The sequence below is a fragment of the Dicentrarchus labrax genome, unplaced genomic scaffold (assembly GCF_905237075.1).
Source record: "Dicentrarchus labrax unplaced genomic scaffold, dlabrax2021, whole genome shotgun sequence".
NCBI lineage: Eukaryota > Metazoa > Chordata > Actinopteri > Moronidae > Dicentrarchus > Dicentrarchus labrax.
Genome location: NW_026136718.1, coordinates 19,076,835 through 19,281,131, shown reverse-complemented (window position 1 = coordinate 19,281,131; position 204,297 = coordinate 19,076,835). Strand labels below are relative to the sequence as shown.

Below are 204,297 nucleotides of genomic sequence, written 5' to 3'. Positions count from 1 at the left end.
AGGAAGGAGGGGCCACGAGACGTTTAATGGCGTAAGAAAGATGAAAAAACAAGTTCTGCTACACAAATCTGTATTACATTTTTTTTAATCTTATCTTTAATGTTGAAATATTGTATTTAATCTATTTAGGCCTGAAAGTGTTATTTAAATAAAACCATCCGAGAAGCAGTAGTAGTGTTGTATTTTATTAGCTTTTTGTGTAAAATCCTAATAATAAAAATATCCAGTGACTATTACATATTTTCTTTGAAATTTAGTGGAGTAGAAGTATAAAGTAGTATAGAATGGAAATACTCAATAAAGTACATTGCATTACTTGCCATGCGTGACCGTGAGTGGGTGAGAGTGTGTGTGTTGATCCACGTCCCTCTGTTATGGAGCAACTTCACCGGATGCTCCTCTGACATTGTTGTTTTTCTAATGGTTGTTTATTTACCTGAGAAAACAGGATGACAAGTCTGACTCCACACTGCAGCTTCTAACTGTAGGAAGCAACTTTATTCACACTTTGTTCAACATTAACTGTTGAATCTACATCAACGTGTGTGTGTGTGTGTGTGTGTGTGTGTGTGTGTGTGTGTGTGTGTGTTGTGTGTTTGTGTGTCACAGCACTGCCTGGTTCCAGATAATCCTCTTCTCAGCAACGGCAGTGTTTTACACATGACTGGTTCTTATTCCCACCCTGAACTTGATCACACGCACACGCACACACGCTCTCCATAACTGTTACACATTTATTATAGGTTGACCTTTGCCCTGCTGTCACAAATGTCACCAAGCTGTTCTCCTTAACGGAGAGCTGAATCAATAACTTGATAACGGCATGTACATGTCTAAACACCTGAAGTAGTTAAGTTTAATGTTTAAAATTGTTTGAATGTTTAATTAAAAAAACGTGAGTCACATTTTACAGGACTAGCTAAATCACTTCTAGTAGTACTTCAAGAAGAAAAGGATCTCAAATGGCTTTAGGGACAAATTATATACAAATCCAGCAACGATGATGACTCAAAACAATGAGAATAAGATTTTAAATGTGTTTGAAGATTTAATCAAAGTGAGTCTTTGGGATTCAACAGGACATAAATGAGTCCCTCCATCATGGAAAACATCTGCTATTGTTAGTAATTCTTAGAACCTCTTCCATAACATCCTCCTTTCTCTCTCAGCTTTCCTGTCTGTCTTTCCTTTTCTTCACATTCTTTCACAGTCAAACTCTCTTCAGTCAGTGGGGGCTGGGCCACCGAGTGTTAGCTCCTCCCCCCTCTGGCTGGGATGAATGCAGGGGGCGAGAGAGCGAGAGAGAGAATGAGGGAGAATGAGAGAGAGAGACAATAGACTTTAATCACTCATGTGGTTCAGAGCTGTTGGCAAGCCAAGTTCCACACGCGCTGAGAGAGGGGAAAAAAAACAGAAGAGGGGAAGATAGAACCAGGAAGGGAGAAGACTGAGGTGGACAACTTAAGAGGAGAGTTATCATTAGTTATACTTCTGAACTGAATACAAGTCTACAGCCAGACTGAGGAGGAGGTGACCAAAAACATCTGGCAATTAAGACCTAAAGGAGCAACCGTCTGCCCTGAATCCTCCTCAGCTTGATCATTGGAGACCAACTTTCTACTGCCTCTACTGAAGAAGTCTCCATCCACTCTGCCGTCCAGACTGGAGTATGCCCTGCCATCCCTGTCATCCCTGCCGCTGATCCAGGCGGTCAGCATGATCTCCCACTACCCTCTGGCCACCCTGCTGCCCTGGCCTGCGGGTCCCCACCACCACTGTCCAGACCTGGACTGCACCTTACTGCTGGAGGGGGAAGGAGGTGTCGCCCTGCAGAGGTACCAGCCTCGCTCCCCAGAGAGCAGCCCCCGCCACTGGGTCAGTACATTGCAGAATAATTGTGTCTGTCTACCTCCTGCTGCTTGTTGTTTTTATTTCTGAGAAGCACAGGTACTTCCAGTCTTGTTAAACAATCTGGCAGATGTTGGCCTCAGCGTCAGTGACCTTCCTGTGCCTTCTGTTGTTTGGAGTGTGTGTGAAGTGTTGCAGTGTTGTTTGGTGTCAAAGGTTTGGGCAGTTTTGATAGATTCAAGGAAGGGAAGAGAAGTGGAAAGTGTTTGTAGCAGTAAAAGGAATCCGATTAAGACTGAGAAAAGAAGTGTGGAATTATAAACGCCTAAAGATGTGTAGTGAGGGTCGCATCAGCAGTGTTTGTGACTTCTCCAAGGTCTGTTTGTCAGATGTCTGTGATGATCGTGAGAAACAAGGTAGAGTGATAGGAAAGGAAAACAGTGTGTGCATAAACACATTTTTCCTTTCCTATCACTCTCATCATCAAATGTGTGTGTGAGCATGAGAAACAGAAAGGTATTTGACTACAGCTGAAGAGTAAATCACAGCAAATCTGTGACCGTCCTGGACCCAGCAGTTCTGGCCCAGGTTGCTGGTCACATGAACAGATAACTGGTAGTGACACATCCTGCACTCAGCAGTCTACACTTCCTACATGAACTGCTAATGTAAGTGATAGTCACTTTGACACGTAATAAAAAAAATCAGACTTTTTTATGCAATAAGTTGACAACTCATAGTGCAATAATGCAAACTAGACAGTAACCTTTGGTGGCACTGACGGGAGGACAGCTGACCTCTTGTGAAAAGCAGTAATTCACATTCACTGTAACTACCGCTTATTGGTCACTGTGTGTGTGTGTGTGTGTGTGTGTGTGTGTGTGTGTGTGTGTGCGTGTGTGTGCGTGTGTGTGCGTGTGTGTGCGTGTGTGTGTGTGTGTGTGTAAGGACAGCTTTTGACTGGTCAGAGTTCACAGAAGAGGCATTAGTCATTTTACTTCAGAAAACCAAACGCCATAATTAAGGAAAAAAAAGTCTGATTTTAATACGTGCCAGACAAAAGCAGAGCATGTCGTTGAGCAAAAATGTTTCTTACATTGCACTTCATGCCTTTTTGTTTATTTACCTCTATTTGATTTGTCTGTGACGTAGCAGATTCCTCAAAACAGTGTGATTACCAGAAAACAAACCTGCAGTGACAGCTTATTCCAGCTTAGCTGTGGCTAATTGTTTGCACGTGTACACTGGTGGGATTTAGGCTAAAGCGAAAATATTTTGGGTTTTTTACACGTGGTACATTCAGATTTAGAGAGTAGAGAGAGACGGAGGTCAGAAAACCAGCCTGCCGTGAGCAAAACATTTCTTCCAACAGGGATCAATTTAGTGGTGGATGAAGTATCCTTTACTTAGGTAAAAGTACTAATACCACACTGTAAAAATACTCTATTACAAGTAAAAGTCCTGCACTGTAATTGTTTCTTAAAGGTCCACTGTGTAACATTTAGGAGGATCTATTCCCAGAAATGGAATATAATATTCATAGGTATGTTTTTATTCATGTATAATCACCTGCCATTAATTGATCAATTGTTTGGTTTGTAAAAATTCAGTGAGAAATGCCCAATTACCCAAAGCCCAGAGTAACACCTGCACCATGCTCACCTCAAAATTATAAAAAAATAAATTAAAATAATTTAACAGAAAAGCAGCAAATCTGTACACTTGTGAATCTGGAACCATGAAATGCTTTAACAGGAAAAATAACTTAAACAGTTATCAAAATAGTCAATAGCCAGTTAATTTTCAGTCAGTCAACAAATCGTTTCAGCCATACTTGTAGGGTAGTTAGTTTAATTTATAACAAAACATCATATTTTAGAAGATCTAGAAATGAAAGAAGAAAACTCAATTAAGTAGTAAGAGTACCTGAAATTTGTACTTTGTACCACTACAATTCAACACCCACTATAATTACTATGAAAATAACCTCATTTATTGGAATAGTGCATACATATGTTTCTGTCAGACAACTCTCTCACTGTGGTGCTTGTATGTATGTTTTAAGTTTTGAGTGTTGGGAGATCCTCATCCTCCTCGCTGCCTATCTGACATCCTGACTGACGTGTCCTCCTGTCTCACAGCTCTGTTTCCGCCAATTGTTTTAAGTGGGAATGAAGATGGAGGTTAGCTTGCACATGCTGACACTCTCTCAGACCTGTAGCCAAAGTGACGCTTGGCTCACATGCATCACTCTGTGTGTCAGAAAGTCAGCCCTTGTGACTGTTTTTACAGTACAGAGTTGAGATTGCCCTCATGGAATGGTTGGGGGGCAATAAGGGTGATTATATAGATGGGTTAATGCATTCAATAAAGTTATGTAAGAGTTAACAAAACCATCAGTGGGGTAATCGTTGAACTTCAAGTGCAATGTGTTTGTTTGGTCATGTCTTTTTCCTAAACAAAGACAAAAAAAAAGCAGAAAAGACCTGAAACAAGTTTAGATAAAAAGCAATAACTGCACAATCTCTCCTTGAAAAAACTGCTCTCGGGTGTTCCTCACTCTCCTCTCCTGTAAGATAACTTTTTCCCGAGCTGATTGAGGTTATGAAACCTGATGTGGTTATGAAACCATGCCAGTCATAAAAGAAGTGATTGGACCTATTACCTCTTTGTAATCATGCGGTTATAGATGGTTGTCAGGTCCACAGTTCAGGTCAGAGACAAAGGTGTCAGTCATTATCAGTAGTCCACTGAGGACAATGAGACTCCTGCCTGAACACATATGAGTTCACACAAGCGGAGATTGGCAGCAACTGAAATTGATTATAATAAATCACAAAGAATTAACTTAAGTAATGAAAATTCTATTTTAAATTGAATTATCTGGATGTTGCACAATGTGTCACAAGGAGGAAAAAACAAAGCACTTGACCGGGTTTGAACCCAGTTGCACAGAAGTGAGAGTGTTGACAAACATGTTCATCTCAGTGGGTTATCACAGTGCATTTTACCGCTCTTCTCTCTCTCTCAGTGATAGGACAATGCAATTAAGCCGCAGGCTGAATAAAAAACTCCATTAGAGGGAATATGAGTTGCTACAACGCACCCGTTGGCGTATAATAACCAGCAGGGTAGTTCAATAACCTAAGCGGGTCATTCGTTGGAAATGCAGAAGTGATTTTCTACAGGGAAAACAGGGACAAAGGAAGAGGGGGGCAATTTCGATGATGCCGTGTTTTCCATTGAAGAAAATAAGAAAGCTGATTTAGCACTCCTCCTTCCTCTTTCTGGCCTTTTTGAACAGAGAAGTGCACGTTTTAGGCTGATGCTCAGTGACGTGTCAGTGTTTCCGTTTCTAAAGTTTTGATTCTTGCTTGTCGTGTGTTTTGATGACTGTTGTGTTTCAATCATCCGGCTAAGACTAGTTATTACTAGTTATCTGGCCTTTGCCTGTAAATGAATATAAAACTGTATGGGTTTCAGTCGTACAATACTGTAACATTTATGAAATAACCATACTTCTCACAAGTTAGATTATATATGGCACAGCTCAGGGAGCACCATTCAGGGGATATGGAAAGAAATGGGTTAATTTATTAACCCAGTAAGCACTGACAATACAAGACGCAAGTGGTGAGACAGTAATGTACTTCAGTCCCATAATTTATGTCCTTTCTTTTGTCTGAAATTGCACAATTCACAAACAACCAGACTTCTCTTTTCTCCAAAATCCAGGTCTCTCTGTCATTCAGTCCACCACTTAAGATGGTGTTTACACACTTGGGTGATCCCCAGTGTGTCAAGTTGTCTATTTGCCTGCAGCTCTGCAGAGGTTCAGATTGTGATCTTGGGCCTAATTAGGTCACATAATAGGACTGGTGTGAAAAGTCAATACTGCGGGTATTGTCCCTGTCACCCGAGTGTCCATCCCAGTGCAACAACACCACAGGAGCAGCTCGCTCAACTGGGGCAGAAACTCATCACACCATATGGAGATGGGTGTGTGTTTTGGAGCAGTGTGTGTGTGTGTGTGTGTGTGTGTGTGTGTGTGTGTGTGTGTGTTTAGGGGTGGGCTAACAGGAGGTAGAAGGCAATATGTGCAGCACCGTCACTGATTTAGTTTGTTTTTTATGGTGTGGCAGCTCTGTGACTGTGTGTGTCTGGAAAGGTGCCCTATCCAAACAAACACACACACACACACACACACACACACACACACACACACACACACACTAAATTCTCTACTACTTTTCCCGCTCAGGCAGGGCTTGCAGTATTAGCCAGGACGCATGACTAGGATCAAGCTGACATTGTGATGTGTGTATTAGTGTGTGTGTATGTGTGATAGAGAGAGAGAGGGAAAGAGTGTGTGTGTGTGTGTGTGTGTGTGTGTGTGTGTGTGTGTGTGTGTGTGTGTGTGTGTGTGTGTGTGTGTGTGTGTGTGAAGCTGGAGGCTGCTGGTGTCCGGACAACAGTTATTAATATGAGTGGTCAGCACTCACACATTCTGTATGTCAGCAGATTACTATAACTATAATAACTGAGGTCAAATACAAAGAAGAACATTAACTTAAGTGCAGGAAATACATCCTGTATTTGTTCAAGTTATATATACATATAAGATATATTTTTATATACATCTCAGCTTTACATCATATTGTTTTGACAAAGCAAATATCTTTATATTTTGGTCGGTGTTATGGCAACAGCTGTGCTTGTTTTTGTGCTAAAATACAGCTACTGCTTCTTTTTAGCAGCAGCTCCGATGTGTGTTGTTGTGTTGTGCATCACTTGCACAGTTTCATTTCCTACAAAACTTCACACTTTAACACTAACAGCACTGCAGACGACAGCATAATATCCCTTTAGAATTAAAATAAGCTCCAGAGTACATATATAAAGCAAAAACTGAAACAGTGTGCTGGTTCATTGTTGAGTGTTTTGCACGTTCTGATGTGATACATTTGTAGTATAGTTTTCTGGTGTGATTTGGAGTTCTGGCACAGCAGCAGCTGTTAACAGGGTGCTACCGGCTTCATTGATGCTGTGTGTTGTTTTTGTTGCATATGTGGCAACTTTAGGGTGGCGTGTATCTGTTGGGCAACAGATGGTCCATCTCTCATTAGCAGGGGGTCAGACAGACAACCCGAGCCAGTCCAGACCGATTCATTCAAGGCTTAGCAGGGCTTAGATCTAGGGGGGGTCAGGGTTGGGGCCGCATGAAGGGGGGTTGTATGTGTGTGTGTGTGATTCTAGTTTATCCTAACTGTTCTAAATGCAGAGACACCTGAAAGTAACTTAACTACCGGGGTTACCATCTGAGTCATCATTGCTCCAGAGAGGATTATCCTTGCTTTAGTGCAACGGTCCAACTGACCTTATACAGAGGCTGTTATAAGAAAAGTCTATTTCACAATTTCTTATAAACATCCCTGTTCAACATCTGATTTTTGTGGATTTTGTAAATGGAACTTTGAGCACCTTGTCCTTTAAGTATGTGAGTGTGGAGGAGGAGGGGTCTCGGTCTGCAGCTCTGGACTTTACTGGAAACTAATGATGTCACCCATCCAGAGAGTGAAAGAGGGAGAGCTCAACAACAGCCAGGACAATAGATCTGAGGGGAGCAGAGACATGACATAAGAGAAGAGGGGGAGAGAGAGAGAAAGAGAAGAGAGGCAGACAGAGCTTTAATGTGGCTGTTTGAACAAAGGGTTCGGTTGACCGAAGAAGAAACAGAAACAGAGAGAAAGAAGAAAAGAAAATGCAGCTGTGTGTTATGAGAGAAGACCTGGCATGTCCTTATCTATCTGTGTTGCTACTACTGGATCCACAGACACTCATCTGCTGATCTTTTACCTCATTAAATGACTATCAGATAAACTTTTGCACTTACTGAGTGCTTAGACCACTGCTTCACTGCTCTTAAACAACCAATTTAAGCTGCTTTGATTGTCTCATTCTCAGGTTTTATTGAGGTATAGCAGAACACATGACCCTGCACCATAAATCCAACCTTCCTGGGTTTTGTTGCTCTGGCCTGGTCTGGCTAAAACCTCTGCTGACTCTGGATAAACACAGCGGTTTATGAACTCTGCCCTCTACTGGGCAGTATGCTTTGGAAACACAAACCCACCAACCACACACAAACATAGAGGGAAACGCACTGTGTGCAAACCCATGCATAATACAGGAAGAATGTACAAAGAAATAACAGAGTATCAGTGTACTGACACATTTAGTCCAGATACACTAGCTCTCCATTTTTAATTTTGACGCAATGATTTTCCACTGGAGAGTTTGGCTCCAGTCGCAGCTGAAACTCCTCTCACTGGATGTCCACTTGTCTCCAGTAGAAAATAAAACAGTGCACATCTTTCCGGTCTGAAATATGTAATCACTCTTTCTCTGGGATCCATTGCAAGATGGTCATGTTGCATCACACTTGTCTTTCAGCCAGTATGGATCGTCTCAGTTTCTGGCTGTACTGTGAACTCTTCACCCTCTGTCTCTGTCTCTCCTCCTCACACTCACAGTACAGATAATGTCCTTTCAAGTTAATCTCAACCGTGCCCTACACTTTCTCTGATACATGACCTTCTTATCTTGGATGGAAACACTGAGACCCCCACTCCCATCACTGTCCTCTTTGTCTGTGGTTCTCTTCTGTTTTTTCAGTATTGTGATGCCCAGTGTTTGTCAGCCTCTTCGCTCCAATCCTCTCCTCTCCTCTCCTCTCCTCTCCTCTCCTCTCCTCTCCTCTCCTCTCCTCTCCTCTCCTCCTTCTACTTATTGGTCTGATTTTATGACCATGCTTCAGGCCAGAGAGGCTTCCCAGCCACTCAGGTATGAGGACAGCAGGCTTGCTGGAGTCAGGAGGCTGGAGGCAGGAAGTGGGAGATTTCCTGGAATGTGCGTTTTTCCCCACAGTGGTGCAATAACAGTGCGAGCAGCGCTCCTCCTGTTTTTGTCCCCTTTCTGTCTGTACTGTGGCTCCCTGTTCTGACTTGATGGAACAGGGAGAAGACGAGTGTACTTGGGAAGTTCAATAATGGCAGGAACCCATTATAAAAAAACTGCGCTGCCCTCGTAAAGGGCTTTCCTAAGTGTAATTACATCATTAGTCTTCCAAGAGAATGGAAAGGTTGGTATGAGGATTGGCCTGTATTACATTGAAGGAATTCCATGTGCAATAATTGATAAAGGAAATTTGATTCGTAGAGAGAGATGTAGGGTTGAGTTACATTTACCAGAGCTGTCGACTCTGTGTGAAGCCCTTGTACTTTACTTGAGTGTTTCCATTTTATACTAATTTATACTTCTACTTCACTACATTTTAGAGGAAAATATTGTACTACTGTACTACAGCTTCTGTACTATAGTTACTAGTTCCATTACAGATTATACACATACAGGAATTTTGTCTAATTTATGTAAGAAACACTATTTACATCCCATGTCGTTATTTATTGTTCAGCATTCATAGACTTGATGAGACTAGCGGCTTGACTTGCAATCAGCAACCTCGCAGCTTTGTTAAGGCTCCAGGAAGTCACTGATTCCGGTCAGTCCTGGACATGACCCCGTAAAAGCACAACATGTCACTTTTACACTTGTTTTGTACAGATTAAAATCAGACATAAAGTGTTAATTAATCAGCTTTTGAAGCGCTGAATCTGGATTTAGTTAGTTTTGGACAGAGCTGGGCTGGCTGTTTCCTGTATTTATGGTAAGCTAAGCTAACTGCCTGCTAGCTCTGGCTTCATATTTAGAGTGCAGACATGAGGGTTGAATCCATCTTCTAATCTAACTCATGGCAAGAAAGCAAAGTGTACTGAGAACCTAAAGGACTTGGGTTTAGACCAAAATACCTAAAAACAGCTCAGACATTTACTGAAATTTTGCCTCCTTTTCCTTAAACTATAAAACAGGCCTAAAACGTTTCTGATGTCCCATTAGGACAGTTAGTACACTTTAATGGTCCTGGACCTCAGAGAAAGACTGTTTGGAAGATGTGCGTACTCATCTGTTCATCCATCAGACGGAGCAGCAGCTGTCAAATTTGTCAAACGTCTTGTTTGCACTGAGATATGACATCACTCCCACTGTGAGACCAACACGCCAATCCCCCCAGGGCTGAGCTGGAGGTCATTTGGGGTCACAACCTTCCCACTGCCCCTCTGGGCTTCCCAGAGCTCCAGAGACCCAAGTGGACAGCGGGGCAGTTTGGCCTGGGAACTGGAGCCCGGCCAGATATGCAGCCTGATGAACAGTCAGCAAGAAGAAACACTGTTAAAACATATGGCTACCACGCACCGAGAAAAGCTGATGGAGACGTACATTGGGCTTTCCTGGCCTTCCGTTGCCCTCCAAGCAAAGATGGGAGGGAGCAAATATGCCAAAAGTGTGGACCATATGTGTGTGGGTGCATCTGTGTGTGTGTGTGTGTGCACCTTGCTTGACAGCGTGGTGTGTGACAGCCAGTGACGCTGAGTGTGACGTTGGGGTTACGTGTTGGTGTTATGGGAGCCAGATGAGTGGGTGGGTATATCACATACACACATACAAACACCATGTTGAAAAGGGCAGATCACGACAGGTCGAGACAGCTCTCCCACTGAGCAATATGACAATAAGGATCATAACGTTTTCCACTGTCTCCTGACCCTGAATCAGTGGTTTAATTATTTCATCAGCCGACTAAATGGATTAGCAAAATGTATGAACCATCGCTTGGTCACACTTGATATATGTTTAAGATACAGTTTTGTACAAAAAGACCCCACTTAGTCGAGGCTTGATTCATATCTTCCCGTTTATTCACACAAGTGGGCTGTTTGAGTACGTGTGCAGGAACATTCACAGTGGAACAGTGTTGCCCATTCTCACACTCAGCCTATTCTACTCTCCTGTCACTGACAATGCACAGTACTGGTGACGGCATCTCCAGCCTTCCTTGTATTGTCCCACGCAGGGGCCGTGAGGCTGCAGCTGCTTCACACACAAGACAGTTAGGGCCTACAGTGCATCACTTCATACACTCATATTAAAATCTGTATGTTAATGTTGATTCTGACAGTCAGAGCGTTTCAGTCCACCACGTATTTTTCATTTGTGCATGAAAAGATCTGAGTGGAATCGCTGAAAGTTCCTAGAAATCTGTGAATATTTTGCTTCAACCAAAAGTTGGTTTATCCATAAAAGCAATGCAACAAGGTGCAATGGAAACAGACTTAATGAATAAATCATAACATGCATGGTAGCTCACCTGGTAGAGTGTATGCCCCATTTACTACAGCGGCCCGGGCTTGATCCCAACCTGTGGTCCTTTGCTGCATGTCGTCCTCCCCCCTCTCTCCTGTCAGTCTCCAGCTGTTGCTATCAAATTAAGGTAAATAAGCCCCCCCAAGAAAACGCAATATGGCGTACATGAAGAATTTGATGCAATATGTGGAGCAATAAGGAGACGTGACATTCCTCAAATAACTAACAAAAACAGAAATAACACATTTCCATGATGTTTTCTCCATTGGTAGAGGATGGAAATGCTTTCTTTTGACGTTTTTTTCTAGAAATTTGACTAACATTTGTGCTACATTTATATGGAAACCTAACTAATGACAAATAAGCAGGAGAATTGTACAAAGGGACCTGCCATTTTAAGCTAGCACAGCTTAACTGTTAAAACCAACTTTCTGAGTACCAGGTGACGGGTAAAGATGGACAAAACATTGTTGGAACCAAAATATACACAATTAAATAATGACACTCGACTATGATATTAATTAGGCATAAAATGACTCCTATCTGTCCCTCAGGGGAACTGTGTGGGCAGGTGAATGGAATTTATAGTGAAACCATAGAAGAAGAAATTAAGGCGAAGGGCCTTTGAACTTGAACCTTACAGATGCACAGTGTACATATAGTAGTCTGGAGGCCTTTCTCCTCCTCCACCTAACAAGGTATTAACACAGTTTGATTTTGTGTTGTTATATAAACAAAGGGTTTCTGTACATATGACAAGTTACGCTTACCAGACCTCTGTAGCCTGCTCATCTCTTCTAGAGGGTATATTAGCCCCCCCCCCACACACAGTCCAAAACACATTTTGTTCTCTACAATACACCTTTTTTTGTGTTTCCCCTTATTGTAAGAAGTTAAACAAACGTTATTTAAAACACATATGCAAAAATAAAGAATACAAATACTGTATATTACTGTATATGGTGCAGATCATAAGGATTCATTTCCATTTGATTTTCAGAAACACTTTTGTTCTAAAGATAAATAGCAGCAACAACATGGAAATAAAGGGATTTTAAAGTTTTTGTTTTTTTTAACAATACTTAAAAGAAAAACACAAATAAACCCCTATAAACAAAACTAGAAAAAACAGTCACGAGTCTTATGAATTTAATCGGAAGGAGATTTATGACTCTTGCGTATTGGTGTATTGCGCAAACAGAAAGCCTGCGTCCGTGCGCGCACATTGTTGTCAGTCTGATGAAAGTCAGACAAAAAGAGAGGAGGAGGAGTTTAAACGGGACTGTTGTGAGTGCAAGTAGGAGGGGTTTGGTCATTCAGTAGAAGAAGGGAGAGCCTACTGACAGACAGAGGAGGAGGATTTGGAGTTTGGAGCGGACGAAAGTGTGTGTGGTGAAGTAGAAGAAAATTTTCAGCGAGGATCTGGGATTTCTTAAAAAAAAAAAGGAACACATCTTCTTCTCTCCGTGGCGGATTATTCCCAAGCTCTGATGCTGTCCCCGGATCATGAAAGAAACGCTCACCATGAAATTCGCCTGGAAAACTAAAATGGTAAAAAGAAACTAAACAAAAAAAACTCATGGTTTTCCATCCTGTGCCCTGTTGTTGGGTTTGTGGTTTTGAACTGAGGGAGAGAAGGAGGGAGGCTGAAGAGGGAAAGGGGGGAGAAAAAGGAGGGGTGTGTTTGTAGGCTTGGGAAAGTAGCGGATAAAGGGGAAAAGAAGAGGAGGGGGAGTAGGGGGAACAGGGGGGGTGCAGTTGAACATTGCGTTTTAATTGTTTTTTACCAGGCTTTAAATCCTGTTTAACCTACATTGTTGGTGCGTAAAGACGTCGCGCAAAGTTGCAAAACGTGAGGATAAAACAAAAAATCCCCTGCCGACTCCGCCAGAATATGAACTCGATCCGCTAGCTTTCCCCTCTCTGATGGTGGATATAAAAACTTTTGTCTAGGGGCCCGCAGTGAAACAGAGAGGGAACAATTGGCGAGGCCCCTGCCTCTCCACGGGTCCCAGCTGCGTCCAGGCGAGGAAAACACAAAAGCCAACAGATCAGCGCCAAAGATTTCACACAACTGTTGTTGTTGTTATCTTGGGAGTATTGTTTCACACACAGCTGATAGGTTGATTGGCAGCTTAGCACTATTTGAGCAAAGATAGAGTACTATTTGCCTCTTTCCTCCCCTTAGTGTCCTCCCTGCACACTTTTTGAGCATCTCCTTTGGAAGGACCCAAGTAAGTGCAGAGAGTAAACAACTCATCTCCTGTTTACACCGTACACAGGGTCATTTGATATACTGTACTCCCTGTATACTCATCCCTATCTACTCTGTTATGGTTCCTATCCTCCTACCTCTGGTGAATAGATTCATTCATTTCTGTGGCAGACTGTTTTCGTTTCCATTTTCATGCAAGCTCATGGAACTTTGTCTCACAATAAGCCCTAAACTTGGTGCACAAAGCGAGCAGAGCTTTTTTTTAAAACCCTGCTCTGAAAACATCTCCAGCTCTGCGGCTGACAAAAAGCAGGCTGTGTGTGCAGACTGTGAACTCAGCAGCCCGGGCCGGCCAGCACAGAGACCTCCCGCTATTGTTTTGGGAGTGTGTGGACTGCATGACTCATGCACTGATGTATTTATCTGTCTCTGCGCCAGCCATCCAGCCGGCAGCCAGCAGCGGCTAAAGAGAGAGGCAGAGAGATGTGCACTTACTAGGTTGCTGACCGTAAGACAAGATGCTGAACAGGGTAGGGGAAGGGGGTTGTAGTCATGTTTCAGACAAATGCATCTTGGCACATGCTTGCTGGTTTCAGCTGCCATGGCCAGTTAAACCCCCCCCTTTGTGTTTTTTTGGTTTGGGCTTTCTTTTCATCTTTGCATCACATGTTTCTGTTCAAACCAAAACACGGCCCAGTCATGGCTGCGTGCCACCGGCCTCCACGACCGTCCATTGAGCCCGTTAACGGCGACTTTGACCCATTGACCTCTTCTCTGGCAGCCCTTCTGTTTGGGGAATAGCATGGACTTTGCCATAGAGCTGTGTAAATGAAAGTGGGGACAAGTGAGAGTGATCTTGGCCACTGCGTCCTCTTGTGTGTGTGTGTGTGTGTGTGTGTGTGTGTGTGTGTGTGAAGACTTGGCCATAATACTGCATGCGTGGTGTTTATATTTGGCCAGTCCCTCTCCTTTGCTGTCTCTGCCTCTGTTTTTGTCTCTGTCTCCATATGTTGATGTCTCAGCACATCCCAGGCTGTATTTGCGCACACTGTCTCTGAATTTTGTATTTTGAATTCACTCTGCTCTGCTTTCTCTGTGTGTGTTTACGCTCTCTGCTGTTTGTCAGTGATTTACAACCAGAGACAGACATAGTACATATGGGGAGTCTTGCGTGCTGCATTAAGTGTGGTTGTGCTCTCAAGGCACAGATTTGTAATCAAGCACTCTTGGCTTGTATAATCAGACAGGCAAACAGACAAAGACATGTCAACAGAGAGAACAAGTGATGCAAATGGGGGTGGTTGTTTGAGAGACTTCACCCATTCTGGCTCTTATCTCCACTTTTCTGAGCTCCAGGAAAGCAGTCCAGCTCTGACTTCAGCTCCAGAGAGACTGGGACACGGTGAAAGAGATGGATAGGGAATAAAAGAGGGAGTAAAGACAGGGAGGGAGGCCTGGCAGGCTGCAGAGGTGGGGGTTGGGGAGTTGGTCATTCTTGATGTTTTACTGCACTTTAGTCCTTCTTTTACTAGTTTGAGTGCTGTGGTTCTGTTTCTGTGTTTTTTTTTTTCTGATCCTTCCTTCTGCTTTTCTCAGAGTTTCCCAAAAAAAGCCAATTCCTATTTTGTTAAACCAAATTAAATGACACTTGTTGTGTACGTTAGCTCTGTGGCCTGCAGTTATTTACAGGAAATTCTTAGATATTTTTTTATCCTAAACGCAACTCTCCTCTCATCTCGAGCTGTCTAACATTCTCCCTCTTGCTCTCTCCTTTCAGAGCTCGGTGCAGGATTGGGGGGAGGAAGTCGAGGAAGGAGCCATCTACAATGTGACACTGAAGAGGGTTCAGATTCAGCAAGCAGCCAACAAGGGAGCAAGATGGCTAGGGGTGAGTAGGCCCATCTGATGTCTCCCAGTGTGACAGAATCACAGCTGACTAAGCTTTTTTATAAAGAAGAGACGAGTCAAGCTACAATCCATCAGCAAAACTGATTCTACTTAGGAAAACCTGATGCTTTTTCCACTGTCTAAACCCAAATTTATGATATGCAAATGGTTTTAAAAAAGCAACCCAGTTAGTTGTGTGCAGACTGCTGAGCTCCAAAACAGAAAACCTAATCTCTATTGTTTAAAGCAGACTGTATCTTTCAATTGTGGGGCGTCTTTCAGCATTGTCCTCCACCAGAGCTGTTGTTTTAACATTTGGAGCAATAAATCTCCCAGTTTAGAAAACACCTTTTAGTTGCCTGCTGAAAATCAACAGTTTCACCAGACCTGGACTGTTTAGCTAAAGCGTGCGATTTCCTGACTTTCCCGGCTGCCAACAAAACTCCTCGCTCGCCTGTACAGCAGTGTTTTATAAAACGCTGGTATGACAAAAAAGGGGGGGTATTAAAGGCTTTTTTCTTGAGTTGTGCATTTTTTCAGTGCATATGAGGCATTGCTGTTCCCTCCACTGTGCTGTTTATACCAGCATAATAAGATGTTATACAGTATATTATTATACTGCACAGAAGGGCCAATTAGGAGCATTATCGTTAGTTTCTCTTGTGTGTTTTCTCACTAAAGGAATGCATGAACCCAGCATAACAAAAGGGATATATGGGGCTTTCCTTTGTCTACAAGAAAAAAAAATCAGTGATCTTGTGTTGTTAGTTTGTTTGTATCTTTGTTGTCTCTCTGTGCTTGACATGGGGGATGGGGATTGGCTCATGAAAGAAGAAATAATAGCTCTAAGGCTTTAAAACTGTATTGATATATTGACAACGGCATGAGCTGCCAACTGTATTCGAGCTAATTAAAACAACATGGGGACTTTATACAGTGCTGTCTATTGAGTAGAACAGACTAGAGAGTGATTCCTATTGAGGCATCAGTATATCTTCTATGAACAGTCAATTGTTAGTGAGTGATGGCAATTACAATCAGAGGGGTTGTAGGCCTACAGTGATGTATTGTTTACAGTGTGTGGAGTAGTTGGTTGCAGATTGAGTATTTTTCATTCATTGTAAAATCTTAGCCTGTGTGTGTGTGACTGTACAGTCACCTCACAGAGATAAATAATGGTATTTTGTGGTGTACTGAGTTGTTATCAGAGGGGGAGAGGTGGGAGAACTTGGCTCTGCTGCTGTCCTCCTCTCTGTCTGGAAGGACGGTGGAGGAGGGGCCTGCTGTGATTAAAAGCAGATTGGAGCGTTTCCTGTTGTAGCGTGCTAACTTTACCAAGGTCTCTTTCTCCGCACGTCTGTGCCGCCACTTCTTCTACTCTGTCCCAACCCCTCATTCTATTTCCCTGTAGACACAATAGTCGGACACATCTGGAGAAATTAAATATAGGTCATGATTGTCCTTACTGTTTCCTCCCTCCATCTTTTGTATGAATCCCTCCACTCCTGTAATTTTCACATTTTAAACTGTAACTTTATTGATTCATAAAACAATTTTATTTTCTGTTCTTTTTCTGTAATAAAAGTTTTCCTGCAATAAACAGCATAATGCAACACAAAACAACATATTGCACTAAATCAATGAAGAACAGGTAACAAAGCAAAGAGAACAAAACTATTTTGGGTAGTTGACCTAAGTAAAATAACACAGTGGACAAAACAGGGCCACAAACTATGAATAAAATAGCACATACACCGGTAAATACAACATAAATTAAGTTTTGTTCTATTACAGACTGTGGGAAATGACAACCAAGACATCCCAACACATTAAAAATAATAATCTGTGCCAACACTCCAAAGAGCAACAAAGCAAAGAAAAGCTTTGCAAACATCAGCAAAGTGGCTGCAGTGCATAATAGCAGCACACTGGTTTAACAGTAAATATGTTTGTGTTTAGGCTGAGGGGGATCGTCTACCTCCTGGACACACGGTGAGCCAGCTGGAGACCTGCAAAATCCGAAGTATCCGTGCTGGAACACTGGAGCGTCTGGTGGAGACGTTATTGACAGCGTTTGGAGACAACGACCTCACCTACACCTCCATCTTCCTGTCCACCTACAGAGCCTTCACCAGCACACAGACTGTACTGCAGCTACTGCTAGACAGGTAGGGCTGGAGCCAGGTGTTGGATCAAGCCAAAAGAATGCATTCACTTTACATTTTAGTGGTTTTCTGATTTATTTTTATTTTCTGTCGCAGGTATGGAAGTGTGGAAGAAAATGAGCAAGACACAGAGAGATGCAAAGGCACTGAAACCAATAGAGCCATCAGAAAGTGAGATACATTTTTATATATTCATTGCGATCAGTTCCATATGGACTACTTTCAACAGATCACATCAACATCAAAGTTTTTGTAACTTTAAGTTGTATAACTGACTGAGCACACCTGTCCTCTTATCATTGCCAGCTCTCTTAACACTCCCAAATCTTTCCCTGCTGTCTCCACAGTGCTTTGGCCTCTATCCTGCGTGCCTGGCTGGACCAGTGCCCTGAAGACTTCCAGGAGCCCCCTGATTACCCCTGTCTCCACAGGTTGATGGACTACCTGCGCAGGGCCCTGCCTGGCTCGGAGGCTCTCAGACGGGCAGAGGGTCTGCTGGAGCAGCTGCAGAGTCAGGCCAACATGGATGAAACTGATGGTAACTCTTTTTTAACATGTAGTTCTTTGTTTTGTACAGTACTTTTATTTTTTCATCTTAAGTATTAGTTTTTCTCTGCCTCAAATCATCTATTTTTGTCTGCTTGCAGCTGGTTTCCACGGCAACAGCTCTTTCTGTCTTGGGGAGGAGGAGGAAGTGGAGATTGAGGTCCAGGAGGACTTCCTGTCGTTTGAGTCCGAGCTGGTGGCCGAGCAGCTGACCTACATGGATGCAGTAAGTCGCAGGAAATGAGATAAAATGGCAGTGTGATGAGGGAAGGCCTACGCAGGTTACATCCCTGCAATGTTTTATCAGTGTCGTCATACTAACATCAGCCTGTTCCTCTGTTCTAGCTGCTGTTTAAAAAGGTCGTACCCCACCACTGCCTGGGCTCTATCTGGTCCCAGAGGGATAAGAAGCACAACAAGCACAGCGCCCCCACCATTCGTGCCACTATTACACAGTTTAATGCTGTGGCGGCCTGTGTGGTCAGCACAGTGTTGAAGCACAGACAGATCAGACCACACGTCAGAGCGCGGGTCATCCAGCGCTGGATAGACATCGCTCAGGTTGGCAGAAACACACCCATACACATTCATGTATAAACCTACCACAAAAATGGGTCACGTTATGACCGTCCTTGTGTTACTTGTCTTCTCTAGGAGTGCAGAATACGCAAAAACTTCTCGTCTCTGAGAGCCATCGTATCTGCGCTGCAGTCCAACCCTCTGTACAGGCTGAAAAGGGCATGGGCCTGTGTGCACAAGTAAGCTTCCAATCTCTCAACTATGCAGATAATCTCAGTGAGTCTCAATAGAAGAATCAGCCCTTTGGCAGAATTCAACAGTATCTCCGAGATGTTTATTTTGCTCGTGTATTGTAGCTGATATGTCTATAACCATTAGATAACATGAGTCTTTGCTTGACACACAGAGACAGCATGCAGACATTTGAGGAACTGTCGGACATTTTCTCTGACCACAACAACTACCTGACCAGCAGAGAGCTCCTCATGAGGGTGAGTTCTAACTTCAACATTTATTTCATATCTGAAGGAACTGTGAAATTATGAATGAGTAAATTTAGTATCCTCTTAAATATCCTGGTTTTAAAGTGCGTAAATGTTACTCTCTTACATGTGAGACAACATTCCTTTATTCACTGGTTGGAACCTCGAGGACTGAAGTTGTATTTTATGTTTGCGCTACAGGAAGGCACTTCAAAGTTTGCCAGCCTGGAGAGTTGTGCCAAGGAGCACCAGAAACGCACCCACAAGAGACTGCAGTTGCAGAAGGAAATGGTGAGGCTTCTGCAACAAATGGATCTTTTGTCAAAGAGTGCTAAAACAGCGCTCTATAATTTTAAACAACACATTCCTCTAAAGCAATGTACTGTAAAGTGAGTTCTAGCCTCTCCTGTATGGTGAAGCCACATGCTTAGCTTTGTTTACACTATGTGCTGTACTTGCATTAAGCCTGTGTTGTATTTGACAAAACCCACACTGGCATCTATAAACTGTAAGGACCACAGTCTGAATTAGTCTCCGGCTTTATTGTGGCATCATTAAAGTATTTATTTAAACTAAATGTGGTTTCAAACATATCAAAAAGCTGCCTTTTCTCTACAGGGAGCAATGCAAGGAACGATACCCTACTTGGGGACTTTTCTAACTGACCTGACTATGTTGGATACGGCACTGCCAGACTTAGTAGAGGTAAGAAAAGAATGACACCTGCTGAATGTGTGTTTCGATACTTGAGAGCATGTGTCTGCGAGTTTACACACCTCAGCAGATCTGAGAGTCTATCTGTGTAACCGCTGTCAGAAACTGGGGCGTAAGTTTCCATGAGTGCGTGAGGAATTTTGTCGGTCCGTTTTTGGAGTGGTCCACCTAATGCTGTTTGTCTAAGCAGCCACTGGTATGTGATGTCCAGGGTCTGACAGCGTGCTCTTTGTGTCCTCCGCAGGGTGGTCTGATCAACTTTGAGAAGAGACGCAGGGTGAGTGTGGCTGCAAGCGACTTCCACTGACATGATTATATCATGACAGTTGTCTCACGACGAGTTCAGCTGACTGTTATACAGATCTAAAGTCTGTAACTTTCTCTCTGCCCCTGCAGGAGTTTGAGGTGATCGCTCAGATCAAGCTGCTCCAGTCGGCCTGTAACAGCTACTGTCTGGGTCCAGAGCCGGCATTCCTCCGCTGGTTTAAGAGCCAGGTTCAGCTCAGTGAGGAAGAAAGGTAGTGCTGCTTTACTCAGAATACCTCCTACCTCGATTGCACTGTTATCCATTACATAACGAACAAATTAGTGCATGAGGTCATGGTCTGTTGGACCTATTGTTAAAAACAAATACACAAAAGAAGCTTCTTTCTGTCCTTTCTCTTTGCCTCTCCCTGCTGTTCTTCTGTCATGTCCTCACTCCCTACTGATCTATTGTGTTGTACCCCTCTCTTCTCTGACTTTTCTTCTCTCATACTCAGAATTCATGGTTCTCTAAACCACCGGGCACATGGTTTGGTGATGTTTCATGATGTTTAAGCTTTCTTATCTATTCTGTTTTGCAGCTATGCCTTGTCCTGTGAGATTGAAGGTCTCGGTGACAGCAGTCCAACCTCACCCAAACCTCGGAAAAGCATGGTGAAGAGACTGAGCCTGTGAGTACATCCAGAAAATAGAATCCTGGTTTTAAATGAAATTAAGTAAAGAATACTTTTCTTTGGCGAAGACTTGCCATATTAGAGACGTCACACTGGCATATTCAAGCACTGACTTGCTGTGACCTATTTATTTTATTATCTAATAACTGACTTCCTCTTCTTTCCAGGCTGTTTCTTGGAACAGACAGTAATGCAGCCAGTTCTCCAGTCAGAGAGACGCCACGCTCGCCTCCTACTGGCAGCTCAGGGGAGAGCATGGACTCAGTCAGTGTGTCCTCCAGCGACTCCAGCAGCCCATCAGACAGCGAGGGCCTCACCCCCACTCACACCTCCGACTCCCAGCAGAACAAGGTGGGTTATTAAACTAAGAAAATTTGTTAATTTTGGTCATACTTTGGTATGAAAGTCAAGCCTTTTTCAGTGTTATTAATCTATTTTTTGGAGCCTCCTTTTGTAGAGAAAAACTGCAACACCCTTCCCCAAATATTTTGAAATAATAACAGGTTTGAGTTGGTAAAATTGCACAAAAAGTAAGATGTACAATGTAAAGCATAGCATGTTAATGGAATAATATTATTTACATAGACAGAAATTGCATAAAACAAGTGGAATTAGCAAGTGCCAAAAAAAACATAACAAGATTCAGTTTACCAAATCATTTCCAGCCATTCTTTATTTGAACCAAGAGCTGTCACTAACACATTTAATGTTTTTGACACATTGCCAAATGCTGTTATTTGAGGTTTATGTGAAAAACAATTCAGATGATCTCTTTTGAGCCCTGCAGGTGTCACTTTGTTCTAATACTTCAAAGTCATGTTTCCACTCACCCCAAATAGCTGCAAATTATCACAATTATAATCAGATTATGGTTCAGTGCATTTGTGGAACAAAATTGATCCAGTTATGGTTTTATGTATCTGTATGTAACTTCTGGTTATATTTTTTCCACAGCTATCAGAATCCTCCTCTTGTACTTCACTCCACTCCATGGACACCAGCTCGTCGACAGCCAGCGTCTCCATGACTCCTGCATCTCCCTCACTCCCCGGGGCCCCCTGCACCCACAGACGCTCTGTCTCCCTCACACCCTTGACCCCCAGCTCCCCGGGTCAAACCCCAGCTTATAACACCCAGGCCCAAGATGCATGCATCATAAGAGTCAGTCTGGAGCACGGCAACGGGAATCTCTACAAGAGCATATTGGTAAATAAATATGTGTTTTTTTCTTCCTGTGTGAGTGAAATCAATGTTTACATTTTTACATCATATACGTTAAACCCTGTATGACTAGATTTTTTTTTTGTTTATTGCCCAAATAGTTGACCAATCAAGACAAGACTCCAGCTGTAATTTCTAGAGCCATGGCGAAGCACAACCTGGAGGTGGAGCCAGAGGAGGGATACGAGCTGGTACAAGTCATCTCTGAGGAGAGAGGTATAAAACACATGGCTCTACTTTTAAAATTTTATTTTCTTCATGGAACCTCTGAGGTTCTTGTTAAAACTTGTGCAAATTTGCCTCAACTAATATATGTCATAGACGGTTATTCCAAGGCACCTAGTAAGGTATTTACAGTGAATAGAGTAAGGAGAAGCTGTTGCAGCAGTTACTATGTAAAAGCTATGATTAAACACCCTTTGTATTTGCAATTCAGCATTTTAATTGCATTATTTCTTCCCACTGAACAGCTGTTTTCCAAATGTAATGAACCACAATGACCCATGTATTGCTGACTAAAAGTCTATTAGTGTAATATAACAGAGAGCTTAAATCGTGCTCATCATTTCTGCTTTATCTTCTTTCAGAACTGGTGATCCCTGACAACGCCAACGTCTTTTACGCCATGAACACCTCAGCTAACTTTGACTTCCTGCTGCGGGTGCGGGGCTCAGCGGGTCGGGCAGTCCAGCTTCGAAGCCGGTGTAGCTCCACACTCCCTCGCACCCAGCACCGCTCAAGCCTGTCGCTTAGACTCAGCAAGGTCACGCTGTGACCCTGGACTGCAGGAACCCAGCTGTTAGCCCTTACACCACTAATCCAGGACAATGCAGGGCACGGACGTGATGTGAACTTATGGGTTTTAGATGAAGAGGCTGGATGGATAAGTGGATGAGGAGCTCTGGAGGACTGCCAATGAGACTCAAGAGCTCCACTTTGACTCTTATCTCACCAGCTGAGTCTCACCCTGAACTGTGCCATCCCCTCTTGTCTTTTTCAACCCTTTGCCCAGCCTTAATATGGAACATGGATGTGTAGCGTGACTGCTGTGTCAGTGGGACTTGACTTTTGAGTGGTGATGCTGTGAGTAAAACAGCGACCCCATGTGGCCTCCACTCTTTACAACAACAGGTTTTTGCACATGTTATGGGAGCAGCCAAACTCCTGACCTCCAACAGTATTCTGATATTGAACAAACTTCTTTTTGTCCTGTGACGTCTGTGTAGATGAATATTTACTTTTCTGTTGATAGAAGTGTGATGAATGCAGAAAGAGAAGATTGATGGTGGACTGAGTGTCCTGTCCTGTTGCCTTTATCAATGAATGAATGGGCTTCTGACAGTATTCTGAATGATATTGATTCATTGATTGACAGGAGCTGTGATGTCATTATTTCCCCTAGTTGGGCATGTTTAGCTGCCATGTCCAGCTCGTGCACGGTGTGCACTGTGTGTTCAGCCCCACTCATATTATGAGCTGTGTGACGAATGCGGTTTGATGCATTCTGATTGGTTCCATTACTTGGTTTTAACAAGTCCTTGGCGAATATTGAAATGGCCTTAGCTGCCCGATCTTTAGGGTGTCGAGATGATATTTGTGCTGCTTTCTAATTCAGAAAGACGTTCCCTTACATTCTTGCTCTTTCAGACTAAGAAAGAAGATATTCGAAGACAGAGAATATGAGGGACTGACATCTTGGGATGGAAAACACCATGCAAAGTGTCTCAAACTGATGCATATTTGTACCTCTTTGCCCTTCATTATATGAACTATAGAGTTGCACTTGTCAGTTGGTAGCAGATGCCAATGGGATGTGAATATGGAAGAATGAGTGAGCCACTCTGTAAGTGGTTTTCTCTCTCTTCACTTCAATGAATTACTATTTTTGTTTGTAATTGTTGCTTTTTATATGTTTTTGCAACACACTTCAGGCCAGAAATGTATCCCAGATTGGAGAGTGATGGAGTTCTTTTAAAAGTAAATGTTAAACAAATTCAGTGTCATATATATATATATAAATATATATAATAAAAAAAAAAAGCCAGTGCCAGATTTTACTGTGACACATTTGGAAATGTTTACTGAGGGACACTTTATTACATACACAAAAGCCAATCACCTCTTCACACAGTAAACACCCATCTGTTTGTCTCATGGGTGCACTCCTCAGTTTCTAGCACCATCGGAGTTTCACAGCAACATCACCAACACTTATCACCTGTCACATAACAGCCACACATTTTCAGATAAACACTCAGTCTTTTTTCTTTTTCTTTCTGTCAGATATTAGTCACTCCTGCAGATCTTACGTCATGTTATTGTGCCACGATCAAATGTTTGTGCAGCCACTTAATGTTCCTTGGTTGATATTACGTTCCCCCTGGGATAAGTGGTTCACTGTTGGACTTAAAGTTAATGGCCCAATCATTTATCTCCATGCAGCACTTCACTTTAAAATGTTCTCATTAAATCACCCTCAGTACCTGTGTTCTTCACTGCCAAAGACTCTTCCTCTACCTGAATAAAATAAATTATTATCATTATTATGTTGGTTGTCCTGTGTTTTTGATTCCCTCTTATGTTTGAATGAACGCCCTTGCAACCACAATGAGAAAAATATAATTTCTAACAGCTAATTATTGTAGTTCTTTTGTGATGTTTTGTATATCCATTGTATACTTTGCTTTAGTTTTAAAGCACAGCTATCTGACTACACAAACAACTCTAGAGGAGGCAGCTCTGCATCTGTCTTTTTACCCTTGTGCCATGATAGACAACATGCTCAGTCCTGTTAGGATTGACATTATCAATAAAAGGACCAGAGGTTGTTCTGGACGAAGCCCAAGTTATTTTGCTGAGTGGAAGACATTTCTGCTGACTTGAATGCAGCAGTCACGACCTTCGTTTCCTGAAACTGGGTTTGCTGCGCTGGTCAGACCCTTTTCCAGGAATTCAAAGACAAACAACAGACATAAATTTAAGGAACGTTCCTTTACAAGCCATTGACTTTCACCCTCATTCAGCACCATTAAACAGGTGACATTGTTCTTATCCATAAAATCTAGAGTGTTGAAATGTACTGCTTTACACGCAATCCAAATGAAAGAAAACAAGTCAATTTTTCCTTTTTTTTGTGTTGTGTTAAGGTTCTGGTGTGTGTTTTACATATTATAAACGTCTCAGTTGAGTTTGCTTCATTGTTTCAACAGATGCAACCAACAGGCTCAACCACAACTCAATAAAAGTGGAAAAATCAAAGAGCCCTGTCGTCTCAGTTGATACTCAAAGATGAAATAATAATGACAAAATCAAAGAGCAAAGCATTGTTCACAGAAGTTAGCGTAGGAGAGGCCTCACAAAATGGAACAAAGAGAAGAATAAAACAAACGTGTGTGTGTGTGTGTGTGTGTGTGAAATGAAGGGGACTCTATTTGGAGACGAAAAGCTCATCGTCACTCATTAAGGTTAAGAAGATCAGTGCTGGGGTTAAGCATTTACTGGATATGGTTTAATGTAAAGCTAAAAAGTAAGTCCCCAGTAAATTCTTTTAAGTCACTCCAATGTCCTAATTCAGTGGGTCCCAACCTGGAGGTTAGCACCTGCCAAGAGGTCGTAGGATAAATCAAATTGGCCACAATTTATTTAAAGGGGCAATACTATATTTCTATTGAACAAATGAATGTTTCTCTAATCTTTACTATTTCCTAGCGAAACGCTGGGAACTTTTACCTTTTCAGGTGTCCAAAAACCCTTCAAATCAAACAATTTGAAAAGCAAAATCTGTCTTTGGTTAAGCTCACAACTTAAGTGATAAGTGGTCATAAGCAGATATTTAACCATTTTAAGGGGTCACAGACCAAAAAGGGTTAGAACCACTCAGTGTTTGTCTGCACACAGCTCAGTTCCCCTAAAAGGCTCTGTAGCTCAGGCTCTAATGAGACATGTATATTCGTTTGCAAAGTCAGTGGAATAATTCCACAATATTCAGTTTTCACTCTATAGAGCAGCAGTTTTACTTGGGTACGTGCTATAATGAAATCAATGGAACCTCTCTGCACTGTATGACAAGTTTATCTGGTGGAGGGCTTCCAGTATTTTCAATGACCACCGTCAATGATATTTCCTCACTTTCCATTTTTATGTGTTTCACTGTTATTGGTCTGCAAAAGGTGGGACCAGGCCTTTATAGCAGCTTAATAGTCGTTTGATTAAATTTGATTTCCTGCTAACAGCTGGACTGTGTACTCAGAAAGTCTACACTCAATGAGCTTCATCTACTTTGTGGGTAATGAGGGGAGGGTGGGAGACATGATAACAGTGAGCGTGCTTCAACAGGTGGCATGAAGGGCAAAGACAGGGCTTGTTTTCCTATGTGACTACGAAGTTCATCAGCATGAGCACAGCCATGCAGGCCAGGTACGAATAGATGGCCTATCACCTCAGGGATAGACATAAAAACACAAAAAACTTAATTTCAGTTATATATACCGTGTATTGCTAGAGGAATATGCAATTACATTTGATAGAAAAAGCTCTGTGCTTGAGAGTCCAAGCACAAAAAATAAAACAACAAAAAGGGCGGGAGCACATTAGAACCCACCATGGACCACAAAGAAGACAGCAGACAAACATCAGTGAGATATACATAATGCACAGGGCAAAAGATCTGCACGAATGGTAATGAGAAACAAAAGCAATATACAAACTCAGCAGGCATGCTGGGTAGCCACAAATAAATATGCATCGCAAAGACTGAAGAAGGAAATATTGTCTACCACTTAATGTTCCTGACCTATGTGAGGAAGCTGCAATTCCTTTTGAATGCTGGAGACACCGTTTCATTAGAGGCCAGAGCTCATCCTACATGCTGGCGACTCCCTGAATGATTAAGCTTCAAAATATTATAGAAGTGTTGTGTTTTCTCCGCATTCTACTTTGTGTTATTTGTGACAGCCTCCCTGGCTGTCTCTAGGCTGCAGATATTCAGTACAAACGTGTCTCTGTCTGGGCTCATCATGTACCATATTAGTGGCTGATTACTAGTTGTTATCAGGTCTGAATCAAATGAGCTTGAGAGCCATTTGAGAGCTTTTGTACTGTGGTAAATGTCCTACAAACACAATTTCAGATACATTAGGTGACTGCTAAACAAATGTCAGGAGGACCTCATTGTTTACAATCAAGTATAGTCCATCCACATGGAAGAATGTGTATAATTTCTGCATTGTTTGAATCTTATTTTGTGTTAGTGTCTTTGTATGCATATAGTGAGTTATGACATAAGAAAGTGAAAAATGTATTCACATTAGAAGTACTATTCTTTAGATTAATGCATTCAGTGTGTTGTTAAATATCATGAAAGAGATGAAGGGCTAAGAATGCCAAAAGATTAATCAAGATATATTATTCTTAATTAATGTTTTATTGAGTACTTAAATAACAAAAAAATTGGTGAAGAACAAAAACTTAGACCAGAGATTTAAAAAACAATGACTTTGTGTTCATATTTGCACTAGTTTCCCTATTGTATGTCCCTATATATTTGCAAGCATCACAGTCACTTCCTGTCAGCTATTACTCATCCAGACCCTTTATGCTCTTCATTATACGGTTAAACCAGTCCATATCGGCATCTGATGGAAATTCATGGACCAGTACTGTACAAGTTTTTACATCTCTCAATTTAATACACAGTATAATATAAATGTGCACCTCACAACAATTCTCTACTTCAGTACATTCAATGGCAGCTCTTTGATTCATGAGCCAGAACATCCACAATCCTCTGATACATGTCAACATGAAAGAGTTTTTGTGCTCAGGGCTGTGTGAAAGTCGGTGCATTTGAGTGTGGGGGGCTGGTGGTTGCGTTTGATGCAGTAGGTCAGGCTGCACTAACTTTGCCTCACGCAGGAAGATGTGCCACTGCAGCTGCTTTTAATCCGTAAAAGCATTTGAGTGGGACACCAGATTGTTTATGTAGTCCATTGAAAGAGAGCTGGCACAAGTGTGTGTGTGTGTGTGTGTGTGTGTGTGTGTGTGTGTGTGTGTGTGTGTGTGTGTGTGTGTGTGTGTGTGTGTGTGTGTGTGTGTGTGTGTGTGTGTGTGTGTGTGTGTGTGTGTGTGTTTTCAGGGGGGAGGACGGGGGAAGCACAGCTTACAATCCATCTGTCCCTGTTTCCCCTACAATGCAACATGGTGGCAGACAGTGAGGGAGGCTGGGACAGACCTGAGTCCTTGTACTGGTTTAATTAAAACACATCATTTGAACCTTTCTTGGCATAAATGATAACAAGCCCATCCTGACACACAACTCAGAGGAGGAAAAAAAAACCACACACACCAGGCAATTAAAGACTCATTTACTCATCAGCCAATTATTCACCCGAGCCTTTCTTGGATCTGTCTAGTGCAGCCCCGTGAGGCCTTTCACTACAGGCAGGTCATTATTCAGTGAGTGCCAGGACTGCCATGAGTGGAAAATCAGGGACTGAATGAGACATGCAACATTGATTTCTAGAGAAAAGGCTCTTCTATTACAGATAAGAGCACCGTGACACCTGGAGGGAGGAATTATCTTTAAGAAGAGGGAAAGAGACATGTTAATTATCAATTTCTGATTATGTTTTATTAACTTCTTCTTCTCTTAAAATTCTTGGGAAAAAAAGACAAAATCTTTAAAAACTAAAAATGAGTCAGTATAATAAACAGTGGATAACAATGTGTGATGACAAAAATGATACCCACAGATGTGTTACTCCAGAAATCCAAACATCTGAATAAAAGACAAGAACAAAAGCTTTTCATTTGTCTACTTGAAGCTCCTGTCATTGTTCTTTAATCGTCCCACACACTTTTTTTTTTCTAAACACAAACTCACAGCTTTGCTGTATTGCTTAGTTGTACTCCTCCACAAATAATACATTTCAACTGTTTGAAAAAAAACAAAACAAAAAGCCCCAAAACACCCACAACTTGAATTTTTGCTATTTAAAATCTGTTGCTGCATATTTGAAACCAAACTTGATATGATGAAACATAATTATTAAGCAATCTGACAAATTTACATTTAATGTGTTGCCAAATGTATTATATAGTGGAAAAAGATCAGAACAATCACAGGGATAAATTAAAAAAGAAACAAAAGAAATCAAATTTGAACATTTTTGCTTTGGTTAAGAAGATATCAATGAAAGCAGCAGGTACACTGGGTAAAGCGCTGGAAGAAAAAAAACAAAGAGTTACACTTTGGTTCATACGTACAGAAGAAAACCTGAAAATCCAAACTTCTCTTCAAAAAGAAAAACAGTCGTAATCTCATCTTTCAACTAAGAAGTTCAGAGGTGAAACACTTGCTGTCTAAAGGTTTATGTAAATCCAAGTCAGTTAGATAAAACACTTCTGTGGCTTGGTGAGTGTTGCACCTTTAAGATGAATGCTTGCAACTCGTGTCTGGTTGTAAAACAGACCATTAAGTGAGAGCACGAAGGGATTTTGTCACAATGGAGTGCAGTGAATCTAAAATAGGCAATAAAAAGGAGGAGATTACAATTTATCTTCTGACTCAACCTATAATGACTTGAACGGGACAGCCAGCTGATATAATCTTACACCAGTTTTTTTCTGTATACTTACAATATTGTCACAGCACAATGAGACAATTCACTGTATATTGGTTAGTGATATTTCCCCAGACAATCAGCACAAAAAAGAACAAATGAAAAAGGGCAATAAAACCAGTTTGAGACTATTTTCAGTTGTTACAAAAAATCCCACCAGCAGGTAGAAAAGGTGCTGTACCACTGTTATACCCAAGTATGTGTAGTAAAATCAATAGTGTTAGCAAGAACTTGTGCCTAAGATACATAAAAATACTCCATTATGTGGGACGTGTATGCACAGGCATACAAATGTTATAGGCAGTTCCTGTAAAGACTGTAAACCAGAGAGGAAAGAGACTTGAGGAGGGATATTTTTCACTCACACATAGTCTAGTTTTACCTGTAGCACAGAATAGTATTGGAATAGCATTGTCACCATGAACCGAAATGTTGCCCACCTGTTGGATTTCTAATGATTTCCCCCAGAAGAGCTTCTTACTCTTAAAACTGTAAAACAAATAGGAGAACCACAGTGCTGCGTTATATTGTGATAAAACAGCGGTTCCTGTGCTTTTCTGTATATAAAAAGGTGGGAATGATTTTTACTCACCAGAATGTGAAACTCTACTTGAACACTTGATTGCAAGTTTTCATTCACTTCTCAAACTGACAAAATCACCCCTCGAGATGGAGTGCATTACTATATAGAGCCATCAGACAGCATTGAAGAAATAAAGAGATAAAGCAGGCTGGAGGTAGAAAAACCGAGGCTTGTGTAATTTTAGTGTTGCTCCTCTGCTCCGGACACTGAGGGAAACAGGAACTTCTCTGACAGCTGGGACCTACTCGTATGCGACATAAACAAGAAGATCAAGACTAAAACAAAATGGATAGGGCAAACAGACTCTCAGACATTCCACTAAATCTGAGGCTGTTGAACTTCTGTCCTTCTTTAACACAGCTAATCCCACTCTGTGTTGGGGGCACGGACAAGAAAGAAAACACTAACGGTGTGACGGCTCAAGGTTTGGTCTGTACCTCAGTTTTGGGATCATAGTTTGGTTTGTTACTAAAATTAAAGATGAAAAAAAGACTGCACATTGGCTGTTTTCAGAAATGTTTGCTCAAAGGATCTGAGGAGATTTAGCTGACGGACAAACAAATGTGGAACACACGGATCCTAATGTCTAAGAGAGGGTTACCTGAGCAAAATGTTCAGTACAGCGAAAAACAAAATGAAACACGCAAAACTCAAATTCATCTCCACGTATGTCTGTGTCAAATACATATATGAGGGGGATAAGATATTAAAAACACATTTCAATAGAACGCAGTCCAATGCAACACAACCTATCACTACAAAATGAGAGTATATTTAAATCAATACCTCTGAACAGGATTTATTTTAGGGCTTTAACTTGAATTGCATTCGATTGCATTCAATATACAGAACTTAGTTAAAGACCTGTTTGTTATTTTAATAAGTGATTGGAAAACCAAAATATTCCTCAACACATGACAGAAGCACTTTAGAGAGATGCTCTGCCATGTTTCACCATTATCCACTTAACTTGGGTTAACAATAGAATTTCAAGTTGCACACAAACTCTGTGAGTAGGCTGTAAAATTGACAGAGATTTTCGATGTGGACCACAATGTAATTGACCTACATGATTACTCAGTTGTTCTGTTAAATCTCCTCATCATTTAGAGTCTTTTTCCTGCAGACACTGTCCATATTATTGCACAGTATATGAGTTTATGTGCTGCTAACACATTGCAGCTGTACTCTTAAAGTAACTGCTAAAAAAAATTAACAGTCTAAATGCAGTTTGTGACAGTCTTTCACACTCACGCACTTCTTTTCTCCATATCACATTAATCCATGGTCCATTAAAGGCATACTGTGCCCTGTGGCAAGCTGAGAGATGTTTGGATGACTCTTAGACGCGCTTCCATCTCGGACACAGAGAGATGAAGCTTTAAGTGGGCCAGGAAAAATGGTGACGATGTTTGATGATGATCCTGGTGGTGATGGTCAGGCGTGCTGTACGGCCAACTCTTGTCCTATGAAGCGGCGCAGGCGCTCCAGATACTGGCTGTACAATTCAATGTCGTTGTGTCCCGCTCCCTCCACCCAGAGAGGCTCCACAGCCTTGGGGCAGCGCTCAAACAGAGCCAGGCCGTGGGAGAAGTCGATCACCTCATCCTCTGTCCCGTGGATGATGAGCACCGGGGACGTGATTTTTGACACTTTCTCAATGCTAAAAGTAGAAAAGGGAAAAGTCAGATTTTAAAAGATCCCCTCCAGACATATTAAGACATATATGCAAATAATTGGAACAATAATGTGCTATTTGTTTTTCTGCAACAAAAAAGTATAATTTCCACATTAAAACCCTTAAAAAGGCATCTACTCCTATCTCATTAACAATTCCAGAAGCTATGAATATGCAAAGTGTGTTTGTTTCTAAAGTTTTCCTGCTGGAACCAAGGTGTCTCTTACTTCACTTTAAAGTCCACTCTCAGTGTATGTGCACTGCTTCAAAAGAAGATTCTGGACCAGGACTGACATAAAACTATCTGTAATGTCACATAAAATCCTTGTAGGCCCCGCCCCTTAAAAATCTGATTTTCATTGAGCACAAAGAAACTTTCCACTTTCAGCAGATCAATGTGAAAACATCGTTCTAGAGTCAAAAACATACATCCTTCTGCACAGTGAAGCTCAAACATCCAACTGTAGGAACAAGAAGAAAAACATGTTCTTTCAGTTTTGAGTGTAGGGGGACTTTAAATAAATTGATCATTTACTTATAGGTATTAGTTCCCCACCCCTATAAAAGATCAGAAAGCAGACTGGTCAGATTAGGTGAGATTAATGTACAGTAAGAAAGACACAGATAGTTACACATAGAGAAAGGAGGGATGCCAGCTGGCCACTTATTGAACAACAGGCAAACACTGGAGGCTGTCTCAGCTCACTACACACACAGCAAGGCATTCCCTGGTTTCCTACCACCTCTGCTCCTCACCCACTTGTACCATCTGGGACTAGACTCTGCTTTACTGCTGGCGTTGGCTCCCATTGACCTTCGTCACACTCAGCCACTAAAACTAAACTGACAAGGAGAACAGAAGGGATAGAGTCTTGCTAAGGATAGCATTGCGCCGCGTTGTTATAACGTCCTGCCAAGGGAACTGTTTGGTGGCCAAGGTTTAAAAATAAAAACACAGTAACAACACGTCACAGTGAACACCCACATTACAAATCTTCATAGTAGGAGGTTATAACTGAATATACAGCCATAAAAGACTAAAAGTGCCAGAAAGTTATTTTTCACAACCAGCCTGCTTTCTGCAATTACGACTTAATGATAGAAGAATTATATCAGTTTTATTTTACCTGTTTAATAATACTAATAATAACCCCTTCTTTTAAAATGCACTAGTTCATTTGGGTTGGAAAGATGTGGGGCGAGAATTATTCCTTGAAAGTAAATAACACTCAGATTATAAGGTGCAAGGTCAGTTTTATACCAAAGTGAAAGAGATTTGATATTAATATACAAATTCAAATGCGTTATAGTAAACTAATAATACAGAAGGTTATCTTTCATTAGATTTTGTTTAGACGATGGCAGTTAATTATTTTTCATTAAGGCAGCTTTGATAAAAGGTCATTACATCTGCCATTATCATGTGTGAATGATGCACATGAAGTGACACAAATGTGAGCTGCAGCCATACAGCGGAATATCATGTTAGAAAAGGTGCTACCGCAAGAAATAAGAAATACTCCCCTATTTGCATGACCTACTCACATCTATGAAAATAAAACAAAAAATCACAGCACCAAAGTGCGACCCGAAAGGACAAGAGCTGTTCTTTCAGCGCAGATGTTTGTCTTGGACAAGAAACTCTTTCACAAATGCAAGTGGCAATTATGCTCTTCTGTTGGCAGATCTGTAATTATGTGGAAATGCCAACTGGCAGCAAAACAGTTTGAGAGTGTGTATCATGTTTACATGAACACCTTATTAAGGATTTTATGAGACAGAGAGAAAGAGAGAGACAGAGGGAGAGTATAAAGACTTCCCTGTTGTAGAAAGATTTCTTTTATCCTCACAGCCAATGATATATTTAATGCTATATATCAAATGTGTCAGGTCAATTATACCAAGCACTTAATTAAACCTGCATTTAATTAGCATATGTTTAAATTGCCTTTAAACAATCAAATATAGGAAAATGTCAAACATTTCATATGTGAGGCTGATAAAGAGAGGCTGGTTAAAAAGGGTCAACACTCAGCAGAGACTTACTTGGGGAAAGCGTCGAAGCAATACGTTTTCTTTGTTTCAGGGAAGGCCACTCTCATGCCAGAAGTTAGAGGTGAATGAAGAACCACAGCAGCACACTCATACCGCGACGCCAGGTCTACAGTGGGTACTGTACCAATGCTCTGTCCATACAGGATAATATTCTCTGGGCTAATGCCATACCTGGTAAAGACCAAAGAGACAGAGAAACCACTAAAGCACAGGCTAATGGAAGTCGTGCCTTGCAGCAAACCATAGTGTACAGCAGTGACAGATAGTTACAGAAGCAGTAGCACAACACAGAACTATAATATTGTTAATCAGTGACTTTAGTCTAGGGATGTTACAATCGCTCTAATAAATATGTAGAAATTACGGAGTGAAGAATGCCAGCTACACCCAAATGTAAATTCACCTTAACCAAGCCTTAGTCAATGTTCTGTGGTGTCAAGTCTTCCCAGGGCTATAGCCGCATTAAGGCAGCTCCACTTTCACTAATGAGACACTTTATCACACCACAATGTCCTTGAGAGACATCTCCCCCTCAAGCCGTCCCTCTCCTCATCCATCCATCTCAATCTTTTTTATTCCCACGGCACCTGTCCCCACTCTGCCCCTCTCTCTTCATCCCAACTCTGTCCTGATCACAACCTCTGCCACCTTGATTCACCCCTTCTTCACATCTTTGCCTTAACTTAACCCTCTGCCGCCTATCTTAATTTTTCACCCCTTTTTCTTGGGCTTATAGTGGCAACCCAAAGAAAATGCAATGATATTTTAATCCATCCACATATTGTAACACGGTTTGATTTTCTCCTAATTTAAACATACTAAAAATGTGTCCTGTCTCTGCAGGGCAAGGTGGTGTATAATAAATCATCCCTTGAAGGACACATATAGGCCAATTATATTATGGCATACCGTGTGCGCAGGGCATGCCAGGCAGCATCTATGTCTGCATAGAGGTTCTTCTCAGTGGGCTTGCCAGTGCTGACACCGTAGCCTGAATAGTCGTAGGAAAAGATGTTGCAGTTGATGCGAGTGCCAAGGCCGATGTAGAAACTGCTCATCTGGCCCAGGTCGACTGCGTTACCGTGTGAGAAGAGCACTGTAAATCTGGAAGGACACACACAAGAGGGACAGGTTAGACAGACGGTTTCTATCACTGACAAGTACATTAGTTATGATTGGAAATATCTATCTATCAGTCTATTGACAATTATTTTTTAACAAGAAATGTCCTTATTAATTGAAAATGTCTATATTTGATATTGTAGCTAAATGCCAAAGCTGTATCCTTTACATTTAAATATATTTATATATATTTAATAGCGGTCCTTTTAACAGGATCTAGGCTGACTAGAAAGCAAAAGAGACACTGGAAACTCGACTCCACTTCATTTGAAGCAGAAAGTCACATTTTAATGTTAATCCTTTAACATTAAAATAGACACAAACTAAAACACAATCCAGTTCATCACATTTCTCCAACCACGAGTCCAACCTGGTAACTCTACACTGTTGTTAAGATAAACATAGTGACGTTGCTTGACGCCATGCCAATACGTCTTTGTCTAAATGTGCTGCATGTTTTAGGATTGGTTTACCGAGGTGGACGCCTGTCAAATGACTCTTACTTCTAGACATTTTGTACAACCTGAGAAGCAGACTATCCACTATAAACGCTGGGTATTCTAGCCCTTGCCTTTTATTCATGAATGCATGTTGGGCTCTCTGGAGAAATCTGACACTTTTTCTACACACTGACTGTTTTGAGATCCTCCCTCCATGGTTTTGTTTATGAACCCATATAGCCTGTGGCTTTGCTCTTGGCCTCTCCACTCAGAATGTGGCATGACAATGACTCTGCCTATCAGGTCTAGTTTGGATTCATTCTGTGTAATACTAGAGAGACATTAATACAAGCTACACAAGTAACACAAGCCTGTCCATGTCTTTTTAATTGATTTGGTAAATTAATCAGCAACAGTGCAGCGGGATAGGAATTAAACTGAAGATAAATACTTTTTACACATCAGCACATAAAATATAACTTCTATCTAGGTTAAATGATAAAATCACTGCATAAACCTACAAGACAGAAAGCCGATACCTGGAAATGTTTAGTCTCTGACTCACTGAAAACTGCTATCTTGTCCCTGAGTGTGACACTTTTTTTTTATCATGATCCTTATCATGAACCACAATTCAACAAGCACAACTCAACATTCAAGTTCGTGCAAAGCAACAGGGCAAAAAAAAAGATGGAGAAATAGATTGATTTCTGAAGAATAAATAGAACGGTTAAGATAAATGGCAGTGATCCATGGAAAAGCAGGAAAAGAAAAATCTTTTGAGTCAGCTGAGTCAACAGAGAGACAAGTAAAAGGAAGTCAACATGGATCCGAGTAGAAGAAGACTGACAAGAAAGAAGGGGGCGGAAAAGCTTCTGAGGAAGTGTGACACACTGTCATAAAATGAATGAGAAAGGTCAAGCAGGCTGTGGTCGATAAAATACATAGAAAAAGTAACATAAAGTACACAGACAATCAGTCAGTTAGATCAGGCACAACACACTGACTCAGAACGTACGTAAATCTCTTAAACTACCCACCTGGCATTAGGAACGCAGCGAATGTACATGCAGCCGACTCTGTTCCCTCGGCTGGATCGGGTGAGGAACACCTCCGTTGTGTCCAACTCTCTCTGCGAGTACTGAAACTCGGCCCGCTCTGTCAGGTGGAGCTTCCATCTCCCCTCCACTCCCCCGGCCCCAGCGACCGATGCACCGCTCCGCGCCCGCAGACTAGACGTCCCTGGTGCCCCTGGTGCAGCAGGGCCTGCCTCTGGGTCTGGAAGAAAGGTGTACGTGGGCTCAGGGGGCAGGAAGGCGAGCTTGGCTGCGATGCGGCTGGGGCAGGGTGGGCAGCAGAACAGGCAGCAGAGCTCACTGAGCGAGAGGCCATTCATCCTTCACTGTGCAGGAGAAGGACAAGAGGATCACTGTGCTAATGAATCCACATCATCCCAGTGTTAACACAATGAGATACTTGTACATACGTAATGTACAAAGCCTCCAGTCTAAGTGTGGCAACAATGGTGATGCTAGTTTGAAACATTATAAGCGATTATGTTTATATCTTGTCATAAAAATGGTTTTATTTTGGATAAACCTGCAGATTATTTTCTGGATTAATTGATGGATCATTTGGCCCAAAGTAATGTCTTCTAATTTCTCTTTTACTCGACAAACAAGTCAACGTTTACTGTCACACAAAGAACAGCAGCAGACGACACTCGCAACTGAAAAGGTTGCGTGGAACCAATGAGTGTTTAGCATTTTTGTAATCACCTATTAATAATTAATAGTTGCTGAATAATTTGTCAATCAACTAATCAATTCATTGTTTCAGCTCTAAAACAAAATACTTTTTGGATTTTAGTTAAACCAAACAAGCAATTCACTTAAGGCTCTGGTACCTCATGGAGATTATTATAACTCATTACTAAAATATTTAGAGCTAATCATTAACTCTTATTAAAATAATTACTGGCTGTAGCCCCAGAGGACACCACTCCAAACATACATGTATGAGACAACAGCAGCAGCAGGAGACCTACCTGTTGAGCTGAAGACCTTACTCTAAGTTAAAGTCAAAAAGAGGCAACCAAAACAAGGAAGACTTCCTCCACTTCAGTCAGACTCAAACACAGGATACTGTTTGCAAAGCGTCCTGTCAGCAGAAGAAGGGAAACGTAGTGGAGCCTACCGGCTGACAGGGAAGTGTTATTTATGAATTATCTGCTGTGTTTTCCGTGTGGTGACTGAAGTCCACATCACTTCCATTTTGTCCACTTGTTGAGATGTCGACGAGTCAGATACAATGTGCTGTCTCCTCAAACGAGCCCTGAATATTTTACGAAAACAAAAAACAAAACCAAAACAACTTTCTTCAGCTTTTACTCGATGTTGGCAGTGAAGAGTTTCCCAAATGCAGCTTTGACCTCAAAGTGTCCAAAACAGCTTGCAATTAAACACGAACAGTGCGGTTCTCCTCCCGCACGGATTGAGCGACTGTATCAAGAATAAAGGAGACAACAAGTCATATTTTACCGGAGAGAGAAGATATTTGTCTGCGCGTACCAGCTAACGCTAGGCTGGCTTAAGCTAGCAAGAAGACATAAACACGACTACTCAGAACAAACTACGCTCGTTCGCGGACATCCGACGTAAAATACCGTGAACACACAGTCCGACGTGTGTATTTGTCTCCGTGGATCCATTCAGGACGGTGCTGGCGTGTCCTCTGACTTCACTGATGGCGTCTTGTCACTTAAATTAATCCATGTACGTGCGGTGTTTTCCTACTTCTCCGCTGTTTCACCGCATCCGGAAGCGACAGCTGACAGGAAGTGACGTAAAGAGTTTCCATTGGACAATTAAGGGAAACTTGTTATCAGTGTGTGTGTCAGTGCTGTAAAAGGATGACATGTTTGAACTTAATTGTTCATTTGCACCTTTTTTAAGAAAATCTTTATCTTTTGTGAATGACTCATCACAATTATTTAGTATTGGTGAATATAATGATTCATTGAAATGGCTGGAAGCATATTACAGATAACAGATTTATCTGTTATTCACAGAACAAGATGTGTCATGTATCTGTGTTGGGAATACATGAGCAGCCCCCCTCCCATCCAAAACACACACACACACACACACACACACACACACACACACACACACACACACACACACACACACACACACACACACACACACACACACAAGAGGGGGGGGGGGGGGGGGGGAGAGAGAGAGAGAGAGATTTCCTGCTTTCTAAGGAAGAAGAGGCTTTACAGGCACAGGAACCATCTTTACTACCTTTTACAGAGAACTGCAAATGTCAGCCTTTCAACTTGTGTATTATGTAAGTCGACCCATGTGGCCACAAGAAATAGGCCACCTTGTTACAGGCCCTGCACCCAAACACAGGTGTTTTCAGTTATTCTGGCTGATTAGACCTCTTTTCTGGTTAAAGGTTTGGGTCACCCATATTGCAAATAACACACTTTGTCAATTGACTCTTGTAGTATCTAGCCATGCAGATAGTTTTAGTTTTGGGCCGAATGATACTCATCATACATCAGCCAAGTCGAAGCTCAAACTGTGCCATAAAAGACATCTGAGGCAGGATCTGGAAAGTTTTTACATTACTCTGATGAAGTCATGCTTTATGTCAAAATGTTGCTGCACCTTAAAAAACAACCACGTGCTCAGGATCTTACTTGCAATAGTTTTGACTTTGTTTGCCCATGTTTGAAGACATCCATCTTTGAGATTTCTATTTGTTATCTATTTATTATTTGTGGTGCTCAGAGCATTTAAAAATTCAACACTATGTTTCTAGACAGACACAAGGCCCTGGGCAGTGGGTAGACCGTGGATGTCCAGGGGCAACTAACTATATGGTAGAGAACTGACATAATTCATTATAAAAAAGGTATAAAACAAAAATGTCTACATTGCAACAAACCTGATGTCAGTTACCTTTATGCACAAGCCCAGACCACTGCTACTCAGTGTATGCGTTTTGTATTGACTGGCAGAGATCTGCACTGTACATGTTAATTATGATTCTCCCCATTTTACATTTACGTTTAAATAAAATTTATTTTCATGCTTTTTTCTATGTTCAGATTTTCCTGATCTTGTTATTTGAAGAAATTCTGTTGACTGTTTCATGACTAACACAGTAAGTGTGTTTAATTCAGGACAGTTAAGTTGCCGTCATGGAATTTCCTCTTCCAGCATGCAGTGGAGCTGAACACTAGGTGCTATTATGTATCACCATTTGTGCCTATGGTGTTTTGCTTTGTATTTGAAAACAATACACAAGTACAAAGCAGTGGGGCCACAGCATGTTCATGTACAGGAGCGGCAAAGAAATCGCCAACGCTTGTAACTATACATCACTAAATATATAAATTGCTTTTATAAAACTTATTAAAGAATAATTCTTGTCTAGAAAACCCACTCAATATTTAGCCAACAACATTAAAAACATATATGCATAAACACAAAAGACAAGTGTAATTTAAAATAAACTTTGTGAATTTATTGTTTTATACTTACTCTTACACATCATACAATCCTAAATCTTGAAAGAAAAACAAAATAAAAAGATATCTGGTGGTGTTTCTGGGGGACTGGAGTGCCAAGGGACAAGAACTACAGCTCTGTGAACATTGTAGATTTCATTTGATGTCCCTCAAGCTCATCTTGAAAGACAGAATGAATCAAGTCATTTGTCTTTACTTCTGCAGTGAAACTGAATATCAACCAGATTCATCACAACTGACAGGTCCATCATTATTATCAATCAAAACCCTTGCATGATGAAGACACTGATTATGAAAGGTTGTGCTAAAGACTAGATTGAAGACATCAAAACTCTATCAAAGCAACAGAACAGACGGAAGAAAAAGGTTTATGTACTGATAATATCTAGATTATTCAGGTATGGTTGCCCTAATTGCTGGTGCCAAGTCCTTCAGTCAAAACAATTTTAGTGATCCAACGGTCCCAAATCACATGTAAGGAAATTGGGCCCTCAACTTCTGCCCACAGACAGTCAATATCAGGGTGAAGCAGTCTGATAAATGACATTACAGCTGATGTGAATTCTGGTGATTTACATTCAAACTGCTCATGTTCATTAAGAAAACAGGGAGTGGGGATTGATATGAGCAGTCAATAGAAAACAGCAAGCGTAAATCATGAGATCCTCAAGATTTACATAGCTGAACAATCATCCCAAGTACAGGACTTTTTCCTCTGAGGGGTCTTTCAATCTGGAAAAGAAAACCAAATCTTTTGTAGGCGACAATATTTCGTAATGGTCAACCCAGCAGGCAAGCTTGAATATTCTGAATATATAAGATACACTTAGGGGAACATTAAACTGCAGAGCTGCTCCAAACACAATTTCCCCTTAAATATGACAATTATTATCTTTGTATGTAATAGTCACTCAATAATCCCCATTTACGCCTTCTGAATTTCAATTTTCCACTAGTGGTGATTAAGTCACAGCAGGGGCTTTAGATGACCAACTTATTCAAGGTCAACAGTCTTGCTGTTGGTATGCCAAACCACAAAGCTAATTAGACCTGTCCATCACCGCCACTAGGACTTAAAACAGGAATTCTGATGAAGGTCTATTTTCCAATGAAAGGGGCCCAAACTAAAGTTGACCAGGTCCAAACATGATGTTCTGTGTATACAAGGGAAAATGTGTCATTCACTTCCAACGCATTTCACGTTGGCTTATTTTGAGAATGCATACTCTGCTAAATCCCAGCAACTTCTTTACAGCTCCTTCATAAATATTTAATGATCAAGATCAAGCAACATTTACTAGGAAAGCTTTTGATAATGAAAAGACAATACCACAAATGTCCCTCTACATCTCATAAGGGGCCTTTTTTAACTTCCATAATATCACTATGCTATGAATAGACTTCAGTAACAGGATAAAAGCATGGACTGTGTAATTCAGCGAGGTTAATAAAGCTTACAGGGGGTTGTTAACAATCTGACTAGTATTGTGGAATAGAAGCCTGTAGGAGACACTCATGGTAGAGCCAGTTACTGAGCATACTTAATACATTACATGGGCAGATGATGGTGGTAAATAACTTGTAAATAAAAAGGGGAATAAGATGGAGAAAAAAATAAAAAATGAGTGCCATTTCTGACACATTCTTTTTTGGGGGGATAATTATGAAAAGCACTTTTATACACATAGTACTATTCTTCACCTTAGTCCCCCACCTTTATTATCTGGCAAAAATCTACATTAAGATTATACTATATGAATAGGAGCCATATGGTATTTACATTTGGAGGAAAAAAAACAAAAAACTGTAGAGTCCTGTTAACTTGAACCTTAGGGTTTCAGCCATGCATTGTGCTACTGCTGTGTGGCTTTTTAAACATTCCAGCTTCATTTCAAACGGTGCAGTCAGTTACAAAACAGTAACTTGTATGCTCGAACTGCACACATGCATGTAAGTTTGATCTTCCTAGAAGAAGCTAGCTAGAAGCGCTCTTCCTAGTAAGGACTCGTCTGAATCGGAGCACGTCGTAAAAGCGCAGCACGCAACTCTGTAGCATTGCAACAATCTTTACTTTAGCTGAGCAGAAGGTGTGTCAATGTATAGAGGAACTGCGAACCCAGGTCAGTTTTCATTCAGCATGTGTCAGTGGTCTGCTGGTGGTTAGAGAAACATGGAGCTTCACTCTGACTCCATGGAACAGAAAAGGGCATTCAAGAAGAACACGCTGCCGCACTAAAACAGAACGTCTCATCAACTGAACAGGAAGGCTAATTCTTCAGCGAGCCTGCTGTACAGATCAAACTATAAACTGCAAATGACCCAGATGCTGAATAAAACTGAGTAGGGGTGGCACATTAGTTTGTGCTCTGCAGTTGACACACTCTGTTGTGCTTTGTTACTAAATCCAAAACAATGGACATTTTACTGCACAACTGTAGTTGTAAGGGCTTAACTGGACTCTACTCCATCATATCAGAGCTTGTGTATTTTTTATTCAATAGTTATAGAATCAAGATGGAATTACTTAAATATAATTGAAAAAGGTTAAGTGCAAATCTTAATGATTTGCAGACACATGCTGCCAATCCTCCAGCACAGACCAACCAAACGATAAAAAATAAATAGAATGCAATCACACAATTCAAGCTAACTACAATATATTAATATAGATCTTCTGATGTCATACGCTCATTAAAACAGGAAAAAAAATGAAATAAAATAAAAACACAGAATTCAATCACTCAGTTAAGTCAAGGTTCTCAGTTTACCCTGCCCTTGCCCTCCCCCTACCTTCCCCCTTCATTAACTGTTCATGCACCCAATATCAGTATGATAAGTCAATATATCAAAGAGAAACATTTCTGGAAAATGCTGAGACTTGGGAGTTGTGTGTGACCCATAGAGTAAAGAGTTGGGAAGAAAAAAAATGCCAATTTGACAAGAAGTTGACATCATTTTCAATCTGGGAGAAAAATTTTATATTTCAAAGCCCTTAAAAGGTCTTGCTGATAGACAAAATCTCCCAGTTAGGTTATTTTTTTTAAAAACTTGCTAGACCTTAATTGAGCTCTGTGTCATTATCCAGGCTGTGACACATTCTTTAACAGCTTACCCCCGTCTCATTTCAACTACCTTACAGGGATTGTATAAAAATAAACTCACACGATCCCCCAAGTTGAGAAACAAAAAGGGGTAAAATCAAATGCCTTCCCTCCCCACAGCAACACTAATGTCCACCAAGCCCCTATGGCTCTCTCCCCGACTCTCAAGCAAATGTGCACACACACACACACACACTTTCATACAAACGCACGCACGCACACACAGAGAAACACTCAGGTTCAGCCGCAGTCACTAGTGGAGAGAGAGGGAGATGCTAGTAAGGGAAGCGTCTGGACAGTGGCTGCGACCTCACCATCCCACCCCGCCCGTCTTAGACTACCATGAACAAATGAAGCCATGATATCAGGTGTTTTCATCCAAGTCGCCATTGTTCAAATTCACAAAGTCAGAGACTTTTTTTGCACTCAGTCCTCATAACTTCTGAATTTTCTCAGCCACCACGATGGGGTTCTCCTTGCGTATGCGGGCAGCAGCTGCACTCCGGTAATCATAGGGACAGTCGTGTTTGTCAGAGTAACGGTGAATGGCACAAAATAGGTTGCCGCAGCGACAGTCAAAACCTTCAGTGAAGAGAAACAAAAACGGTCAGTCAACATAAAAGCTTCATTATAAACATTATTATACATTTAAAGGGTTTGCACACTAGTTCTTGTATAGAGGACAGGTGTTGCTGCACTGACTTCTATGAATTGATATGATAATGTTGCTCTTAAGAACCAACACTGCAACTCAGTCCAACTATGTCCTGAGGCTACTGCCATTATCAGGCCACATTTTCACATGCATACTGAGAATTTTGGTCATGGTCAGGCCTAAAATGCAAATCTCATTCATCATTTTTAAACATTAAATAGTGCCTGCAGCCTCCTTTGAGTTAATCCAGTTGGGCAAATATCTGAAGGCCAGCAGTACACTGCGAAATGCACCACTAACCTGCAGTATGTTGCTCTCTGTACCAAACAAAGAAACCCCATTGACTTGGAGCTGGATTTTGTAATGTGGGTTACATGCTCTGCAATGGGAGTTGTTGGTTTGGGAACAATTGTATCTACAGAATTTACAAGTATGATGAGATGAAACGAGTAAATTTTTGAGATGCTTTGAAGGGCAGAGAAAAAATGACTAGATAAGTCAGACATAAGTCACAGCTCAGATAAGAGGGAAAAGTGGATATTTCAAAAACTCAATTCAACTCAACTGTAAATAATATGTGCAACTGCTGTTCATTGTGTTTGTAAATGGTATCAGACACTAAATGAAAACAACAAGGTGCCTTTAGTGGGAACACCACAACTGAGATGTTAACAAAAAAAAAAAAAAGCATTATGAAGTGAACCTGACCCAGCGCTCTAAGTGACTTGAGGGGAAAGATTCTGGATCAATGGGTTTAAAATCAGAAGATAACTCATCTATCTCAGTATCCCATGAATATCACCAGTTTCCAGATTCAGAATAAAACCAGACTCACATCATCTTATAACAATTTAAAGGACTGCATTCACAAACAGTCGACTCCTTGTAGGGCTGTCACTTTTTTCCAAAAAATCTAATTTGAATGCATTTCGAATGGTACAATTTTTTATTAATGAATTCCAATAGTGTGTTTGACACCACTCAGGAAAACGTAACGTAAAGACTACTATAAGATAAGACATTCGCTCTTACCACACCATGGGGCCATATATCTGCATATCCTTGCATATAAATCTTCCTATCTTATTGGTAACGACATTTTTACAAGCTTCTGGCAAGTGGCCTGCTGAAGCTGAGTGTGCCAAATAGTAACACTCAGATGAGGTTGTGCCTCCACTGCCTCACTCGGGTGGCAAGCAAACGTTAGCAAATGAGTCCGCAGATTTGTTGTGGTTGTAGAGTTAGACACCTGCTACAAAGTTGACAGAAGCTCGCTTCTCAGACGCTTTAGTGTCGCAACCGTCTGCTCAGGACGGCTTGGCTCCATGCTTTCTACACTAGTGTCCTCCATTTTGTAGTAAACAACATAACATTACTAGCTTAGTTTACTGACAGGTCAACACGGTATGACATAGGTCAGGCTGGAGCACCCTCTCCTCACAAGGCAAACTACTTCAAACAGTCTTTTGTGATTATAAACAGTACATTTTGAATTAGACACAGGTCATTACACTTTGAAAATGAACCATGTTTAAACTAATTTTCTGATTTCACATAAAAAGTGACAGCCCTGTCTCCTTGGATGATGATTATTTTACTGTAGTTTTACAGAGAGACTTCTGGCAGTAATGGCTCACCTTGTACTATTGTGACACATGATGTGAAATACCCAACCTACACTATAAAAGCACTAAGACAAAGGTTATGAGGTGACAAAGTATCAATGACAAGCAAAGGGTGAGTTGAACAAAGTATACTGAAATTCAACTCTGCCTGGTTGTGACTGTCAGGTAAGTAAAGAATCCCAGTAAAGTGGGTTTCATGAGCTCTCTGCTCAGTATGTGTGTGTGCAATAACTCTTGTCTTCCTTACCAGTAAGGCCCACTTTCTTCCGGCAAGCAAAGCAGCGGTTCTTTTTCTTGTTTTTATCAGGAGTTTGGTCATTATCAGACAAAGCCTGTGCTGCTTCCCCCGCTGGCTCTGGTGAAAAAACCCCACACAATAATCACAAGTGAATTACTTGTTCAAATATGAACTTGTATTCAGGGATAACTACAAGTTTAACATGAATAGGTAAAATACTAAAACAAACAATAACCAAAAGTACAACATTGAATAGATAAAATAAAAGGGGTTAGTTCATTACTAATTTAGTAATGAGGACATGTATGTTGAATGAGTCTGAAGAGAAATTATATAAATCCAGTATAACTGAGATGGTATTGAATAGCTTCTTTTGTATCTCTTCATCGCTCTTTCAGGGTCCATTCCAGCCACCAAACCACCGTCTATTCAACCTCTCCTTGTTTACACATTCAGATGGTGGATTCCCGATATTAAAGGGCCATCCCAAAGTGTGATGTGGAAATAGACAATAAAACCCTTCAACATCACGTTTGCATCAGTGCCAACTTGAAAACTCCATTACCCCTAAACAGAAGTTGTTTGAAAAATGAAAAAGAAAAACATACTTTACATTTGGGAAGCATCATCACAGAGTATAATGTTTTTTGGAGTGTTTATGGGATATGATTTTGGGGATACTTATAATAGAGTGTAGGGCTGGGCAGTATGACAAAATATTTTTAGCACAGCATTTTTGAGATTCTGGTGCTTTCATGGTATATTACAATATTTTCTTTTGCATGGCTGGGCTTTTATATGGGTTTATAGTGGCTTATTCTACTGTCAGCAGTACATAGAATAAAAAAACATTTTAATGCCATTGTGTGTGCAGAATTTAGACCATTTTACGTAGTAAAAACAGAACTTTTAATAAGTAGTACCCTCCACAGCTGTGAGTGTGACCTACTTTATGTGCATGGTGGGTAGATATTGATTTGGGAAAGGACCACTGTTTTGCAATGTTTACCTGTGCTGTTGGAAGTACCCTCCTCTTCTCCCTCCTCAGCCTCTGCTCGATCAGAGTCTACAGCTCCTGAATCCTGGGAGATGCTCATGGCTGTCATCTGTTGAGTTACTGGACTGGGGGAGCTGGGACTGACATCACAACAAAAATAAATACATTTTAGACATGAATTACATTACATACATTTTTTTCTGGACTTTTAATTTAAGAAACTCATTCATTTTCTAGTAATTGTATTTATCAGTGTATATTTTGTTAGGCTGCAAATGTTGGCGATGCACTTTTCAACTTCAAGACAACTTAGATACTCTTTTTGCCATCCAGAATGACTTAAAAAGTCTGAAAATAAAGTGAACACAATGCAAACAATAAAGAAGGTTTTTCCAACTACAGAAACACCACAAATATCAGAAGAAATGTTGATATTTTGAATCTTGTTTTATTTGGCTGCATTAATTATCCCATCATTTTGTTTTGTGACTGACTACAAATTTCTTGGATACATTTCAGGATGCTCCCTGTAAACTATTTTGAGAAAGCCCTTGGATGAGCTATTACAATCAACTTGAGAAGACACAAGCAACTACAAACAGGAGGGCCCTACAGAAAACGGGATAGCGCATACACACGGTACACAGCAAAATGAGCCATAATGACATTATGCAGACAGATCGGGCACAAATCCCTACTGATAATTCCAAAATTTCATCACACTGGGAACAAATTACAGTTTGGATTTCTCTGTAGACATTCTGGGAAGAATAAACCCATTACTGGAACAACTTCTATGATAACAGGGCTCATTATAATGTGGGTAATCTGTGTTTTCCAGGAAACTCAGAAATCTAAGCATGTGTGCTCTGTATTATATTACACTACAGTACAATTACTGCTCAAATATTAAATCCTCTAGTCTTCTGATTTTCTTCTGTGAGATTCATCCTGGTCTATTGTCCTTGTTTGTTTGGTTTATTTCCAGCAAATGACAGTTACATCTATCATATCATACAAAAAAATCTACATAAATGTTTCTAAACCATCACATAATATATTTTTAAATTCAAAAATAATTATTTATTGGCATAACTAAAGCAAACCATTCAAGAAATGTAGGAAAAGCAGAAAAAGTAGGCCTGCAACAATTATTCAACATTAAGCAGTTTTGAGAACAGGCCCTCAGCAAACATTACTCCTCAGTTCTTTCTTTCAATGTCAACTTTAAACAAGAGAGCTCTTTGATATGGTTAATTCTGCCTTTTAGGGATGCCCCGATCCGATCTCAACAGTCGGTATCGGTGCCGATCAAAGCATTTTTACCTGATCGGTATTAGCCGACAAAACCACACTCAACGGGGACACTTGATTGGAACATCCTTAGTGCCTTTGTTAACCACTACAAAAAGGTGCTTCTACTTCAAACCCTGCAGAAATACCAGAAGACTTGGTGAAAATTTCAAATCAAACTAGAAATCACTGGCAAGTACTACCAATTAACTAACCAACCACAATCAATCAATTTTACAGGTAAGGTGTAACAAGACCTGCTTATGGAAGAGTATGGTGTATGTCATTTTACAAAGAACATGCAGTTTGTTTAAAGAAATGTCTAACACATAATGTCTATAATGGTTAATGTGTGCAGACTAAATTAAAATGCAAAGCAGACATTCTCAGACAGGCAACAAGAAATGTAAACAAAATGAGCCCTGAGAAACCTCGAAATGACAAAGACATCACATAAACGTTAAATTTAACATACAATATACATGTTATAAAACATACATTACCACAGTCAGCTATGACTTTGCATTGTGCTTGGTTGACAGGTATGCTAATGCTTGCAGATATGTCAGATTACAGCACTCCTACTGCTTCTCCATAAAATAGCGGTGGAGATGTGGACAACGAACTGTTGTATATGAACGCCTTAAAACTGGCTGGAATTTTTTTATTGACTGGCAAAGAGTTTTTGCCAGAAAGCTCAAAGTCATCAGGTGAAGTTAAAAATACTTGAGTGGCCAAAGGATTGTAACATAATCCCAGCAGGTTTTATGTTGAACAGTGAGATGTGAATATACATAGTAGATGTCCATCTCTGATTTCTGCAGAGGCAAGCTGATGTACTTTAAACTGAAGGGACTAATGAGAACACATTACAACACAATGTGCTGGAGCCAGTGATGAACTGATCTACTCATTATTCAATTTACTATAGTCAAGTAAGCAGGCATTTGAACAATATAATCAAAGGTCCAATGTAACAGAATGTATAGGAGGCCACAGTTTTAATTTGTCTGATCAGCTTCTTAAAAACATTTCACAGTGAACACAAAATACCATGTTTCTAATTTTACTTAATTAATGAATGATATCAAAATTACCACCGATTCTCAATTTATTATCTTTTCTGCACTCTTTGGAACAATATGGGCCGGGACAAATTGCCCATCTATCAGTCAACATACCTGGTCGTTTGTTCCTCAGGTGGAGTCCCCGCCACCTCTGTACTGGGTTCTGAGGTTGTACTCTCCACAGTCACACCAGCTGACCCTGGTGATCCTGCCGGTGATGTAGCAGCTGTGTGGGGACAGAACAGTCTGATAGCACGAACAAGACAGAACCTGTTGTTTTGGCCCTGAACATGGATGACTTTCCATTCGTTTGTAAGTATCTTATCGTAAGCCATTCATTGCTCAGGTTTATCCACCATGATCAGATGTGTTTTGAGTTAATGTGAAACAGATGGAGATGTCACTCTCTTGCTTTCTGATGCCACAATGTAGGCAGCTACTGCTACCTCTGTTCTCCAACCCCTTTTAGCAAATTCGAGTGCCCCCCATGGCTGTACAGTTTTTGAGTGACCCCATAGTTCCAACTTCCAGTTTTTTCCCCACCTAACCGACCCATATCCAGCACCCCACCCCCTGCTTTTTTTAATAGGTCATGTCTCTCCCATCTTCCTACCTTTCTCTCCCGGGGGGCTGGATCGCCCCCCTCCCTGTTGTCTCTGCAGGTGTTCCTTGTAGCAGACCGAGCACATGCCGTTGGTGCGGGGGTTACCATAGAAACCACATCCCATAGTGCAAAGCATTGGCACCTGCGTCTGATTGGTCTCCTGAGCCATGCTCTGACAGAGGGGGTAAGGGGGATGGGAGAGGATATTCCTGAAAATGGGGTTGCACAAGTTAGTCAAAATGATTAGCATTCCCTATTTGATTACATGGTTGTTCAGTTTTTTCAGCTAAAAGAGCTTGGAGACTGGCATTGGAGCAGGAGAGTAGAGTTGGAAAAAAAAAATGTTACTTTGTGAACTTTATGGCCTACTGATTGTAACTTTAATGAAGGTTTGGCTGACAGGTTCATACCTTCGTCGCCCAAAATTAAATCCAACACCACAAATAATGTGACAAAGTCCAGTTGTGCCACAAAATCAGAACTGGACTTCATTCAAAATTTAGTCTGAATTATGTTTCTAAATTAATGTCAAAGACAAATCAATCTCTGACATTGATGGCAAAATACAACAGCAAATAAATACAAAATAAAAATGATCACTTAATAATGTAATGCTCCTCCTGTAACATTAGGGCAATGCGCCAGGAGTGTTGAAAGTAGTAAGCTATGGGATTGTAACAAGAACTAGGTGGAAAGCTTTTCACAGCAATGAAAACAAAAAGGTACAAAGAAACGAGCACAGTTACAGTGGAAAAGGCAAGTTACAGTCTGCGAAAACATAAGCTAGCTCAGCTAGTTCGTGCTTTCTTCCGCCGCACAGCAAGATGTTTTGATCAGGACAAAGTTAACAAAAAGGAACAAAAGCTAAAGACATGTCTAAACAAAACCACCCGGAAAACTTAAGACGAAACCCTCAAATTAAACCGATGACTTGGCAAACACAAGCGCAACGTTGCTTACAATCTAGCTAAACAACTTACAGCTGACTGTCCCCAGTTTGAGTTTGTCCGCAGCAGAAAACAATTGGCGTCCTATGCTCGCATAGCTCAAAGCAAACAGTGTAACATTAGCAAACAGCCACACTGGACGTTTTGTCTGACACTGGATACCAACGCAAAAAGAAGCACAAAACTCGCCTAGTCGCCCTCCATCGTGACAAAAATCAAGACAATAAAAAAGTACAGCGTCCTTAGCGACAAACTGTAAACAAATCTCATGTTTTAAATCGAATAAACGCGAGTGTTAGCAGGCTAACGTTAGCTGAACCGCTAGCACGGTCAGCCAGCCCCCCCAAAAAAACAGCGTCCTAGCTGGTTTAAACTCTGTTACAGACCGCGGGGGGTCTCTCATATCGGTCTAAGGTGAAGACAGTACCTGAAATTCAAGGTACCGGGGGCTGTCGACGACCTTGGGCTTCAGATTTGTACAAGTTGTGTCCTCAGCAGAGCGCGCGGCCTCCTACCCAGCGCTAGCTCGCGACATTCGAAACAACGACCATGACGTCATCCTCAGCATCGATTCACCCTTCAGTCAGACGGGCCAACATAGCGAAGTCCACCACCCCGGTGACCCCCCCACCAAAACACACACACACACACAAAAACACCACGACAACAAAAAAACTCAGAAAGGACACTTTTATGAATGTATTCAAGGGTGACACACACATTGTGTTCCGTCAACATCTTATTGACATGCCAGCTCATTGTTAGTTCACTAGCTGCTTCCATGAACCCATCAAGGTTCACACACGAAATACTGAGATTAAAATAGCAAATCTAAAAACAAATGGAAGCATTATGAACTCTAAATCTCTTTAAAGATGCATTTTTTGCCTTAAAATGATCTTGGTGTTGACAGGCAACATCAGTTTGGCTTAGTTCTGGGAATGCTTTGAATTCATTTAGGCATTAGCAAGTCTTTTAAACACCAGCACAGGTAAGAATCTTCAACGATGTAAAATACTTCTTTCTCTTCCGAGATAAATGATAATATGAAATGATAAAGTGCACACGTTTTTTTTTTTTTACATTCTCTAAGACCACAGGTCAGAGCTTTTAGTCAATTGAACTACTACATCACAACTTTAGTGTCATCAAATAATCAGATTTAGTGCATCATGAAGAAAGCACCATTACATGAATTTAAGGCAGCTTTCATTAAAGCAAGCATTTTGTTATATATGGTCCATCTACAGTAAACACCAAACTTCTGTCGCAGCATTGATTGGCTCATGGAGAAACACAACAAAGCCTAGTTGTGTGGTTCACTCTGCTCCATTGGCACATCTCCCTCTGCCTTCTCAGTGATCTGGGGGGCAAAAGGTCCCACCAGCCAGTTGAGTGGTGTGTTGTTTAGTAGATACTCCATGACACCATCCAGAGACTGCTGAACCTGGGAACAAACACATACTAGTATTACTTTCTACAAAATTACCAAACCATAACCAAAACAAATACTTGACCTCAAAAAGTTATAGATCTTGTAAGAAATATTGAAGTTACATATGTACATTACTAAATACAACATAAGCTTGACTGTCCTAGTTTCATACATGCATATGAATGAGCAGACACCCCTGAGAATGGATGTTTATTTGTGTAAAGTATGCAGAAGTTGCGGTTTAATTCCTGTTCGATAAGACTCTGCAGGTATTATTTAAGCACCAATAAAAATGCAATGGAAGGAATAACTGTGTTAAGTGGAAATAAAATCAAATTTCAAGCACTAAACTATATTAAGATAAGCTGATGCAGCAAAACCAAACACTGCAGAAAAGACAAGCGTGGTGCAATTAGTACTTGGGTCAGGTGGTGACGGCTCCGCTCCAGAAGGAGGGGTGTGATGGTGCTGGTGTTCCCCAGAGAGGAGTGCAGTTCTTCAGCTGATCGCCTTGCACTGGTTAGCTGGTCCTGGACTGCACCTGGCAGACCCTGAGCACTTGTCACCACATTGGAGCACGCTGACTTCAGCTGGTCGCTCAGACCATGCACCATGGAGAGGACTCGCCCTTCCAGCTGCTGTGAACATGAAGTGGGAATAATAATAGATATAAATGATAAACGTAGCATGTTAAATTGCAGATGATAATAAAGCTGTAACATGTCAGTTGGTTCCTCATCCTGTACAATCCTGATGACACAATGTAATGTCACTCCTGTCCCACATTGATATGTTGGGGCATTACAACACAATGTCAGCCTGTAAAATGCAAGTGTCTGATCTGCTGAATTTCAAGACTTTTCTTTTGTTCTTATCCCTATCATGCTCTGAGATTTCTTTCATTTGTTTAAGCAGTATTTCAAGCCACTTTGGAGCTGCATATGTACACTATATACACTGAAAATGCTGTGAAATGCAAAAATAATCTGGTTAGAAACCATTAAGTCAATTCCCAAATGCTTCAGCCCTGACCTCAGCCTCATCTTTGGTCCCATCTGGCTCTGACTCTGTCTGTCCAGCTCCAGCCTGCTTCTGCTTCCACTCTCTCCAGCGCTGCAGCAGCTGTTCGGAGGCTCCTCCTATCTGGTTACTGGCAGTACCCAGACTAGTACGGGCACTCTCTAGCAGGTCCAGAGTGCTGGTAATCTGAGCCACTGCAGTATAGGTGCTATCCCTGGCATGCCGTGCACGGACCAGGGATTGCTGTAGGGCTCGCTCCTGTACTTTGGCAGAGAGTTTCCCCAAGCGGACAAAGTAGCTGGGGCTAGCCGAGAGGGTAGTCACCTCACCGGTAGCAGGTTCAGCCACTGCAGCTGAAAGACAACAGTGTTAATTTAGTACATTTTCAAAAGATAGGTTTTATGTGGTAAGGTTATCTAGAATTTTTAACATGTCTTTAAATATTTAGCACAATGGGCTATACACAGGTTTGCCAACTCAAAACAATATATCAGTTATTCTTGATCTCTCCTTTTGTTTAAAACTGTTATGAGAAGAAATACACAAAAGAAAGTGAGTGTATCTAAATTTTGAATTTCTTTTGAGTCATAGACGGAGGGACAACTGGCTCACTCCCACTATGCCAACTGGTACATCTGTTGCATTTCGGCCTGCTTGACTCTGCTAGGGTTAAAACACATCTCCTCAGGAGAGGCAACAAGGCTCAGAAGCCACTTTACTCCTTCCAGTCATCAGTCCATCAGTGGAAGCTAAGGGATATGCAAAGTAACACTACTGCCGCACACTGTCTCCCTGTGTCTCTGTTAAAAGCCACTTCGGTGAGTCTGGTGGGCCTTTGCCACGGTAACCACTGAACAAATCAAAAATCCCAGAGTAATTCCATTATGGGTACTTTGCTGCTGCTGCTTAATACAGATGCATCTTATTCACATCCATAATCAGGGAAGTGGACGGCCTCTTGAGTATTACTGTGATATTGGAGTATGGTAGGTTGTCATGATAATATGACATCACAGTAGCAGGTGTCAAAGCTGCAAGTGTTGGAAATTGTAGGTGCTTTATGGGCCAAGTTCACAGAAGGGAAGGTCATTGTAATGTCCTGCCTCGCTCTCTATGAATAGCTACAGCCATTCATGTGCTCAGATCCAGTCACTGTGGTACAATTTACTTTTATCATGACCACATCACCTTGCCTTGGCTTTATAATGATACTTTATTTGGACAGTCTCTTAAAATTTGCTGTTTCATCTATAGATCAGTGAGGCAAAAACAGTGTCGGCTACTGAGTCTCATAGTAAATGGCAAATAGTGCAAATGAAGAATGTTCAGCAATAATTAAGGAATAAATTAATTTTCAGTAAATGGCAGTGATGTCAGCTAAAATGTATAATGTATGACATTAAGCTTGGAGTAATTTAAGGTAGGGATATAAGGCTAATTATTTTCCTCTTTAAAGCAAAACTGTGAAGAGAAAGTAGATCAATAGATACCACTGCCATGTATTTTCATATGCCAATGTCTCCTATGTATCTTTTCATTGCAAACGCAAATTTAAAACAGTAATGTAAAAACAACAAAAAAGGTTTATGAAAATGATTAAAAAAAAAGGTACATTCAGTGATCCCAACACAAACAGAAATTTAAGACAGTGTTGTAATAATTCCCACATTAATTGACAGATATGTATAATCAAGGACTAATAACTAAATCTAATTTAAAAGTGCTTTGTCACTACTAGTTTTGTTTACACCAGCATTATTTATAAGGCACTGCAATGAAACAAAAATATAATCAGCAGCTGAATTAGAATCATGAAAGAAAAACATGGAATACTTTCTACTTTTCATCATATCTGTGACATGAATACATCTCAACTATATATGTCTTTGTTATCTTATCAGCTTTAGAGTAAACATGGGGGAAAAGCTACACTACCTATTTACGATCATCTGATCTCATAAAAACTTGACAAACTGGTCACTCGTTGTCCATAAATAATTAATTGCAGTTTGTTTCAGCTTCATTTGATCCAACTGTCAAAACACACCTGTCTATACCTCAGCAGTGGACATATGGGTTTATCACCTCCTCTGCTTTTTTTTTTTTTTTTGGACTGATTATGCTTTCCACATTCAGATAGCTACTGACCCAGCTCCCTCTCTGTGAGTGGTAGGTTCTGGTCAACCCAGTCCTCAGATCGGCTCAGTGCCAGGCCCATCCCACTGCTGACCATCTGGCCCATCCTGGTGCCCATGGCGGTGAGGATACCTCCGCTGACTGCTGCCCAGGTCAGCTCGACACCACCCATGACAGCCCCCACTACAGCATCTTTTGCCCCTGCCACCATACCCACTGTGTCCGACACCACCTGAGGAAGAAAGAGGCGATTATGTGCTGTCCTCAGTGTAATGGTGGTGCTATTACGCATTTTCCTCATAGCTCTTATCCTATTGACAGATACGAGACGTGAGACTATTTGGCCTTCAAGAAGGAGTTAACAGAGCAAGTGATAATACAGGGTGCAGAAGTATGAGAAGAAAAGGATGAGGTGGATGCTGGGGAAGTTGTGGAGCAACAGTAACTGTTTACATATTGTGAAGAGTAAATATTGATGCTATGGTTACCTGGAGTAAAATACAACTGGTGGACTTATCTAGAAACCTAGTTAATGATGGGAACCATATTTGAAGTGTCTTGATACATGTGTAAGTTAACACACATGCTATAACAAGTACAAGTAATAGTTACGTTACTTGTATAGTTATGAGACATAGTAAAATCAAGGTTAACATGATAAATTAATCAATCCAAATGCAAAGTAACAAGGTCGAGAAAGAAGATCAAAGGCAAACGAAGTAAAAGAGTGAAATGTATTTTTTTTACGGTAGCATGTTTGACCTTGTCTGCTGGTTTGTGAAGAATAGGCAGCTTCTCCTCCATCTTATCCAGTCCTTTCAAGGCGTACTCATTTACTGTTGCAACTGAAACAGAAATGAATTTAAGAGGAACAAGATTAAAAGTTTTCATCCCTGCTAACTATAAAAGTGGTAAGTAGCACAAAGCTCCAAAAACAGTGACTGTTTCAATGTTTACAGTGTAAATCTGGAAACTCTGTTCTTAGAAGAAGAAACCTTTTTTTTTTTATTCTTGTCATATTCTAGCCCAGAGGTAATAAATGGACCTGACACAAGTTTCTCACCTTTAATATGCAACAAGCTTGCAATATTCCTCTATAGTACATTTCAATGTTATAAATTTGTGTGCCATCGTTGCACACGTATTACATCATATTTTGCACAGAGAAAAGAACCTACGCTGTGGTTCTATAATGTCCAAAAGAGGCTTGGACCCCGTGGTGGCAGCTGCTCCCAGGGTTCGGACCCCGCTCTCTGCTGCATCCATCACTCCCTTCAGCAAGGGCACGTTGTCTTTGGTGCTACTGTAGGCGCTGGACACCACCTCGCAAGCTGAACTGACCAGAGGTAAATTGCTCACTCGGGAAACAACATTCTAGGACCAAAAAATACATTACTGTCAATGAAAGGACATACAAATTGGGTATATAGTCCTAACTATGTAAAAAAAACCTCTTTTCAGCATTCTGGGATTATGATTGATTCCCCACAGTAGCTTATCAACATGAAATTCTAAGCTTCAAATGAGTCGGTTTTGTAATAGGTGTCATTTTGGGTCACAGTGCTCCTCACCTGCTGGTCTCCATTAGCCGGTTCTGCTGCTGCAGCTCCAGTCTCATTAGTTTTCCCGCTGTCTGCCATTGTGACTGCTGGATTCAATCTCTGACATGGAATATAGAGTGTCAGAAACAGAGATTCACCTTACATTGCTCGGTATGCATGATGAAATAAATCTTCCTCTCTGATATTCTTTGTTTAAGTGGAAGATACACTTTATCTTGCAGAGAAGCAGTGTGTGTTATGAATTTAGAAATGGAATCGCTGTCCTGTCAGACGGTTTAATAATATAGGCAGCGAGGCAACTCAACCATGTTAAATTCATTTGTCAACACTATGATGCAATGAGGATGAAACTGCACTTAAAATACAAAATGGTGCAGCCAAGCAAACAATTCAAGTCTCTACACTATGGCAAAGTTGATTCCTGTCTTTCTTGTTAACTTCCAATAGCTATATTTTTTGCATTTTTAAGACTGTATAGCATCCTGAAATAATAAAGTCTTAACAGTGTCAACATTTTGAACTTGCTCATGAAAATAGTTATTAATGAGGCCAGTGTAGGCTCAATGTGTAGTGTAAGCATGTGTGAGTTATTCATTTAAACACATTATTTTTTATTATTTTGACTTCTAGACTCACAGTTTTATGATTATCTTTGTGTCAAAGAAAATCTGAATATATGTCGGAATAATAACACATCTCAGTAACTTTTAAAGTCATTATTGATGGTAATGCAGACAAGTCACAAGACTAATTTCTTCATCTAGATTTATTAAAAGAAACATATAACTATTCAATCAATATGTCAGAAGTTGAAACACAAACAAGCCCGGGGCTCATAGCTTAATACTTAGTATGTGCACAGTATCCTGTAAAACTACCGGTTTCTCAAAGGGATGCTTGCTTCAAGGTGATGATTGCCACAACATAAAAGGAATACAGACATCAATTACGAAGGAATCCTGGGGACCCAGAAGTTCGTCTCATTTGAAAATATAGATTAGAGTCAAAGAAAAGCCATGAATAATGCCAAGAACTATGGACCAGCAGGGCACTAATGCTGGTGATTGATTGTTCACAAGCTCACATGAAGGCATGCAGGCAAAATGGAACTCGATATAATTTATATCAAGTGAAAAATGTTCAATGAAATATTGAGCCATACGGCACTTCTACTAATGTAAAATATTGCTTTAAATGAAAACTAGGCCAAAAGAATTACTCAAGTGAAATACTTTAAACCCTACTGCATTAATAGAATGAAGTGTTGCCTGAGATAAAAAACTAAATCAAATAGTTAATTGTGTCACAGAAAAGGGTGAAATAAACCCATAATTAATTCAATCAATTGTCCAATTATATTTCTATATACTTCTATTCCTACTGAAGTAAGGAGGAGAAGGAGTCATTTTCAACTAAGAGGGAGACATGGCTAAAATCCTCTATCTGTAATATAAGACTGCAACAGTTACTCTTATTATGCAATCAATCAATTCTATTATGTTACAGACCAATTAATCAGGAGAATGACTGGCAGATGAATCAATAATAAAAACAATCAACAACAAGATGGAGATTTGCAAGGAGGAAAGCAAAGAGGCATGACAGCTGTCTGGAGAGAACCCTCTGCAGCGAGAAATCTTTCCCTTTTCTTTCTGGTGCTCCCAACATGTGGACAACATCTGTTTACTCTCTACCAGATGGCACAGGGAGATGTCAGAGGAGTCCACCTGTATTTACTGTAACAGTGTTAACAAGCACTTGCGATGGTCGGCCTGATGTATAGGGCAGACGAGCCCAAGAAGGACATGGCCTCTATGATCATACTGCTGGTGGAAACATGCAGCAGTAGCGTGAGGAGTGCAGCTGTCCAGCTGTAACCTGTTGCCAGCATGCAGTAAATGCTCAGGTAGATTAGGCTACACATCCACCTGACAGAACTGTTTATGGAGAGACGAGTCTCACATTCAGCGGACTACACTGAAGCCGAGCAGCTCCAACCATGGATGGTCTTTACATAGAACTACTGTTTGTTCATTTCACAAATTATTTTAGAAGTCAGGGTGAATAAAATACTCTCTCCGAGTCCATGAACTATGGTATTCCAGACAGTCTCTCTGTGCCCTTTGTGACTGCAAATTGCATTTTGTTGCAACAGCTTGGTTCAGCAAGATGTTTTTTCTGAGAGGCAATTGATAAGATCTTCACTAGCTTTATTACAAAGCCAAAGTCTGACACTATACTCTCTGCTATCAAGTGTGAGATGAACCCGAGATAATTGTCGGAGACATGGTACATATTATGTGGAAGGCTGATATGCAATACAAAATAAGCTGTTTGAGTTTTGGAAATAATCATCTCACTGACAAGAGATCCCAGCTCAGCGCTCATAAAAAGGCTATCTGGCCTCTTCCTATTGCGTTATAAGACTATTTGTCACATCCTCACAATGTTGAGCAACACCAACTCCTTTCAGAAAAGGGAATGCTAGAATTTGGAGCTGAAACACTATGTGACCTTTGATATAAATGGAAAAGCTTGTATATTTCCAGGAAACTATTGAGATCAGTGCTAGTCAGTGGGTTAAAGAGGCCTACAGCTGTCCCTGGTCTCACAGAGGACCAACAGTAAGGAGCTAAGCACTTAAACACTGAACTGTCTATACAGCATATGATAGCTTTATCTACACATAATATTGTAGACCCAGATCAGTGAGATTAATTTGCAAGGGATGAAAAGCATTTAGTCAGAGCCCAACGTGGGGGGTCAGTCCCAACGTAAATGTGAGGGGTCAGGAGGGGACATTAAATCTGTTACACAAAATGACGTCTTTAATTTTGTCTTGTGAAATACTGGATAATTTTATTTCAGGCCTCTAAAAATCCCTCAAATGAAACAAATTGAGAGGAAATCCCAACAGTTCATTTTTCCACACACCAAGAGGTCACAGGTGGAAGTGGCTTCATTTTGAGGGGTCACTGTCTTAGCACAGTGTCATATGAATCAAAGACACCTTACACAAAACTGTCTGTATTGGCATTCATTGGAAAAACAAGCAATCTTCTTATAGGACAAATATTGTTCAGCCCACAGAAACCTCCTTTAAGCTGCTTTTTAACACAACAATTGTCCTTATTGTCCTCTCAACAGGGCTGTATTACTCCACAGCAGCTGTCATTTCTTCCAGTTAATAGTTGATGAACTTTACCCCAGATAAGGAGCATATGACTAATTGCGACTTCGACAAAACAACAACCCTCTTTTAACCGGACTTTCTTTGTCATTTATCATAACTTATGGTCACTCTTGGACGTAAACAAGCAAACAAAGTAAAGTTGTTTCCTCAGCCCTCAAAGCTTAACACTAAAGCTAACATAAACATGAACAGTAGGTTAAGTTAGCTAGTTAACGGCTAGTTAGTTAGCTTCGCCAATACGTCTTTGAGATGTTGAGGGTTGATTTAAAAACTAAAACTGAGCTGTCAAAACCTCACTGACCTCACTTGATGTCTGTTTCCCCTGTGTCCTGCTGTGACCTGCGGTATATTGCTGGTCAATGAACCGGTCCAGCCCACAACAAGGTCCTCTTTCTAGCGGGCTGTTGACTCTGGGCAGAGGGGGCGGAGAGGGAGAGTGGCTCTTCAACTTTTAACCAATCAAATCACAGCACGGAAGTGACAGTGCAGGACACAGCTGTCACATCTGGGGGCCTACACGTAAAAGTGGAACTAACTCCAAATCGATACAGAATTACCTGAAAATATCATGTATCATGTTTTTTATGGTCCCTGTTTGACAAGATTGTGTGACTCTGGTAACAAGCTCATTATCTGCTAAATAGATAGCTGTATAAATGATGAATGAAAGATGGATGGATTTAATATATGCTGTGGGTAGCAGTGGAGAGTGGAGTGCACTTAAGTTCAATTTTGAAGCAAAAGTATATTTTATATAGTTGTATATAGGAATACAATATTTTACCTTTTATCAAATTTTTGGGGAAATTTGAACAAGGGAAAAAAAATGGAATTGGCTATGAAGATTTTATATTCTTCAAACCTAAAAATAAAGACTGGTGGTTCTGTGGTTCTGTTGTGGGGGTCCTTGACATGAACCCAAAGGGAACCAGTGTTGAAAGCAGCTCCATCTCAACCACCTTTAGCATTTCCATGTTAATGCATCAATATTAATGATCTAATAATATAATATAGCACTGAAAGGAGCTATTCTGTCAGTTACTTTTACTTTTGAAATTTTAAGTGCACTTTGCTGATGCTAGCCTTGTTGCCACATTTACTTATCACTAAATGATCTGAATAACCAGGGACACAGTTCAGCTGTTATGTGACCTAGAATGGAGTTCTGGTGGTGGTATATGGATGATACTTGGATAATTCCAGTAAGTGGCCCTTGTCCAAATCTCACTTGGTTTTTAAACTCAATAATGAAACTTCAAGCTTAATTTTGCCTTTTATTTTGCTAAATAGCAGTAACACTATCATTTTAACACCTGCTATTTAACATTTATAAGCAGCAAACACACAATAAATGGTTTATATTACACATGTAGTATAATGTAGTTATAGGAAGATAAAAGGACATTTGTAGTGTATTTGTCAACAACTATAACTCCTAAACAGTTAATGGGTAATAATACAATATAACACAGTTGTGTACAACACATATGAAATATGTTTTCATGCTTGAAAAATATCAAAAGTATTCAGTTATTATATGTATAACATATGCATTATATGAGTGATATTGATTTAGTATGTTTATTACCTAACTATTTATTCATGCATTTCAAACCCCATCTGCTGATGAAGGTCACAAGATGCTGCAAGAAAGCCCCAGAGAAATCTAGTGAGTTAAGATGTTTTGTCAAACTAATTTATAGTTTTAAGCCCACCTTTGAATGATTTATACATGTGTATATATATTTAATAAATATTTTATTATGTTTACAGCTATATGTGTTATTTATTGATCATTCCCTAACTGTTCACAACACCAGTTGCGGATGCTTCATATGAGAAGTTACAGCTGTTGACAAATACATTAAGAAACACTTAAATCTTTCCTTATATTTACATTATAGTGTGTTATAACCCATTTATATGCCCCATTTATTAAATGTGCATAGAAAACAACAATTAAATCCTTATTCCTTGTGATAATATCACATGTGATGTTGAATGTCAGCATGGATCTTTCTCTGCTCTACACTGCATATACAGCCAGATGACTGAGCAAGTCAGGCAACCATGTTAACTGCAATTGACGTAGTAAACCCTGAGAGGGCAGTCTTTACCCATTAAGTCAACTTAGACTTTTTTTCATACCCTTACCCACTCTGAGCTTAACTCATTCAAAGTTACATCTGTAAGATTCTTTTTTTTACTGCAGATGACCTACAACCCCAGAGCAGAGAGAGAGAGTCTTCTTTTCTATTAAATATTAAAGAATGAAATATTCAAGAACCTCCAGGAAAAATGAGGCATGGATGGTAAAGGAGGACAGACTGTAACAACACTTGCACTTATTTAATGTACTTATTACATTAAGTGATGTTCACACAAGCTTTCTTATTCATGTGGCATTCACATACATTATCACGGTAAAACCAGTACAGTGACTTCACCGGCTGGATGCTGTGTATCATCAGCACTAGAACTCTATTAACTCTGCCTTTTCATTTAGAGAGGATTTTCATTATTCAAGCCATTACAGTTTCATTATGTGCCCCTTTGTATTTTCCCAAACGCCTGCACCAGGCTCTAGAGAAAGGAAACAGATTACCTCTAATGTTGCTATCAGAAATCCATTAAATAGGTCCTGTTGTAGGTTTGTTTTGGCCAGGTTTTAAAGCCAGGCTGCACCGGTAACAGTTTATGTTAAAACACCAGACTGAGGTCGTGAGAGTAAACGGGTCAGAGTGAGAGACAATAGCATGAGGTGGGAAACATGGGTGTGTTGTCTTCGCCACAACTGTGTGGCTGCTTTCTCTCTTATTTTTTGATATGTTTATGAATGACCAAACAATTTCAACCTCTGCATTTTGTGCCTTTAACTTAAACACACAAATCCAGTGTCACCAACCTCTCCTGCAAAAGAGTTAGCAACATGTGTCCTGAAGGCTTTCATCTGTTCCTGCTTAAATCTTAACTCTGCTTCACTGGATCACTTGATTGAGGCCAAAATTGTTCTGGATATTGAGTAATTGAAGATTAGTAGATAACAGGAAAATCACTCATCCCTTAGAGGAAAATGATCTCTCCACTTCCCCTACCGCTCCCTTTCTTTCCCTCTGTCTCTCTCTCTCTCTTTTTCCTGCCTGAAGACGTACCTTTCAAGATAAGAGCAATAAATTGGCAATTTGACCAGATTTTCATGGATGTGAGAGCAGAACCCACCAATCTTATTTATATAGATTTATCTTGAAGATATTTTGTGCTTTTTACTTTCGGATCATTTGGTCATAATAGAAAAGAAAGACACATGCTGCCCTATACAAAGCAACAAAACGTTTGATACTGTAGCCATAAAAATTGTTAATGTACCCAAATTCAAACAAACCAATTAATAATCAGAAACCACAAACTGAGCAAAAAATGTCAAAGGAATCACCATAAAAAACGAGATGTTCAAATCCCAGGTGCACTTTGAGTCTGTGAGGCGTTTTGTGTAGAAGATTAATTGTTTCAATAAGATATCTATCATCATCAAACAGCACTTTTTCAAGGACGAGGCCTTTGCAGGCAATGAAAGGAGCAGTACAATTACACTGTAATGAAATCCATTTGCTCTGTTTCATGTTTACTATTAAACCACAAGTCTCAGGTGTACTGGAACAGATCACATCGCAAACATTTCTTTGGCTCAGCATTTGTTTTCCCGCCAGTTTCACCTTCTGCTCTTCATTGTCAGCAGCCTCGAAAACCGAAGAAATTAGCCTCCATCCATTAATAGCCGCCCCAGATCTGCTTGGTTTCATCTGCGCTACACCATTGATGGGAATCTTATTTCCAACATCCTGCGACAAATTTCCGGAGGCTAGCAACACAAGGTATCAGTAACATACAACACAGCTACAAATCATCTGCAGGTTGAAACTTGATATGGACCTTTGCCCTTACTATATTCTGCCCAATAACATATTAATAAGGCATAACCAAGGCTAGGATAATGCACCAGCTGTGTGAGAGAACTACTCCATCATGTTCAGAGACAGAGGTTGACCTTGAGTCACATGCTGCTAAGCACTGTATTTATTATTAACATTCCTTCTTATCGGATGTATTGATCAGAACATCCTGCTCTGGAACTGCACTGAGGGTAGTTTAAAGCAATAGTTCACTATCTTGGAAACCATGCCTTTTTTCTTGCTTATTGCTGAGAGTTTGATGAAAAGATTGATTCTCATATTTGTACAGTAAATATGTGGCAGAGCCAGCAGCTGGTGAGCTGGGCATAGCATAAAGACTTAAAAGACTTTAAACCATACAAAAACTGATGTTGAAATGACTTCCGATTTATAGGAGGTTATGTGCCAGACTATTTCCACGGCTTGAAGCAGTTGCCAGCCAACCAGCACATAACCCCATGGAATACGTGAAAATGTCGGATTAACACTTTCTCTACAGATTAAACAAACAAGGTATAATGTGTTAATTAGAAAGCTTTAGCGGTGTCGGGAGATGGACTTTGATACCTTCAGGCGGAGCCAGGTTAGATCTTTTCCACTGTTTAAAGTCTTTATGTTGAGCTAAACTAACCGAATGCTGGCTCCAGCTACATATTTACCATCACAGGCATATGAGTTTCCATCTTCTCATCTAACTTTTGGCAAGAGAGCAAATAAGTATATTTCTCAAAAGACCAAAAGTAGATTTTTGTTTTCTTCTAATTATTAAATAATTATGCGTTACTTTCCTTGAGTCTTATAATATTAGACACTACCTTGATTTTAGGTCTTAGGTCCATACTCAAAAGCAAAATATACAAACTTCACTAATTATGTGCATCAGAGTGTATGAGAATTGAACACTGTAAGAAAGTATATTTATAGTTTATGAAGTGGAAGCTGAAAATGAAAGCTCATAAAAGTCATTAACTTTATGCATTAAACTTTTTGCGAGAGTAAAGGTCTTTAATCTTTTCAGTAAAATTGCCCTGCAAGGAAAACTTAACCGGCTACAGACCCTTTATGACTGTTGTGCCTTCGGCTTAAAGGATATTGAAAAAGTGATTTGTGGGAGCCTCTAGCAGACCTTAAAAACACACAATCTAAAAGATTTGTAGGCACAGTCAGAGAACATGGAAAATGCCAGGTCACTGCATGCAACATACAGAATGGAAAGCAGCAAATAACTGGTCTGTGTCTTGCAACGGCCAACAGGTAGTCTCAACTTTGCTACCATGGAGAATGCACAATTTCCTCACACTGTGTTTTTATCGCTTTTTGAATACCAGCGGCTGTCTTTCTATTTCTCTGGGTCTCCCCTGTTTATTTTGGAGAGCTTATTTCACCCCGGAGCCCTGACAACGGGTCAGCTGCCACAGCGGAGGTGGAGAGGAAACATGGAAAGAGCTGACTGGCCCTGAAATATTTATGGTTCTTTAGTGTTGTGATTGTATGAGTTTTGACAGCGATGGCACATTACTGTGACCCTTCCCCAAACAAAAGGCCTGGCGTGTTGCTATCTGTTGTGACTTAGAGAGGTGAGACAAAGTGCATGCTTTTTCACTATACATCGAGGCTCCAAGCTTCACTTTTTTCCCTCTCTTAGCTCTTTGCATGAAAGATATCTCACCACATTTTAGTATTGATCCTCATCCCTTTCAGTATGTTTTTTTTTTTTGCGTCTTTTATCCTTTACCGCTATTTTCTCCAATATTATTTTCTTCAAATCTTTTCATGGCAAAGTGTGTTTGCCCTCTCTCTCTGCCTTCTCTTCCCACTCAATATCCCATCTCATTTCCTCTACCTTGTCATCTCTGCACCACATTCATAATGACAGATTGATGGCTGCCTCTGCAGTACCCCTCAGTAATAATAAAGTCACCTAGATTGGTCCCAACTAATTTACAACAAGCTTATCAAGTGTGTTTACACACTGACTGTAAATTATTTTATATTTAGACTATTTAAGTCCTAAAAGTAATCAGAACTTAAATGCAGTTTAGAGTATTAATTACAATGTCATCTTTAGATTCAGTGCAGTGCTACGGACTAACAAGTGCAAATAACAAACCTGTACAAACAGTGAAAAATGGAATAAGTTGCATAAACATGAGTTAATATAAAATTGAGTTAGCTTGTTTCGTGTAGAGGAGATGAACAAACATCCATCATTTATGAAAGCAGACTTGTTGTTGCTCTCATTCAAAACCAAACAAAGCTTTGTTATTCCAACCTTTTTACTTTATTGTTTACATGTCAAGCTGAGAAGAGGAACAATTCAAAATTGAGCTCACTGCCTTGATGTTTTGTATGAATGCTGAAGCTGGAGTCTCACACCAGGGACTGTCACTATAGGTCATTGTCTGTATTTTCATTTGATCCAGATTCTCACTGCAAATGCTGCCCCTGGCATTATCAGTCTTGGTGGTAATTCTTGAGTTTCTTTATATCTTTACCACACCAAGCCTATTACTAGTCTTAATTAGTGTACATAACATTAACTAAACCACTTGTTTTTTTGTTTTTGTTTTTTTTATGAATACATTATGTTTGAAATGCTTAATTCAGTAATACAGGCAATGAAATTACATTGATGGATGGCCAACATCACTTCTAGCACCATGCAAACTAAAATAAAGCAACAAAATTGCTGCTTATACACACACTGCACATTCATTCATTATTAAGCAGCTCAGAATAACAAAACACATGTATACTGATAATAATGAATAATTAAGCGCTGCTCAATTAGCAAATGTGACTTTCTGATAACAGTAACTTTTACTAAAACTGCATGTTTAAACAGTCTTTACATTTCTTTACAGCTAATACACAGAACCAAGTATTAGCCCTATGAAGGTTTTATTGGAGCAAAACAACTGAGCACCTGTGACATACTACCTCATTCTGATACCAAGGGTGGAATACTTGAGTACTTTATGTGCTTTCATGTGTTGTGCTGCTGTTGAGGGACTCATCTCTGAGATAAAAACACTACATATGTGCCCCGAATATAAGACCAAGGAAGTTCACGAACGGTGATAATCAGTAGTATCAGTTGTGTTGATACATAACCACACAGTACTACAGAACAATGAAATGCTACAACATAGAGGCTCTGTGTGTGAGTGTTTGTGTGTGTGTGTGTGTGTGTGTGTGTGTGTGTGTGTGTGTGTGTGTGTGTGTGTGTGTGTGTGTGTGTGTGTGTGTGTGTGTGTGTGTGTGTGTGTGTGTGTGTGTGTGTGTGTGTGTGCAAATCTCTTTACTGAAACATTATGAACATACAGGCATTCAGCTGGCGGACATGAAATGGACATTCTTGTACAATTCCAGATTCCAGAGTGTGAAAGAAAGTATATATACAGTATATTCAAAGAATGAATGAGAGAAGTAATATTGTTCGACTAGCAATTGATCAAAGTTTGAATGAAGTTTATACAATAACAAATATAGGAGTTGAAGGACGTGTGTAACAATTTTACAATGGCAGTTATAATATTCCTTTTCTGCCAATAGAGCCTCCTAAATGTTACACGCTGAACCTTTAAAAGCCAAAAAAAACTGTTTATGTTTCAGAGAAAGGGTTGTGAATGGTTCCAGCAATCAAGCAAAGTTAAAGCTACAAAATGGAAAAATTAGAGATGTCCACTTGTGGTCAGATCACCTAACACACAGGTCTACACAGGGCAAAAACACCTTGGTCAAGTCATCCAACTACTGTCATTTTAGACTTTGTCGTATCAAACTTGTTTTTTAATGTCAGTCCTTGAGTTGATGGAGACCTTCATAGCAGACAATGATAATAATGTTCTTAATTCAGAAGGTAAACATATTTTAATCTCATCAACATTAAGGAAAACTGCATGTAATAAAATTGTAATTTCATACAGAATATGAAACGTAAACAGGTTTACAACTCACTGTTTTAACATTTCAGGTTGTACAAGATTGTCATTTACAAATTACAGCACTCAGTTTCACTGTCACTGTTTCACTCTCAACCAGTGTAAGTCAAATATCCCACTTGAATCCAATTTAATTTCAAACTGATTTATTTAGTGCTTTAAATGTTTTATGGGTTTGTTAATATTAATGAATTTGTCGTCTTAAAGCTAGTAATGAAACCACTTATTAAATGGCTCCATTTGCTAAGTTGAGTCGTCATAGTGACTGAGCCTGTGAAGTTCCTGTATCTGATCACATGAGCCCTGCGCACAGCCTGCAAGTCTTTGTTCGCAGCTTGGTGAACCATGTGATTACTTTGGTGGGATGGAAAATGGTCACACTGGAGACTGAGGCATCTATATTTTGCATTCATATTTCTGCTGACTTGGAAGTTAGAGGACAAAAGCTCCTGCTGCAAAGAGTTCATCCTACTAACACAGACACACCATTCTCCTCTCCTTCTTTCTTACTGTAGCCCACCTCAGGGGGGAGGACGGCTGTGCTGCCCTTCCCCTTTTCCCCACGCTGCTGAAAGATTAAAAAGTGCATCCTCCATCAAAGGTTGTAGTTCTGTTGCTAAGCTTCTCGCTTTCTCATGGCAGCTCTTCTCCTTTTTATCTGGCTCAGGTCTACTGCCTGCCTGCTCTGACAGACCGAGTGGGATGAAAGGAAAACAGATGAACAAAACAAATATTTATTTATTTATTGTCGGCACACAAACTTTGACAGGAGATAACATGGCATAAATTCTTTTGTTGAATCAACGTGGCTCAAAGTTTCTGTGTCCTGAATCATTTCTATGCAAAGCAGCTGGAAACAGAATAATAAAGGTAATCAGGGGATTTAAAAATAAAAACGTTTTGGAGAGCTGTTCAATATTACAATAGAGACGTCGGCAGTAGCTACAGTACGTACACTGAGAGTGGCTGTGGAAGTCCTCGTTGTATGTATTGATTAACAGTGCAGTGTTTCAAATATATACTTAAACATGCGATAACAGATTTTTTTGGCTACTTGGGGGCAACAGAAACAATCTGTAAAGAATATTGTATCATCTTTTAAGTTAAAGGACCAGTATTTAGAATTTAAAGGCATCTGGCGGTTAAACTGCAGATTGCAACCAACTGAACACTGCTCGCGTCTGTATTTGACAATCTGGGAATGAGAACAGGCTGTGAAGTGTGTCTGAGAGGCTACGCTGGACACAAATCTCCTGGAAATGTGTCTGGTTTGTCCCTTCTGGGCTACTGTAGAAACATGGCGGACTCCATGGAAGGCGACCAGCAGCGTCTGTAGATAAAAAACGGTTCATTCTACGGTAACAAAAACACAACAATTACACAAGACAACTATATTCAGGTGATTATACACTGAAAACATGACCTATGAAAATTGTATTCAATTTCTGCCAATAGATCATCGTAAATGTTAATCAAGGGACCTTGCAGTTGCCAATTGACACATCAGGCAGACAGGAGCATATTAGCATTTAATTGGAGTTGTGTATCTGGCCAGCTGATGTAACACTTGGTTCACACTGCCTACCTGAACAGCGAGTGACGGCTACAGCTTCATCTGGCACGAGTGCTGTGTTTACAACGACAGTGTGTCAGCTGCGTGCTGTCAGCCCTACTGAGTTTGACTTTGATAAGTTCCATACAATAAAAGCCTTGTTAACATATGAATAACATATGATTCTGTCCACAGAAACACCAGAGAGCTTTTATTCTGAAACAGCTACAGGAAGTGTTGAGTTAAAAAAATACATTAATATTTTTGTCCATGTCTGTGACACATTCTACAGATATAGACATTGAAAGTGTAGTGAAAGGTGTTTATGTTGCTGGTATATTGTCGATATGACTATGAACAGACCCCTTCCACTGTGTATTTCTGCTGGGGGGAGCGGGCAGCGGGCAACGTGACTGTTCCTAATCTGTTTACATGGCGGTGAAATAAAAAGCTGCTCAGGTAGGCGGTGTGAACAAGTCGTAAGTCCAATATTCCCTCCTTTTAGCTCTGTCTTTGTTCTCCACCAACTCCTGAAGGAAATGTCAGGCTCTCTAGATGCAAACTAGTTGCTAACTGTGTCCGTTTGCTGTTTGAGGCAGGTAATGTACAGTGGGTTTATCAGAGCTTTTCTACTTAATACAGTGAATACAGTAAGTGAAAAATAGGTACTTAAAAACTTTGTTCCTCCTTTAAAGGAAAAGTGGAATTTATAGGTAATAAAACACATTTTTGCTCAAATACACTTTGTGTTTTGTCGACACAACCTCAGTCTGGTATGACCAGCATGGTGCTTTATGTTAGCTAACGTTTAGTCTCACATAGCCAGACCCATCTTCACACTTCATTTTAGGTAACAGATAGATATTGTTGTATTGATGGACGTTTTTATATAATTTCACCGACTTAACACATTTCACAGTGTGTATTATGGCTCTCTTATCCCAGACACTTGAACCTAGCTTGCCCTTGACAGCATGTTATGAAAAGACACCTTGGTTTAGACTATTAGAGAGACACAAGCATGCTGGTTTGTATGTGACAGCAATAGAGGGACATAAATCAAGAATGTAGGGAGAACCCATCATTATTCCACTGTTGGTGAAATTATTTCTACCTGAAAATTGAAACTGCTGTCAGAGCAATGTCTGTTGTTACCACAGTCAGCCTGTACAAAGACTTTCAGCATGTCTCCTCTGGACAAAGGACACTTTTCTTTTTAAGTTTTAATTGTGGAGGCTACAAAGTCACAGGCAGCATGGGATGATAAGGTAAGCAGGATGAATAATGTTAATAAGCATTACAGTGCTGGTGCAGGCACATTTTGGCTGTGTAAAGGAAGATAAGACCAAAAACAAAACAGTAAACAACAAGCAAACCAAAACAGTGTCCTACAATAATATCAATGTCAGACAAGAGTAGGCCATATTATAAGCTCCACAAAATGTCAGTGGATTAAAAAAAGGAACGTGCCTTTAAGAGCCTGCTGGCATTTCTTTCGAAACAGCTTCCAAAATATATTATTTAAAGACATTTATATAATGTAGCAGTATCTTATCCAAAAATATGTTTGTGGATTTGAATCTTGAATAACCTTAAGCTAATTTATATTCAGTAGTCTAATAGCAGGGGATTTTTTATTTTTTTTTTTTGCATATTTCTCCCAAAGATGATCAGCTGATTTGGCAGCACTAGCAGATTGTATCAGAAAGGCTGTCAGATGGCTGCGAGTAGATTTATTAAGTTGGTAAGCAACACGCATGAGCCCTCAAGCCTATAGAAGTCATTATTTCTGCGAATTAATTATGCATGAATCAAAGCTTAAAAGTGACATTGGCTCCCAGCAGTTTCATGGAGAGGTCCACTAGGTGTTAACTCCTTTACACATATAACACAACACCGGCTTTATCCATTGACAGTGCTGTAAATACTTTTCCATGTAGTAATTTTGACATTAAGTCCTTCACAAGCCTTTGAAATTCCTGTTTAAGGTCAGCATGAGGATGTAGAGTGTCACTAAAAACGCAGCTGATTTAACACCGATTTCAAACCCCAAAGTGAAATAAAGCAACTATTACATTTGGCTGGAGGCTTATTGAGATTTAATTAGACTAAATTATTCCTCTGTTGTGTTAATTTAGGCTCAATGAGACGATGCAGAAAGACCTTAAACTTAAAGGGATGGAAACAGTTTTCAAGTTCATTGAGTTCAGTAAATTGGACTTTCAGGGACTGTAATTAAAACGAATTGTTCTAACTAAAGTGTCCTGTAAAATATTTATGCTGAATCTATGACATCAAATAACAAAAGTAGATGCAAATGGACAAATTGCTCCACTGAGTGGTTGTCCTATTTCCTATTAATATTTATTGTGACTGTTCACTCTAAAGCTGCTTTAAAAATACTTAAATTTGCTCATATGTTTTTAAGTGAACCGCAACAAAATGTAACACACATAAATAAAATGAAATATTCTGCATCTTGATAAGACAGTTGCTTGTCTTTGATCATGATTTATCATCACCTCGCTCGGAGGTCACTGTCTGCCCTCCTAGCGACTCTCTCTCTCTCTCTCAGGTACTTACCACATTTCCACAGCAATAAATGCTCACTTTTATCGAGAAACTCCTTTGAATCTGCCTTGTGATTTGATTTGAACGTCAGCACCGCAAGTGTACGAGCTCAGACCTTTTTTCTAAACCGTGTACTGTTTGTATTTTAAGCTTCTTGGAATAAAGTTAACCCAAGAACAGTGCTCTCTCTCTGGTGTGCGCCCCCGGTGCCTCAGCCGTCTTCTCAGCTTCTCATTTTGCCACCGTGACATTTAGTTGACACACAGTGCGCAAGTGTTTGCCGCAATGAGCTTGACTTTGATGTTCATGAGGTGTTTTTTTTTAGGGATTTGACGGCTCTAGAATTAAACCCAATTAGTCATTAATCAATTCCATTCCAGTCGCTGCGCTATTCTGCTTCAGGTTTTGGCACTAACAGGGCTTTAGGAGTCTCTTGTGGATGACAGCGGGGAGCAGTGCTGGAGATGCTGTAGCTCACACAACCGCTAGAAGACAAACGCCGTGGTCCTCCCACCTTACCAAAAAGCTCCCGAGTGGAGCTCAGGGAACAGGAACTGTTTCTAATAAACCGATGAATGGTACTTTGCGCCGGATCCCGAGTCTGACTCTGCGTGGAAGCGGGGCGCACACACACAGGCAGAAGGACAGTCTTTTCTTTCAGTTAAACCCGGGGTGGAAAAGACGCAGCAATGACAGAGCAGCAGTCGTGCGCAGCGGCGAAATAGACCAACTATTGTGGGGACGGAAGATTGATAACACAACTGGGCGAGCAACGAGCGGCAGATGTAATTTCCAAACGTTGCAGTTGGTTTTGTGCCGGTGGTGTGCCGGATGGGTTGTTATTGCGTTCTCCTTTTCATCATTCACTGCTTCCAGCGTTTCCAGATTACTTGGGGATCTCGGACGGCTGTCTGTGTGAGGGAGTATTGCTGCAGAGACTAACGGGGAATGCCATGTGTCGTTGCGCGACATAGAAGCTCTTTGTGGGCTGTTTTGCACCGGGGACAGGTGGTGCCGTTTGTGTGTGTCTGTGTTGAAACTAGCAGGGGGGCACGGACACACAACCCCTGAGACAGTTGTCTTAGGGATGTCAGGCCGGCGTACGGAATCAGTTTTTGCCAGAGACAGGTGCGACAGGGAGGAGTAGTTTACAAAGCCCTATACAGGATCTGGGAAACGCACTAACGAGCCTCCTCTCTCCTCTGATCTCACTCTCGGATTTTTTTTTGTATCCAGCGGGACTCACAATCGACTCATACTGTCGTTGCCTCGGCGGCACCTTTCCCCTCCGATAACCAGAGGTAAGTGACCCGAACTGTCCGGTGTGGAGGTCTCTGGTGGGTGGTGGGTGGTGGTGTTGGTGCGCTCCGGGGGCACAGGCTCTGTCGCGCCTTGATGCTTTGGATAAATTGCATTGCCTCTGACAACATGAAGGAATTTAATTGTGGGGGAATTGGTTCAGCGAACTAAATCGATACACAATAGCTGATCTGTAATCTTTGGCATCTTGGTTTTACAGTAGGTTTCATTGTATAATTCTCAATTTCATACTGCGTAGCTCGCAGCCACGCAGAAAACAAGCAGCTTTGTGGAGCCCGAAGAGGCACTTCACCATCCATCTATTGATTGGATATTGACACGACTCCGATCGTGTGATTGAAAATGGCTGACAGTTCATGTACGGACCATGATCATTTGTTACTTTACAGCTTTGGTACTGTCACAGTGTCACCCACCTTAATTAAACAGGTTTTCCTCTTGGAACTGTTTCATCTGAAAAATCTGGGACTTTCCTTTGCTGTGTCAAGAAGAATTTCTCCCCTTTTTGACATTACGGTTGATTTAAATCATAACTAGAAAACCTAATTTTCAAATCCAGTGAGTTGCAGAACTGTGGGAACAGAGACTGCATGTGTCTTCTCCAGGGGATTGATTAAAAGGTGCCCTTCTCTCTGTGTCTTTCTCGCTGTTTGTGAGTGCTTGTTGTTTGTATGGTGTGTGATTGTATGTTATCTGCTGGCAGTTGTGTATGTTTTACAGTCCTACCCGCTGGGCCCCTGGTGTCCACTACTCCCTCCTTCAGGCTCTGCCATCCCTCCCTCTCCCTCTGCAGTAGATGCTATCTTTACAGTACATTCAGCTAGTTGGCTGGATAGTGTCGGGATCACATTTTTAGCTTTTTGTGCAAGGACAGCTCAACCTCGATAGCTGGCTCCAAGTCTCCTTAAGTTTCACCGTTTTGGGAGCTACATGTTTTTTTGTTGTGGCCCCTGTTTCAAATTCAAATTGCCTTTCAGCTGCCTTTTGTCCAACGCCGAGGTTTGTGGACTGGAAAGAGAGACAGAGAAGTAAGTGAAGTCCCTAAGGGTCAGAGCATTCCTATAATGAGCCCTACTGTGTGTGTGTGTGAGGGGATAGAAGAGAGAGAGAAAGACACATCTAAAGAAAGTGAGACAGTCATTCTTGTCCAGTGCAAGGGTAGACTCAGCAAAGGGAATACCGGCACCTCCACTAACCTTTCTGTCGCTCTGACTGTGTCAATCAGCCTTGGAGGACAAGAGCCTCTTTAATTCCTCTTCCTCTGGGCTGTCACCCACTCTGACAGCCGGGGGCTCAGGGGTGCTGCTGCAGGTTACACATAGATCCTTCCTCCCTGCTGCTCAGATGCTACATCAGGGAATGATGTACTGCACCAGACTAGGTTTCAGACCTCTTTTTTCTTTTACAGTAACAGCAGTGCAAACAAGGGAGATACAGTAGGTGGTAAATGGGAAGAAGTTAAGATGAAATACGAAAGGCAAGATGATTATAAACTAAATATTGTCTAATCATCTGAGTGTTGCAGCTTCTTTTGGGTGACAGAGGAGGAGTGGTGCCCCCTTTTCTCTCATGTGCTGACATCCTGTTGTAGGCCCATTGCGCCAGCTGTAATTACAAGAGAAATGCTATCAGAGGGAACGAATTAATAGACAACAGAGGAAATACCTGTCTGATAGCATCTCAGATCTTCTCATTGAACCGGATCTAATTTTCATTTGCTTAGAAGTCAAGGACAAAACACTTTGTGGGAGTTGAGAATAGAAGAATATCGGCATTTGCTGGTGTTTCAAGTCATTGTTGGAAAGTTTTGAGATAACATCTACTCAAAATAAAATGATCAAGAGATAGACCTTACAGTATGTGATGCATATACTGTTCATTTTACAGTTGTGAGGCAGCTGTGGCTCAGGAGTGAGAGCGCTAGCACATCAGAAGGTTGGTGATTTGATCCCCGGCTCCTCCCACTGCATGTCGAAGTGTCCTTGGGCAAGATACCGAATCTTAAACTGCTCACAATGCTCTGCCATCGGTGTGTGAATGGGATTTGTTTTTTTCTGATGAGCAGTTAACGCATTGCGTGGCAGCCTCTGCCGTCAGTGTATGAATGGGTGAATGTGACATAATGTAAAGCTTTGAGTGATAGAAAGACTAGAAAGGCGCCATGTAAGTGCAGTCCATTTACTGTGAGCACTAAAGAGTTATCAGCCTTTTTTGTCAAGGTTTAGCTTTGTAATAGCTTCATAAACCTACTTCTGTTTTGATGATATTGAATGATTTTATAATAAACTTCCTTTAAAAGAGTTTAATTTCATTTTGCAGGCAAGGGAGGGGGGATAAATGTTTTCTCAGTCAGTATATAAATAACCAGACTGTAGGAAGCAATACTCCTGCCAAAAGAAATGACTCAGTAGGGGGCAAGATTGCACAGACATGTAAGGCAAACATAAGGAAAGAAATCGAAGGAACAGTGTACCTGATGTTAGAGCTGAAGTCCTGAACACTAAAAGTGATTAGTGGAGAAATCCCAACAGGAAAAAAAGCAATAGTTCCAAGTCAAAGCCTAATATAGGAGCAGGATTTTATGTCAATGGAGAACTCCGATAACAAGGCTGAATGTGTGCCTAGGAAACCAGGCAGGGGGTTTGTACCATTCGAAGGTCCCAGTGCTGATGTCAGTTTTTGGCCATGTTTTTTTCATCCCCAGTGCTTCTCCTCACAGCTTAACAAACTGCTCACTGGAGCATGGCTAATCCTTGGCTAGCAGTGCCCAGTGATTTATTATAAAGTTAGTTAATTTGGGGAGATCTGCAACATCCCAATGTACACACATGCCCTTGACAGATCCCTGCTGTCTTTACTGCGCAGTCTACATCACCAATTAGTCTGAAGAATTGTTTGTGTGTGCGTGTTATTGTGTCAGTGTGTGGGTCATTAAGAAGAGAGAGAAAGACGGAGTGAGAGTTTGCCCATGTCTATCAGAGAGAAACATAAGGGACATTGTTGATCACATTGTGTCTGTTTGCCTTCCTGTCTTGTATGGACTTTGTGTGTGTGTGTGTGTGTGTGTGTGTGTGTGTGTGTGTGTGTGTGTGTGTGTGTGTGTGTGTGTGTGTGTGTGTGTGTGTCTGCGCGCATGTGTGTGAGTCAGTCTGTCTGTGCCCTATACAAGTGTGATTCAGCACTGTCCAGCATTGGTTGAATGGGCGCCCTGTTTGTGCCTCGTTTCTGACGCCAACAGCCGCTCTGCACCCCTTGCCTCGGAGCAAGTGTTGCGCCTATGTGCTAAAATAACAGGTGTCTTTACACAATGACTTAATCCCTCTCCCCCCACCAACCCGCTACACCCTGCTGGGGGTTACGTCACCTGTGGGGGCCCGGGGCAGCTCCAGCGTAGACATTAAAATCATAGATTGGTCAGGCAAAGCTTAATTTGCCAGACAAGTTCCGGCCAAAGTGAGGATATACTGTTTTACCTCATTAATGGGCTTTTTTTCTGTCACAGAATCTGATTGCAGAACATATGTAGAAACCTGGATTCAACATTAAAGCCAGGGTTTTCTCCTCAGAAATACCTTTATTAACCCTTCTCTTTACTTTCTCTTTTCTCCGGTACCAACACTTAAAGGGACACACCACCAATTTAGCACATTAAGGTTATTTTGTAGTAGAAAGCCTGTGATGGAATCTGAGGGTGTGGAAAAGAGGGGGTCATTTAAGAGGCAGGGGGTATCTAAGGAAAGACGATATTGAGTTGCATTATGTGAAAAGTAGGATACAGCATTTTTGGAGTTTACTGTGGACTAAAAGTCAGGACATCTTGGCCTCCGCTGCTGTGATTTTATCTTACTCTGTCTCTCCAACTTTATTAAGTTGCTATACAACTGCTCGAGTAGCCCTTAAAGTCCACTTTGCAGTCAGTGTTGTTTTACTTGCTGCTTTGTATGAGACTTAAGTTAAAAGGTCAGTTTCGAAAACCATACTTTCACTTACTGTATCTAGTGGTACAATATGTAATCATGAAGATCTGATTTAAGGAGTCTATGTGATATCTCCGTCCACCCCAATACAGTGGAGATGAATGAAATTTTATGTCTGGTACTCATAGCCATAAAAATGTCTTTTCAAGATTTAAATGTAGCATGTCTTTTAAGAAAAAAAAGTGCCCCTATTACTGTTAATAACCAACACGCTGTCAACAGTTTTCATCAAACAGTATTTCCAATAAAAACTGTGCATACTTCTAGAGGTAAGCGCAGGAGTGAATAAACCCTTTTAATGTCCCTTTTGGCTGAAGTTTCTCATTGGCATTAGTCCTAAGGGTAAGCATTTGATTCTAATTACATTTCAATATTAGACCAAATATATGTGCATGAACACCTGTGTTTCCTTTAGCCTCTCCTGAGCCTGTCCAGTCTGTCTTGTATTTCTCTGGGTTTAGGCCAAACTAAGGCAGTTGTATTAGAAGTGTCCTCTGTGGGTGCAGAGCTGTCGTCATCTACATCATTCTGGCCCGAGACTTACAGACTGGTAGGAAATACTATTGAGCTGCCGAGTCTGGGGCCTTGTGTTAAACCTGGCACCCCAGCCTCTTTTTCTTTTTTTTTGTCATTCTTTCTCCTCAGCAATCCCTCCTGCTTGTTTTCCTCCGCACATTCTGCCTCCACACCGCTTGCTCCCCCTCATTACCTCTCTTCTCCTGTTTCACACCCCCCCTCCCTTACTCTCCTTCACTTTCTTCCCTCCTCCCCCTCTCTGTCTCCTCTGGACCTTGATGTCAAGGCCTCTCAGGCAGTGTGGTCTCTGTCTGCAGGCTGTCAGGGCAGGGACACTGCCCACTGGGACCCTGAATGGGACAAATTGACCGTAACAATGTTCCCACTTAGCATGTGGAGCTGGGAGAAAGAGAAGGTGAAAAGGAGGGCCTGATGATTGAGGGGCAGGCCTGCCACACTGGGGGAAGAGAGGGAGGGGAGGGGGGATGTTGGGACAGCTCTTTGAAATGTATGAATTTAAGCGTTATATTAAATCACACACCTCGCCTTTTTCTCGCCCTCTCTTCACATCGTCTTTCTCTCGTGTTCACATACACACACACGTACAGCTTTTCTTGTTGTTATTTGCCCAAGGCTAGTGCTGGGGTTGCCATAGCAGCAGGATAAACACGTTTGCCGGTGACCCTGCAAGCCCTCACACACACACAACACACACCTCATTCTCATGGCCCAGATGCCCTCCGGGGGGCGGGTTCGTCAGGCCTCGCAGTTTGAGCTGCACTAAGGTGCTACCGCAGCCTCACAAAGGGTCAAGGATCATCCAGCCCCCCATTAAAATGCAATAAGGGCTATAGCCCAACGGGACCACCTCCGCCATTTAATCACACACCGCTGCTCCCTCATCATCTGCTCTCTCCCTTTTATCTTTTAATCACTTGTTTTTCCAGTCCTGTCTTCCTTTCACTCTCATCTCTCTGTCTGCTTCATGGCTTTTACACATCCAGTGCAATGCCAAGGCAGCCAGAATAGATGAGGGAGTTCAAAGAAGGAAGCCCGATATAGTCAATAATAAGCGCTCTTTCATTTTTCTTAAAAAAAATTCTCTCTCTTGGTGGTAGCGCTCATCGGCAGCCACGGGCTAGTCATTCCTCGGAGTTTGTAAAGTCTATGATTTCAATATTTTTTGTCTATGCCCTTTAACTGTGACAGAATGTCTTGGAGAAGTCGGAGCGATATCATGTTGTGTAAGCCTGAGGTGGCGCAGTATGACAGGAACAAAGAATGCAGCTGCTATCACCAAAGGCCAAGTGGCTGTTGAATAAAGATGCTTCCCGTTGGTAAAACTGGCATTCCATGTAGGCTTATTGTACCTCCACAGGGGGAGTGTGTTCTTGCGTGTATGTGTCTTTTCCTATATTTGAATAAGGTAGACGCAGGGGATTCTTCCATTCTCTGCAGCAGTTAAAAAGAGACATTTCCATGAGTATAAACTCCATCCTGCTGGCAGCGGACCATGAGTGATAATGTGGGAGACAGACATGACTGAGAAGGACACCAAGTCTTGCTTCCTGGACACAAATAAACTGTGTGTGTGTGAGCTGAATGTTTTTCACGGCCTGTTTGCTTGTCATTAATCCGCGTTCACATAACTCTCACTCACTTTCTCTCTCTCTCTCACACACACACACACACACAAACACACACACACACACACACACACACACACACACACTTCGTCGTCTCTCTGTCTCTCACACTCTTATGAAGTCTCGGTGTCAGCAGAGCCCCAGTTTGTTAACAAGAGAAGAGACTAATGAGGGGTCAGGAAGGGAGAGGGACAGGCTGGTCCCATATACCACCCGGAATACATGAATACACACTGGCACATTGAGTCGCACACTTGCATATTCCCAGACACACACTCATAGCTAAGTAACAAGCTACCACAAGCCCAAAGCCTGAAGCAGCATATTCAGCGCCAGCAGCCATACTGCAATTATATTATTTTTCTTCTCTGACATGATATAAATAGCAACACTTACTTCTATTATAGCACTCCCAGACACACTTTGTACACCTCCTCGGTTTCATTACCCTTGTCAGGTTGCTATGATCACTAAGCAGATAACTAATAAGGCAGAGTTTAACTACTGTATGGTGGGAGACATTGCGGAGAGGATGCTGGTCACACACATCCTGAATCATTTCCCGCATCAGCACAGCATGAATCTGAAGAAACCATGCCCTGTGGGCCAGACTGGTATTATCCTGCTGCTGTTTTAGAGCTGATTCATTTCTTAGGGGAACTTCCAGCCCAAATGGTTCTATCCTGTAGTTTTATGGTCGCAGAGAAGCAGCAAAAATAAAATGAGAATGTTCTCATCGCCATTGTCTGTCACTGCTGTGGACAGAGTTGTTTACTACTGTGGCTGCAGCTTCGACTATTGTTGCTGTGGTCTCTGCTTGTCTCACTGGTGTTCTGGTTTTAAGTTTGTGACTGTACTCTATAAAAAAAAAAAGAGTAAATGTTTGTTAATTTTTGCTGCCAAGCTACCACTTGTTTTGTGCTTTGAGGTAATTAACAGCTTAACGCGTTCAGTGACCTGGGGGAGTCAGTCATGCTGAAAAAACAAAAAGAAAACTCTGGCTTGCTGGCACTGGGCGCGGGGGCAGTTGGCGAAGTGGAGGGACGGCGCAGAGACTGTGACCTGCTGTCTCTCTTCGCTCGCTGATGGTGGAGTGAAGAGAGGGCAAAGAGCGGGAGAGGCAAGAAGGGGCAGCGGCGTGTCGATGGTTGACGGGTGAAGCTGAACTGTAAGGTAATGGGGAAAGTAGAGAGGCATTGAGCAGAGAGAAGGCCACGAGCAGATAGAAGGAGAGAGTGGAAAATAGTGGAAGAGTCTTGAGAGGATGCTTGTTCAGCCTCTGTTGCTGTTGGAAAGTGGAGGGAAAGTGGGTCCTTGAACGTACTCGCCTAAATTAACGGCTCAGAAGCACCAATTAATGTACAGCCTCGCTGTGGGTCTCTGCTGTGCCGAATCAAAGGGGTCTTGCTGTGCGGTGCGTCTGCTCATCTCCTAAGCATGTGTGCATGCACTCACATACACACTCAGAGGGGATTTTAGCCAAGAAACTGGAGCCAATGACTGAGAGATGAGATGAAAGTGTCGCACAGAGCTAAAAGCTGAATGTCAAGGTTAAAGAATAAAAGAATGGTGATTTGGGCTTTGTTAATGAGTGGAGAAGAGATGAAGGGAAGGTGAAGTTTGATGTGATAAGAAGGTGAAGAGATGAAATAAGGAGTGTAGGAGGAGGAGGACAGAGTGTGTTCTTCGAGGGCGGGAATCACAGAACCAGACCCAGGACCCATCTGGAGGCAACAGGTCTGGTGACAGCAGGCGGGTTCCAGATCCAAGTATCCCAGCCGTGGGTGACAGCCAGGAAGAGAGCCAGGGTCTCCCCTTGTCCAAGACCCCCGGAGACCCAGCCAGTCCACCAGCAATCTGTCCCCTGATACTAACCACTTCAATATGACAGAGAGCCGTTTTTGTTCTGATGGGTTATGGATTATAATTGTTCAAATTGAGAGTGGATGGTTGATTACATGGTATTAGCACTGCTGTCAGAGATGAGTGGATTCTGTGAGGATGGTCTGTATACTGAGGAGTTATGTGGAAATGATAGAAAGGATTTTTAAGCTTCCTCACAGCAAATCTGTTAATACAGTACATTATGTTCCTGGTCTGAATTCATTAACATTAATTTCTCTTCATACAAGGAGTGGCAACAATGGTAGCTACAAACCAATAAGCCACAAAAGCAAAATATAATTGATATCCTACACACATAACCGCTACTTCTAAAGCCTGGGTGCTGTTACAATAGAGCTGTTGATTGGCAAGTCCTCTGTGCTGGATTTTCTGTGGTTGCTGTGCATTCAGAATACCATAGCTAGCGTGCTCACTGTAGCTAGTGGGTCATTCGTATTTGCATGTAAATGTTTTTCACCCCTTGGCTTGACTGGTGGGGCAATCAGAATGGCTCTCTGTCTGCATCACTAAGAGGGAGGCTGCAATGACTGACTGTGACATTCAGAGCTCAGGCCAGGCTTCACCCTTTGCTTTCATTCGCTTGTTCACTCACATGTTCGTTTCTGTGGGAAGGAGAAGGCAAAAGACAGGAAAGGGTGTTTTTGTGCGTGTTGATGTGATATCCAGTCAGTTGATCCTTTAGTGTATATTCAGGGTCCCATTCTTAGCGGCTTGATTTGCTCTAAACATGAGAATTATCCCACATCCTCCTACCTCATCATCCCAACCCCGGAGCCTCAGCTTGGCCACCTCTATCATCCCATGGCGCCACTGAGATGGACACTTTTAAGGCTTTTCTTGCTCGGACCAGAGTGCCACACACAAACGCGGCCACACAGACGCCACACACCTCCCACGTGGCGATGATGGATACGTGTGCAAACGCATATCTGCACGACGGAGGAGTGTTTGTGCTTGACTCATGTAGCACATCCCGGGGTTTGGCAGTCTGTCAGACATTTATCAGCCTCTGTCATCAAATGAAACATGGTCCTTTGGGCCTCTGAGCTTGAGTAGCTTAGTTTCTCTGGTTGCTGAGCAAGGCAGGCTGAGGGGACGTTGGGGACAAGGAGGAGGGCATATGAGGGAAGGAATGAATGTTTGAGTGAATCAAGCACAAATATGGGCAAGTATGTGAGTGAGTGAATGAAGACATAAATAATCAAAAATAATCACCTCCCCTACTGGTGGAATGTGTGTTCATGCCACGGATATGTCCATTTAACTGACATTATTTTAAACATAAACACCACAACGCTCCTCTGTTGCTCCATTTCTTGCTCATATTTGCTGTATTCCTTTCCCAACACTGATGTAGGTGCATCCTGCATCTTTGTCTGAGGATGTGAGTGTGTCTCTGCCAGTGTGGGAAGTTCTGTGTGTATAGACAGTCTAAATAAACACAAGAACTATTTAAAAAGTTTCTCTTTTCCAGTTTATACTGGTGTGTGTTTGATGTGACAAAACTTCAAACATGTCTCTAATCCTCCTCCTTGACATTTGAGCGCTCAGTTGTTTTATCCCAATTATAGGATGTTACTGTACGGTTTGTCCGCTACGTAGTAAACAGAAACATTGTGTTTGTTGCTGTTATTATGCGTTTTTTGCTGTATTTGTTTATTGGCTGCTTTTCTAAATATAGTGTGAGGAGCAGTGGCACCTCGTGGGATTAAAATGTCTGCATTTTAGCCTTTTAATCATGCCAAAATGTTAAAGTGTTGGTGCTATTTTGCTTGTTTCTGGGCTCACAGTGTACTAATTTTGACTCCTCATCAGTAACCTGATTTGACTCTCGTGGCAACTGCTGTCCTTACCTGGCGACATCATCACTGCACTGCCTCGACATCCTGTTGTGAGCATCAACACGCAGCTCACTTGTTACCTGCTGTGGCTGCTCTAACCTTTTCAACAATTATCCGCTTGCTTCTTATAAATAGCCTTGCTTGTTCTGTCTGTTTCATTTCAAAACCAGCCACGCTTTCCCCCGGCTCTCTGCAGCAGCGGCAGCAGCACAGAAACTCGATCCTACAGTCTAAACTGAAGTAATAAACAAGACAAGAAAATGCTTGAGAGCCAGCTCTTGCAGCAGGCCTGAGATATGTCATGTACCATGAAACATTAAGGGTGCTGTGAAAAGCATTGACTGAGGTTTTCCACTTGCATACATGCTGGAAAAGAATAGCAATAAAAGCCATGTTGTTGCTGTAATAGCAAGTAAACAGAGCAGTTGGCCAAAATAACCCAAATCATCATAGAAACATGCAGCCAATCATTGAGCTTCCAGATATGCCTCCTGCCTTCCCAGCATGCTCCTAACTCATAATGGAGCAATTTTTTTCTCCTCAATTTTTGCGTTATTGATGACTCTCAGTGAGTGTGTTTTTTAATTGTGCTACCCTGAGGGGGTGAACTGAGTGCTCAGTTACAGAAACACTAGTGAGCACTGTTCCTGCCAAATGTTTAAGATGGCAGTTATTCTTGAGTGAGTTTTTTTTAGTTGTAATCGCCTGCCTGCCGGACAGCACCGCGCCTCTCTGGTGGGCAGTCTTTATTATTATTTTATTTTATTTTATTTTTTCACTCTCTTTTTCTCTGTTTTTTGGCTGCTTCACCTGGCATAGAGATCCTCTCTGCTGTCATCAGCACCATTAACGGCCACAACAAAGTAGCTTTGAAGCTCTGCGGGGCTAAGGCCGTAATAGGAGGACAGCTCCAGGATCACGCTATAATGGAGGGAAAAGCTCAGGGGCTGTTTGCTGCCTAGTTCAGATTTCTGTTCCCTTTCATAAGATAAGGCTCTAAAGACATCTGAACCAATTACTCTGTCTCTCTCTTCGTCAACCTTTCTTACTGCCTCTCATCTCTGTTTTCCCAGGCTCTGACATTAAAGGTGAGGTCGACGAGCGCAGCTATATGGATGGATCGTAACTATACAGGATAAATGATGCTAAAGTGGTGAATTCATGACAATAAAATCGTCGATCTCTGGAGCTATTTTTAAGGCAGAGGTAGTGACTGCTGGAAGCTCAGTATTTATTGCTGTCTCTTCTGTTAATTGGATGCATTATGTTCATTTCCTTTGCTGCTTTTCAAATCTTAATCACATGGTTAATTTGCTGTCTTGCAGGCTTAAACCAGCTGGCTCCAAACATCTTCATCTTCTATCTCTTTGTCTTCTGCGTGTGTCTCCATGGTTTCCTCTGCTTGTTTAGTAGTCAAGCAAGCTGGGTTTATGTGTGTCAAAGTGTGTGTGTGTGCGTGTGTGTGTGTGTGTGTGTGTGTGTGTGTGTGTGTGTGTGTGTGTATGCATGTGTGCCTCTGCTTGTGTGTGAGGCTAGGTGGCTATGTTAATATAACAGTGTCTTCTGGCATTAATACAATGAGGCCAGAGAAAATGTGATGGGGATTATTTGTCTGGCAGGTCTGAGTCAGTCCACAGAAGAAAAGACCAAGCCGCTGCGAGGAGCCTTCATTAATATAATAACACTCCTCGGTTGTAACAGGCAGCATGCTTCGCGCTCTTTATGTGGAATGACACACACGCACACAAATGCACAGACACGCACACAAACAAACAGATACCTAAAAAACCTAGTCCACGACCACCTCACTTCCTATTTATATATTTGTCACTTTCACAAAATTCACAAAAAGGAAAGTGGGGAAGCTGATTACGCTCTCCGCAGTCACTTCTCCTTGTGTTTTACGGGCCATCAGCTCAGCATTTCTTCTGCCATTGTCAAGTTGGTTCCCCGCTGCTGATAAGATGTAATTGCCAGTGTGGCAGTTGACTTGCTTCTTCCTTGAGAGTTGCCATCCAGGCTGAAGCAGGCTTTGAGACTCTTTTTGTTCCCCTGAAAAGTCTACATCAATATCTTTGTCTGGAGGTGGGGGCGATTTCGTTTGCATCTGATAATCCCTTTTCACTCCTGAAATTAGTTTCTCTCTCTTGAGGCTAACATGCAGCAGCAAAATTACAAATGAGCGAGGATTACAAATGTAAAAGTGTGAAACAGAACAGATAGGGAAATGAGTGGAACACGCGTGCGTGTGTGTGTGTGTGTGTGTGTGTGTGTGTGTGTGTGTGTGTGTGTGTGGAGGGTTCCTCTCTGTCAGCAATCAAGCACTCTTGCTGGGATACTCACCTGATTGAAATGAATAGATTCCTGGATAGTGGATACAGGAGGAGGGAAATGGGGAGTGTGGAGTGGCAGCCGGAGGGCTCGTCTTTCATCACTCACACACACACACACACACACACACACACACACACACACACACACACACACACAAGGGGATGGCTCAGTGGCTCATTAATGCACCTTAGCACTACCGGCTACACCAGGCAGCGAGCCAACCCAAAAACAGAAGCCAAGAGGTGATGCTCACCATGGGCCACCCTGGGATGGGAAGAGGGGGTAAAGCTGAGCCTCTGGCAAGTTTTAGGTATTACTCATTAGTATCCATGCACAAACTAATGAAGAGCCTGGAGAAAAAGAGAGAGAAAGAGAGAGACAGAGAGAAGAATGAGGTTCCAACCAAACTGAATAAATAAACACTCTTCGGCACAAGCGCTTGCATTCACACAGTAGGCCGTGAAGGTAGCTCAGCCTTACAACACCCAGTGATGTTTTCACTGAGGAGTTGATATTTAGATAGACTTAAGGCTTAGGAGTGTCTGTGTAAGTGGATGTAGTGATACATCTTAAAACAGAACACTCTCCCTGAGCCGGCGATGTATTTTGGTGAACTAGTTCTCCTTCATCCAAATGCCAGGGGACACAGACACACAGGGGAGACTAGTTATAGAAATAGCCTGGGTTTTTGTTCATAAACACAACTCCCTCCTTATGGAAACGTGCTCTATGTGTGTTGTAGGTTTGTACCAGAACGCTTATATATAACCCCTCTATATGACAGCTTGCGTCAGCATGATTATCAGCGGAGCACCATTGATTTTGTTACAGAGGTTTCAGAGGTAGAATATTGCCATTTAGTCTGTGTATTTACATCAGGACATTTTGTTATTGTTGTCAGGCGTCTCGGTAGCCTTGCTCTGGAAAGCTCAGAGTAGGGTTGCTTATTTTTAAGGCTCAGCGAGTCTACAGCCAAGGCAGCTAGTTTCTCTTCCAAGGCCTCCTGAGAGTCAACCCTGAGGACCTGGACTAATTCTTCTGCATCACATTACTATTCTCATTAATGTGACTGATTATGCACTTGGAAGGAGTGGGCCACAGTCGTGAGCCAACCGGGCAAAGTGTTTACTGGCACACAAGTGTGAAAAATCAGAATGCCCACTCATGTTGAGTCATTTGTGTCTTAGATCATTCTGACGGCTGCGCACAGACCTTTGACATCTCATTCTCTGTCAGAAATGGATTTCCATCTTATTTAGATGGTGATTTAGTATGTGAGGGACGTGTTTGTGCCTGCACTCGCTGGTGTGTTGTATCAGTGTTGTCTCTGCACTTTGCAGTGTTGTTTCTATGCTTATGAAAGAGAGATTTTGAGTCAGAGTTAACTTCATGTTGGTTTTGAGCACACACTTAATTAACCTTTCTTGACTTACTGCTGAAATATGAAGATGAACGACTAACTGAATGTACTGCAGAGAAGTACCGAAATAAAATGTGTCACGCAAGTAGATCCAATTTTCTTAAGAGGTTTTTGGAGGAAAAATTCAGTACTGTACATGTTTGCTTTTGTGCTTATTTTTTGAGAGAGATCACAATAAAGTGCAAAACAGCTCGCTACAAAGTCAGACTAAGGAAAGAAAACTAGAAAATATGTGAGAATTAGAAAATGACTGTCTTGGTCTTCTCAGTGCACTAAGTGGTGTCCCTGAATGGGTGAAAAAAGTAATAACGCTTAATGTATAAGCCATTTTTGTGATAATTAGATGTTGTGCAGAGACTGTTTAAAATGCAGACAGACTTCAGAGGAAAGGAAAACACAAACCCCCAGAGCCATCACACTGTCCCGACTACATTATTTGTTATTTTACAACTGGAACACAACAAAAATAGCCTGTTATTTCAGAAAAGTGTGCTTCCGTTAGCTCCCCCACAGAATAGCAAAATGGAAATTGTTGGGCCTGACTATTGTTGTGTTTTGGTGTATTTTTAATCTGCATGCTCCTTAATATAGACCACCGCAACCTCCCTCAATTAGATATGTACTGTAGGCTTAATATAGAACAGAGATCCCATCTGCTTAATTCAGTCAACCTTTATTTATAGTGCAGGGACACATTTAGGAGCAAGAGTCAAGTGTAAGATTCAAAAGCAAGACATCCTCTTGGCCCTCAAAATGGACATTACAATAAAGGAAAAGCAAAGGAATTAATCGAGTATATTAAGACATTTGTGATAACAGTTGCAATAGTTTAATCATGGCCTAAATGAGTTCTGGAACTAGAGTATTAGGCTTCAAAGATCTGTTATTCCAGGAGTACGAAGCAAATGGTCCAGAATCTTCCTCAAATGTAATGATGTGTGAAATTCAGACTGGCGTTTTAACTGGGCAATAATAAAGTCTCTGCTTTAGATGGCTGATGCCTTTTGTGAGAGAGACCTTGATACAATCAGATCAGGCTTGACCACAATGAGGCTCCCCAAAGTATCTATACACCTACATATCAAAAACAATGACAAATCTCATGGGAAACTAATGGAAACGTAGCCAATGAGACATAAACAATACATGTATGGACAGTGGCACAAGTAAAAAAAAAAAAAACTACTTTAATTTGTAATAATTAAAGTCACAACAACAAATAATTATAAGATCTAAAAATGGTAACCAGAAATTGACTTGAATTGAAAATAACATATCTGCTGTCATTAAGTTCATAATAAAATATAACTTTTTAGTCTTTACAGCAGAAACAAGAGTGCATAGTTACGTCTAGATCAAGCATACAATTAAGAGTATCATGTGAAGTAAATAATCACAGTATTGATTTCTAATAATGTATGCCCATACTCTCTTATATTTGCCATGCTTAGGGTTTTGGCCAAGTCCCGGTAGGATCAGAGAGTTACATACTGTAATAATAAAAGCGAGAGAGAGAGATGCACCGTTAATTCCACCATCCTTCTCTACGGTGAAATTAGCTATGTCTTTTCCTCCACCTCCTGTCAGTGCTGGAACGCCATTGGATTTGAGCTATGGCTTTTCGTTGCACAAATTTGGTTCAACTTAATTAAACTTAAGAACATAAGAATCGTCCCAATCCCCAGTCCTTTCTCTTATGTCCTTGTATTACTGACCTCTGTCTTCCCACTATTGACCTGACTGAAGACCCTGGCTATCAGAAACAATTATCTAGATTGTGTCAATAGAGTCAGTGGAGCAGGTGAGTCTCAGGTCAGTGACAGTGAATGAGAGGTAATGGCCCTCACTTACTACAGTGTGTGAGTTCAACTGGAAGAAGACCAGCTCAGCCAGAGAAGCAGTGTGCCTCTCCACAGGGACCTTTGTACCAATCTGAGCAGAGTGGTGCTTTCACAAGAAACAAAGCACAGTATTTGTCTGTGTGTGTGTGTGTATAAGTTTCTGTTGAGTTTTCTACTACACTATCCAGCTGACCTGGAGTTTGTCCAAAGGCCATACTACAACAAGTTTCTCCTCTTCTCTCCCCTCCTCGTCCACTCTGTTGTCTCTGTGGGCGTCAGCTGGGGCTCAAAAAGGAGAAGAGCCTGGGTCACTTCCAAAATGATTTCCATTGCCGCATAAGTGCCTTTGGAAGAATGCATCTTGGTACATGCCAGGAAAGGAAAGAAATAAAGGACCCTAGAGTGAGAGCTTGAAGTGGGCCAATCGAAGTTTGGTTGGAGGAAGACTGTGGTCTCCTCTTGCCAAGGCCCAGCAGGGCAAATTGAGGAATTTGGAGCAGCGGAGAGAACAGCATGAGGTGGAGAAGGAGAATAAGCTAGAATAAATGAGAAAGATTGCTGGAGTTTGGAGGAAGGTTGTTGCTGCTCTCCATGGCCAAGCCTGGGATATAGTGGAGCTTTTGAGATGAGAGGCTACAAGATTACAGCAGAAGGACAAGGAGAAAAGCTTGAATGAAAACCACCATTAAATTAGAATAAACCACAGAAGAATTGAGAAGACAGCTAAGCGAGTGGGCGTGAGGATGGAGAAAACATGAGCTAAGGGGAAAGCAACGTTCCCCCCTTTGCTTGTTTGTAATTGTTTCGGCGTGTGCACGTTCTCTCCCTCCTGTTGCTTTTGCAATTATCATCCTGAGACCAGGGGCGGTCTACGTACAGTGCTTCAGACTCTTGGGTGGCTTGATGGAGTTTGGCACCTAGCGGCGCACAGACAGGGCCTAGAGACACGACTTAGTTAATTAACCAAAACGAGTAAAACTGATTCTCCAGGCTGATAAACAGGAATGAGGTGAATGCCTTCTCTCTCCCCCTCTCTGCTCATGAGAGAGACTCCGGAGAGAAAAATCTTGCAGGTAGTTTCAGGCTGTTTGCTTTTCTAGCAGCAACAAAGGCTGGGAATCTTAATCGGCCAAGGGGAAAAGGAGGGGAGGGAACAATTTCAGTATCATTTAAAGGTTATTTTTTCTTGTGGAAGGATGAGAAATCTGCCTTATCATAAGTCACTGCTTTTACATTTGTGTTCCCTCACTCTTTGATACATGCTTAACGTATATTCTGTCATTTATCGGCATTTCTCCCCCCTCCATGCTGTGCTTTTATAGGAGCCTCCCCGTGGCATCAGTCTGATGTCTTCGCACCTACAGAATGTAATTCCACCGGGAAATATACTTGTGTGTGTGTGCGCAATGTTGTTGTGCAAGTGTTTCTCTCTACGGTGTGTGTGAGGTTGTTTTTTTATGCAGCAGAAGTAGAATGTTGATGAGTACGTGTAAATGAACGGTGTGGGAGCGTTGGCAGACAAAGCACGCTGGGTTCTTGTAAACCAGTGGTGGAAATGATTAACATCCGCACCGTCCCCAAACGAACCCGACCGCTTCCCCACCACCTCATTTGTTCTCACTGTAAGTCCGGGGTGCCTCATTTTCACTCGGGAAGGAAGGCGGTGTATAATTGTTTTAAAGGAAACACTTTGTCTCAATCTTTTTAACATTTTTCTATCTTAATTACTATCCTCATTTTTCACAGCAATTTCCTCAATTTCACATCTTCTCCTCTCCCTTGTGCCGGCAAATTTAGTATTTATTAGAGTGTGATACACCAAAAAAGATGTCTACCTGCTGTGATTTATCTGTCTCACTGTCTGTCTGTTTCCTCTTCCTGTTCCCAGCAGTATTTGCTGAGTTTTTTCTAAACAGCATCCTGCGGTTTCGGGAGACAGATTATGTCCCGGCCACTGTGTGTGTGTGTGTGTGTTTTTGTGTGTGGGGGGTGGATGACTGCTCAGTCACTGCTGACTCCAGCACACAACCTGCAGAGTGTGCAGACATCCTATGACCCCTCACCCCTTCACCGATGTGCACAATTTGCCATCCCAGCCCTGTATATTGCCTGCACCCTGTGCCCTGACATTTTAGCTTTGCCCTCCTATTTGCCCTGTCCCTTCTCATTATGAAACCGCATCCATTGCTGTCACAATGGCTCTTTCAGACAGTCTAGCTTGTGCCCTTACTGCCATGCTCCGGCCTCACTCTGGGTGCTCTCTTTTGTATTTAATCACCCTCTGTACACTTTTTATTGTTCTTCCTCCTTTTTTCCTCTCCATCCTGCCCCTTTGCTCCTCCACATTCATGCATCTTTGCCACATTGACCAACAATGCTCCTCTGTTCTAAAATCCCCCCCCCCCCACTTTGCTTGCACTTTACGCTGAGATGCTCAGCTCCTGCCTGCGTGACTGTGGTCTGTGTCTGCCGATCTAAACATTTCCCTTCATTAGACTGTGTCTCGTTGCGGCTGCTCTGCAAATTGGCCTTATAGAAAAACGGGCTGTGTTGTTCATTGAGCTGCCATGTCAGTAATAGTTGCCTGGCACCAGCTTTTGTTCCCCTCAGAGGTAATTGCTACCGAGGGGATTAAGTAATGATATGACAAGGGTGAGAGCATGGGCGTGCCATCCGTCATCCACCTCTGAGTGTATCAGTGCACCAAAAGGATCTTGTGTGAAGTAAGAAGTGTCATTCTCTTGACATTTCTTAAGTTAAGACTGCAGGGCTTCGGTGTTAATCACCTGCAGAGTGAGACTGTGAATAGAAATTCTATTCAGATCAGGTACAGACAAAGTCTGCTGTAGTTTTGATGGTTTTGAGTGTTACAATACAAGTATTACTGTCACTCCTCGCCATCTTTTCTGTTCCTCGCATCTGCACTATTTTCCTTCCGCCACGTCTCTCTGATTCTAAATGTCAGCGATGCAGTTGGGCAGTAAAACTGTTTATCCTGGGCTTCAGTCGCCTTGCAACCCTACAGCAACATTATTCCTGCTTTCACGACGAGGGCTACATAAAAAAGAAGACGAAAGAAGTACCTCAAATACAAATGCAAAATATGCACACAGCCACCACCTCCCATGGTCAACTAGACCCGCCATTCTCCTCTAACAAAGTTTTCTTCCTCTCCGTCCTTGGCTTTTTTTCTCTTTCGGCTGTACATTAAAGGAGCATAAAACAGAGGACAAAGCGGGTTCTCAGTGTCTTGGCACTTGAATGGCTTGATTTCCATTCTGGTAGAGATGTAGTGTCTCGGCCTGCCAAGTGGTGTGTCGACAGATCACGGCCTGGGCCCCACGTCTATAAAGAAATCTACTGTACACAGTGTCCACTGATAATGAGATATACTCAGCATCCAACAGATCCGAGTCTTTTCACTTCTCCTCTATTACTGTGGGCTGACTCACTTTAGAGCCCAGCTCTAAAAAACACATTTAAAAGGTGCCGTGTCTCTGTCTCTCACATGTACACACACACATCGAAAAAGGCATATATCTGCTTACCGCAGCGACCCCTCAGTAAATTATCGCCACACAGTAAGGTGAAAAAGAAAGAGACAGATACAGAAAGACGCTGTTTGAACGTTTGACTTTCCCTCGATCTCATTTAACTCCATGTCTCCTTACAAACACATCGGAGCATCTGTTGATGGCATCTTGCCCTCTCAGTGGGAGATGAGAGAGGCTGGTAGAGGGTGCTTCACTATAGGACTCCTTTCTACTCACCAGACATGTACCGCATACACACATACACACTCCCCGCCACTTAAGTCCCAGTGCAATTTACAGTGGAAATGAAAACACTCCAATGGCAAAAGAGTTTGACAGGGTGTGAGTGTGTTTAAATATGGCCCTTTTTCTTTATTAAACACTACTCAGGTGAGACGAAGACATAAATACCCCTTCCCAGTGTTGAGATAAGTTTATATAATCTGACTTTCCTCCTCTATTTCAGCTTATTCATGGCTCAACAACTCTTGCTTATATGCGCCTCGGTTCCATTAGCCACCCAGCTAGTTAGTGAAAGCAAGCCATTATTGAGGAAAGACTGCTAACAGTAGATGATCTGTTGCCGTGCGTGTTTATAGTCTAACCCAGAATTTTAATTGATTTTTATGTAAGCAGTTATGTAGACTCTTCCTGATTGAGTTATAGTAATTAGATTAGAGATAAGATCAGGCATTTGCAGCACGTCTAACTCAGACAATTAGGAAGTCTCGACTCAGAAAACAGATTGACTGAAGGCGGCATGATTGTAACGTGATGTTGTTGGATGACAACCTGCGATGCTAAACGGGGGCTTTTCCTACGGGCCTCAGCCGTCCTAATCGACCTGTCAAGTGGCACCTTGGGTCCAAATCTGCTCACTTAACTCGCCGACTGCCTTCTGCACTGCCTCCCAGCAGCCCATTGCGTTTATGTCGAACTGCTCTGCATGCATATGAGCTGTTTTGATGCTGGGAGGCAAGAAAGCATTTTCTATTTTGCTTTGAAGCTTCTAGCTTCTCAAATGTTACTCTAAATCTGAGACTTGATGCTATAGATAAACTTGTTTGAAAGCATTTTGGAAATACAGCATAAAAACAACAATAGCTAGTACAGTTGCCTCATAACGTAGTACTGCTGTTACTATTTGTACATTAAGCCCATGACTGCTTGTGGTACCACCAATATAGAAAAGTGGGACCACAGAGCTGGTGCTGATCAGGACTGCTATGTGGGTTTTAGGAAGGGGATTGTGTTGTTTGGCCATCGTGCAAGGATCAGAGGCGTGGGGACTGATGCCAAAGAAATACCAGAGAACCTTTCGAGAACTGCCAAAGGATAGGGAATGGTTGTTTCACAAAGTTCCCTAACACGTGTTTTGTTTGGCCACACAGCCCAACAATACATATGACTCCCATTTGTCCTGTTAACTTAATCTGCCTCCTTCTCTTCCCCTCCTTCCATTTCTTTCCTTCTCTCTTGCACAAAGTTAGTATCACACCCAAAGGGCAGAGTAGTTTCTGATTAAGGAAAGTGAATCAACATCAAACTGCCAGAGGTACAATAGGGAGCAGACGATATTATGGGGCTACAGGATGGCCCACCTTTTCCTGGCCTTCCTCTACAGCACCAGATTTTTAAGTAAGGTCGTGACTGAAATTTGAGGACTAAGGCAAAGCTTTTCCACTTCCAAAACCTCTTGACTGAACATTTGCAAGCGCATGAGCATCCAGTCGTCTCTGAGGAATTGGCCCCAGCAGATGGCTCTTCGTCTCACAGCCATCAGGAACATTTTATTTAGCTGTTTGTCACGCTGTAAGACATGGGAGACCTCAATCTCTCCCCCTCTCCATCTACAGTGACCCGCCACGGCTCCAGCCTGAGACGGCCTAATGGAAACTCTCCTGTTAGTGCCGCAGGTTTGGGTAAGGGGAGTGGGGTCTGCTCGACTGTCATTCTGATGGAATATTGGATAAGCAGGGGTCAGAGGTCATGTTTACACAGCAAATTCTCCATTTCCTTCATGTCACGTCAAACAGCAGATATATGGCAGCCAGGGGAGGAGAGAAGGGAAGCTTGACTTGACGTGGCACCGCATTGGCTTTCACTCTTTTTTGGTTGCTGTCACTCAACCCCCCCCCCACTTACATTTCACAAACACATGGAGACAGATCGAGCTTGCAGTGTGACATTGGCCCAATTTGTCACCTACTAACCACTCTGTCATAAAATTTCACGTATACCCAAGCTAACCTAAATATTAGCATTTAAATTGAGTAACCATTGGGGGGCACAATATTTCTCTCCAAACACTTTTTCACTTTGGCTTCTCTTGGCTATGGGAGAAATACAATAACCAATAATGTCTTTCCTCTGATACGATAAAGAGCTGTCATGATTGATTTCCACACTGCCACGACCCTTGAATTAATTTGGATCTGTCTTCATCCTCCAATTCTGTCGCTTCTTGCCCGTCTCTTTTTTTGCTTTCTCTTTCTTACTTTGGCTCTGCACTGCTCCCAGAGCTCATTTAAAATACCTTAATGCTGTTGGCTATTGTCTGTGGTCCGCTGTATGGTGCTTTGGCACACGCAGATGTTTATGGATTTCAAACCGCCTCAGAGATGAATGTGAAAAAAAATGTGCAGGCGGTTTGAGGCAGGCGGTTTGAGGCAGACGCTCTGCAGCGGTTTTGAGGAGTCAAAGTCGAGAGGGGAAACTTTTTGTGGAGAAGTTTCAGCAAAGTACTGTTTGACGCTGCAATCCTCAACTCAACTGAGCTCAGCACTGAAGATTACAGAGAATATCTATGAATACTTTTACCCTTTAATCCCTCTTTCGGGTTAAGAAGGCGAAGAGTTTTATCTTTGTGTGTGTGTGTGTGTGTGTGTGCGCATGTGAGTAAGTGCCAGAGAAAAAAGTGAAGAGAATAGCGGAGGTGATGGCGGAGCTGATTGGCCAAAGTGGTCTGTATGAGTCGTAACAGATCAAGGTCACATCGCTGATTTCCCCCGGCTGTTAGGGTGAGAGCCGGTGACCTCTGCTTCATTAACTCTGTAATTCGCCTGTAGCCCTCCCTCTGTGTGTGTGTACATGTGCTGAGTGCGTGTGTTTGTGCTTTGTTTGCGTGCAAGTCGAGAGGCTGATGGAAGGCTGTTAATAAGGGAGACAGCATCAAGATAGATATGAGAGAGAAGAGCAAAGTGGGCAAGAAAAAGTGAAGTTTCTGCAGTCAGCTTCTTGATGCCGACCCCTCCTTCCTCCCACTATCCTATTCCCTTCTTCCAAACTAAAGAGGAGGGCTGCAGGCAGAACAAGCAGACAGGTCTTTGATCTCGAAGATGATGGTAACCAAGCCCCCCCCCTCCGTATATGCCTGCCTCTCTCTCTTTCACTCTTTGCAACCATTCCACGTCCTCCACAGATATGTGCCTAATCACAGTCTAGCCAAGCAGTGACACACCCAGCACCTTTCTCTTCTCTCTTTCCGTCTTTCTCCCTCCCCGTCTGTCTGTCTGTCTTGTCACCATTTATGCTACCCCTGCTCCGTCTCCTCACGTCACCTCCTCCCACCGTCTCCTCCATGCAGCGATTGTGAGTAGAGTAAACGCGAGTTGTCACACACTTCATCCCCGGCTCGTCTCAGTGCAGCCGCAAGAAATGATGTATCCCGTCGACACGCTCAGCAGCAGGCGTTGAGAGCGAGGGGCGGCTGGCAGGCAGGTGGAATCTTGGGTAATAAACAGAGAGGATTTGGCTTCTCTGAAAACAAAAGGAGTTTGAAACCTGTCTGGACTCAATATCGCTTTAGGGTGTACATTTTAGTTAATATCCCTTTTATTTGTTCAGTCGCGCTGCATAATGTGAGATCTTCCCCCAAAGTCCTGCGTTGTTTTGTCTCTAATTCATAAAAAATCTACCTGGACTTACGTTTCAATGCAACTTTGTTTAATTGGATTAGACAGAATTTGTTTTAGGATTTGAGCCGAATAATCACATTAAAGAGTGAGACCTTGCTAACTGGCACTGAGTTACACGCTTTAATCACAATTCTCTTGGCAATTTAAAAGGCAGTAGCATTATTTAGTGATCTCATAATTTGCCCATTGATTTGAATTTAATTTATCTCTCCCCAAATTCAGACAGCCCCAGGAGGCCTGTTAGTAGATAATGTATTTACTGTAGTAATAAACTGTAAATAAGCAAGCTTTTGGATTGCTTCGCTCCCTATGAGCTCTATTTCCTGTGTGTGTGTGACAGAGAGAAATAACAGAAAAAGTCACTTGTCAAGATTACAGAGGGTTGGAGGCTATTCTGGAAATAATGACACCACAATTGTAACGGGTCGTGCATTGACAAACCTGATTACAAAGACTCTGAAGTCAATGAAGACATCACACACACTACCTATTACAGACATAAACTGACTTAAATACGAAGCAAGGAGAGGAAATTCACATTTAATGTTGTTGCTGTGCCAGTGTTCAGTTCACGGAGCAGTTCACATTTTTCATGTGTCTGATTTTGTGCTCAGTCTGAGAAAAAGGTTGTGTCAGAAAAACAGATAATAACTAACTGGTTTTGTACTGACAGAAAATTAATTATTGATTCTGAGACATTTATTTGCAGATTACCAGGCAGAATAATTGAATGATGCTGCAACCAAAGAGAGAGCGGCCACCCAGAGCAGAGGCTGGCAGCAGTGCAGTTAAGTGCTCTACACATAGGTGCATTTTCATTGGTATTCTTCCCATTCACTGCAATAAAAACAGGTTAGCGCTGTCAGGATTCAAGTGGGATAGCAAGGGATTATAGGGTAGGATGGTGTATTTTCCTCTCAGCTCTCTCTCTCTACTTCTCATTGCTCTCTCTTCCTTCTGTTCTTCTGTATGCTGTGGGAGTGTTGTTTAGACCTTGCAAAGCCCCTGATTAGGGGGCTGTACTGTGGAACAGCAGATAGCTCTGTTTTTCTTATTTCTCCCTGGATGGAAATGGACAGACACATGGACTAACGGGCCGGCAGGTAAAACACTGAAGGAAGGATAAAAAATTAGATGCTGTAGATGAGTGGAGCACCAGGAAGATTATCCATTCATTCATTCATTCGTTCGTCCTGTTCAGGTTCACTTGTAGCCAAAAAGATCTTGATTTCATGTATTAAGGTATGCTGCTTTAAATTAAAGGGCCTAATAATATCATCATCATATCTATCATGTCATATTTTTTATGAATGTAGTACATTTGTGGTCAAAGCTGTAGCTGAAGACATTCAAGTCAACCACACCTTTGCCGAAATGGTCAGACATTACATTTTCTATCGTTGATTTTTCTTTCTCTGAAGCTTTAACTTTTCATGTGGTGCAGAGACGTAAATTCAGGTTGATCAGATTTTCTCTTTCAAATCTCTTCCATTCAAATCCCCAGCTGATCTTCAGAGGTGGAACATTTTCCACCGTGTCTTGGCTTGATTTGTATCTCAATAAGCAACTACATCAATTCTATATGTCATCACATTATTTGCACTATTCTCTAAATGTGAATTGTGTAAACAAATGATTAAAATATAAAGTATATTTGACGCAAAAGGCAAAAAAGAGGAATTGGTAAACACAACAACATTGACTGTTACTGTTTTTTATAGCAATTCTCCTAAATTTGATTTAAATCAATCAAATCAGATTTAATTAATGTGCTGACTTTATTAAAGTTGTTTTCTTTTCACCTTGGCTCCACTTAATTTTTGCTGTATATTATGGTGATTGCCCTACTCAAAATACAAGTTTACCCAATGTATAAAATCAATTTCACAGTAGAGTGGCTATTAGACCTGATTAATAAATAGCACAAATATGTTTACAAAAGTATATCTTGAATCAAATAATTTTTTTTAAGAAAGACTTGATTTGACAACAAACTCATAGTAACTAAATATTTGGAATAATAAACTGATCAAGTGTGCAACTCATAATGAACATCACAAGAGCATCTCAAAACTTTGACAAACACCCAAACACTGTTTCATATCTTAATATTATTTCCCCGCTCACTGTTATCAATTAAACCTTTACTGCCCTGAAAATGGGGACAGAAGAGCAAAAGTTCACTGAGGTATAGACTGTAGAGTCTCTTTAACACAGAGCCATTGATTTGCTGAAATTTAATTTGCTCCCAGTCAATGGCGAGTGTACAGCGTTCAGCAGGGATAAAGTTTGACAACAGGAAAAGACCAGCACATTTAAATGTTATTGTCTCAATCAACCCTTATTGATTAACTGCATCTGCCAAAGAGTGAATTTACTTGAACTGTGGCACTTGGTGGATGAGAAATTGTGACTCATGGGTGCCAAAGTGATACAGAAATAGTGGATGTAGTGAGAAAAGGCCACCTGGTTTGGGGGATAAGAGACATGCTGCAGCAGGTGAAGTGACAGGTTGGGTAGTTAATATGACAGAGAGGTAGGGATTGCCATTGGGACGGGTGGGGTGAGCCGCTAGTCGAGTAGGGAGTAGTTTATGTGGAGCACAGACTAGCTACTAGAGATAGAAGTAATGCATCAGATGAAGTGACATGTAGATCAGGGAGCTAAGAAACAGGTAGGTGTTCATTAGTAAGAGTGGTGTAACAGTTTTCCTTAAACTTTCTCTCTCAGCTCACACACAACATCCTCAATTTAAAGTAATGGAGAGAGGATTGAGAATAAAATCTCCAGAGAGGAGGCTGTGCAGGAGTGAAGGTGCTGATGTACCACAATCTAGTTTCACCTTCTCACAGATTAAGCCTGTTCTGCCTCCTCTCTCTCTGCGTCTTTGTTCCCACATCCCTCCCTTTATTCAACCTTTTCACATTGACTCCCTCCTCTTCCCTCTCTCTCTCTGTCTCTACATCATTCAGTCAAACTGGTGGGTTTTTTTGCTCTTTCTGCGAAATTTCCATACTCTGTCAAACTTTGGCAGAGAGCTTTTCCATTTGCTCACAAACAGAAGATCAGGCCTCGTCCTCAGTCCATTTAACTGGCACACACGAACAAAGCGCTGTGCAAACAGCTGCTATTGTATTTGAGAGCGGGCTTTGGTTATGGAGCACTTTGTGTTCGTATCCTTAAAATAATGTTTTGTAGATTACTGATAGAGGACAGACAAAATATAGGATTACTCTTAAGGAGGAATGCTTTTAATGCAAGCAGCAATATGTTTTACATATGTACAGAGCTGGTAGGTACATTTCTTTAGAAAAATTAATTCCTAAACCAAATGTGAGCCAATTAAATTTTTTTTTTTTTGGAACCTCTCTGGTGAATCACAGACTTTATAAAGTCATGAAACATGCCTTCACAGTGAGTTGTTTCATGAGAGTGATACTGTTTTCGTAATGTATGTTAACAAATTAACAAAACATGCAACATTGTTGTTACATATGCATACATATTAAGTGATACAATGGGCCTATTCTCAGGAAAGGGAACAGATAGTAGGCCTAATAATGAAATAAATGTTTTGTACTAAGCCTGCAAGTTCCTGTAGAAACTTTATTGTAACTCAGTGCAAACATATTTCCATACATTTTAAGTGTTTGATTGTATTACACTAATACAAAGTAGGTGAATGGAATTTAGTTTGTGCTAAAGCATTTAAAAAATTACATTTAGAAAATTAAAGGGCAACATCTCTTTCCATAAACAGTAATGGGAAACGGATTGTATTGTATAGCATCTTTCTAGTCTTCCGACCACTCAAAGTGCTTTTACACTACATGCAGAATTCACACACATTCATACAGTGATGGTAGAGGCTCATCACAAAAAGAAACTAACTCATCCACATTCACACACCGATGCACAGCATCAGGAGCAATCTTGCTCAAGGACACTCCAACATGCAACAGGATCAAACCTTCTTATTAGTGGACGACCTGCTCTACCTCCTGAGCCACAGCTCCTCAAACAGTAGGCTAACGTTGTCACTCTAGACAATCTACAGAACACAATGTCTACGTTTTCATTGGAACTACTTTCTACTGGAGTAATAGTCCTTACTAAACTGTCGACAGTGTCGTCAGTGGAACCGCCCCCACACCCAAGCTCCAACCTCATTGAACAAGGCCTCCCCCTCCTCACAAATCCCAATTTAACCCCTGCCACTGCCTTAAGTAAGTATTTTAAAGTTCACTAATCAAAGTAAGCATCAATACTTTGGTAACATTCTTGAGTGATGTGTAATTTCTTCAGTAACCTAACCAGCGCTGTTAGTAATCTGGCAGACAAAAGACAAATCTGACAAAAATTTCTAGGAAAAAAATATCTTTAAACAACATTTCTTGTGGTTGGTTTTAAGATCCAGACAGGTGGGTGTGTTTAAAGCCTTGGGACTGGCTCACTTGTATAGCCATTGTGCGAGTTGATCTCGCAAAAGCACTGAAATGGATTTGGAAGGGTAATTTGACCCCTGTCAGATAGTATAGCCCTGGGCTGCGGTGCTTTACTAGCTAGCGTAGTTTACCTAGAACAAAGTAAGCCGGGCCTAAGCCAGCTGGCAACATGATCCGCCCTGCAATGATTCCCAGGCATCTGGGGGTCACACATACGAACAAGTCTCTCAGAGGGCGATGTCACATCGGAGAGGACCGTTCCCTCGACACTTGCTGAAGGAGAGAAACCTGATACACGCGTGCACACAGACACACACACTCACACCCCTTCTGACGGGCACGAGAGTGTGAAAGGGACATGGCTGAGTTAAGCGTACGGACCCTGTCAGTAGAGAGTGTGTATTGAGTATCGATTAGTATTTGATCCCTGCCAGTCGCTCCTCTCCTGTGTCTCCCTGCAGGCTCCACGCTGACCTTCTCTGACTGTCTGTCTCCTCACACACACACACACACGAGCGTACACACACACTGAGCATGAGCATTACTTCTTGCGTGATAACTTACCCTTGATGGAGATGGTGTGAGACGGTGTGTGTGGGGGCGTCACGGGCAGGAAAAAAAAACAAAGGGAAAGAAAAAAGAAAGAAGAAAGAAAAGGATTTAGCTTTGGGCATGTGATGGAAGACAAATGGAGTGACTCAATAGGTCCATTATGAGCTGGGGTGGGGGTGGTGGTTAAGAGATGGATGGCAAAGACGAGGCTTTGAGAGGATGTGAATAGATGTAGAGAATCATAGTTAGATCAGGCAATCTGCTTAACCAGCTTACTGCTCCTGGCCCTGTTCCTCACTCTCCATCCTCTCACACTTTCTGTGTGTGATCAGACGTACTTCGATAGCAGTTATTATCATAACTGTGCCAAGTGCACATTAGCAATCTCCTCTAATATTGTTATTAAGTTAATTCTTCAGTCGTCTCACATTGCTATGTACCTCTATCTCTGACTCGAAGGTCAGGGGATTGGGAGTAATCTTCAATATTTCCAGCTACTCTCTATATTTCTGCACGTTCCCTCCACTACTGAACTTCCTTTTATCTACGCCAACCCCGCTGTGCCCTTCTCCTTTTAATCTATGTTCATCTCTTGCTCGAGATTCCCCCTGTGTCCCCTTTTCCTCTCCGTGTCTCCTATGCATTTTCTTAACCCTCTTCATCTTTGCTTCCTCTCGGTCTCTATAACTGTTAAGTCATGTTTTATAGTTCTATTTGCTGGCTGGCCCAGCTGCTGTAATAGAATTGCTCCTTCCTACATGGACAACAGTTTCCAGGGTAACAGAGACGGGGGAGAGAAGGCCACGGAGTGCACTGTGGTGTAGTCAGTTTTATCACCAGAATGTTTTTGGCCCATTTCTGATACACACTGCCTGCATCGCTGGCAGCCTGAGGTGTGGAGATGAAGATGTAGGACAGCGATGTTTCTATCAGCCAAAACATTATTGCAGTTTTCAATTTAAGTGATTGCATTTACTTTTTCCAGAACGAGACTGGTGTTTGTGTTGGCTGCCGTGGCTTGTTGTAGAGGTTGAGCAGGTGATGCATTGTCCATTGTCAGAAGTAACCCCGGCTAGCATTTTTAAGGAGGAGGAGTGAGCTGGAATGCCTCGCAGCCATTCACTGGCATTTCCCTAATCACTCCATCTCATCTTTTATTACCTCGGAAAGTCGTTCTCCTCGTGGGTGCTGGCACTGCAGATGTTTCTACCGCCTGCAGTATTGGACATTTTGTCAGCGGCAGAATAGAGGAGAGGAGACAGACCATAATATGACTGTCAGTAATATCCTCACTTTGCTCCGGGGAATTAATATTTGCGCATAGAATTGCAACAAACTCTCACAGGTCTGCAAAACTATATTCAGAAAATACTTTATGTCAGCTTTGGGACAGAGGACAGAATCACAGGGCAAAGATGATCTATGATCCTGTAATCCACATTATTACAGTTCTCTGAACAAACTCACGGATATCCAGGAAAACGAACATCAATCAAAGCAATAAACCATGAAATCCTATGCTTTTCACTAACTTAAAAAGAGCTAAAAGCCATAGCCATAATCATATTTTCAGTCACTGTAGCACATTAGTTGCTGACTGGGTCAAATGTGTTTATTTTGGGGATATTTTACAGTCACAACAGAAGATCAGAACTTTGTCTGTATGTTCCCAAAACAGAGAATTCATTGATCTGAAGTTTAAAGAAGCTTATCTGTTTGAACTGAAACCAGAAGTTCACCAAAGAACACACTGTTCACTCCAGTTTACAGTAAACAAGGTCTTCTTGCGGTGAGCAATGTTTGGAATATACTATAATAGAAAGTGAAGGGGAAAATGGAGAGAAAACTCAATCTGACTGTGGCGTAATCCTTCAAAGTAATGAAAAAACGAAATTAAAATACAGTGATTGTGCAAAAGACTGTGTTTTATAATCTGACTTTCACTCTCATTTTTGTATTACTGAGATTTTAATTTGATTTTCACCCATTAAATAACAACAGAATTCCCAGATTTAAAAAACAAACAAATAATGAAACAAATTTAATGAAATAGTTAGCCCGTGCTTAATATGGAGTTGAAATCCTTGAAAAATTATGAGCTTAACAGTGACCCTCCACTCTTGGAAGACTGCTTTCTAGCTGTCCAAAGATAGACTCAAACACACGTCCCTGCTATAATCAGAGTGGATAATGTTTGATGGCCACCTCTCTGGTGCCAATAGATCCCTGTTTGTTATTCCTGCCCACTGTAATGTCATCGTGTTTCTATAAAAGGAGATGAGATGAGGGAAGGATAGTGTAACTGTTTAGGCAGGCCTGGCCACTGTACCTAGTTTGCTCCAAATGAGAGGTTGAAAACGGGGGGGGAGATAGGGGGGATAGGGGGTTGTTGTGCAGAGTGGTGCAGCGTGAGGCAACAGAGAGAGACAAAGAGGGAGCACGGCTATATTTAGTCTGACCTGAGTGCCCGCGTGTAGAGGAGGCCAGGCAGAGAGACAGGTGCAGCGGCTGGTCATTATGGAAGAACACAAGAGCCTCACAGTCAGAGGCTGATAATGGGGCCTCATCTGACAACTACCTATAGCCCTACCTCACAGCCTATATTTAGCTCCGATTCGAGACCAGTGGTTGGAGCTTAGAGCTGTGCAAGTCTGTGTGAGTGCAAGTGTGTGCTGGGACTCCAAGAAAACAGTGGGTGTGTGGGTGGGGATTGGGCACTGGCGGAGCTGTCTCTAGGGAGACTGGCATCTGTTTGAAGACGACATACTGTGTTAGCGGTGTTTGCTCAGGCGTTGCAGCCAATCATAGAGGTGTCTCTGACCCGCAGGGTAATGCGTCTCAGCATTACACAAATATGAGCCGCCTCGCAGTTTGTCATGTCCCCTGTAACATCTGCTGGTCTGTGCAAGTATGAACTACACGTGTCTTCTTTGTATTTGCAACACACCCCAAACTCGCTGCTGATGTTGCACTTCAGTGATTCTGTTTTACAGTCAGAGAGATATCTAAAAGTTGACATGCTTGACATCAAAATAATTTAGCAGAAATGTTTCAGTTTGGATTACTCAGAATCTAAAAACACTGTAAGTGCGCTAGAAATAAGCTTGTGTCAGGAGATTGTAGAGAGCTCTGTTTGTGTATTTCTTTCCTGTCATTTCCTGTATTTTCTGACCCACACAGCTTGTCTCTCAACACAAAACAAATATTGGCTGCCATGTATCAAGTGGAGTCCATCATATCTTTCTACCCTCTGCCTGTCTGCCTGAGAAGACCCAATCCCCTGAGGGAGAGACTGAAAAAAGAGGAACTAGTCAGAGTTTCAGAAGGTTCAACCTTGGACTGCTCTCTCGGACAAAAATGCTGTGTCACCATACTAAACCTAAACAAAATGACATTGCTTTAACTTTCTAAAGTTAAAGTAGCACATCGACAAACTGTGTTTCCCTAAAGTGGATTTCTTAAAGGAGTGGTTCGACATTTTTGGAGCCAGAAGAGCAAAAGATGTCCAAAGATAGCAAAAACCACCTACGAGCATATCTAAATCTTATGAAATAACATGTTACATCTTGTTTGTTAAATCTTTATAGTTCATGTAAAACTGACACGTTTTGGATTTTCGGGATTAATGCGTTGCACGCAGTGATTTCCTCCAGGAAGTCACTGAACCCGGTCAAGAAATAGTCCAGCACATAGCCTCCCATAACACCAGGACATGTTGTTTTTACACCTCAACTTCTGTGCAGATTAAACAAACAAGATACAGTGTGTTAATTAGTGAGCTTTAGAGGTGCTGGTTGCTGGACCTTGTTTCCGTCTACCAGGGCCAGGATTGCTGTTTACCACTGCTTTTTAGTCTTTGTGCTAAACTAAGCCAACCTGATGCTGGCTGCAGATTAATTTCTACCATACTGAACTAGACAGTTATAACCTGGCCACTCATTTGCATTGTGCTGCACTTAAAGTGAAGTTAATGATACAGTAAAATCAAGCTGAAAGGTACATTGACTGTTCATTTAAGGGTCACTACTTCAGTTGTGCCATTAAGACCAACATGAATGGGAGTCAGTCAGGTTACAGGTTGGTATCAGAGTGTGAAAACAGAATGAGAGCCCTACTCGCTATGGAAACCAAAGGCGGGAGAGCAGATACCCCTGATAATTATAATATATTGGCTCTGACATAAGGATATAATACCACCTGCTCCATGCAAACACCCCATGGAGCGGAAGGAGAGGGTAAACTCCAACTTTGGCTCTTTCGATTTCACAGAGAAAGAGCACTGTTTTTACAGCAGAGTTCAGAAAATGAGTTTTTCATGCATTCGCTGGGTTGATTTGTGCATTTTTATGTTTCTATTTTGTTGCCAAACAGCGAATGAGTCAGTTGGGAATGCAGCATGTCATAGGAGATACCATTTTATCTGGCCCTGCCTGTTGGCTGCAGATTGCAACAGACGAATAATTTTCCCTGTTTGATGTATATGGCAGCTCTCCGAAAACTTGTCTTCATGGTTGTGAGAGAGGAATTTGTTGGAATAGATTTGATTAAACTGCTGCACAAGTTGTGCTGTGTTTACTGTTGCTAAGTAAAAGTTCATAATTGAGGCGCGCGGTTTACAGATGACCTTTAGTTGAGTCATAAAGTGTCAGCTGGACCCTTCACCCCAGGCCCCAGTCCGCTCTAGATCTCATGGGGAACACACCGTTTAAACCATTAGAGTGTAATTTGAGAGGAAGGGGCAGGCTGTACGGGTGGGTGCTGGGGTTGGGAGGCGGTCAGTGATTTTTTATCTGTCTTCTATTTCAGTGCAGAAAGCCAAGGTCACCACCACTTGAGGGGTTCAAGTGAAGACACTTTGCATTCTGGGTAAAGAGAGCCAGTGAAAATGACGGGGGGCAGGGATGGGGGAGGGGGGTAAATGGCATCAGACAGTGAAGGAGACAGAAATAGAGAGAGGTAGGAGGCTGTGGTGGAGGAGTTTGGGGATATGAAGGCTAGTATAGGTCTAACCTGCCCGAGGCAAAGAAAGAGATGGAACAGGGCCAAGATGATAGAGGGAAGAAGAGGTGTGTCTGTAAGGGATTGTAATTTAATCTCTGGTCACTGAATTGAAAGCTGGAGTGCTTGGCAGCCAGGCCAGCGTGAACGGGGAAAAAAAAGAAGCTAAATCCATGGAGTCAATTAAAACCACAGTTAAAAATGTATAAAAGTGCATCTATTTTGGAGCAACTCACATTTGTGCCTCTTTCTAACACTTTGTATTCAGCAACATAGTTTGTGTGCGATTTAAGCTGAGGATGTATGAATATGTATGAGTTGAGTATTTTCAAGTGTGCTTGCTTCCCATCACATTAGCTCATTCTACTCCTAACATATTTTCTTTTCCTCTGAGAAGGGGAGCGAGGAGCTAAAAGAATGGATGGAGTAAAGGCTGCAGGCGAGAGAAAGTATGAAGGGGGAAGGATATGACAAAAGGCTGGTGTGAATAGTAAAAGGAATAAGAGTTGGCGCTGAGAGCTGTGTGCAAATTCTTGCAGCATCTCACAATCTAATTTAATAATAATGTATTTTAGCTTGTTAAAATAATCCTGAAGTTGAGTTGTACATTATAAAAGAGTTTTATAGGCAGGAGGAAAACAAGTAAATCCTTTAATTTGTTTGTGGGCAGCCAAAGTACACTATTAGAATTGCCTTAAATTAGATAAATAGATACATCTGTTGGTTTAACAGACATAAGAGACCAATTAATAGAGTGGAGCTCTGGAGTTTATTCACTCTGTGTGTGTGAGTGTGTGTATTTGTTTCTGTTTACTTTATTGATTTAAAAGCCCTACAGTCCAGGCAATCAAGATTTTAAGCTTGCCATAGATTTCTTTATGTAAATCTTTCCATACACGCACACAGACACACACTCACAAACAAGCCAAACTCCTTCTTCCCCTCACACCTTTTCACAGATGTGTCTCCAGCAGCAGTGAGCAGCAGTGACTCAGGTTCTGTATCTGAACATGATGTGCCATCCCAGTTTCCTTGCCTGCAGCCTCTCTCCTCAGCCACAGCCAGCACACCTCGCCACCCATTTATCAATCGGCATTAGGCTGTGGTAGGTAGGCAGACAGGTCAATCTACCTCCAGATGGGCCCATATTAGAGACAGCCGCTCCATCCATCTGAGCCCAAACTATCCACCCTCTGCCAGAAGTTCACTCACTGGACTTTATTCTCAACGGGGTCTGGAACACTTTTCCGAACATTTCAGAAGTTCATACTGACGAGAAGAAATTTGGCGTGGAGTTAGATGTGAGGATAAATAAATATATAAGCCTCTGATGCATTATTCCTTCTCAAATCAATCACATCTCCTCTCACTATCATCGGGCCTGTCTTTGCAGACACCTCCTCTCTCTCTCTCTCTCTCTCTCTCTCTCTCTCTCTCTCTCTCTCTCTCTCTCTCTCTCTCTCTCTCTCTTTCTCTGTTTTCCCTGAGCCCATAAAAGTTGGAGCACTTTAATAAGAAGATGAAAAGGGGGAGAGGAAGTGTGTGATGTGATGGAGATGAGAGAGATGATGAAATGGAGATAGATTGGATGTGGATGGGAGCCACAGGTGACAGGTCTCATCCTCTCCTCCCTCTCGCCCCAAAATCTTTCTTTTTTTTTTTTTTATCCTCTTTTGCAAATCCCACATCTCAACTCCTGCCTCTCATTCCAGACATTTCCCCTCTTTTTCTCTCTTTCTCCACGCCTGCTGCTGCTGTCTCTTTTTCCTCTCTCTCTCCTTTCCTCCATATATAGGACGGGCATGGTGTGGAGCAGCGCTTGGATAATTAGCAGTAGTTTATTAATTATGAATGTGAGCGGGTTCTGTGGGAGCCAGTGAGTGGGCCTCTCGCAGAGACTCATCAATTAAACAACAGAGTTTCCCAGCCTTTTGATTAAAGATAAAGAGGAAATAAGATGATCAATAGAGACCTGTTAGAGACTGGCAGAGCAGATGAACAAAATGCAATGAAGAAAAGACAGAAAAAGATAGACAGAAAAACAGATGATAGGAAGAGGGAGGCCCACCGACGCACAACTGCCCCGCTTTGAGGTTCATGTGACAGCATTAAAAAGTGGCTGGTTGGGTCGAAAATGTGGGACGTGTGTGCATGAGACACTGGTTCGTGCGTCGGTGTGTGAACATTTCACGTGACAGCGGCAGCACGGTGGGAAAGCCTCGCGATCCGTCTGCATCAATCGTTACTCTGCCCACACAGACCAATGCCTGGACCGAAGCCAAGGTGCCAGCACGGCAGAGTGCCAAAACCCTGCTGTCTGTTCTCGCCCTCCTTTTTCCTCTGCCTCCCTTTTCCCTCTCCACCCTCGCTTGCCTCTCTTTTGTTCTCTCTCCTTCCTCTCCCCACGCTTTTCTCCTCTTTCCCGTCTGTTACTCCTCATCTTTTCTCACCTCTCCCACCTCCCACCCCTCTGCCACCGCTTCTCGCTGCGGTCAGTTGTTCAACACATCTCCCCCGTCAGGCAGGGTCTGGTGTCTCATTTTGGTTCCCCTGAAGAGATTTAGAGGTCTTACCCTCTTTCAAGTATTTTTTATTAATTTATACAAGTAGCTGGAAGAGAAAAGAGTCGGGTTAACAGCATAGCAGGAATCGCTTCTCAGGCTTGAATCTAACAATGTCACACATTCAACAGGACACCCCCATACAACCGTGGGATTACACACACACACCTACTGTCTCGATCTCTGAACATATGGGCTTCTCGCACATGTTCCCCCACTCTGCAGCTTTGACTTTTGGGCCAAGCGTGCGGTGAAAGGCCCTCTGATGGATTGCCTGTGCTGGTACTGTTAATTGACGGCATGTCTGATTACACTTTTGCACCATGCACGGGAGGCTGCTAGGCTCCTGTCCAATAAAAGGCTATAAAAGTGGGTGGACGGCGCGGTCGAGCTCATCAAACACACACACACACACACACACACACACACACACACACACACACACACACACACACACACACTTTCTCTACAATGCATGCACTCTCAGATTAAAAACTCACAGCCCGTCTCTCCATCCAGGTGAAGCATAAAAGGAAATTAGCTTTCCCCCCATATTTCCAGTTCAATTACTTTTACTTGCTTTTGAAATTGACTTTCAAGCACACATCAACTGGGGATGGTTGTAAAGATGTGTTAGACTCATTTATGGTGTGAGGCCAGTAGGTTTGCTCTTAGACTAGTGTAAAGATTTATAAATAATGGTCTGGCTGAAAAGTTATCCACCCCAAGGCTATCTCAAATCTAAAAGCTGCATTCTGAAACAACAATCAATGACACCTGCTGACAACAGACAAAAAAATGCTGTGAAGTAAGCCATGAGACTGACAAGAATGCAGTAACCACTTGAAATATGTCTAAAAATGTTTTTCTGTGGAATTGCTGCACTCATCACTGTGTCCTCCCTAAAGTGTCCTTGTAACTGTGATAAGATGTCTGCTGGATCAAAGCAAAACACCCAAAGTGGTTCTTTATAGTGTTTTTACATCTGCATCTATATTTTGACCATAGGCTCTTTTCTCTATACTCTCACAGGTGTTTTACTCATCAGTGTCACTTGCTTTTGTTTGGATAAAATGAAAAAGAGTTGAAGCTGGACAAGAAAATCAGAGCCTCCCTATACGCCCAACCTGTCTCCTCATCTTGTTTCTTTTTTGCCATCTTTGATCACTATAAACAGCATCTGGTGCTTTTTGACTAACCATCTCCCCTCCCACTTACAGGAAGACCAGCTAATAGAAAATGCATCGCAACATCTGGTCAGCTCTACACTTTCCCCAGCAACTGCACTAGAACCTAAAACCAAACATATTTTGGTATCATGTGAGCACATGTTTTGTGCATTTTGAGCATCCTCTGCCCTCACCGTCTCCCCCCAAGGCAGCAGATCTGTTCTCTTGGCATCTCTCTTGCGTAACAACTTGCCAGGTTACATGGCATTACCCTCATTACTCAAACCCCCTTCATAGTGCTTCACTCATCGTGGCTTGAGGATAAATGAGGCAGCCTCCCTGGCCTCTTTGGGGAGCTGAAGCATAGCTCGACGAGTCAGCCAGCCACTGCAGCAAAGAGCAACTTCAGTCAGAGCCTAACTTCCTGGTTTACTTGTGATTGGTTATGGATTTTAGCCCTCAGTGTTTTGCTGTCTTCACAGGCACACAGCCTCGGCTCACTAAAAATCTAAATCAAAGTGCTCTGACTCTTGACTTTTTTGTGCCTTATGAGAAAGGTTTGTTTTCACATCCTCTCAGATAGGTTTTAATGTATAATGAGAGCTCTGAACTTTTGTGTGGGAAGTTTGCTATCATTAGCAGATACAATACTTTATGAGTGGATGCAGTCACAGGGAAACATAGCCTGAGGCCAACATCAGCTCTGGCCAGACGATGGTTCGTAACAGGAAAAAAAAAAAAAGCTGATGAGAGCTGAATATACAAGGGTTGAACTTATTGTTTTGACTTTGTACTTTTACTGCTTCATAGTATAAGAAGAGATATATAATTCAGCCTTTGTTCTGGTTTTTCATTTTTCATCTCTGTTTTATGAAGGCACTTGCTGTGCAAGGTACAATGGCAATAGATATAAAGGCTGAACGTTGAATAAGACAAACAGCAATACTGACAAAGATCAAGTAATTTTCTATATCACTCTCTAGGTGTAAGTAGAATAAACTGATCCAGCTATATTTAAACTCCTCTGTTGGAGTATAAACTGCTCCACAAAAGAGTGTTTTTAGACAGTTACTGTATGAGACAGAAATCAATGGTACAAATACATATTTTTAATAAACTGTGTAAACTGATTGTCCTGTTAGGGAGCCTGCTAATCATATTACTGTAGCTGTGTTGCACCATCCAAATGTATTTAATTTCCTCCACATAAACTTATGAGACAGAAATCAGTGGAAGAAATGTGTATTTTGAAAGAACTGTTCAAACGTTTCATCCAGTTAGTGACCAAACTAACAAGTTTGTCACAGTTAGCAACCTTGCTAAGGGTCAATAAGCTTCAATAACGCTTTTTGTTAAATTAAATGATGTACAATCCTGAGAATAAAATGCCAGACGGGACTAACCAGCACAGTAAAAAGAAAATTAAATAAGCTCAGAGAGATATTATGACTAGCTCTAGCATGTACCCAGTTTAAGAGATTGCCCAGATTGTGGCAAAAGTTAGCTCGCCAGTTACAGTACTTAACCAAGTAACCCTGCATGTAGTTCCTATATCACAAGCAGGGGTGGAGTAGTGAATACTTTTTTCCCTTTATTGGATCTCAACTCTCACCCTAATTATGAAGAGGTGGATAAACTGAGTTTACCTGGGTTTAGCCCCCACTACACCCCTGATCACACCGTATACTTTGCAAAGGCAAGCAGATCAATTTCACTGAGCCACTTTCTGACGTGACTGAGTCTTAATCACTGAATCTAAGGTGGCAAATATGTAAAATTTATTCAAAGGGAGACACAAACACACACACACACACACACACACACATACATGTTGATTCCCATATTCACAGTGACTCTGCCAGAGTCAATGTCTTGTTGCCATAGCACCCATTGCCATTGAGGGACGCAGCAAGGCTTGACTGTAGAAGGAGGGGAGAGCAAGACATAAAGAGGAGGAAATAAACAGGAAAGAAATGAGTTAGAGAACAGCAAGGGGTGGATGTTGAGGTTAATGAACAACTATATAGCTTAATGTTTGCTTATTCAAACTACTGTTGCTGCTTCCCTCATCCCTTTGTCCCTGCCTGCCTTCACTCTTTTTATCTCTCTGACAGATTTCCCACAGCATGACTCATTCTGATTAGCACTGGGCAGCCATTTCAAAGCTTGCAGAGGCTTTGACATATAGCCTAAAACATAGTCCTCTCACCTCTTCTCTGTCGCCAGAAGTCTGAAATATAAGAGGAGAGAGAAAAGAAAGAGAAACGAAGCAGCCATTATGGACTCAGACCCATAAAGCCAGCGGTCTAATTCAGGAGCAATAAATTGATGAACCGTGTCCGTCCTTTTGCAGCGCTCTTTAAATTCCATTTAATGCCACTGTAACGGCTAATCATTGGTGTCTCTCTGTGTTTGTGTGAGTTTGTGTCTGTGTGTGATTTTAAACAATAGCAGCTCCTGATAAAGGATGTGGGGGAAAAAAGAGTTTTGGGAGTGTTATTCATCCACCACTCGGGATGCGTAAAAAATGGAGGCTCAGGTTGTGATGGCTGTCCTTATCTTGTCATGAGCCAAACTGTTTCAGCGAGAGAGCGCGGCATTACCACACTGCTGGCGAGGCTGCCTTTCCACTATCTTTCTATTTGTCTCCAGCCGTTCCATTCCAACCCTCTATTTTCGTTTTTATCTCCCCGTGTCATCTCACTCTGACTCTAAAATTCATTTATGCGCTCTTTCTTTCTCTTACTCCGAGCTTACCTCTCTCTCTCTCTCTCTGTCTTTGTTCACTTTCCATACTTCCTTCTTTTTACCGTACTTTACCATCTTCACCTCTAGACAGACATCAATTGTCACTCTCTTTTTTCCCCCTTCCTCTTAAATAAGAGCTTGACAGCTGTCCTTCAGCTGTATGTGGTGTATCCACGGTCGTATAGGCGGCAGATGGAGAATATTTGCCTAAGTAGGACTTGAGTCCTGTGTAAACAGAGCCACTGTATGTCTTCATCACAGCTTCATCATTGCTCATTACAATGCACATTTGGTATGCTGGGAATCTTGAATCACTGCACTGTAGCAGGGTTATTGTAGTTTACTAAAACTAAATTAAAAACTAAAACTAGGTGTGAAAAGCATTTTAGTTAACTTAAAATAAGAACTACACCAAGATAAAAAAAAAGTTTTAGGTGAGCCAATTGCCTTTGTAATACAGATTTTGAACGTTTTATATCTTGCTCCTAACAAAAAGCTCCCATATTATTATTTAAAAATACCTAAATTTGCGCTAAAACTAAAAAAACTAACATATTTTTATTTATTTAAACAATAAAAACTGCATTTTGCAGTACAAAATGAGTAAATTGCCTCAACTTGCTCTGACTTTTCCATCTATGGTGTCAAATCCAAAAACACGTCCACACATTGTTTCACAGTGTGATGAGCATATGTTCAACACAGCTTGCTAATTTTCTTCCAGCAAAGACAAGAACAATAGCCTAGTTCACTGATAGTATGGGCATGTAGTATGTATATAATATTACGTATCAAATATAGAAATATTCCCGTATTAAAACGCTAATTGTAATTGTACATATTACGATATGTTTCCCATGTTCATGCCTGGAAGAATCTTGTAATACGATTTCAGACACCTCTGAATGGGACCATGCCATTTCTTAACCTTGACATTAGTTCATTGTGTCGCCTCACTTTCATCACTGCAGTGGCTCGCGTCCTCAGTAAAGTCTCATGTGGTCGTGCAAGCCAATGTAGATGCTGTAGGTTAATATAAGTAGCTAGCTTTCTAGCTAGATTAATATGTTTTACTTTCTTACAGTACCTTCAGAGTTTAGACTGTGTCTACGGATTATTAAATTAAAATTTGCCATTTCAGGAATGTTTACTTTCAGTTTAGATTATCTGGTTATAGACTGTTGTAAACTCTATGATCATCTTTTAGCATTGGCTATTATCCCAGGAAGAATAACCAGTGCTTATGCTGTTGCTAATGGGGATCCAAACAAACAAACAAATCTGACTTGGCCAGTTGGATATAATTCTTGATACGTGTTCCATATTTTGAACACACATTGAATATTGCATTGTGTTTGTGTCAGAAATGCAATTTGCACATCATATTAATGCAAGAAGTTACATTTAGACATGGGAGTCAAATCCAAAGCTCCAAAGGCAAGGTAGGTCTTAATCAAATTGCTTTGCCACTGCTGGAATTAAATAATAATAACAGCGTTCGTGCTCTGAGGCTGGACTTCTTTGTTGATAGGAAAACCAAGCCTGACATTGGCAAGGGAATATTGAATAGCGCTGTTTCTCACATGGTCACAAAGAACAGGGGGAATGAGAGAGAGAGAGAGAGAGAGAGAGAGAGAGAGAGAGAGAGAGAGCTGGGGCCCAACAAAGTGGCCTCAGGGCATCTGTGCAGCAGTGAAACCCCGGATATCTGTCAATAAACAGGCAGGTTGTTGTTGCGGGATCAATCCCTGCCTGGAGCATTGCTTTACTTCTAATTGCAATGTGCACTGACAGTACAGCACATGCTCTCTCTACGTTAATGCGTGCCAAAATCTTTATGGTACTTCTCACAGTGTTAACGGCGTTCTGCTGTACGTGACAGAAACTTCATGAGGAATCTTTCAGAACCGCGTACCACAGTTTTACTGTACTTGTTTTGCGAGGTTTTACTTGGAAAGGTTCATCATAACTGAACAGCTGCCACTTTGTAATTTGGTTTTTCTGTGGTTTTCTTTTTGTATTGCTGCAGATATGGCCAAGGATAGACGGTGTGGCACAACATCAAGATATTAGCAACAGAGTGAAATATTTACAACAGTTTAACAGCAGATAAAATATTAACCGGCAAAAACATAAATGTTAAATGTCACCGTATGGAGCTCTTAGCGTATGTTCAGACGGGAACAAGAACATGTGCAGCACAGATCAGCTGAACATCAGCTGCCTCGTCCTGCTGTTCACTGACCAGCTGAAAATGAACCCATACATTATTCTATTTAAACTAATTTGTGGATTATGTGTTGCCTTTATCATTTACTATTAATATGATATATTGGGCTTAGGGTATAGCGTTATCATGTGTGCAGCTAACACTGAACAACAAAGGGATGCCTTGGCTCCATTCACTCAATTCCAGGAGGGTTTTTTTGTTTTCTCGCCAGTGTGAGATGACTTTCTGAGTGGGCAGGATGGAGCCATTAAAAAAACAAATTCAACTATATTTTTTCCCTTTTTATAAACAATGGCAGGGCTGTCTCTAACTGAATTTGTGTCAATCACAATCAAACAGAAGGGACTTGAGTTTCTATACTAGTCTAACATGCAGACAGACATTGTGAAAAAAGGCAGTAGCAGTTTCTCTACTGACAGTAGCCACTATAGTCCAGAAAGAAGTGCAGCCTGAGGCCATTTTATGTTTTTGAGGGGCTTGTTACTGTACTACAAGCCTCAGTGTGTCCACCTACACAAACTGAATGCATCGTATTTACATTCTCTGAGGGCTGTTCAGAGTCACTTTATAATATGAAGGAGCCTTCAGCAGAAGTAGACCAACTGGTTTTAAGGAAAGCGGGTACATGCAAATTGCTTCATCACAGAACAGCTCCTGGAACTCATTGAACATCACAGATTGAAGATATACGACTCTGTAAGAGTATCCAAAGGAGGAATTTTCCTTTCATGCAGAATCAGGCAACAATTCCCTAAAGCATTCCAACTCTTATCTTTTTGAAGTTTAAAATCCAGAGTATTTGTTAGAATATTCCAGCAGGATGAGCATGTTGGAGGACAAATCCTGGCGAAAACAGGGCGGGCATTTTTCCTTAACGCCTTGTTGTTTCTCCTCTTCTCAATGTTTTTAAATGGCAGCCTCTGTCAACAGCCACAGTGGGGGGTTAGTCTCCTGTCTGTTTGGCTCCACAGCATTGTATCCTGTTGCTCAAAAGCCCGGAGATAGACCAATCAATGAACGAGCCACTTACCCTGTTATTCAGAGAACAAAATAATGTCTGTAGCTACCAATCTGCCGGAGTGGATGGAGCACAAAGAACCTGTGTACTATACCAGTGCTTTAGTGAGGAGATGTGAGAGATGGCTGATGGGGCTGTGTGTTGGATTCTTGTTTTTGTTATGTGGGATTTAAAAGGCCCAGATGAGCTGTTTCACTCCTCTCCACTGACTTCTTGACAGGTAACACAGAGAGAACAGCTCCACCTTACAGCCTTTCAACCTCACATATCCTTGAGCATGTATTGTACTCAAGCAATCAATAGCACAAATGTCCTGCATACCTTTCTGGAGCTTCTTTCTCGTGTTAGTTCCATGTCATATAAGTGAGAGCTCACCAACATATTGCTCCGCGCTTCTTGTTTCGTCTCTGGTTTTATTGAATTAACTTGACAACTGGAGCGGGGGCCATTGACTTCCAAGGGAAATGGCTTTTATTGATTTGATCCGCTCCGCGAGATGCCAGGTACTAAATGACATTGTTGAACATTCCTGCGATCGTAGAACTAGCGAGGAGGGCTTGAGCTTGAGTCCGCTTTATGCAAATAGGAATTGATGTTACTGGGTGACTGAGCAGGGAACACCCCATTGAGATGTTATCTCCGAAGTGTGTCATGTGAATGCATTTATTTTTAAGTGCGACACGACGGATGGAGGCCGAGCCCAGAGCCTCGTGGGGTAAAATAAAGAAAAGAAGCTGTTAACACATTTTCTTTGACCGTCTGTCTGGGCCTATTCAGGTCAAGGAAGCAACATCTCTTTTAATTTGTGTCTCCTGGCCTCGCACCATTGTTTAATAAACCTAAAAGGCTTCTTTTGTGTTGGCACTCTACACATGTGGAGCTATTGAATGGACACGTTCTTCTCTCTAAATTGAATGCACTCACCACACTTCTGCGTGTTCTCCTCTTTTAATTTCTTTTTCCGCCCCCCTTTGCTCCACTCCCTCATCATCCGTCTCACCATTGTTATCGCTGTCTGCACTGAGATGACCACCTCCCTTCACTCCCCCGCCTCATGACTTATAACTGAGTGCTCGGGTGGAAAACTCCTTAGGAACCTTCTCTGCGACCGCTATATCTCTCCCAGCACAACTCTCTCTCCCCTTACCATCCTCCCATTCCCCCGTCCTTTTTCTCTCTGCCCTTCAGCTTTCAAAGCTCGTTCTTTAAAACTCGTCCTGTGAAACTCATCCAGCATCCCACAGCCACCCACCCTGATCCAGTCACCATAACCAAATCCACTTTAACACAGGCACAAACAGATCCCAAAGCCTCGTAGCGGAGGGGTGGGAGAGGAGGGGAGGGTGACAGGGAGGAGGGGAAAGTAGAGGGCAATGAAATGTCAGGCTGGTGGGTAAAAGTGAGAGATCTTCACCGAGCCCTTCTAAATAAACCATCCAGTCTTTAGTTTCTTAAATCCCATCAGCCTAACCTGGGAGCGGTGGATGCATTAAAGTGTAGGAGCAAAAAGAAAGACATGATTTGCTGTGATGGGACGAGAGCTCGGGCAAGAACGCGAGGCGAAGGAGAGGAATGTGAGATAAATGCAATGAGGTAGAGGTGGAGAAACAGGGTTTGACAAGAGCGAAGACAGATTGGAGAGAATAGATGCAGATAGAAGCAGAGAGACGGAGACACAAGGAGTGAGAGCAAGAAAGATAGAGACATATATGGCAGAGCTGGCAGCCTCTTTCGCTGATTAACATGCCTCTCAGACACGGGGAGAGGGATCAAACTTGCACACAGCCAGGCCTGGGAGTTATGCCTGCAATGCAATGATATAGGTGTATGTGTGTGTGTGTGTGTGTGTGTGTATGCGTGTATGTGCGTGTGTTTATTTCTGTTTGTTTGTTTTCAGTTTGAATCTAAGGCTCCACACTGATGCGGGCATGTGTCTTTGTTCACAGCTGCCTTGTGTGCACAGTTGTCAACTGGAGACATCTGTTGATTGACACCGCAGTGTGTTTGTGTGTGTGTGTGTGTGTGTGTCTGTGTCTCCGTATACCACATGAGATGTGGCTTTCAAAGCAACAGGGAGAGTTAAAGCGGAAACGAGAAGCCAGTGCGTGAACTCGTATTGAAACTGATACAGGTAGAATTTATCTGACTAAATTGGGTGAGCAGGTGGCTGATGTGTGGTGAGAGAAGATAGTGGGAGGGGAAAAGAAGGTGAGAGGAGATGGTGGAAATAGAGGAAAGAACTGTAGAGAGATGCATGTGCAATAATCTACTGAGTTTGAGTGTGTGTGCAAGTGCGTTTGCATCTACAGCCCTGGGTGCATCTGTATGTGAGCATCAGTGTGAAATCAAAGGCAGGGGACTTGCAGGTCCACTTTTATCTTCACCAGTGCTAGCCCTACTCTGTCGGTTTTGCACTGGGAGAAGATATACTGAGCCTCCCTGTCTCTGTCGGGAAAAAGAAAATTGCTTTTAGATACTGTTTATGATGGGGGCGTTCAGAGTGGAGCACTTGACAAGATGATTTTCCTGTGAAATTTGCCAACCTGAATAAAAAATCTGGACAATACCGAGGGACATATTCCTGAATAGTATAGCTTGTTGCTCATATACAGCCACGCCATCAACTTTGCATTTAATATGGCGATCTTGACAGAAGACAGTGGCTTCATTTGGCAGAGTTTCATGCACTGTGCAGGAAGGGGAGAAAGAGGAAGACAAGGTAAACACCATTAGCATGCAGAGATGTGGTTGTGAAGCCCAAAATCTATACAGACCTCTGTGTTCCTTCTACCTCTCTGTCCTCCTCTCCTGACGACTCTTTTCTGTAACAGAATCACTTAGATAGACAATTTCATGCTGCCCTTTCACACATTGTATTACCCAAAGGTATCTGGGTATTGTACAATCTGACCTTGCTAAAGCCTTGTTCAACCACTTTGTGTTGTCCATTTTTTTTTTTTTTTTGCCCACTTGTTATTCCTCACGGCAGATTTACAACTTGCTAACATTGAAATTTAAAGGAATAGTTTGACAGTTTGGGAAATACTTTATACAGTATAAAGCTGCACTCAACAGCATGTTAGCTTAGCCTAGCATAAAGAAGACTGGCAACGGTATCAAATCTGCAACCGCTAAAGCTCACAAATTAACATGTTGTATCTTGTTTGTTTTACAAGGGGTTTCTTGCCAGATTGTTTCTTAGTGAAGCGACTTCACTCCTGGCCAAGAAATAGCCTGATTCATAGACCCCACAAAACCACAATGTGTTGTATTTACACGTTTGTATGGATGAAACAAAACAAGATCTACATTTTTTCTAATTCTCAACAAGAAAGGGTATAAACTGTTTTTTTAATAAGCGAAAGCTACTCTCTCTGATCCCACAGGGATAAGACTTACAACAACTAATATAGGTGTAATTAGTAATTTGAACACTCCTCTTCCCTGTCTCCCTTCATATGTCCTATCAAATAAAGGCATTACATTTCTTTAAAAAAAAAAAATCATATGGAAATGAGTGAGAATCAAATATCACAGGCCAAGAAAATTGTAGAATCACTACATCACTACGATATTGGTATCACAGTCCTTATAGCAATGATTCACTCAGCTCGAAGTTCATCACAGTTTTTCCCATTAGGACTCATTAGTTTTCATAAAAAAAGGGTGAAAACTGGAATAAAAATATCAAGGTGAAAATCACTTTGCAGTTGAATCACTTATTGTTATTTACTCACTCAGTAAGAATGACTCATAATCTGCAAGTCATTTGCATTCCCCTTCTGTTTTTCTCAATACTTTCTATTACCAGGAAAATATATCACAAGTAGTAATACTATTGTGCAGAAACAAGCAGTAAAGTCTGCAGTCTGTTTTCATTTTTCCAGTGCCCTACACTTTCCCCCAAATGTTCTATTTTTGCCCGCCACCCGACCTCATGGCCCCACTGACAGTCACTTGTTGCCATTACAATAAATCCACCTTTCCCACTGATTCACAAGCAAAAAGGGCAAACAGTCTCTGGATGGGAACATATTGCCCTATTGAGTTACTCCTGAGTATTTATGCAAGATAATACATGTCCTTGGGGATATTTTAGCAGAATAATCACATCAAGAGGGATTCTGTCATGCTGCAGAACCTTTTATTGCCATTAGCAAGGTTTCTGTATTATTTATAACCATGCTGGAGATTATCGCCTTGTGTGTTTTCCTTTACTGGCTTTATGGAGCCTCCAGCCAGTGATGGATGGAGTTGCTTTTAGCCTCCTGTCAGTCTCGGAGTGTGTTTTCTTTTCTTCATTTCTACTGCAGTGTAGCTGGGTTCCTCCTACGTGGACAGTTTGAGTGTGATTTATGGTCTCGGCCCATGATCCCTGCCCTGCTAATGATGGTTGTAAACTGGTGGGAAGCCGAAGGTCAGGCCTATCTCCAGTGTTGTGATGTGACATGATGTTTCTCCTCATCTTGTGACACATGTTGAAGCTTGAAGGATGAAAGATGCGAGGAGAAGCAACATTAAGGGTAGAAAATAAAAGATATGCGTGGTATGGAGAATAAAAGATTTATCTCAGCGCTCCTTCATGGAGAGTCTTCCTCCTGAAACACAGACCTATAATTAACCTGCAGACGTTGTCAGACGGTGCTGAAAAATCTTTGTTGTACTCCTTCTAGATCGCAACTAAAGCTCCTTTGTCTCCTGGTGTCTCAGCAGCTGTAATTTTGAGGACTGTGAAGGTTAATGACAGTGACACAACTCCGGGGAGAGCTCGAGTAATACTTAAAGATATCCATTCATCAACAATAAGCTATTACAGGTATTACATTACTGCTCTGTCATCCAGCGGCTACCTCTCGCCTGTTAATGGGAGCACATGCACTGCAGAGAGAAAGAGTCAGAGATTATCTTATTCCAGTACCAACCTTTAAATCCCCTGAAATTATATATCCATTAAGACACACTGTGCTGTTTAAAAAGAAGATACCATAGTAACCGATGTAACTGGCCTTATTAGTAGTAGAGAGTACAGTAGAGTAGTAGAGACGCGTTCTTATGGTCTGATTCTGATAAAAGAGTGTTGAAGAGTGTTGTAGATATGTTTTGTCCTACTGCACATGCTTCACATATTTCCCACTCCATAAATCCATGGTGTTTCTCAGTGCATGGGAAAATCAGTGTTCTATGTTCAAAGGTCACTCTTCATTTTTCATTTACTGTGCAATCGCTCTCTTTTTTCTCTTTCTCAACCTTTTCTCTTTCTCCCCCTCTCTCTCTTTAAATATCTGCGATGTTATTGAGGCTCCAGGATTTCATGGTGATGCAAATATCTTGTAAACAGACCCCAGGTCACTCAAGTCCCAAGCAAAGGGAAGAAATCATGTGTGCATTACGCTGTAGTGGAGGGAATTCCTACATCGTTTTTACATTAGGCCTGAGAGAGATAAAGGGGGAAGACTGTGGTTTAGCTTAAGTGAAGGCGCAAAGCCCAAAGGAGATGTGTGTGTTAGTCGTTTTGTTGTGTGCATGTCTGTGTGTGAAGTGCATGTGCTTAAGTATTTGTGCATCTATCTAAGGGAGCCAGGGAGGAGCTGGGGTCAGCCCAGCAGATTTTAGTTTAAATTCAGGAAAGGAAAGCAAAGGAATCTTTATTCATATAGAATATTTAACTGGAGGGGAGATACAATGCACAAACAAACAACCAGAACAATCAGATGCAGTTTGAAACACAAACACAGCAAAACTAATCAAATTCACCAGGGAAAACAAATGTTTTTAGTCTGCTTTTTAGCAATGTTAATGTTGTAGCGCATATAATGCAATCTGGAAAAGTATCTCAGCAGCTCGGAGCATAAAAACCAAAACTTGCTTTGTCAACTTCAGATTTTATCCTTGAAACAACCAGAGGGCCTGCGCCAGATGATGAAGGAAGTACAGTCTGCATATGGCATAAGCAGGTCAGAAAGGTACTGACTGTGGAGCAAGGCCATGTGAGACTTTCTAGACAAAGTAAAAGTAAAATGTAATCAACTCTGAAACTAACTAGAAGCCAATGCAGAGATCTGACAAGTCACAGGTGCGCTGTGATCAAGTTTGTTCTGAGCTCCACTGCACCAGATTTTTGTTTTCAAACGCGCTTCACGCAGCTCCCTCCAGAGCCAGAAAAGGTTTTATGCAACTTTTTTCACATATGTAGTAGTATGTGAATATTTTAGAACGCTGGCATTGGACGTTAAATAAAAAATTAATAATAATAATGATGTTTATATATGTTTATATTGAACATAACTGGGTTTTGCAGAATTGGCAATATTGACATGATAGGGATGAGCCAACACAAAATCAGCACATGTATGTTTTTCTACATTTATTGACAACCTTTTCAAAGATAGATAAAGATACGTATATTCTTAAGATGATAAAAGGTGGTGTGCCCAGATAGCTCACCTGGTACAGCTGGGGCCCCATGTACCAAGGCTGAATCCTTGTTGCAGCGGCCATGGGTTTAACTGTGACTTATGGCCCTTTGCTGCGTCTCATCCTCTCTCTTCCCCCTTTCCTGTCACTTTTCAGCTGTCACTATGAATTATAAAGGCAATAAAAGCCCCCCAAAAAAAAAGAAATATAAAAAAAGATGACAAAAGGGACTTTTTTTTATTGGTGATGTGGCTCTGGGACATAAGGTCATAATCAACAATAAAACCCAGATTTATGACCTCTGTGGTACTGTACTTCCAGGAAGAAAGAGGCTAATGAGAACACATTTCCTGCCACAGAGGTTCAGCACCAATAACAAGAATCTGGTTTTGTCTTTGTTGGGTTGCAGTAAGTTGTGAGACATCCACTTCTTTAAGTCCTTAACGTTTTTAACCAGTGACTTAAGAGGGTTGAGGTCTCCAGGGACCAAGAGTATGTACGGCATAATGGTGTGTCATCAGTATAATTATGGTAACATGCCTCATGTTTTTTATTTATGTTATCTAGAGACAACATGTACAGACTCCAAGTATTGACCCCTGAGGGACTCGATTTTCCTCCTCATAAAGAGATACAGATAAATGCCGTCCCTTTAGATAAGTTGTAAACCAGGCAAGCACAGAGCCAGAAGGTTCTTCCCACTAGGCTATACTCTTGGGTCTGTATGGAGATAAATCTGGCATTGCAAGTGTACAAATGGCTCTGTGCTCTTCTACAGTTTCTTTGTCTTTCTGTTTCTCTCATTCCGGACATTCTTTGGCTTCACTCTCATTATGTCCGGTGTGACTCCCCCCTCTCTGTTTGAATGCCTCACTTGTCTCTTTTTCACCTCTGGTTCTCTTCATCTCTCCCTGTAGTGCATTATTTTTGTCATTTGCTTTGTCCTGCCTTGTCCTCTCCCTACTCTCCAACCTCCTTTTTTAAAAACACTGTGTTCTTTTCCATCTTTGCTTTAAATCTTCCCTCCCAGCCTTCGTTCTCACATCTTATTCTTCATTCGCTTTCCTCATCACATCCCTGGTGCGGACAGCATCTTATGTTATTGCAGATTGAAGGAGATCCAAGCGGCATCAGGCTATCACCTGTCATTGATTCTACACACTCCATAAAGCAGCCTCTCCTCTCTCACTAATATGACAATTAGGCCAGTCTCTGGGAAATCTATGGGGTGTCTTTAAGTCCACATAAAGAAAATGGAACAATCATAAAATCCTCCACTGCTTACTTAATATACTTTCCCGTGTACCAGCAATGTCTCATGTACCAAATTCTGAAGGTCATCTCAGTGATGCGGAACAATAAAAGCAGAGCAAAGTGGAGCTCACCCCTGTGCCTCCAGCAAAAGAGTATTTATTTGAACATTAATTCCTCTTAAAAAGTTATAAAGTGTTTTAAGAATCAAGCTCAAAGTCTTTTGATAGTTTGTGTGTGTCTCCCTTAAAATAACAAAGGTTATTAGAGCTTGAAACCCTTCAGGTTGTTGACTCCCCTCCAATATTATCTCTTTTTACAGAGCTTTATTGGAAACTGTGAATTGAATTGAATCAAGATGAGGTTCTGGCATCTTGTCATCTTCTACTGCAACTATACTTCTATGCTATTATATCATAAGGACAAACAAAGTGAATATTTCAGACAAATTGTCGATATCTTTGTGAATGTCTCTGCAAAATGTGTAACAATTATTAATCACAGAAAACCATGACAACATCTCACACAAAATTCAAACCTGCATTAATTGATTAAATTGGCCCCTTAGGGGAAGCACAACAAGCTTGTTAGCAAACAGTTGTCTATTTACAAATCCACTAGTCAAAGAGTAACATTAGCATTGTGTTTGACAATGTGTTTTTGAGCATCTGGTGAATTTAACTCAACATTTCAGTCCAATATTTGCAACTATAGAAAACATTAATAAAAATATAATTTGCCTTGTAGAATGACAATAATTTTTCCTCTCTGCAGGCTTTTTGAAGCTGGGCGACCACTGTGAAAAGGGATTATATAGACTATTGCCTGAGTACTGTGTTCTACCAGTACTGATACCTCTGTATAATACTTGACAGCCCCTCTGTTAAATATTTTAATCATAAATACCCCAACCACCACAGTGTCCCCATTAATGCTGCTCTATTTCATTACCATTTTTCCTATATCTAGGACACGCATAGTCTTGGTTTTCTTTCAACCATCCAATTTTTAGTGCAAGTACCTCATGGCTTTGTAATGAAAACATACCAAGAGCGTACACATCAACAAGACTGGAGCTAAGGGAGAGCAAGAAAGAAACCAAGGCGTAACAAGATGGTGAAAGAGAAAAGGTAGGGAGACTGAGGGAAGGAGAAAGCGAGAGCCATGGCAACCGTAATAACTGACAAAAGCGTTTCAGAGCATATTAGCGCCTTCATTTGATGATGAGGTGTTCTATTTGCATGCAAAGTATCCAAACCCCTGCAGCAGAGGGTCACTATCTTGACATAACCAGCATCCAATTCCACATTGCAGGCATTCCTCACATCTCTTCTTCGCAATCAAACCATTTCCCTCTTCTCTTCTAAGGGTCTGTTGTTTAGTCTTAGACTTAATTCTGTATCAGAACAGTATCAGTCCTCATTAGGACTTTACTAAAGACACTAGACATCATTGATTGCCTGTTGATTTGTTATCTAAGTTATCTGAGTTGGTCACAGTGGAGATCATTCTGAGGTGGGCTTGATGGGGTCCAGACATTGACACCTTCCTCCCCCTACAAGCACCTGTTTGGCAGCTAAATGATCCCTTAATGACTTTGTTTAGGAAATTACCTGCCTAAACACCCATAATCAAATTGATCTGGGGCTCTGGAAACAGACAAATTAACCAGTCTGTGTAAATCCTGTTGAAGCGGATGGAGCACGGTGGTGAGTTCAGGAGTCCTGTTTCATTAATAGTAAAGGAATTAGTTGGAGTGGATGGGGTATTCAAGCTCAGACTGAAGTTTCCCTTGACCAGCCATCATTTGCATTTTGCCTCTACTGTCGTCAACTTGCCATCTGTATTAACTTGGCATCCAAATAAAGCTGGTTGGGATGGTGCCTGAAATCAAGCTCAATCCCTGAATATGTTTGTCACAACACTGGAAACAATAGTCCCCCCGGTGACAGACCTGACACAATAATTTGCTACTGACAGTGTAGTTTTTAACATTTCTTAAATCCATGGAGCCCACACAGCGTGCCGGCGTCAATACGACTGCAGTGACGTCTACTGCCATTTCAATTTTGAACATGGAGTGATATAGCACCCTCAGGTTAAATATTTTGAATTAGTGTCTCCTCCAAATGGCAAAATGTATATGTGACTTGCAGTGTGCCCCGTTCAATGATAATAGCATACTACTGCACAGCTTGTGCCATGCAGTGAGGCCTCTGAATGGACTCGGCTTCAGCCATTTGTCATAATTACAGTGATGCTTTGGCTTTGAACCATTTGCGCGCCCCACACACACACACACACACACACACACACACACACACACACACACACACACACACACACACACACACTTGCTTTTATACTTGTGTATCTACTTATTCTGCTGTCCCATGAAATTGTATAGCCCAGGGTGTCTAATTATACTAATCGAATGCGTACCGCCTGACATTTATTCATACATTATTAATAGCAGAAACAATAGAATCTCTGATTGGATGTACTGACTTCCTGACTTCTCATCTTCTCTCTCTCTCTTAATGTTTCTCACTTATCTCTCACTCCATCTCTCTCTCTCTTTCTCTCTCTCTACCCCATGACCTCCTTTCTTCTCTTGGTGACTTTTTCCCCTTCACCTCCTGTAATTTTGCTTGTGGGTGTTGAGTAATTAGCATGCCTCCCACTTTTATTCTGAAGTCAGCGAAGGGAATTTGAGAAATGTCCCATAAAGATTATGTGTCCTGATAAGGTTATGTCTGCTACTCCATTAAAGAGATGGGTTGCACAATGGCTGTTTGTATCCATTGGGACAGAGAGAGAGAAAGAGAGAGAGAAAAAATGAAAATGAAAGAAAGAAGAACTGTTTTCATATTATTACATAGAGTACAGTATATAGACTTCTGTTGCTGCATTGTAGTTCAAGTTTTATTTTCTGTTGAACTTTATTTTGTATTTAATTTACTTGTAGATTTAGATAAACCTAAGTAAGTATTGTACTTTATTACCATATTTTACTTTACTTTAATGGATTTTCACTATATGGCCAAATGTATGTATACACACTTTTAGTCATGGTATGAGCAAGGTTCCTTCTACTTACAAGGGAAATTTTAAAGAAATACTTTAGAAGCAAACACACATTGTTTTTTTTTTTTTTTTTTTTACGAATAAAGAGACACCTAACATGGTATATGACCAGTTTGGTGACTAATGTTAGCAAACTTCAGATGGATATTGGTATTACTGACATAACAGTCAGTTCCCTGACTTACTGTTATACTTGCCTATGTTTTAGCATTTATCAATATCCCATAATGTGTTAATCCCAAGTGTAAACCTATTGTCATGCATTGGTTTGTGGAGTACCTTGACTTTGGCGTTATGGTTGTTACCATGTTGGTTTTTCGGATCCAGCGACATTGATATTTGACTCATCTGTTGTAGAAAAAATTCTCAGCTCACCTGGTCACACATAAACAGTACACTAAAACATGTTTCTTAAATGTTTTTAAGCAAGAAATAGGTGATGCAGTAAAATAATCTTAATTCATATTTGATCAGCCCTGCTAGTTTAACAGTTTGATCTGAGTTTCTTGCGGTGTGCTGGACGGACTCACTCAGAGAATTACTTGTCAATCACAAAGTAGCCATGCCCTAAAGCATACTCTGCTTTATCATCTGTTTTACTCATATCATTTACTAAATGAACATCATAATTTATGGAAGAAGACTTGAAATTAGTTATTGGGGCCGTAAACTCCTTAGGAAACTATTTACTGAGGTAATAAATCACGTGATAAGTCAGGTTATTTCTCTATTAGACTCAATACTATCTAACTTTTTTGTAGCCAACGGAGCTGCCCCTTGCTGGCCATTACATAGAATGCATGTTTAAGACACTTCCGCTTTAGCTTTACTTCACAGACCTGGAAGCTCCGTCCACTATACATACCGTCAGTGGTTCCTGTTAACTGTGGAAGCAGTGGCTGCTGTTTGGCAAACGTTACAGAGTGTTGCTACAACATAAAATCATATTTTATGTAATAGTGTGCTTCCAACTTTGTGGCAGCTTATGGGGAAGGTGGTTTTCTGTTTCAACGTGATAATGACGCTGTGCCAGTTTGGCATTGAAGACCTTTGCTGGCCTGCACAGAACCCTGACCTCAACCCCCTTTAAAACCTTTGGTATGGAGCACCCAGCAGAGGTGCCCAAACTCAATTGTGCTCTTGTGGCTGAATGGGAGCAAATCCCTGCAGCTAGGTTCCAAGATCTTGTGGAAAGCCTTCCCAGAAGAGTGGAGGCTATTACAGCAGCATATCAAGGCCATGGTTTTGGAATGACATGTTCAACCATCACATATTCATGTAATGTTGGGCTGTCCACATACTTTTGGTTGAAGTGTATGAAGTTTTATATTTTTAGAGTCTCATTTTATTCTATTATACTTACTATTATATACTATTATTATACTACTATATTATGTCATGTCAAAATAATGTTTTATTGTTATAACTTAAGTTTCAATACACAACAAAAAATGTAATCTTTGCCAGTGAAGCTCTCAAAACCGCAGTGCAGTTCAGTTGACTTGTGTACGTTCAGCTAAGTGTTTGCTTTTGCATTGTTTTACACATTGTGCATCTACGACCACAGTAAAATGTTAAGGAGTTTTGCATAAAGAAATCCAACCTTGAGTATGCCTATTCAAATTTGAGATGTTGCATGAAATTTGTTGTGTTTGTGACAGTGAGGATGGAAGGCCTCTCCACTTGATTTTCAAAACAAATTACTCGTTGTTGCATTCAGCATTAAGATGACAACAAAATGAAAGTCGAGTTATGGGGTTTAGTAGATTACTGCATTTGTGTAATTTCAAGGAAAACACAATTCTAATGCCAGGCTCGTATGGAGAGGGAAAAATTGGTAGATGATTACAGATCAGAGCTCAAGATAATAACAACCTGAATAAAAACACGTGTTGAATGCACATTGAATTCCACCACGCACGATGCTATGGCAGCAAAAATTGACGTACCAACGCGCAGAGGTAGTGGCCAGCAAGGCATGAGGTCTGTGGCTGAAGTCAGTAGCAATTCTGAGAGCTTTTCTCCTGCGCGGCAGAGTGCTTGATGTATTTTCTAGATGGATCGTGGAGGTTTACCTAATTTGGGTATCATTTGTATTTCCACATGAATCACATCCAAAACCTGCATGTGCCTCTGTACCGCCCCGATGAAAAATACTGACAGTTTAGCTCCGCCGTCAGAGAGGTGATTTGCGTCGCTGGCAAGCATTTAATTTAAGTAAACCACCACTTTTCTCCCTCTCTCAGAGTCTTTCATATCCTGGATAATGCTTGACGTGTAGAGCATTATTGAACCTTTCACTCACTCTCTCCCTATACAGATTTTCCATTCATCTTTACCGCATATATGGCCCAAGATGTTACTTCTTTGCCTCTTTCTATGTGTCATAGTGCGGTGTGCTGTTTGATGTGGTCATGTTGTGCCACAGTGATCTGGCTGCATTCAGAGCTGACTGGACACTTCTCCCCTCAGTGGATGACTTAATCCCTCGCTCCGAGCAGCAATTTATCTCCTCTCTCATCAGGGCAAAGAGATAGAGATGCTGTGGGATTACAAAGATAGATCTTCAGTCAGGAAAACAACCCAGCCAGTTAGTTAGTTAGTCCATGATTGAGTGAGTGATTGTTTGTCTGTGTATCTTTGTGTGTCTCGCTCCTCTGCCTCATTTAGCATCCACTCACTCCTTTTTCTCCTTTTGTATTTTTTATCTTATTTCCACAGACTCCACAGTTGTGTTGCTATGACGACCGCGGCCCCTCCCTCCTTCTTCCTGCTGTGTTGGCTGCTCCGAACCGCCAGCTCGGCGTTCCCAGAGGAACCGGGGCCCCTCAACTTTATCCCCACTGAAGGTATTGACCTCCTGACTTTCTTGCCCTCTAGCCGCCTACTCCCCTCCGTGCCTCTCTGCCAGGTCGTGATGTGTGAGGTGTGGGGGTCACGCCCTAACAGGCAGGGTGTTGAATTAGGGAGAGGCCGTGGAGGAGACAAAGGTCATGATGTGGGCTGTGGCGGTCAGACATGCTCTCACACGAAGGGTGTTGACTAGGGTCCAGATCAGGAGGTGTGGGGTCGCACTCAGGAATGAGACCAGAGTGTCTGTAGGGGCTCTTGAATTCATGACTTTCCCACACACACATTCAGACCCTCAAGAGACGCAGCTCCTTACACACTCAGACTTTGAGTCTCCATATCAGCTTGGCAGTCTCCAGCTCAGACCAGACCTTGATTGATTGCAGTTCAATAGTATTGATTGATGGTTTCGCAGTTGACTCCAGACCCTTCTCGAGGTATCAGTGCCAAACAGTAGAGTGTAGAGGTTGACAGGCTACTGAGGGCTACAATGGAGAAGCTGCATTAGACTCAGCAGCTGTGGTTTACAGCAGGTATAAGTTATAGTAGAAAATACAGGTTCATCTGGAAGAACAGGCAAGACAAATATAGGCAAGTGTGGAGGTGGACAAGGAGAGAAAAAGCAAAGGACAGTGACAGAAAAGAATGGTTCACAGTGGGTTCAGGGATGGAGTGATGTAGATACAATAGGACGAAATTACAGGATAGAAATCAAGCAGAAGCAGACAAAACATAGAGGTTAATAAGAGGAGAAAATTAATGGACTATAGGGTGGGATGTGAAGAATTAATGATGGAAGAGCAGAGAGAAAATGAATTTGAAATGATTTCAGCTGAAAATACTCAGTGCAGTCAAGGTCAAAGACAGATAGCCATACAGGTTTTATATAGTAATTTATGCTTCTCTCTTCTCCCGTTTTCTCTCTTTGTCTTTTTACATTTGCAGGACAACATGATAAAAACATACTGAAAATGCTTTCCAATGTTATGTTCGATTTCTCACATTACTTCTTCAAACAAACACTGTTTTACTTTTTTAATGTTTTAAAATGTCACCTGCCACATGAGGTATAGTTTAGACCTTCTTTGTTTCTTGTACCTCAGTTTGTGCTCTGCTCTGTGTCTCTGAATGCTTAACGTAGCAGATATGCTCAAATTTTAACTCACCTTACACCAGTTATTGCCGCTGAACTGTCAAAACAGAGAACACAAAACCACTTTTATGTTGACTACTTTTGTAAAAAAGATGAATGTCAGTTTGGGATCAGCCACTGTGTGCTTCTGTCTCTCGTTCACTGACAGTGGTGAGAAGACACCCAGTGTTTCTGGGCCGACCCCACCGAACATGGCTGAGACAAGAGCCTCTACACATCCAGAGGATCCTCCAAGTCAATCGGACACTCTACATCGGAGCCAGGTACAACGAGCATCAGCACATGCACAGACATACTAATGGACTTACAGTAGCAGTTCATTTGTGGCTTCATCTACAGTGAGAAAAAGCTTTGAGAAATCTGGGACCTATGATATCTCTTTGATTGCTTGCATGACACACTTATACAAGTACAAATATAGTTCTGTCAGAGACATTTTCAGCTTTAATATCAGTTGGAATGTCTATTATCACTAAGTTTGTTGCCAAGCAACATTAGCCTTTTCATTGGACATTATTTTAGGAGTTACAGCGTCTGAGCCTCAAACCCAAATTTACTAATAAAACATACCATCAGTACTGCTGTAAAGAGGTTAAGTGTTGATTTTTGAATTGATTAATTGTGAAGGACTAAATAAAGATGGTCCTTAGTTGCTAACAGGACAAGTTTATATAGTTTATTCAAGAGATATATTTCAACTCATATATCAACTCCCGTCTCATAACTGTCTACAAACAATATCTCTTTAATGGAGCAGTTTATATGGCAGAGTAGGGTTATATAAAAACTGGATGGTACAACACAGCTAAGCTACCTTAGCTTCCTCTGTTTTGTGTTCCATTGAATAGTTTTACTTTCCCCCTTTGAATAAATCCACTGATTGAGGCAGTTGTTATCAGTGTATTGATTTCTCTGCAAAATCTTTAAATGCTAATGCCTAACAAACATTATTGAAACATTAAAACTTGGAGGTCAATTTTTCTTACACAGTTAAGTTAATGTCATAACTTTCTTACTAGCTATTCACAAGTTCTGTAATGTATTTTGATAACTTGGTAAAATGAATGCACTAGCTGCAGTACGATCACTTCAGAGACTGCAGAGCTGAGGGTTTTGTTTTTGCAACCAATCTGTCAGTAGCTTCATTTGAAGGCTGATATTTGGCCCAACAAATGTTTTCTAGGTCCCCATATGTCTGTCAGTCTGGAGAATGTGCTGATAGACAGACAGTAGCCCTGGTGGTCAGGAAGGCCAGTTGAGGACGGCCTGCTCAGCTGCACCAGGTTTACTTTGTAAAGCTACATCTGCTGCTCCCCGGAGCCATTCACGAGCTGACCTAAGACAGACTGCGTTAACAAAAAACATACACCTCAAGATTTACTGCCAGTGTTGTCCAAAAAATAATTTAGCTTGAAACATGCTAAAAAATGAGACACAGTCAGTTTCCACATATGGCGCTGGTTATTTGCTGTAATGGCAGCCTGAAAAAAGATTGAAGTGGTTTCCAATAAGAGACGCCACTGTGGTCCAGGAAATGACCCAGTCCCTGGCCTCCAGCTGGTCTAACCTCACTACTGAGAGTTGGTAGTAAATATATCAAGCTATGTAACATGGTTCCAGCCATGCTGTCTGCGTGAGAGGGTCTATAAGCACGCACATGCACACAGCCCGATAGTAAAGCTGCCCACAGACAACTACTGTACAGCTACTGCAGTCTGCAGCTCTAAAATATAAACAGAGCCATGAAGCAGGTTCAGAAACTTTAATTTCAATTTACAGCTGCAGAACCTCTTACTGAATAGCAGAGGTAAACTGATATGAATGTCTCAGCCAACCGGATGATAATGAAATGCAAGACTGACAGGCAGAAAGATGAGAGGGGCGACAGGGTTGATGGCATCATGAGAAAGAGCATTCCAGGTGTATATTTATATATTTCTCGTAAGTAGCTAATAGTGTTTGCAGCTTCCTGACAGAAAATGATCAGTCTAGGAAACAGATCCATGTGCAAATGCTTGTGTGAACCACACACGGCCCAGCAGGGAGGCAGAGCTTTAAGATGTATAATGTATAAATAAGTACCTGTGTGGTGGCAGGTATGACTGCCAAAAGCTGCTACAGAGTGTATGGCCTGATAAGACGCCTCACTCATCCCCAAATCCTGTCACCATTAGCATAGCTGCACCTCAAACTGCATGCACTGCTAAATCCCTGCCCCAAGCACCTGCTGAGAGCAGCTACCTCTCCCTGTCCTCTTCCCATCCCTGCTAAATGAAAGTAAACTGTGTATTTGGCTGGTGGCAGGTGTAGTAAAGCACCTTGCTGTGTTAAGCCCCATTTCATTGCTGTCAAGATGAGCAGCTGTGGATCCTGTGGTCTTCAGCCCTCAGTCAGATCCAAAGGTCTAATCCTCACAAATATAAACCAATTGGCAAGTGTTTACCTATTGACAAGATGACCGAAGGAATGAAGCCAACACCTTATTAAATGTTCCAATTGTGATAAAGTGTAAGAGGTTATTGCCACCTGGGTCTGTGTGTGTGTTTACGTTTTAGAAAGGGAAAGTGTGTTGACTGACTGCCAGGTTGGATGTGGTTCAGTTTATTAGCCCACAGACACTTACCTCAGAGGGCACTTGGGGTCACAAGGAGGTCACAGCCAGGTCAAATGCCTCATGGCAGACGCACAGCGAGGACGCTCAGTTGTGGCAAAGACTGGGAGGCCTGGGAGGTAAAGCTGCCAGGCTCTTTGGCTATATAGCGGCTGACAGAGAAAGTTTAGCATGCAGACGAGGACACGTGGGCAGAGACACACAGGTGAAGACACCCACATTGACACATACCACAGACACTGTTCCCACACTATATACAAGTATTATAAACTATGTATTCTGGACTAATCAGTGAACAACAAGTTACTGCACTTTGCCAATGATACAAACTTTGCAAAGCTACTGTTTTAAATTTTGGAAATTGAACTAATGATATAATTAATATAAATATATAATGAGTCTTTTTATTAGCAATTAATCTATTAATTATGTTCAATTGGTTAAGCCCATAAGCAACAACTTAACATGAACTGAGTAGATCTGAACAGACCAAACACAAAGGGGAACATATATAATGGCTGATCAGACACAAAGACAGACACTAACAACTATATTTCTACAACCACAGAAGATGAAGGATACCAGAAAATATTCACATGTAAAAATCTGTGAGCCTTTTTATTCTTTTTAAATTATGATGAACAAAGTTGTTGGTAAAGCTGGTTATTTTTCTGTTGATTTTCTAGCCAATTAGTCAATCAAATGTTTCAGCTCGAACCCTTGACAACAACAGAGAAAACAACAAAATACACAGAGAACTCTCTCTTCACAATTTCTGCATTGTGTCCATCACATGGAAAATACAAACAACCTAAGAATGCATTCTGTAGGTCTCTTCTGTGAAGTAGGTCTTTGCCCAAAACATTGCTCCCTCAGTGAATAGAGGGTAATGCAGGAGTTTTGAGAGCACTGCATATTCACTTCTTAGAATATAGTATGTAATATCTAACTGGGACACGGCTACTTACTCAGGCACATCTTTGCAGACACCCAGTTACATGCAGACTCACACACAGACATGCCACAGAGAACTCTGCCTCAGTCAGCACAAGTGTCAGGGTAACTAGGTGGTCAGCTCAAATCTTTCCATCCCAGTTTCATCCAGTGGAGCAGATTTTCCCGCACACTCTATTTGGAGGCTCAGAGAGGCTCAGCGCTGCTCACACTAAACCACAGTACGGCTGCTAGCAAGAAGAAGGGTAAGAAAACAAAAAAGAAATATAAGAAAACTTGGCGGCTTAAGGTGTCGTGACCTTGAGTCTGCTGTTGTTTGACAGGCCAAAGGGAGAAAGTTCATGAGCTGGTCAAGTCAGAAATGTAGGAAATGTTGACAGTTTCTCTTGATTCTTTGTTGACTTTGTATTAGCCAGGTCAGAAAAAAGGTTGGAGGCGTTTATGAAATAACAGCAAAGGCACGCGCTCATCCTACACACACATACACACACATTCACATAGAAGGAAATACGAGACTTTTGATTTGTAGGTTTTAAGACTAGATTTTGTAAGCTGAGGCGCCTTTGTAAGTTACGACCCCATATAACGATTCAAGGCTATTCAAGGCTGCGTGCACATCCTGCAACATAAAGAATAATGAAATCTTTACACTCTTCACATCTTAGTCCTTACTCTGAATCCTAACCTTCTACATACAATGCACATTAAATCCACTAATGCACATATAAACAAACATAGGCCACAGGCTTTGCATCATTCAAACAACCTGGAAGGCAAGAGAAGAGATGGAGAGAGAAAGAGAAGCAGCAGCATAAATAATTCCCCCTCCTCTGCACTATCAGAGGCAACAGTGCTGGCTGCCAGCCACTCTGACTAGGAGGCCTGGTGCTATATTCATTATGTTAATGCTGAGACAACGCTGAAGCAGCCTGGATGAGATTACGCCTCACACTCTGGCCCACTCCACTGTTGGAGAACGCTTAAACTCTGACCTGTTAAACAGGGACGCACCAAGCAAGTGTTGGGTGATTTCACACTTTTCTGCCACTTAGTCGTTGTCCTGTTCTGCGAGGTTGAGTTAAGAGCAGGAATCTTCTAACACACCAGCAGGAAGTGAGGATGAATTATTCAGGAGTGAAGTAACCTGATGGCCTACCTGTGCTCTCATCATGCACACATCTCTCACAGCTCTCTCTTTCAGAAAAACAGATACAAAACACACACTGATGCGCACACTCAGTTGGTATGAATACTCACATGAGCAGGTGTACATGGATTCGCGCATGATGACTCCTCCCTCTGTCAGAGAAAACCAAAAGAACATGCATCACAGATGGGAGGCAGAGCTGGATCAGAGATGGGATCGATATGGCTGCAATAACACGGTTATGGAAGATTTACAGATTAGCCCATTCAGAGTCTGGCCCATTGCTTAGATGAAGCTCAAGCTTCAGATCCATCCCAGCAGATACCAAGGCCTTGATCAATATGCGAACGTCAGCTTTTAGCTGCCTATCCCAGCTCTCATTTAGCTGGCATTTTCACAGGAACATCCAAGGTTACTGCAGAATTATCAGCAGATTACGAGTGCGAGAAAGCTGTGTTTTGGATATCATGAATACATGCATGGTGTTGGACCACATCTAGGCAGCATGTGGTGGTGTGCAAGCATCAGTATAACAACTTGATTAAATCATCCATTAATTCAATTTCAGGCTTTTGAATAAGACTGATAAGCTGAATTTGGGGCCTAGGAGCAAATTCAATGCAGCAAGTCAAGTTTAATGAGCGGAGGCAAAAGGCGAAGGGGAAATATGAGACATCATTATGCAGTCGGGTACAATTTCTCATAGATATTGGGAGAAATGGAAGACATTGTAAAGCTGTTCCCTAATCTCTGAGGGTTTGATCAACTTAAAACGAATAAATGTTTCTAATATGTATGCATTACATAGCTGCACGCACTGAATTATTTAGTATTAAAACTGCACAGATTCAATAGATAGTGGAAATACTCATACTCTTTATACTTTGTATTAAATGTGTAGCCTGGATTTCATCCAAAAGAAAATCTGCATCGACCTGCACTGTCCTGAGCTTGCAATAATATCTATGCTGTACTTCTACTGTGGAACTGGTATTCATGGTTTGCTTAGTGCAGTATCTTAAGCTTTGGATAGTGCTGTGTTGGCTGACTGCCACTCTCTCTCTCTTTCTCTCTCCAGGGATGACCTTTTCCGTGTGGAGTTGGACATTGTTGCAGGAGACGAGATGTTCTACAGCAAGGTGACCACCTTCTGGACAGACACCGATAGCATTTACAACCTTTAGATGGATGTATTACTTGTCATTAGGCTGGAAAATGTCATTTTCTACTACAGGGGAATGCAAATGTAGTTAACCAGCAGTGCATGTGTGTTTTTAACCTACAGAAAAGAACATGGGAGTCAAACAAGAATGACATCAGGATCTGCAGGATGAAGGGCAAGCATGAGGTGAGGCAGTGCGTCGGTTCCTCCATCTTGTTTTTCGTAACAGATATATTCTATCTTTCTCTCCGACTCTCTAATAATAATGTGCAAACAGCACATGAAATCTGCATTCATTGATTTTTTTTGGCCATATGGGGGCAGTTCAACAACCCATAAACACAACATTGACATTGATTTAGCAAGTATTATTGCAGTATTAACAGTTGCTTATTCAAACATCCAGCAAACACAGAGCAACATTAGCTTTCATTTGGAGTCCGGTCACCTGGCACTTACAGTCATTTAGCTCTGTTTTGGTCTCTTCCAACTCCTGAGCAAAATATATGGCTCTTTACCTGCTAAATGCTCCTTTATATTCACCAGGTAGTCACTAATTGAAGTATACAGTTGTTTTTTTTTCACTGAAAACAGCTACATGCTAATGAGAGCTGTGAGATTGAACCAAAACAGTAAAGTTGCCAACAGTAAAACCAAAACATTGAGTTGAAAGATTCTAAAATGCTCCATAGAGCTGTGGAGTGGAGTGATAATTGTCTTTGGCTTTGTCACTTTGAGCAACCCTTTTTATATACAAGAACTAATTTGATCTACTGTTAAGATAAATGCATTAATTAAAGGTGCTTTAAAGAGCGTTATCCCTTTTACATTAAAAATGACCAAGCTGTGGTTTGTAAAAAGCACTATTTGTAATGAAAAACAAGATTTTATCAATGTTAAATGGTCCAACATCAGATCAAATAATTAATAGTACGAAATCTGGCTGAAAAACAGACTTTAAAATACCATTTGTAGCACAAAAACTCTCCTCACTTATTGATTTTTAACTTGCTTTAGCATCTCATTTGCATTTTCTCACCAATTATTTTCTCTTTCTTTTACTGGAAGCATTTTTCTGAGTTGTTTCTCAGAGTAGTCAACAATGTTTTTTGCAGCCTGAAACACAATAGGGTTTGGATGCACACAAGCATAAAATCTGGGTAAAACCCCAAAACAAATGGAGATTATATGCAAAGATTACATAGTTTAAAATTACAGCTCAAATGTGGATGGATGACAGTTTGTCAGTGCAATATATTGCAATCATGGGTAGTCACTCAAGAGTTTTTGTCTTAAGCTATCCCTCTGTATCTTACAACCATTTTTTACCATTTTTGCCTGGAGTCATCTGACTGCTGACTGCTGGCACAGCCTTAAAGGGGGGGGTTGATGGTGTGTTATCTCATTGTCCCTGCTTGTCTAACCCCGTCACACACACACATCGATCAGAAGAACAGAGCCACTCCTACCTATACACCACTTGTTCCACTATCATAAGTTAGGAATGCGGTTTGTGCCCCCAGAAAATGCAGGTGGGCGTTGGGAACTGAGGCGGTGAGGAAGAGATGGGGTGAAACGTCCCAGCAGCCCCCAGCAGCCCATGCCTGAATACCTCTTATACCTCCAACACACACATCCCTAGCTGCTGTCTGCCACACATAAACAGCCCGTATTCAATGTGTGTGTGTGTGTGTGTGTGTGTGTGTGTGTGTGTGTGTGTGTGTGTGTGTGTGTGTGTGTGTGTGTGTGTGTGTGTGTGTGTGTGTGTGTGTGTGTGTGTGTGTGGGTGGGTGGGTGTGTAGTGGTGATGGTTGTGGTTGGCGGCGGAAACATGGGCTCTGTCCCCTCCAGGCACAGAAAAAAATGACTTATTTAACAGAGTGAGAGAACACCTGACATTAAATCTGTGTGAGACAGTGCCAGACAGAAACACAATGGAGAATAGAGGGACAGCGACAAAAAGCTAGGCAGAGAGGAGGGGGACAGAGAGGTGAGAGAGGAGAGGGGGGGTAGATAAAGAAGGAGAGGAAAGAAAAGAAAAGAAAAGGAAAGGAGAGGAGAGGAGAGGAAAGGGAAGGAGATGAGAGGAGCGGAGAGGAGAGGAGAGGGGGAGTGTGTGGGTCCCTGTTGGCCGGCCCTGAGGAGAGCTGTGGGGCTGACTGAGATATGAAAGGTCTTCTTGCCCCTAATGACTTTGCTGCCTGGTAAGGCTGTGAGTCACACGGCAATGTGAGGAAGATAAGAACACTGCCAGATCCTCTCAGTCAGCTCTCTGGGCTCATGCACATATGAATGGATGTGCTTGTGTGTGCATATGCATGAACACACAAGCGCATTACACACACACACACACACACACACACACACACACACACACACACACACACACACACACACACACACACACACACACACAATCACTGTGGCACAACTGATACTGATTTCTAAAAGCCGATACAGATTTTTAAATCACTATATTCAGTGTTTTTTTGCTAAGAATGCAATTATTTTCATTCCAACTAACAGCTGCTGAAAAAGCATGAAAAGGTTGGGACTATACATAACTGGCAATATAATATAATCCTGTACAGCAACAAAACAACCTTCAACACCTCTCCAAAACAGTGTCAACAAAAAAGTCTACATTTTAAAAGTACCCTGTGGAGTTTCTGTCTAAACAAAGTTTACATTCAGGGTTTCTCACCAAAACACATCATGTTTAAGGGATTTCCATTCTCATAAAACATTTATATCCATTCCTTTCTTGGGCAAAACTGCATTGTTTCTAGCTCTCTGTCCTCTTCTTCCTTGCATGTTGCTGGTGCATCACTTCTTTTTTTGGCATGTTACAGCCATGCAGCCATACTGCATGCTTGTGCAGCTGCATGTTTGTCACGCTACAAAAGATTAGGGACCCATTAATCGAAACATTATTAACACTGTTAGTGGTCAAAAACACCACAGAGTACATTTAAGCTTCATAAAGAAAGTTTCAAAAAATGATATTGTGATAAAGTACATTTTATGGAAATTCCATTTATAGATAGAATAACAAAACTTGAACCAGTGCTTACTGGGCCAATGTGTCAAACTCAGTAATGATGATGTATTAAAACAAATACCTCAATATCAATAAAATATTGAATGATGTGAATGTTGCTCCTGGTGCTTAAGCCTAAAGCCTTTTAAAGTAATTTGTTATGTGAACATGAGGACCAAACAAGTGCAATAATTTCCTGTTTACTTTATTGAGCTATAACTAACACCTTGGCAACTACAATTAGGAATTACATATCCCATGTGAACCTACATCTCAAAAACAGAGGTGTGCTCTATTGGATATCATTGTTATATCTGGATTCCCTTTTGTCAAAATAATTAGCCTAATGAAGCCTGGCTTTATCGTTAAATCTCTGAATTGGACCTAAGTGCGCAGAGCCTTTTTTCTCTTCATATTAAATTATTTTGGCTTTTTTCAATGCAGAATAGTGTCATAGTTTCCCCCCAAAGAAAATACTGAGCTAAAACACTGGAATAAAATGGAATCAGAAAGCTTAGCTGTAATGCAGCCTTTAAGACTTGGAAAAGACATAATTTCAAGGTCCAGTGTGTAACATCTAAGAGGATCCATTGGCAGAAATGATATACAATATGTTTTCATTAGTGTGTAATCACCTGACTGCAGCATAAGATTGCCAGGGTGTTGTTTTTGTTAGCCGATATTGCCATTTTGATCATCATGTTGGAAGTCGGCTTGACTGAATATTTAACAAAATAATCTTTTTCTGACTCTAATGCACTCATACACATGGTTCTTACACACATGTAGGTGGGATTACCAAGCCTCACGTACATTATACTGTATGCTCATACATATTCATAATTTTGAGTTTCTTTATTTATCTGCTCTCTCTTTGTTTCTCTCGCCTACACATACATGAGCACAATTAAAAAGGAAATCTCAACAAACACATCTGTCAAGAAGTAATTTTCTATGTGCCTCCATACCCGCCCTTCCTCCTCTTTCTCTCCTCCACTTCACCTCCTGAAAATGTCCTGTTCTGCTTGGGGGTTGGTTGTGTCAGATGTGACACATTCACCACCTCGTAATTGGTTTTGTAATTAAATGTTTCTGCTTGGTTGATCACAAAGGACATAGTATTCTCCCTAATTAGGCTGAAAATTCAATATCCTAATTCTTTTGCCTTTTTTCTTCTCCCATGTTGACCAAACGATTGTTGATGAATGCAACAGTCGGCCTCACTGTCACTCACTCTGCATATTTCCGTCATATTTTCCTTTGTCCTCTGCTTTCCACTGTCTCTTCATCTCTCCTGTATTTGCCCTTTTCATGTGTCTGCCATTCCCTCCACTTGTTCTTTCCTTACCTTTCTCTTCCTATGAAAGCAAAAGAGAGCAAGAGATAGAGGGTGAGACGTTCTCCAGAGGTGGCTCTGTGCCAACACATCAGGCCATGGCAGTGTGGCATGTACATGCAAACAAAGGCAATCCCGTATAGAGCGCTTTTAAAGAGCGGTTGGGCATCGTTATAAGCAGCACTTAGCGAGATTGTTTGATCAATATTGCGTTGATCGTGCTCTCCAAGGAGCTCCGGGTTTTCAATCGTCCAACCCAAATGCCTTTTCTGGACAGGCAGAAGATTCAGTTTCACAGCTCTTTTTTTTTGGGCTCCAAAATTAATCGATTTGAAATACCACATGTGGACTCACTTTCATTCCTTAGTTGTGGTCCCTTTTTTTTTAGCTCACCAATGCTTCATATGTAGAAAGTATCTTGTTTCTCTGCCTTTCATGTTACTGTACATTGGAGTCTTTGCTACTTCAAATGTTTTGTTTTTCTGGGACAAGATGAATTCAAGTTCAACCTTTATTGTATTTTCACATCACAGAAGCCCATTCACCAAAGCTATCACCAAACTCACAACACGATGCTGAGGTGCAAGAAGGTCAATAACATCAAATATGGAGAGAAGAAGGTTCTCTTAGTTCCAATGCAACAATGTAGTTGCGCAGAGAAATCATTTTTCCAACTGTGTGTGCAGTCTTTCTTTCCCTTTAATTACTCGGGATACTAATTTCCCTTATTTTGGCATTCTGTTTTGCTTTATCCTCAGTTCTTGTGAAGTGATATAATTGTTGGATCTATAGCTGTGTACTGCATTTCTTATGTGTACTTGCGTGACAAAGAAAATATCTGATCTCATCAAAACCTTTCGTCAGAAAATTTGCCCATTGAAAGTTTTGTGACTAAAAGCTGGCTTCATCATACAATAATTGCTTAACTGTGCTTTCTTTTCTCCAAATATCCCCCCAAAAGCCATTTGTCTTACGGGCAAGCATCTAATATCACATCTTTTAATCACAGTGAGGCAATTTCCCACCATTTTCTCAGCAGGTTGTCAGTCAAAGAGCTGTACATCAGGTGTTTCAGGTTAAGTGTTTTGGTCAACGATTGAATGGTGGTGGTGGTGGCGGTGGTTTGTGTGCGTGTGTATATGTGTGTTTCCACCAGGGAGTGGAGCTCAGCTGACCCCACGATCTGTAGGTCTTGTTGCAGGTCGGCTCCACCGCTGAGACTGCCACATGGCTGACTGGCCTGGAAAAACTCAATTGTTTTCTCTGTTTCTTCCTTTCTGTCTCTCTTTCCTTCACTCTCTCCCTATATCTCCCTCTCTCTCTCTTCATTTTCCCCCCCATCTCTATTATCTCACTTTCCCTCCCTCTCTCCCTCCCTCTGGTGTCTGATGTTTGTTTGTGGCCTGTGGTGTGTTCAGTCAGAATTACCATCAAACAGGAAAGAAGGGTTGCAGAGGGACGCGGATTAGCTTTAACATGCTGAGTAAGACCGCAGCACTCAGAACAGCACATTGCTGCTAATTTGGTACCGCTGTTAATTTATCCTCCACCCACATGCAGACAAACATACACACACACACTTTATTCCTGTCATAGAGTCACTGTTTTCAGTCAGAATTGTGCATTAGGGATTTTTCTGGAAATGACAAGCCTGTTGTTAATGAGTGGAGAATAGGGCTCGCCAAACCTTTGTGAGTGTGTATACAGTAAATGTGTGTGCATGTGAGAGTGTGTGTGGGAGAGTTCTGGCTCAATGGCGGCTCTTGGCAGGGCAATGCTCTCTTTCTCCCTGGTCGCTAACATCAGGGGACCAGCCAGGCATGTAATGGAAACTTTTGAGATTTAGAGGAGCAGCTTGCTAAATACGACCCCCTGATGTACTACCTTAGATGGCTCCTATTGTGCGAAACCTTACTAAAGCAGGTCATCATGATAACTTTTATGAGAGTATGAAAAATGCTGTTGTTGTGCCTCAAGCAGGAAAATGAGCAGAAGATTTTACGATGTATGAACCTGTTTTTTATTTTGGTTAGACCAAACATGGGAATGCTAATTATAGCCTGAAGTAAAACCAATGTTCGTTCAGGTTTTGGGATAATGCCTCATCATTAGAACAAACACTGAGCCCAGGCTTAGGTCAAATGAAAAGTTGTTTATCATCTCAGGCTAAAGGTTGAGTTCCGGACAAAAGATGGAAAGCAGATGCAGAATGTGGAACCTCCTCGGTTTTAATGGCGTATGACTGCTGCAGGTTGTTTTAAGCAGATGTGTTGTAGCAACAGAGAACTTGTTGTCGATCCTCTGACTGTGTCTGTGTGTGCGATCGCTTGCATTATATGTCTATGAATGCCTTTGGTGTGTCTAAGGAAAATGTCTGTGCTGAGAATCCAACAGGGCGAGGAATGCACTTGCTCAATCAACATCTGCAGAGTACAACTAGCCTAGCCAACATCTGCCTTAAGGGCAAGACACTGATTAAAAACCTTCTGCCTGCGTAATGTCTAGTTTATATAAATGCTGATTCACATATGCAAACTTGCTCACAGACACACATACACACACTCCCTATCTTTCCACACTCGTTCTTCTTTAAATCTCCCCTCCATTCACAACTACGTCCATATTTGCACTCAGACGCGTGCTCCTGTGTAATTCATCTGTGCTGCAGATGAATTTTTCAGAGCCCAGGCAGCTCTGCTGCTGTCAGTAAGAGGAGCAGGAGGAGGAGGAAGAGGAGGAGGAGGAGGGCTGCAGTCGTCTGGGTCTCGGGAAGGCTTGCCAGCCAGCACAGGTGGCGTTTTGTCTGGATTCTGCCCAGGGAGCGAGGGAGCAGAGAGAGGGGAGGGAGGCAGTAGGGGAGAAGAAGGAGGCAGCAGGACGTACAGCATTTGGATTTATATCTTATTGTTTAATTCATTGATTCACTGCTTGATCCTTTGTAATTGGTTTATTTTTTAATGTGGAAACCATAGTAAAACCCTATAATCCTGATGACTGAATTGGGCTTTGAATAAAGCAAGACCCATACCTGGAAGTGCCAAATTGCTTCCCAGAATAAATGAATAAGGGTTAATGAAAAGCATGTATGCAGCAGGGGAGGAATTTGGGTGATGTCTTTAAAGTGCAAATGGCAATCAAAACTCAATAGTTGAAATGTTATGAAGTATACAATCCTTGTTTTTTATCCTGTAGTCATGAAATGTTTAATTTTATGTGTATTTGCACTGCCAAATGTGCACATTTGTGCAGTGGTTTGGCTCCTAGTATTTACTCCCCTCTCTGAGATGCTGGCAGTGGGACTGGGTTGTTATTAAGAGTGCTTCATCTGGCTTTGTGATTACAGCTCTGACCAAGCTGACAGACTGCAACCCCACCGACAAACAGCATGCAAATGATTCTCACACATGAGCATGCATCTGTGCTGTGATACACAGATGCACCCAAACATATATATGCACCAGGCACACATGAACACATGCTGTATGTGGGGGAGTGACACTCACACACACAAATACTGTCACAGCCGCTCCGCAATTTGTCACAGATTGCTGCGCCATTAGAGATTTACACCTCACACTTGACACACCCCCTGCACCCCAACACACACGCACACTCTTTACACTCACACATAAAAACACTTCCTGCTTTCCTGTTTTTTTGCTGTTGAAAACCGAGAACCCTGCAGGGAGTGAAGTGGGAAGGTGGAGGGGTAGAAGGGTGTAGGGTGGAGCATCTGGAATAACACTCACCCGCCTCTCATATCACTGCTTTCCCTCTGATCTCTTCCACACACACACACACACACACACACACACACACATACACACGTACAGACTGTCATTTGACATTCCCGCTATCACCACCACCGCTTCTGCTCCAGCCCTACTTCTCTTTCCGATGACATCAGTGTGGGTGGTGGTCTTGAAGTAGACCCCATCTGGTTTGTGTGTGTGTGTGTGTGTGTGTGTGTGTCAAAGCTGGTGCCATCCTGGCTGGGACACTAGTAGTTTGGGGAGGGGCTTGCTGGCGGCTGCTCACCAGTGATCTACTGTACATCATCACCCCTCACTCTACACACACACACACACACACACACATATGCACACAGGTGGTGGACTCGGCTCTGCAAAGACAAATTGCTGTCGGTACTTTTTGGCTTTTAAAGTCAAAGGCCATGACTGGAATAATATCCATGGAAAAATGTAAATTCCTGCACACACAGATTTGCGTATGTGTTGATAGGTTCGTTGTTTGTTTATTATCATGTTACTTTTTGGTCATAAAGCCCTTGAGCCAGTCGTTCCCAACATGGGGACATGTTTACCCCAAGTCTGTGGGGTCACATGATGATGAAAGAAAGAACAAAACGCCTTTCTATTTACCCATACTGGAAGTATATTTATATTTTGCTTAATTGTTTTCTTAATAGCCCTCACAACTCATGTTGTCAAAATCTGTGGTGAGAGGTCACTATTCCTTCATTTTAAGTCCAAAAAGAGAACCACTGCCTTAACATGTGTACACCACATGTTTATATGCAAATTGTTCAAATTTGGCCATTAATGCCCATATCTTTTTTTCTGTATTTATAAATTCTATTTATCCTTTAATAATTGTTTTTCTTATTTTCTGCATCTTTATCTCAATCAGACACATGTTGCAATTGAGAGTGCATTAAAGCGAGTTAACAAGCGAGCAGTGAAGTCTAATCAGTTAGGATTAATTGTCAAAATACAGTAAATAGCTAAAAGCATTGAATAAACAGTTCAAATAGTTGAAAATATAAATGGATACATGGATAAATGCTTAAATAGTTACCATAAAGTTGTGCTATAGGTGCAGCACTGATCATCACATCAGTGTAAAGCATTCATCAGAGGTCACATGTGTTCATTTCTACTTTAAGCACTATAGTTTTGTTGAGGCAGCAGATTAGCTTGAAGTCATTTTTCTCAGTTTCACTACAGCAACATTTATTACTTTCTGGCACTGTGGGGCAAAAGCAGCCATTAAGTCATGTGGTGCTTACACAACTTCTCGTTTCAGAGAATACACATGGAAGAATGAAACTGTGACTTTGGTTTATTTAGTCATTAAGCAGGCTTCATGTAGTTAGACGCCTTACAGTGGAGAAATTAGCCTTAAATCTTTTGCTTGTTTTAAAATCCTGAAGCTGGTTTGGATTACCGACTGTCAATCAGCGGCAGCTGTGCGTGTGTTAGTGTGTGTGTGTGTGTGTGTGTGTGTGTGTGTGTGTGTGTGTGTGTTTGCATGTGTGAAGAGGGTAGACACTTACAGTCTCTGCAGGCTACGTTCAGACTGTATCAATATGATTGACAGCGTTAATGGTGTGATAATTCCACACATCAGGCAACTGAAAAGCTTCATTTCACAAAGCAGTTTGGATAATCAGTCTCCGAAAAATAAACCCAGTTTTTCCTCTATTGGCTCCATCATTTTCCTTTCTTCCCTTCAGTTTCACCCCTTCTGCACATTAAGCTCTCCCTCTCTTTATTTCTCTCTTTCCTGCAGGATGAATGCCGTAATTTTATGAAGGTGCTGCTCAGCAGACGAGGAGGGCTGTTTGTGTGTGGGACCAACGCCTTCAACCCGCTATGTGCCAACTACACCGTAAGTAAAGGTCAAACAAGCTCGCAGCAAACATTACAAACCTGTGCTAATGTCCTTATAAAGTCATAATGACTCGTTTGACGTTATTGATAAATGCCTTGTCTATTTGTCCTAAACATAGGCCTCGGTATGGTGCACCTGTTCAGGTGAACATTTACAGCTTTATTAGAGGTGTTTGTTCAGCACTCCATGCGGTGTTGACTTCCTCCCCAGGACTTATTTATCCATGTTGTCTGGCAGCTCCAGTGCCTTGTTTTCCTGAGATACAGCAGTTGTTATTTCTCGGTGGTTAAACTTTGTGGTCTGCCGAGCTTGTTATCATTGAGAGTCAGAGACGGATAATCAAGAAGAACACAAAGGGGAGAGAAGAGGAAGAGGAGGGTATTCAAAGAGTAAGGGTGGAGATGTGACTTGTTTGCCTGGTTGGCTTCCTTTTGCTCTTGGTTACAAACGCAAAGAAATTCCACAGTTGGAGGCAGAGGGATGAAGAAGCTACAAGTGTAAGTGTTGACTGACCTGATTCAAACAATTAGACACAGCTCTGAATATTTCCACCACTCTGTCCAAAATATGTTTGTCAGAGTCTGAAGCTTTGAATCCTCCACCATGCAGCATGCTCCACTTCCCAACCAATCCCTGTCGCGCTCAATTACAGTAACGATTTCAAACTTGGGGAGAAAAAAAACTACACATGAATATTAATCATTGGCTCGGTTGATTTCACATCGTTCTGCAGGAATATTAAATGAGGGATGAAGGCAGTTGAGTTGAAGAAAGTGAGTGGGAAAAAATCCTTTCACTATCAAAGACTTTTTCAGATAAGTGTTATTTTCAGTCTCTCACATTTCAAACATAGCGCAACAGTGGAACACTGAGACGTACCTGGCCCATTATCTGTCAGCCACTAATGACATTCTACAACAGTGTATAACACACCTGTCTCTTCCTGATAGGCTGTATGTTTCTCTGGAGACTAGTTAGCGATGCTAGCTACTGTTTTATTTATAGCTGGTTTTTAATGAAATGACACCTATAGATTTCAGCCGTGGATGAGAATAAGACTGTGCTGTTGAAATAGTTTGCTTTTGGCTAAGTGTATGTGTTTGTGAGTGTGTGTATGTAACAGAGAGAGATGCAGAGATTTCTACTGTGTGTACATGTGTGTTTGTGAGTAAGAGATTGAAATCAACTTGTGTGTGAATTTATGTGGGTGTATGGACCCCTGTGTATGTGTGTGTGTGTGTGTGGGTGGGTGTGTGTGTGTTTGTCTGTTTTATTTATGCATGAGAATGTGACTCCCTTGTTGTTGCTGCTGCGCCTAATTGCCACCAGTGAATCATTAGTTTGCACTTACGGTAACACTCCCTAATTGCCATTCTTCTTTGTTGCTTGTTTTCATGCTGCTGCTGTAGATTCATTTCTATTGTTTGCTGATTGATGCGTGCATGTGTGTGTTTATGTGTTTGTGGTGTAACAGGGAGACACTCTAGAGATGGTAGGAGACACGGTCAGTGGTATGGCGAGATGCCCCTATGACCCCAAACACGCCAATGTAGCTCTGTTTGCAGGTAAGACACACCTTTTGTTTTAGTCTATACTCCCTCATCTGCATGTGGGTCACACAGCACTGTGACACTGTATGCTGTCACAAATGTAGTTTTTGTGCCTTTAGTGATCACAGTGATAAATATCATTGAAGAATATAATTTTTCCTCCGTAAAGGTGTTTTTGACCCTTGAACAGGCTACATGCTGCAAGCTCAACAAGATTATTCCAGTTTCATTCATCTCCTTTGTTTACTTCATTGTGTTTAAACACTTCACTATAATCAAATCAACAGTGTTCTGTGGCTAAAACTGTAGGGAGCCATTACTGTTCAGCCATCATCCCATTATCTGATATTAGCTAGAAGTGAAAATGCTGTTTTTTGCGTGGGAGTGCTGCCAAGTTGCAATTATGTTACTGCAATTACATTGTTGAGTGGTCAGTCATGTCATGTTTATGATGCAGGACTTTTATAATACAGTAACGTTCACTCCAGCTTTATTGTTTGCAGTTATGCTGCTGCTTTCCAACTTACTTGTGTTTCTGTGTCTGTGTGTGTGTGTGTGTGTGTGTGTGTGTGTGTGTGTGTCAGAGGGAAATCTGTTTACAGCCACAGTGACAGACTTTCTGGCCATTGATGCAGTGATCTACCGTAGCCTTGGGGACAGTCCCGCTCTGCGCACCGTCAAGCACGACTCCAAGTGGTTCAGAGGTACCTACAGAGATGTGTGCGAGTGTGTATGTGTGCTTCTGCATGCCTGTGAAGGTGTATTTGTTTGTGTTTTGACAAGCGTAGGTGCGCAGACACAATTTCTTGAAGTACGTGTTCTCATCAGCAACGAGTCTGCTGTCGATGTTTCTGTCTAATGTTTTGAGTGTGGGTTCGCATCACTTACCAGCATGCAGGATCGATACATATGTCAGTAACAGAGGGCTGAGTCAGCAGCCTGGCAGCTCTGTGTTCAGGTCACTGGACACAAAGCTGTCAAACTTACTGCTCCCTGACAGAGTTTGACCATCCACATCATGGTCAAACGTAACAAAGACAATGGGACAGTGAAGAAAAATACACAGTATCAACCACATAGGTTGTAGCTGGTCCCAGGTGTAACAGCGCCAAAATGCATAGCGTGAAACTGAGTTCTCAGAAACATCAGGGAGTCATAATGCGCTTATTGTTTGGTGTGAAATCCCCTTTCACCATGTAATGAAATTAAGCAGGGCCTGTGCCTCTTTCCCACTGCCCTCATGTTACCTCGGTGTCATGGGAGTGAATGATGCAATTGCAAATGGAGACACTGTTTGCTGTATGCTTTCTCATGGTCCATGTATATTTCATCAAACCCTTTCTCTCCACACACCTCTCCTTAACACTTTACGCATCTCTCACTTTTTCTCTCTCTCACACAATATAGAGCCGTATTTTGTCAGTGCTGTGGAGTGGGGACCTCACATCTACTTCTTCTTCAGAGAAATAGCCATGGAGTTCAATTACCTGGAGAAGGTATAGAAGTCATTCTGATGAAAACATATCTTCTTTTCCCTCTGAACCCTCAGTATTCACACAGAGGAGCTGTCGGTCCATTTAGAGCATCTTTAAAAAGGACTATAGAGGAATATGTGAATGGGTCGTTAAAATGCAACACCATGAAAGGATATTCAAGTCTAATATCTCTCTGCAGCTATTATTTGGATGTCAATATCAAGTCTTTTCCCACAGCTACACTGACCTTTCATCCCCATATTTGTTTGTCTGCATATCTTATCCAACAAATCAAGGACTGAGCAAACAACTCATGTCTGTATTAACCTGAGAAAAGCCTTTTTTTTTTATAGCAACTCTCTATATTTCCTGCCCTTACCAGAGCTGGGGATACATCTTTATGAAAAAATATCACCATTAGGAAACCCATTTCTCTGATAAATTAGCTATTCACATTTGGGGAGAAGTGCTTGCACAAGGTCTCGGGCTTTGACATGTTTACAGTGAGCAGAGTAAATGGATACTTAAACAGCATCACCTTTGTGTTGACGAGGGTGTTCAAAGAAGCAATTTTGAGATTCACTGACATTTTCATGAATAATTGATATTAAATTTACCATTATAAAACAATGATCTGTCAAAACAGGGTTTTCACATTGCAAATAGCATGCAAATGACTCTTCAGAGATCACCCTGGAGTTGAAAAGAGCTTTTAAATATGCCCTTTTGAAGATGAAACCCAAAGCTTGGGAACTATATCCTACCTCCCCAGCTAATCATTGGAGTTATATGTGAACTGTGCTTACACAGATATGTCAGTATATTGCAGATGTATTATGCACAGTCATTTTCTATGCCTACATCTGCTTCTCTGTGCTTGAATGCTCACAGGTGGTGGTGTCACGTGTGGCGCGGGTGTGTAAGCGTGATCAGGGTGGGTCTCAACGTGTCCTGGAGAAGCAGTGGACGTCATTCCTGAAGGCCCGATTAAACTGCTCTGTCCCCGGTGATTCTCACTTCTACTTTAACCTGCTCCACTCCACGAGCCCCATCATCAGGATGCACGGCAGGGACATAATCCTGGGGGTGTTCTCCACTCCGGCTAACAGGTAAAACAAAGAAATAGAAACATAAATCAGTAAACAAACTACGAGACACAAAAAACACTCAAAAATGTGCACTCGAGGACAGATGCTCAAGTTCAGTTCTTTCCCCTTTTGTCAGTTGTACCCCAGAGCCCTGTCAAGTGAATTAAAGTACCCTTTTATCAACAATGCTATCTACTTAACCATTAGCTAAGCTAACTATTTCAACTGCTTATGTATTACTTTTAGCTATTTTTAAAAATTTCATTAAGTAGTAGTAATATATGATATATGGTATTAATAATAATACCATAACCAAACGATTTAGTTAACTATTTCAACCATTTATCCATTACTTTTAGCTAACTGTTGGAACTGTTTATCCATTTTAGCTAAAGTATATCTTATCATCCATTACTTTTTAATAAAGGTCACAAAATATCTGCTCACTTGCTAACTAACACTAGTTTGTCACATTCTTAACACACGGCGTTTTGCTGTTCCAGTTTTTTTTTAATGACTAGGCTACTCCTCAAATCACTACTACTAGGCTACTTGCTACCTTGCAATGTTTCCACGTACCCCAGAGTAGCAGATCCTGGTTGGGAAACAGTGTTCTATATCAATAGTCAACCTGTCTGTCTTCAAATAAGAAGATTTTTTGGTTTTCATGTATGTGTGCATACTTGTGTTTGAGGGATTTCAACCCATGTCTACGGTGGCCGACAAGGGCAAACGCGCTGCAAACGGCAAAACGCTTCAAATACGGGGATGATGCAAAACTAAAAACACACAAACACATAAAACAAATGTAACAGAAAAATGCGGCAAATACCAAAAACACACAAAACCCCAAAACAACTCCAAGAGAGAAACGCTGCAAATTCACTCGACAAAACGGAAGTGCGCCAGGCCACTAGGGGGACCCGACCTGAGGGATGAACCAGTCCTGTGGGACCAGACCTGAAAGACATGAAGAAGAAGAAGTAGAAGAAGAAGAAGAAAAAGAAAAAGAAGAAAGTTGGCTAAGTTTTAGAGAGGAGAGTAAAAAGGTATGTTTTCCTTTATGTCTTTTTTAAACACTTGGCCGTAATCTTTTATAATATTAATATATCATATAATTATAATATTCTTCTACTATTATAATTATATAATATATTAATATTGATAATATATTAATATTATATTATTTTTCTGATGGTATTATATAATTATAATATTCTTCTACTATTATAATTATATAATATATTAATGTTATATTATATTTCTAATATTATAATTATATAATATATTAATATTATAAAAGATTACGGCCAAGTATTTAAAAAAGACATAAAGGAAAACATACTTTTTTACTATCCTCTCCAAAACTTAGCCAACTTTCTTCTTCTTCTTCTTCTTCTTCTTCTTCTTCTTCTTCTTCTTCTTCTTCTTCTTCATGTCTTTCAGGTCTGGTCCCACAGGACTGGTCCATCCCTCAGGTCGGGTCCCCCTAGTGGCCTGGTGCACTTCCGTTTTGTGGAGCGAATTTGCAGCGTTTCTCTCTTGGAGTTGTTTTGGGGTTTTGTGTGTTTTTGGTATTAGCAGCATTTTTCTTTGGCATTTGTTTTGTGGGTTTGTAAGTTTTTGCTTCTGCTTCGTTTCTGTGATTGCAGCATTTTTCTGTTGCTGCGTTTTTCTGTTGCATTTGTTTTATGTGTTTGTGTGTTTTTGGTTTTGCATCATTCCCGTGTTTGCAGCGTTTTGCAGTTTGTGGCGCATTTGCCCTTGTCGGCCACCGTACATGTGTTCTCTAGAAGAGATAAAAGGGGATTCAATCTTACTGGTTGTATTTTTTAAGAAATTTACAGGCATAGAAACGCACCTCGACATACTTCCAGTGGAGACTGAGATAGACACCCAGTGTGCAGCAGCACACACACGGCTCACCTTGAAAATTACAGGCCACCGTAGTTTGTTCCTTCACCTATGAAGTCAGAAAGAGCAAGGCTTCCTACAGCCCAAACAAAGCTCCAGAGAAATGAAAGAGGCTGAGTGGCGGTACAAAGGTCAAGATTGTGGGGTACAGAGTAATTTAAGACACATGGAATGCTTTCATTGAGGACAAAAGGGTGATCTGTTGAAAGACAACATTAAATTGAAAAAAGGTGAGAGGAGGGGAGCAGAGAGGAGAGATGCTGCCTGTTAAATGGGGGATTATTGGAGACTGGGAGTATTTGCAAAGCCAAAGAACGCAAAGACAACACAAACAGCAAACCAGAGAAATTGAACCACAGAAAGAAGAACTTCTGAACCTTCTTTTGATGCACTAAACATGTATTTGTTTCTCCATTAGAGAGGTACTAATCTTCTACAGTGATGCTGTCTAGTGTTGAGTCTTAAATTTTCCTAAAACAAGTGAGAAAACTGCCAGTGGGATGAGATAATTCCCCTTGCTGCAAGTGCAAATAAACCCAACTGTTTTCTTGATACCTGATATGACTCTTTTCTGATACAGTTTGAGTTATCTACTTATTGCGCTTTGATGAAGGCACTTATTAAATGCTGCTTTTTAAAGCTAATTTTCAAAGTAAGAAAATGTTTAATTCTTATTGGGAGATTAAATTATTTATTAAGAGGGACATTGTAGTGTGTATGTTTGTGGGAACATCCACCAACATCCTTGAAGCTGCACAGGTATAAACATTGTCTGCATACTTTAGAATAAGGTATTGCTATGTTGCAGTCTAAGTAGCTTAAATTGTAGCCAAATTCAGTCAACTTTTTCTGTGATGGCCCACTTATCTTACACTGCCTGAATGGCCCTGACACCTCTTACAGTGTCTGGTAAGGCATACACATTGAAGCAAACAAATCCTTGCAACTGCCTGTTATTTGACTCTGCTCTGGTATCAATACAGAATCTCACTTAAATGCATCCAGCAGCATAACTATCACCTGTCCCAGTGCACTAACATCTCTGTTTTTTTAGGATATAAAAATAAGGCTCTATGCCAGCTGCAGTACAGTAGGCTTCTGACCTCCCAGTAAGATACAGGAGAGAAAAAAGAGAAGGAAAAAAAAAGAGAGATGATGAACAAATAAATGTGAAAGGAGACAAGACACAGAGGAGAATAAAGAGGGAGACAGGGAACAAGAGCAGGAGAGATGGATGAGAAACTCAAGGACGAAGAAGTCAATAATGGACAACACGTGCATCCCTCGCTCTGTGAGATCTAAAACTGTTTCATCAGCTGCATCTTATCTGCTTGTGTGGAAGGGCTACGCTGCGAGAAGGGGCCACTGCCTGCACAGACAGATGGATGCTTCACACAAACACACACACACTCTCCCACTCTCATACACAAACGCACGCATGCACAAACACACTTACAATGGTTACCAGATAACAGCATTTACAGCACACCACAGAGGAGAACCAGCTGAACACACACACCCCTGCCTGGGTAAACTGCCACTGGGTCCTGTTTTAAATAACTGCCAGCCAAGAGACAGAGAAAAAGGAGGTTTAGATGGATGGATAAGGACATGTGTGATGGAGGAAAATGAACACAAAGAGAAAGAGAGAATGTGTGAGGTGAGCTGCAAAACTCCCACTGGCCCCGTGTGGCCCACTGCGCCACACTGGCTAAGTGCTTGCCAGACAAATTGCTCTGGCTGGCAGCGTGCAGTGAAAACAGCATGAAGCAGGACCTGGGAGTGGAGGAATAGCTATTCTCCCCCTGCCATTTGGCCCTGTGGACTGTAGTATGGCAATAGCGGGATGAAGTCAAGGTTTTACTGGGCCCTCCCGGAGTCTCCCGTGGACACCTTGAAGTGTACTCATCTCCTCCTGTGCCCACATACTCCAGGGATAACTTTAAAGAAACATACCAGCTCCTCAACTGTTATGGAGTTTGAGGGATCCTTCATTCTCTGCTTCCAGAGTATAATATCTCCCCCAGTTGTCAGTTCCTTTGTGCATCCACCTCTGAAGCCCCAGGCCCTTCCTCTCGAGGAGGGATGAAAGAAGAGCTTGGATTTCCAACTGATCACCTCTTGCACTCATGCTCCTGATGCTCAAGAGGTCAAGGAGGCGCAGAGAGCAACAGCAAACTCATAGGAGAAAGAATAAGAATATGAGACCATTGGGGAGAGGAAAAAAGTACTTTCTGCTTTATTTAGCAACTCAAATAAATTGGTAAATGTGGAAAGAACAGCAGCAAGATGTCAAAGGAAAGGCTTACCATCGCCATGCTGCACTGGACTAGTACTGAAAACAAACAATTCTCATTATTTCTTAGCTATTGTTTTGGCAGCTGAAAATTCTTCAGTTGTAGACGGACGTGGGCTCATTAGGCTTAATGGAGCCAAGCAGGAATGCAGGGAAAACATCCCATGCAAAGTAAAGTAAATCCAGTGCATCCTGAGTGTGGGAGTCCATGTTTGGTTTTGGTTTTGAAGAAATCCCACTTGACAGGGTCAGACAGCAGGATGTCCCTCTGGGAAAACACAGCAGAGGAGGGGAAATGAGGAGGACAAGGAGCAGGAGGAGAACACGTTTACGGTACCAGGAGAAGTGTGACACAGGAGACGATGCACAGATGCACAGATGCGCAGGCTAGTCCCCTGGGCCTACACAGGTAGAGAAGGCTGGGGAAAACACAGTTTGGTATCTAGGTAGAGCTTGAGAAATGGGTATGGGAAAGGAACACCATGTGTAGTTGACAGCAGAGCCATGTCACAAGGAAAATACAGAGTTGTTAGAGAGGTGTTCACTGGTCCACATGGGTTAGGATAGTCAGGATAGGGAGAGAGGAGAATACCCACTGGGACCTGATGTGAAAAGGTCAAGAAAAAGAATGAAAAATGAGGTTGCTTGAATACAGAAAAGGAGATCAGATGAGAGTTTTGTGGTAGAATAAAAGAAAGAAAAAGGATGGCATAAAAGTTTAGGAGGTGTAAAGAGTCTCATAATTAGTCAAGTCAAAATAAAAATTCACATTATGAAAATTATGTAAGAAAAAAATACTACATTTAAACTGTTCAACTGGCAGGTTTGTACTATACTGTGAATGAGACTGTGTGGGATTTCTGACCTTTACATTCATAAACATTTGAATAGAAATTACATATCCCCAATGTGGTTAATTAATACAATATTTCACAAGGTCTTTATTTATATATTTATGATGAGTGTGGAAAATGTCAAGTCTCTACAATGTATCACAGTTAAAACTCTTATTAAAGGATAGACATTGAAACTTCCCCTGACTCCCACCTTCTTTCTCCTCTTCCTCGTCAACTCCTACGAGGCCTCATGTGTCCGTGAGGACCATGTTATTCCTAGCTGTCAGTGAGCTTGTTAAGCAGTGAGGAAGTACTTTAGACTCCACAGCAGCCCTCTCAAATGGACACCCTATGCATCTAGCCTGGACAGCCTGTCACTCAACCCCAGTCAAGGAGAAAGACTGAGGGAAGGACAAATGCCGATGGACAGAAAGAGAGGGACAAGCAAAAAGTGAAAGTAAACAAAGGAAAGTAGTCCTAAGTGTGAGGGCGAAATTTGTGTACAAGAAAACAACACACATGTACTGTGAAACAAAACCAGGAGAGAATACTGTGGAGTGAAAAGGAGAATAATTAAAAGAATTCAGAGAGAAAAAGTGCCCGAGGCCTTTTGGCTTACTTCTGTTAGACACACAGCCCTACACGGGGCAAACCCAGTGACCTGCAGCGAGAGAGAACTTGGGGGGGTGGGATAAGGTAGAGAAAGGAAGCCAAGCTGGCACCGATGCAGAGCTGGCAGACATGTCACACATAACATCTGGTGCCTGTGGCCCTGAGAGAGACGCCGTTTCGTCCACAGATATGCCTGCAGCTCTGCCACACTGGCCCAGGTTGAGTCACATCCCTGTCTATGAATGATAAGTACTGAAGGAGACGGCGTGACCTGATCAAATGGCACATCAGGAGACAACGGCTCCCTGCTGCAACCAAAATCCAGCCTTCAGGCGCTGCCTTCCCAAACAAACCCTTCTGTGGCTTTCAAAGGGGCACTCAACAGAAACACTGCTGCGGAATCATGGGGGCAGATCCTCAAATCACCAGTTGGACGTTTATTTTTTAAGACAAAAAGAGAGAAAAACTGCAAGAAACAGATGGGGTATGAGTGGGATTTATGTGGCAACAGGTTGCAGGTGACTCAGTCTCTCAGGTTTTTTCAGTGTGTGTGTATCACTAAGGTATTAGCACTTAGTCACTAGCTCTCACACCACGCACACCATTAGTCACTGACGAGGACACATTCAGAGCAGAGAGTTGAGTCTCGGAGCAGGAAGCATGGGATGTTTTTTTAAAACTCATCCCTTATCTCGTCCTTACACTGCTCTCTTTATTTCCCTGTCTCTGTAGTGCTTTCTGTAGCCAAAACACAAAAACGTTGCATTAATGAAGACATTTGTGTGAACTTGTCTGTGTGTATTTCTTTGTGTGTGTGTGTGTGTGTGTGTGTGTGTGTGTGTGTGTGTGTGTGTGTGTGTGTGTGTGTGTGTGTGTGTGTGTGTGTGGGCCATGGACACTTCTTGGAGCAGATGTTCTGATCACTGTTGCAGGGTTCACACAAGTAGTTAAACAGCCTCCGAGGTGCACCGGGATTTTTACTGGAATGTGTTGTTGGGTTTATGAGAATCTTCCCCCTCTTTTTGAAAGGCAGGATATTCAGTGACTCATTTCCTATTTCGTTTTATACTCCAGGAATTCCAGCCAAGATCTTTTCATGGGTCTAATCTAGCTATTGCATCCCCTGCATGTCTATTCTTTTCCCAAGGAGTTGACAGCGTCTGTCTTATCCTGTCTTTCTTTCCATCTCAGTAACAATTTCCTTTGTGTTATAGCATTGAATGTCAAAATATGAACAGCCCAAATCCAATTTGTCATCTTTGCTGGGTGCCTGTCGCTTTCTCACATTCACAATTGACTATATTTTAACTTCTTTCCTTTTTCATGTTTCACAGTCTATTTTTCAGTCCAGGTATCATCTACCTTATCTTTTCTTTCTCCGTCACTTATTCTTTCTGCACTCTGTCGAAAGTGAAACCCACTTGATGTATGACTGACAGCCATTTCATATCAGTTCAAAGTGTTTTATCAATCGACAGTCTCTGTCTTAATCTACCTCCATCTCACCTGTCGGTCTCTTTCTCTCTAGTATCCCAGGTTCGGCTGTGTGTGCCTTCGACATGGAGCAGCTGGCTGGGGTGTTTGATGGGAGGTTCAAGGAGCAGAAATCACCCGAGTCTATTTGGACGCCTGTTCCAGATGAAGTCATCCCGAAGCCAAGGTGCAGATGGCTTTAATCAATTTATGCACCTGTGTTCAGGTTGTTATCAGAGAACTGTAAGAAGGAAACAGAGTTATGAACAACTTGTATAAAATTCAGCTATAATACTGTTCTATAAAGATGTGTTTTGCTGATTGCAGTTCATGGCCAGGGTTTGATTTCATAACAAAAGGAAATACACACTGTACAAGCAACCACACATTTATGCTAATGGCCAAAAGTTTTAGTTGCAAGGTGAAACTGATCATACACACATGTAATGGAGAATGCAAAAAGATACTTCATATAATGTAACAGCTCTGAGAAACTTTATTCAGTAAACTGAAAGTCATGTAGATGTGAAAAATCCATTTTTTATAATGATGCAACTTGTTCACTGCAAATATAAAGGCATGTCCGGACCTCACGCCACCATCCATCACTTGCCAAATACTTCAAATTCGAGGTTCTAAATCAAATCAATCTCTTGTTGAAAAAGGGGGTATGTGTCTGAATGTGAGACACTCAGACCGTCTAGACAGCTTAATTATATAACTACATCTCTACTGAGGTCTGAAGTAGTCAAAAAGAGTATGTGACTTTGCCTCTGTACCATCTGCTAAATGTGTGCTGAAACTTGCTGTCTCCAGACCCGGTGGCTGTGCTGTTCAAGGTTCCAGGTTTAATTCCTCAAACTCGTTCCCTGATGAGATGCTTAACTTCGTCAAGACCCACCCTCTGATGGATGAAGCCGTCCCATCACTCGGACAAAGACCCTGGATAGTCAGAACCATGGTCAGGTGAGACTGAACAAGCAAGCAAGCAGCCAACACCAATCCTGTCTCCTGGTGATTATGTTTGCTAATTTGCATCAGCAAATAGGTTTTGAGTGAATCGTAGTGCCACTTCAATTACATTTCTTATCAATGTAATGTGGAAACTTATTTAGTGAATATATCTGACAAGTTACAGTTTATATTTGCGAAACAATATAATTAATTTGTTATCATAGCAACTAAAACATTATAAAGTTTAAAAAAAAAAAAGAAGCTTTTCATGGTTATGTTTCAGGTACTTAGAGCACTTAGGAATGATTGCAATCTTGGTTAAATATTGAAAAAGTCAAGTCTTAAAGCTCAGGAATGAGAGTGTGTTTACTTTATTAAGTAGCTTATCTTAACTTTGACCAAAAGGGCCATTTATGCCTCCTGTGCTCTGTACTCCAACCATCCAGCCTGAACACTGCCATTCAGTACTTCAGATGTTACCATTGAACATAATCCAGGTTTCCCTCAAGAAATATTTGGCAAAAAAAATTTATATACAAACATAATTTCTATAATAAAGTAGGGTCTGTGGAGGGTTTTAGCCATCAGACAATGAATGCTGGAAACTTTGCTAATATACTATATGTACTATATGTTTTTTAAGAAACTTAATTTGAACACACTAACTTAGAAAGGGTCTGGAAATAGAAACTAGAAATTTAAAGTTGACTTGATTAATAAAAACTTGTTTTAATTAAAATATTTATATTAACTTACTGATATTAGTTGATAAATAAGACACAGGTTGCGAACATACGCAGATATGTATGCAAACACACATATGATCTGTCAGTTTGGGCTCCTTCTGTTGAACTTATCCTGGTTGGGTATAAAGCCTGTGGTAGTAGAGCAGCTGTAGCACATCCAGTCTCACATAGATGCATGCATGCCTCTCTCTCTCCACTATCTACCGTATGGGGAGCCGCTGCCGACCAGCCACCAGGGGATTACGGGGACTGGATGTATATGGAATATTAAACACCCGGCACAACATGGCTTCTATTCTCGTCTATTGACTCAGACATGCAGGGCTGTGTGTAGTTCAGCAACACTCTGCTATTGTTCCAAGACGAGCCCATTTACTTGACTGATATTATTAATGACTGAACGTCTGGCGTAATTAGTTTATTATGCAAATGTGATGAGCAGTTTCTTCTCTGTGGAATTCATTTCATTTTGAAGTGACTCAAGAGAAAATGGCATATTATGATGTAAATTCACAAGAGTCTGTATTTTACACCTAAATCAATCAGTTGTAATGCACTTAAATCATAAACTTGCCTCCAGGAACTACTTGAGTATGCTTTTAGCTTTCATAGGAGAAAAGTCCCAAATGAGCTGCACAGCCCGGTGACATTAATGTAGTGCTCTATCTCTCCTGTTGTGCAGGTACCAGCTGAATAAGATCGTGGTGGACACAGAAGCAGGGCCTTATAGAAACCGGACCGTCCTGTTCCTCGGGTCCAGCAGAGGGACCATCCTCAAGTTCCTCATCATGCCGAACCAGGACAACACCGTCACCAATAGCAACATCTTCCTGGAGGAGCTAGAGGGATTCAACCCTGATAAGTAAGACGCCAAAGCTAACAGGAAGGAAATGGACGTATATTTTGAACTGTTAATGGCATCTTCAACACATTTGGAAAAACTTTTCTTTTTCTGTTTTCTTGCTGAAGTATTAGCACCTCTAAAGCTCACTAATTAAAACATTATATCTAGTTTGTTTAATATGTGCGAAGACCAAAGTGTAAAAAAAATCATGTTGAGGTTTTAAAGGGGGGTTATGTGATTATTTTCACTGTTTCCATATTTCCGGTCTTTATGCTAAGCTTAGCTAAGCGGGTGCTTGAGTTAGCATATATTTATTCATATTTATTTGTACAGCAATAAGAGTGATGTGTGTGTGTAACAAAAAAACTATTACATAACAGCACAAATCTGTATAGTTAGAGAGCCTGATGTTAAATATCTCAGCAGGGGAGGTAAAGAAAGGGTTAAATTACATCCAAGGTTGATGTATACACAGCGAGGGGAGCTGGTGGGGAGATACTCCTAGAAAAACAGTCACATGAAAAAAAAAAAAAAAAGCATGACATGTCCTCAAAACATGCCGTGTCCTGAATTATGCAGAAAACCTCACCTACTCTTCGAAAGATACGCATAATTGTGCAGGAGCTGAGACGATGCAACCCCATGCGGAGAATACAAATAGGGCAAACAGAAAAGAATAGGATAAGAGGCTAATATTCATTATCAGGAAATCTGAACATCTTCTAATGAGGTTGAGAGACACTGTAGAACGGCATTAGTGGAAAAACATCAGAAAATAATGAAATGTTGATAAAATCACATTATCCTTAATCTTCACAAAAATGACAGGAAAAAATGACCCCTTATCTTCAGTCTGAAGCTAAATTATATTTAATATCTGGATCTTAACAAAAGATTGGAGTGGATTGGGCTTCCTGTCCCTTTTCTAATTACCATTTTGCATGAGGCAGTCAGCCTTGAGGTTTCATTGGATGCACATCACTACGTAATGAACACTTGGTACAGTGCCTTTTCAATCTTCATTTCTGCTTTTTTTCTTTGTTGAGATGCAGTGTTCTACCTGGTGGACGGCCGCAGGGTAGAATATTGTCACACAGATGCAGGCAGATTTTGGCTGGTGATTATCTTTCACCAAGGCTAATTAGAGGCCTCTTTTAAAAGAGAGTACATGTTTCTAAGCACTAGGTGTCTGACGTGGTAATTGTGCTCTCTGGTACATATACCTTTTTTGCAATACGGGGAAACACAGGATTATTTCTTGAACCAGCTTGGAAACACTCTTTCTCACTACAGTAGAGTCTCATCTAAATTAGTTGTGCTGTTTCACTTCTTATTTAGTAATAAACATCCTTCCCTTCCCAACCCCTCCAAAATATGCACACCAATTTGTGTCTCAGCTTATTTGTTCTGCTTCAGACTTGACAAAATGAGGGATAGTGATGGCCGGTGAAATGAAGGGACTGTGTAATGAATGAGCTACTGTGGACTGGAGCCAGTATGTGAGGGATAATTTGGTGTGCATGGTGAGCCCACCGGGAGGTCAGTGACAGTCCAGCTATCACAGCAGGCATCCAGCTAATCAGAAGACAGAGCACAGCCATATCAGGGTCTTTTTATGCTCCAGGCCAGGCCACCCCCGACCTCACCTTACATACACAGACAAAGCGATGTCTTGTGCCCTGTAATAACCGCAGGGTACACAGAAGCAGGGCCTCTAACACAGTCATCTTTTAAGAAGTCAGCACAGATAGAAATAACTGGTTTGTGATGGACTGGTTACCATAATGAACTAGGAAATTACCTGAAGGAGATACAACCCTAATAGAGCCTGTGTCTACTCCTATCTTCTCTCCTGTCTGATCTTGGTCCAATCTCTCTTATTTCCTTTCATGAGTCTCTGTGTTTCTTTGCCTTTTTCCCTGCATTTATTACTTGTTTATTCTATTTTTTTTATTTTTATTTTTTGCTTTCCCTACATCTCCAACCCTGTTTTCCCCTGCCTTGTATGATATTGGCTGTGAAGAATGACTCACAGCTTGGCCTTAGCAGAATGATAGATTCTTCTTAATGACTGTGGGTCCGCCGCAATGTTATTACCATAAACCATCCAGATACAACTGATGCATGAGTGCACATGTGCATAAAAAGGTATAAATCCGCTGCACGGAGGCAGGTTGGTGCTGGCTATCGTAGCCCTAAGTGCCAATTAGAAGCGATTCAGTTCCTGGCTGCTGTTTTTTGATGGCAAGCCCGACCTCTCAAACCTCCAAAATCAGCACAGTGTGTATTTGGATTGACACCGTCACATCTGGCTACACGGATTGGCCTCTCGCAGCTTTCACTTTTATTATAGCTTTTATTTATAGAACTGTTTATGTTTGGTTGTGTTTCATGAGGAATGTTTTTTCCGTGCTGTAATGCTCAGAGTGAGGTCAGAGGTTTAATGTGCAGTCTCGGTCTGGTAATTGAAATTGCCTAATGCATTTTTGTTTTTTCTGTGTGCCTGCCTATTTGTGTATGTGTGTGTTGCAGGTGTGCTGAAGACTCTCTGCAGGCCAGGCAGCTGTTGTCTCTGACCCTGGACCGAGCAAGCCACACTCTGCTCTTGGCCTTTCCCTCCTGTGTAGTCAGAGTACCAGTGGCACGGTGCCAGCTCTATTCCCGATGCATGAAGTGAGTCTGCACCAAATACTGTATGTAGGAACATGAAGGGGCAGCAAGGCAGCATAACAAGAAGTTAGGTGACCGTTCAAGAACCATCTGGTCTTCACAAGTGTCCTTGAGCCAGACACTGTGAACCCCTGCCAGCCCCTGGCTGCTCTATAGTGTAGCTGACCTGACTTTTACTGCAATAATAACCATACTACAACTTAATAACAACAGTCACTGTGTCCTTGAGTAAAGTAATAATCTGATAACTGCTCTATAATATGGAAATGAGTCAAAATGCAATAAAATGCACTAGTAAAATTGGAGGGAAATATAATAAAAGCTGTTAGTGTACTACATCGCCATCAGTTATAATGCTGTATTATTGCCATAGCCTGCAAGGTTAACTTTATGTACCATCATTTTAACAGAAAATAATAACAGTAATGTTTACTGACATAATATGGCTAATAAATGATAATACTACATGATAACGAAGCTCATGGTAGTAGTAAGCATTTAACAATTCCATGTAATAATTGAATTATATTACTGTATCATATAATCAGTTGTAGTATAAGGTATAATCAGTAGTGAATGTGTTAATGTGAAATCATTCAAAAGATTATATTTCATCGCTTCATTCAGCAGTTATAAGATTATCAGAAGCTCCAATGAAGTTGCTCATTTTGTTATTCTGGCAGCTCACCAGCCTGAATGTGTTTAACTTAATCTGAATGTGCAGCAGGGCATTTCTGAAAAAGTACCTCGAGTCCACTAATCCTCCATAATTAAACATAAAAATGCATATATTCAAAGTAATGATATTTCACCTGCATACACCCACACAAGCACCGTAATACAGACTCGCTCTCCCTCACTGGCACACTCACCGAGTCTCGATGCCTGTGGCTGTGGCCCGTTCGGGTCCACTGACACACTAACACATACCGGTACACACACCAGGCGTGCAGTGTGTTCACTGAACCAGGTGAGTCATACAAGCGTGTAATTCAGAGCACATTAAGACACACTCACATGCTTTCTGAGGTGTGTTTAGTGTGTGTGCGTTTTATGTGTTTAGATGAGAGATTAATCTTCTGTGTGTGAGTATGTTGAAGGTTTCTTAGTCATGCTTCGGCAGCTTCAGTTCTGGTTTTTAACCTGTGAAGAGTGTCAGTCTACATGGTTGGCTTATTTATTATTTTCAAATAAATCTTTAATAATTCATAATTTTACATCATTACAGGAGGAGGTTTAACTTTTTTTAAAATAAACATATCATCACATGACAGTATGTAGCCTTTGAGATCCTTTTCCTAGAGTGAGGAATTATGATGACAATGACAATAACAACAAAAGTACATAAAAGCTGAGGTTTAACATATTATCCCTCAGCAGCAACTAATCCCTTTTAGGCTAATTCACATCCTTGCCAACCATTTTTCAAAATATAGCACAGTTTTTGATTGATTCCCTACCTTTCAGGCATACAGTAATTTCTATTCATGACACTAGTGCTGTATGAAAATTAACTTACAGAGACTGGAGTGAACATCTCATTGGCTTTTTGTTTTTTCTAGAATTACATTATCACTGTGTGGCAGTGTAAGGGTTCATTTGCAAAAACAGATATCTTTGTTTTTATTTATTTATTTTCCTAAATCATGTTTTTTTTTGTGCATTCCAAGGAATATCATTTTAACTAGTGTTGGTTTATTCATTTTCAGACTGGCTTTTTATTTGTTTTTGTCTTCGTACTTGAGAGCATTTCAAAAACTCTACTTGCTGCTGCAGTCAAGGACATTCTGACATCTAACATCTATATAATATTTAAGAGATGGAGTTGAAATATATCTCATTCATGAACCAGTTTGTCTGAAAATCCAACCCCAGAGACAAACCGCAAGCAACATGGACACTGAATCTGTTACTGTTACCTGCACTTTTATTCTCAATCTGGAAAAAGCTTTTTTTGTCCAACTGCTGTTTCTAAAATGAAGAAATAAGTTTTACACTTAATTCCTAGTAGTTTAATCTACTAACAAAGTTTTTTTTTGTTGATCCTCTTTCAGCTGCATTCCCTCTTTACTCGATACAAAACTTTCACAAAGAAGTAAAATATTCGTTGTGATGAATAACATTATCAGTTATAAGTTTCAGGTCTGAAGAAGTTGGAAATTAATAGTTTCTGGAAAGTGGGAAATCTGTGTTTTAAATCTGTGTCACACATTGGGAGATGATAATGATGTTAAGCACTTATGTTCAGGGTTTGTAGTTACTGTGCAAAATTCATGAATATGACATATGACGTGATCCTGACTTTTAGTTTTAGAACTAGACTAAATAACTAATCGGGTAACAAATAAACAAATAGGTAGCCAAGATCAAGCAAATCAAGTATTTAACTTTTAAGTTTCACAAGGGGAAGTTTAAGTGAAATACAAATTCTTTAATGTTCAAGAAATTAAGTGAATTTTTGTGTCTCTGCAGGAACTGTATTGCCTCCAGGGACCCTTACTGTGGGTGGACCAGAGGAAGCACCTGCTCTTTCCTCAGACCTGGGACCAGGTATGACACCTCTCCAATATACGTCACCTTTAAACACACACTGTCTGCACCACCTCATACGGTATACAGACACTGCCCTGCGTCATTATACTGACACTTTGATTTATTCTTTGTCTGTTAAGTCCACCTGAAGTTTTGCATGCTGCTTTACGACCTTTCTGTGTTCTCTGTCTTTGATCAGACTTTTTTAAAAATCTATTTTTGTTTTGATTTGATTTATTTCTACTTTTATCATTCCTCTCAAGGTTATTTTTCTGACAGCAGACCTAGACGACCACCCATAGATTCATCACATGTATTATTTATCTGGTTTGGAAGTCCTTGGTTCTATTTGCGATTATTTGAGCTTGAGTAACATCTGTGCCCTCTAAGTAGCTTGTCACACTGTCTGCTCTGTGTACACTTATTGATTCAAGATGTCTGCCGCTGCTGTTAAACAATACTATGTTCTTTCACTTTGCTTCTTAAGTGGTGGCCATAAAACACCATGCAAAGTTTTGAGTTTGTTTCTCTGTCCTGTGTTATGTTTGAATGTGTGCGGATGCCTGGGTTCGTGTGTGTGAATGCGAGAGTATGTGTGTGTTTGTGTGACCTCTCTCTCCTCCTGCTACTGAAACGCGGCTGTCTATCTTGACAGCTCACCTCCAGTCGCGGCTGCCTCCCTCCAGTGAAATCAAATCTCTCTTTAGTCAGGCTGCTTATTGAGTTAGGGCTTCAAAACACAGGTGTAGTGCCAGCAAAACAGACAACATGGGCTTTAAAGACCACCTCAGGCTGCCTGCTTATGCTATTAAAGGCCTCTGTGTTGGTCCTGATTTGATTTACCAAGGGCGGTCAACTTGGCAATCGATTTTGCATTGAGTTACTGTGGATTTCCTCTTTGTGGACTAATGCAACCTCTCTTTGCAAACTGACGCCAGTGGAGAGCTCGACCGTTATAAAACATTACATTGTAGTTTGGACAATTTCTGAGGAAAATATGCTTTGTATTATTTATGAAAGTAGTTGTTGTGGTTGGTTTTATTGTTGTGCGTGTTTCTGATTTCCCACGTTTACTTTGTTCACTGCTGTTATGCACTGCTAAAAAAGGTGAGAAGAATAATTTCTCACTATCTTTAGCTTCTGTCAGTGAGAATATGGTGACAAAGCAACCATTAGTTTTAGGCAATTGTTTTGAGAGTTATCCATTACTTTTAGCCAACAATTTCAACCATTCATGCATAAGGTATAGCTAATCATTTTTAATCATTTCATCTTTAGCTAACTGTTTCAACTTCTCAGCTCACGTTCTGTTCACACTGTCTACAGTACAAGCACAAGACTCATTGCCACAGGACCTAGCATGAATAAGCATATGGTCTTTATCAGTATCAATGACGTCTTTAAATATAGAGCCAATGTATCTAGGAAAACATGCTGGAAATAAAAAACACTATAAAAACAAAAAAAAAAAAACATGCACACACACACACACACACACACACACACACACACACACACACACAGACCCAGAGGCAAAGCTAATGTATACAAAGTAAATGACCTACAGTTCATGAGAGGCAGCCAACTGAACACAAACCATTATTCTTTATTAAGATGACAACCGCTGTAGGTTCACGGGGCACTTGGATTCATTTGTCACCGGGATTTCTAGGCATTAAAAGCACAAATGTTGGCTGCGCTACTGCCTGAGCCTTTAGCTAATTGCCGAATGCTTTTCATTCACTTGTCCCAATGAGCTTTTTCCAACATCCTCAAGTAGTTTGTGCTCTGGTTCTAAAAAGGTTGTTTGTAGGTCAACATTTGATCCAGTGTGACAGCACTATTCATGTAACCATGTAGTCTAGAACTTTAAAGATGTCCTCAGTGGCTCTGACTGACTCATTAGCACAAAGGATCAAGCAAAGTAACAATGAATGAACAATGAAAATCAGCACATCTTTGATTTGTTCTGTCTTATGGAGCCATTATTGTAGTAAAACTATTTACAAATGTGAGTGGAGAGTTGTGTAACTGTAACTCAATCAGTGTGTGCGTAATCAGATTTGTGAATGTGTAAAAAATAATCTACAAATGTGTATTAGATTTGCAAATGTATTGAGATTTGTTAATGTGTAGACAAATCTGTGAATGCAGACATACATATTAGTAATTGCTGAGAAGTCTAAGTACTATATTTGCTCCAAGAGCTGGAAATACAGACAACTGATTAGTTACAACTCAGGCAGAACTCTCAGTTGGCTCTTTTTACACCAGACTTTTGCTATACTATCCCTCCATGTCAACTAGAAAATGCATCTTTTGTAAGTAAATAAGATGTTGGCTAGTATTCAAAACATGCTCCATACCCTGAAGTATTTGAACTTTAAATAAGCTCTAATTTCTCTAAATGTTCCTTCCTTCTTACATAGGCTTACATTGAGTAATTTGAGTATCTCTGCTGCCAAGTACTCACTGATATGATGGATCCTTACTAAAACAGGTATAAAGGGTTTAATAAAAAGTGTAAGTCAGATGTCAAACAGGTTAAATTTGACTGATTTCTTTTTTAATACGTCAAGTTTTTCAAAGGAAAAGCCTGACAATTTGGGAAACAGGCTTTTGTGCTTTTTTTGCTGACAGATAGGCAAGAAATAGTTCCAGCACACAACTCCCGGTAAAACCCTTTGACCTTTGTGTGGATAAGACAACAGATATAACGTTTGAATTAATGATCTTGAGATGAAAATGGTATCTCATCTAACTTGACAAGAAATATGAAACATGAAAATGTCAAACTATTCCTTTAATATACTTGTAAATCAAGAGATGTGGAAAGTAGCCTTTGCCTGTATGAATAACACAAAAGGCATAAAATTACCACTAGGTTACAGTACCAGCCAATCAAAATTCCCGCCCCCGCCGGTTGCCAGCTGGTTGCCAGCCGGCTACATATCATATATATATCCATTCATTCCATTCAGATAAGCAAGGGCCTGTCATGGACCAGCTGGTAATTCTAGATGGCTGCATCTGTAGTTAGATATGGCCATTAGGATTGTAGGCTACTGATTTTAAAATAGAAAATTTAATTAGAAATTAGAAGATTAATTATAAAACGGATTACATTATGTAATAATAATTGTAATACATACATTATTATCATCTACACTGCTTTATCAAAATTAGTACTCAATGAAGCTGATAGCCTATATGTTTGTGCTTACAAACACACACAGACTCACAGAGCCTGTCCTTTGCAACTTGGCGCTATTTTCCCTGATATGAGCCGTGATTAAGAGCAGTTGTGTTTTTCTTTGTGAGCACCTGGTCTGTGTGCTGTTCTCATTTCCTCTCTGCTTCCTCACTTCATCATATGTTATTGTCCTTTGAGTTTTCCAAGCTCCCCTGTCGCCCAAATGGGAAATGAGTTTTAAAGCACGGGATAGAGTTGTAGAAATAAGATATATCATAATTTCTCAAGAATTATACAATATGAGTTTGTGGTTGAAGGTTGTTACTTTTTCATAAAGGTACAGTAGGTTTTTCATAAAACTGACATGGTGATTTTATGATGTATTTTTTAAAGAACCAATCTCCCTTAAACTCCATATTAATGATTAAACAGATTTTCTTGACTCTACTCTAACTCGTTAATACTTGAAGACATGAAATTTGTATTTACTCCAAAGTGAAGTATGCTAACCTAGAAATATTTGCAATTCAGTGCATTAATTAGCTTAATTAATGACCCTGCAGGCATAAGTGGTTATCTCTAAATTATAATGGTGATTATTGCAGGATATTAGGCAGCTCAAGGGCCTCTTGAGTTATTTTGCGGTTTTAATTGTTTTTTTTTTTAATTCCTACTTTATCAAAATAAAAACAACGAGTTCTACAATCTGAGTGTTAAAGGAGCTTGTAGAGATACACGCTCCCTTGTCCTCTGCTGTAACATTGAGATAGTTTTCCTCTATCAGAGTGGATCTGTGCTGTGTGTCAGTGGCCAAGTTGCTGTGCCTCCATGTCTTCTGATTAATGACTGTGTCTCTTCTCCTCTGCAGACTGCCGTTCGAGCAAGATGTTGAACAGGGAAACGTGGCCCACTTGGGTGACTGTGACGGTAAGAGGAGTGATTCTCAGTCTCTGCATATGTGTGTGTGTGTGTGTGTGTGTGTGTGTGTGTGTGTGTGTGTGTGTGTGTGTGTGTGTGTGTGTGTGTGTGTGTTTGTTTGCCCACAAGTGTTAAAGCTAATAGCTCTCTTGTCTTTGCCCAGATCCTTGTATAACTTGTGTATCTTCCGGGCAAACAACAATACAGTAAAAGAGAGGGAAGAGCCTGGTAGTTTCAGTTTATATACAGGGAAAATCCACAAATAAACACAGAGACAAGTCCCAGTTCACCTCACTGCTCTGTAGTTTCTCACTTCTCCCAAGAGTAACCACTGAGATCCAACACAAAGACAGTCTGCTAGTCTCATTTTGTCTCCAAGCTGGCAAGAAAATCCCTGTGTATGTTTTAGCTAACTTTGTTGTTCTCGCTCTGTCCTTACTTGTATGCTATCTCTGCTTTGGTCTGGTAGGTTTTTGTTGCATATACATGTGGTTAATTATATTCAACTCCAGCTTTAATTCCCCTTGATGTTTCCTTTTTTCTCTATCCATATCATTATGAAAATAGATGTGGTACAGTACACAGCAAAGCAAAATCTCTATTCTAGATACACAGAGGTTTTTGGATACTCCCATGACACATCCTCTCTTTGATCTGAGTGCTAATTCCAATGCGTGCAAATTAATCCTGTGCTTCTGAAAGTTCCCCGAGTTCATGTGCCGTGCTCCCTGAGAAAAGAACAGATAAATATTGCATAATCGGAACTTGCGTACAACTCTAATCCTGTTTCAGATCGGTGCTCTGTTTGATGCTGCTCTCTCACTTCAGGTCCTCTGACCACTGAACCACAGGGGATGGTCTCTGTAACTGATGGCTGGTGCTCACTCTATGCATGGTGAAGTTAAGCTAGTTATTTGTCTTCATTGAGCCCATGTGTAGCTCCTTATAGAACATGTGGGGGAACTTTTTCAAGCTGTTAGTCCCGCTCCCGAAGAGAAAACCCATGATCCACGGAGTTTATTATATTCAAGACAGATGATGTTGTCCATGTTTACTGCTTTAGATTCCTGCAAGTTAGTTTTTGTAAAAAATAACATGAAGGAGATGAAAAATATGAGAAATGTCTTCTCCACAGGGGAACTCCACTTCAGCAAATACACACGTTTGTGCAGGAAGCTTGTAATTAAAAGTGCAACTTTTATGATCATTACTCCACTTCTGTATTACACCAGTGGGTGAGAGATGAACATAATTATTCTTGCTCACTGCTAATGGAGTGTTTTACAAGCTCTAGTCTCAGATCCTCTTCTTATACTTGTTATATCTTGAACTCTGGTACAAGGTCTCGGGGTCAGAGAGCGTAATGACACTGATACTGAAGCTGTACGCTATTCCACTCACTGCACACTGATCATCAACGCACTTCTCCCTAATCTACTATGTCTTGGATTGTACCTCACTTACATGCCGTTTTTTAAGTGGAAGCCAAATGGATATCCTGTTATTTCGTAACCCATCTCTTATGGGATTAGACCGACACCTTTACAAAACACAAATAGGAACCAGATTCCAGCTGTGTTGGTCACAAATCCCGTGAAAACAAATATTAATCCTTACAAGGTTAAATCCGCTAAATAACTCGCCGATCTGAATGTCTTATATTCAAACAACTATTTCAGGTCATTGTAAGTCGTTCGTATCCATCAGCTCACTTGTATCTTTTATGTCACTAAACAAAAGATCGGAAAAATCTAATACAAAGGACGTGTAAAAAACACAACTAATTGATTTTCATGTTGTATTCCCCCTAGATCACACACTGGGCCAGTTCATTGTTTTTCTCCCAAAAGCAGCATACTGACCCATTTCTCTATGAAGAGGCAGTATACCAGGAATTTGCGCAGAAATAGTCATTGTTTTTCTTAAATTATATCCCCAAAAAACCCTATTTTCCGTTTTATTTGTATTATTAGTTTTAGCAACGAAAACAGATCTTTTTTACAAGCTTTGTAGTTTTTGGCATGATTAGTAAATTGACTAAGACTGTATGAAAACATGAAAATATCAAACAGAACATAAATTTTATGATTTGTACACACGAAAGTGTGCCTTGCCCTGATGGCTGCTCCTCTTGGACCGGTGTGGGATAGAGAAGTACCGCTCTGCCCCCTGTCTTGGGCTTTTGAGGAATATCTGAGCTCTGAGGCGTGTTTGCTCCTGCGTCTGATCCCGTCATGAAATATGCGCGAGCTGAACTCTGTTGAGAGAGGTGAGCTCTGTTGTCTCTAGATGAACGAGAGCTGCTGGATTGGCACGGCAGGAATGTGAGGCAGCATCTATCTGACTGCTGCCACCAACATTTAGACAGCACTTTGTCTCAGGTATTGTGATGAACTTGGTGCCGTTGCCTATCTTTTCATCATATCTCTTTTTTTTATTTGACACTTTCATTGTCTCTGATATGGATGCTTTCCTCAGTGTTTCCTGTTCCTAGTTAACGCTGAGTCCATCTTTCTTTGTCTTCCTGTAAGACAAAGATTCTGCAGACGCAATATTCAGTCAGAGGAAGACAGAGAGGCACAGCTTCAATGAGCTTGTTATGACAAACTGTCACTGACACCGTTAAGACTTTGAAAAGTGCCTGCACACCCTCTCTATATGTGTCTGTCAGCATCTTCCTCTGCGCTTCTCTTCACGTGCCTTAATCTTCACGTACACAGGACACATACTGTACATCTGTGTACTTACAAACACATATGCTCACACACACCAACACAGACTCTTCAGGGACTTGGATTGTCGGAATAGACAGAAGGCTTTTGGTTGCTGAATATTTCATATCTCTATATTGGACTCATTCCACCTGTCTGTATCTTGACCCAGCAGATGGGAGGTGAGATATGGTTTGGCCTACCTATCTCTCTTTGGGGAAATTCAGCAATCTCATTTTAACTCTGCCTTTGCTTACTTCTTTTCTCAAAGAAGAGTCTCTCTCTGCAGCTGCATATCAAACTAAATTTTCTTGCTCTGGCCTCCAGAGAGATCAACATTCACACACACACACACACACACACACACACACACACACACACACACACACACACACACACACACACACACACACACACACACACACACACACACACACACATCTTCAGCAGTCAGTAAGCATGAAGAACAGCTTTTTTTAATCCTGGTTAGGGTTAGGCGTGAGGTAATATTAAGTGTCACTTAAATTAGTGGTTCCAAACCTGCGGCTCGGGGTGACTCAGCAGGTCACAAGATAAACCTGAGTGGTCATGGGAGAAAGGTAAGAAGAAAAAACATTGTTCTTCTACAGGAATTAAAATTAATTGTACTGACTTTTCTTTAATCTTTGCTATTGTCTCAAAACAAGTGTTCAAATAAAAGAATCGAAAAAGTTTACAAGGGAAATTTCATCTTTGGTAGGGCTATTGACAACTTACTACTTCTAGTGGTATGCAGCCAGGATAGCATTTGTTTTATTTGCTCTGGTTTTGAGGGAGTATTTCTTGAGTACAAAGTAGCTCCAGTGAAACATTTTCTAAAGAAAGGGGGAAATTGCTTCTGGCAAGTTGACAATGGCCCTACGATTAAAGTGTTTTTCACAGTTTGTCACCTTTTAAATATAAAATAAATGGATCCCTTTTTTTTCTTTCTTTTTTTTCTTTCGCTTGCATTATTTTCCCAAAGTTATTTTTCAATGCTGTGAGCATTAGTTCCTAAATTTCATTCACCTCAGTTGTGTCGGTGGTGACATATCTGAAAACCTGGCCAAATAAAAAGTCTGCATGAAAGGATAGTGCTAGAGGCACTGTAAGTGAGAGAGAAGTTGTTAGTAATTTGGATGAATTGGTTCTTTAAGATTAAGGTCAGCCTGGTTATGTTCAGTTTTTTAACAGGAAATTATGCTGGTTCTGGCTTTGTAGCTTGTCATAAAAAGAGCAAGTCATTTATTGTGCCATAGTCTTTGCTCCTCTGCTGCTGCGATGCCTCTCTTCTCCCTCATGCTTCATCTCTCTCCAGTCACAGTCAGTGCTACACTGATTTCAGAGCAGCCTTGTCGTCAGACCTCAAAGGGAGATGGATGGACGGCCTTACTTAGAGCCCAGCTAACTGCCTCCCCTTTCTCCTTAGCCAGAGAGGAGCAGTTGCTGGAGGGAGAATCGATTTTCATCTCTCCTCGGGCTGATGGCAGTCGAATAGATATCAAGGGTGATTCTGCAAGGGGAAAGGAATGGGGCTGAGGAGAGCAGGGATGGGGAGGGGAGGGGAGGCCGAGCAAATCAGATCCAGAAGAAGAGAGCAGAGCAAAAAGAGATTGAGAGATCATAGGAAGAAGGCAAACTTTGAGGATGGAAAGGGTAAAATGGTTCAGGGGATCAGAAGTGTGGTGTCATAAGGGCGAATAAGAAAAAAGCAGAGTGATAGGAAGAGAAGGCCGAGAGAGTGAGGTCAGAGGAGGGAAGAAATGCGAGATGGTAGGGGTAATCACATAGGAAGCGGAGAAAAGACGAGGGCGAGGGTGGATGAAAGCATTGAGAATGGAGGGGGGTGCGGGGGAAGGGAGAAGAGCGGCTGTTTTCATGGGTGCTGGGCTGGGCCAGCGTGACAAATGGACTGAGAGTGCCACCGCCGTCTCCTGTGTCACACCGCTGTCACTGGCCTCCTCAGTGGGCTTGTGGCCAGGCTGTAACTCTGTCGAGGTGATGTACGCCACCTGTCTCACGTCCTCTTAATCTTCTCTTTTTACGTATATCACAGAGCAGCTGCATTCTCCTTAGTTCACTCCTGTAGGTACGTCTTTATTTTGAGCATAATGTCCCAAACGCTTGCTAAAAAATATATTTCTGCAATGTCAGAAGACCACAGTAGGAGATTATAGGAAACTATATGAGGAAGTCGGGTGTAGCTAAGGCTATAGGCTTGTGGTTATGCATGGCTGTCTCTGCATTTATTAGAAAACACGCACACACACACCGACACACACACTCACCAAATATTAGTATGTAGAGTCATACCGTTCCTCTAAACCCACTCTGATCAAAGCAGAGTTTGGAAGCACAATGTCTAATTGAGACGATGTGCTGTGGGAGGGACACTTTGATGAAAGAGATGAGGTCAGAGGAATAACTGGGTTCAATTATGTGTGTGTGTATAAGTGTGTGTGCGTGTGTGTCTAATGTAGGTCTGTTAGCCTATGGGCTCTACTTTCTCTCAGGCGCTAAGCAAGCTCATTTTGTGAGTCCAAACAAACCGAGGGGGGTGAAGTGACGCAGTTCTTCTGGCATGAAAGCGTGCATTTCCACCTGCTAAGATCACATTTTATTGCAAACTCAAGCACAAAGAGTAATTTTCAAGGCTCTAGACGCATTTACACAGATCTCTACACAGTCACTGGAAAACAACCGTCAAACGTATTTTGAGTTTCGCCTCTTTTACTTGATTTTTCAAATACGCATCAAAAAAACATGTACATTTCAGTTTCCCTGGATTAAACACCTGTAGCCGTCATACAGCAGCTGGAATAATGTGTTTGTTCCATCTGCAGTCTGTAGCGATGTAATGCCCATATTTACACTATGGTCAAACAGTGTGGGTACATTCATCAATTATTAAATTTTCTGCCACAGCACTGGGATCTAACAGAATAGATTCACAAAGTTCTCATACTAATAAACTATTACAAACACACACTCCATATTTATAATGTTTATTATGAGTATAAAAGCATTTTCTTTGGATCTTTTGAACATTTTGTTCTTTACTCAAAAGCACCATTTTTAACTGGAGAAAGAGTTTCTTCCTCTCAGCTTGTCAAATTGTGACGATAGTAACAAAGAAAACTGTGTGTGTCCGCCAGTAGAATGCAACCAAACTTTCTTTTAATAGTTTTTGGACAGTAATGGCGTTCTACAGCACAGAGGCATCAGGCTGTGGCTACACAATGCTTGATAGAAGGGTAGATTCTAGTGTTTTAATAGTTGATAATGACAAAAGCATAAAGCAACCTGCCTTATATTTTAAAAAGGGACATAATCTGTGCCTGGAACCATATTACCAATGTAATATTACGTACCACCAGACTTGAGAATAGCTTCTTCCCTCAGGCCGTGAGACTGCTTTATTCATCATCAGCACTTCGTTATGTAAAATAGTTTTATATTTTTATGATTTATTAATCAATCTGACTGTATATACTTTTTGTCTATATTTCGTTTTTACGAGTAGCATAAAGGGAACACTGCTGTAAAATGACAATTACATAACCTTGTATCCTTATGCGATGAGCATATTTGGTATCTGAGTCTATATGTAATTTGGTATTTGTGCAATAAACCTGCTGATATTGTATTCCTCCTACTTCAGCCTCTTTTTCAGTTTTCACTGTGCTGTGCCAAGACTGTGATTATGCCTCTGGTCTCTAAAAATTGTAATAATAAAAATTGTTGGTCACACCAACTTGTGCCTAGAGTTTGAGCTAGCAATTGTGTTTGCAGGAAAATAGAGCCATTAATGTCTGTGTGAACAGTTGTGTGCCCTCTAAATTAGTAGGCTCTTCACAGTGGACAACTCAGCCAGCGTGACAAACTGCAGCTGGATTTACTTTTAATGATGTTTGAGCAGAACACACCCTGCTGACAGAAATCATTTAACTAACTCTGAACTGCTTGGGTTTTTCTGTTTGTGTGTGTGTGTGTGACAGGTAATATAAACCATTTCTGTAAACAGCGTAATGAGTCAGATTTGGTTCAGGCGTCGACAGACGCTGTAGGATGTCAGATCCACTTACGGCAGGTTATCACGATGTGTCGATTGGCTGGCTTCAGTTTTTCCAGGTTGTGACCCTTGCTGACAGGTAGATCAGTTACAGCATAAACAGGGGGTTAAATGGTCTGTCAAACATCCAGCTTTTCTCCTTTAATTTGCCATGAAGGTCTCTTAACACTGAAAAAAAGAGATTCTTACATCCAAATCATTTTGTAGGGAGTCTTCAACAGCCTCAGAAATACCAAGCGCCTGAATCTCCCAGCAGAGCTAAACACTCTCATTTTATTTTGCTGTTTGCAGGCCTTTTGGGGGGAATGAGTCAAATTGTGTTTGCACAGACAGCTCATCAGCTAAAGTCAACTCTGTTAAACCAGCCATCAAATAGGAGCAGGAGGCGGCGTGCAGAGGTGTGTGTGGTGCTGTTGTTACAGGAGACACGTCCTGCTCCATCACATTCCCCTCGATGCTCAAATCTGTGTTTCTTCCCTGTCGATCAAAGCAGAGTAGGCTCTCGTATCAGTGCATGCATCCAAACCTTCACCGACACACACAAACGTTTGCACTTGCGCACACACATTCGCCACCCGTTTTGCTGTGAACTCACTCAGCCGTAATGACACAGCTAGTGTTGCCACAGTGTAGCTACAGATGGAAGCAATTATGGCGCTGTGAAAATATTTCCTGAAGAAAGGCAGTGTTTTGACTGGTGGAACAGCGGGATGCAATCACTCAGTAATTGAGGTCCACTGAAACATCAATGAGGTGAAGGCAGATTGGAGATTCCTTGTTGTGGCGTCATGTTAAGAGTAGATGACAATCCACCGTGGAGCCAGGACCAACTCTGTCTTCCTCTCTGGTGGTTGTAATGTTTTGAGGAGCTTTGTGCGGGAAAGAAAATTTGTTGCCAAATTTACGACCGTGGTCTCATCTGATTCCATTCTAATTGCTGTGGTTTGGAAGGGGGCCTGAGTTGAGGCTTAGGAGGGGGGAACCAATAAAGCCGACACAGTTCTTTGCATTTACATGGCAGCTAGTTAAAGCGCAGGGTCTTAAGTCTGCTGATGATAAATGTGTTGCCCTGTAGCTTGAACCCCAACAGAGAAAAAGACAGGAAACGAGAAAGAAAGAGAGGAGACGGTGTGGTGGCGTGGGGGGGGGGCAACAGTAGTTCATTTTTGTTTGATGCGGTCTCCTCTTTCAGACAGAGAGGCAGAGAGGGGACTCTGTAACCTTGACGCCACAGTCGTCCTTCCTACTCTCCTAACTCCCTCTGCTGTCACTCCTGCAAGTCAGACACCAGAGAGAGAGAGAGAGAAAGAGAGAGAGAGAGAGAGAGAGAGAGAGAGAGAGAGAGAGAGAGAGAGAGAGAGAGAGAGGGTGGGAGAATAGACAAGTAGAGATAGAGGAAGCGTTGTGAGTAGCTGTGCATCCCCAGATGCCAGACTGTGCTCTAACTCACACATCTCTACCACCCCGTGGAGCTTCTGAGAGGCTTGAAGAACAGAGCTGATCCCCTCTGTGAATACAGAGGCTCAGCTGATGAAATATTAGGACCAACGTGCCTTATAACAACTGACGTGTGAGCGTGTGTACTTCGGGATAGCAGTGGAATAAGGGAAGTTGAATACTATATGTGCAGTTTTCGATGTGGAGATGGGGATTTTTTGGGCAAGCTCTAAGAAGATAAGAATAGCAGCCTCAGCCTCTGGAAAGCTTGGTGAGGTGCGAGGACTCCTGAAGGGCTTCGGCTCTTTCATCTGACTTCCTCCTCTGAGTCCTCCCTCCGCTGCTCACATCTCCTTCCCAACAGCGGGATCCTCAGAGAGAGCCTTGAAAAACACAGGGGGCCTACTGACCCCTCAGCAAGCCACGGGTTCTCGCTGATAGATGTGTTTGTGTGTGTGCACAGGGTTGCCATCTTTCAACGACTGGTTGATGTGAGATTTTGGGCGGTGAGGGTTGAACACATACAGCCTACAGTTACTTATCATTTTGTTTTTTTTTTTACTGATTTTCACCAAAGAATAAACCAACCCTTTAAGAGTCTGAACCTGTATTCACACAGATTTCCAGATCCCCACACATCCAACATTTGTTTTATGCTGCAAGAGGCCACTGATCACTGCCGTGTAAAGTAGACCTCAAGCGCCAAAGAAACCGCCAAAATAAAGGGGGAAAAAAACAGGTAGATGCAAATGAGCAAATGAGCTGCTCATTATACAAAAGTGTTCCTCTGAGTAATTAAAAAATGCAATTAAAGTTAGTTAAAGTTTTTAAATAAGCAAAAAAATAAATAAATCCGGACAGATTCTTGGATTTGAAAAGAACATATTGATCTTTACCCACAGAATGTAAATCATAGACTGCATTTGTTCAAGTTCAGGTGGTTTTATCCGAGGTTACAGTAAGTGTGATTTGTTGGTGAGAAAAAAGCCTAAATACATGTAATCACTTACATGTTTGTTTTCAGAAATGTTTTACATATATCACACCATCTACATAGTGTTTCAGTAACAAGTGCAATCAGGATCACCAATCAGGATTTAGCAACATTTGAATCAAAGTGTGGTGACAAATTTGATCAAACCACACCCTCACAGTCCTGTTGAGGCTGATTTGAGTGTTCAATTCTCAATTAGTATGTTATTTTTTAGTCATGAATATTTTGTGTTATGGAGAAATACAAAAGTTTTGAAACCAAGTTTTGAATGTCTAATATTAGTGCTGCCACTTTTTTGGATTGGAAAAAGCAACAACCTTCATAATCTGACTGAAGGGCACAAATAAAACTGTTGGGGTGCTTGATTGCAAAGATTTCATCAAATGGTACATCTTGACAAAATTAGACTACATTTTATGACATTTTCACTGATTAGTAGACAAACTGGTTCAATAGTTTGCTAAAATTACTCTAAAAACGTGAGCACTGATGAGACCAGTATGTGTGTGCGTGTACATGATTGGATTGATGTGTTGTCTTTTGTGTGATACAGATGCCAGCCTGAGTGCGTGAGTGTGTGTGTGTTAGTGTTAAAAAGTTGGAAAATAACTGATCGGCACATTAAACACTGTGTTAAGGGACCTGGAGCCTTCTTATTTTTTTTTTTACAAACAACTACACACAAACAACAGCTGAAGCCACAGGCTCTTCTCACTATCTGCAGAACTAAACACCAGACACCGGCATGTAAGGAATTTGGCTGAACTTACACAGAGCTGATGAAGAATAAGGGCCTCAGGCAGGTCTGTGGTCAGTGCTGAGTAATAGTTGTCCAATAAAGTGCGGGCAGGACCTGGAGGCGCTGTGTAATGCCTCAACAGAGAGTTCTGCAGGGTGACATCCAGAGTACTGTAACTACTCTCCACTCACACCAGTGGGGATTGTTTTTGTGTCTATCATTCAGACAGAAATCGACCATGGTGAGTTCCCCTAACTCCCTGCATCAAACAACACTTTTCCTCCTTTCTGCAACACATCAATAACACTACTGCGCTTTTTTCACACTCCCTCTCCCTCTGTTTCACTCAGTCACACTCTCTCTGTCTCAGTCTCGTTCTCGTTCACTTCGTTTATGTTTCTTTTCCCTCTAACACTTCCTCCCTGCTCTTTCTTTCTTTGTCACTTCTCTCAGCCCCGTCTTTCCTCTCTCTGTCTCTCTCAGTATGCCCGTCAGCCTCTTCCTATCTCTTTCACCCGCAGGTTTGTTGCAGCGTCTTAGTATTGATCACCTTAAACTCTCTTCAGTCCAGGTCAGCCGACAGGCGCTGTGATTCTGAGTGATCGTTCGGCTCAGGATGTGTCCTAGCGGCACGTCCACCTGCGAGGCCTTGGTCTGTGTCACAGCGGAGACATTTCATTAAAGATGGCCTGTAAATTAACAGAGCAGGCGGGTGGCTGAACGAATGGGGTGAGGGTAGTTTCAATCAGCCACCCAGATGGCGTGCAGCCCCAACATGAGGCCTGATGGTTTAATCATTCTGTTAAACCTTCTGAAATTTGTATCAGGAACGAGGCCAACACTTCAGCTCTAGGGATGTGAACATAAAAACAAATTGGCATGTGTTTTCAGCTGGTGGGCGTATAGTATAGCACCGTACAGAGCTCTGATGTGATATATGGATGTAGCATGTGAGAAAGATTAAGTTGAAATTGCCTGGTCCATGATTTGGGAATGAGCGATATGAGCCCTCAGGGCAGATAGTTAGACTAATGCTATGCGGACCTGCTATCCAATTTATAGCCTGTGACATGTTTGTGAATATTTATTATTGCCCTTCACAGTATGCTTTTGGCTTTGCACCTAAAATGAGAATATCAATTACCAAACGAAAGCATAGCCAACTCCGTAACCCGTAAGTTATAGGATATAGAGGAAAATAATAAAGACTACATCCTACTGAGAAACCCAAACATGAACGTATACACACATGCACTCTCATGCACACAAAAGTCTCTGGAAAACAATTTATTTCACCACAGTGTCCGCCACAGCCCAGTTGCTTTGTTTGGATTGGATGCAGTAGAAACTGCTAACAGACTCACCCTTGTTAAGCTGCCTCTCGCAAAAGGTTGGCCAGATTGGCAAAACAAGGTCTCCTGATATAATTGAATCCACAAATTCAATGAGGAACATTCCTGACAGCAACACGTGCGCAAAGGCTGTGAAAAAACGTTTATGTGAAAAAAAAAACTCCTGTAGCTTTTGATTACACGGCAGCACGAGGGAGTCAGCCTCTCCCCCTCCGATGATTTTAACACGCAGTGCACCCCCCAATGTAACTCTAGACTTACCTCATTTACCCCAAGCATTGGTTTTTCTATGAGCACGAAAAAGAGAGAAAGAAAGCAAGATGAGAGTTGAAAATTAAGATACACTGGGTAGCTAGAGTTGAAAGAGAGGAATGTAAAGGCAGCAAGAGAGTCGTGCAGGTATGTAATTATGCAGTCATCATCGCAAACCTTGACTCTGAGCCAGCCAAAAGCCTGATCTGCCCTCGCTAATAGACCCAGCTGAAGACCTGAATCTATTAACAGCAAGTTTTTTTGTGGAGATTTTATGGAATTTTAATTGCAAACACATGGCTACTGCACATAAATGTTTTAACATATTGATCAGTCAAGTTCAAGACAGGCACATCTGACTGGCCTCATGAGCTGAGGTTGGTTTTTATTTTTTTTCATTTAGGTATATATATATATATATATATACATACTGTTAATTTTTTTTATCCAGTGAGTTGTGCAGAACTCTCCAGCAGCTTTCCTCCGCCATGCTCTGAAAACTCTGTCTGGGAGGGACAGTAAATGGTTTTACAATCGTTCCGAGAGTAAACACAGTTTACGAGCAAGCAAGGTTTAGTCCGAGTAAGTTGCTATGCAGCGATCCTGCTTGCCTTTAAAGTCTTTCTCAGCGCTTTTATTCTTTCTCAGTTTCTTTCCATCCTTCTACACACATTGGTGTTAGCTTCACAGCTCACAACATGAGGTGTACTATGTTTGTCTGTGAAAGAGAGAGAGAGAGAGAGAGAGAGAGAGAGAGAGAGAAAGGTAGATGCAGTAGTGGAAATAGAGGGTGAGATAGTGTATCTGCTGAAAGAAAAGTAATGGGGATGGTAAAAAAAAGAAAGTAAGACAGCAGGAAGGAGGAGGATGTGCTAAAAACAAGAAACAAAATAGTGCCTGCAGTCTTTTAACAGAGGAAAAGGAGAGGGGGATAATGAGCAAAATCACTGAGCCATGGGTGCAGGCGGTGCACGCAGTCACTTATTAACGCACACACATATTCATACATATATGCACACTTATTCACACGGTGGCGCACATGCTTTGCCACGTGCATCCCTGTCGTCACTGTGCGCATAAACACATTAACATGCAGAGAAATGGTGGATTCTGGAGATGAAAGCCCCTCAGATCAGTGGCTGTACACTGACACAGTCGTAACCTATCAAGCTCAGAAGTGTGTGCTTGTGGCATCGACAGGTCCACCGGGATGCTGTGAAGTCTCTTTGTTCTGTTTTGATGTGCTGTGTTTCTAATACATGTATTCCAGCTCTCAAACTGCATAAAAGTTCCCTAGCCTGGCTTTTGATTAAGAAACTTATCAAATTGTAGGAAGCAAAACGTGTAAAATAGCTAATACCTCCAGACAGTAATCAAAACCAGTGAGAGTAGAGCAGGTGAAACAGGCTTTATTGATGCTATTTTGTGTTTCAATTGTGTTTTTTTTTTATAATTTTGGTTGATTATGTGTGAGTCATCACACATCATTTGGTCATCATTTGGTCATCATTTTGATCCCTAATATGTTTGTAAGGTTCTGCTTGAAAAGAACAACATGTTGTCTGACCATGTCAGAAATCAAAAGTGTCTATAGCTGTTGTTATTAGCTAAACTCGAGGAGGAGTGAAAAGCCACCGGTCATAGAAAGAGGGCAGACACAGTATAATTTAAATGTGGGAACAGCGTGTATTTTCACACAGCAGCTCCTAAAAGGAATTCATAGTCTTGCAGTCATTTGTACATGTGAAACGTGACAGAAATAATTAAGTAAATAATCCAACAAGAGAGCTTAGGAGAAATGATCAAACCCTGCTTACTTTCTCATCTCCACACAAATTGCTGCATGAAACAGGCTTGAATGTTTGATTGTTGGTTTCAGAAAGTTATAGAATTGATCGGACGCATACTGGCAGGTCGTGATTAAACTCACTAAATCAATTGCTTGTGTCCTCCTTGATATCTTTCCTGGATACACAGATTCCTCTGATGCAAGAAAGCTCAGTGTGAAATCACCAATGATCATATTTATTGTAGCCAGTGAATCTTCTGGTGGTCTTTTGGCAAAGATGTCCATTTTCTAGCTAGCTTTAAGTGATGCATCAAAAGTAGACTATTTTTTAGTGTTGACTTTAACGGAGTAACTTTTTAAGCTGCTATCTCCAACAAGATCCCATGACCTCCCTCACAGAGTTAATTGCTGAGATCTGAGAGCAGATAGCTATAAAGAAATCCAACAAGACAAAGAACACAAGAAGTGAGACAATAATGTCTAGGTTAACCAAACAGTTTTCATGTACCTACACTTTTGGCTTTACCTTCAAATAAAGTTGTTTAGATCGCTGGTCCTTAACCTTTTTGGCTTGTGATCCTTCTTATCCAAGCGGTGCAAGTTACATACATCTATAAATTGTGAATAGTTGAACTGTTCAGTTTAGGGGCTCCACTAGTTCACAAGAAGAAACAATAGACTTGTGACACATCAGAGAGTAGTTGAAATGTGTCTTTCTTCTTAACTTGTTAAATATCCCTTGACCAATCAGATTTAGCTGGAGGGGTCTCCCAGCTTGGGAACCATTGGGTTAGATTCTCTGGCTTGTCTGATCAGCTGAACACTCATGTTTCTTGCCAGACTTCATTGTAGTGATGCTACAGTGTTCCCAGCTTTCAGCAATTACTTTGATGAGTACAACACTATCATACCCAATGGAAATGATGGGCAAAACTATGAAAATTACACCCAAGTTGTAATAAACTGTGATTATCATTTGGATGCATGCTTCTAATCAACATCAACATCACTGATGCTGGGTTAAAAATCCTGCTCTTCCCCATCATCTGTCTTTATCTCACACACACATGTTCACAAGGCCATTGTCGAAAGCGCCGCCAAACTGCGTGCATTGGCCACGCAGCTACACAGAGCCTTTTGCCAGTACTCTAATCAAGGGAAATGTTTAACAACTGGCATGAAGCTAGCAGGGCTTTTCATTAATTTCCCTTCCTCACCGGCAGAATCGAGGGAGGGAGGTGGGTGGTGGAAATGAGAGCGGAAGACATGAGAGAAAACTTAGAGGCATCCGCAAAAAATCACTCCGATTAACATGACCACAGCTGTCACGATCGCTATGTAACGGAAATATGACTTTGTTGCGCTGATTTGATCGTGCAGGAACGACCTTGATTTGAAAGTGTGCGAGTAAAAGTTTCTCTACTTGTCTTTTGAATTTTTAAGCCATTAGTCCCATCATGCCGCCACCCCTGGTGATCAAAGGAGTGGTGGGTAAGAGAGAGTGATATGAAGAGAGGATTAACAGCTAACAAGAGGATTGGAGGGAGGGAAGGACGATAAAGAGTATGAAGGAACAGATGACAGAGACAAAGGAAACCAAATGCTAAAAAAAAAAACTATGTGCCAGCTCCTTTGTTCTTTTGACAGCAATATAATATATATATATATATATATATATATATATATATATATATATATATATATATATATATATATATTATATTGTATATATATATTTTGTATCATGTATTATATTGTACACAAATATCCTATCAGTGGTGCTTTCAAGATCCTTTCCATCCATCCTTTTTGGTACAAACTAGGTCTCTTTTCTCCTCCAAACTCTCCTCCTCTAACCCTTTCTCTCTCCCCTTCACCTCTTTAATTCTCACTTACGCCCTCCTCTCCTCTCTACTTTTTTCTTCAGCTGTCTCCTCCTCTGATCTTGTCACCTCTTTTGTTTCAACTCTCCTCTTCCTTTTGTCTTATTTCCTTTTCCCTCCTCACTTCTCCTCCTTTCTTTTCCTCAACCTCCTCTCTTCTCTCCTCCTCTCCTCTCCTCTCCTCTCCTCTCATTGTTACGCTGTAATTGGAGCTGGAAGCCTCGAGACAAGCAGCTCAGTGTGCGTCAGGCTGACAGGCAGGCCCGTTGGCTTCTATTAAGCTTTAATAAGTGAGCAGGATTGGAAGAGGAGAGGAGAGTTGAAGGGAGGAGAGAGTGCGCAAGCTGCTGCTTCTACTGTCACCTCTTAGCAGGATGCAGGGAGACCTGACTGCTGTCACAGAAAGACACACACTACCAAATCTACCCATCTGTCATTTCATTTTTTGTCTGCTTTTTCAGTTTATTGCCACTGGCTAAAGATGTCCTCTACATGTTGTGCATCTAAGACAGACAGACATACAAGTGGGGGGAAATGAAATTTGTTAAATAACCTACAACATATCTGAGTGTCCATGTCAAAGAGAAGTTAAGGAAACATATTGAGTGTGAGGCCAGTCTCTCTCTCTCTCTGCTAAAACGTCTATACACATGCACGCACACACAGAAAGCCATACTTACACACACACGCTTGTCAAGACCTCTCCTCCTGCATGAAGATGACAGCAGTATTATTGCACCGTGCAGAATTTAATCTGAAGTGCCACACAGCAACCCTGGACCCCAGTTGAGGTAAATGTTAGAGAAATATCTACAACCTCTGCAGCTGAGTGCAGCAAGAACAATTCCAGATGTGATGTGTGTGAGAGGAGATTTGCGGTTGTACCCCGATTATGTTGCCTTTTCCTAAATTTTCTGTGGTTGCAGCGCTTCGTTTTTGTTTACAAAGTCATCAAGGCTGTAGTTTATTGAAAAAAATGAATCAATTCATTACCTGACTTTTCAAACTCCTTCTGGGCCCTGTAAATGAGCACACTGGTAACCTCCAAATGTCTTCCTTTGTGTCGCATCTGCTGCCCGCAAGAAGAGCCTTTTTACTAAGGAGAGGAGCGATAATGTGATTGAAACTGGCAGTCTATCCAAATTGAATATTGGCCTGAAACTTGAAAATACATACAGCAGCAATCAGGGTTATGTTTAGGCTGCTGCAATAAAGATGCCAAGAATGTGTTCAAGGAGAAAAGAACTCCCAATGAACAAATGCCAAATTCAATATAAACATGGGTGCTTAAATGAATACACAAAGACTAACGTCTGTGCATGTTAGCCTATGTAACCACGAGCTGGCTGTGTGACAGCACGAAGGAACGAAGTGAAGAAAGATATGTCGTGAGATCAGAATTATGAGCTGCCATCTGTTTTCAGAGCAATTTTGAGATATTGAGCAATCAAGTTTATACATCCCATTGGGCAAAACTAACCTCCTAAATAAACGTTAATACTCTGTTAAATAAACACTTTAAAATGCATAATTCAAGCCACATGCATGGACTTACTATGAAAAATTCTTCCCAACAATCCCATTTTAGATCAAAGTATTAGATGGGAATGTATTATTCCAACATTAATATTCAGAGGCAGTGATAAACTAATGGAAGATGAAGTTAAAAGAAAATGAGGGAAGAAGAGGTTGTGGCATCAAGCAAACAAAAAAATGAAAAACAAATACACTTTAGGACCGAACACAATTCCGCTGATAAAACGTGATCTCCAATTATTCCAAAGGATTTGTCTGATGGTGAACTAAACTGTGCATTTCACGTAACTAACAGGCTGTAACTAAGGCCGGTGCCTGTGTGTATCACTTAGCTTATTGGATTGGTGATAAAGGACTAATTAGTGCTGAAAAGGACATTGATTGACCAACAAGGCCAGTTGATTAATGCCAGGTTTCAGTCAATGGAAACTGCAAACTTGTTGAGAGTATGGACTCGCATTGACAGTGTCGAAGATCTATTGTCCAAGATATAAGATGAAATTGTAAGCGACAAGGGGGTCGATGAATGGTTAAATAGAAATCTGTGAAGGTACAGCCTGGCAGTGAACCAACTATCTAAATAAATAAATGAAAAACTCAGACAAGGTTCCTCTTTGGATTTCGGTCAAAATTAAATTTTTAGCCCCGCTAGCAGTGTGTCTCTAAGGATGGCATTGCCACTTTGATCCAGACTAAATTATATACATACATTGCCATGAAATTTTGTACAGACATTTATTGTCCCCATGAGGAACCCTATAGAGTTTGATGAGCCCCTAACTTTTGATCTAGCGCCACCATGAAGCTGACTTTTGTGGTTGTGTGAAATGTCTTGACACTAATTCCCATGAAATTTAATACAAACATTTAGGCCCTTAGGATGAATGGAAATCACTTTGGTGATTTTTTTATTTTATTTAACGCTATCATCAGGTCACAATGTTAATTTATCCAAAACTAACGACAGCTGTACTTTGTGTATGGTGCTAATGAGCAAATGTTAGCATGCTGAATAAAATAGTAAACCTGCTAAATATTACCTTACCTTCTACCTGTTAGCATTGCCATTGTTTGCATTGATGTTAGCATTTAGTTCAAAGCATTATGCAGCCCCATAGTAATTTTATTCTGGCCTTTTTCCTTGCTCTTTCTCTTTGCACATTGTGAGGTTATTGTAATTGCGTCTTTGGAAAAGGCTTTGGGCCATGGTTACCTAAAGAAATAAAATAGGTTTTTTTTTTTTCATTCAGAACTATTTTTACCATAGAATAATTGCCAGCATCTCCTCACAAAAAGAAAAAGCTAAAAACAAAGCCTGAGGTTTTTCTAGCTGTGTCATTGTTTTTTGTGAAGAGGTGTTACTGGAGAGCTTTGAAAATGTGATTTTTTTGGTGTGCTCAGCCAACACAAACCAGCTTTGAGCTCTATCCTGTTGGGACAGATATCCCCAAACCTCAGAAAATCCAATGAAACTAGTTAGATTGCATAGTCTGTAAGGTAAGGAAATAGGTTTTTTTTAACTATAGAAATAGTGTGTTTTGGAAAACTGGCCCTTTAATGTGTACAAGAGCACTTCCGGCACAGCATAGCAGTTCAGCAGCCTCTCACAGGGTTTAAGCTGCCAGTCCCCAGCTTAATGTCAATGTGTAGAGTAATACTTTATTATGCCAAGCCACAGGCCACATTAATTAACCACCAGGCTGTACAAGTATTTGCACCACAACCAGCTGCATTTGTCCCCATTAAAAATGAATTTGTCAGTCACTGAAAGTATGTTTGTTTAAAAAAACTGCTGCTGTTAACTGTAGGTTCATTCTTTCTCCCGTTCTTCGTTCTGCTCCTTTTCTGTGCTGTGTATAAGTGAGTAAGTGGCTCCCAATGTCTATTAATGACATCCATTTATTTTCTGTGAGAAAGAAAATTTATTTCACTGTCCTTGTGGAGACAGTCCTCCCTCTGCCACTATTGGTGTTGTAATTTAACAACTATTACTATGTTTGTCTAAGGACCCAAATGTTCGAGTTTGCTTTAGGCGACTTCTCTCTCTCTCTCTCTCTCTCTCATTGTAACACCCTCCTCTTTCCTTCTTCTACTTTTCTCCAATCTGCTTCCCTTGGCACAATTTCATTGTATTCGTTGGTGTTGGTCCCAGGAGCTCACGCAGCAAAGAACAACTTTTCTTCTGGCATTTTCCTAATTGATCCATGGCAGCCCACGCTGTGGTCTAGCTGTATTCATATCTTCAATAATTCATAAACCGTTCTCTCGGAAGGATCCCATGTTCTTATACAAAAGAAATACAGAAATTCATGGTCTTGTCTGCTGATATGGTGCCCTTTATCTATAAACATGATGCCTTATGTTCATCCTTACAAAGACTTTGGCATATAGATGGAACAAGGGGAAACTTTCAGCATATTTATTAGAGGACTGCCAGTATTTTCTATTATAAATTCACAGCATAGAAAACAAGTCTAAAAGTTTCGGGTCTTTGCTGTTTGTACATTAGACAAAAAGCTGAACCCGAGAAGTATCCAGAGAATTAACCGATTAGTGTATGTATTCTTTTTTCTTTTTTAAATCAAAATATTTTTTAAGTCACAAGTAGTGTATATAGCACATCTAGATGGGAAGTAAAACATGTTTTCATGGACATTAGGAAAACTTTAACTTATTACTCACTATTAATGCCAGACTTGGCATCTCTCCCCATAAAGCTAATGTTGTGAAACATGTTAGGGTTGAGAGCTATTCTCAATCAGGAAGACAGTTATTACAGCTATTAAAATCACCATCCACTTTACGTAATGAAGGCAATTAGCCAGAGCTACCTTGGCTGGAAAGCATAGGACCATTCCCACCCACAGAGGGGAGAGAGAAAATAGGCCATCTTGTCTCGCCATTTGTTAACTCCCACATGTTTAATACAGGAAACACTGATGCTATTAACATGGTTCCGCCAGTTGACTGATGGCTTTCTTTCTGTGTGTGATTGTATCTCCGTCTTTGCAGGAATGCTGCTCCAAGAGAGTTTCATCGAGGAGCCTGATGGCCTGGTGTCTGTAAACCTGCTGGTGGTTTCTGCTGTTTCAGCCTTCGCAACTGGAGCCGTCCTCTCTGGCCTCACTGTCTGCTGGATCATGAGTCACCGCCACCGCCACTCTCGAGGCTCTGGAGCGAATGGCGCCCGCCGCAAAAGTGACAAAGAGCAGAGCATGCTGGGGCAGGGCCGTAGCGGGTCAGTAATGAGCGTAACAAGAACCAGCGGCGGCGAGAGGCGTCGTTCACAGGCAGACAACCCCTTTGTCACGCCCAACGGTTGGCCCAAAGGAGAGATGGACCCAGGTTTGCTCCCTACCCCGGAGCAGACCCCGCTGCAACAGAAACGGGCCATGCGTCTCCCAGACACCGACTGGGACCAGAGCCAGACCTTCCTCACCGCTGTGGGGACGCCCTGCCCCAACAACTCTGTCATCTATCTGAGCTCCAAGTTCCTGCATGGAGGTGGAGGGGGTGGAGGAATGGTCCGGATAGAGGACCCAGGGGAGGTCATGCTGCCCCCGCACACAGAGCGCCAGCGCTACCTGATCCTAGCCACCCAGAGAGGGGAGCATGGTGGCAGTCGTCCCAGCGGCACCCTGAGGAACTCAGCGGGAGAATACATCTACCCCGCCACGCCGCAGGACTCCCCTGACCGACGGAGGGTGGTTTCCGCTCCCACTCCCCACATGGACTATGGGGAGCCTCGCTGGAGTCACGAGGCACTCAACTACAACAGCAACAATGGAGCGCCCTATCACCCCCAGCGTCAGGCTCTCATCAGGCCAGATATGCATGGGCCTCGAGGGCTGGGAGAACTGGCTGACTTCAGCCATCTTCTAGGGAAGAACATGGGAGAGCGCACCCCCAGTGGCCAGTGAGGCGAAGTACGTGAGCCCTGGCACCAAGCTCTCTCTGAACACCCATTCCCTCCAACAGCAGACTGGAATAAATCAACCCCTCAGACTCACTGTCCCGGTCCAACCTTACCCTGTCTGTCCTCTCTCACTGTCATTCAATGTTCTGACGTCATTCAGCTGACTGAAGAGAGAGACAGAGAGAAAAGAAACAAAGAGAGAGTTGAAAAAGAGGAGAAAACTCTCCTCACGTCTCCGTTCCTCTGCTCTTAATCTGAGGCACACCCCTCTGCTCTGTATGTGGTACGACCTGCAGAGCTTGACTTTAACACCACAGGACAAACAGAAAGGTAAAGAGAGGGGTGCAGCAGAAAGGGAATCTTCTCAAAGCAACATGTGGGGATTAAAAAAATGAAAAATTCGCTTGCAGCGCCAAATGTGAAAGGTCTCCCTCCACCATTTTGTTCACCGTTTTGACACCATGGATCTTGTTTGAGTGTGAAATTTTGTTTCTGCTTTTGTTTTGTTTTTTTGAGCCAGTGGCATCCAGCAGACAACAATGTGCTTTACTATGGATTTCAGATGAGACTAAAACTGTTGTAGCCGTGCCAGAGGACATTGACTCTCAATGAATCATGCAGTGTGTGTATGTGATTGTGTGTATGTGTGAATGTGAGTGGCCACAACAACCCCAACCAGTGTCCTGTCTTTAACTGTGAAGTATAACTATATAATGAAGTTTCGTAAGGAGGAGGTTGATGTTAACATTATTTTCCTTTTTTATAAACAATCACAGAGAGACACATGGATTTTATTATATGTCTCCTTGAAGCTGTATGTGTTTAGCAATCAGAGGTTTGGATGGTTGACCAGTGGCTGGTGAAGGGTTGAGACACTCATTGTAAGTTCTGTGATTCCCAGTACCTAAGAGGCAGCACTGGATAGAGCCATCATAAAGTGAAAGAAAGCAATAATAAGCAAGACACACATGAAGATGCAGTTAAAGCCAATTTAATTTGATATTTTATAATATAATTGTTTTCTCAGCAAAGCAAACTGGAGTTTAGAGATATGAGGAGAAGCTGGGTGCTGGGAAAAGGAACAATAGCTCCCCTCCATTCTTCCCTCCCTGGCTGCCTCTCAGTATGCCTGGGTCTGTCTGACCTGACCTGAGGCCCCCCTGGGCTCCGCAGTCCATTTGAAGGAGGGAATGTGAGCTCTGGCTGTCTGGCTGTCTGACTGGGTCTGTGAGGCCCGGCCGCTTGGGAGCTCCATTCAGGGCTCTTCTGCCCGACACTGAGCCTCTTTGTGCCCCAGAAGCAGGAGGAGACTGCAGCAACAAATAGCCGTTAAGAGTCAGGGACCTAGCCCAGCACCGCAGCCTAGCAGAATATCAATGAGGAGGACAGCAGCTCCATCCGTCATGTGAGATGTACCAACCAGGACCGGGCATCTCTTATGCTTCACCCACTCTGGTTATTCACTGGTTTGCCAGGACAGGGAGGAGCTGGGGGCTGAAGTTGGGGCTGAGGCCAGAGTTGGGGCACTGCTAACTGTCACAATGGTCATCCCTTGTGGCTTTATCCCTTTCTGTCTTTCAGTGTATTTCACCACAAAAGCGGGATAAAGAAAACGGATGGGCATGGGTATACTTGGGTGTGGAGTTACTCTTTCACTCCGTTGTCTGATCTTTTGATGTTTTCTGTTTTTGTCTGTACTCATCCGTTCTTGATTCAAATGTAGATCCAGAGATAGCTTTTTTTTCTCATCTGGGTCATGGTGTGGGGGTGTTTTTTTGTGTGTGTCTCTCTTTGCGTTTGTGTACATGAATGCTTTACTCATATTGAGTGCAAAAAAGAAGCTTTGATCAAATTTACTCTCATTCTCACCCTTCTTTTTTTTTCAACCCTGTTCCTTTCTCTGAGCCTTTAATGTTGTGGAGCAACCCTTTGCTTGACATTCACAAATCCATGCTAACAGTGGCAGAGCCCTGCGTGGGGGAAGTGTATGCTATACAATATATTTAAACCTTTATACTTTACACAAAGAAGTGCAACTAAAATGGAAAAGCCAGGCTCTGCTCAGTTGAAGGGGACTTGAAGGGTCATATGGTAGATACACAGTACACACACAAGAAAATATCAGTGTTCAAAAACTATTTTCATTATTTTAACGTTTTCAGCCCCACAACTTAATTGACTTCATTTGACTTCATGATCTCATCAGTGTCGTCTCAGTAATGCTCATAAAAATCATCTGTATTCCACCAGCCCAGCACCAAACGGCAGACAGACAAAGTTAGCAACTAGCGGGTGAACATATTGCAGCATTTAGCAGCTAAAGAGCCAGATATTTCCCTCAGGAGTTTGTGGAGACCAAAAATGAAAAGAGCTAATAGGAGAATAACTATTGGACTTACATTCACCAACGCAACACCAAATGTAATTGCTCCATAGCTGGATGGATGTGTAAGAGGCAACTTAAAAGTGTTAATATGCCAGTGTTGTGTTTACAGCTTGTTTTTGCTGCCACCAAGTGGCCAAATAATCAATTAATGAAGGTCTTATGTAAAAATGCTAATGCCTTTGAGAGCTATGTTTTTTAGAAAATGCCACTTTCCATTTAACAACAAACAGCAAAGTAATGACACCGTCTAAACACAAGCAGTCGTACAAGAACTTTCCCTGAATACAATTTTTTTGTCAAAGTTTAAATCTGATCTGATCAAATAAAGAGTAAACAAGATTGCAAATCTGACCAAATATTCAATACCAGCTGACAGGAGATACAGACACAGCATTGAGGTTCAATACGCACATCGACCCTAGAAAATACACAGCCGGAGCTGGAGGTACTGCATTAGACAAGCCAGTGAAAGAGATTTATGAAAGCAAGGACAGAGGAGGAGGTCAGACGGGCGAACATGATGTTACTACATTACCGCCTCACCACATTAGTACAGTGTATTCTTTACACATTCCACCCTGAAACAGGTCATTAGTATTGAAGATATGGAGCCCTCCACCAGCCAGGACCCTCATCTCATCGTCTCCATCTCCGCTGTGACCTGAGTGCTGCTTGTGTGTGTGTGTGTGTGTGTGTGTGTGTGTGTGTGAGTGTGAATGAGGCCTCTCTGTCTCGGCCGGCTTGCCTAGCCAGCCGTGTCCTCGCTCTGCATCTCCTCCGGTGTTTCACTAAACATGCTTGATTAGGCAAAGTACATTCCCGGCCCTCTAATGGCCTGATGAGCCCTTGAGAAGATTACTACAGACACATCAGCCCTGAGAGGGAGGTGCACGTTCAACCAGCTCTTTACCCCTCCACTAAGGGACACACACACACTCACACACACAAATATTGTCGGCCCTTTAACCAAATTTGGGATGCAATTGAATTAACATCAGAAGCAGAGCTCAGGCTTGAAATAGGCCGACACTGCCTGGTTCTAGGAGAGGTACTGTACATGATGTTATCTTACTCTATGATTTGATTACCTTAGTTGAACATTACAGAGCAGCTAAAGAATTCAGGTGTAACCTCGTGGAAGCCAGTTGGTTTATTAAAGCCATCATCCTCCCTCTTCTTTACATGCTACATGTCATTCCCATTCCTCCTCTTTCAACAGCTGCACTTCGTCGTCTTCTTCTTTCAAGCCCCTTTTTATTGTTAACAGACCCACACTTCTTTCTGCACACACACACACGTAACATCTCTACCTAATATAAGCCTGTGCGTTTGTCCTGTTCCTCACTATTGAAGGTTAGTTAGTTAATTTAATGAGTCCGTGACAGAAACAGAAATCAAAGTCAATCACAAAATCCTGCTTTATTTCACATAAAATCCTTAATGTGTTAAAACATTTTTAGACGTTTTCAAATCTTCTCAAGCGGAAAATTGCTTTCCTTTGCTTAGAAATGATTTTGTGTTTTGGAGTTTTGTTGGTTAAATGTAGCACATATTGCCTCCAGTCCTACACACACACACACACACATTATCCCTCTTTATCTCTATCCTATACATATCAGCACACACACACACACACACACACACACACACACACACACACACACACACACACACACACGCACACACACACACACGCACACAAAAATTCCCACCCAGCCCTCATGACCCAGTCTGTTTTTCTTATTTATCAGGTTGTGTCTGTGTGTTTGTTAAAGAGACCATGCCTTTGTGTGTTGTTGGGGTTGTTTGTGCCGTGTGGCTTCAGTGATGCGATGCCCCCCAGCCAATAACTGCCATCTTGCCCTACAGTGCTCGACTGTACTGTATGTGCACTGTGCCCTAGATCGAGTCCTTGTATTAAATCCACCATCGCAGTAGGGAGCAGTGACATGAAGCCGCTCCCTTCCAGCCATCATCTGAGAGGGGAAAAAAAGCACAAAAACAAGGCAAAAACGAAATCATCATTTGCATTTTTGTAAAGTTGTAGATGTACTTAGTCAGCGCTGATCATTTCTGTCATGTTTGTTTTTTCTATAGTTTGTTTCTGTGGTAGATATTTGGTTTGAAATTATATGGAATATTATTGTATATGATTTCAATTTCAATTCTCTGGTGTGCCGGATTTGATGATGACAATGAAGACGAACCTGATGACTATCATGATTATTATTAAATTGACAGTGACAATGAAGCAGTACTGTGAGCAGCACTGAGGTGTTGTGTCCTGTTTGGATGCTGAATCTAAAAAGGAAATGGTAGAAGAAGAAGAGGAAGAAGAGTGAATGGACTCATATAGGCTGTGGTTCAAAAAGAGATTCTACTTTTCTCCTGCGGAGTGGAGTCTCCTGCTACTGTGAAGGACCCTGCCGTCCTGTGGCTCTCACCAGAGGCTGGCTCCACCGTTGCCCCAGGGACCTCGGGGGAAGGCTGTCATCAGATGACAACACATGTCCCTACTACGTGTACATAACCTTGATGCTTACATGTAATTTAAGTGCAGTAGCTGCATGACGACACAGCCTCTGTGTGTGTACAGAAGTAGCGACGTGTGAATTTGTACAGTACATGCAAGTGTGTGTGCTTGTGTCCGCGAAGAAATCTGTCTGTCGTCACGCAAAAAGCAACACATGCATGCACCCTCCAACAACTGCACAGTACACACACACACACACACACACACACACACACACACACACACACACACACACACCCACACACACACACACTAAACAAACACACACACGCAACCACGCCCCAGCAGTTGTTCACCATTCTCCACATTGTCCTGAGCTCTGCCTGTCACTCCGCATGGAGACTTTGCTCTATGTCAACTTTCTTATTCTAATAAACCACTCAGACATTGACTCCTACGGTGTCATTATTGACTTCACTGTGTTGGATTTATTTTATTTATAAACTTAAAAAAAAACCTCTTGCACACTGATCAATGTCAAAACAAGAAGGTCTGTTACCTCTTACATAATTGAGTTGCACACTAGTGGAAGAAGTATTCAGATTGTTTACTTAAGCAAAAGTAGTAATTTGACACTTTGAAAATACTCTGAAATGTAAAGGTCCTGCATTAAAAACTCAAAAGTAAACATATTCATTTTGCAGAATGGGCCCTTTCAGAGTATTAAGTTCCTGAAGTCCCAAATGATGATATTGGATACAAGCTATTATCTTGTGCTTTAAAATGTATGCAGCATTTTCATGTAACCGGTTGAGGTGGAACTTAAACAATTTTACAAACTGTTGGGTAGTATGAAGACCCTGCACACCCATGCAAAAAAGTATTATTTGCTTATTTTGCCTAATGAAATCTTTGTGGGCCTGCACAGATATCTTTCTCACTCTCCAGTCAGTTTTTGTTGCCGTACAAGTTACAACTTTATTACGTAAATCCCAGCATAGCTTCACCCTGAGCAGGTCTAATTAAACACATACCCTGTGTAGGTGTACAGGGCCTTTTATATGTAATAATGCAACATATTCTTCTGGGACCCAGCCCACTGACTTGTTTCACATGAATTACCTCTTTTGAGCTATTCTATCAATATCGTACTGTAAAGACGACTTCCTGGGCTGTTTGATTGGTGGAGGTGCTGGGAACTTCCTCTTTCTTTCTTTTCAAAATGGACGACATAGGAACAAGCACATTTTATGGGAAGAGGAAAGGTAAATCCAATACTGTTTCTCTGATCTTTTTTTACTATGATAACCATTATGTTCTTGTTTATTAACGAGTCAGGAATTATATATTTAGTTCTGAAAGTAGTCCAATTATTTTTGTTTTGAAATAATTTGATTTAGTTTCAATTTAATTTAGTTTCAACTCCTGCCCTTGCAGCTTTTCCGCTGAAGGGCAGAGCCGTGACTTGTCTCCATTATCGTTTATATTAGCTTTAGAACCAGTAGCTGTTGCAATCCGCAGGGACAGGGAAATTACAGGCGTTCTCAAAGGTGGTCATGATTTTAAATTAAATATGTGTACAGATGATATTTTATTGACCTTGTCCAATCTATCACACTCTATACCAAAAGCAATTGGCAGTCTCTCAGGCTATAAAATAAATTGGACCAATACCCAACCCTATCCTTAAATCATTGTACATACATTGCAGATCTTGAACCAGCGCATTTTATCTGGAAAGTAGAGGGGATGAAATATTTGGAGGTATTGATTATAACAACTATTAATAAGATATTTGATTTGAATGTACAATCTTTATTATACTCTATAAGAAAGACCTTAGAAGGTGGTCAACCCTGCCTCTGGGGCTTAGTGCTGATGAAGAACATTCTCCCAAGATTATTTTCTCAAAACTTCTTGAAGAATACCTTGATTACAATTATGAGACAGATTAACAATTCAGGTCTTTAGCATCAGACAGACACACTGTCTCAGATTTGTATAGGTTGTTAGTCCAATCCTCCTGGAATCCCTTCATTCAGACTCTGGGAACAAGATTTAGGGGTTTCACTCACCTCTGCAGAATGGAAAAAAACGTGGCAGGACCCTGCAGTAATATCAAAGTCGGTCAGATTCAGAGTTATACACTTAAAAATCCTCCACAGAGCATATATCATGCCCTCAAGACTTAATAAAATTGACTCGAGTTCCTCTGATCTCTGCTGGCATGGTTGTGAACAAGTGGGAACTTTGACCCATATGCTGTGGCATTGCCCTGCAGTCAAGTCTTTTTGGACAGAAGTGTTTCACTCAGTCTCACTAATGATGAATATTGATTTTTCTCCTCGTTCTGTTGTTGGCTTGCTAGGATACAGGGCTGCTCAGTTATGGTCCAAAAAAACATAGATAGAATAGTAGGCCTAGCTTTTGTGGCTTCCAAATGAATGATTTTGCTAAATTGGAAAATCCATCAGCCATTTTTTTTTCAATAGAAACACTTATTTGAATTTCTCGACCTTCTTGGTATGGAAAGAATAGCTGATAGGATCATCGATACTGAACACAATTTTGACATTTTTGAAATGTAATTAATACAGACTACTACTGTGCAGTCCTGTGAGAACATGTTCTGAAATCTTGGGTTCCCCTGTTTAGATCAATTGCACACTGTGATGATGAAATGGACAATTACACCAATAAGCCATAACATGATGACCACCTGGGCACCCTGGTGGCCATAATGTTATGCAGCCCCATACACAACAAACTGTGATGCACTGTGTGATCTGACACCTTTCTATCAGAACCAGCATTAACCTTTTCAGCAGTTTGAGCTACAGTAGTTTGTCTGTTTGATCGGACCACACGGGTGTCACTGAGCCTTGGCCGTCCATGACCCTGTCTCCGGTGCACCGCTTTTCCTTCCTTGGACCACTTTTGATAGATACTGACCACTGCAGACCAGGAACACCCCACAAATCCTCACGCTGGCCATTTTTCCTGCTTCTAACACATCAACTCTGAGGACAAAATGCTTGCTGCCTAATATATCCCACCCACTGACAGGTGCTATGAGAACTATGATAACATGATAAGTCAGTCAGTGGTCATAATGTTATGGCTGATCGGTGTAATTGTGTTTGTTTTTTCTTTTTACCTTCTTTTTACTTTTATCTTAGTTGTTGTGGTATTTGTTGCTTTTGTGTGTGCCTGCATCAGCCTGTTATGATGTATTTTGTATCGACTGTTAAGTTTGGTGGATATGGTATCTTAAATAAAAACTAATCGGAAAAAGTCTAACTTGTAAGATCTTTTTCTAACCCTACAAAGGTAAGAAAATTTAAAAAAAAGAGGGAAATGGATAACACCTATTTTCCTTCGTTCCCAGGAGGATATTAAGTCAATCATCATCATCACTTCTGAGTTAATCATCACCATAGTATAGTATATTTTCCTGTGTAGTGCAGTACAAGTATTAAGTACCATTTACTGGAAATACTTAGTTATACTTTAGTATAGACAGTTTTCAACTTTCAACTTTTTCTTTAGCATGATTACATTTTTCTCCACACCAGGTGTGTGTCAGACAAAGTTTAGTTTACTTTATTTCAAACGTCAGAAACAAAAATACCACCACCTTTTACCCTCCTGATTCCCAACCATACCCACAAAGATAGAAACAATATGAAGTACAAAGTCATAACAGCAAAATGCCCTTTTTTTAATGTTTAGTTTTACTTCCTTTTTTAATTCAGAGTAATGCCATGCAGTGGAAACTAATGAAACACACAATAATAAGTTAGCAGTCACTGTTTGCCCTATAAGCAGACTGATTACTTTTTTTTATCAAGCACTAGTTCAGGCACATTGAAGACAGCCTGAGGGTGAATGAACTGTTAAGTGACTTCACCCAACATACAACAACATAAATCTGGGCAGGGTTGTTGTATTTAATATTAATTTTACTTTGTTATTTGGAAAGCTGACTTCAAACTCTACTTTATAATTTGGTTTAATTTATTCTAGTTAATGGGGAAAGTTTGTTATTTCAAATTGCTATTTTGCTAACTTTCGTGGAACCAAAAAGGGAAAACCATTAGGCTCCTCGGTCAGGCTAACAAATGGACTACACTGAAGAAAAACACGTCTGGTCAAAACCTTGTAAATAATCACCTGTTGAAAACTCAATAAAATTTGATGCTGTTATTACAGTATAGTACGATGAAAGATCAAGAGATGAAAGAAACAGATCAAAAATACTAATAGTTGTGGCCAACAAAACCATATATACCATTTCAGATAAACTGAAGCTCAAATTACTCATTCATGGTTCTCCTATGTCTATGTCCTATGGCTAAAAACAACCTTTAAAAACCCAATTAATTGCCATGAAGCTAAAAACAAAGCAGATTTTCCTACTTCATCAAAAGTTGACAGTGAGATTGTGATCTAACATATACAGTGTTACCGAGCAACATTATATAACTCAAAGCTGCACATTGAGCCGGTGTAGTACCATCAGTTTTCATTAGAGGGAGCTATTGCTGCATGAGACACATTAGGGCTGTTGCAATAAGCACCAAAAGCCTGGAGGAAGACTTCTGTAGATTTAGTAAAACAATCATAAAAATGTCCTTTACCATCAGTTCATATTGCCCTGTGCAGACGTACATTTACATCACCCTACTTCTTGACTCCCCCACCCTTTCCCCTCCTCACTGTACTTCTCACCTCTTCCTTTCCCCCTCCTCCCCATCCAGCTCTTCATCTCTCTGGGGAGCCTATCAGGCCATTTCACATCTGTTGAGTGGAGGAGGACCATGAGGACCTGACAGGGGCTCTCATTTGCTGATGTTTTATGGGACTGAAGCCCTCCAGTGCTGCAGTGCTCGAGTGATAGGAATGGAGGAGGAGGAAGGGGGGGTGGGGGTGTGTGACAATTCCACCGGAGTGTTTGTGGCATCCTTGTTCACTCTCCTCTGCAGATTTAAGGTGACTGCAGGTGCCAGCTTTGGGATAATTTACAGCTTGTTTACACCCGGCCAGTGTCCCATCAGATCTGTGAAAAAGTATGAAGGTGTGTATGTGACACTATGCAGTCCCTCTGACTCTCCTCCGTTATCTATCCATCTCCTTCTTCCTCTACCTTCCTCCCGTCCTTCTTTCCAACAGCCCCCCCCCCTTCACCACACACACACACACACACACACACACACACACACACACACACACACACACACACACACACACACACACACACACACTCATTATGATGAATCTGATTAATGAAGAGGCTGAAACAGTGCCAGTGGGTACTCTCCTTGATTTGACTGCCTACTCCACAGCTGAGCTCCACGTAATGCCAGCTGTCATCCGTCTCACCATCTCAATATTTGGACTCCAAATACCTTCTTTTTCTCTAAAGCTAGGTATACTTTTCCCATACTTTTTGAAGGCATACAACAACGAGGCATATTTGCCTGCATCAGAGGCTCAGTTGTTGGAAGACACATTAATATTAAGGTGTACAAGGGATTGAGCATGCTTTAAGAATAATAATAAAAACAAACTTTATTTATAAAGCACCTTTTAAAGGTTACAAGATGTTGTACTGTGCAAACATTCAAAGTATTAAACAAGAAATAACATTAAAGATAAAACAGTAAATAACAGTATAAACCATAAAAACTACACCCATGGCAAAAAATACATTACAGAATAAAGTGCTTACGAAACAGATCAGAGCAGCTTCTTAAAGCTATCAAATGACTCTGCGTTTTTATAATAAGGGTTTTATTTACCCAGATTTCAATATCCAAAGCACTTTAACTCAGCTATGAGCACATTGAACAGTTAACTGGGCAATTGAGACAATTAACACCCAAACTGAACCCTGTATACTTGTGTCTGACCTGCCAATGAACACACACAAGGGGGACATAAAGCAGTGGTTCCCAACCCTTTTCCTTAAGGGCCCCCTTTTCTATCATTTAGTAAACTGGCAACCCCTGACCAAATGACATACACCCATCAGCCATAACATTATGACCACTGACAGGTGAAGTGAATAACACTGATTGTCTTGTTATCATGCCACCTGTCAGTGGGTGGGATATATTAGGCAGCAAGTATAGCAAACATTTTGTCCTCAGAGTTTATTTAAAAATGGGCAGCATGACGATTTGAGCCACTTTGACAAGGGCCAAATTGTGATGGCTTGACGACTGGGTCAGAGCATCTCCAAAACTGCAGCTCTTGTCGGGTGTTCCTGGTCTGCAGTGGTTAGTACCTATCAAAAGTGGTCCAAGGAAGGAAAAGCCCCAGAGACAGGGTCATGGGGGGCTAAGGCTCATTGATGCACCTGGGGAGCAAAGGCTGGCCTGTGTGGTCTGATCCAACAAACGAGCTACTGTAGCTCAAATTTCAAAAAAATTGAATGTTGGTTTTGATAGAAAGGTCAGAGGGCAGTTTGTTGTGTATTTTAATTAATATGAATTATATTGAAAACTGCACAGTCAACCAATAATTATTCATTATTAACCCTAACCCAGGGTCTCTGTAAAATTAGTGATTTGGATGAATTTTGAGCAGATTATTTCCTGTACTTTTTATACAATTCTCTGTCTGTATTATGTGTTTTTATCTTTTTGTTTTTTACAATCATGCATACTTAAGATGATTCTTTTCAGACAATTTTTTTTCTTCTCCCTGATGCTTGTCCATTGTTCTTTTAGAATGATGAGATACTGGTCTACTGTGTATATTTCTTAAGTTTTCAAGAACCCTTAAAATCACAGTTTTTACTTTGAGCTATAATTTAACAAGACCTTATAATTCAAGAAGTTTATTGTAAGACCTGTGCCTTTCAGCTTTTGGCCTGGATGACCCTGGTGAAAGCTGAAAGCTGGCGTTAGTTTCACAATAAATTTGTTGTGTATGCTACAAGTGTTACTGGAGTTTTGAACTTCCCCTCAGACTATTGTCCTTCTCCATCAGACTTGAAACTGGATGCTGGAAATATTTTATCTTATTTATCATCTTAGATCAACCTAGTAGTTAGTATGCTATAATTTGCTAATTAGCACAAAACACAAAGTGCAGCTGAGGCTGATGGGAATGGTACGGCGTTGCCCTCAGGCAACACACCCATTTTTGGCCTGTCAAATCTCCACAATGCATCTTTTTGAATGATACTATACTTTAAAAAAGAGGGAAGACCATAGGGAACCAATAACAATGCTTTAATTTGTCACATGACTTTCAGGGAGCCATATTGAAACCCTTTTTTGCAGACATTTTCGAAGGAAACAGCTTTGCAATTGCGCCACAGAAAGGGTCTGAAAACATAATTTCCGGGAACTTTTCCAGCTGGAAAAAAATATATTCACACTAATAGGTGACTAACCCTTAATTTCTGATAGTTTAATGCATTTTTTTTTTGGCTAATTAAATAATGGAAACTTGATAAAATGCAACTGTTGCCCAGAGGCAACAACGTACCATTATGGACAATTGCATATGTTGCCTTGAGGCAACAGTGAACCATTATGGAATCACCATGGCAGCATGAGATTTTGGTAGTGTGTGTTTAGGTATATATAATGTTCAAAAGCATATATAATGTTCAAAGCATGTGATCTTTACAATTTAACAAAGATAAATTTGATGTTTGTTGCAGTAAAGTTCAGACTATTACTATACTCTGTAGGCCATAGTGAACTTTGCCTTATTTAGCCTTATAACTTCGTCTTATTTGCTTATAATTTCCACACATTTCCCTCCATTTACAGAATGAATTCAGCCTCATTCTATACCCCTTTAAGGAGGTAGAGGGTAGAAATCACACTTCAGGTTGAGCATAGTGAAATTGAATAAGAATTAATTAGTGATGAAGAATGCAGTGCCATCATCACCTGTGTGTCAGGACAACACTGACCATTGACCTCTTTGGGTGGAGAAAAATGGCAGGTGCAAATACCCAGGATGTAAGGGTATAATGGAAGAGCAGTGCACAAAATGTGTCACCTAGCTGTTCTTCACTCCTGAAAAAAACTGCTTCATGGAGTTCCATAAGTACTGAGCAGCAACACCACAAATGATGGCAACGCACATCAGGAAAGACACAGGGGACTGAGAGGAAACACGCATTGAAATGAAGGAGTGATGATCAAACACTGGAATCTGACATCAGTTTCTTGTTTTGCAAATGGTTATGATATTTGTTTTGATAATTAGTTCATTTAAAGTTTGAAGAATTACACTTACGCTTATAATTACAACTCTTCGAAACATTCATTACAGTGGGTTGTCCACAATGGTACAATGTTGCCTACAGGCAATGTTCAGCCAAGAAACCCTTTAAAATAGTTCCTTTTATAATATTTTAAAATTTGCCAATTTAAAATGGCATGTATTGTAACCTGTTGAAGCTATTGAATCTTTTACACATGTTTATGAAATAAATTATGTTCAAATTAAAAAAAAAACTTACAGGCAACAAACCCCAAAAATGTATTAAAAAAATAATTTTAATAAAATTTCTTTAGATTATGTTTATTTAGTCTATTTTAAGACATAAAAACACTCCAATTTTTTTTTCCCTAACTGGCATCATAATGCATACCATAGAGGGTTAATTTAGCAGGTATTTGATCATCAACAAAAGTATTGGACAAACTGATTTTTGTCCCAGATGGTGGCGCTAAATGACAAGTGAGGAGATCATCAAGGTGTCTCAAATTTATCCTAAAGGGGACATGAATGGCAATCCAACAGTTTTTGAGACACCAATATCAGTCTGCACCAGTTTTGGACTGACCTACAGCAACATCGCTAGCATGGCTAAAACCAGAATTTATGCTGAATAACACATTCAGTTATGACTTATGTTTTCAGCTGCCCATGAATCCTGAAGATCTTGTTCTGACCAATTCTACAGTAAATAGGTAAGTTAATATCTAGGCCGAAAGATTTCAACTCATTACTAATAATAAAATCTGTATATTTATGAAATACTGTGCAACAACTTGTAAATGAGAACTGTGAAGATCACCTAATGGCAAAACAAAGGTAAAATGAAATGGTTTGGGGAAGCACCACTCAGCCTGTGAGCAGAAACATTCACTGAACAAAGGTCATGGTGTTTAACTCTCAGCCTTTATGTTCCTGTGATACAGGGACAGTCAGAGCTTAACTGGTGAGTGTAAATGTGAATAACTGCATGCGAACATGGCATACATGCACCTTCCTACAAACACACATACACTGAAAATACAGTTATGTGGATGCAGTTGATG

The 204,297-nt window shown here is 41.4% G+C and overlaps 5 protein-coding genes across 12 annotated transcripts; 2 read left to right on the top strand and 3 right to left on the bottom strand.

Annotated features, from left to right (window-relative positions):
* The first annotated feature begins 1,319 nt into the window (after window positions 1–1,319).
* Window positions 1,320–24,342, top strand: rgl1 (ral guanine nucleotide dissociation stimulator-like 1). Of its 2 annotated transcripts, none has more exons than XM_051378030.1 (18): window positions 1,320–1,875; window positions 15,102–15,212; window positions 17,171–17,379; window positions 17,473–17,547; window positions 17,724–17,914; window positions 18,024–18,148; window positions 18,268–18,483; window positions 18,577–18,680; window positions 18,848–18,932; window positions 19,125–19,214; window positions 19,542–19,628; window positions 19,882–19,914; window positions 20,034–20,155; window positions 20,483–20,572; window positions 20,743–20,926; window positions 21,530–21,781; window positions 21,898–22,012; window positions 22,384–24,342. In XM_051378030.1, the coding sequence occupies exons 1-18, from the start codon at window positions 1,717–1,719 to the stop codon at window positions 22,569–22,571; spliced, it is 2,436 nt and encodes an 811-aa protein (XP_051233990.1). In that variant the 5' UTR covers window positions 1,320–1,716; the 3' UTR covers window positions 22,572–24,342. The 2 variants fall into 2 exon arrangements, with proteins under 2 accessions (XP_051233990.1, XP_051233991.1); XM_051378031.1 differs by lacking the exon at window positions 1,320–1,875 and adding an exon at window positions 12,415–12,660.
* A 4,056-nt stretch (window positions 24,343–28,398) lies between these two features.
* abhd17ab (abhydrolase domain containing 17A, depalmitoylase b) lies at window positions 28,399–38,130 on the bottom strand. Of its 3 annotated transcripts, XM_051378056.1 has the most exons (6): window positions 37,959–38,130; window positions 37,341–37,627; window positions 36,334–36,695; window positions 34,641–34,835; window positions 33,723–33,902; window positions 28,399–31,661 (listed from the first exon to the last, which is right to left on the bottom strand). In XM_051378056.1, exons 3-6 carry the CDS (start codon window positions 36,687–36,689, stop codon window positions 31,436–31,438), a joined length of 957 nt encoding a protein of 318 aa, XP_051234016.1. In that variant the 5' UTR covers window positions 36,690–36,695; window positions 37,341–37,627; window positions 37,959–38,130; the 3' UTR covers window positions 28,399–31,435. The 3 variants fall into 3 exon arrangements, with proteins under 3 accessions (XP_051234016.1, XP_051234015.1, XP_051234017.1); XM_051378055.1 differs by having other exon boundaries at window positions 37,341–38,130; XM_051378057.1 differs by lacking the exon at window positions 37,341–37,627.
* A 1,686-nt stretch (window positions 38,131–39,816) lies between these two features.
* zgc:77486 (uncharacterized protein LOC405808 homolog) lies at window positions 39,817–50,957 on the bottom strand. 2 transcript variants are annotated; one of them, XM_051378072.1, is made up of 6 exons: window positions 50,797–50,957; window positions 49,432–49,631; window positions 48,933–49,044; window positions 46,471–46,598; window positions 45,471–45,578; window positions 39,817–43,525 (listed from the first exon to the last, which is right to left on the bottom strand). In XM_051378072.1, the coding sequence occupies exons 2-6, from the start codon at window positions 49,589–49,591 to the stop codon at window positions 43,377–43,379; spliced, it is 657 nt and encodes a 218-aa protein (XP_051234032.1). In that variant the 5' UTR covers window positions 49,592–49,631; window positions 50,797–50,957; the 3' UTR covers window positions 39,817–43,376. The 2 variants fall into 2 exon arrangements, with proteins under 2 accessions (XP_051234032.1, XP_051234033.1); XM_051378073.1 differs by lacking the exon at window positions 50,797–50,957 and adding an exon at window positions 50,403–50,598.
* An 88-nt stretch (window positions 50,958–51,045) lies between these two features.
* On the bottom strand, window positions 51,046–60,170 carry plin3 (perilipin 3). 2 transcript variants are annotated; one of them, XM_051378043.1, is made up of 8 exons: window positions 60,017–60,170; window positions 56,532–56,621; window positions 56,139–56,334; window positions 55,723–55,805; window positions 54,973–55,192; window positions 52,837–53,177; window positions 52,224–52,442; window positions 51,046–51,816 (listed from the first exon to the last, which is right to left on the bottom strand). In XM_051378043.1, the coding sequence occupies exons 2-8, from the start codon at window positions 56,598–56,600 to the stop codon at window positions 51,676–51,678; spliced, it is 1,269 nt and encodes a 422-aa protein (XP_051234003.1). In that variant the 5' UTR covers window positions 56,601–56,621; window positions 60,017–60,170; the 3' UTR covers window positions 51,046–51,675. The 2 variants fall into 2 exon arrangements, with proteins under 2 accessions (XP_051234003.1, XP_051234004.1); XM_051378044.1 differs by having other exon boundaries at window positions 52,224–52,439.
* An 11,828-nt stretch (window positions 60,171–71,998) lies between these two features.
* Window positions 71,999–195,452, top strand: sema6bb (sema domain, transmembrane domain (TM), and cytoplasmic domain, (semaphorin) 6Bb). Of its 3 annotated transcripts, XM_051378025.1 has the most exons (18): window positions 71,999–73,033; window positions 96,692–96,769; window positions 129,177–129,304; window positions 130,607–130,721; window positions 136,249–136,309; window positions 136,456–136,518; window positions 146,241–146,339; window positions 147,817–147,907; window positions 148,477–148,596; window positions 149,300–149,388; window positions 150,259–150,476; window positions 157,642–157,773; window positions 158,403–158,552; window positions 159,969–160,148; window positions 162,663–162,803; window positions 165,273–165,350; window positions 169,394–169,452; window positions 189,239–195,452. In XM_051378025.1, exons 3-18 carry the CDS (start codon window positions 129,196–129,198, stop codon window positions 190,144–190,146), a joined length of 2,613 nt encoding a protein of 870 aa, XP_051233985.1. In that variant the 5' UTR covers window positions 71,999–73,033; window positions 96,692–96,769; window positions 129,177–129,195; the 3' UTR covers window positions 190,147–195,452. The 3 variants fall into 3 exon arrangements, with proteins under 3 accessions (XP_051233985.1, XP_051233984.1, XP_051233983.1); XM_051378024.1 differs by lacking the exon at window positions 96,692–96,769 and having other exon boundaries at window positions 72,000–73,033; XM_051378023.1 differs by lacking the exons at window positions 71,999–73,033; window positions 96,692–96,769 and adding an exon at window positions 73,954–74,080.
* Window positions 195,453–204,297: the final 8,845 nt, after the last annotated feature.

Excerpts from the sequence above, each read along its gene's own strand:
- rgl1 (XM_051378030.1), top strand. The coding sequence starts at position 1,717 with ATGATCTCCCACTACCCTCTGGCCACCCTGCTGCCCTGGCCTGCGGGT. Across the intron at positions 15,213-17,170 it reads AGGGAGCAAGATGGCTAGGG|GCTGAGGGGGATCGTCTACC; the intron begins GTGAGTAGGCCC and ends GTTTGTGTTTAG. Across the intron at positions 19,215-19,541 it reads TGCAGTTGCAGAAGGAAATG|GGAGCAATGCAAGGAACGAT; the intron begins GTGAGGCTTCTG and ends TTTTCTCTACAG.
- abhd17ab (XM_051378055.1), bottom strand. The coding sequence starts at position 36,689 with ATGAATGGCCTCTCGCTCAGTGAGCTCTGCTGCCTGTTCTGCTGCCCA. Across the intron at positions 34,836-36,333 it reads CGCTGCGTTCCTAATGCCAG|ATTTACAGTGCTCTTCTCAC; the intron begins GTGGGTAGTTTA and ends GTGTCCTTCCAG. Across the intron at positions 31,662-33,722 it reads TGCTTCGACGCTTTCCCCAA|CATTGAGAAAGTGTCAAAAA; the intron begins GTAAGTCTCTGC and ends TTCTACTTTTAG.
- zgc:77486 (XM_051378072.1), bottom strand. The coding sequence starts at position 49,591 with ATGGCTCAGGAGACCAATCAGACGCAGGTGCCAATGCTTTGCACTATG. Across the intron at positions 49,045-49,431 it reads CAGCCCCCCGGGAGAGAAAG|CTGCTACATCACCGGCAGGA; the intron begins GTAGGAAGATGG and ends GTCCCCACACAG. Across the intron at positions 43,526-45,470 it reads GAAGAAAGTGGGCCTTACTG|GTTTTGACTGTCGCTGCGGC; the intron begins GTAAGGAAGACA and ends TCTTCACTGAAG.
- plin3 (XM_051378043.1), bottom strand. The coding sequence starts at position 56,600 with ATGGCAGACAGCGGGAAAACTAATGAGACTGGAGCTGCAGCAGCAGAA. Across the intron at positions 55,806-56,138 it reads GGACATTATAGAACCACAGC|TTGCAACAGTAAATGAGTAC; the intron begins GTAGGTTCTTTT and ends TTTCTGTTTCAG. Across the intron at positions 52,443-52,836 it reads GGACCAAAGATGAGGCTGAG|CAGCTGGAAGGGCGAGTCCT; the intron begins GTCAGGGCTGAA and ends TCATGTTCACAG.
- sema6bb (XM_051378023.1), top strand. The coding sequence starts at position 73,983 with ATGTTTTTTTGTTGTGGCCCCTGTTTCAAATTCAAATTGCCTTTCAGC. Across the intron at positions 149,389-150,258 it reads AGTTCAATTACCTGGAGAAG|GTGGTGGTGTCACGTGTGGC; the intron begins GTATAGAAGTCA and ends GAATGCTCACAG. Across the intron at positions 162,804-165,272 it reads CTCTATTCCCGATGCATGAA|GAACTGTATTGCCTCCAGGG; the intron begins GTGAGTCTGCAC and ends GTGTCTCTGCAG.